At 46.6% G+C, this 278,179-nt stretch overlaps 7 protein-coding genes and 2 long non-coding RNA genes across 14 annotated transcripts; 4 read left to right on the top strand and 5 right to left on the bottom strand.

Moving 5' to 3' along the window:
- Nucleotides 1–31,987: 31,987 nt before the first annotated feature.
- JUNB (JunB proto-oncogene, AP-1 transcription factor subunit) lies at nt 31,988–34,109 on the top strand. The gene has a single exon (XM_072149663.1). It carries the CDS (start codon nt 32,083–32,085, stop codon nt 32,890–32,892), a length of 810 nt encoding a protein of 269 aa, XP_072005764.1. The 5' UTR covers nt 31,988–32,082; the 3' UTR covers nt 32,893–34,109.
- A 19,880-nt stretch (nt 34,110–53,989) lies between these two features.
- On the bottom strand, nt 53,990–230,857 carry PRDX2 (peroxiredoxin 2). Of its 2 annotated transcripts, none has more exons than XM_072149662.1 (6): nt 230,847–230,857; nt 57,281–57,388; nt 56,208–56,361; nt 54,721–54,843; nt 54,522–54,652; nt 53,990–54,230 (listed from the first exon to the last, which is right to left on the bottom strand). In XM_072149662.1, the coding sequence occupies exons 2-6, from the start codon at nt 57,381–57,383 to the stop codon at nt 54,145–54,147; spliced, it is 597 nt and encodes a 198-aa protein (XP_072005763.1). In that variant the 5' UTR covers nt 57,384–57,388; nt 230,847–230,857; the 3' UTR covers nt 53,990–54,144. The 2 variants fall into 2 exon arrangements, with proteins under 2 accessions (XP_072005763.1, XP_072005762.1); XM_072149661.1 differs by lacking the exon at nt 230,847–230,857 and adding an exon at nt 57,626–57,778.
- RNASEH2A (ribonuclease H2 subunit A) lies at nt 73,339–84,985 on the top strand. The gene is made up of 8 exons (XM_072149656.1): nt 73,339–73,541; nt 75,310–75,381; nt 78,724–78,850; nt 78,986–79,073; nt 81,455–81,592; nt 82,884–82,971; nt 84,054–84,177; nt 84,598–84,985. The coding sequence occupies exons 1-8, from the start codon at nt 73,415–73,417 to the stop codon at nt 84,734–84,736; spliced, it is 903 nt and encodes a 300-aa protein (XP_072005757.1). The 5' UTR covers nt 73,339–73,414; the 3' UTR covers nt 84,737–84,985.
- On the bottom strand, nt 86,540–102,244 carry RTBDN (retbindin). 2 transcript variants are annotated; one of them, XM_072149657.1, is made up of 6 exons: nt 102,097–102,244; nt 93,315–93,468; nt 92,075–92,156; nt 90,908–91,036; nt 87,591–87,678; nt 86,540–87,175 (listed from the first exon to the last, which is right to left on the bottom strand). In XM_072149657.1, the coding sequence occupies exons 2-6, from the start codon at nt 93,460–93,462 to the stop codon at nt 86,891–86,893; spliced, it is 732 nt and encodes a 243-aa protein (XP_072005758.1). In that variant the 5' UTR covers nt 93,463–93,468; nt 102,097–102,244; the 3' UTR covers nt 86,540–86,890. The 2 variants fall into 2 exon arrangements, with proteins under 2 accessions (XP_072005758.1, XP_072005759.1); XM_072149658.1 differs by having other exon boundaries at nt 93,315–93,463; nt 102,097–102,200.
- On the top strand, nt 116,664–170,638 carry MAST1 (microtubule associated serine/threonine kinase 1). 4 transcript variants are annotated; one of them, XM_072149655.1, is made up of 27 exons: nt 116,664–116,690; nt 139,300–139,328; nt 146,350–146,441; nt 149,759–149,834; nt 155,450–155,531; nt 155,615–155,775; nt 155,948–156,023; nt 156,447–156,656; nt 156,903–157,004; nt 158,011–158,140; nt 158,219–158,283; nt 158,363–158,445; nt 161,885–162,093; nt 162,184–162,322; nt 162,563–162,695; nt 163,279–163,444; nt 163,564–163,665; nt 164,199–164,321; nt 164,581–164,690; nt 164,770–164,930; nt 165,197–165,384; nt 165,467–165,646; nt 166,068–166,297; nt 166,465–166,587; nt 166,679–166,815; nt 167,114–167,298; nt 167,384–170,638. In XM_072149655.1, exons 1-27 carry the CDS (start codon nt 116,679–116,681, stop codon nt 169,705–169,707), a joined length of 5,628 nt encoding a protein of 1,875 aa, XP_072005756.1. In that variant the 5' UTR covers nt 116,664–116,678; the 3' UTR covers nt 169,708–170,638. The 4 variants fall into 4 exon arrangements, with proteins under 4 accessions (XP_072005756.1, XP_072005755.1, XP_072005754.1 ...); XM_072149654.1 differs by lacking the exon at nt 116,664–116,690 and adding an exon at nt 118,671–118,795; XM_072149653.1 differs by lacking the exons at nt 116,664–116,690; nt 139,300–139,328 and adding an exon at nt 141,976–142,353 and having other exon boundaries at nt 155,453–155,531.
- On the bottom strand, nt 197,673–204,263 carry LOC140128170 (uncharacterized). The gene is made up of 2 exons (XM_072149651.1): nt 204,124–204,263; nt 197,673–199,120 (listed from the first exon to the last, which is right to left on the bottom strand). The coding sequence occupies exon 2, from the start codon at nt 198,829–198,831 to the stop codon at nt 197,782–197,784; it is 1,050 nt and encodes a 349-aa protein (XP_072005752.1). The 5' UTR covers nt 198,832–199,120; nt 204,124–204,263; the 3' UTR covers nt 197,673–197,781.
- On the top strand, nt 209,062–221,493 carry LOC140125769 (uncharacterized). Its single transcript, XR_011854727.1, has 4 exons — nt 209,062–209,131; nt 211,257–211,360; nt 211,463–211,562; nt 221,313–221,493. It is a non-coding gene; the product is annotated as an uncharacterized lncRNA (long non-coding RNA).
- LOC140128174 (uncharacterized) lies at nt 223,033–239,133 on the bottom strand. The gene is made up of 3 exons (XM_072149660.1): nt 238,903–239,133; nt 235,103–235,260; nt 223,033–225,632 (listed from the first exon to the last, which is right to left on the bottom strand). The coding sequence occupies exons 1-3, from the start codon at nt 238,969–238,971 to the stop codon at nt 224,540–224,542; spliced, it is 1,320 nt and encodes a 439-aa protein (XP_072005761.1). The 5' UTR covers nt 238,972–239,133; the 3' UTR covers nt 223,033–224,539.
- Nucleotides 239,134–246,903: 7,770 nt separating this feature from the next.
- On the bottom strand, nt 246,904–264,086 carry LOC140125768 (uncharacterized). The gene is made up of 3 exons (XR_011854726.1): nt 264,031–264,086; nt 250,210–250,280; nt 246,904–247,063 (listed from the first exon to the last, which is right to left on the bottom strand). It is a non-coding gene; the product is annotated as an uncharacterized lncRNA (long non-coding RNA).
- Between the last annotated feature and the right edge of the window lie 14,093 nt (nt 264,087–278,179).

Raw genomic sequence — 278,179 nt, 5'->3', positions numbered from 1 at the left:
TATACATCCCCCCAGCTTAGTTATATACTGTACCCCATATACAGCCCCCCAGCTTAGTAATATACTGTACCCCATATACAGCCCCCCAGCTTAGTAATATACTGTATCCCATATACAGCCCCCCAGCTTAGTAATATACTGTATCCCATATACAGCCCCCCAGCTTAGTAATATACTGTATCCCATATACATCCCCCCAGCTTAGTAATATACTGTATCCCATATACAGCCCCCCAGCTTAGTAATATACTGTACCCCATATACAGCCCCCCAGCTTAGTAATATACTGTATCCCATATACATCCCCCCAGCTTAGTTATATACTGTACCCCATATACAGCCCCCCAGCTTAGTAATATACTGTACCCCATATACAGCCCCCCAGCTTAGTAATATACTGTATCCCATATACAGCCCCCCAGCTTAGTAATATACTGTATCCCATATACAGCCCCCCAGCTTAGTAATATACTGTATCCCATATACATCCCCCCAGCTTAGTAATATACTGTATCCCATATACAGCCCCCCAGCTTAGTAATATACTGTACCCGATATACAGCCCCCCAGCTTAGTAATATACTGTATCCCATATACAGCCCCCAGCTTAGTAATATACTGTATCCCATATACATCCCCCAGCTTAGTAATATACTGTACCCGATATACAGCCCCCCACAGCTTAGTAATATACTGTACCCCATATACAGCCCTCCCAGCTTAGTAATATACTGTATCCCATATACAGCCCCCCAGCTTAGTAATATACTGTATCCCATATACAGCCCTCCCAGCTTAGTAATATACTGTATCCCATATACAGCCCCCAGCTTAGTAATATACTGTACCCCATATACAGCCCCCCCAGCTTAGTAATATACTGTATCCCATATACAGCCCCCCAGCTTAGTAATATACTGTATCCCATATACATCCCCCCAGCTTAATAATATACTGTACCCCATATACAGCCCCCCAGCTTAGTAATATACTGTACCCCATATACAGCCCCCCAGCTTAGTAATATACTGTATCCCATATACAGCCCCCCAGCTTAGTAATATACTGTATCCCATATACATCCCCCCAGCTTAGTAATATACTGTATCCCATATACATCCCCCCAGCTTAATAATATACTGTACCCCATATACAGCCCCCCAGCTTAGTAATATACTGTACCCCATATACAGCCCCCCAGCTTAGTAATATACTGTATCCCATATACAGCCCCCCAGCTTAGTAATATACTGTATCCCACATACATCCCCCCAGCTTAGTGATATACTGTATCCCATATACAGCCCCCCCCCAGCTTAGTAATATACTGTACCCCATATACAGCCCCCTCCCAGCTTAGTGATATACTGTATCCCATATACAGCCCCCAGCTTAGTAATATACTGTATCCCATATACATCCCCCCAGCTTAGTAATATACTGTATCCCATATACAGCCCCCAGCTTAGTAATATACTGTACCCCATATACAGCCCCCCCAGCTTAGTAATATACTGTATCCCATATACAGCCCCCCAGCTTAGTAATATACTGTATCCCATATACATCCCCCCAGCTTAATAATATACTGTACCCCATATACAGCCCCCCAGCTTAGTAATATACTGTACCCCATATACAGCCCCCCAGCTTAGTAATATACTGTACCCCATATACATCCCCCCAGCTTAGTTATATACTGTACCCCATATACAGCCCCCAGCTTAGTAATATACTGTATCCCATATACAGCCCCCCAGCTTAGTAATATACTGTACCCCATATACATCCCCCAGCTTAGTAATATACTGTATCCCATATACATCCCCCCAGCTTAGTAATATACTGTATCCCATATACATCCCCCAGCTTAGTAATATACTGTATCCCATATACAGCCCCCCCAGCTTAGTAATATACTGTATCCCATATACAGCCCTCCCAGCTTAGTAATATACTGTATCCCATATACAGCCCCCCCAGCTTAGTAATATACTGTATCCCATATACATCCCCCCAGCTTAGTAATATACTGTATCCCATATACATCCCCCAGCTTAGTAATATACTGTACCCCATATACATCCCCCAGCTTAGTAATATACTGTATCCCATATACATCCCCCAGCTTAGTAATATACTGTATCCCATATACAGCCCCCCCAGCTTAGTAATATACTGTATCCCATATACAGCCCCCCAGCTTAGTAATATACTGTATCCCATATACAGCCCCCCAGCTTAGTAATATACTGTATCCCATATACAGCCCCCAGCTTAGTAATATACTGTATCCCATATACAGCTCCCCAGCTTAGTAATATACTGTATCCCATATACAGTCCCCCAGCTTAGTAATATACTGTACCCCATATACAGCCCCCCAGATTAGTAATATACTGTATCCCATATACATCCCCCCAGCTTAGTGATATACTGTATCCCATATACAGCCCCCAGCTTAGTAATATACTGTATCCCATATACATCCCCCAGCTTAGTAATATACTGTATCCCATATACAGCCCCCCAGCTTAGTAATATACTGTACCCCATATACAGCCCCCCAGATTAGTAATATACTGTATCCCATATACATCCCCCCAGCTTAGTGATATACTGTATCCCATATACAGCCCCCCAGCTTAGTGATATACTGTATCCCATATACCCATATATCCCATATACAGCCCCCAGCTTAGTGATATATAATATATAGCATCCCCCCCAGTATAAAATAATTATAACCCCAAATCCCCAAATAAAATATAGCATCCCCTCCCCCTAGTATAAAATAATTATGGCCCCAAATAATACATATAGCACCCCCTCCCCCTAATATAAAATAATTATGGCCCCATATGATATCTATAGCGTCCCCCCCTCCCCCAGTATTAAACGTTTTCTAGCCCTATATAGCGCCCCCCCCCAGTATTAATTATTAGCTACATTTAATTAAAGTACTTGAAAAATAATAAAATCATACTCACCTGCAGGCAGCTGCTCCCTCGGCGCGGCTCCGGTCTTCACGCGGCCTTCGCTCCGGTCTTCCTGTGAGCCGCGGCTCCGCAGTGACACAGGCGCATGACGTCATGACGCCTGTGTCACTGCTTAGGACGGAGCGCGCAGCTGCCGGAAAGGCGCTGCGTCGCTCCGCATATAAATCGCGCCTGTGTCTTAAAGAGACAGGCGCGATTTATTTAGCTGGTGGGCGATTCGGGCGTTAATGGACGCCCGAATCGCCCACTTTAGAGCGGCAAATTTCGCCGCCCTTTACAGGGACCCGCATTCTGCCGCCTGAGGCGAGATTTTCATCTCGCCTCATGGCAGATGCGGCCCTGCTCCTATAGCAGTGATGGCCAACCTTTTAGAGGCCGAGTGCCCAAACTACAACAAAGACCCACTTATTTATCGCAAGGTGCCAATACGGAAATTTAATTTGTGATTTATAGTCCCTTCTCTGTCACAGTTTTCATTGATACCGGAACCCTGAGGACACCAATAAAGCAGAAAATAGTCCCAGGTAGAGCTGTCACTTTAAAATAGCTCTGTGCACAGCAAGTCCTGGGCTGTCTGAGACTGCAGGAAGATACCTGGAGTCATCTCTGGTGATGATAAAGAAAAAACATTGTTGAGAGAAAGCCAAAAAACACTCACCCAGTGGATCCTCGTGACACCAACTTCCACTTCTGCGACTCGGATCTCCACGTGACCAGCGTGCATAACAGGGAAGAATCCGAAAAAATACAACGATCCAGCGCAGGGTAGTGAAGAAAATCTTTAAGCTCTTTTTATTGGCTCCAATATAGACAAGAGTACACTTACATACGCTCAAGCACTGTGTCCACGGTGAGGACTATGGTTTCTTGCCTACCCGTTTCGAGTGCGTTATGCACTCTTACTCATGGCTCAATACTATATGAGGAGTATTTATGTTATTAGTACCCTTATATAAATGACTAGGGCAGTATTACCAGTATTACATTACCCTAGTATAATGGATTAGGCGAGTTCCATTATAGTATGCTAGATAGTATAAATAACTTACATATTACTAGTATTTTGCCCTGATTGCCTTTTTATGACAACACAGTGACCTATTTTGATATCATTTTGCATCTTTTTTTTTTTTTTTTTACAAAGAATGACCCTTTATGACGTTACAGTACATCACAATGCCCCATTATGGCATCACAGTGCTCCTTTTTGACCCCACAATGACTCTCTCTGACATCATGATGCCCATTATGAGAACACATTTCTATGACATCACAATGCCCAATGTCAAATGGTGACATTTCAATGCCCCTTTATGACATTGCCTTTTCCTATTGTGACATCATAATTCCAATTGTTAGAATACAATGGCGTTCCATGACATGATAATGTCTACTTGTAACATCACAGTGACCCTTTATGATATCACAATGTAGAGGGAAGGGGGATGGGGACAGCGCACACCAAGCTTCAGATGTGTTTCTCTTTAATGGCTTTATTGGTGGTCTCTAGGTTACAGCACATTGCATTACACCAGGGTCCTTTATTAGGTATAATATAGACTTAAATATTTATGTGCCTCTTCTTTTCCTGGACTTGAAGAGAAGGATACCTCATTATTACAGCACAATACCCCTTTCTGACATCACACAGTGACATTGCCGTGCCCGGTTCTGGCATCACAATTCACTGCTATGACATCACAGTGTCCATTATGACATCACAAAGCTCCATTTTGACATGACAATTCCTGATATGACATCACAATGCTTTAATACTAGTACTACTAGTGGCAGCAGCATGTATTTTCCAGGTGACTTGTGGCTATAGCCATATTTTTGCCTGGAAAAGATCCTAAATTATTATTTGAATTATTCTTTTTTGCAAAATAGCTTTAGGGTGATGTCACACGTATGCATTTTCAATCCGTTTTCGCATTGAAAGCGGATTGAAAACGCATACGTGTGCCATCACCCTTAATTGGTCTCAGTTTTCTATGGCAGAGGGTGAACTTCCATCAGTGGTTGGGCATGGTGCCACAGGCTGGGCTGGCCATTGGTCTGGGCCGGCTATGTGCGGTATCCGCTACAGTGTCAGGTGCTCTCCAGGTCCATTCCACAACACAACACGCTTATTTGTCTCATGCATGAGGAAGTTCAGGTTTCCTGCTCACTCGGGTGACCTCATCCCATAAAATGCTGTAAACAATGTGCCGTCACCTGCCGCTTGTTTTACTACGGCATATATAGAGCGCCAGCTCTGTGGGTGCAGCTCCTCTCTGTAAACAGAAACACATAGACATTACATAACTCACCTGTACTGGGTCATAGGTGGAAAGTTCTTGAACATGTCATGGGCAAGAATAACAGGATCCATTGAGAACAGCATTTTCTTATGTATGGAGAGCTAGTCTCTTAGGATAGCCTAACAGACACATGCAAAACCATGAAAACTTACACCAAATGCAGTGACCATGCAGTGATATTGAGAGAAAAACGTCAAAAGTTATCTCCTATAATCCATGGTAGCGCCGATCAGGGTTGATAACGACAGTAAATGTGCCCCATTGTGCAGCAGCTCTTGTGCACCTATTTCGATGCGCTATAACATATGTCAGGAACTGATACTCTGCGCCCTTCCACATCCATTTGGCATGTAGGTTGCATAAGGGGCATGGGAGTTGCAATTCCTGGTCTTGCGCAAGAAATTGCGACTTTTTCAAAGCATGTGCACCAATGTATTTGACTATGCGTATCACATGTAGCCCAAAGAACCACAAACCTGATGTGCTTTGAAAGATGAGAATCTTGTCTTAATATGATACCATGGGGGTCATTTACAAAGGGCCGAATCACGTTTTTCCGGCGGGCTACGCAAATTTTTCCGTTTTGCGATGATTTTTCTTGTATTGTCCCAGGATTTTGGCGCACGTGATCGGATTGTGTCGCATCGGCACCGGCATGCACGGGGCGTAAATCGGGGGGCGTTGCCGTACGAAATCCCGACGGATTTGGAAAAACCGCTGCATTTTTTTAAAAAAAGTGTCGCTGGACACGTGCTTACCTGCACACCCAGCCCGGCTTGGTGAAGTTCAGTGCATTCCGATGAAATTCAGCGCAGCAGCGACACCTTGTGGACGTCGGAGGAACTGCCTTAGTGAATCCCAGAAGAACCCGAATCCTCAGCAGAGAACGCACCGCTGGATCGCGAATGGACTGGGTAAGTAAATCTGCCCCCATGTTTCTAGGTGTTATAGAACAGAAGATAGGGATGCCTTAAGTCACCCTCCCTTTGTGGCCTCTTGTTCAGTTTTTCAGATGCTGCTCATCCTCCTATTTTTACTCTATTCCTGGTTTGGGCATCAAAAACTGCATCTGAAAAACGCACCCTAAAGGAAACCTCCCATCAGAGATCTACCTATTAAAGTAGACCTGATGGTAACCTGAGGTCAGACGAGTTGCCTTGGCGTTTTTTACAGTTTGAAACTACAGGCGCAATTTTAAACTTGTTTGTGAGTTTACAAATAAAATTACTTTTATCCTTAGACTTTGGTGATCAGCACGATCGGTTTGTTCCTTTAGTTTCCTTTATATTCACACGACCGTATGGGGGAAAAATATACGGCCGATGTATATACGCCGTATATATGTCCCCCGTAGATGGCAATGGGCGCACAGCGCCGTACGGGAGCAGTACGGTACCACACACGTGCAGCACCATACCGTTCCATAGCCGGGAGCAAGATAGGGCGTGTCCTATCTTTCCCTGGAATACGGCGCTGTGCACCATGTATCGCAAAGCAGAGGGGCGGATGTGAGCAGCGCTCACCCCCTCCTCCTCTCCCGGGCGCCAATGTGTGCCTGCCGTGCTACGGTACAGCAAGCACAACGTCATGGAAATGTAGCCTTATGTAGGATCCATAATTGATTTTAAACAAACGAAGGCAAGATACAGAGGTGAATTTACGCCGACAACGTGAAACTTACTTGGGAACTACCGCTGGTAAATGGATTACTACGGGTCTTCAATTCCTGAATCCTGAATATGGTGGAGTGGTATGAGTGACTATCAACTGGAAAGTACTATTTCTTTTTCTTTTTGGAAAATGAGAGTTGAACATTTTTTCTAATTTTTTTAATGTATTTTTGAGTATGTGAGAGCTGCCCCTCCCCCGGGACTCACCACTCACTGCTGGCAGGGAGCCACATAATGTGAATTAAACTTATATAAACTACAGAAATGATTCACAATGCTGACAAAAGCATACCGTATTTTCCGGGCCATTAGGCGCACCGGAATATAAGGCGCATCAGTCCGATGCGCCTTATATATGGAATAATTCCATATATAAGGCGCATCGGACTATAAGGCGCAGGGTCCGGGGGCGTGGCGGAGGTCCGGGGGCGGAGCGGATACCCGACGAGAAGAGACGCGACGCGACCCGGAGACGAGACCCGACGAGACGCGGTGACGCGGAGAGGTGAACGGGGAAGGTGAACGGGGAAGGTGAGGGGGAGGTGGAGGATGGCAGTGGACCATACTTACATAGGTCCCCGCTACTGGAGACCGGAGACAGCAGATCTCCAGCGGGAACTGCAGACCGACGCGGCAGAAGTTGTTCGTGCCGCGTGGTCTGCAGTTCCCGCTGGAGATCTGCTGTCTTCGGTAGCGGGGACCTATGTAATGTAGGGTCCGCTGCCCTCCTATAGGGCGCACCGGACTATAAGGCGCACTTTGGATTTCCAAGGAAATCCAAGGCTTTTATGTGCGCCTTATAGTCCGGAAAATACGGTATTTAAAATCAGCATATCATTGGCTATTAAAACCTGTCACCAGCTAAAAATGACATTCCTGGTGATAGGTTCGCTTTCTACTTTACACTTGGTATTTCACAACTTTTTTTTTTTTACTTTTCTTTAAGAAAGAGTAGCTGGGGCATTTTTGTAATAATACAGAATTGGTCTGTGGTCCACAGGATTTGATGATGTGGGATCTCTTGCTGTCTTCACGCGGCCCTTCCTGTAATGCTGCTCCAGAGAGGGTGGCAGAAAGCCGATAATGATCAGAAGACTTATGTTAAAAAAGAAATATGGTATAAGCAGAACTACACACTGCAAATAGTACAGATAATATATAAGCAACTCAGCAGTGCGGTCTATAATAGTGTTATTATAGTGTATCTACAATGTATAACATTACAGAAAACATGTCTAATAACAGGCCATAAATTATATTACCCTGTAACATCTTATTACAGTAACCCGGCTCCTGATCCTCTTATTACCCCTGTAACATTGTATTACAGTAACCCGGCTCCTGATCCCCTTATTACCCTGTAACATCTTATTACAGTAACCCGGCTCCTGATCCTCTTATTACCCCTGTAACATCTTATTACAGTAACCCGGCTCCTGATCCTCTTATTACCCCTGTAACATCTTATTACAGTAACCCGGCTCCTGATCCTCTTATTACCCCTGTAACATCTTATTACAGTAACCAGGCTCCTGATCCTCTTATTACCCCTGTAACATCTTATTACAGTAACCCGGCTCCTGATCCTCTTACTACCCCTGTAACATCTTATTACAGTAACCCGGCTCCTGATCCTCTTATTACCCTGTAACATCTTATTACAGTAACCCGGCTCCTGATCCTCTTATTACCCCTGTAACATCTTATTACAGTAACCCGGCTCCTGATCCTCTTATTACCCCTGTAACATCTTATTACAGTAACCCGGCTCCTGATCCTCTTATTACCCCTGTAACATCTTATTACAGTAACCCGGCTCCTTATCCTCTTATTACCCCTGTAACATCTTATTACAGTCACCCGGCTCCTGATCCTCTTATTACCCCTGTAACATCTTATTACAGTAACCCGGCTCCTGATCCTCTTATTACCCCTGTAACATCTTATTACAGTAACCCGGCTCCTGATCCTCTTATTACCCCTGTAACATCTTATTACAGTAACCCGGCTCCTGATCCTCTTATTACCCTGTAACATCTTATTACAGTCACCCGGCTCCTGATCCTCTTATTACCCTGTAACATCTTATTACAGTAACTTGGCTCCTGATCCTCTTATTACCCTGTAACATCTTATTACAGTAACCCGGCTCCTGATCCTCTTATTACCCCTGTAACATCTTATTACAGTAACCCGGCTCCTGATCCCCTTATTACCCTCTAACATCTTATTACAGTAACCCGGCTCCTGACCCTCTTATTACCCCTGTAACATCTTATTACAGTAACCCGGCTCCTGATCCTCTTATTACCCCTGTAAAATCTTATTACAGTATCCCGGCTCCTGATCCTCTTATTACCCCTGTAACATCTTATTACAGTAACCCGACTCCTGATCCTCCTATTAACCCTGTAACATCTTATTACAGTAACCCGGCTCCTGATCCTCTTATTACCCCTGTAACATCTTATTACAGTAACCCGGCTCCTGATCCTCTTATTACCCTGTAACATCTTATTACAGTAACCCGGCTCCTGATCCTCTTATTACCCCTGTAACATCTTATTACAGTAATCCGGCTCCTGATCCTCTTATTACCCCTGTAACATCTTATTACAGTAACCCGGCTCCTGATCCTCTTATTACCCCTGTAACATCTTATTACAGTAACCCGGCTCCTGATCCTCTTATTACCCCTGTAACATCTTATTACAGTAACCCGGCTCCTGATCCTCTTATTACCCCTGTAACATCTTATTACAGTAACCCGGCTCCTGATCCTCTTATTACCCCTGTAACATCTTATTACAGTAACCCGGCTCCTGATCCTCTTATTACCCCTGTAACATCTTATTACAGTAACCTGGCTCCTGATCCTCTTATTACCCCTGTAACATCTTATTACAGTAACCCAGCTCCTGATCCCCTATTACACTGTAACATCTTATTACAGTAACCCGGCTCCTGATCCTCTTATTACCCCTGTAACATCTTATTACAGTAACCCGGCTCCTGGTCCTCTTATTACCCCTGTAACATCTTATTACAGTAACCCGGCTCCTGATCCTCTTATTACCCCTGTAACATCTTATTACAGTAACCCGGCTCCTGATCCTCTTATTACCCTGTAACATCTTATTACAGTCACCCGGCTCCTGATCCTCTTATTACCCTGTAACATCTTATTACAGTAACTTGGCTCCTGATCCTCTTATTACCCTGTAGCATCTTATTACAGTAACCCGGCTCCTGGTCCTCTTATTACCCTGTAACATCTTATTACAGTAACCCGGCTCCTGATCCTCTTATTGCCCGGTAACATCTTATTACAGTAACCCGGCTCCTGATCCTCTTATTACCCCTGTAACATCTTATTACAGTAACCCGGCTCCTGATCCTCTTATTAACACTGTAACATCTTATTACAGTAACCCGGCTCCTGATCCCCTTATGACCCTGTAACATCTTATTACAGTAACTCGGCTCCTGATCCTCTTATTACCCTGTAACATCTTATTACAGTAACCCGGTTCCTTATCCCCTTATGACCCTGTAACATCTTATTACAGTAACTCGGCTCCTGATCCTCTTATTACCCTGTAACATCTTATTACAGTAACCCGGCTCCTGATCCTCTTATTACCCTGTAACATCTTATTACAGTAACCCGGCTCCTGATCCTCCTATTACCCCTGTAACATCTTATTACAGTAACCCGACTCCTGGTCCTCTTATTACCCTGTAATATGTTATTACAGTAACCCGGCTCCTGGCCTCTTATTACCCTGTAACATCCTATTACAGTAACCCGGCTCCTGATCCTCTTATTACCCCTGTAACATCTTATTACAGTAACCCGGCTCCTGATCCTCTTATTACCCCTGTAACATCTTATTACAGTAACCCGGCTCCTGATCCTCTTATTACCCTGTAACATCTTATTACAGTAACCCAGCTCCTGATCCTCTTATTACCCCTGTAACATCTTATTACAGTAATCCGGCTCCTGATCCTCTTATTACCCTGTAACATCTTATTACAGTAACCCGGCTCCTGATCCTCTTATTACCCCTGTAACATCTTATTACAGTAACCCGGCTCCTGATCCCCTTATTACCCTGTAACATCTTATTACAGTAACCCGGCTCCTGACCCTCTTATTACCCCTGTAACATCTTATTACAGTAACCCAGCTCCTGATCCTCTTATTACCCCTGTAACATCTTATTACAGTAACCCGGCTCCTGATCCTCTTATTACCCCTGTGACATCTTATTACAGTAACCCGGCTCCTTATCCTCTTATTACCCCTGTAACATCCTATTACAGTAACCCGGCTCCTGATCCTCTTATTACCCCTGTAACATCTTATTACAGTATCCCGGCTCCTGATCCTCTTATTACCCCTGTAACATCTTATTACAGTAACCCGACTCCTGATCCTCCTATTACCCCTGTAACATCTTATTACAGTAACCCGGCTCTTGATCCTCTTATTACCCCTGTAACATCTTATTACAGTAATCCGGCACCTGATCCTCTTATTACCCCTGTAACATCTTATTACAGTAACCCGGCTCCTGATCCTTTTATTACCCCTGTAACATCTTATTACAGTAACCCGGCTCCTGATCCTCTTATTACCCCTGTAACATCTTATTACAGTAACCCGGCTCCTGATCCCCTTATTACCCCTGTAACATCTTATTACAGTAACCCGGCTCCTGATCCTCTTATTACCCCTGTAACATCTTATTACAGTAACCCGGCTCCTGATCCTCTTATTACCCCTGTAACATCTTATTACAGTAACCCGGCTCCTGATCCTCTCATTACCCTGTAACATCTTATTACAGTAACCCGGCTCCTGATCCTCTTATTACCCCTGTAACATCTTATTACAGTAACCCGGCTCCTGATCCTCTTATTACCCCTGTAACATCTTACTACAGTAACCCGGCTCCTGATCCTCTTATTACCCCTGTAACATCTTATTACAGTAACCCGGCTCCTGATCCTCTTATTACCCCTGTAACATCTTATTACAGTAACCCGGCTCCTGATCCTCTTATTACCCTGTAACATCTTATTACAGTAACCCGGCTCCTGTTCCGCTTATTACCCCTGTAACATCTTATTACAGTAACCCGGCTCCTGATCCTCTCATTACCCTGTAACATCTTATATATTCTCTATACATCATCCCAGCTCCTCAGCCTATCAGAACCTCTATAACACTATTGTATATAACATCACACTATATATTATTTATTGTAGGCTTCCAGTTTCGGACGACTTCCTTATTGCTATACGTCACATTAGTTGCGTGGTCCTTGCCAAACAGGATCATGTAATTATATTGTCACCTCCTGAGGACACTTAATGACATGTAATTATACACTTAAGACGCGCCTATAATTACCGTGATGTGGAATCTCGCCCTCTCGTTAATCCGCTTGAGGATTGGATAATAAGTCAGCTGGATTGGGGGCGGGGATAAGATGTCGGCGATCTATACCGTAGCGTAGCTGTAGCTCCAGCCATGACGCCTGGTTTTCCCTCTCTCCTTCCTGCCGGCTCTTCTGGGTCTCGCTCTCTGGTTTGGGAGCTGTCCAGCTCGGAGAGTTGTTTCTGGGAAATACAGACACCTGGCATCTGTCTTCCCATGTTTAACCTCCCTCTGGAGACACAGACTTTAACTTTCCCGTTAACCCCTCATCCGCAGTATTTAACCCTTTACTTCCTATGACTTCATGTCCTGTTTTTCTTTTGGGGGGGGGGGGGGGCTTAACTATCACTGTATAAAATCCCACGGATCAGCACAGTCGTCTCATGATGTCCACGTGTTGTCCAGGGAATCTAGAATGTGATTCATCCATTATACAACGAGGGAGGTCGTCCTGCAAGTGGTAACGAGGGAACAATGCTGTCATGACACATGGATTATATTTTGGGGGTTCCAAATTTTTCTGTAAAATATACTTAAAATTCCTAATCCTAATTTGTTTTTTTATATTATAACTCATATCTTTTATCTCCCGATACGCCTGCACGGACAGAAGAGTAATAATTAGTATAGGCTGCATTCACACGAACATGTGATCCCTCCAGTCCTGTATTTTCGTGCTGTATGAATCCGTGTATATGGGACTATTTCCATCCATATGGCACCGTATACATATATAATATGGTGGGCTGGCAAATGATGGATGACAGACAGAATGCTCCTTCCATCGGTTCTGGATACTGCACATATATACGGCAGTATACATTGTACAACCGTATGCAGCACATATGCATATATGTTCCCATAAACTTCTATGGGGCATATGGAACGGAAATCCATGACAAAATAGGACATGCTCTATGTTTTTATACAGCTCACTTAGGGTACGGTACGTAAATGGAAGGCCGCCGTATGCTACCCGTGTACGGCCGTTTTCATACGTTCAAGTGCACAGGTCAATATAAGGAACACTTTGGAAAATCCGCATCCAAAATACGTGTTTTTTTACATGTGGATTTGTCTATTTAGAATTTTTCCTAAAGGTTTAACTTTTTCTGCCCCAAAAACTTGGAAGACGAGAAGGCAAATTAAAAATAAAGTCCTTATACAAGGTGTGTGAAACCTCTGTATCTCCCCAAGTCTCTCCCTCACTTTGATGTGTGTATTATAGGGACAATCCCTTTAAATGAGTCTTGCTCCTCCTCCCGTGTCCTTATTGTCCCCATTTATACGATTACGTGTGAATGAAGCATCAGGTGAGTATCGTGCTACAGACAGTGAATTTTCGGGGATTTTACATATATTTTGCAAGGAGGAGAACTTGGCCCCCCCTCCTCCTTGTTTTCAGGACCTTATATCTCAGCTTCCTGACCCCTGTGATAAGAGAGACATGGATATTGGGGTTAAGTACCCCCTCCCCCTCCCGTATATATACCGTAATATCTGCTCTTCCTGGTTATGTTTTCCAGACAAAGAATTTCCTCCTCCGGGACAGAAAACATGTTTTTGTCTGGATGCAAAAAGAGACAGACAACCCTCTCTCTTAACACCCAGATAGACAGACAGACAAGACACCCTGCCCTGTCTGGGACATGTGACTCACCTCACAGGGACTGACCCCCAGACACACACAGGTCACCCCCCAAGGTGTGTGAGTCACCGTAGAAAGCTGGGTATACGCTACACACAGACGCAGGCTACACAGAGGTCAACCACACATATGTTACTATGACATCGCCTTTAAGACATAAACCAACATATAATTACCTATGGAGTTTTGCTTTTTTCAGGATTCTGGGAAAGCTGGGTGATAACCACAACATAAGCAACAATGGCAGCCATATTGGATGAAGTTGTTACAGACGTATGGCACGAGCGTCCGGCTCTTCAGATGTCATTCAGCAACTTAATTAAAGGATAATGGGACAACCCTGCGGCGCTGCGGAGATGGAGGACACCCTAAGAAGGCGAGGATCCCCAGTACAGAGGGACTCTATAAGAGCAGAGGATTAATAGACAGGGGTGTGTGCGGCGTTACAATTATTGGGTTATTTTGTAAATCTATTCTTAAGACGCCCAAAGGGAGATAGGTTGTAAGAGGAAAGTCGATAATGGCGAGTCCATGACCTGCTTCAGAGTAAAATAGGGAAAATTCATCTTTAATGATCTCATTGTATACTTTGTGGATAAGCGGTGCCATAACTGACCGGCATCTGCTTCTCTCCAATTAAAGGAACACTATTGGCAAAACTAATACAGTTTTACTTCTACGGGGCGGAGCATGACACAAAGTATTCGTATGTCATGCTCCGCCCACTTATTTTTATGTGTGTGCGACTACCAGATTATGGGGTCTGTCCGCTTATACATGATGCACAAATGAGTATAATCTATTGTTCACTGTTATCAGCCATGAGTGGGAATGGTTTGTTCTTTAATGGAATAACTAATTCACATTGGGGCACATTTACTTACCCGTCGTGATCCCCGAGGTGCGTTGTCTGACGAGGATTCGGAGCTGCCGTGATTCACTAAGATATCCCGATATCCTGCATGTGTCGCTTCCCCGCTCAGGTCCGCCGGAGTTCACCTTCTTCTTCCCGGTGTATGTGAGTGCATTGTCTTGCCACACAATTTTGAATGTTAAATCCCGTGGGTTGTCCGAATCCGTCGGATCGTCCGACGGCCCGCCCCCCGATTTGTGTACCGTGATGCGCCAAAATTTGATTGCGTGCGACAAAAAGCCCTTCTAAATGCGCCGCACATCAGAAATCGATGACGATAGTGCGGTCCGCTGACCCTTAGTAAATGAGCCCCATTGAGTATATTTGCTCTGTGGGCTTTGTGTGACTACCACTGACAGAACGTGGACCTGTGCAGTTCTATCTGGGACTCAGGCGCCATTTTGTTATCCGTTTTCTGTTGCATCTGTCTGAATACAGACTTAGAGGAGAAGCCTGGCACCCCCTGCCCCCTCCATGTTCACCACTTTATCTCTCACATCTCTGGTCCTGAAACCTTTGTATGTGTGAGTCGTCTTATTACGTCACTGTACTATTATAAGGGCCCCCATTACAAGCAGGGATTTCACCCTCCAAACATTGAACCCAGGGTGATCTGCAGTGGCTACATGTGACATAGCAGAGCTGAACATGTGGCGGTTCTCGTACATCTGGTGTTACTGAGCCTGTCCTCCCCTCTGGCTGCTTCTCACATCTCTGTGGGGCGTCCAGCTGTAATGCTGGGATTTTTACAGATGAATCACCCCAGTCTTCCCCTAACCACAGCATTAACCATTTCTTATCTTGGCAGTCTTGCTCTCTGCTTTACCGATGAATGGGAAACTGTCGCTAGAGTTTTATTCTGGACATGTGTAGTGTCTTTGGGCTGCGCTGTGTCAATGTGGAAACCATCAACAAGCTGCCCCTGACTGCCCGAGACGTGTATTATCTCTGTGGGAGATTAAGGGGTTAATAGCCTGTGTACAAGGAATACCACAATGGACATAAGGAATTATTACAGTCCAAATAAGTTATTAGCAGGGAGCCTGCCTACTGACAGTTTCCATTAGCATTTTGTCCCCGAATCAGTCCCTTCTGGGACAAACAAATACCTTATGCCAAGAGCAGGGGACGGGGGCATTATACTAACTGGGGTCTTAATCACTGGGTCTTATTTGGGGTTTATAAGTCTGATGAGGGACGCTCAGGTGAGGGTGTCTATTCTACTATTGGGCATGCAGCCAATCTTTACTATTAATAGCAGATCACAGGTAGATCACGAAACAGATTTTCAAAATTTAAATTCTGAAAACTTTAAGAGAATCTTCATACATTTAAAGCTATTGGAAAGCAAAACTCCGGGGAAGGCTGAGCTGTATGTGAAAGGGGGTAATATTAGAAAAGCTAAATATTAGAGCTGGATTGTGGATATAGGAGAATGGAGGATGTGAGTATAATGGTGGGGGATGTCCTGGATATAGGAGTATGGAGGATGTGAGTATAATGGTGGGGGGATGTCCTGGATATAGGAGTATGGAGGATGTGAGTATAAAAGTGGAGATATGTCCTGGATATAGGAGTATGGAGGATGTGAGTATAATGGTGGAGAAATGTCCTGGATATAGGAGTATGGAGGATGTGAGTATAATGGTGGGGGGATGTCCTGGATATAGGAGTATGGAGGATGTGAGTATAATGGTGGGGGGATGTCCTGGATATAGGAGTATGGAGGATGTGAGTATAATGGTGGGGGGATGTCCTGGATATAGGAGTATGGAGGATGTGAGTATAATGGTGGGGAGATCTCCTGGATATAGCAGTATGGAGGATGTGAGTATAATGGTGGAGAGATGTCCTGGATATAGGAGTATGGAGGATGTGAGTATAATGGTGGGGGGATGTCCTGGATATAGGAGTATGGAGGATGTAAGTATAATGATGGGGGATGTCCTGGATATAGGAGTATGGAGGATGTGAGTATAATGGTGGGGGGATGTCCTGGATATAGGAGTATGGAGGATGTGAGTATAATGGTGGAGAGATGTCCTGGATATAGGAGTATGGAGGATGTGAGTATAATGGTGGGGGGATGTCCTGGATATAGGAGTATGGAGGATGTGAGTATAATGGTGGGGGGATGTCCTGGATATAGGAGTATGGAGGATGTGAGTATAATGGTGGAGAGATGTCCTGGATATAGGAGTACTGGGGATGTGAGTATAATGGTGGGAGGATGTCCTGGATATAGGAGTATGGAGGATGTGAGTATAATGGTGGGGGGATGTCCTGGATATAGGAGTATGGAGGATGTGAGTATAACGGTGGAGAGATGTCCTGGATATAGGAGTATGGTGGATGTGAGTATAATGGTGTGGGGAGGGGGATGTCCTAGATATAGGAGTATGGAGGATGTGAGTATAATGGTGGGGAAAAGTCCTGGATATATGAGTATGGAGGATGTGAGTATAATGGTGGGGGGATGTCCTGGATATAGGAGTATGGAGGATGTGAGTATAATGTTGGGGAGATGTCCTGGATATAGGATTATGGAGGATGTGAGTATAATGGTGGGGAGATCTCCTGGATATAGGAGTATGGAGGATGTGAGTATAATGATGGAGAGATGTCCTGGATATAGGAGTATAGAGGATGTGAGTATAATGGTGGGGGGATGTCCTGGATATAGGAGTATGGAGGATGTGAGTATAATGGTGGAGAGATGTCCTGGATATAGGAGTATGGAGGATGTGAGTATAATGGTGGGGGGATGTCCTGGATATAGGAGTATGGAGGATGTGAGTATAATGGTGGGGGGATGTCCTGGATATAGGAGTATAGAGGATGTGAGTATAATGGTGGGGGGATGTCCTGGATATAGGAGTATAGAGGATGTGAGTATAATGGTGGGGAGATCTCCTGGATATAGGAGTATGAAGGATGTGAGTATAATGGTGGGGGGATGTCCTGGATATAGGAGTATGGAGGATGTGAGTATAATGGTGGGGGGATGTCCTGGATATAGGAGTATAGAGGATGTGAGTATAATGGTGGGGAGATCTCCTGGATATAGGAGTATGGAGGATGTGAGTATAATGGTGGAGAGATGTCCTGAATATAGGAGTATGGAGGATGTGAGTATAATGGTGGAGAGATGTCCTAGATATAGGAGTATGGAGGATGTGAGTATAACGGTGGAGAGATGTCCTGAATATAGGAGTATGGAGGATGTGAGTATAATGGTGTGGGGAGGGGGATGTCCTAGATATAGGAGTATGGAGGATGTGAGTATAATGGTGGGGAGAAGTCCTGGATATAGGAGTATGGAGGATGTGAGTATAATGGTGGGGGGATGTCCTGGATATAGGAGTATGGAGGATGTGAGTATAATGTTGGGGAGATGTCCTGGATATAGGATTATGGAGGATGTGAGTATAATGGTGGGGAGATCTCCTGGATATAGGAGTATGGAGGATGTGAGTATAATGATGGAGAGATGTCTTGGATATAGGAGTATAGAGGATGTGAGTATAATGGTGGGGGGATGTCCTGGATATAGGAGTATGGAGGATGTGAGTATAATGGTGGAGAGATGTCCTGGATATAGGAGTATAGAGGATGTGAGTATAATGGTGGGGGGATGTCCTGGATATAGGAGTATGGAGGATGTGAGTATAATGGTGGGGGGATGTCCTGGATATAGGAGTATAGAGGATGTGAGTATAATGGTGGGGGGATGTCCTGGATATAGGAGTATAGAGGATGTGAGTATAATGGTGGGGAGATCTCCTGGATATAGGAGTATGAAGGATGTGAGTATAATGGTGGGGGGATGTCCTGGATATAGGAGTATGGAGGATGTGAGTATAATGGTGGGGGGATGTCCTGGATATAGGAGTATAGAGGATGTGAGTATAATGGTGGGGAGATCTCCTGGATATAGGAGTATGGAGGATGTGAGTATAATGGTGGAGAGATGTCCTGAATATAGGAGTATGGAGGATGTGAGTATAATGGTGGAGAGATGTCCTAGATATAGGAGTATGGAGGATGTGAGTATAATGGTGGGGGGATGTCCTGGATATAGGAGTATGGAGGATGGGAGTATAATGGTGGAGAGATGCCCTGGATATAGGAGTATGGAGGATGTGAGTATAATGGTGGGGGGATGTCCTGGATATAGGAGTATGGAGGATGTGAGTATAATGGTGGGGGGATGTCCTGGATATAGGAGTATGGAGGATGTGAGTATAATGGTGGGGAGATGTCCTGGATATAGGAGTATGGAGGATGTGAGTATAATGATGGAGAGATGTCCTGGATATAGGAGTATGGAGGATGTGAGTATAATGGTGGGGAGATCTCCTGGATATAGCAGTATGGAGGATGTGAGTATAATGGTGGAGAGATGTCCTGGATATAGGAGTATGGAGGATGGGATTATAATGGTGGGGAGATCTCCTGGATATAGCAGTATGGAGGATGTGAGTATAATGGTGGGGGGATGTCCTGGATATAGGAGTATGGAGGATGTGAGTATAATGGTGGGGGGATGTCCTGGATATAGGAGTATGGAGGATGTGAGTATAATGGTGGGGGGATGTCCTGGATATAGGAGTATGGAGGATGTGAGTATAATGGTGGGGAGATCTCCTGGATATAGGAGTATGGAGGATGTGAGTATAATGGTGGGGAGATCTCCTGGATATAGGAGTATGGAGGATGTGAGTATAATGGTGGGGAGATCTCTTGGATATAGGAGTATAGAGGATGTGAGTATAATGGTGGAGAGATGTCCTGGATATAGGAGTATGGAGGATGTGAGTATAATGGTGGGGGGATGTCCTGGATATAGGAGTATGGAGGATGTGAGTATAATGGTGGGGGGGATGTCCTGGATATAGGCGTATGGAGGATGTGAGTATCATGGTGGAGAGATGTCCTGGATATAGGAGTATGGAGGATGTGAGTATAATGGTGGGGGGATGTCCTGGGTATAGGAGTATGGAGGTTGTGAGTATAATGGTGGGGGGGATGTCCTGGATATAGAAGTATGGAGGATGTGAGTATAATGATGGAGAGATGTCCTGGATATAGGAGTATGGAGGATGTGAGTATAATGGTGGGGAGATCTCCTGGATATAGGAGTATGGAGGATGTGAGTATAATGGTGGGGGGATGTCCTGGATATAGGAGTATGGAGGATGTGAGTATAATGATGGAGAGATGTCCTGGATATAGGAGTATGGAGGATGTGAGTATAATGGTGGGGAGATGTCCTGGATATAGGAGTATGGAGGATGTGAGTATAATGGTGGGGGGATGTCCTGGATATTGGAGGATGGAGGATGTGAGTATAATGGTGGGGAGATGTCCTGGATATAGGAGTATGGAGGATGTGAGTATAATGGTGGGGGGATGTCCTGGATATAGGAGTATGGAGGATGTGAGTATAATGGTGGGGGGATGTCCTGGATATAGGAGTATGGAGGATGTGCGTATAATGGTGGGGGGATGTCCTGGATATAGGAGTATGGAGGATGTGAGTATAATTGTGGGGAGATGTCCTGGATATAGGAGTATGGAGGATGTGAGTATAATGGTGGGGAGATCTCCTGGATATAGGAGTATGGAGGATGTGAGTATAATGATGGAGAGATCTCCTGGATATAGGAGTACGGGGGATGTGAGTATAATGGTGGGGGGATGTCCTGGATATAGGAGTATGGAGGATGTGAGTATAATGGTGGAGAGATGTCCTGGATATAGGAGTTTGGAGGATATGAGTATAATGGTGGAGAGATGTCCTGGATATAGGAGTACGGGGGATGTGAGTATAATGGTGGAAGGATGTCCTGGATATAGGAGTATGGAGGATGTGAGTATAATGATGGAGAGATCTCCTGGATATAGGAGTACGGGGGATGTGAGTATAATGGTGGGGGGATGTCCTGGATATAGGAGTATGGAGGATGTGAGTATAATGGTGGAGAGATGTCCTGGATATAGGAGTTTGGAGGATATGAGTATAATGGTGGAGAGATGTCCTGGATATAGGAGTATGGAGGATGTGAGCATAATGGTGGGGGGATGTCCTGGATATAGGAGTATGGAGGATGTGAGTATAATGGTGGGGGGATGTCCTGGATATAGGAGTATGGAGGATGTGAGTATAATGGTGGGGGGATGTCCTGGATATAGGAGTATGGAGGATGTGAGTATAATGATGGGGAGATGTCCTAGATATAGGAGTATGGAGGATGTGAGTATAATGGTGGGGGGATGTCCTGGATATAGGAGTATGGAGGATGTGAGTATAATGGTGGGGGGATATCCTGGATATAGGAGTATGGAGGATGTGAGTATAATGATGGAGAGATGTCCTGGATATAGGAGTATAGAGGATGTGAGTATAATGGTGGGGGGATGTCCTGGATATAGGAGTATGGAGGATGTGAGTATAATGGTGGAGAGATGTCCTGGATATAGGAGTATGGAGGATGTGAGTATAATGGTGGGGGGATGTCCTGGATATAGGAGTATGGAGGATGTGAGTATAATGATGGAGAGATCTCCTGGATATAGGAGTATGGAGGATGTGAGTATAATGGTGGCGGGATATCCTGGATATAGGAGTATGGAGGATGTGAGTATAATGGTGGAGAGATGTCCTGGATATAGGAGTATGGAGGATGTGAGTATAATGGTGGGGGGATATCCTGGATATAGGAGTATGGAGGATGTGAGTATAATGGTGGAGAGATGTCCTGGATATAGCAGTATGGAGGATGTGAGTATAATGGTGGGGGGATGTCCTGGATATAGGAGTATGGAGGATGTGAGTATAATGGTGGGGGGAAGTCCTGGATATAGGAGTATGGAGGATGTGCGTATAATGGTGGGGGGATGTCCTGGATATAGGAGTATGGAGGATGTGCGTATAATGGTGGGGGGATGTCCTGGATATAGGAGTATGGAGGATGTGAGTATAATGGTGGGGGGATGTCCTGGATATAGGAGTATGGAGGATGTGAGTATAATGGTGGGGGGATGTCCTGGATATAGGAGTATGGAGGGTGTAAGTATAATGGTGGAGAGATGTCCTGGATATAGGAGTATGGAGGATGTGAGTATAATGGTGGGGAGATCTCCTGGATATAGGAGTATGGAGGGTGTAAGTATAATGGTGGAGAGATGTCCTGGATATAGGAGTATGGAGGATGTGAGTATAATGGTGGGGGGATGTCCTGGATATAGAAGTATGGAGGATGGGTTGTATAATGGTGGAGAGATGTCCTGGATATTGGAGTATGGAGGATGTGAGTATAATGGTGGGGGGATGTCCTGGATATAGGAGTATGGAGGATGTGAGTATAATGGTGTGGGGAGGGGGATGTCCTGGATATAGGAGTATGGAGGATGTGAGTATAATGGTGGGGGGATGTCCTGGATATAGGAGTATGGAGGATGTGAGTATAATGGTGGGGGGATGCCCTTGATATAGGAGTATGGAGGATGTGAGTATAATGGTGGGGGGATGTCCTGGATATAGGAGTATGGAGGATTTGAGTATAATGGTGGAGAGATGTCCTGGATATGGGAGTATAGAGGATGTGAGTATCATGGTGGGGGGATGTCCTGGATATAGGAGTATGGAGGATGTGAGTATAATGGTGGGGGGATGTCCTGGATATAGGAGTTTGGAGGATGTGAGTATAATGGTGGGGGGGATGTCCTGGATATAGGAGTATGGAGGAGGTGAGTATAATGGTGGGGGGATGTCCTGGATATAGGAGTATGGAGGATGTGAGTATAATGGTGGGGGGATGTCCTGGATATAGGAGTATGGAGGATGTGAGTATAATGGGAGATGTCCTGGATATAGGAGTATGGAGGATGTGAGTATAATGGTGGGTGGATGTCCTGGATATAGGAGTACTGCATACAGGAGGTGAGTAGAGGCGTCCTGGGTGTGAGAATAAGGGGAGGTGAGTTTAGCAGCGTTGGTCCACACCTTGTAGTTTAGGATTTTCTCTTTGCGGTCGGATTGGCAGTCGGTGACACAGAGGATTGGCATTTAAGGAACAGGAAGAGGGGAGGAAACGACTCGCAGCAGAGTCCAGGATCGATTGTAGAGGTGCCAGGATGTTCCACAAGATAAACCACAAAAAATAGGATAAAAAGAAAATTTCGAAAACATCGGCTGCATGCTGACGGTTTCCAGATATAAAAGTGAATAAGACATCTGAAGACGTATCCATGAGGAAGATGCTGGATGTGACATTTCCTGATTATAGATTCTACACATCACATCCAGCTTCATGCAGCCCTTCATGTCCATAAGCAGTGCTGGATGGGGGTTGCTTTTTGGCAATAAAGTGAGAGCAGGTCCTGTGCCTCATCACTGACTCATTCCCACTTTCAATGGAGCTTGTGTAATGTGCCGGGAGGATTGGGGAAATTCTTCCTCCCAAAGTCCTCAAATTACCAACAGATGTCAAATGTTGCACGGGGCATTGTGGTCAGTGGCTGGAGTAAATACATTGACCCCTTCATCTAACCGATGACTACAGCTGGCACCGGGGAGGGCACAGGACAGGACGTGATGTTAGTAGTGCCCTTTCCTGAATATAAGGCCGCATTCACATCTTTGCTTTTTCAGATGCAGTTTCTGATGTAGAGTGAAAACAGAGGAGGAGCAGCTTCTCTAAGGTTGCGGTCACACATTGCGTTTTGGTTGCAGCCGAGGAAAGGTGATTTGCCTAATTACCTGACTGTTAACATTTGCGTTTACAAAACGCATTGTTGACACAATGAGGCACATTTACTTAACTGTCCCGTTGATGCGGCCGATCCGGAATGTCCGGCGAGGATTCGGAGCAGCCGCTGTTCTTCTGATTTCTTGAATGTGTCGCTTCCCTGCTCAGGTCCGCTCCCGGTGCATGTAAGTGCTGGTCTTGTGACACAATTTGAATTGTAAATTCTGCGGTTTGTACCCATTATCAGTTGGGTTGTCCGATGGCCACGCCTCCCGATTTGTGTCGCATGCAAGCTGGCGCGGGTGAGCCAAAATCCGATCGCGTGCGCCAAAAACCTGGGGCAATTCAGGGCAAATATTCGGGAAACCCAACGGAAATGCGTCCGACGGACCCTTAGTAAATGTGCCCCAGTGTTACCTTGCACTTTGTTAACAAATGTATTAACATCACGTTTACATTGCGTTTTGTAAACACAAATATTGACAGCAATGTAATTAGGTGAATCAATACAAAGCGTTAGGGTATGGTCCTCGATCCGAACGCATATGTGTTTCTTTGGAAACACATGCGATCGATAAATAGAACCCAGTATCTTGCGTGTGACCAGACCCTAAGGGCGCATTCACACGTTGCATTTTGACCTGCGTTTTCATGGCGTTTGAAACCCATTAAAACAGCTGAGGAGAGGTGATTTGCCTAATTACATTACCGTTAACATTTGCATTTACAAAACACATTATAAACGCCATGTTAATGCGTGCGCTAACGATGCATTAACGCAAGCGTTTTGTAAATGCAAATATTAACAGTAATGTAATTAGGCAATTACGCAATGAAAATGCCGGCCAAAACGCAACATGTGAACGCAGCCTGAACTTCAGGATAGGTTCACATGTTCATGTTTTTGATGCCAGATGTGGATGATAATGGGTACAAACCTTTCACTACTTGAACGCCCCTTCAGAACCACGGGCACTACAATAGGCATAGTGGGAGTATCGCTGCGGTTGCCATTACTATGGATATTGTCGGTGCTGCCTTTAGGATATAAAAGGTGCGGCCTAATCTAAAAATGACGCCTCCCAGTACACCTTGTGTACTTGTCCTGCTTTGCCGTCTCCGAAGTGAAATAAAAGTGAGTGCAGCGCAGGACTGGGACCAGTCAGCAGAAAAGTCAGGATTGTTCCTGGCAGCACTCAGTGCCAGGAAGCTGCTACAAAAGCCTTTTATATTTCTGAGAACTAGCAGATTTCTAATGACATGGCACTTTACATGGACTGGCGATGCCAAATAGATGGAAAATCCAAGAGTCGGCTTCATTGCCAGGTCTCCTCCCTGACCGCCTCTAATGAGATACAACATGTCCGCTGTCTATTCTATGACACTTCTCATCATCTAGATACCTCTCATTATAACCAGGGGGAACTTTTAGGGGGTTCCATCACATTTTGGAGGTTTCTGACGTTTGACTTAACCTATAGAAAGAAGCCTGGACCAGAAATATCAGTCAGCAAGCCACATGAGAGTATGCAAATTACCACGTAGGAGAAACTATAATACCGCCACATATCTACACCACGAACCCACACGAGGCAAACATGACGTCTCAGCCAACACCCCCATAGTGTGGAAGGGTCAAAGGTGTCAAACAGTGTATAGTGCTGTATCAATACGTGTATAATGTACAGATACATATAATATCGGAACAGTGGAGTCTTGTCGTATCCTCATCTATTAGCCGGGGCAGAGAGTGACAAACAAGAGCGTCTCTTACTCTGGAGGACTTAGCACGTCCATTTTTTCTATAGAGCACCATGTAATGCTTTATTCTGCCAGTGGTGGCGCTGTGGGAGAATCACACACCGGCTTCTGTTCCCTCGCTGATCGCTGGTGATCACAGATGTCTAAAGTGAATGACATAAGGTCTGTCACTGCCTCATATTTGCTCTGTGATGGTTAAATCCGCCATATTACATTGCAACAATGAATCAGGGGACATTTATTGGGTGACACAAAAAGGTTTTACTTCATCAGTGGTACATTCCCTGTAAGATAGACTGCCCCTTTAAATGTCACTTCACCAGTTCTTGTAAGGAGACATCACAGCTTTATCTTGAGATCTATTCTCAGAATCTTAGTAGTTATAGTAAGACGTTTCTGGTGTAAGGTGTGAAGAACGTGCACTAGGGGGGAGTTTCACTTGCTCAAAAGGAAAAAAAATGTTTTTTTCTCTTTTTAGCACTTGACAGGAAGGGGTTAACAAGTTCTTGTCTCAACTGATGATCCCGCCCGTCATTTCCCGCTGTGTCATAGGATATTAATAGGAAGAAGGAAGTATGGGCGGAGCCAGGCACCATCCCGGAGAAACTGCTCAACCTGTTCTGTGAATCTAAAACGTGCCATAGCCATTATCCCCTGTACCACAGCCCCCCTGACTCTATGTCACATAGCTCCTCCCTCCTGTCTGTCACCCTACACTGGGGGGATAAGACTCCATTTAATATAGCTCCTTCCTTCTGTCACATTACTCCATATCACACAGCTCCTCCCTCCTGTCTGTCACCCTACACTGGGGGATCAGACTCTATTTTATATAGCTCCTCCCTTCTGTCACATTACAGTGGGAAGAGCAGACTCCATATTTCCTAGGACGGTCACTGAAAATTACAGACTGCCCTTGCTAAGTTGGGGGAGTTGGCAAATAAGTCTGTGTCACCTTACAGTATATTGGGAGGGGCAGAGTCCTGTCTGGCTCACCCTTTGGTGGGAAGATCAGACTCCATATCACATAGCTCCTCCCTCTTGTCTGTATCACCCTATGGTGGGAGGAGTTGACTCCATATCCCATAGTTCCTCCCTCATGTCTGTGTAACCTTGTAGTGGGAGAAACAGACTCCATATCCCATAGCTCCTCCCTCTTGTCTGTGTTACCCTGTGGTGGGAGAAACAGGCTCCATATCACATAGCTCCTCCCTCTTATCTGCATCACCCTATGGTGGGAGGAGTTGACTCCATATCACATAGCTCCTCCCTCTTGTCTGTGTCACCCCATGGTGGGAGGGTATTGACGCTTTTGATTTGTAAAGTGCTACAGGATTTGATGGCGCTATATAAATAAATATTATCATTATTATAGGAGGAGAGAAATCAGTGACACAAAAATTATGTCCAAGACATGAGGGGCAAATATGATATTACATCACTGATCTCCCTGCTCTGTGTTACCCTTTGGTGGGAGGAGCAGACTCCGACGCACATGACCCTTCCCTTCTGTAACACCCTGTGGTGGGAGGGGCAGACTTCACATCACACTGCGGACTCCGTACTATGTCATCCAGGTGCGGGAGGGGCTTACTCCCTCTGACTTATGTGACTGTTGCCCTATTGTGGGAGGAGTCACAATTGTAACCCTTTCTAGGCAGTGAACATGCCTGGTAGCCCTGTCTATAGTCAGTGTTTGCCCTGGAGGGGTCAGGAAGTCTCAGCCGTACACCTAGAATAGGTAAGACGTCCGTGCATGTTTAAGGAGTGTCCTTCTCTTGGAGTCCTGACAGGATGATGAAGGAGACGTGACAGGAGCAGGCTTGTACCTCTCACTGCACATTACACAACCTCCTCTCCTCCATCTAGTAGCTCTGACCTTTTCCTAAGGCGAACACCTCAGTGACCTCACACCCGGAAGAGGCAATGATCGGGCCCAAGTCAGATACCAGGGTGGGCGAAAAATGGGGTCAGAGGAAGGGTTCATACCGGGCACTGCCATATATATAAGATATCATTATTATGACAATCCCAGAAACCGCTCAGTCCATATTAAGAGCAATTGTGACCAAGAATCAACAAACATGGCCCCTATGGGCAGTGTGCGGGTGACGGGAGATAACGCAGGACGTGTGCGGGTGCTGGGAGATACCGCAGGACGTGTCGGGTGCTGGGAGATACCGCAGGACGTGTCGGGTGACGGGAGGTGACAGCTGGTGACACGTGGTTCCAGGCCAGTCCTGCAGGATGCCAATACTGGAATTCCAGGAATGAAAATCCTGGCACACCGTGACCTCCCTAAACAAGGTGCGGCACATCCGGATTCCTTAAGGTGCTGAACGCCTGAGGCCAAGGAGCAGTCGGCCTGAGACGCGGCAGATCTCAGCGTATACATGAACTTGGCACCTCCACGGTAGCCAGAGGGGAGGAAGACGGCGGATGAACCCGCTCATCTGACAAAGAGACATCACCCGGGTGTACTGGGAAGTGAAACCCGCTGCTACTCAGGAGGTCCTCACGTCACCCTCTACCCTGTCTTCTCCATCCACTTCCCTCTTCTTATATCCACCCCGGTATCTTTCCGTTCCTCATTCCTATTATATCCTTCTCTTTGTACAGAAATAGTCTTTTGGTTTTCTTCCATAACCCGGGCAGTCGGGTGCTTGACCACCATGAACACCACAGATCATGTGGATTCTTTTCCAGCATATTATAATTCGCATCTGCCCTTAGGCCTCTGCATCATGTCAATGTTGTGAGATTCTGGATATTACCCTTAAAAACCCAAATGTAAAACTTTTTCCCAGCACTTTTTCTGGATTAAAAAAGAACAGCGCCACCCCTGTCCACAGGTTGTGTTTGGTATTGCAGACCCATTCTTCATTTCTAAAGACAAATGTAATATACAGGAATGATACCCCGCTAATTCCAACTTCCACCCCTTCCTGCAATGCTTTATTTCACCTGTGGTGGCGCTGCAGAAAACCAAAAGCTTGCTGCCAGGTTCCTGACACTTCTAAATACGACTCATTAGAGGTGGGGGGGGGGGGCAATTATTACTTCATTGACTTTTCTCTAACCACCTTTAAGTGTTTATGAATGAGTTTTTACTCCTTGGAAAACCCCTTTAAGATTCCACTAGCCTTTGTACCCTCTAATCTCATGATCCCCTTTCTCATCCAATCCCTGAAATTATTCCTTCATATCATCCTCATATTCTCCCCATTCCATCATGATGTCCATTTCATTAACCCCCTATCTTTCGCTATACCCCCCCCCATGACCCACTTCCCCCTTCTCCCAGTAATTTTTCTGTCACATGCTCCCTATGCTCCATATAATATCTATACGTCTTTCCTGTTATTATTACATTGCGTTCATCTTCCTATAATTATCACTCGTCCTATCATTATAATTTGCTTCCTCTTTCTCCTTAACCTGTTGTTCCACTAAACCCTCATTACCTCCCTCTCCCCTCTCCTGCTGACTATCCTCTATGTCCCAGTCATCCCCCCATAACACTGGGGTCTACAGAGACCACCCTAACACTTTTATTACTGCCAGGTATAGACACCCCCAGCACTGTGTGGTAGCTGGACATAACCCAAAGCACTGCCAGCTACAGCTGCCCCTACCATATTGTGCTGGTCACAGATACCGCATTACATTGTACCAACCAAAAACTGCTCCATGCCCCTGCCAGCTACAAGCACATCTCAACAATGTGGAGGTCACTGATTCCACTACATCACTACCAGCTATGTCTCCATACCAGTGTGCCAGTCACTGATCCCTATACCACTGCCAGCTACAAGTATCCCTATAACAATGTGCCAGTCACTGATCCCTATACCACTGCCAGCTACAAGTATCCCTATAACAATGTGCCAGTCACTGATCCCTATACCACTGCCAGCTACAAGTATCCCTATAACAATGTGCCAGTTACTGATCCATATACCACTGCCAGCTATAAGCATCCCTATAACAAGCTGTCAGTCACTGATCCCTATACCACTGCCAGCTACACGTATCCCTATAACAAGGTGCCAGTCACTGATCCCTATAACAATGTGCCAGTCACTGATCCCTATACCACTGCCAGCTATAGAAGCCCCCTAACAATGTGCCAGTCACTGATCCCTATACCACTGCCAGCTATAGAAGCCCCCTAACAATGTGCCAGTCATTGATCCCTATACCACTGCCAGCTATAGAAGCCCCCTAACAATGTGCCAGTCACTGATCCCTATACCACTCCCAGCTATAGAAGCCCCCTAACAATGTGCCAGTCACTGATCCCTATACCACTGCCAGCTATAGAAGACCCCTAACAATGTGCCAGTCACTGATCCCGACACCACTGCCAGCTATAGAAGCCCCCTAACAATGTGCCAGTCACTGATACCCCTATACCACTGCCAGCTATAGAAGCCCCCTAACAATGTGCCAGTCACTGATCCCTATACCACTGCCAGCTATAAAAGACCCCTAACAATGTGCCAGTCACTGATACCCCTATACCACTGCCAGCTATAGAAGCCCCCTAACAATGTGCCAGTCACTGATGCCCCTATACCACTGCCAGCTATAGAAGCCCCCTTACAATGTGCCAGTCACTTATACCATATACCACCTGCAAGTACCCCTCTAACAATGTGCCAGTCACTGATCCCTATAGCACTGCCACTTACAAGTATCCCTATAACAATGTGCCAGTCACTGATCCCTATACCACTGCCAGCTATAAGCATCCCTATAACAATGTGCCAGTTACTGATCCCTATACCACTGCCAGCTACAAGTATCCCTATAACAATGTGCCAGTCACTGATCCCTATACCACTGCCAGATATAAGCATCCCTATAACAATGTGCAAGTCACTGATTCCTATACCAGTGCCAGTTACAAGGATCCCTATAACAATGTGCCAGTCACTGATCTCTATAGCACTGCCACTTACAAGTAGCCCTACAACAATGTGGCAGTCACAGATCCCTATACTAATGCCATCTACAAGTATCCCTAAAACAAGGTGCCAGTCACTGATCCCTATAACAAGGTGCCAGTCACTGATCCCTATACCCCTGTCAGCTACAAGTATCCCTATAACAATGTGCCAGTCACTGATCCCTATAACAAGGTGCCAGTCACTGATCCCTATACCACTGCCAGCTACACGTATCCCTATAACAAGGTGCCAGTCACTGATCCCTATAACAAGCTGTCAGTCACTGATCCCTATACCACTGCCAGCTACACGTATCCCTATAACAAGGTGCCAGTCACAGATCCCTATACCACTGCCAGCTACAAGCATCCCTATAACAATGTGCCAGTCACTGATTCCTATACCAGTGCCAGCTACAAGCATCCCTATAACAATGTGCCAGTCGCTGATCCCTATACCACTGCCAGCTACATGTATCCCTATAACAATGTGCCAGTCACTGATCCATATAACAAGGTGCCAGTCACTGATACCCCTATACCACTGCCAGCTATAGAAGCCCCCCTAACAATGTGCCAGTCACTGATCCCTATACCACTGCCAGCTATAGAAGATCCCTAACAATGTGCCAGTCACAGATGCCCCTATACCACTGCCAGCTATAGAAGCCCCCTAACAATGTGCCAGTCACTGATCCCTATACCACTGCCAGCTATAGAAGATCCCTAACAATGTGCCAGTCACTGATCCCTATACCACTGCCAGCTATAGAAGATCCCTAACAATGTGCCAGTCACAGATGCCCCTATACCACTGCCAGCTACAAGTATCCCTATAACAATGTGCCAGTCACTGATCCCTACACCACTGCCAGCTATAGAAGCCCCCTAACAATGTGGCAGTCACTGATCCCTACACCACTGCCAGCTATAGAAGCCCCCTAACAATGTGGCAGTCACTGATCCCTACACCACTGCCAGCTATAGAAGACCCCTAACAATGTGCCAGACACTGATCCCTATACCACTGCCAGCTATAGAAGCCCTATAACAATGTGCCAGTCACTGATCCCTATACCACTGCCAGCTATAGAAGCCCTATAACAATGTGCCAGTCACTGATCCCTATACCACTGCCAGCTACAAGTATCCCTATAACAATGTGCCAGTTACTGATCCCTATACCACTGCCAGCTACAAGTATCCCTATAACAATATGCCAGTCACTGATCCCTATACCACTGCCAGCTACAAGTATCCCTATAACAAGGTGCCAGTCACTGATCCCTATACCACTGCTATAACAAGGTCCGGCTACATGGCAATGACCTGTGATGCCCAGCGTGTAGTGACGTCACCAGGATTCCCTCCCTGCCCCCCTCCCCCTGTTTACAAGCAGCACGAGTTTCCTGGCACTGACGTCACACGCACGCCTCCCCCTTCTCTTCACGTCCACAGCCGGGACGTCACCGCGCCGCGTCCAATCAGCGCTCGGCCTGGCGCTTCCGGGGGCCGGGCCGTGGTATAAAGCCTATGGCGGCGCAGTGCGAGCTGTCAGATAGAACAGCGCGTCCCAGGTGACAGCCGCCGCAGCAGCTCCTCCCGTACACCGCACACACTGCACCGGACCCGCTGATGTGCTCGCAGATGGAGCAGCCCTTCTATGACGACTCTCTGCTGTACTCCCGGCCGGAGCCGTCCCTACTGAAGCCGGCGCTGCTGAGCGATCAGTACCGCAGCCTGAAGCCGGAGCTGTCCTACTACACGGAGCAGCCGAGCCTGAAGATGTCCGCGCCGGAGCTGGAGCGGCTCATCATCCACAGCGGGGGCGGCGCAGCGGCCGGGGGCCAGGCCTTCTACCGGGGCGGCACCGAGGAGCAGGAGGGCTTCGTGGACGGCTTCGTGCGGGCGCTGGATGATCTGCACAAGATGAACCGCGACGTCCCGCCCAACGTGTCCCTGAGCGGCGGCACCGCACCGGCCAACGGCGGCATGTACGGAGCCGACCCGGCCGTGTACACCAACCTGTCCGCCTACAACTGCTACCGCCAGCCGTCCGCCACCATCAGCTACCTCCCGCCCGCAACCGCAGCCCCCTACGGACACTTCAAGGAAGAACCGCAGACGGTACCGGACGCCGGCGGCAGCAGGGACAGCACCCCGGCGCCCATGTCACCCATCAACATGGAGGAGCAGGAGAAGATCAAGGTGGAGAGGAAGCGGCTGCGGAACCGCCTGGCCGCCACCAAGTGCCGCAAGAGGAAGCTGGAGCGCATCGCCCGCCTGGAGGAGAAGGTGCGGGAGCTCAAGAGCGAGAACTGCGGCCTCAGCGGCACCGCCGGGGCCCTCCGCGAGCAGGTGGAGCAGCTCAAGGGCCGCGTGCGCGAGCATGCCCGCCACGGCTGTCAGCTGCTGCTCGGGGGCAAGGGCCATGCCGTCTTCTGATCCGCCCCCGCGGCCACAGCTACACACTGACCTGCAGCGCCCCCTGCTGTCTATGGACTGCCCCCAAACATCAGGGGCCACATCTATAGTCCTCCACCACAAGGGTGACCTGCAGTGCCCCCTGCTGTCTACAGACTGTCCTGTCCCCCCTGTGTTGACATATCAGGGTCCAGAAGTTTACATGGCACCGCCCCCGAGGATCTACATCGCCCTCTGTCTTTACAGACCGATGCACCACATTGGAGGGGCCATTGTGCCAGGGGTTGATGATGGACACGGCACCCCCTTGGCTATAGACTACTTTACCATCAGGGGTTACCCAGCTAGGGGCACCGCCCCTGAGGATCTCTACATCACTCCCCCTGCTGTATAGACTGATCTGCAGTTGGCGGGGGCTGGATAATGACTACAGCGCCCCCTCCTGGGGGTTCCTAGACTATGAACTAATGGATTTCGCACTTACAGACTGAGCCGTCACCGTGAGGGGGGTATCGAGAGACTGTTCCTGATCTGTGGGGTTGATGCCAGTCTTTCTGCCAACCATCCGTGGTATTGCTGCTCTGAACTCCAGAAGGACCGTGATTAGGGAGAGTCTCTTCTGCCTTACTGGGGAACTACAAGTCCCAGCAATGCCGTGGCTTGGAGTTTGTCAGATGGCCTGAGCATGATGGACCCTCCTGCTGGCATGTGGGCACAGCCCCTGGCAGCAGAAGGGTTAATCATAGCGGTGGTGACTAATCTCTTCCCCCCCCTCCTGCCAGCACTTAACGAGGAGCTCTTCAGAATTTGTGTGGTGTCATAACGAGAGAGGATGTGGGTCATGTGCCCGGGCGGGTGAGGCTGGCGCTGGTACCCTCCTCGCCAGTCACTGTTAGTGCACAGATGGGATTTCTTCCAGTGTAAGGTTTACAGACCAACGTGTGACTCCTATCCCTGCGGGCGCTCGCTGTGTGGACGGGTCCTGCTGGGCAAGGCCTGGGCACAGCGACGCCTCAGCTATAGAGTGGGGGCTGGGGGGGCTCCGCAGGCCTCGGACACCCCCCTGCCCCCCGGTAATATGTATTTAATGCACAGTAGATTATTTAAGGTACTTTACAGGGACGTCTTTCCTGGGAGTGTCTGAACTGAGTCGTATTTTATGTGTCAGTTTTTATACCGCGCTGATGTTTTCTATGTTCTTGTTTCTGTATTTAAGTAAATGATTGTTTACAGATGAACGCGACTCCGCTCGTTTATTACACCTCGGGGGGGGGGGGGTGATGGGGAGAGTCGTCACATAAGGCTCTGGAGATAGTCCTTGGAGGACTATATGGCTTCCTGGGGAGAATAAGGTGGATGAAGGGGTCACCACTATAGATCCGCACCATAAGACACCTCAGTATACAGGATATATACACACAGTGGGGGCCATGCCCCATATAATAGGTGATAACTATAGTGTGCACACTATACACAGGAAGTATACACACCTATGGCTATGCTCCACATGCTGTATACAGGATATGTACACACATGACTAAGTTCCATACAGCACATACTATATACATACATCTATGGCTATAGTATACAGAGCAGAAACACAGCCATGAAAAATGTATATAAGAGGGACACCCATCAATGGCCAAATGGTATATAATGTACAGGATGTATACACACGTATGCCATGTTCCGTACAGGACATACTATATACATGGAGTATATATATATATCAGGATAAGCTCCATGTGGTATATATAATGTATAGGATATGCACACACATGATCATGTTCCATATAGGACACACTATATACATGGAGTACATACTCACATCTAAGGGTAAGCTCCATGTGGTATATATAATGTACAGGATATATACACACACATCTATGTCTATGCTGCATTGGGTATTGTGTCCTATATATATATATATATTTGTACACACACCACTCTGTGCTACTATAAACCCTACATGAGATGTCACAGAGCAGTCTATAGGGTAGATATAGGACAGGCGTGTATACCCCGCACCGCGGTGACTATACAGGTCACTACACAGTATATAGGTTACAATGCCATCAGGAGTTGCCGCTTCCTCTTTTCCAGGGATATAGGTCATGTAATTATAGGGTATCCTGTTATTACGTGTTATAGGCTGCGCTCAGGGTCACACCCTCTTATAATCATTTACAGTTTCTATATAAAGACATTAATAATAATAATAATAAAGCTTTATTCATTGGTATCAAGTGACGAGGGGTTACATAGACAGGAGGAGAAATCAGGGGAGTTTAAGAGAAAAGAAAGTGAAAGTCATGGGTTTTTAGGGCATGTTTGAAAATTTGGCTAGGTATTAGCCTGATAGTTCAAAGTAGTCTATTCCAGAGAAAAGGTGCAGCTCGGGAGAAGTAGGAGGTTTGAATTAAAGGAAATCTACCACATGGATGCAGTATTGTACACCAAGCACACTTACATGTTGGTACTTGTCCCCAGAAACAGGATCTGACCTTCCTTTTTCTTCTAATGGCTTCTTTTTGGAGAAAATCGGCTTTTAAAATTATGCAAATGAGCCTCAGGGGCTCCTGTGTACATTACGGAAGCCCTCAGCCCTCCCCTTCCCAACCAGCGAGCTGGGGATGTGATAATTCGCAGAAGGAGCTTCTGTCATGTAAACAGGAGCCCCTGAGGCTCATTTGCATAACTTTAAGGGACTATTTTTCTCCCAAATGAGCCCATTTGAAGATAAATGAAGAATGGATCCTGTTTCGGGGGACACACGCCAGCATGGAAGCGTGCTTGGTGTACAGGTTTCCTTTAAGGAAGAAAGTATTCTTAGATCTTATTCTCTGAAACACAAAGATGTGATGTCATGGTGATGTTTGCTTATTAGCGTGAGCTGCAGTACCGCACATGACCTGTGGGTAGGAGTGGCACTGGTTTTAGAATAGAGCAGCCATGTTTTTCTTGTCCTGGACAATCCCTTTAATATCATCCGGTCCCTGCAATACACCCAGGAGCAGGTGTCATGGCACAGCATAGCTCCGCAGTGGGGCTGCATACACACCTCCCGTCTCACATGGCACAGCATAGCTCCGCAGTGGGGCTGCATACACACCTCCCCTCTCACATGGCACAGCATAGCTCCGCAGTGGGGCTGCATACACACCTCCCCTCTCACATGGTACAGCATAGCTCCGCAGTGGGGCTGCATACACACCTCCCCTCTCACATGGCACAGCATAGCTCCGCAGTGGGGCTGCATACACACCTCCCCTCTCACATGGCACAGCATAGCTCCGCAGTGGGGCTGCATACACACCTCCCCTCTCACATGGCACAGCATAGCTCCGCAGTGGGGCTGCATACACACCTCCCCTCTCACATGGCACAGCATAGCTCCGCAGTGGGGCTGCATACACACCTCCCCTCTGCTAAGGGAACATTATTTATTTCCTTATTGTTGTCTGGAGTTTTCAGAAACTTTTTTTCACATTTTGTTGCAGGGATTTTTCATACTTTACAGTATATATGACTTCCTGGAATCCCCACCACTTCCCCTGTCTATAATGTGTACTATATATATCACATGTTCAGCAATGTATATACTGGACTGTGGCTATAAATAGTATCTATACTGCTGCTGTATACACAGAGATGTCTGTGCATTTAGGGTGCTGTATACATAAAGGCGTCAGTGTATATGGGAGGTGCAAGTGTATATAGGGTGCAGTATACACAGAGGTGTCAGTGTATATAGGGGGCACAGTGTATATAGGAGGTGCAGTATACACAGGGGTGCAGTATATATGGGGGTGCAGTATACACAGGGGTGTCAGTGTATATAGGGGGCACAGTGTATATAGGAGGTGCAGTATACACAGGGGTGTCAGTGTATATAGGAGGTGCAGTATACACAGGGGTGTCAGTATATATGGGGATGCAGTATACACAGGGGTGTCAGTGTATATAAGGGGCAGTATACACAGGGGGTGTCAGTGTATATAGGGGGCAGTATACACAGGGGTGTCAGTGTATATAGGGGGCAGTATACACAGGGGTGTCAGTGTATATGGGGGGTGCAGTATACACAGGGTTGTCAGTGTATATAGGGGGTGCAGTATACACAGGGGTGTCAGTGTATATAGGGGGTGCAGTATACACAGGGGTGTCAGTGTATATAGGAGGTGCAGTATACACAGGGGTGTCAGTGTATATAGGAGGTGCAGTATACACAGGGGTGTCAGTATATATGGGGATGCAGTATACACAGGGGTGTCAGTGTATATAAGGGGCAGTATACACAGGGGGTGTCAGTGTATATAGGGGGCAGTATACACAGGGGTGTCAGTGTATATGGGGGGGTGCAGTATACACAGGGTTGTCAGTGTATATAGGGGGTGCAGTATACACAGGGGTGTCAGTGTATATAGGGGGTGCAGTATACACAGGGGTGTCAGTGTATATAGGGGGCACAGTGTATATAGGAGGTGCAGTATACACAGGGGTGTCAGTGTATATAGGAGGTGCAGTATACACAGGGGTGTCAGTATATATGGGGGTGCAGTATACACAGGGGTGTCAGTGTATATAAAGGGCAGTATACACAGGGGGTGTCAGTGTATATAGGGGGCAGTATACACAGGGGTGTCAGTGTATATAGGGGGCAGTATACACAGGGGTGTCAGTGTATATGGGGGGTGCAGTATACACAGGGTTGTCAGTGTATATAGGGGGTGCAGTATACACAGGGGTGTCAGTGTATATAGGGGGTGCAGTATACACGGAGGTATCAGCATTTCCCTGTACATGGAGCAGTGCGGGCGGCTCCCTCCTGTGTTCCCAGTAATTGTCTGTGTGCCGGGCCCGCCCGCATTCTCCGCACTCCCCCGCACGCTGCCCTTCCCGCCAATGACGTCTGTACAGGGGCTGGACCTGTCAGGAAGACCCGGGAGGAAGCTCTCCATATATGGGCAATTGTTGGTCCAGTGACATCACAGAGGCATTCCGGGAAGCCACGCCCGCAACTTCCGGACAACCTGAATGCAGATCACGTGATGTCAGGGGAAATCCCTGCCTGGATGAAAGCTCAGAGGTAGAAAGCAGCGAGAAACCATCTTTATACTGTACTGCCGTATACCACTGACCCGTATACTGCCATATACCAGTGTCCCGTGTACCGGTGTGCTATACGCTGCTGTATACCAGTGCCCTGTGTACCGGTGTGCTATACGCTGCTGTATACCAGGGCCCTGTGTACCGGTGTGCTATACGCTGTTGTATACAAGTGCCCTGTGTACCGGTGTGCTATAAGCTGTTGTATACCAGTGCCCTGTGTACCGTTGTGCTATACGCTGCTGTATACCAGTGTACCGGTGTGCTATACGCTGCTGTATACCAGTGTACCGGTGTGCTATACGCTGCTGTATACCAGTGTCCCGTGTACCGGTGTGCTATACGCTGCTGTATACCAGTGTACCGGTGTGCTATACGCTGCTGTATACCAGTGTCCCGTGTACCGGTGTGCTATACGCTGCTGTATACCAGTGTACCGGTGTGCTATACGCTGCTGTATAGCACACCGGTACACTGGTATACACCAGCAGCTGTATACGCTGCTGTATACCAGTGCCCTGTGTACCGGCGTGCTATACGCTGCTGTATACTAGTGACCCGTGTACCGGCGTGCTATACGCTGCTGTATACCGGTGTCCCGTTTACCGGCGTGCTATACGCTGCTGTATACCAGTGACCCGTGTACCGGCGTGCTATACGCTGCTGTATACCAGTGCCCTGTGTACCGGTGTGCTATACGCTGCTGTATACCAGTGACCCGTGTACCGGCGTGCTATACGCTGCTGTATACTAGTGACCCGTGTACCGGCGTGCTATACGCTGCTGTATACCGGTGTCCCGTGTACCGGCGTGCTATACGCTGCTGTATACCGGTGTCCCGTGTACCGGCGTGCTATACGCTGCTGTATACCAGTGACCCGTGTACCGGCGTGCTATACGCTGCTGTATACCAGTGACCCGTGTACCGGCGTGCTATACGCTGCTGTATACCGGTGTCCCGTGTACCGGCGTGCTATACGCTGCTGTATACCAGTGACCCGTGTACCGGCGTGCTATACGCTGCTGTATACCGGTGTCCCGTGTACCGGCGTGCTATACGGTGCTGTATACCAGTGCCCTGTGTACCGGTGTGCTATACGCTGCTGTGTACCAGTGACCCATGTACCAGCGTGCTATACACTGCTGTATACCAGTGACACGTGTACCGGCGTGCTATACGCTGCTGTGTACCAGTGTCCCATGTACCGGCGTGCTATACGCTGCTGTATACCAGTGACCCCTGTACCGGCATGCTATACGCTGCTGTGTACCAGTGTCCCATGTACCGGCGTGCTATACGCTGCTGTATACCAGTGACCCGTGTACCGGCGTGCTATACGCTGCTGTGTACCAGTGTCCCATGTACCGGCGTGCTATACGCTGCTGTATACCAGTGACCCCTGTACCGGCGTGCTATACGCTGCTGTATACCAGTGACCCGTGTACCGGCGTGCTGTACGCTGATGTATACCAGTGTCCCATGTACCGGCGTGCTATACGCTGCTGTATACCAGTGACCCGTGTACCGGCGTGCTGTACGCTGATGTATACCAGTGTCCCATGTACCGGCGTGCTATACGCTGCTGTATACCAGTGTCCCGTGTACCGGCGTGCTGTACGCTGATGTATACCAGTGTCCCGTGTACCGGCGTGCTATACGCTGCTGTATACCAGTGACCCCTGTACCGGCGTGCTATACGCTGCTGTGTACCAGTGTCCCGTGTACCGGCGTGCTGTACGCTGATGTATACCAGTGTCCTGTATACCGGTGTGCTATACGCTGCTGTGTACCAGTGTCCCGTGTACCGGCGTGCTATACGCTGCTGTATACCAGTGTCCTGTATACCAGTGTCCTGTATACCAGTGTCCTGTATACCAGTGTCCTGTATACCAGTGTGCTATATGCTGATTTTCCCATAATGCACCCTGGTGCCTTACCCTACCCCTTTAAGTGACATGCCAATAAACCATCTATCAGACCTGGCGCCTTTATCGATTGCTCCAGGTCTGATGCTCTTCTCCGATGTCGGCACCTCAGCAATGGACGAGGGTCTGCATGGGTGCCCTAACTAGTCAGTGGCTACCCGCATCCAAAACACAGCAGGTGGCTATGCCCTGTGTGATATGCCACCCTATTATTATGGCTAGCAAGGAGATATTAGCATAAATAGAGCAGCGGAACCACGCTCGCCGCCCAAATAGAGCAGCAGAAGCAAGCTCATTGTCACGGGTGCTCCCGCAACCCATATCGCTGATCGCGGGCTCACCCGTGCTCCTCTCCACCCGCTAGCATGCCACCAGCCCTACTTGCTGCTCCTGGTTCCGTCTTCCTCAGCCGTACACGCGCGTTTCCAACTCCTAGGGCACCGGCTTCAGAAGATCTAAAGGTCCAGCGTGTCGTTAATTGGCGCTTGCCAATTCCTGGAAAACAATTTAAGCCTGCCTCTTCCTGCAAGCCCTGCCGGATCTTTGTGCCTTAGAGAAAGATGTGTTTGATGCCTTGCGCTATTTATATAATTTCCCGTTGTGACCTCGGTTCCGTTTCTGACTTCGCTCCTCTGGTGCCTGCCCTGACCTGTTGCTACGTCTCCGACTTTGATCCTGTGCTGCCCGTCCTGACCCCCTGCCTGACTACGAGATTGCCTGCTGTTTCTGTGCCTTGGCTGCCGCTGCGGACAAGTCACACCTGTGGAATGACCCAGTGGTACCACGACGCAGAAAGTCCAACCTGCTTTGCGGTGGGCTCTGGTGAAAACTGGGTACCACATAGACTCCGGTCCCGCAGTGGTTCCACAACCTCTGAGCCTGACAGTCCACTACATCGGAGCCACGCTCGTCACCTAAGTAGGGCAGCGGAGCCACGCTCGTCACCTAAGTAGGGCAGCGGAGCCACGCTCGTCACCTAAGTAGGGCAGCGGAGCCACGCTCGTCACCTAAGTAGGGCAGCGGAGCCACGCTCAGTGCATGACTATAGTCCTTGAACCAAGGTCAGTATATAAATAAAGTACCAAAACCATGCACATTGTTTAGTTACAGTCCTGGTAACAAACCCAGTACATAAGTAATGCATCAGAGCTTTATTCTGTACATACTGTAAATACAGCAACAGAACAACATTATAACAACGTAGTTGGCATCAATTTTTTATTTATCCAAAAGTATAAAACAGCAGTAAGAAAGTTAACTTTTCACTGTAATAATTCCATGTTTCACAAACAAAATATCATACAGATTAAACATTTATTTCCTCAAACCTCCCCCCCTCCCCAACAACCTCCGCCAAACCATGCCCTTTGACCCCTCTTTGGCAAACCAGATCCTCTCCTATTGCTTTATTTTGCTAGTTAATCTCCTCCATTCCATCTTATTGGACCTCTCCCTACCTTTTTTAAAGGACATCTACCACCAGGATGAAGGACTGTAAACCAAGTACCCTGACAGGTGTGTGCCCCTTCTGTTGGGTTTTTCTTTTCTTGAAGCTTCTGATACCCTTGTTTTTAAGAAAAGGTTTTAAAAGATTATGCAAATGAGGCTTAGGGGCTCCAGGCCCCATTGGCATCTATAGACCCTGGAGCCCCTCAGACTCATTTGCATTATTTTTAAAACCTTTTTTTAAAAAAAAAAATACAGGTCCTAAGAAGCTAAAATAAGAGCAGACCCTACCAGAGGGGGCACACACCAGTATGCCAGTGCGCTTGGTTTACAATCCTTCATCCTGATGGTAGATGTCTTTACATGCAGTACTCTACCGATAACACTATACTGACTAGGGAATTGCTGTTTGAATCGAGGGGGAAATATTAATTTTGAGAACCTCGAATATGTTATCAAATACATCTACTCCAGATTCTCTGTATCTATAGCAAACGGACTGGAACCTAAGCTCCATTCTCCATAGATCTCCAGGGGTGCAGTAAATCTTATGTTTCATTAATTGAGGATTCCATCCAATAGAACTATTTCTAACTTTACCATAAACTCTTCCAATTAATCTTCACACATTTAATCCAATCTATAGAAACCCTGACGACACCAAAATCTGCCACCACTTACCTCTTCCTCCTCAATATGTAGAGTATACATTAAACTAAAGAAGAAAACGAAGAGCCAGGGACAAGTGCAAAGAATAATTGTACAAATATTCAATAATACAATTAGCAAGTAGTGGCCTCATACCTAGAAGGCGCTCAGAAGGTTTTATGCAGCAGGCAGTACAGTAATGTCCAGATTTGTGCCTTGCCTTGATAAAACCTTCTGAAAATATAAGAATATATAAGATGGGTCACCATCTGCATACTGACATTACTAATCATCCCCTGAGACAAAATAATATAACACCCAGACCATTTTCTACTGCTGTTGTAGCGCCATGTATGGCTGTGCACCGCGGATGGAGCCCCGCGTGTGAAACTAGATAGATGTCCTTGGATACGACCACCTCCACTCTCTGTGAGCCTTACATGTGCTATTAAGGCCTCCGCCGACCAGCTGGAGTCAGCGTTCGTTACCACAGGACACCCGTGGAGCGAGAGGGGCCCCGTGCAGAGCCGACACCCGTGGAGCGAGAGGGGCCCCGTGCAGAGCCGACACCCGTGGAGCGAGAGGGGCCCCGTGCAGAGCTGACACCCGTGGAGCGAGAGGGGCCCCGTACAGAGCGGACACCCGGGGAGAGAGAGGAGCCCGTGCAGCGCCGCCACCCGGGGAGCGAGAGGAGCCGCACTCAGTGGTCTGCTCAGAGGTTTTCTCTGTATACATCATCCATACACAGTATATGCTCATGGTCACACGAGGTGCAGCGCCGCTCACTATAATTAGCAGCATTGTCTACAGCAAATATTAGTATCAGCTTCAGTTCTCCCTCATGACACACATTACGCCTGTCTGTTTATAGTGTTATCTGCCATGAAACACCCACCCACGGCCCTGGCGCTGATTACCAGGGAGAACCACGTCACAGTCAGTATGAAGATAGAACAAAGCCAGCAAATCACCCACCAGCTAACGAGCGGAGCGCGCCATGTGCGTAACAGAGGGGCCAGGGGGATAATATAGGAAAGGGCAACACATGCTGATATATATGTCCTAGTCACACCTGGCACCCACATCTATAACATATAATAAGATGTTACAGGGGTAATAAGAGGACCAGGAGCCGGGTTACTGTAATAAGACGTTACAGGGGTAATAAGAGGATCAGGAGCCGGGTTACTGTAATAAGATGTTACAGGGGTAGTAAGGGGATCAGGAGTCGGGTTACTGTAATAAGATGTTACAGGGTAATAAGGGGATCAGGAGCCGGGTTACTGTAATAAGATGTTACAGGGTAATAAGAGGATCAGGAGCCGGGTTACTGTAATAAGATGTTACAGGGGTAATAAGAGGATCAGGAGCCGGGTTACTGTAATAAGATGTTACTGGGGTAATAAGAGGATCAGGAGCCGGGTTACTGTAATAAGATGTTACAGGGTAATAAGAGGATCAGGAGCCGGGTTACTGTAATAAGACGTTACAGGGGTAATAAGAGGATCAGGAGCCGGGTTACTGTAATAAGACGTTACAGGGGTAATAAGAGGATCAGGAGCCGGGTTACTGTAATAAGATGTTACAGGGGTAGTAAGGGGATCAGGAGTCGGGTTACTGTAATAAGATGTTACAGGGTAATAAGGGGATCAGGAGCCGGGTTACTGTAATAAGATGTTACAGGGTAATAAGAGGATCAGGAGCCGGGTTACTGTAATAAGATGTTACAGGGGTAATAAGAGGATCAGGAGCCGGGTTACTGTAATAAGATGTTACTGGGGTAATAAGAGGATCAGGAGCCGGGTTACTGTAATAAGATGTTACAGGGTAATAAGAGGATCAGGAGCCGGGTTACTGTAATAAGATGTTACAGGGGTAATAAGAGGATCAGGAGCCGGGTTACTGTAATAAGATGTTACAGGGGTAATAAGAGGATCAGGAGCCAGGTTACTGTAATAAGATGTTACAGGGGTAATAAGAGGATCAGGAGCCGGGTTACTGTAATAAGATGTTACAGGGGTAATAAGAGGATCAGGAGCTGGGTTACTGTAATAAGATGTTACAGGGGTAATAAGAGGATCGGGAGCCGGGTTACTGTAATAAGATGTTACAGGGGTAATAAGAGGATCAGGAGCCGGGTTACTGTAATAAGATGTTACAGGGGTAATAAGAGGGCCAGGAGCCGGGTTACTGTAATAAGATGTTACAGGGGTAATAAGAGGGCCAGGAGCCGGGTTACTGTAATAAGATGTTACAGGGGTAATAAGAGGGCCAGGAGCCGGGTTACTGTAATAAGATGTTACAGGGTTAATAGGAGGATCAGGAGCCGGGTTACTGTAATAAGATGTTACTGGGGTAATAAGAGGATGAGGAGCCGGGTTACTGTAATAAGATGTTACAGGGGTAATAAGAGGATCAGGAGCCGGGTTACTGTAATAAGATGTTACAGGGGTAATAAGAGGATCAGGAGCCGGGTTACTGTAATAAGATGTTACAGGGTAATAAGAGGATCAGGAGCCGGGTTACTGTAATAAGATATTACAGGGTAATAAGAGGATCAGGAGCCGGGTTACTGTAATAAGATGTTACAGGGGTAATAAGAGGAGCAGGAGCCGGGTTACTGTAATAAGATGTTACAGGGGTAATAAGAGGATCAGGAGCCGGGTTACTGTAATAAAATGTTACAGGGGTAATAAGAGGATCAGGAGCCGGGTTACTGTAATAAAATGTTACAGGGGTAATAAGAGGATCAGGAGCCGGGTTACTGTAATAAAATGTTACAGGGGTAATAAGAGGATCAGGAGCCGGGTTACTGTAATAAAATGTTACAGGGGTAATAAGAGGATGAGGAGCCGGGTTACTGTAATAAGATGTTACAGGGGTAATAAGAGGATGAGGAGCCGGGTTACTGTAATAAGATTTTACAGGGGTAATAAGAGGATCAGGAGCCGGGTTTCTGTAATAAGATGTTACAGGCGTAATAAGAGGATCAGGAGCCGGGTTACTGTAATAAGATGTTACAGGGGTAATAAGAGGATCAGGAGCCGGGTTACTGTAATAAGATGTTACAGGGGTAATAAGAGGATCAGGAGCCACGTTACTGTAATAAGATGTTACAGGGGTAATAAGAGGATCAGGAGCCGGGTTACTGTAATAAGATGTTACAGGGGTAATAAGAGGATCAGGAGCCGGGTTACTGTAATAAGATGTTACAGGGGTAATAAGAGTATCAGGAGCCTGGTTACTGTAATAAGATGTTACAGGGGTAATAGGAGGATCAGGAGCCGGGTTACTGTAATAAGATGTTACAGGGGTAATAAGAGGATCAGGAGCCGGGTTACTGTAATAAGATGTTACAGGGGTAATAAGAGGATCAGGAGCCGGGTTACTGTAATAAGATGTTACAGGGGTAATAAGAGGATCAGGAGCCGGGTTACTGTAATAAGATGTTACAGGGGTAATAAGAGGATCAGGAGCCACGTTACTGTAATAAGATGTTACAGGGGTAATAAGAGGATCAGGAGCCACGTTACTGTAATAAGATGTTACAGGGGTAATAAGAGGATCAGGAGCCGGGTTACTGTAATAAGATGTTACAGGGGTAATAAGAGGATCAGGAGCCGCGTTACTGTAATAAGATGTTACAGGGGTAATAAGAGTATCAGGAGCCTGGTTACTGTAATAAGATGTTACAGGGGTAATAGGAGGATCAGGAGCCGGGTTACTGTAATAAGATGTTACAGGGGTAATAAGAGGATCAGGAGCCGGGTTACTGTAATAAGATGTTACAGGGGTAATAAGAGGATCAGGAGCCGGGTTACTGTAATAAGATGTTACAGGGGTAATAAGAGGATCAGGAGCCGGGTTACTGTAATTAGATGTTACAGGGGTAACAGGAGGATCAGGAGCCGGGTTACTGTAATAAGATGTTACAGGGTAATAAGAGGATCAGGAGCCGGGTTACTGTTATACAATGCTGTTCTCACACCTGGTTGGGGCCTCTCCTCTTGCACCCGGTGACCTCGCAGCGCCTGTAGTTGGGTAATACTTGTGTTGAAATCAGACTTACAAGGACGTTTCCTTTGAAGACTGCAGAGGTCACACCCGCCTTGTAAGCAGGAAGCGGCGTCTGGAAACTTGAGGATCATTGAGTTCATAGTGTGCCATGAGAATTGTCCGTACACATCCCACATTATATATGTCCAGAGGTAACGAGCTCGTTACGGCCTCAGTACTCACATTATAGGTAGTGGCCATTAACCCTTTCAGATCACTGATAACTCACCTACAGCTCTGTGTCCCCTCGTCTTACATTGTGGGGAGACCATGTATGCAGAGTCCTTCTCCTTCATAATCAACATCAGCAGGGCAGTTTCTCAAAACCGTGGCACCTGTCCTTCTATATACAGTGCCCCCTGAGTAATTACATTAAATACAGCATTTCTAGTATATACAGTCCATCCCTTTCCTTGTATACAATTCTCCACACAAACTGATGTCATCATTTACAGTGACTGCCCCTTTAATTAAAATATGTAGAGTACATCATATAAATTAATATTATGCACTGTATAAAAATAATACAGCACCAAAACCAGCCCGCGTGTAGAAATACAGCACCGGAACCAGCCCGCGTGTAGAAATACAGCACCGGAACCAGCCCGCGTGTAGAAATACAGCACCGGAACCAGCCCGCGTGTAGAAATACAGCACCGGAACCAGAGCGCGTGTAGAAATACAGCACCGGAACCAGCCCGCGTGTAGAAATACAGCACCGGAACCAGCCCGCGTGTAGAAATACAGCACCGGAACCAGCCCGCGTGTAGAAATACAGCACCGGAACCAGCCCGCGTGTAGAAATACAGCACCGGAACCAGCCCGCGTGTAGAAATACAGCACCGGAACCAGCCCGCGTGTAGAAATACAGCACCGGAACCAGCCCGCGTGTAGAAATACAAAACCAGTCTCTCTGTGTAAAAATACAGCATCAGTAACAAGCTCCTTTTATAAATACAGTACCAGAACAGAGCTTCTTACATAAATATCGTATAAGAACTAGATTCTGCATAGAAATGCAGTGCTAGAACCGGTCTTTGAGCAGAAATAGACTCTGTATAGAAATACAGCACCAGAACCAGGCACCATACAGAAATGCAGCTCCCAAACTGGGCTCCTTACAGAAATACAGCAGCAGAAGAGCTCCATGTTCATAGTATATGTATATCATTTGTAAAATAATAAAAACACTTGCCTCTCCTGCACTGCCCCCCTGTGGCTGGAGCCACAGGCAGCATAATGACATCATCACACCTCCTGTGTCACGGATATGACACCGCAGATTATAATTTGAGTATAGGTGGAGCCCAATCTGACCCAAAACATTACCCTCCCCCCCCCCCTTCCTTCCCAGTCGTGAAAATGAACTTGAATATTAGAGCACAAATATCAGGGGATGAGCTTTTCAATGGAGCAACAGAGAAAACCACTTGGCTTTTATTTGGCAGCAGAACTTTTAAAACTGGATTCATATTCCAGGATTACAGCTTCTCCAAGAGGAGGGGGGGGGGGGATCCTCACACTGCTGTGCTCTGTACACTTGCAGAGTCCTTCCTCTATGTAAAGTCTGTAGTAGGCTTATGGATGAAGGGTCAGTTTACTGCACAGAGCTAAGAGCAAAGCAGTGTTACACCCACTCACCCCTCACTGTCTGCAGCCGCACTGTGTACAATTAGTGTCTCATATATACAAGTTCAACTAGGAGTCATTGGAGCTAATAACCCCGGGCAGTCAGTCACTATCAGTCACTATGGAGTGAGAACAACAAAGAAAAAGTTTCTACTTGTCCAGCTCATAGCGCACTGTCAGGATAAATACTGCCCCCTGCAGGAGATAACATGCACTACAGCCCGCCAGCTAACTAATAATAAGGACAAAGGAAAACTATGTATATGTATAGCATATATGTATATATGTATATGTAAAGCAGACGGGATAAAGTGACACATGGGATGTTGATCCATATGGGATTGGGACACCTAACTTTCAGAGTAGAGGAAGAGGGATAAAAGATGTGCCAGAAAGGCCTCTAACCACCCCTACTTTATAATTTTCCTCCATGTCCCCTCTGCTTGTCCGCCTACAGTAAAATAAACACATATACTCACCTTTCCCCATAACAGCTCCTCTTCTCCTGCTGTGTGTAGCACTGAAGCCTGCGGGCAGGAGGACATCATCACATGGCGTCTGCTACACACAGCAGAGGCACAGTGATGGTGCCGGGAGCTGCCCGCTCTACTACACACAGCGGAGGCACAGTAATAGTGCAGGGAGCTGCTGGCTCTACTACACAAAGCAGAGGTACAGTGATGGTGCAGGGAGCTGCCAGCTCTACTACACACAGAGGAGGCACAGTAATAGTGCAGGGAGCTGCTGGCTCTACTACACAAAGCAGAGGTACAGTGATGGTGCAGGAAGCTGCCAGCTCTACTACAAATAACAGAGGCACAGTGATGGTGCAGGGAGCTGCCGGCTCTACTACAAATAACAGAGGCACAGTGAAGGCGCAGGGAGCTGCTGGCTCTACTACATACAGCGGAGGCACAGTGATGGCGCAGGGAGCTGCTGGCTCTACTACACAAAGCAGAGGTACAGTGATGGTGCAGGGAGCTGCCGGCTCTACTACAAATAACAGAGGCACAGTGATGGCGCAGGGAGCTGCCGGCTCTGCTACACACAGCAGAGGCACAGTGATGGTGCAGGGAGCTGCCCGCTCTACTACAAATAGCAGAGGTACAGTAATAGTGCAGGGAGCTGCTGGCTCTACTACACACAGCGGAGGCACAGTAATAGTGCAGGGAGCTGCTGGCTCTACTACACAAAGCAGAGGTACAGTGATGGCGCAGGGAGCTGCTGGCTCTACTACACACAGCAGAGGCACAGTAATAGTGCAGGGAGCTGCTGGCTCTACTACACACAGCAGAGGTACAGTGATGGTGCAGGGAGCTGCCGGCTCTACTACAAATAACAGAGGCACAGTGATGGCGCAGGGAGCTGCCGGCTCTACTACAAATAGCAGAGGTACAGTAATAGTGAAGGGAGCTGCTGGCTCTACTACACACAGCAGAGGCACAGTGATGGCGCAAGGAGCTGCCGGCTCTACTACAAATTGCAGAAGCACAGTGATGGCGCACGGAGCTGCTGGCTCTACTACACACAGCAGAGGCACTGTGATGGCGCAGGGAACTGCTGGCTCTACTACACACAGCAGAGGCACAGTGATGGCGCAGGGAACTGCTGGCTCTACTACACACAGCAGAGGCACTGTGATGGCGCAGGGAGCTGCTGGCTCTACTACACACAGCAGAGGCACTGTGATGGCGCAGGGAGCTGCTGGCTCTACTACACACAGCAGAGGCACTGTGATGGCGCAGGGAGCTGCTGGCTCTACTACACACAGCAGAGGCACTGTGATGGCGCAGGGAGCTGCTGGCTCTACTACACACAGCAGAGGCACTGTAATGGCGCAGGGAGCTGCTGGCTCTACTACACACAGCAGAGGCACAGTGATGGCGCAGGGAGCTGCTGGCTCTACTACACACAGCAGAGGCACAGTGATGGCGCAGGGAGCTGCTGGCTCTACTACACACAGCAGAGGCACTGTGATGGCGCAGGGAGCTGCTGGCTCTACTACACACAGCAGAGGCACGGTGATGGCGCAGGGAGCTGCTGCCTCTACTACACACAGCAGAGGCACTGTGATGGCGCAGGGAGCTGCTGGCTCTACTACACACAGCAGAGGTACGGTGATGGTGCAGGGAGCTGCCGGCTCTACTACACACAGCAGAGGCACGGTGATGGTGCAGGGAGCTGCCGGCTCTACTACACACAGCAGAGGCACGGTGATGGCGCAGGGAGCTGCTGGCTCTACTACACACAGCAGAGGCACAGTAATAGTGCAGGGAGCTGCTGGCTCTACTACACACAGCAGAGGTACGGTGATGGTGCAGGGAGCTGCCGGCTCTACTACACACAGCAGAGGCACGGTGATGGTGCAGGGAGCTGCCGGCTCTACTACACACAGCAGAGGCACGGTGATGGCGCAGGGAGCTGCTGGCTCTACTACACACAGCAGAGGCACAGTAATAGTGCAGGGAGCTGCTGGCTCTACTACACACAGCAGAGGTACAGTGATGGTGCAGGGAGCTGCCGGCTCTACTACACACAGCAGAGGCACGGTGATGGTGCAGGGAGCTGCCGGCTCTACTACACACAGCAGAGGCACGGTGATGGCGCAGGGAGCTGCTGGCTCTACTACACACAGCAGAGGCACAGTAATAGTGCAGGGAGCTGCTGGCTCTACTACACACAGCAGAGGTACGGTGATGGTGCAGGGAGCTGCCGGCTCTACTACACACAGCAGAGGCACGGTGATGGTGCAGGGAGCTGCCGGCTCTACTACACACAGCAGAGGCACGGTGATGGCGCAGGGAGCTGCTGGCTCTACTACACACAGCAGAGGCACAGTAATAGTGCAGGGAGCTGCTGGCTCTACTACACACAGCAGAGGTACGGTGATGGTGCAGGGAGCTGCTGCCTCTACTACACACAGCAGAGGCACAGTAATAGTGCAGGGAGCTGCTGGCTCTACTACACACAGCAGAGGTACAGTGATGGTGCAGGGAGCTGCCGGCTCTACTACAAATAACAGAGGCACAGTGATGGCGCAGGGAGCTGCTGGCTCTACTACACACAGCAGAGGTACAGTGATGGTGCAGGGAGCTGCCGGCTCTACTACAAATAACAGAGGCACAGTGATGGCGCAGGGAGCTGCTGGCTCTACTACACACAGCAGAGGCACAGTGATGGTGCATGAAGCTGCCGGCTCTACTACAAATAGCAGAGGCACAATGATGGTTTGGGGAGCTGCCGGGTCTGCTGCACACAGCAAAGGCACAGTGATGGCGCAGGCACATGTCCCGGCACATACCTCCAGGGGCCTTCCTCTAGATTAATCAAGCAGGACGACATATTGGTCTTTCTTTAGACTAATGTACGATGAGGGGCCATGCGTCCTGCTCTGTTAACTAGGGAAGATTTAGGGGTGCCATAAATTAAAATACTGTTGTTGGTGGGGGGGGGGGGGGGACTCTGGTTGTAATACACCCACATCAGCCTTGCTCTAAGGTGCTTAAACACCTGTACAGTATAGACCTACAAGGTTCTTATACCTTACGTAGGGGACACCCCACTACACGTAGTTTGGAAGGGTCACACTGAAAGAGGATGGGAGTTAAACTTTGCTGCTCACAAGTTTATTAAGCAAGTGGCTCCATCTAGTGGAACATTACATTAGGTGCCATGGGCCTAGAATAGAAACTGCCCCATCTAGTGGCAGAAGACAAGAACCTCACTTGTGTCTTGAGCTTTATATATTATTACCCTGCATTTTCTGTCTTTCCACATACAGGGATCATACAGCACATGTACATTGACTGCTCACCTTCATGGGGGAAGAGCCCCAAGCATGTTTGTACGCACAAAATGAGTAAGCTGACTTAATCAGGTGGCCTACTCAGAAAACTGACATTGTTTGAATAAAATGTTATACAATGTATCAATTCCCGTTTCCAAGATCTCTGCTTGCTGTCATTCTATAAAAAGCTTCCCTTTACTTGACAGAACTCTGAAGCTGGTCGTGTGATTTAACAAGCCTTGCCCCTGTGTGACATCACATGACCAGGGAGTAAGTAACAGCTTCCTACAAAATAACAGCAAGTGGAGATCTTGAATTAGGGGCAGCTTAGTGGGTTCAGTGGTTATCATTACAGCCTTGCAGCACTGGGGACCTGGGTTCAAGTCCCAGGGTCATCTGAAAAGTGTGTGTTCTTTCAGTGTTTGCGTGGGTTTCCTCTGGGTCCTCTGGTTTCCTCCTACACTCCAGAACATACCTAGTAGGTTAATTAGATTGTGAGCCCCATTGGGGACAGGGACTGATTCAGCAACCTCTGCAGTGCTGTGTATTGTGTGCACTATATAAAGGAATTATTAAAAATGTGTGATTCAATAAGTATGGTAGAAAAAGTTAAAACAAAATCAATTTTATTGGACAACCCCTTTAAAATTGGATTTTGCATTTTGAGCGTACAAATACCGCTAGGCTGCATTCACAAGTTCTGGTTGGATTGAGTTTCTAAAGACAAACCAATTAGAACAGGGAAGGGCTTGGCTGATGGCATATGTGATCTGTAACACTAAAAAAAAAAAAAAAAAAAAAAGACCCTGTGAATGCAGCCTTTCATTATTAAGGGCATATAACCCCTTTGCGCCCAAGGATGTACTATTACGTCCTGGCGCTGCGAGGGATGTATTGAGAAAACTCACAGGCTGAGCTCTACACAAGTGGTGTATAGGTAGTGTAATACAGCAGACACTCGCCTGTTACTGCTGCAGTCAGGTCTGCCACTGATCATGGCAGTTAACCTGTTAAGTGCTGCAGTCAAACCTAACTGCAGCACTTACCTTCGATGGGTGCCACCATATTGTATGGCTGAACATAGCCCCCCATGATGTCAGCAGAGGGTGGTGATCAGCCTACAGTCTCAGACATGTAGACTTGCCATGTGTATGACTTTTACACATTAGAATTTTGGGACACAAATATACCCCAATCAAAAATTAAAATATTAACCCAAAAGAATTAAATGGGGTCATTTAGAGTGAAAGGTGTCACAGAGCACACAATGCAACAATGCAAGTTTTTTTTGTGGACTTTACTGCACTTGGAATTTTTCCAGACTTCCAGTACATTGCATGGAATATGAAAGGACAGCACTAAAAAGTACTATTTGTCCAGCTGATAAGCCCTCACCCCTCAAAAAAAAAAAATATATATATATATATATATATATATATATATATATATATATATATATATATATATAATATACTGTAGTACACTGGCGAGAGGAGCAGGGGATGAGCGCAGCTCACCCCCACCCCTCCATAGGAATACACAGCACCATATTTTGTAGAAAGGTAGGACATGTCCTACGAAATGGTACTGCACTGTGTGGCGCCGTGAGGCCATAGAAGTGTATGGGGACTGAAGAAGCGATACATAATGTTGATTTGTACCATTTCATTAGACTATAAATTTGTTGAAAGTGGTAAACCCCTATTAGGGTGCAGTCACATGGCATAAATGCAGATGTCCTCTTTGCTGCTGTACTGCATTTATGCCACATGTGAACATACCCCAGGTACTGCAAGGATATGAAATTGTAAATTACAATAAATTTTTTAAAGAGTGCCAGGATTCCATATTTTCCACAATTGTAATTTTATAGCCAGGGTAGACCTGGGTGTGGAAGAGCAAAATGTTTGTCTTTTTACATTACTCTAAGGCTACATTCACAGCTGCTAGGGGCATGCATACGTTGCCCATAGTTAGGCAATGGGCGCAAAGCACCATAGCAGGGAGAAAGATAGGACATGTCCCATCCTTCCCCCAGAATATGGCCCCATGTGCCACACATTGCCATGGAGAAGTACAGGGGTGAGTCCTCACCCCTTCCTCTCCCAAACTCCAACACGTGCCTGCCAAGCTCTGCACAGCTGCCGCATGTTTGTGAATATAGCCTTACAAGGGACACTGACATGTGATCACTGGATCTCTTATAATAGACAGCACCATGTATGCTTTGTATTATACAGTCAGCTACACCTCTGGCATAGCCAGTCATGTTTGATGGTCTGTATCGGTAATGGTCTAGTTTTAGTTAGGTGCTATCTAGTACAGTGGTGGGGCAGTATATTATGTGGTCTGTCCTTTGTTTGATCTATGGATCTTGTCATTAGTACTGCACCATGCAGTTGAGCAGTGACAAGTCACACAGACCACAGTTTGTTGTGCATCCTTGCTGTACAGGTGTCAATTTTGGTCACCTCCCATGATTTCCCACAGTAAATATTTCTATGTAGGAGCCAGCAGTAACTAGTAACTTTTTATTTAAGAACAATACTAAGTGCTGTAGTTTCCCTGGCGAGGAGGGTGGAGGTGGCAGCAGACAGGTCAGTACCACAGGTCAGTGCACATGAGGATCCCTCCAGCCGTAGGGTACTTCACAGTGTGGAGTCAGGACTGGCTCAGTGCTCTTTGGAGAAATATTCCTTGCTGTCCTTCACATTGGGTTTGATGGTGCGGCTGCCGGGCTTCCATCCTGCAGGACACACTACAGGGAGAGACAAGAAGTCAGGCAGATTGTACTGGGTGATGAACATCAGTGTTCAAGTGCAGTCATCTAGATTAATATCAGGCAGACATATGAGCGTTCAGTCAGAAATAGAGACTGTTTTAGATGTGTAGGATGGAACACCACAGGAAAGAATGTAAGAACACCACAGTAGTCACATGAAGGCTGAGACTTCTACATGTCCACCATGAAGTTATAAAACCAGTGCACACATCTTCCATTATCACTTATAATATTCTACAGAGGCAACAAAAGCAGATCACATCTTACCTTCTCCGTGTTGGTCAGTGAACTGGAATGCTTGCACCAGTCTCATCACCTCATCTACAGAGCGGCCAACTGGGAGATCATTGATGGTAATCTGACGGAGGATGCCCTTGCTGTCTATGATGAACAGACCCCTATGGGACAGAATCTGGTCAGTCTCTGCAGCCATGGAGTAGGATTTATCTATGTGACATCATCTTACCTGTATGCTACTCCATCCTCCTCCTTGAGGACACCATAGTCCCTGGAGATTGTGTGCTTCAGGTCTGACAACAGGGGGATGTTCATAGATCCCAAACCTCCGTCCTTGCGAGGAACATTAGTCCTGAGGAGAAAGTTATTGCAGGTTAAACATCAGCAATCCCAAGCATCCTCCACCACCATGTGGATGTGCCTTAACCACTTAGGTGCTGCAGACAGAATCTACCACAGCATCAGTTACAACCAACATAATCTGTTTTATCATGTTATTGCTGTGACACAAAATTACAAAAGCAATGGAGTAAACTGAGCAGCGGCACAAGAGGCAGTAATGTACACAGATCAAATATCAAAGACCATTCCAATGATCCATCTGCTGGTGACAAAGTATTTTGTTACAACACTACGGCTCAGACTGGTGCATAATTTAGTGTGAGGCATGAGACCGTCAAGACCATTGTCATTCACTAGATCAGTGGTGGCGAACCTATGGCACAGGTGCCAGAGGTGGCACTCAAAGCCCTCTGTGGGCACTCAGGCCTTCACCCCAGCACAGATTTTCCATACTGGACTCAAAACCTCCTCCTGCAGTCCCTGGCCACCAAGGATGTGCTGGGATCTGTGCCATTTTAAAGATACACATCCTTAGCTGTCTGGGACTACAGGAGGAGCAAGGAGGTGCAGACAAGGCTGTGTTCCTGTTCAGAGGCCCCTGGAGGGAAGCTGCAATCTTCTCTTTCTTTCAACTGTATTGTGTCCTCCGGGTGCCTATACAATTAGAAGCTGTGACAAAACAGTTAACGACCTGTTACTGCTTAAATTGTAGGCACTTTGCATTTAAATAAGTTGGTTTGGTTGTAGTTTGGGCACTGTCTCTAAAAGGTTCACCATCACTGCACTAGATTATCCTGGAAGCTGCGGCCTCTGCCCAGTGCAACATAGCAGCAGCTGCAGCCTCCAGATAAGACATTGCTCTCTGAGGAGCCGTTACTTTAAGATATCCATTGTATTTACAGGGAGGAGACGAACAGAACTGTACAGATAAGAAAAGATGCTGCCCACGATAAACACCTCCACACCCCTCTGCAGTTTACACCATCCTTTGAGTACATTAACCTCCAATGCCAGGAGTCGCCAGTGTGAGCCGGTCATAGTAGTGACAAAGGCATCAGCTACTGAGAAATTTGGCAAGGGAATCTGAAACCCATTATATAAAGTAGATAGGTCTGTGTATAACCCATATAAGTGTGGGTGCCTGACATCTTGGACTAGAAACCTATACAGAACCTACAGTGTCCATAAACAAAAAAAATCAGATTGTGATATAGCAGCCATACTGAAAAAGTGCTAAGAGCCCCAAATATGAGAATCCAAGAAAGCTGACAGATTGGTACAAGAAGCCTGACGTGACCTGAAGTGTTCACCCTACGGTTACCCAGTGTTCTAGTACAGCTTACACTACCAGACAATATGCACCGAGGATCTCACCATGCCAGGTGGGTGAAGTGAGAGTCTACAGATGCTCCGATGACTTCACATCCGATCTTGCGGAACTCGTCTGCGTGCTCGCTGAAGGCGATGATCTCGGTCGGGCAGACAAAGGTGAAGTCCAGGGGGTAGAAGAACAGCACAACATATTTACCTGCAAAGAACACATGTACAATATCATGCACACCTGTCTCCAACATGTACTGTACACTACACCCAGAAGTACATGCCCCTGTTACAGTGCTGGGGATGGGATTCCTTGCATCGCAGTAAAATGAGTCCCTACTTGCCAGCAGAACATGAAAGGAGGGACTCCTTGTATTATCAACATTATACCTGGAGACACATCCCCAGCACTGTAACATCTGCACCCCAGGGTTTAGTCAGGTGGTTAGTGTGGATTAGCAATTAATGATGTGGTTTGGTCTCTAGATGAATCTACACTACACTGTGCACCACAATCTGCATCAAATGAATAAAAGAAAACTACAAATCACTTGCTTACATTCCAAATACTTGGGACTTTCTCAAAGGCCTGGATGAGGCATTTGATATTCCCTACAGCAATGATGAGACCCTCAATCTCCTTACTGAGATCATAAAACGTGGAGGGGGTTAAATAAAAGTAAATTCAAGTATTCAGATTGGGATATGACACCTATGAGTCACCCCCAACAACATTGGTGGAATCCAGAAGGATACATTGTCACATAAATAGGAGACGACCCCATATTGGATCAAGCATACAGAGTGCTGCAAACACCCAATTCCCTGGGGACTCCGGTGATGCACCCCTTACTGGATATTATAGATCTTAGAAAAGTGCTATAAACAGACATAACAGTCTATAAGGGGGTTGTATGAAGTTATAAACTCCATACCCATCCGCAGAAAATCACCTCAAACTTCTGATACCAAGTATCCTGCTACTAGAACCTGATGAATATGAGAACCTGGGTCGCAAGTCTCACTACAGTATTAAAAATGCTTAAATCCCTCTACAAGTGCACATAGGACCTTAAGAGGTCCTTAAACTCCAATACATAGCCACTTTAGGAGCCCACACCACTCACCCCTGTAGTCAGACAGTTTAATCTCCTTGAATTCGCCATTCACCACGGCGGTGGCCTGGAAATCCGGAGCCGCCTTCCCAATGTGAGCGTTTCCAGCAGCCATGATGTCTGCAAGGGGAAAATAAAAATAGGTTAAACAAGAGTAAAGACAAATATTAAATGAGAAACTTATTTAAAAGTTAAACAAAAAAATGACACTCATTATATAATATGATAAAACCCCCTATAGCAGGAAGTCATGCAGTGAAAGTCACACGAGTGACCCCTATAGGCAGAGGTCACATATATAAGGAATATTCCAGCACATCAGCCTCCGGTATAGAGTACAATACACACAGCACTTACATCCCTCTTCCGTGTCTCAGCACACACAGAGCGGGCCCTTCTCAGACTGACCCTTATACATCCTTGGATCGTACCACTGAGTACGAAGGGGAGAGCGATCCTTTGCTGATCCTTGTCACTAAAGATGGCGCCTTGTATTGTATTTCTAATAGGAGAATAGCGAGGTGATAGCATCTTCGCCATAGCGCGGTATGAGGTAGTGTAAGTGGAGGCAAACGCGGAGAATGCTCCCCCCGTTAATAGTCTCGTCCACACCTGCCGCCTTCTCCTCACAGCATCTTCTGTGAGCGGTCACGTGGTGCGGCGCTGTATACCGTGCAGTGTGCCCTGTGTCGTATATATACTCCCAATCTTCTTCTTCTTCTTTTTTTTTTTATAACTTTTACAAATAAAATAAAAAAACATATTTATATATTTTTTTTATATTTGGTTTCATTTTGGCTACAAAACGTACAAATAAATAATATATTTCCCCCTATATAAATATAGTGTTGTTTGTGTGCACGTTGACCCCCTAATAATGTGTTCCCATGGCCGGAGGTTTATTAATATTTATTCTTATTCTTTTGTTTATTTTGTGTACATTTCTCTGACATGGGGGAATTTATCTTACGGTGGTGTATTATAAACCACCTCGCCAAATAATTCAGGTGGTCGTGTTCCAGGAATTGGAATTATTTCAGGCCTTGTACACCAGAAAACTGTCACACTTTTTGTGATAAATCTTTCCTCATATATCACAGTCCTGCTGCTACTAAAATACGATGACTCTCTCCTGGGACAACACCTGAGGCCCAGTTCCCATCTGCGTTTTTTGCTTCCATTATGGAGTTTGTTTTTTGTAGAAAATGGATTGTAATTGAAAGGGATTTCTGGACGGATCTTACATTAATAGCAAAGTATTCTTTTTTTCATGGATACCTTTAGCAGATTCATGTTAAAAACTACAAATCTTGCTTTCTGTTTAGTTTCTGTTTTTCATTATTTTTTTAGGCATCTGTTAGGTTTTTTTAAAATTCCTCTGCTTTGGTCACTAGACGTCGCCTCGAAACTCAGGAATGTAAAATCTAAGCGCGGTCAGGATAAGGGCTCATTCAGATGGCCGTGTGCTCGCCTCGCCTGCTCTTCATCCCTTCTCCCTCCATAGGAAGATAAGCGGCTGATTCAGATTTATCAAGCAGTCAAGTCAGAATATTTCTAGTTGCCCAAGGCAGCCAATCACAGCTCAGCTTTCATTTTATCAGTGCTCATGAATATTTTAAAGGGGAGCTGTGATTGGTTTCCATGGGCAACTAGAAATATTCTGACTTTCAGACAGCTTGATAAATCTGCCCCAATAATTTGGTGACAAACTATTACCACATCACGACCGGGAGCCATACAGGTCTATGGGGTGATAGGGTCTGTGATCTGTTCACTAATCATGCAACCAGATCACTACCATTACAACGGCCGTGTGAATGAGCCTAAAAAAAATACAAAAAAAACAGAGGGATCCATAGAAAATTATGTAAAAATTATGACAGAATCGGTCCAATCGCATATCTGTTTCCAGGGAAAAGCATGCGGTCGGTAATCAAGCCCAGGGGTCATGCATTTAAATAATACAAGACACGGGGGTCTGGTTTCCCTGGAAACATATATGTGATCGGGCCTCGGCTCGTCCCCCCCAGGCTCTAGCATTGCGTTATGAATGCAGCATTAGCGGAAGGTGTGACCTTAGGCCCCTTTCACACATGCGTTTTTCACGCGCGTGCTCTGCGTCTGCTTGTGATGTGCAGAACTTGCAGTGCGCTCCGACCCATTGTAATCAATGGGGCACATTTACTTACCCGGTGCTGTCGTGATCCCCGATCCGGACGGTCCAACGAAGATTAAGTCCAGCGCGATTCACGTTGCTAGTGCGCCTGATATCCTGCATGTGTCGCTTCCCCGCTGAGATCCGGCGGAGTTCACCTTCTTCCCGGTGCTTGTAAGTGCGTGTCTTGTGACACAATTTCCGATGTTAAATCCTGCGCGTTGTCCGAATCCATTGAATCGTCCGACGTCCTGCCGCCTGATTTGTGTCGCGTGAAAGCCAGCGGCGATGCGCCAAAATCCGATCGTGTGCGCCAATAACCCCTATTAAATGCGGCGCTACTTGGAAATCGTTGCGAAACCTGATGAAAATGCGCTCCGCGGACCCTTAGTAAATGAGCCCCAATGAGTTTTATCAGATTTTTTTTTCACGCACACACGTGCGTTTTTTAACCCCTTAAGGACCAGGCCCTTTTTCGTTTTTGCGTTTTTATTTTTCACTCCCCACCTTCAAAAATCTATAACTTTTTTATTTTTCCGTATACAGAGCTATGTGATGGCTTATTTTCTGCATAACAAATTGCACTTCATAGTGATGGTATTAAATATTCCATGCCGTGTACTGGGAAGCGGGAAAAAAATTCTAAATGCAGTGAAAATGATGGAAAAACACATTTGCGCCATTTCTTGTGGGCTTGGTTTTTACAGCTTTCACTGTGCGCCCCAAATGACAGGTCTATTTCATTCATTGGGTCAATACGATCAAGTGGATAACAAATTTGTATAGGTTTTATAATGTTTTCATACATTTACAAAAATTAAAACCTCCTGTACAGAAAAAAAATTCTTCATTTTGCCGTGTTCTTGCGCTAATAACTTTTTCATACTTTGGTGTATGGAGCTGTGAGTGGTGTCATTTTTCGCGACTTCTGATGACGTTTTCAATGCTTCTATTTTTAGGACTGTGCGACCTTTTGATCACTTTTTATAGAATTTTTTCTATTTTTCAAAATGGCAAAAAAATGCCATTTGCGACTTCGGGCGCTATTTTCCGCTACGGGGTTAAACGCAGTGAAAAACGGTTATTATATTTTGATAGATCGGGCATTTTCGGACGCGGCGATACCTAATGTGTTTATGATTTTTACGGTTTATTTATATTTATATCAGTTCTAGGGAAAGGGGGGTGATTTGAATTTTTATGTTTTTTTAATATAATTTTTTTTTTTTTACTTTTTTTTATTTATTTTTTTAACTATTTTTCAGACTCCCTAGGGTACTTTAACCCTAGGTTGTCTGATTGATCCTACCATATACTGCCTTACTACAGTATGGCAGTATATGGGGATTTTGCATACCATCTATAACAATGTGCAGATCGCACATTGTAATAGATAGCCTCGATCATGACAGCCTCGGATCTTTGTGTGATCCCAGGCTGTCATGGCAACAGATCGCCGCTCCCCGGTGACGTCACGGGGAGTGACGATCGGAGCCAAGATGGCGGCGCCCACGCGCCGCCGGCTCTTTAATGCCACCGGCAGCTTTGCCGGCGGCGAACAAAGGGTTAACACCCGCGATCGGTGCAAGCACCGATCGCGGGTGTTAGCGACGGGCGTTTGCTTCATTATGAAGCAAATGCCCGGTGAGTATGAAGAGGGCTCAGCCCGTGAGCCCTCTTCATACTCCCCCATGCGCAGTAAGACGTAAGGGTACGTCTTATTGCGCTATGGGGTTAAAGCACGTTTAGATCCCAGCATACGCTACTTTTGCAAGTAAAAAATGCACCATACAAGTCTATGGTGATGCATCAAAAACGCATCGCACTCTGAGACACATGAAAGTCCAATGCAAGTGCAATGCGATTTTTCACTGATCACTTGCCATAGAAAAGATAGAGCTCAGTCCTGAGTCCTTATCACCCGCGTTATCTGCGTGTGAGACACTGAACAAACTCTGACTAAAACTGATTGAACTCTGATGAAAAATGTCAGTTTTTCACTGACCAAACCCTGATTGCAGGGTTGGGGGCCCCCATTGAATGTAGTCCAGACAGGGAACAGCAATCACTATATATCACTCCCCAGAAATAACTATATACAGCGCCCAGTAGGCAGACGAAGGCAGCGTGCCGAAACGCGCTTCGGGGTACTTGTGCATCCTGGTGGCTACGTGCATCCTGGTACCTAGATAAATATTTACACTGTTATTTATACAGTCATTCATCATATCAGATTTAATCAACATGTCTGTGTTGTGTGTTGTATCACAGTCTTCCCATAGGCCCAGGAGGCAGAGTATATGCCACTGTGTACTGACATCCCCATGTCACTATGCCACCTCAATGTTTTATGTAACCTGTCCAGCATTAGTTGCTATCCCCCCAAAAAAAATGTTTGTTTCATACCCTTGATTGTGTATGTTTTTATGGCAATTGATTAATAAAACTTTTTTGCTACATGCTTTTTCAACAATACAGTTTCTGTGTATATCTGGTGTTTGTGTTTTGAGTAGGGTTAGCGCCCAGTATTCACTATATACAACTCCCAGACATCACTATATACAGCAGCTCCCCCAGCAATCACTATATACAGCTCCCCCAGCAATCACTATATACAGCTCCCCCAGCAATCACTATATACAGCTCCCCCAGCAATCACTATATATAGCTCCCCCAGCAATCACTATATACAGCTCCCCCTGCAATCACTATATACAGCTCCCCCAGCAATCACTATATACAGCTCCCCCAGCAATCACTATATACAGCTCCCCCAGCAATCACTATATACAGCTCCCCCAGCAATCACTATATACAGCTCCCCCAGCAATCACTATATACACCTCCCCCAGCAATCACTATATACACCTCCCCCAGCAATCACTGTGCAACACCCTCGCCGATGCAATGGCGAGGTAGTGCTTGCGAATACGTCCCACCTGTAGGTAACACCACATTGCACTACATGGTCCTTATAGGATCAAAGGGGAAATTGCAGTGGTTAATCCTGCCTGGCAAGGCAGATGTTAATATGTGATGTAATTATGTCCACCAATGTCTGTGTTACATCCTGTCTTTGTGCACTGAGAGGTAATTGGAGGAGCAGCCACCACCTGACCAAAGGGAGGTAATAAAACCCCCTAGCCAAGAATGTTCTGGAGGATTCCAGTATGAGTTCTTAGAGAGAAATCTCTCTCAGGAGAGAGACCGGTCCTAGTCAGGCCCTCTGGGTCTGCAGGACATAAGCAGAGAGTAGTTAGCTGAGCAGCAGCTCAGAGACTCTAGCATACCAGACCAGTGCAGGGAGAGCCTAGCCCCTGCCTGAAGTGGAAGCTAAGACTAGAGGTAGTGTAGTGAGGAAAAGGGGTATCATTCCTACCTTCAAGGGTGATACCTGAAGAGATCCAGGACCGAGCTGAAGCCTCCTCTAAGGACACAGCTGCCTCCCAGCCTGCTCTTACATCCAGGCTGGTGAAATACATCCTGTGGCTCCCTCCAAATACCTCTCCAGTACTCCACCTGTTAAAGACACGTTTTCTGCAGTTCCTGCCGGTTGCAATAAACGAACTGTAAGTTGTTTTCTTCAACCTCTGTCTCCGTCTGGTCCCTGCTACTACAACTACCCTCATCACCGGCACCCTGTCCATCACCCAGAGACTCACACTCGGGACATTAAGGGGTTGCCCCAGGGAGATCCGCTATAGCAGCCTCTCCCTCATCATTTCTTGCCAACACCACCCTGCTGGAGACCTGCCAGGCTGTAGGACAGCCCTCCGGTTCCCCCGTACCAAGCACCGTGACAATAGCGTGCTTAGGCCGCAACCGCCAGCCACTCCGGTACCGCGGGTCCCGGCTGTCACCAGGCCTCACTTCAAAGGCTAGGCCCCGGTGGGGGATGTTGCAAGTGGCGTCACGAACAGGATATAGACTTCTGTGCCTTATTACGGCATTAAAGACTTTCCTTTATTAAAAGACTGTGCTGCCTAACCCTGCTGCCATCCGGGTTTAGGCCTAAGGACTTGTACGTTTCTGGAATGAACTGTGTTATACTGCTGCCACGTGCGGTCGAGCGCCGCTCCCGCACTCCAGAGGTTAATCCTGGCAAGAACTGTACCAGCTCTGCTACATCCGGCGCTGCCGCGCCCGAAGATTTTTCCCTCAGAAACTGTGGCGCAGCAAATAATTCCAGCCCGCCAAAACCTTCACTGGCGGGAAACCCAGATGACGCATCAAGCTCCACCCACGCGCGAAGCGCGCGAACCCCGCCTCCTGTGGCGCAGGAAAAATTAGAGCCCGCCACAGCTCTTGGCGGGAAGGACTCGGACTCCTCCCACTGGCTCGAGGCGGACTTCCTGCCCTGCCTCAGGGAAGCGCCAGAACTGGAGTGGACTTTGGACAGAGAGGACAACGCCATGTGGGGTCCTCCGCCTTTCCCTCCTGTGGAGCGTCCGGAGTTTTACGAGGTCCTAGAGACTATGGTGGTGGTCTCTGCGCAGCCCGTCCGAAGACCCTCCGCTGGACATCGGCTGCACCGAGGATTGACTCGGGCCTTCGTCACCAGGACATGCTACCAAACGGTGACGCAGTACCAAATCCCACCCGGGCGGTTCCTCGTCCCTATCCCGGCTACCATCCCGGTACCGCGGGTCCACGTGGAGGCGCCACGTGGGGAGGCCCCGACTCCTGCTGAGCCAACGCCTGGGCCTAGGGTGGCCGCTCCACCTGCTCCGAGGCCTACTACTCCTGCTGCGCGGCCTGCTAGCCCCGCTGTAGTGGCTCCTGACCCTCCGGTGGTTCCTGCTCCTGTTCCGGCACCAACCTGTCGTCCAAGGAGATCCGAGCCTGAACCGGAGCCACGAGCCCCAGCACCGAAACCTCCGCAGCCTCAAGGCCGAGGTGAGGCCGCCCGCCGGCGACTCCGAGACGCTGTCTCGGACCAGCGACGCCGAGAAAAGGAGGCCCAGCGGTACATGGCCGGCCGATCTACAGCTGGAGCTTGGGTCGAGAAGAATCGCACCACCGGCATGGTCCGGTTCTTTGACAAGCGGAAGGGCTATGGCTTCGCCACCCAGGACTACACCGGACGGGAAGTATTTATACCCCGCCGGTCTGTCAAGAGGCCTGATCTGCCAGAGAGCCTGCACAACCTGAAGCCGGGAGAGTGTATCGAGTTCTCCCTGCAGGAAGGACCTCGAGGACCCTGGGCGGCTGGAGTGATCCGGATCCCCGACTCCGACGAGGACCGTTACTTCTCGCAGGATGACTGGTATGAGGACGACGAGTGGCCGGAGTCTCCGAACACTTCTTCTTCCTCGGCTGCAAGTCCCCGGGCGGTGACCCACGTGAATGCCCCATCCACAGTAATTGTGAGTACGGGTCCCATTGCCATCCATGGGCCGGGCATGATACAGGGCGCCACCCCCACCGGTTCCCCTGCCGGGAGCATTGCCAGGTCCCGCGGCTCTTCCGTGGGAGAAGACATCCCGGCTAGCGAACCTTGTCCGGAGGTTCCATCTAGGCCCGCATCTCCCCTTGCCGGTTACCAATGGGGTGATGACCCGGCCCCGGAAGAACCGGAGCTGGAAGGAGCCGCGGCGCGGCCGCTGGACTCCGTTTATTTTTTCCTGGACCCCTCTGTGGTCCCTGGCTCAGTTGAGCCCCCGGCTGGAACAGCCGACACCCCGGGCGACAGCGTTCCTCCCCCTGAAGGTTCGGAGGATGTTGCTGCACCTGCAGTACCCACTGCTGCCACCGGGTGTCCCCAGCCGGCACCTACTCCCGCTGAGGATGCACAGGATTCCCTGCAGGAGCTGGATCCTGTCTTTGCTGAACCCAGCGATACTGACTAATCCCTGAAGGGCTGTAGCCCTCTCCAGGTACTTTGTCCATTGTAAATATATGTGTATTTATCTCCATTTACCCCAAAGAGCCAGAGACTTTCCTGAGACTCTTACCCTTATTTATCTCAGTCCAGAGATTATACACTGTCATGTACTATGATAGCACCTCTTCCTCTGCCACAGCAGAGATTTCTTCAAAGGACTCTGTCCCTCTCAAAAAAAAAAAAAAAAAAAGAGGAGACCCTTTGCTTCTTCATTGCACTTTTCCCCCACATCAAGGGCTGTACCCAGAAGATGGACTTTGTCATTAGAGACCTTCTGAGAGACTTTTGCCAGATACTACAAGGGAAAAGTGGCCATTGACTACTATTTTGCACTTAATGCCTTCCTTTTAGGTACGGACATTCTGTTTGCACTTTTTATGCCTTTCCTTTGCAGGAAAAGAGACATTTACTACCGTGCTACCCTGAGTAGCCTATCCACCTCTGTAACGTTTGTAACGTTCAAGATGTGTACCCATTGGGCTCCTAAGCCAATGTGATTTTGCTAACCTGTTGCACACTGTCATATCTGCCAGTAGTCTGCATTAACCCTTTTATAGGCTTTTCAGGTTGTAGTGTGGCTGTGTCGGACCGTCTTTTTATGTTAAACACTGACCGCTACCTGATCCCTCAAACTGAGGTTTGCACGTGGGGGTAGTCCGTAAACTGCGGGTCCTACGGGGACCGGGGGTGTTACACAGATAGCACCTGGATGCCACTCATACATGGGTAAGGTTGTCAGTCAGGAGGTACTTGTGTCGCATATGCTAACGCAATGCAGATAGACACCATATAATTGCCGCCAGGGAAGAAGCGTTGATCAAACAAATATACAGGCCTTGGTGCAAGGAGTGGATTACAGGACATGACACCACACCTTTCTTACTGTACAGTTCGGTTTAATGGCGTCAGCGACCAACTGTCATACAGCTATATTTTTGTCTTAGTCCGACACCAACCCAGGTGCCTGTCTCCAGGACCATGGGCGGTTTGTCCCTACACCTCACATAGCCTGCACTTCCTAGAAGTGCCCTTAGCCCCCTCTGTGCCCCAAACCATCTGTAGTCGAGCCGAGGGCGGCTCTTTCAATTGCCCCCGGGGTATGCAACACCCTCGCCGATGCAATGGCGAGGTAGTGCTTGCGAATACGTCCCACCTGTAGGTAACACCACATTGCACTACATGGTCCTTATAGGATCAAAGGGGAAATTGCAGTGGTTAATCCTGCCTGGCAAGGCAGATGTTAATATGTGATGTAATTATGTCCACCAATGTCTGTGTTACATCCTGTCTTTGTGCACTGAGAGGTAATTGGAGGAGCAGCCACCACCTGACCAAAGGGAGGTAATAAAACCCCCTAGCCAAGAATGTTCTGGAGGATTCCAGTATGAGTTCTTAGAGAGAAATCTCTCTCAGGAGAGAGACCGGTCCTAGTCAGGCCCTCTGGGTCTGCAGGACATAAGCAGAGAGTAGTTAGCTGAGCAGCAGCTCAGAGACTCTAGCATACCAGACCAGTGCAGGGAGAGCCTAGCCCCTGCCTGAAGTGGAAGCTAAGACTAGAGGTAGTGTAGTGAGGAAAAGGGGTATCATTCCTACCTTCAAGGGTGATACCTGAAGAGATCCAGGACCGAGCTGAAGCCTCCTCTAAGGACACAGCTGCCTCCCAGCCTGCTCTTACATCCAGGCTGGTGAAATACATCCTGTGGCTCCCTCCAAATACCTCTCCAGTACTCCACCTGTTAAAGACACGTTTTCTGCAGTTCCTGCCGGTTGCAATAAACGAACTGTAAGTTGTTTTCTTCAACCTCTGTCTCCGTCTGGTCCCTGCTACTACAACTACCCTCATCCCCGTCACCCTGTCCATCACCCAGAGACTCACACTCGGGACATTAAGGGGTTGCCCCAGGGAGATCCGCTATAGCAGCCTCTCCCTCATCATTTCTTGCCAACACCACCCTGCTGGAGACCTGCCAGGCTGTAGGACAGCCCTCCGGTTCCCCCGTACCAAGCACCGTGACAATAGCGTGCTTAGGCCGCAACCGCCAGCCACTCCGGTACCGCGGGTCCCGGCTGTCACCAGGCCTCACTTCAAAGGCTAGGCCCCGGTGGGGGATGTTGCAACTGTATACAGCTCCCCCAGCAATCACTATATACCGCTCCCCCAGCAATCACTATATACAGCTCCCCCAGCAATCACTATATATAGCTCCCCCTGCAATCACTATATACAGCTCCCCCAGCAATCACTATATACAGCTCCCCCAGTAATCACTATATATAGCTCCCCCAGCAATCACTATATACAGCTCCCCCAGCAATCACTATATACAGCTCCCCCTGCAATCACTATATGTTACGGGTACTCCCGCGATCCCTGTCTCTCCTAGGGGGCGTGCGCCGGCTGTCGAAAATTTAAAGGGCCAGCCCACTTCCACTTTATAATTTCTGCCCCTTCCTGTGTCCCCTGCCGGATCTTTGTGTGCCTATGCCATTGTGAAAGCTCCCCTGCAATATTCCTGCGTGTTACCAGAGTCCCTCCGTGTGCCTGTGTTACCAGAGTCCCTCCGTGTGCCTGTGTTACCAGAGTCCCTCCGTGTGCCTGTGTTACCAGAGTCCCTCCGTGTGCCTGTGTTACCAGAGTCCCTCCGTGTGCCTGTGTTACCAGAGTCCCTCCGTGTGCCTGTGTTATCAGAGTCCCTCCGTGTGCCTGTGTTACCAGAGTCCCTCCGTGTGCCTGTGTTACCAGAGTCCCACCGTGTGCCTGTGTTATCAGAGTCCCTCCGTGTGCCTGTGTTACCAGAGTCCCTCCGTGTGCCTGTGTTACCAGAGTCCCTCCGTGTGCCTGTGTTATCAGAGTCCCTCCGTGTGCCTGTGTTACCAGAGTCCTTCCGTGAAGGTACCTCACTAGTCGCACCTGTGGAACGTTCTCGTGGCACCCTGCCGCAGCAAGTCCAACCTGCTTTGCGGCGGGCTCTGGTGAAGACCAGGTGACACTTAGACTCCGGTCCCAGGTGTTGGCTGGTACCATCATGTCCCGCGGTGGTCCAGAGGAACCACTGATCCCAAATCCTGAAACTATATACAGTCCCCCTGTAATAACTATATACACCCCCCTATAATAACTACATACAGCCCCCTATAGTAACTACATACAGCCGCCTATAATAACTATATACACCCCTTATAATAACTACATACAGTCCCCCTATAATAACTACATACAGTCCCCCTATAGTAACTACATACAGTCCCCCTATAATAACTATATACAGTCCCCCTATAGTAACTATATACAGTCCCCCTATAGTAACTATATACAGTCCCCCTATAGTAACTACATACAGTCCCCCTATAATAACTATATACAGTCCCCCTATAATAACTATATACAGTCCCCCTATAATAACTACATACAGCCCCCAATAATAACTATATACAGTCCCCCTATAATAACTATATACAGTCCCCCTATAATAACTATATACAGTTCCCCTATAATAACTATATACAGTCCCCCTATAATAACTATATACACCCCCCCTATAATAACTATAAACACCCCCTATAATAACTTTATACAGTACCCCTATAATAACTATATACGGTCCCTTATAATAACTATATACACCCCCTATAATAACTATATACACCCCTTATAATAACTATATAGTCCCCCTAAAATAACTACATACAGCCCCCTATAATAACTATATACACCCCATATAAAAACTATATTCAGCCTCCCATTATATGCATACTCCTTTTATTGCTATATACACCCCCCCCCTAATAAATATATACAGTCCTAGATAAAATACTAAAATTGTACTCACCATACATCATTCCCCTGATGCGCGCCGCCCTCATCTTCCCTCGCGGTGTCCAGGTGGATATCGGATGTAAACAAAGATGGCAGCGCCCTGCTACGGGGCGCTGCCATCTTTGTTCACATGCAGTCGTCTATGAGAGAGCAGGGAACTCATTGTTCCCCAGCTCTGCCATAGACGAAAGTCAGGCACATCGTCGGGATTCGGCCCTGGGAGCCTGGAGCCAAATACACTGTTGCTGATTTGTGGCGGTCGCAAGGTGGGGGTCCCTTTAAGGGCAAAGTGGTGGGGGCCCCAGGGCAACCGTCCCGGGAGCCACCCCTGTGATCCGGCCCTGCTCTGATCAGACTCTAAGGTGATCTGCAACGCAAGTCTGAAAGAGGCCTCAGGATCAGCGGATAAGACAATTAGATATACAACATAAACCAATGAAAACCGTGATACATATCAAATTGATAACAGCCAATCAGATCTGTAGATATTGGCTCCTATGATGGCGGTGCTGCTGCTGCTGTTGTCACTTATCTGCCTTCCCCATATATCGCTAGAAAGACAGATGCAGGGGGAATGTCTATTGTAATAATGTGTTTCTATTATTACACCGGAGCAGTATGGCCGCTGGCACATTACATAACGTTACATCGCCAGTGGTGTGTTACCTAGCAACAGCCACATAACTGTAATGGCCTCCTCTGTCCTCTAGTGACAGCACTTAAAGGGAACCTGTCAGCACATTTGCACATATACAGCCAGTGACAGGTTCCTATAGAGCTCTATTACCGGACTGACGCCCTTCTTTTAGCTAAAAATTGTTTCGCTTACATCCACATAAATCAACTTTTATCTTATGTTAAGGATTTTTATCTAGGGCTTAACCGCCCTTATCAGTTGTACAGGTGACTTTCAAATTAACCCTTTCATGGATATCCCGGTACCAGGGAGGAGAGATCAAACCCAAGACACACGTCAGTCTCTTAGTGTATGTAAAGATCTTCTCCCACGTTTATTTCACAACCACAGTCGTATACAGGGGTGAACCTAGCCTTTCTGCTGCCTGAGGCGAGCCATAGAGAGACCCCCCCCCATATATGTAATATATCTGGGAGTGTCAGCACCAGATACATCATATTGGTTTGGTGTGAAAATAAAGTACCGCAAAATGCATACAACACACCGTCATGTAGTATAAAATGCATACAGAGTACCGCCATATAGTATAAAATGCATACAGAGTACCACCATGTAGTATAAAATGCATACAGAGTACCACCATGTAGTATAAAATGCATAGCACGAGCTCGGTGCCGGGCAGGCGGGCGCTTGGAAGCTCTGTCCCGGGGGCGGGCAGGAGAGTGGTGCCGACCTGCAGGCAATCGCATGGTTCCGGCTGACGGATGGTCGGCACCTCAGTTTCGGCAGGCAGGGGGGTTGGCGGCCAGAGCCCGGGCGGTAGAAAGTTGCTGGCTGAGGGCATCCGTACGGGATCTCGGTGCCGGGCGGCCGGTGGGAGCTTGGTGCGTGCCGGTCAGGAACTCTGTGTCGGCTGGCAGAAGGGGCAGGTGGCAGCTCAGTGACGACTGCCACAGGGAGCCTTGGTGCCGCCCCCTTGTTCAGGAGGAGGCGCGCCGCCTGAGGTGAGATTCTCATCTCGCCTAATGGCAGGTGGGCCCCTCGCCGTATATCAAAAAAGGACCGAAGAGTCATCAAAGAGGGGTGAATAGAATACTGCAATGCTATTGGCCATAATGAATTCACCAGCACATTCTGGGAAAATGTTAATAGGCCTTGTTCACAGACATATTTACACTACAGAATGTACAGAGAATGTCTCCAGAAGCTTCTTACTAACCAAAACAAGAGATAAACAATGCTAGAGAACAAGATAAGGAGGAGAACAATCATCTATAACAAGTGTCAAGGAGAAACTTTTTTACAGACAGGTTACACAAAAATGGCTGAATCATGACATTTAACTGGACAGAGGTCAGCTAAAATGTTTCCTTGATCTAACATGGCTGACAGTACGCAAGATCGCGTCCAAAACAGTGCAATCTCCTTAAGGGTGATGCCACACATGGCGTTTTGAAACCGTTTTTAAGCACTGCGTTTTTGTCCTTTTTTTATTGCGCAAATTCAGAAAACATGTCATAAACGGATGATTTTCAAAAAACACATGCGTTTAAAAAAAAGTATGCGTTTTTTAACGGATTGCTTAAAAACGGACCGAAAACGGTTCCTGCTAGGCCGGCCCCTCCCTTCTAATCCTTCCTTACTGGTCATGTCATGTGACCAGATTGAAATCATCTCAGGTCCTTTAGCCTCTTAATTATAGCAAACTGTACCCCATGTATGTATCTGACCACATGAAGTCACAGCTGCCTCCATTAACTTCTACTCTTCTCCATCCTCCATGGAGGCTGCTGTGATTTCATGTAATCACATACATGGTGTACAGTTTGCTATTCTTAGAAGGCTAAAGGACCTGCAGTGATGTCACTGGTCACATGACGAGGATGACTAGTGACTAGAGCAGTGATGGCGAACCTTTTAGAGACCAAGTGCCCAAACAACAACCAAAATCCACTTATTTACCGTGAAGAGCCAACATGGAATTTTAAGCAGTAACTTATTGCTACCTGTTCTTCCACATCTTGGTGTCTGAGGCACAACAGGATGACCTCCAAAGATCTTCTATCAAAACCTTTTCATTTTTCCCACAGTTTCAAACAGTCAATGAAGTGTCGCTTTAAAATAGCACTGAGAGCAGATGCCTGGGACTGCAGGAAGATTTGGTCCTGATTTGTGAACTTTGTCCTGGGGCGATGGCCTCAGTGCCCACAGAAAGGGCTCTGAGTGCCACCTCTGGCACCCGTGCCATAGGTTCGCCACCACTGGACTAGAGGATGAAGTCCGCCATAATTCACTAGGATCGTGGCCCGATATCCTGCATGTGTCGCTTTCCTACTGACACGCCCCTCATTTGTGTTGCATTCAAGTCGGCAAAATCCGATTGTGTGCGCTGAAAACCCCTGTTAAATGCGCCGCAAATGGGAGATAGTCGGGAAAGGAGGTAGAGCAGGGAGACACAGAGCTGTTAGTCACAATATTGGGATGTGGGTTACTGGTATCTCTGACTCTTCTCTCTCAGGACAGTCACAAAAGCTAATTTGCATATTAGGCCGCGGTCACACGTACCGCTAGCCGTCCGTCATAACGTGACGCTAGCGCACAGGGGGAGGTCCTTGGCCTGAACGCACATGCGATCGCATGCATTTCTCTGGAAACTAATGTGTGTTCGGGCCGAGGTCCGCCCCGTGTGCGCTAGCGTCACGTTATGAACGGACGCCTAGCGGTACGCGTGACCGCGGCCCCAGAAAGGTATCTGTAATTAAGGTACAGGGCCCCACTGACAGCTAATTTTAGGTGATATGGGGAGGACATGTAACCCTTTATCAGCAGACATTGTTACTCAGGGGAAGGGGGGGGGGTCAAAATCTGGTTGTTAATGTATTGTTTACATTGCATTAAGTAAACGAAAATGTTAACAAAAATGTAAATAGGCAAATCACCTCTCCTCAGCTGTTGCAACCAAAACACAACACGTGATCACACCCTGATTTCAATAGACTTGCAATAATGTCCGCTAGCATCCATTTGTACATGCGTTAAAAAAAAAAAAAAAAATACCTCTTAAAATAGACAGAAGAAAATGCAAGGGATAAAACACAAAGTTAAGGCACTTTATCCATAAAATTAATAAAAAAAAAAACAGTATACAAAACTGATGCGTTTTAGGGCGCATTCACACAATGCTTTGCGTCGTGTTTTTTTGTAATGTATTTTTGATGGATTCCAAAGTCTTCAACCTGGATCACATGCCGAGGTTTCATTGCATTTTAGCAGATGTAGTGGAAACCCAATGTAACCTCAGCGTGTGATCAAGGCTGCAGCTTTTGAAATGTGTCAAAAACGCATTGTGTGAACCAAGGATGCAAAAACCCTTTGAAAAAACGCACTAAAAACGCCATGGGGCACTGTTACTTCACACAGGGCACTATCACAGGTGGTACTTTTTATATAGGTCACTATTATAGATGTCACACTACAGTGATACATGATGCGCGACACGTCTGTACATATTCACGCACCGTGCAGCGCCCAGTGTGACGTGTTCAGTTTCCGAGCTGTTAATAAAGCTAGTTGACATGCGGGCCGCTCTGATTGGCTGACGTAATTTTGGCGCCAAGCTGCATGTTGCCGGAAGTGGCGTTGTCTGTGTCAGCATGGATCTGGTCAAGTTCGAGCGGGACAATTCCCAAAATTGTCTCCTGTCGTCTGCGGTACCGGAGCCGTGTAAGGGGGAGCCCTGCTGCCTGGGCATAGATGAAGCCGGCAGGGGGCCCGTGCTGGGTGAGCGGCCATTAGCATAACATAACGCTGAGGAGGAATGCTATTTTAGTCTTTCAGTGTGTGGTTTGGAATGAAAATAATCCAGGTTGTACTGGTTCTGCGCCAAAGGGGGCGCCATGGAGTGTCAAAATAATCTGTAACCGGCCAATCCGGTTTCTTATTCCCAGGCTGGACGTGGGGATTTGATTGCACTGGGAGACCAGGACCAGTTCAGTTACTAAGTGGCTGCCATTTTGCCCGCTGGTCACGTGACCTCTGGGGACGGGCGCTGAATTGATTGTTTTTCCTCAGTAAGGCCGTGGTCACACGTACCGCTAGGCGTCCGTTCATAATGCGACGCTAGTGCACAGGGGGAGGTCCTCCTTTCCAGAGAAACGCATGCGATTGGCTTAACAATCGCATGCTTTTCCCTGGAAATGCATGTGCTTTCGGGCCGAAGACCTACCCCTGTGCGCTCGCGTTATTAACGGACACCTAGCGGTGCGTGTGACCGTGGCCTAATAAGTAGGAGGCTTTAGGTGACTTGGAGATGAGCGCACCTGATGTTCCGGGTTCGGCCTGCGTGACCCAGACATATTGTCAGACTGGTGACCAAACAGCCAATATAGTAAATTGATACCCATAGCTACCAGTCGTGGCAATGATTGGCCAGGTCATGAAGGCCGAGCGAAAACCTAAGGTCTGCTCAACAAGCTTTTGGTGTGTGATCGCTGGGTCCCTCCATGAATGTAAGAGTGAGGGTCTGTCTGATCCCTTTCTGAATGACCACCTCTCCATTCACTTCTATGAGGTATTGATTACTGATTATCCCATAAGTGTGTGACAAGTATGTGCACCTTTATTGTTGGACACTTGTAGACCCCCCCTTATCATAGGTCCCTGCTATCAGACCACTGTCCACTAACCTGTGGGGATATGTCTACAGTGAAAACTTCTTTGATATTTTCCATGCACCCTAGAGGTGGGAAACCGAAGAAAACACTTATGTGGGTACCTAAACAGTGATGGTTTTCAGAATGTGATGGTGATATGTAACTGTCCTTATTTCTTGAAATCCATCATTATAAACCACCTACACTTGGGGTACAAGTCTCGGCCCTCCTCCTCCTTCCAGCCATGTAGCCATGTGCTTGCCAAGGATCCTTCTGAATGTTCTCTTACTTGTAGATCCAGGAACCGTGACACTGGTAATCTTTTATGTTTCATACCCGTGGCCTCCTTTCTTCTTAAATCAACTTTTTAAAATTATGCCAACAAGCCCGAAGGGCTCCTGGGGTTGTTACCTGGATCCCTCTAAGTTACAGATTTGCAGGTTGTTACACTGTGCAGGAACCTCTCCCACTGTGTGCTGAGACTCCCTCTGCTGCAGTGAGATATCAGTGGGGGGTGGGTTAGGCCGCGGTCACACGTACCGCTAGGCGGCCGTCATAACGCGACGCTAGCGGTACGGACGTCTAGCGGTACGTGTGACCGCGGCCTTAGTGCTGAAGGGGAGACAGTGTAACAGCCTGTAAAACTGCAGCATGGGGGGTTCGGGTAACCTTCAGGCTCATTGGCATAATTATAAACATTTATTTTAGAAGAAAGGCCAAATAAAAGAAGACTACCACAGTCATGGTGCCTGGATCTATAAGTAAGTGCCTCAGGGTTGTCATGCTGTATTTTGATGGTAGATTTCCTTTAAAGTTTTAAGAGGTTTTGGGGAAATGTTTTTAACCTTATTCTGAATTAGAGGAATTTAACATGTGCCATGATCTCCCCTGTGCAGGTCCTATGGTGTACGGCATCTGTTATTGTCCTGTTTCCCGGAAGAAAGATCTGGAGGACCTAAAAGTTGCAGGTGACGTGATGTTCTCCTTTACGCTACGTTATGTCCCTCCCACCACAGAAATGCTCCCACTGTAATCCATGGCTGTGAGTGTGTGTCAACCCCATGCACTTTAACCATAAAACAAGTCATACGATATGATGTCATCAAACCGAGAAGAAAAAGACCGGTACTACCTATATTTATAGCACAAAGTATAGTCCCTGCATCCAATGGGAACATTACTCAACAAAGAAACAGGCGGACAATATAATAACACTTCTAAAATGCACCAAAAATGGTTTGTCTACCACGGGCCACAAAGGACCCTAAACCCCCTTCAATCTGCCTGAAATGTCAAATGTAGTATAATGGTAAAAAACATGAAGGTGATTGGAGGGGCACTGACTGTTACATGGTAACTGAGTTTTCAATTACATAGTAATCTGTAGAGGGGGAGCAGGAACTTGGCTTACTGAGACAGGCAAGAAAAAGCAAAGACTGAGGCCTGTTCTACCCATCTGTTTTCAGAAATGCAACGCCGGCAATGTTACTTAATACATTACCTGCATTACATGTCAGTTATGCTGACAGACAGAACATCCTTGCATGATAGTTCTGTGTTATGCAAGTTGTGCAGTCCATGGGATCAGGCTGGAGGATGGTCCAATGTCCACAGGATGCACACATTCTTGTTCAGCCGACCTAAGTGCTTTTTAAAACATGTTCCAAATAATTATGCATATTGGATTTATGTGTCATAAAGATTACATTTTTTGTTTTTCAATGGAAATCGTGGATGGTACTGTGTCCGAGGGCTTTTCGGATGAGTGAAATAAATCTCAGATACCTGTGATAATTGGTTTGCCCTGGAAGCCCAATTAAAGGAAAAATACATAAGGTTGTGGTCACACATGGCATTTTTAATGCGTGTTTGGACCGTTTTTAAGCAGTCCTTCAAAAAACGCATGCGTTTTTGACCAGTTTTAATTAAGATAATTGGTAAAACCTTTCAAAAACTGATGCGTTTTGGATGGACTGCTTAAAAACGGGCCAAAAATGTGCAGCCTAAGAAGGATGTTCCACATTATTAAAGGAAACCTACCACTTTACAATCTTACTTATAAGCCTCCAATTCCTTGCACCAGCATATCTCTGTTATTTCAATAAAGCGCTGTAATGTTTTTTTTTAACATGGTTTTAATCCTTATATTCTAAGCAGCTTCAGCGCACGGTGGTACACGCTCGGCGCACCATGGCCGGCTTCACACACGAAGTTGCGCAGGCGCAAGTGTGCCCGAGAGCTCGGTGACGTCACCGGCTCTCCGGCATTTCATAATAAAGCACTCGCTTGGTGCGCCCGGCTATATAGTGGTGCACCGAAGGGGGGTTTGAACATAACTTTTAAAAATGTTTTACACGGGCTACAGCGCTTTATGCAAATAGTGAAGATATGCTCCGGCATCAGCTCACCCGGAGCTGTTGCAAGGTAGTTTTGGCTAATACATGTCATTTTTAAGTGGTAGGTTTCCTTTAAGATGAACTAGTTAAAAAAAAAAAACAAAAACCTAGTGACACTTCTCTGGTTTGATCACCAGGGGGAGCTAGCAAACTCATTGTACTTTGGAAGGAATGAACTCTGCTGACCTCTGGAAAAAAATGATGAATATATTAAAAATGATAGCAGCTCAAACAAAAGGCTGGCGCCTCCGCAGTCCTGCGGCCCTAAAGTTGTAGTATCCTTCAAAGACTTGCTGTGGTGCATAAACCAACTACTCGGCCACCCCAACCAGTGATCACAAGCAGAAAAGGTTGCAGTGCGCCCAGACATACATGAAGACTAATTTTTAAATGGTCTTGTTTGCTGATGAGTCGTGCAACCCTGGATGGTCTGGACGGACAGAGCAGTGGATGATCACCAAGTCCAAATTAGGCTGCGACATCAGCAAGGAGGTGGACTTATGGGGAGACAGCTGGTACCCACTTTAGGGTTCCCGAAAATGTGAAAATGACCTTGGCAGAGTATTTAGCGTTTCTGACTATTCACTTTCTTCTATGATACAAAAAGCAAAATCATTGGCTGCTATGGGCATAGAAAGGAGAGAATCTCTTGGTGTGGCCGCCATCTTCCACGGACTTTAGAGAACCTTTAAAGTATTTTCAACCAAAAGAGACATGAAGGTGGGAGCCGTTCACGTCAAAACAGCAGCTCTGGGAGGAGATTCCCACATTGTGCAAAGAAATTCAAGCAGAAACTCTCCAAAAACCTCACAAGTTCAAAGGATGCAGGAGTTGTGAATGTGATATCACGGAAGCTTCCTATGTTATGACTAAGCCCTGTTAGGAGGTTTTGGATTGAAATAGGTTTGGATTTCAATGAATGTGACCTCCTAATGCTGCAAATTCAACAAATGACAATTTTTAGTTTTTTTGCAACCTATAAAATGTTTTGGAACTGCATTTTTTTTACAACATTTTGAAGAATCTACTGGGTGATGACTTTTATTATACGGACTGTCATTCGCATCGACCATTTGGGAAAATAAAATAAATGTCATTTGCATCTGGCACTCAATGAACGGGGCGTGTTTCACAGACGACATATTATTGTGCCTAGGGGACAATTCCTAGAGCCATGGAAATAATTCAAGAATTTTGAACTAATTCCGGTTCAGGGATAAGAATAATTTTGTGTTTTAATTGTTTGGATTAATACGTTGTTCAATACGATACAGGCACTCCCCTACTTAAGAACACTCGACTTACATACGACCCCTAGTTACAAACGGACCTCTGGATATTGGTAATTTATTGTACTTTAGCCTTAGGCTACAATAATCAGCTGTAACAGGGATCACAGGTGTCTGTAATGAAGCTTTATTGTTACTCCTGCTTCTTATGATAACCCAAAAGTTTTAAAATCCAAATGTCAGAGACCAAAATATATTTTGGGCGGAGTTACAATGATAAAATATACAGTTCCGACTTACATACAACTTAAAAACAAACCTAAAGAACCTATCTTGTACGTAACCTGGGGACTGCCTGTACTGTGAAGGTTAGAATTTTGGAGATGGCAAGATTTTGACAATGTAAATCCATAATTAAGCAGTATTTGCATAATAATTTGGAGCGTGTTGTATACGCAGCAGTAGAGGGCAGCAGTTCCCTGTAATATCCTATATGACCCTGCTGATGCTACTGAGAGAGGTAGAGAGTAATGGAGGTTCTCCCCTATGTTCTGTGTACAGTGTATGGGAGACGCCACGGGCCTCTAGTCTCCAGTGACCAGCTCTGAGACAATTGCATCATATGGAAATATTGTTGTCTTTCATGTTTTTTATGTTTTTTCTTTTATATAATAATTTTTTGTAGACTCCAAAACCTTAAGTGAGTCTGAGAGGGAGCGACTGTTTGAGAAATTGGACAGGGCGCCGGACTTCATTGGTTGGGCCGTGCATATACTGTCACCCAATGTCATCTCTACCAGCATGCAGCAAAGGTAAGGGCCAGATACATGAAAGGCAGGGAGCAAGGACCGGTGTTATACTTACCATAGTGCCTGGGGTTTGTCTCTGTGGATAATGGTTTTATAGTTTTTATCCATTATTGATGATTTCATTTTATTCCTTCCCAGGGCAAAATATAATCTGAATGCCTTATCCCACGACACTGCCATAGGCCTTGTACAGCATGCACTGGACAGTGGTGCACAAATTACAGAGGTATGAATAATATTCTTGTACATAGGGGGCAGTATTATAGTAGTTATATTCTTGTACATAGGGAGCAGTATTATAGTAGTTATATACTTGTACATAGGGGGCAGTATTATAGTAGTTATATTCTTGTACATAGGGGGCAGTATTATAGTAGTTATATTCCTGTACATAGGGGGCAGTATTATAGTAGTTATATTCTTGTACATAGGGGGCAGTATTATAGTAGTTATATTCTTGTACATAGGGCGCAGTATTATAGTAGTTATATTCTTGTACATAGGGGGCAGTATTATAGTAGTTATATTCCTGTACATAGGGGGGCAGTATTATAGTAGTTATATTCTTGTACATAGGGGGCAGTATTATAGTAGTTATATTCTTGTACATAGGGGGCAGTATTATAGTAGTTATATTCTTGTACATAGGGGGCAGTATTATAGTAGTTATATTCTTGTACATAGGGGGCAGTATTATAGTAGTTATATTCCTGTACATAGGGGGCAGTATTATAGTAGTTATATTCTTGTACATAGGGGGCAGTATTATAGTAGTTATATTCTTGTACATAGGGGGCAGTATTATAGTAGTTATATTCTTGTACATAGGGGGCAGTATTATAGTAGTTATATTCTTGTACATAGGGGGCAGTATTATAGTAGTTATATATCTGTACATAGGGGCAGTATTATAGTAGTTATATTCTTGTACATAGGGGCAGTATTATAGTAGTTATATTCTTGTACATAGGGGGCAGTATTATAGTAGTTATATTCTTGTACATAGGGGGCAGTATTATAGTAGTTATATTCTTGTACATAGGGGGCAGTATTATAGTAGTTATATTCTTGTACATAGGGGGCAGTATTATAGTAGTTATATTCTTGTACATAGGGGGCAGTATTATAGTAGTTATATATCTGTACATAGGGGCAGTATTATAGTAGTTATATTCTTGTACATAGGGGCAGTATTATAGTAGTTATATTCTTGTACATAGGGGGCAGTATTATAGTAGTTATATTCTTGTACATAGGGGGCAGTATTATAGTAGTTATATTCTTGTACATAGGGGGCAGTATTATAGTAGTTATATTCTTGTACATAGGGGGCAGTATTATAGTAGTTATATATCTGTACATAGGGGCAGTATTATAGTAGTTATATATCTGTACATAGGGGCAGTATTATAGTAGTTATATTCCTGTACATAGGGGGCAGTATTATAGTAGTTATATTCTTGTACATAGGGGGCAGTATTATAGTAGTTATATTCCTGTACATAGGGGGCAGTATTATAGTAGTTATATTCTTGTACATAGGGGGCAGTATTATAGTAGTTATATTCTTGTACATAGGGGGCAGTATTATAGTAGTTATATTCCTGTACATAGGGGGCAGTATTATTGTAGTTATATTCTTGTACATAGGGGGCAGTATTAGTAGTTGTTATATAGTAGTTATATATGTGTACATAGGGGCAGTATTATAGTAGTTATATTCTTGTACATAGGGGGCAGTATTATAGTAGTTATATTCTTGTACATAGGGGGCAGTATTATAGTAGTTATATTCTTGTACATAGGGGGCAGTATTATAGTAGTTATATACTTGTACATAGGGGCAGTATTATAGTAGTTATATTCCTGTACATAGGGGGCAGTATTATAGTAGTTATATTCTTGTACATAGGGGGCAGTATTATAGTAGTTATATACTTGTACATAGGGGGCAGTATTATAGTAGTTATATACTTGTACATAGGGGCAGTATTATAGTAGTTATATTCCTGTACATAGGAGGCAGTATTATAGTAGTTATATTCTTGTACATAGGGGGCAGTATTATAGTAGTTATATTCTTGTACATAGGGGGCAGTATTATAGTAGTTATATTCTTGTACATAGGGGGCAGTATTATAGTAGTTATATACTTGTACATAGGGGCAGTATTATAGTAGTTATATTCCTGTACATAGGGGGCAGTATTATAGTAGTTATATTCTTGTACATAGGGGGCAGTATTATAGTAGTTATATTCCTGTACATAGGGGGCAGTATTATAGTAGTTATATTCTTGTACATAGGGGGCAGTATTATAGTAGTTATATACTTGTACATAGGGGCAGTATTATAGTAGTTATATTCCTGTACATAGGAGGCAGTATTATAGTAGTTATATTCTTGTACATAGGGGGCAGTATTATAGTAGTTATATTCTTGTACATAGGGGGCAGTATTATAGTAGTTATATTCCTGTACATAGGGGGCAGTATTATAGTAGTTATATTCTTGTACATAGGGGGCAGTATTATAGTAGTTATATTCTTGTACATAGGGGGCAGCATCTAGGCTCTGTTTTTTTTTAATGAATCCTTTCCCTTACAGATATTTGTGGATACAGTGGGTCCTGCTGATAAGTATCAAGAAAAGTTAAAGAAAATATTCCCTGGAATAGAAGTAACAGTGAAACCTAAAGCTGATTCTTTGTTTCCTGTAGTCAGTGCAGCGAGTATTTGTGCAAAGGTAAGGAAAGGTTCTGCAATTTTCCTAATAGGTCAAATTGATGCCTTGTCTTTGCATAAATATCAGATCTCAATGTAATGTTCCCCCTTCTATTTAGAAGTATTTTGAACTTTACATGATTTATCTATGAGATACAATGTTATAGTATGTTGAGCACTATATTTTGGAGGGTTGGCTATAAGCCATGATCATTTCTGTCCTACCAACAATCTGTCTTTTAAAGGAGATCTACTATCAGGAATCTACTTGCATAGTAGATCCAAATTGAAGATTTCCAAAATCATTCTGAATTAAAACCTAGCCTATTTTATTTGTGATAATTAGCTGCTGAGGCTACTTGGATTCGGAGTAGCCTCTCTCAGCTCCCGGGGCTAAGGCCAGTCCGCACCTCAAGTGATCCTGCAGATCTGACCTCCTGTGTGTCCATGCTTCCTGCAGATGCAGTGGCCCCTTGCACATCACTGGCCAGAGGGGAGCTCCGCATGCACAAAGCTCCTGGACCTCTGCTAGTTGCACTGAGCTGTTGACTCGACGGCATCCAATGCGCCTGCATGGGCTGTGCCACAGTCTTCACAGGAAGTGTTGAAGGCAGATCTGCAAGGCTTCTTGTGTGTGAAGTAGGCATAGCCCCGGGAGCCCAGAGACTACTCTGCACTCAGTGTAGCCTCTGCTGCTAATGAGCCTGCAAAAAAAATAATCAAAAATTTACAGTTTTCTAAAACTTAGACTATTTTTAATGGTGTATATGGCTACGCTGGATATGGTTAAACTTCTTTCTATTTCTTTTAAATTGGTAGATTTCCTTTAATTGACATGTTGTGGTGTTGCCCAGTCTTGTACACTGGATGGACCTCTAGCCTATTGTGTTACTTAGAGAGAAAGTAGAGATTAATCTTACTATTGCTGTGATGGTGGTTCAATTTTGGGATGGCACAATGCCTCGTAGTTGCCTTAGACCAGACTATGGACAAATCATTTTATCAAGATTGACATCTGACTGGTATCCATGAGCTGTCAGCCTTCAAGCACCCAATGTACCTGCAAAGACATTCATTGTCCCACTATACAGGGTTGTGTCTTGTAGGACTTGTGGCCGGCTATACCTGGCGCTGCTGGGGGATTGTAGTGGTATATGAGGAGTACACGTCTCTCATGCCATCGCTCTTCTCTCATTATACAGCGCCCTGTAGCCTAATACTGCTCTTTACTAGTCTAATAACCTGACTACATAACGTGATAAAAGTTACACCTCATATAATGTCATTTCACTCCTCTTTTCTCTCCTTCTCAGGTTGCCAGGGATCGCGTTGTAAAGGGATGGAAGTTCTTAGAGGATTTGGGGGAAAATGACTCAGATTATGGTTCTGGATATCCAAATGGTCAGTCAACTAAAGACTTAAATCTTCTTTACTGTTCAAGGCCAGAAGCTTTATCCCTCTACTGGGAACTTGTAGGTTACACAGAGTAATGAGCTTATCCTGCTGGGAAAGTCATCAGTAGCTGCAGTCATCAGGATTTCCTGCTACCATTGTGTATTCTGCAAGACTAGAATATTCTGCCATCACTTTATGATTAGTGGGGGCTAGCTCCTGGGGGTCTCCACCAATTCTTACAACTAAGGGGCCAGTGTTGGGACCTCCCCGGATCAGCATGTTATCGGGAGAGGGGGTGACTTTAAGTACTTTGAAGGTTTAAAACCCTGGAATCGGGTTTCTTTAACTTGTTCTGTAGGGAGTGATGATGTCACTTACCATTGTGTATTCAGTAATTGTCTAAATGATCACTTTTAATGTGCGTCTAGGAGCCTGAAGGGGAGGAATGCATCAGGTAAGAGGAGAAAATGGCCACGGTGATCGCCAGTAACCAGCAAAATAATATAATTTATTTCCATTCTTATAAACATTGTTATTAAGGAATACATGGCCATGTTTTCTGATGTCACATGGGGGATGTCACAGTCTGTGATCTTCTGGTTACATTGTGGCTCTGCACTCATTGTGAGGCATTAGTTGTAGGACATGCTGAGCGCTGCATTGTTACTACGGCTTAGAGGAACATCTGTAGGTATCGCCAGATAAGTAATATTTGTGGGACACTGGAATCTTCAGTTTTTGTTGTGTATTTTTTTTCTCCTCTCACTTTATCTCTCTGGACAGTGAAGATATTTGTCAGCACATTCCACAGATAAGGAAATGTCTGTGCATTGTTCTTGTTGGCACTAAGAGTCTGCTGTGCCCTCCACTAACCCCCTCCATGCTCGTTACAATCGTCTTCCTTATCTTTGTCCTGGCATGTGACATGATTCTTACTATGAGGTGACATCTAATCATAAGCCTGTAACATCACTGCGGTTGTATAAACCTGCTCATTATGTGCTGTGCAGTCATCATCCCAGTGTTCATTTTCAGAATACCCCATTCTGTTATTGCCTTACAATTCTTATATTATTTGCATTCCACAGATCCAAAGACTAAAGAGTGGCTGGCAAAGCATCTAGACCCTGTTTTTGGATATCCCCAATTTGTTCGGTTCAGCTGGAGCACGGCACAGACTATACTAGACGACAAAGCTGCCCCGGTGCTGTGGTAAGAGAATGAATATCCAATTTATTGTTTTTTGGCTCCATTCTCTAAGGTAAATATGTATCCGCCAGCAGGGGGCAGCAGAGTCCATGACTACGTTGCTTGTCTCATTTACGGGAGCAGCTGCTTCTATCCCTTTAAGTGCTCCCATTAGCTGTAATGGTGGGGCGGGCAAGTTCCTGCTCGCTCAGCGATGGCCTTGCTTGTTGGTAACATTTGCACTGATTAGCAGTGTCAGATTATGCCGGGTGATGAGGGGAGGGGAGGTCAGACAGACCTTGTGTCCACCTAAATCCTCTTTAATAGGACAATCTATTCCCCCTCCCCCATTCCAAGCACTCGTCTAATTGCCTGTGAGAAGAGTAGCGGGGCCTTGGGCTGATGCATGATCACTTCTAACATGTATACCCATTCTGTCCTTAGGGGTGACGATGAAGAGGATGCAGGTAAATCTTCCTCACACTCTCTACTCTCCTTCTTTGCTGCCTCGAAGGATTCTTCAAAACCCCAAAGTCACAGGTTCTTCCTGGAGCGACAGCTGGAGCCTCTGGTTGATTTGTAGAAGAGATTTACTGATACCCGACCTGTCAGGTGTGCCGACACATTACTGTACATGTTACCTGAAGTTACCCATTTTATGATGTATCCCTTCGCTCTGACGGAAGTGGCGCCACTCCTGTCCATGGTCTGGTGTAACACCTCAACCTCATTAGTCTGATGTCCTACTATGACATTTCAAAACTTATAGGGGTTTATTGTTTCTCCGAAAAATCCAGGTTTATCGAAAATTAAAGGCAAAATTGTAAATGTATTCTGCACATGGCTTCATATGTCTCATCGGTCACATACACAACAAATATAATGACAAGCTCACGCCCATATATATGTCCCGCAATGGTCGTGTGACTGCAGCCTAAGTGTTAACAACAAAATGCATGTGCATTTACAAAAAACAAAAACCCCAACAAATTCTACACGGCCACCTTGCTTATCCCCTTCTTCTTTCAGCACTGATGTGAAGTGTCACCCCCACCATATCAGAGCAATGATGAGCGTTATACTACATAGTTAGCCCGGACCATATCCCAGGCAATATCCCAGTAAGCGCACTTCTCCCCTCTTCATTGAATGCCAACCGGCTCGGTCATAGTGCGGTGACAGTCAATGTCATTATTATTGTGACACTGATCTGGATGCAGTTTGTACGGCCAGGTCATGTCAACAATTACTGCAGTCTGAATGAAGCCTGAGATGAAGACTTCCCGTGTGTTATGCAATGTACAACTATAGGGCCGGCTGGACACATGGACACTTCTTGCAGTGGATTACCTGCTATAAACTTGGTGCAATCCTGGGTGCTGCCGCTATAGTAACTGTCACAAAAATTCTAGAGCGTGTCCTAAAGTATCCTAAGAGTGTCTTTCTACACTGACATCTGGATTAGTACCCTCTCCTAGCTATAGGTTTGACCTGGTCTGTAGTAATGGTGATGATCTCCACCATCTTGGCTGGGACATGTCCTAACCTCAGTGTGGTCAGAGGTAGATAATGGACAGTTTTCAGGGTAAAGTGTCTTATTTACTATCTATGGTGGTCATTGGAAGGACACAATGTTTGTAGCTCTCGCATTGTTTAAACTTGTTCTGTGTGTTTTTTTTCATACCTTATGATTGTTTATGGACTACAGTAAATAAACATAATTTTGTAATTTCCTGATCCTGTGTGGATTTATAGTCCTAAATATATTAACTTTTCCCCCCTACTTTTATCTCCTGACTTACTACTATTGAGGGAATTGGATGTCCTTAAAATGACTCTTGTGCCCCTACTGTGCATAGACTCTTGTTCTCTAAGGGAAAATTAGATAATGTGATCATTTTGGTTTTGTTTAAATGTATCCTGTAGTACTAGGGCAGTGATGGCGAACCTTTTGGAGACCCGAGTGCCCAAACTACAACCAGGACCCACTTATTTATCGCAAAGTGCCAACACAGAAATGTAATTAGTGATTTATACTCCCTTCTCTGTCACAGCTTTCATTGATACCGGAACCCTGAGGACACAAATAAAGCAGAAAATAGAAGAAATTTGGATGATAATCCAGATCTGTCTACATCTTCCCATCCCTCCAGTAGTCCCAGGTAGAGCTGTCACTTTAAAATGGCTCTGTGCACAGCAAGTCCTGAGCTGTCTGGGACTGCAGGAGGATACCTGGACTCCTCTCTGGTGATGACCTGAGTGCCCACTTCTGGCACCAGTGCCATAGGTTAGCCATCACTGTACTAGGGAGACCCAGGCCCGGTCACGGTCTTCATAGTGTGTGAAGTTTAGTCATAAGGAACAAAATAAATCTTGACAAAAAGGATAATTCAATTATTTACTTATTTAATAATATGTTCTGCTTTGTTGGAGAAGGTATATGATTTCCACCAAGCATTTTATTACAGGCCACCCTGCTTGCTGGTGACATGTGAGTTTTAAGGAAGGAACGGATTGGGGAAATAAGGGGGGTGAATAATACACAAGATTTGGTATATATGATTGAAAGCTCTTTGGCTCAGATTGTGCTTGCAGAGATGCGTCTTGGTCCTGCTGCTGGAGTCTGCTTGGTTCTGCCTTTGGTAACACTTTAGGTAACAAGAAGCTCTTTGGGTGCCTTATACAGGGGCATGAAATGGGGAGATGGGTGAGGCTGTAATAAAGAACCTGATATCCATTACAGGCCATTACCGCTGCCGCTACCATCCAGATCAGGTTGGATGCTTCTCTTGAGCAAAGCTCTTCTCACCCGTCTGTGTGGAATAGTGTGAGGATCCTGAAAACACATCTCTGGATATCCGGAAGAGCCCTCCTGGGCGGGGTCTAGCTCTGCAGGGGAGGGGACTTGCTGTGCAGCATCAGCTCCCTCTTCTGGTGGTGTGATGCAGATACACTGCTCGGTCATTGCTACAAATGAATGCTTCCAGATGGTGTCGCACATCTGGTCTCCTGATCCAAATTTCTGCAAGAAAACAGCAGGGATTAGGTTGTAAGGGACAAGCACTAGGTACCTCATGGAGTAGGTATCCCTTTCTAAAGCATTTCTATGGGATTATTGGCCAGATCTCCACTGTCCAGAAGGTGCGGTGGGCAGAAACTTCACGCAAAAAAAAAATCCCATCATGGTAAGAGGATCAGTATCCCAGACCACCCCATCCCCACTATAGGATAAGTGCCACTCACAGAAGGGATTGCTTTAGGATAATGGGATAATTCAGTCCTGTCATATAGTGTAGTAAGAATTCCTATGGATGTGACGAGCAGAGGCCGGCACTTGTCACCACAGAAGGGTTTACCTGCTCCTTTCTGCACCCTTGTAATTGGGATAAAACGGTCCCAGGGTCACAATAAATAATCTCTATAGGGTGTGCACCCACCTGCTTGTATGTGATGCATCCTTTGCTGCAGTTTCTTTTATGGCCTACAGTCTCTGAGCATATTAAATCTTCTTTGCATGCGTCGAACCTGTGGAAAAGACAATCATGGGCTAGACAAGTAGCTTTATATTCTGCTTACTCTCTAATTGCCAAATACCGCAGGTGCAGAAAGTATTCAGATCCCATTAAACTTTTCACTTTGTTTTATTGCAGCTAATTGGTAAGATAAAAAAAAATTCTATTAATTGTACATTCATGTACACTGTGCCCCAAGCTTTTTTTAAAAAAAACAAAACAAATAAAGATATTTTTGCTAATTTATTAAACAAGAGAACCTGAAATATCATATGGTCATAGGTTATTCAGCCCTTTTACTGTGACCCTCTTATTTACCTCACATGCTGTCTATTTCCTTCTGATCCTCCTTGAAAAGGTTCCACTCCTTCATTGGAGTTGAGCTTAATTAATTAAACTGATAGGTGGGTGCCTTTCCTAATGAAGTCCTGTCTAAACAAGACCTCAAAGTGCAATTAGAGCACATGAGAATCATGAGGTCTAAGAAACTGCCCAAGGAGCTCAGAGACAGAATTGTGGTAAGACACATATCTGGCCAAGGTTACAAAACAATTTCTGCAGCACTCAAGGTTCCTAAGAGCATGGAGAAGTTTTGGGAAAACTCTTTCTTGACCTGGCCATCCAGCAGAACTAATCAATCGTGAGAGAAGAGCCTTGGTGAGAGAGGTAAAGAAGAACCCCATGATCATGGTGGCTGAGCTCCAGAGAAGCAGGAGGGAGATGTGAGTGACCACCGGGTGTAATGGAAGGAAAGAAGAATGCAGCCAAGTGCAGAGAGATCCTGGATGTGGACCTCAGACTGGGCTGAACCTTCTAACAAGACAATGACCCTAAGCCCAGAGCTGATAACACAGCAGAGGCTTCAGAACATCTCTGTGACCATTCCTGACCGGCCCAACCCGAGCCCGGACCTAAACCCAATGGAGAGACATGAAAATGGCCTCCACCAAGGTTCATCCAACCTGAGGGACCTGATGAGAATCTGCAAGGAAGAGGCAGCGGATCCCCAAATCCAGGTGTAAGGAACTTGTAGCATCTTCCAAAGAAGACTCCGGGCTGCACCAGCTCCAAAGCTTCTACTCATCACTGAGCAAAGGGGCTGAATACTTATCACCGGGGGCTGAATACTTATAACTGGGGGCTGAATACTTTTTGTGCCCACTGTGTGTTCTTTTTAAGCTATAGAAAACAACAGGTCTGGAGAACATTCACACCCTCAGTATCCACTTATAGCTATTGCCAATTTAATGGCAGACCACCATGAGAACCAGGAGCCATCAGAACATTATAATACTTCAAGAATATAGCTACTATAATACTGCCCCCTATGTACAAGGATAGAACTACTATAATACTGCCCCCTATGTACAAGAATATAGCTACTATAATACTGCCCCCTATGTACAAGAATATAGCTACTATAATACTGCCCCCTATGTACAGGAATATAACTATTATAATACTGCCCCCTATGTACAAGAATAGAACTACTATAATGCTGCCCCCCTATGTAAAAGAATAGAACTACTATAATACTGCTCCCTATGTTCAAGAATATAACTACTATAATACTGCCCCCTATGCACAAGAATAAAACTACTATAATACTGCCCCCTATGCACAAGAATAAAACTACTGTAACACTGCCCCTATGTACAAGAATAAAACTACTGTCACACTGCCCCCCTATGTACAGGAATATAACTGCTATAATACTGCCCCCTATGTACAAGAATATAACTACTATAATACTGCCCCCTATGTACAAGACTATAACTACTATAATACTGCCCCCTATGTACAGGAATATAACTACTATAATACTGCCCCTATGTACAGGAATATAACTACTATAATACTGCCCCCTATGTACAGGAATATAACTACTATAATACTGCCCCCTATGTACAGGAATATAACTACTATAATACTGCCCCCTATGTACAGGAATATAACTACTATAATACTGCCCCCTATGTACAGGAATATAACTACTATAATACTGCCCCCTATGTACAAGAATATAACTACTATAATACTGCCCTCTATGTACAGGAATATAACTACTATAATACTGCCCCCTATGTACAAGAATATAACTACTATAATACTGCCCCCTATGTACAAGAATATAACTACTATAATACTGACCCCTATGTACAAGAATATAACTACTATAATACTGCCCCCTATGTACAGGAATATAACTACTATAATACTGCCCCCTATGTACAAGAATATAACTACTATAATACTGCCCCCTATGTACAAGAATATAACTACTATAATACTGCCCCCTATGTACAAGAATATAACTACTATAATACTGCCCCCTATGTACAGGAATATAACTACTATAATACTGCCCCCTATGTACAGGAATATAACTACTATAATACTTCCCCTATGTACAAGAATATAACTACTATAATACTGCCCCCTATGTACAAGAATATAACTACTATAATACTGCCCCCTATGTACAGGAATATAACTACTATAATACTGCCCCCTATGTACAAGAATATAACTACTATAATACTGCTCCCTATGTACAAGAATATAACTACTATAATACTGCCCCCTATGTACAGGAATATAACTACTATAATACTGCCCCCTATGTACAGGAATATAACTACTATAATACTGCCCCCTATGTACAGGAATATAACTACTATAATACTGCCCCCTATGTACAGGAATATAACTACTATAATACTGCTCCCTATGTACAAGAATATAACTACTATAATACTGCCACCTATGTACAGGAATATAACTACTATAATACTGTCCCCTATGTACAGGAATATAACTACTATAATACTGCCCCCTATGTACAGGAATATGACTACTATAATACTGCCCCCTATGTACAGGAATATAACTACTATAATACTGCCCCTATGTACAGGAATAGAACTACTATAATACTGTCCCCTATGTACAGGAATAGAACTACTATAATACTGCCCCCTATGTACAAGAATATAACTACTATAATACTGTCCCCTATGTACAAGAATATAACTACTATAATACTGCCCCTATGTACAGGAATAGAACTACTATAATACTGTCCCCTATGTACAGGAATAGAACTACTATAATACTGCCCCCTATGTACAAGAATAGAACTACTATAATACTGCCCCCTATGTACAAGAATAGAAACATTCTAATACCGCTCCCCATAAATAATATTTCCCATTACATATCTATATATAGAGTACTCTTACCATTCTCCACAGAATCCATCACAAAGTGGCAGCTCATGGATTCCAGCAGCAGATCCGGGGAAACTCCACTTGGAGATGTGTGGAGAGCAGAGATACATACATTGCACTCGGCTGATAAACTCCTTACACCTGGGGGACAGAAGCAGTGAGGTCTTTCATAATACGTTATACATACTGACCATAGTACAAGAATGTGTTATTTCTCCAGTACCGCATGAGCCTGTATATAGGTGACCTTTTTCATGTGCATGCAGCATGCATGTAACCCTTATTTATACGTCCCCATAGACTTATAGGGCATACGGAACTGAAATATGGGAGTTTTTTTATTCGGCTAGTAAACGATATGGTGTTAGCAACGGCAATATAAATGGTTAGATATATTGTCCAATGAAATGAATGTGGCCGTATGTAACCCGTAAAAAAAAACCGTACGGGAAGCATACAGCCGTTTTCATACGTTCGTGTAAATGCAGCCTTAGGCTACATTCACACGATGTACTCCCGCTGTACCATAGTAAGGCGTGTATACGTCAATGCTAGGGAGAGGAGGAGGGGATGAGCGCCACTTGCCCCCGCCCCTCTCCATAGCCATATATGGCCGGGGCGCCGTACTACGGGAGCAAGATAGGGCGAGTCCTGTGTTTCTCCTGACTATGGAACGTATGCTGCTGCGCGTGTGCTGCACCCTACCGCTCCTGTAGGGCGCCGTGTGCCCATTGGAGGACGTATATACATCTCCCGTGTGCCCATTGGAGGACGTATATACATCTCCCATACGTTCGTGTGAATACAGCCTTAAAGTGGACGAACATTTGTTTTGGTTTTATTTTTTACATCCATGATTTTCCATTAAACCCATTTTAGCTTATGGACACATCCAGATTTGGTTTTTTCTTCCGGTCTTCAGTGAATTTTCCCGGATACCTTGGTGATCCATTATTTTCAATGGACTTTTTCACATTTCAGCTTTTTGCAGTGATCAGTTTAGAACCTGGATCAGTGGGAAAAATTCCAATGGAAAGAATGGTTTTCTCTTCCAGGCTTCAGTGAATTTTCCCGGATACCTTACTGATCCAATCTGTATGTGTCCATAGGCCAATGTGGGTTCAGTGAAAAAGCACCAATGTGAATGTACCATAAAAGAGGTATGTAGGACATAATTACCTGGCACTAGGAAGTCCGCAGCCGGCCCATGGGAAAGCGGCAGAGGAAGCAGCCTCTATGTGCGCCTGAGAACAGCATGAATCTAGAAGGAGGAAGACTTGGTCAAGATCAAAACAAAACCACTGACCAAATGTTAATAGTGACCCCCTGACTGTCCTCTAACTTTACTCTGATGTCCGGAGATGAGAATCAGGGATTCTTTAATTCATTTCTCGATTCTATTGTTCTTGGGGAAATGTTTTCTATGGCCCCGTGTGTGAGCCGACTGCCCGGGCCACTAATTCTGGAACTGGTCCTATCCCTGCCGGTGTTTGTGGCTTAGGCATCAAGTGCTAATGACATACGGGCAACAAATGATGGACCCGGGACCGTTGCTTGCGGCCTGTGTACACAAGCCTTACATGTATGCAGGTGTTGTAGGTGACCATGTAGAATGTTATACATATAACGGCCACTGTTATAATGTCCCATTCTTGTCCGGATGAAAGGGTCAGGATGTTAGACGAGGTTATGACCCTGATCTCAAGGGGAGATAACGCTGAGTGAGGTTTCGGTCAGTAACTACGATGACAGCCAAACATTTAGTCAAATATCGGAAATATATGAGAATAGGCATGATCTAAGCCAACATAGAGGTCAATGAGAGAACAGAAAATGGAAGAACAGTAAGGACACAAGGCGATGACCAACAACACGATGGCCTGAAGCAATCATAGAGCTGAACACATGGATGGCCTGAAGCAATCATAGAGCTGAACACATCGATGGCCTGAAGCAATCATAGAGCTGAACACATGGATGATCCTCAAGGCCCAGGACTCCGGAGTGTAGTCCTTGTCTTCTACAACACCCATTGATTTGAGTCGTCCTCACTTGAGTATTCATCTCCACTATAATCTTGTACCTATGTCGATGAGGATCACCTTGAGGTCGTCCACTGATGGGAGATTCTGCAATGTCCTATCATTAATTCTTTGGGCTCCACCACAACATGTTTTGTAATGGCTTCACTTAAGAACATTAATCATGAAGCTTCTCATCAATATGTCTATACAATGGCCTTGGGACACGGATGACCGGTATTTATGGATAGGGGGTAGTCTCTATGTAATATACCCCGAAGGTAGAAACTCTATGGTGGTAGAAGAGATGCGATTGGTCCAAATGGCGAAGTCAACAATAGTCAACTCATGAACATCATCTTCATTACCGAAACTTAGATACTCCAGCTTATACTCACGGCTTGAATACTGCTGGCACTTGGTCAGCCCGGGCTCAGGACTGGCAATCAGCTTCTGCTTCCTGTGCACTAGACACGTGTGAGGAGATCCAGTAGACTGGGAGAACAGAAGAAAAGAGGAGAGGAGGCCGAAGAACAATGGAGACATTCTTCACTGGGAAAGATAAAGAGAATATGGAAAAATTGATACTGATTAGGTACAACAGTAATAGTCCAATAGATCCCTACATTTTCCTGTAATATGATGTAACAGTAACCCGGCTCCTGATCCTCTTATTACCCCTGTAACATCTTATTACAGTAACCCGGCTCCTGATCCTCTTATTACCCCTGTAACATCTTATTACAGTAACCCGGCTCCTGATCCTCTTATTACCCCAGTAACATCTTATTACAGTAACCCGGCTCCTGATCCTCTTATTACCCCTGTAACATCTTATTACAGTAACCCGGCTCCTGGTCCTCTTATTACCCCTGTAACATCTTATTACAGTAACCCGGCTCCTGATCCTCTTATTACCCTGTAACATCTTATTACAGTAACCCGGCTCCTGATCCTCTTATTACCCCTGTAACATCTTATTACAGTAACCCGGCTCCTGATCCTCTTATTACCCTGTAACATCTTATTACAGTAACCCGGCTCCTGATCCTCTTATTACCCTGTAACATCTTATTACAGTATCCCGGCTCCTGATCCTCTTATTACCCCTGTAACATCTTATTACAGTAACCCGGCTCCTCATCCTCTTATTACCCCTGTAACATCTTATTACAGTAACCCGGCTCCTGATCCTCCTATTACCCCTGTAACATCTTATTACAGTAACCCGGCTCCTGATCCTCTTATTACCCCTGTAACATCTTATTACAGTAACCCGGCTCCTGATCCTCTTATTACCCCTGTAACATCTTATTACAGTAACCCGGCTCCTGATCCTCTTATTACCCCAGTAACATCTTATTACAGTAACCCGGCTCCTGATCCTCTTATTACCCCTGTAACATCTTATTACAGTAACCCGGCTCCTGATCCTCTTATTACCCCTGTAACATCTTATTACAGTAACCCGGCTCCTGATCCTCTTATTACCCCAGTAACATCTTATTACAGTAACCCGGCTCCTGATCCTCTTATTACCCCTGTAACATCTTATTACAGTAACCCGGCTCCTGATCCTCTTATTACCCCTGTAACATCTTATTACAGTAACCCGGCTCCTGATCCTCTTATTACCCCAGTAACATCTTATTACAGTAACCCGGCTCCTGATCCTCTTATTACCCCTGTAACATCTTATTACAGTAACCCGGCTCCTGATCCTCTTATTACCCCTGTAACATCTTATTACAGTAACCCGGCTCCTGATCCTCTTATTACCCCAGTAACATCTTATTACAGTAACCCGGCTCCTGATCCTCTTATTACCCCTGTAACATCTTATTACAGTAACCCGGCTCCTGGTCCTCTTATTACCCCTGTAACATCTTATTACAGTAACCCGGCTCCTGATCCTCTTATTACCCTGTAACATCTTATTACAGTAACCCGGCTCCTGATCCTCTTATTACCCCTGTAACATCTTATTACAGTAACCCGGCTCCTGATCCTCTTATTACCCTGTAACATCTTATTACAGTAACCCGGCTCCTGATCCTCTTATTACCCTGTAACATCTTATTACAGTATCCCGGCTCCTGATCCTCTTATTACCCCTGTAACATCTTATTACAGTAACCCGGCTCCTCATCCTCTTATTACCCCTGTAACATCTTATTACAGTAACCCGGCTCCTGATCCTCCTATTACCCCTGTAACATCTTATTACAGTAACCCGGCTCCTGATCCTCTTATTACCCCTGTAACATCTTATTACAGTAACCCGGCTCCTGATCCTCTTATTACCCCAGTAACATCTTATTACAGTAACCCGGCTCCTGATCCTCTTATTACCCCTGTAACATCTTATTACAGTAACCCGGCTCCTGATCCTCTTATTACCCCTGTAACATCTTATTACAGTAACCCGGCTCCTGATCCTCTTATTACCCCTGTAACATCTTATTACAGTAACCCGGCTTCTGATCCTCTTATTACCCCTGTAACATCTTATTACAGTAACCCGGCTCCTGATCCTCTTATTACCCTGTAACATCTTATTACAGTAACCCGGCTCCCGATCCTCTTATTACCCTAGTAACTTCTTATTACAGTAACCCGGCTCCTGATCCTCTTATTACCCCTGTAACATCTTATTACAGTAACCCGGCTCCTGATCCTCTTATTACCCTGTAACATCTTACTACAGTAACCCGGCTCCTGATCCTCTTATTACCCCTGTAACATCTTATTACAGTAACCCGGCTCCTGATCCTCTTATTACCCCTGTAACATCTTATTACAGTAACCTGGCTCCTGATCCTCTTATTACCCCTGTAACATCTTATTACAGTAACCCGGCTCCTGATCCTCTTATTACCCTGTAACATCTTATTACAGTAACCCGGCTCCTGATCCTCTTATTACCCCTGTAACATCTTATTACAGTAACCCGGCTCCTGATCCTCTTATTACCCCTGTAACGTCTTATTACAGTAACCCGGCTCCTGGTCCTCTTATTACCCCTGTAACATCTTATTACAGTAACCCGGCTCCTGATCCTCTTATTACCCTGTAACATCTTATTACAGTAACCCGGCTCCTGATCCTCTTATTACCCCTGTAACATCTTATTACAGTAACTCGGCTCCTGATCCTCTTATTACCCCTGTAACATCTTATTACAGTAACCCGGCTCCTGATCCTCTTATTACCCCTGTAACATCTTATTACAGTAACCCGGCTCCTGATCCTCTTATTACCCCTGTAACATCTTATTACAGTAACCCGGCTCCTGATCCTCTTATTACCCCTGTAACATCTTATTACAGTAACCCGGATCCTGATCCTCCTATTACCCCTGTAACATCTTATTACAGTAACCCGGATCCTGATCCTCCTATTACCCCTGTAACATCTTATTACAGTAACCCGGATCCTGATCCTCTTATTACCCCTGTAACATCTTATTACAGTAACCCGGCTCCTGATCCTCTTATTACCCCTGTAACATCTTATTACAGTAACCCGGCTCCTGATCCTCTTATTACCCTGTAACATCTTATTACAGTAACCCGGCTCCTGATCCTCTTATTACCCTGTAACATCTTATTACAGTAACCCGGCTCCTGATCCTCTTATTACCCCTGTAACATCTTATTACAGTAACCCGGCTCCTGATCCTCTTATTACCCCTGTAACATCTTATTACAGTAACCCGGCTCCTGATCCTCTTATTACCCCTGTAACATCTTATTACAGTAACCCAGCTCCTGATCCTCTTATTACCCCTGTAATATCATTACAGTAACCCGGCTCCTGATCCTCTTATTACCCCTGTAACATCTTATTACAGTAACCCGGCTCCTGATCCTCTTATTACCCTGTAACATCTTATTACAGTAACCCGACTCCTGATCCTCTTATTACCCCTGTAACATCTTATTACAGTAACCCGGCTCCTGATCCTCTTATTACCCCTGTAACATCTTATTACAGTAACCCGGCTCCTGATCCTCTTATTACCTCTGTAACATCTTATTCCAGTAACCCGGCTCCTGATCCTCTTATTACCCCTGTAACATCTTATTACAGTAACCCGGCTCCTGATCCTCTTATTACCCCTGTAACATCTTATTACAGTATCCCGGCTCCTGATCCTCTTATTACCCCTGTAACATCTTATTACAGTAACCCGGCTCCTGATCCTCTTATTACCCCTGTAACATCTTATTACAGTAACCCGGCTCCTGATCCTCTTATTACCCCTGTAACATCTTATTACAGTAACCCGGCTCCTGATCCTCTTATTACCCCTGTAACATCTTATTACAGTAACCCGGCTCCTGATCCTCTTATTACCCCTGTAACATCTTATTACAGTAACCCGGCTTCTGATCCTCTTATTATCCCGCACATCTTAACCTGTTTTTTTAGCTACCCCTGTAACCTCTACCCTTAAGACATGCATACAATTGGTTAGGAGACTGCCACCTTATGACGTATGCATAGACAGAGTACACAGATATGTTTCTGCTTGTGCAGCTACACTGGAAGATGGGGGAGCAGAGGAAGCAGTGGGGAGCAGGGTAGGTAAGTAAATTAAGATAATGTTTTTATCCAGGAGCCTGGTAAGTGACTGGTATTTTTAGGAGCACAGTGTGGAGATGTAATTCAAAGAGTTGAGGATGTCAGGTTGTGAATTCTGCAGCGGGGTGAAGACCAGGGCGGACCGTGCCAGCAGAGAGAGAGGAGGCAGCAGCTTATTTATATTTATATGGTGTCTATAGCAGATTGATGGTTGGACTTTGTTTGTTGCTGTATAGCAACTTGCAGTATATTCTCTGCTGGTATATTTTTATCTGTGTGATTTATCTGTGTGATTTTATAGCTGGTATATTGGTGGTATTTTATGTGGCTATATAGGGTGTGGATAAATATAAAATATATGTGTATTCCCATGTATAATGCGCAAAATGGGGTCCAGATTCCAGATGTAAAGTTTGCACTGGAGCCAGATGGAGTCATGTTACTCCAAGTTACTCCATTGCCCATGAAAGAATTATTTCCCCGGTAAGTCTTGTACTATGCAGGTGATGATTGTTGTATTGGTGCTGTGTTTTGAAGAATTTGGGGCTAGCTGCATCACTAAATGAATAACCCGGTTCCTGAGGTTATTACCCCACTGCCTTCTATACCGGTGACCCGGCTCCTGAGGTTATTACCCCACTGCCTTCTATAACAGTGACCCGGCTCCTTAGGTTATTACCCCATTGCCTTCTATAGCAGTGACCCCTCTCCTGAGGTTATTACCCCACTGCCTTCTATAACAGTGACCCGGCTCCTTAGGTTATTACCCCATTGCCTTCTATAGCAGTGACCCCTCTCCTGAGGTTATTACCCCACTGCCTTCTATAGCAGTGACCCGGCTCCTGAGGTTATTACCCCACTGCCTTCTATAGCAGTGACCCGGCTCCTTAGGTTATTACCTCACTGCCGTCTATAGCAGTGACCCGGCTCCTAAGGTTATTACCCCACTGCCTTCTATAGTAGTTACCCCTCTCCTGAGGTTATTACCCCACTGCCTTCTATAGCAGTGACCCCTCTCCTGAGGTTATTACCCCACTGCCTTCTATAGCAGTGACCCCTCTCCTGAGGTTATTACCCCACTGCCTTCTATAGCAGTGACCTGGCTCCTGAGGTTATTACCCCACTGCCTTCTATAGTAGTTACCCCTCTCCTTAGGTTATTACCCCACTCCCTTCTATAGCAGTGACCCGGCTCCTGAGGTTATTACCCCACTACCTTCTATAGCAATGACCCCTCTCCTGAGGTTATTACCGCACTGTCTTCTATAGCAGTGACCCCTCTCCTGAGGTTATTACCCCACTGCCTTCTATAGCCGTGACCCCTCTCCTGAGGTTATTACACCACTGCCTTCTATAGCAGTGACCCGGCTCCTGAGGTTATTACCCCACTGCCTTCTATAGCAGTGACCCGGCTCCTGAGGTTATTACCCCACTGCCTTCTATAGCAGTGACCCGGCTCCTGAGGTTATTACCCCACTGCCTTCTATAGCAGTGACCCGGCTCCTGAGGTTATTACCCCACTGCCTTCTATAGCAGTGACCCGGCTCCTGAGGTTATTACCCCACTGCCTTCTATAGCAGTGACCCGGCTCCTGAGGTTATTACCCCACTGCCTTCTATAGCAGTGACCCGGCTCCTTAGGTTATTACCTCACTGCCGTCTATAGCAGTGACCCGGCTCCTAAGGTTATTACCCCACTGCCTTCTATAGTAGTTACCCCTCTCCTGAGGTTATTACCCCACTGCCTTCTATAGCAGTGACCCCTCTCCTGAGGTTATTACCCCACTGCCTTCTATAGCAGTGACCTGGCTCCTGAGGTTATTACCCCACTGCCTTCTATAGTAGTTACCCCTCTCCTTAGGTTATTACCCCACTCCCTTCTATAGCAGTGACCCGGCTCCTGAGGTTATTACCCCACTACCTTCTATAGCAATGACCCCTCTCCTGAGGTTATTACCGCACTGTCTTCTATAGCAGTGACCCCTCTCCTGAGGTTATTACCCCACTGCCTTCTATAGCCGTGACCCCTCTCCTGAGGTTATTACACCACTGCCTTCTATAGCAGTGACCCGGCTCCTGAGGTTATTACCCCACTGCCTTCTATAGCAGTGACCCGGCTCCTGAGGTTATTACCCCACTGCCTTCTATAGCAGTGACCCGGCTCCTGAGGTTATTACCCCACTGCCTTCTATAGCAGTGACCCGGCTCCTGAGGTTATTACCCCACTGCCTTCTATAGCAGTGACCCGGCTCCTGAGGTTATTACCCCACTGCCTTCTATAGCAGTGACCCGGCTCCTGAGGTTATTACCCCACTGCCTTCTATACCAGTGACCCGGCTCCTGAGGTTATTACCCCACTGCCTTCTATAGTAGTTACCCCTCTCCTTAGGTTATTACCCCACTCCCTTCTATAGCAGTGACCCGGCTCCTGAGGTTATTACCCCACTACCTTCTATAGCAATGACCCCTCTCCTGAGGTTATTACCCCACTGTCTTCTATAGCAGTGACCCCTCTCCTGAGGTTATTACCCCACTGCCTTCTATAGCAGTGACCCCTCTCCTGAGGTTATTACCCCACTGTCTTCTATAGCAGTGACCCCTCTCCTGAGGTTATTACCCCACTGTCTTCTATACCAGTTACCCCTCTCCTGAGGTTATTACCCCACTGCCTTCTATACCAGTGACACGGCTCCTGAGCTTAATACCCCACTGCCTTCTATAGCCGTGACCCCTCTCCTGAGGTTATTACACCACTGCCTTCTATAGCAGTGACCCGGCTCCTGAGGTTATTACCCCACTCCCTTCTATAGCAGTGACCCCTCTCCTGAGGTTATTACCCCACTCCCTTCTATAGCAGTGACCAGGCTCCTGAGGTTATTACCCCACTGCCTTCTATAGCAGTGACCTGGCTCCTGAGGTTATTACCCCACTGCCTTCTATAGCAGTGACCCCTCTCCTTAGGTTATTACCCCACTGCCTTCTATAGCAGTGACCCGGCTCCTGAGGTTATTACCCCACTGCCTTCTATAGCAGTGACCCCTCTCCTTAGGTTATTACCCCACTCCCTTCTATAGCAGTGACCTGGCTCCTGAGGTTATTACCCCACTGCCTTCTATAGCAGTGACCCCTCTCCTGAGGTTATTACCCCACTGTCTTCTATAGCAGTGACCCCTCTCCTGAGGTTATTACCCCACTGCCTTCTATAGCAGTGACCCGGCTCCTTAGGTTATTACCCCACTGCCTTCTATAGCAGTGACCCGGCTCCTGAGGTTATTACCCCACTGCCTTCTATAGCCGTGACCCCTCTCCTGAGGTTATTACCCCACTGCCTTCTATAGCAGTGACCCCTCTCCTGAGGTTATTACCCCACTGCCTTCTATAGCAGTGACCCCTCTCCTGAGGTTATTACCCCACTGCCTTCTATAGCAGTGACCCGGCTCCTGAGGTTATTACCCCACTCCCTTCTATAGCAGTGACCCGGCTCCTGAGGTTATTACCCCACTGCCTTCTATAGCAGTGACCCGGCTCCTGAGGTTATTACCCCACTGCCTTCTATAGCAGTGACCCGGCTCCTGAGGTTATTACCCCACTGCCTTCTATAGTAGTTACCCCTCTCCTGAGGTTATTACCCCACTGCCTTCTATAGTAGTTACCCCTCTCCTGAGGTTATTACCCCACTGTCTTCTATAGCAGTGACCCCTCTCCTGAGGTTATTACCCCACTGCCTTCTATAACAGTGACCTGACTCCTGAGGTTATTACCCCACTGCCTTCTATAGTAGTTACCCCTCTCCTGAGGTTATTACCCCACTGCCTTCTATAGCAGTGACCCCTCTCCTGAGGTTATTACCCCACTGTCTTCTATAGCAGTGACCCCTCTCCTGAGGTTATTACCCCACTGCCTTCTATAACAGTGACCTGACTCCTGAGGTTATTACCCCACTGCCTTTTATAGTAATTACCCCTCTCCTGAGGTTATTACCCCACTGCCTTCTATAGCAGTGACCCGGCTCCTGAGGTTATTACCCCACTACCTTCTATAGCAGTGACCCGGCTCCTCAGGTTATTACCCCAGGGCCTTCTATAACAGTGACCCCTCTCCTGAGGTTATTACCCCACTGCCTTCTATAGCAGTGACCCCTCTCCTGAGGTTATTACCCCACTCCCTTCTATAACAGTGACCCCTCTCCTGAGCTTATTACCCCACTGACATCAGCTCGGCGCTGTCACATGAGATGTGGCTGTTTTGCTATTGCTATGAATTACACATGACGTTTCTGATGTCACTCTCTGTTTACATCATCCTTGAAGACTTTATCCTATAGATTAACCCTGGGATTATTAATCCCTCCTGTCCGCACACCTCGCCCTGTGCCTGTCTCTGGTTACACATATTCTTATTGGTAAATGTCTGATTTTGGGCATTTCCTAGTATAATAGTATCCAGCCACCTGTTGCTGTGATCCGTCTATCTGCCGCGGCAGAACTCAATGCATATTCACCGGTCAGAATAATCCCATGATTACTTTCCATTGTGCATTCTGTAGTATAACCCCCATCATCCTCTCTCTGTGATGTGGTGTGTGCAGCTCTTACCTTGCTGCTGTGTTGCTGGGCTATACGCTGGCACCTGGCGCAGTCACTCTCCTGTGTCTTCCCTATGCAGTGATTGTGACTCCTGTATCTAAAGATTTCCTGCAATCCCCCCTCCCACCTCTCTCTACATCACATCCCTTTATCTCCTCCTTCCTCCTCCGATACTTAAAGTCACCTGCTCCATGGGACTCATCCGTCACTGTCCCTTGTCCGGGGATTGAGCAAATGTGCACCATTCTCTATATTTATCTGGTGTTTTATTATACGCCTGTGTATACTCTTATTCCAGCTTTGTCTATATTTTAGGAAGGGGCCCACAAGCTCAAACCATCACCGCTCTCCTGCAACATTGCAGGTTGTCTGTATGAGATATCAGCACTGAACTGCAGTGTTTTGGTCTCGCCACATGTGGCGCTGAACACTTTTTCTTATGTTCCAATATCACTTTGCAAACTTAATCGATGCCACCGCATTCATTCTCATTCTCATCCCTTCTACACAAGCCAAACATGTTCACCGTTATGGTTGCACCAGACCGTCAACGTGCCAGAACTCCTGCTGTCATAGATGAGGTCACACTTACTGATGATCAATTAAGAAGGCATTTGATTTGGCTGCATAGAGGTTGAGTAGTTGATATCTGTGACTTCCTGCTTCTCCCCATCATACCTTGGATACATTCACACGCGGTATGCCCGCCGTGCGGGCATACCGCCGTGTGCTGGAGGTGAGGAGGAGGTGACCCCTCCTCCCTCCATAGGAAATAGCGGCACACGGCCGCACATCCGCCGCAAGATAGAGCTTGCTCTACCTTTTTGCGGTGTGCGGCCCGGATCTGTGCCACACATGTGTGGCACCGGATCCCCGCCGTGCCGATATTGGCGTCTATGGGGACGTACATGCGGCCGCAAATTTGGGGCGCCATCCCATAGATCTCCTCAGGCAGCAGAGTTTAGGTTTACACCTTTTAGTGGGTTTTCCCTGGGTTCTGTATTTCAGGGGCCTAGATCTGTATTTGCAATAAATAGGGAGGGCATGTTATAGGGCTGAGGTCTATATGATTTTAGGGAGTTTCTGGTTTGGATTCTGTGTATGTTTATCAATCTTTCATTTGGGGTGGTATTTCTTTTTGGTGTTGCCCACTGCAACCAATCAGATCACTGTTTTCATTTTCTAACCTGCATAGAAGGAAAGAAAGCTAGAACCTGAGTGGTTGTTTTTGGAAAACACTGGGGGAAGATTTATCATAAGTCTCTTAGAGCAGAACTGTTCTAGTTGCCCATGGCAACCAATCAGAGCTCAGCTTTCATTTTTCCACAGCTGTTTATAAAATTAAAGCTGCGCTCTGATTGGTTTCCATGGGCAACTGGAATAGTTTTACCTCAGAAACTTGATGTCTATATGACACCTGACAACAGCATTTTTATAAAATATTTATAAAATATGAAATACTGATGTTCCCTATAGACATAATCAGGGTGTTAGTCATCCCTGATTTTAGATTGCAAGCTCTGCCGATAAAGTGCAATACTGTAAAACATGGTGGCGCTAATCAGAGTTGTGAACCAAGATTGCCACCTGGTGCTCGTCTGTGTAATAGCAGACCCTGCATAGAGCACACACCTCACCGCCGCAGTCAGGATGAGAAGGGACTGGATCATAAGACCATTAACAGAAAGTGTCCTAATCATGTGTCCGAGCGATCTTATATCATGTATCCGAGTGATCCTATATCATGTATCCGAGTGATCCTATATCATGTATCCGAGTGATCCTATATCATGTATCCGAGTGATCCTATATCATGTGTCCGAGCGATCTTATATATCCCACTTATGTTGTGCAGCTCATATAGGACAGTTTACATTATTATATGTGTAAAACAGTCTTGCTTTACTGCATACAGTAAAAGTGAAAAATATTTTTATTAATAATAGGTTGAAATATCAATTCATTGCAAGCACTGGGATAACACATGGAGATTTGAGGCAGATGTCGCTGATCTACTCAAATTTCGAACTTCCTTGATTGGACAGTAAAGCGTTTCTTATCTGCTGTGAAGGGAGGAGGGGTCTAGAGCTCCTCCTCCATGATGTAAGTAAAGCAGAATACACAGAGTCACCTATAACATTACACAACAAGTTTTGTTGATCACTTGGGGCTGCAATTCTTGCTGCTATTTAGCACATGGAACTGGATATATCAAAAACACTGTAAAGAAAAGTCAGAGGAAAGTGCTTCTTTCTCCATTTACTTGGCTTTTTCCATGCTTCCTCTCTCCTAATTTGACTTCTAATCTGAAATCGGTGCTGAATTCCATCTTGCTAGGAGTTATCAGAAGTTTAGCGAAGTGTCAGATTACATAGAAGTCTATGGAGAGGAGAGGGGGGAGCAGTCAGTCACAGCAGCTAGGTATTCAACTTCCTGTCTAGAGAGGGGGTAACTGCTTAAAATTACATAATACTCGTCTGGTCCACGGTCACAATAGTTCTACTTGCAAGTAAAATTTTGTTATGGTATTCAATATATCTTTATGATATATCAAAGCAATTTTCAATTGTACGTGTAAGACTTTAGATTTGACGAGATAGTTTTATTAATTATATATAAAATGACTAAAAATGTGAAACAATACGCTTGTTTTTTTTTCTTATTTTTCCCATTAAATTTTTTTAATAAGAATAAAATTTATGATATGTTAAAAATATGTTAACCAGGATCAGTTACAGGTGCAGAGGGTGCATGTACTTCTGTAAAATGTCAGCTCCGTCTCTCTGTAGCTCCTCCTCCTTTCTGCCTTCAGCTCACAGGCTGGAGGGGGCACCTTCAAACAGCTATATCTGCTGATTGTAGCACCTAGAAACACAGTTCTGGTGCCTTATTAAAGAGAAGAATCTCCTCCCTAATATCGGGAACGGTAAGCTGTACTCAAGCTGTACTTTAATAGTTGATTACTCTGGTTCTGTGACACCTAGAAATACAATCCTGATATCATTTTAAAGAGAAGATTCTCTCCTTTAATATGACATCAGAACTAGGGATCACCATTCAAAAGACACAGCTGTTTGAAGGGTGCCTCTGTCATGACCCCTATAAATCTGCACAGGAGGGTATGTGCTATTAGGATGTATATAGCTTTATGGTTGTCATCAAGAGGGTGTAATACAGTAACACAGTACCTCAACATCAACAAATCCTTAATTGTAACCCGCTACCACTACAGTCCTGCCTGAGCAGCCTAACAATGCAAATTCATTTGGAAATGCATCCCAAACGCTTGGTGTGAACACAGCCTTACAATGAATCGTATTGGATGACTTCAGCGTTATATATAACATAATTATTGATCTTCATGATCAGCGAGGAGGATGTGTACATCTAATAGTGGGGTGAGTAATACATGAGTAGCACAGCAGGGATCTGCTGCAGTGTAAGGCTGAATAAGCAGAATCGCCCAACCATGGATCACCCCCTCACAGCCCTCTGCCCGTCCTTGTCACTGACACTACACATAATATATAGAGATAGCAGAGTGAGTGCTAGCTCTTAGGATCAGTATTTGTGCAGATCACTATATTTCGGCAGAGTGAGTGCTAGCTCTTAGGATCAGTATTTGTGCAGATCACTATATTCCGGCAGAGTGAATGCTAGCTCTTAGGATCAGTATCTGTGCAGATCACTATATGCCGGCAGAGTGAGTGCTAGCTCTTAGGATCAGTATCTGTGCAGATCACTATATGCCGGCAGAGTGAGTGCTAGCTCTTAGGATTAGTATCTGTGCAGATCACTATATTCCGGCACAGTGAGTGCTAGCTCTTAGGATCAGTATCTGTGCAGATCACTATATGCCGGCAGAGTGAGTGCTAGCTCTTAGGATCAGTATTTGTGCAGATCACTATATTCCGGCAGAGTGAGTGCTAGCTCTTAGGATCAGTATTTGTGCAGATCACTATATTCCGGCAGAGTGAATGCTAGCTCTTAGGATCAGTATTTGTGCAGATCACTATATTTCGGCAGAGTGAGTGCTAGCTCTTAGGATCAGTATTTGTGCAGATCACTATATTCCGGCAGAGTGAGTGCTAGCTCTTAGGATCAGTATTTGTGCAGATCACTTTATGCCGGCAGAGTGAATGCTAGCTCTTAGGATCAGTATCTGTGCAGATCACTATATGCCGGCAGAGTGAGTGCTAGCTCTTAGGATCAGTATTTGTGCAGATCACTATATTTCAGCAGAGTGAGTGCTAGCTCTTAGGATCAGTATTTGTGCAGATCACTATATTCCGGCAGAGTGAATGCTAGCTCTTAGGATCAGTATCTGTGCAGATCACTATATGCCGGCAGAGTGAGTGCTAGCTCTTAGGATCAGTATCTGTGCAGATCACTATATTCCGGCAGAGTGAGTGCTAGCTCTTAGGATCAGTATTTGTGCAGATCACTTTATGCCGGCAGAGTGAATGCTAGCTCTTAGGATCAGTATTTGTGCAGATCACTATATTTCGGCAGAGTGAGTGCTAGCTCTTAGGATCAGTATCTGTGCAGATCACTATATGCCGGCAGAGTGAGTGCTAGCTCTTAGGATCAGTATCTGTGCAGATCACTATATGCCGGCAGAGTGAGTGCTAGCTCTTAGGATCAGTATTTGTGCAGATCACTATATTCCGGCACAGTGAGTGCTAGCTCTTAGGATCAGTATCTGTGCAGATCACTATATTCCGGCACAGTGAGTGCTAGCTCTTAGGATCAGTATTTGTGCAGATCACTATATTCCGGCACAGTGAGTGCTAGCTCTTAGGATCAGTATTTGTGCAGATCACTATATGCCGGCAGAGTGAGTGCTAGCTCTTAGGATCAGTATCTGTGCAGATCACTATATTCCGGCAGAGTGAGTGCTAGCTCTTAGGATCAGTATTTGTGCAGATCACTATATTCCGGCAGAGTGAATGCTAGCTCTTAGGATCAGTATCTGTGCAGATCACTATATGCCGGCAGAGTGAGTGCTAGCTCTTAGGATCAGTATTTGTGCAGATCACTATATTCCGGCAGAGTGAGTGCTAGCTCTTAGGATCAGTATTTGTGCAGATCACTATATTCCGGCAGAGTGAGTGCTAGCTCTTAGGATCAGTATTTGTGCAGATCACTATATTTCGGCAGAGTGAGTGCTAGCTCTTAGGATCAGTATCTGTGCAGATCACTATATTCCGGCACAGTGAGTGCTAGCTCTTAGGATCAGTATTTGTGCAGATCACTATATTCCGGCAGAGTGAGTGCTAGCTCTTAGGATCAGTATTTGTGCAGATCACTATATTCCGGCAGAGTGAGTGCTAGCTCTTAGGATCAGTATCTGTGCAGATCACTATATTCCGGCAGAGTGAGTGCTAGCTCTTAGGATCAGTATTTGTGCAGATCACTATATTCCGGCAGAGTGAGTGCTAGCTCTTAGGATCAGTATCTGTGCAGATCACTATATGCCGGCAGAGTGAGTGCTAGCTCTTAGGATCAGTATTTGTGCAGATCACTATATTCCGGCAGAGTGAGTGCTAGCTCTTAGGATCAGTATTTGTGCAGATCACTATATTCCGGCAGAGTGAGTGCTAGCTCTTAGGATCAGTATTTGTGCAGATCACTATATTTCGGCAGAGTGAGTGCTAGCTCTTAGGATCAGTATCTGTGCAGATCACTATATTCCGGCACAGTGAGTGCTAGCTCTTAGGATCAGTATTTGTGCAGATCACTATATTCCGGCAGAGTGAGTGCTAGCTCTTAGGATCAGTATTTGTGCAGATCACTATATTCCGGCAGAGTGAGTGCTAGCTCTTAGGATCAGTATCTGTGCAGATCACTATATTCCGGCACAGTGAGTGCTAGCTCTTAGGATCAGTATTTGTGCAGATCACTATATTCCGGCAGAGTGAGTGCTAGCTCTTAGGATCAGTATCTGTGCAGATCACTATATTCCGGCAGAGTGAGTGCTAGCTCTTAGGATTAGTATCTGTGCAGATCACTATATTCCGGCACAGTGAGTGCTAGCTCTTAGGATCAGTATCTGTGCAGATCACTATATGCCGGCAGAGTGAGTGCTAGCTCTTAGGATCAGTATTTGTGCAGATCACTATATTTCGGCAGAGTGAGTGCTAGCTCTTAGGATCAGTATTTGTGCAGATCACTATATTCCGGCAGAGTGAGTGCTAGCTCTTAGGATCAGTATTTGTGCAGATCACTATATTTCGGCAGAGTGAGTGCTAGCTCTTAGGATCAGTATCTGTGCAGATCACTATATTCCGTCACAGTGAGTGCTAGCTCTTAGGATCAGTATTTGTGCAGATCACTATATGCCGGCAGAGTGAATGCTAGCTCTTAGGATCAGTATCTGTGCAGATCGCTATATGCCGGCAGAGTGAGTGCTAGCTCTTAGGATCAGTATCTGTGCAGATCACTATATTCCGTCACAGTGAGTGCTAGCTCTTAGGATCAGTATCTGTGCAGATCACTATATTCCGGCACAGTGAGTGCTAGCTCTTAGGATCAGTATTTGTGCAGATCACTATATTCCGGCAGAGTGAATGCTAGCTCTTAGGATCAGTATCTGTGCAGATCACTATATGCCGGCAGAGTGAGTGCTAGCTCTTAGGATCAGTATCTGTGCAGATCACTATATTCCGGCACAGTGAGTGCTAGCTCTTAGGATTAGTATCTGTGCAGATCACTATATTCCGGCACAGTGAGTGCTAGCTCTTAGGATCAGTATTTGTGCAGATCACTATATTCCGGCAGAGTGAGTGCTAGCTCTAAGGATCAGTATTTGTGGAGATCACTATATTCCGGCAGAGTGAGTGCTAGCTCTTAGGATCAGTATCTGTGCAGATCACTATATTCCGGCACAGTGAGTGCTAGCTCTTAGGATCAGTATCTGTGCAGATCACTATATTCCGGCACAGTGAGTGCTAGCTCTTAGGATCAGTATCTGTGCAGATCACTATATTCTGGCACAGTGAGTGCTAGCTCTTAGGATCAGTATTTGTGCAGATCACTATATTTCGGCAGAGTGAGTGCTAGCTCTTAGGATCAGTATCTGTGCAGATCACTATATTCCGTCACAGTGAGTGCTAGCTCTTAGGATCAGTATTTGTGCAGATCACTATATGCCGGCAGAGTGAATGCTAGCTCTTAGGATCAGTATCTGTGCAGATCGCTATATGCCGGCAGAGTGAGTGCTAGCTCTTAGGATCAGTATCTGTGCAGATCACTATATTCCGTCACAGTGAGTGCTAGCTCTTAGGATCAGTATCTGTGCAGATCACTATATTCCGGCACAGTGAGTGCTAGCTCTTAGGATCAGTATTTGTGCAGATCACTATATTCCGGCAGAGTGAATGCTAGCTCTTAGGATCAGTATCTGTGCAGATCACTATATGCCGGCAGAGTGAGTGCTAGCTCTTAGGATCAGTATCTGTGCAGATCACTATATTCCGGCACAGTGAGTGCTAGCTCTTAGGATTAGTATCTGTGCAGATCACTATATTCCGGCACAGTGAGTGCTAGCTCTTAGGATCAGTATTTGTGCAGATCACTATATTCCGGCAGAGTGAGTGCTAGCTCTAAGGATCAGTATTTGTGGAGATCACTATATTCCGGCAGAGTGAGTGCTAGCTCTTAGGATCAGTATTTGTGGAGATCACTATATTCCGGCACAGTGAGTGCTAGCTCTTAGGATCAGTATCTGTGCAGATCACTATATTCTGGCACAGTGAGTGCTAGCTCTTAGGATCAGTATCTGTGCAGATCACTATATTCCGGCACAGTGAGTGCTAGCTCTTAGGATCAGTATCTGTGCAGATCACTATATTCTGGCACAGTGAGTGCTAGCTCTTAGGATCAGTATCTGTGCAGATCACTATATTCCGGCACAGTGAGTGCTAGCTCTTAGGATCAGTATCTGTGCAGATCACTATATTCCGGCACAGTGAGTGCTAGCTCTTAGGATCAGTATCTGTGCAGATCACTATATTCCGGCACAGTGAGTGCTAGCTCTTAGGATCAGTATCTGTGCAGATCACTATATTCCGGCACAGTGAGTGCTAGCTACATCAGGTATTGCCCTGAGTTGGCAGAGAATTACTTCCCCTTTAACCCTTACCAGACCAAGTTTTTTTTTGAGTTTTTGCGTTTCCGTTTTTACATTTAACTTTTTCATACCTACTGTAAGTGTAAGGAGCTGGTGTCATTGTTTGTGGGATGAGATTTTCATTTTTAACATTTGGACAATTGTATGGCCTTTAGATCACTTTTTACTTACATTTTTATGGGATGCACAAAGGCAAAAAAGCGTAATTTTTTTTCCATTTATTCATTTTTATATTTACAGGCGGTCCCCTACTTAAGGACACCCGACTTACAGACAACCCATAGTTACAGACGGACCCCTCTGCCCACTGTGACCTCTGGTGAAGCTCTCTGGATGCTTTACTATAGTCCCAGACTGCAATGATCAGCTGTGAGATGTCTGTAATGAAGCTTTATTGATAATTCTTGGTCCAATTACACCAAAAATTTTGAAACCCCAATTGTCACCGGGGCAAAAGAAAAAAAATTGTCTAGAACTTCCATTATAAAATATACAGTTTCGACTTACATACAAATTCAACTTAAAGGAAACCTACCACTTAGTATGGCAGGGGTAAGCTGTAAGTACCGAGCACCAGCTCAGGGTGAGCTGGTGCCGGTACTTACTTTCGTTAGTGTTAAAACCGCGGTATCGCGGTTTTAACACTTTTTAAACTTTAGGGCAGAAGACACTTCGGCGCTACGTGCGCACGATCGTGCGCGCGCCTCCATAGGAAATAGCGGAGATGTTGCGCGCGCACGGTCGCGCGCAGCGCCGAAGCTCCTTCTGCCCTAAAGTTTAAAAAGTGTTAAAACCGCGATACCGCGGTTTTAACACTAACGAAAGTAAGTACCGGCACCAGCTCACCCTGAGCTGGTGCTCGGTACTTACAGCTTACCCCTGCCATACTAAGTGGTAGGTTTCCTTTAAGAACAAACCTCCAGACCCTATCTTGTATGTAACCCGGGGACTGCCTGTACATGCCATGCTGATACCAAACATGTTTATGGTTTTATGGATTTGTTTTTATATGTGTTCTAGGAGAAGGGGTGATTATAATGACAGCAATGGGAGTCTCTTTCAGTCTCCCAGGTGTCATCTGATCAGTGACCAAGGCATAAGACAGTCAGTCACCCCTAGAAGTGATAGGAGGACACACTGCCCCCTGCTGGTGTCATGATGTGGGGGCCATGGCATAGGACAGTCACCCCTAGTAGTGATAGGAGGACACACTGCCCCCTGCTGGTGTAATGATGTGGGGGCCATGGTATAGGACAGTCACCCCTAGTAGTGATAGGAGGACACACTGCCCCCTGCTGGTGTGATGATGTGGGGGCCATGGTATAGGACAGTCACCCCTAGAAGTGATAGGAGGACACACTGCCCTCTGCTGGTGTGATGATGTGGGGGCCATGGTATAGGACAGTCACCCCTAGTAGTGATAGGAGGACACACTGCCCCCTGCTGGTGTGATGATGTGGGGGCCATGGTATATGACAGCCACCCCTAGTACTGGTAGGAGGACACACTGCCCCCTGCTGGTGTGATGATGTGGGGGCCATGGTATAGGACAGTCACCCCTAGTAGTGATAGGAGGACACACTGCCCCCTGCTGGTGTGATGATGTGGGGGCCATGGTATAGGACAGTCACCCCTAGTAGTGATAGGAGGACACACTGCCCCCTGCTGGTGTGATGATGTGGGAGCCATGGTATAGGACAGTCACCCCTAGTAGTGATAGGAGGACACACTGCCCCCTGCTGGTGTGATGATGTGGGGAGCCATAGTATAGGACAGTCACCCCTAGTACTGGTAGGAGGACACACTGCCCTCTGCTGGTGTGATGATGTGGGGGCCATGGTATAGGACAGTCACCCCTAGTAGTGATAGGAGGACACACTGCCCCCTGCTGGTGTCATGATGTGGGGGTCATGGTATGGGACAGTCACCCCCTACAAGTGATAGAAGGACACACTGCCCCCTGCTGGTGTGATGATGTGGGGGCCATGGTATAGGACAGTCACCCCTAGTAGTGATAAGAGGACGCACTGCCCCCTGCTGGTGTGATGATGTGGGGGCCATGGTCTAGGACAGTCACCCCTAGTAGTGATAGGAGGACACACTGCCCCCTGCTGGTGTGATGATGTGGGGGCCATGGCATAGGACAGTCACCCCTAGTAGTGATAGGAGGACACACTGCCCTCTGCTGGTGTAATGATGTGGGGGCCATGGTATAGGACAGTCACCCCTAGTAGTGATAGGAGGACACACTGCCCCCTGCTGGTGTGATGATGTGGGGGCCATTGTATAGGACAGTCACCCCTAGTACTGGTAGGAGGACACACTGCCCCCTGCTGGTGTGATGATGTGGGAGCCATGGTATAGGACAGTCACACCTAGTAGTGATAGGAGGACACACTGCCCCCTGCTGGTGTGATGATGTGGGGGCCATTGTATAGGACAGTCACCCCTAGTAGTGATAGGAGGACACACTGTCCCCTGCTGGTGTGATGATGTGGGGACCATGGCATAGGACAGTCAGTCATCCTTAGGAGTGATAGGAGGACACACTGCCCCCTGCTGGTGTGATGATGTGGGGGCCATGGCATAGGACAGTCACCCCTAGTAGTGATAGGAGGACACACTGCCCCTGCTGGTGTGATGATGTGGGGGCCATGGTGTAGGACAGTCACCCCTAGTAGTGATAGGAGGATACACTGCCCCCTGCTGGTTTGATAATGTGGAGGCCATGGTATAGGACAGTCACCCCTAGTAGTGATAAGAGGACACACTGCCCCCTGCTGGTGTGATGATGTGGGGTACATCATCACACCAGCAACATGACTTATTGTTAGTGTCTATAACTATGCCTGTGCCTCTTTGACTCTTGATTTTAGCAACTCTTTCTGAGAATACAGAAACACAATGATGTATGATATATTATTGTGCCTGTGCCAATTTTTAAAATATTTTTTTCACTTCTTTTGTTTTATCAATGAACAAAATATTTATACATTATATGAGGGTAATTAGAAAAAGAAGAGCATCTTTGAAGCATCACAAGGCGCGTAGGCATCTCACAATTTAGATTGATACATCACAGTAGTAGGTACGATTTCCAAATCTACGAAAGTCATCCCATGGGGCACAAACATCTCTCTGTTCAACATGGCGGTCAGATATTCCATTGGGCACCCTAGCCAGTCCATCTAGCTGCTGTGAGGAGGTGAAATAATAATCTTGAAGGATGTTTACCTATATTGCCAGGAAGATTATTTAAAAAGATTTACACCATGGTCTGGGGGCAACGATTGACCTATGACAAAATCTTTAACTGCCCAATAATAATGTGGGGGCAAGTCCAAGGGAGAATTTGTCCTAATAAATCACTACCTGTATGTTGCCCAGTAAATGAACACGTTCCAGATCATGTCACTTTCATGGCCCAGGGTGGTGGCATTATTCAGAAAATCAACTGTGAGATGGAAATTGTATTTATAAAGTCATGGAGGAGGAGATTTTAACACTGAAGTCACATTCTCTCTTCCTCAGAAAGCCCCTTCACAGTAATTGATGGTCCTGCATCTAGAGACATCACTAACCAGATGTCCTGAAGTCCAATGCATGATGTAACTCATAGATGTGTAGGAGGTCAGAGCTCCCCACCTTGACTACAGGGTTAAACTCTCCTCCTCCATGACTTTATGCATCCCACTTCAAAGTAGTTCTGGATGATGCCACCACACTGGACCTTGAAAGAACCTATAAGGTGTTACATTACCTGACAATATACTAGTAGTGATTTATTAGGACAATTTCTGATGACAGGTTCCCTTTAAGTCCAAGAAACTCTCCAACTCCCTGCTTCTGTAGTCTGCTATATCTGCAAATCGGGATAAGCCCACTTTGTGCCAAGGTCTAGCCATCTCTCCAGTGAGGCTGGAGGGTAAGGCCGGGTTATATAGGAGAGTGTTTAGAGCTCAAGGTGGAATTGTTTTACACATTTCCTAGCAAGGGGCAGAGGGTGCATTCCGGGCCGTCACCCACCATAAGCATTGCGGTGTATGGGGCACTGCACAGCTTTATCTCCATCCACCTGGAGTATGCTAGTAGTGTCAACCATGCTGGGATCCTCCGAAATTGTGCAGCCCAGTAATATTTCAGCAGATCCAGGACCTCAAATCCATTTGGTTGCAATAGGAGCATTTGGGGTAACCTATGTTGTTTATGCTCCCATATAAACTACAGCAAGGAAGCCTGGAGCGCCTTAGGGTCCTCCCCATAGGGATTGCAACCGGCAATGTCTCAAGTACATGAGTAAGTTTTGGCAAGGTGGTCATTTTGACCATGACCCCCTTGATGTCCACAGACCCTCCAATAGCCATTGCCAGACGGAAGCGAGGTGATAGAGTGGAGGGGTCGGTATAGAGGTGCTGGATAGCATTCAGAAAGAGGCCCTTCAAACCAAAGGTCTGTAAGGTCCGAAATTAGAAAAGCCAACCAAGGCGATCGAACGCTTTCTCAGCGTCTAGACTCAAAAGGAGGCTTCCCTACCACCTCAGTAAAATCTATAGTCCGCTGAGTGTTTTCCTCCCTCGACAACACGGTATGAAGCCCACTGGGTCTATAAGGAAAATATAGGGAAGCCAGTGAATAAGTCTATTAGCTAATAACGTAGTGAAACGTTTCTAATCTGCATACAATAGCGCTATGGGCCTATAGTACATGTATAGTATATAATTATATATAAGTTATATGTTACATAGTATATAACCTTCTGTAATGATCTTTATTGGGCTTAGGAAACAAGGTAATAAATGTTTGCGTCATGTTTCCAGGAATTGGGGATCCATCTAGAAAAGTGTTATATAGCGGAGTTATATGAATAGATTGGTCTGACAATATAAGGATGTCAGGCCGTCAGGGTCCAGGTGCCTCACCACTAGGAAGTGATTTCTTTCTCTATGGGGTGTTTAAGGCTGACAGTGTATTGTCAGGGAGACACAGGAGATTACAGGAAGGCGTGAAGACGAGCTTCCCCATCCGCCTGGTCTGTGGGCAATGTGTCGGGTAGATTATATACTGTAGTTTAGAGAAGTTTCTATAGAAGATAACCGCCATATCTTGAGGGTCATATGTCAGTGAGCCATCAGGGCATTTAAGAGAATGAGCGGTCGTCTTGCACGAATTGTGTGCGCCTTTTTGTAATATTTTTGTTTGGAGTACAATAGTTTTTCTGTTTGGAACATTGGGGGTCATTTACTAAGGGCCCGATTCGCGGTTTCCCGACGTGTTACCCGAATATTTCCGTTTTGTGCCGATTTTCCCTGTATTGCCCCGGGATTTTGGCGCACGCGCCGGCATTCATGCGACGGAAATCGTGGGGCGTGGCCGAACGATAACCCAATGGATTTGGAAAAACCACCCCATATAAAAAAAAAAGTGTCGCGGGACACGCGCTTACCTTCACCAGGAATAGGATGGTGCATTCCGGCGGACCTCGGGGAACCTCAGCAGAGCAGCGACATCTGGTGGACGTCGGAGGAACTGCCTTAGTGAATCGCCGGAAGACCCGAATCCACCGCAGAGAACGCGCCGCTGGATCGCGAATGGGCCGGGTAAGTAAATCTGCCCCATTGTCTTTAGGCTTGGCTCTCGTCTCCGCTGCCTGCTTGTTTTACATGGGGCGAGAGTCTGTTTAGCTCATAGCTTCCTGTTGTATCCTTTACTTTTTCATGGCAGTAGCTAGAGATATACATCGGCACCGGAGTTTCCCACAACGATGGCGAGGCAACAGCATCCGCATTAGATTGATAAAATTCTGTGATGGCAGAGGCCAGCGCGTCCCTCGGCACAGGTTTCTTAATGATTGTTAATTCAGCAATGGCAGGCCGTACAGGTAGAGAAAGTGTCCGCCATTTCTAGAGACAATGGGGCATGGTCTGACCACGTAATGGGTCCCAGGGTAGACTAAGGAATTGAATAGTGCCGGAAAAAAAAGTCACTCCTAGTGCCATAAGGCGGGGAGTGGAAAGAAAACGAGTGGTCCCCAGGGTTATCTATAGTCCCTGGAGGCAGAGCAGTCTATGGAAGTGTCTTGTCACAGATACTAGTGCTGGGTACAGGACCTCCATTATCCACTAACCTATCAATGTGTGCTGTGAATGGTAGAGTAAAATCCCCTCCAATTAACAATGCCGCCCGAGGGAAACTGGAAAGACACCGGAACACGTGTTTCAGATCTGCGGCAGTTTCTTGCTGTCATTTGTATCTTGTAGGTATATTTAAAAAGTGTTTGCACCTCTTTGGTGCAGACAAATGTCTCCAGTTTTCATATATCTGGGACAATAAATCCAGATTTTTATATTTTATTTTGTATTTAGCGTTGTTCCTCGTATGGCATAAAGATGTCACCGTTGTTTTGCAGGTCGGTGATTCCATCGATTGCAAATTGATGTTATATTTCTACAGTTTTGCTCCAATGAAGACACAGGTAAAAGAGAATGAGTGTTCTTTGTGTTATTATACAGCGGGTGCAGGGGTCAGCACCAGGGACAGCTCCTGTGTGCAGTGCAGCCTCTCCTGCAGGCTACCTGTCCCATGTCTGTCTGTCCTGGGGGTGATGTGTGTGCAGGGTCCCCCTCCCTGGGTGACATAGCAGGTAGCTGCTCTTTGTGTTATTATACAGGAGGTGCAGGGGTCAGCACCAGGGACAGCTCCTGTGTGCAGTGCAGCCTCTCCTGCAGGCTACCTGTCCCATGTCTGTCTGTCTGTCCTGGGGGTGATGTGTGTGCAGGGTCCCCCTCCCTGGGTGACATAGCAGGTAGCTGCTCTTTGTGTTATTATACAGCGGGTGCAGGGGTCAGCACCAGGGACAGCTCCTGTGTGCAGTGCCGCCTCTCCTGCAGGCTACCTGTCCCATGTCTGTCTGTCCTGGGGTGATGTGTGTGCAGGGTCCCCTCCCTGGGTGACATAGCAGGTAGCTGCTCTTTGTGTTATTATACAGCGGGTGCAGGGGTCAGCACCAGGGACAGCTCCTGTGTGCAGTGCAGCCTCTCCTGCAGGCTACCTGTCCCATGTCTGTCTGTCCTGGGGGTGATGTGTGTGCAGGGTCCCCCTCCCTGGGTGACATAGCAGGTAGATGCTCTATGTGTTATTATACAGTGGGTGCAGGGGTCAGCACCAGGGACAGCTCCTGTGTGCAGTGCAGCCTCTCCTGCAGGCTACCTGTCCCATGTCTGTCTGTCTGTCCTGGGGGTGATGTGTGTGCAGGGTCCCCCTCCCTGGGTGACATAGCAGGTAGATGCTCTTTGTGTTATTATACAGGGGGTGCAGGGGTCAGCACCAGGGACAGCTCCTGTGTGCAGTGCAGCCTCTCCTGCAGGCTACCTGTCCCATGTCTGTCTGTCCTGGGGGTGATGTGTGTGCAGGGTCCCCCCTCCCTGGGTGACATAGCAGGTAGCTGCTCTTTGTGTTATTATACAGCGGGTGCAGGGGTCAGCACCAGGGACAGCTCCTGTGTGCAGTGCAGCCTCTCCTGCAGGCTACCTGTCCCATGTCTGTCTGTCCTGGGGGTGATGTGTATCCAGGGTCCTCCCCTCCCTGGGTGACATAGCAGGTAGCTGCTCTTTGTGTTATTATACAGCGGGTGCAGGGGTCAGCACCAGGGACAGCTCCTGTGTGCAGTGCAGCCTCTCCTGCAGGCTACCTGTCCCATGTCTGTCTGTCCTGGGGGTGATGTGTGTGCAGGGTCTCCCCTCCCTGGGTGACATAGCAGGTAGCTGCTCTTTGTGTTATTATACAGCGGGTGCAGGGGTCAGCACCAGGGACAGCTCCTGTGTGCAGTGCAGCCTCTCCTGCAGGCTACCTGTCCCATGTCTGTCTGTCCTGGGGGTGATGTGTGTGCAGGGTCCCCCTCCCTGGGTGACATAGCAGGTAGATGCTCTATGTGTTATTATACAGTGGGTGCAGGGGTCAGCACCAGGGACAGCTCCTGTGTGCAGTGCAGCCTCTCCTGCAGGCTACCTGTCCCATGTCTGTCTGTCCTGGGGTGATGTGTGTGCAGGGTCCCCCTCCCTGGGTGACATAGCAGGTAGCTGCTCTTTGTGTTATTATACAGCGGGTGCAGGGGTCAGCACCAGGGACAGCTCCTGTGTGCAGTGCAGCCTCTCCTGCAGGCTACCTGTCCCATGTCTGTCTGTCCTGGGGGTGATGTGTGTGCAGGGTCCCCTCCCTGGGTGACATAGCAGGTAGCTGCTCTTTGTGTTATTATACAGCGGGTGCAGGGGTCAGCACCAGGGACAGCTCCTGTGTGCAGTGCAGCCTCTCCTGCAGGCTACCTGTCCCATGTCTGTCTGTCCTGGGGGTGATGTGTGTGCAGGGTCTCCCCTCCCTGGGTGACATAGCAGGTAGCTGCTCTTTGTGTTGATGTATTGGAGCAGTGTGTCAGCCTCCTCCTCCTCCTCCTCTCTTCTCCTCCCTCTCGCTCCCTCGCTCTCTCCTTTCCTGTCTCTTCCCCCTCCCTGTCTCATTCTCTCTGTTCCGCACTCTCCATATGACATGGATGATTCTGCCATCATCAGACGCAGGAGGCTGCAGGTACAGTCTTTCTCCAGTCTCCCTGTTATTCAGATTTTGTGTCTGTGGGTTTTATTGGCTGTGACTTTACTGTGCAAGTCTGAGGTCTAGTGGATTTACTGTAATGCTCCTCCATTTCCCTCTTCTGGCATATCTTCACTGCCACCCTATAGCACTACCCCTCCCTCCATCCACCCTGCTCCCCCTCCCTCCTCTGTACACTGGCCGTACCTACATATAGCACGTATGTACCTGTCATGTGCACACACATGTCCTACCACTATCTGCAGTCCCTCATAATACACATAATGTCGCTCCCTATCTTCTCCATATATCCTCCTATTACTCCATATATCCTCTCTATATCTCCTCCTATTACTCCATATATCCTCTCTATATCTCCTCCTATTACTCCATATATCCTCCCTATATCTCCTCCTATTACTCCATATATCCTCCTATATCTCCTCCTATTACTCCATATATCCTCCCTATATCTCCTCCTATTACTCCATATATCCTCCCTATATCTCCTCCTATTACTCCATATATCCTCTCCTATATCTCCTCCTATTACTCCATATATCCTCCTATATCTCCTCCTATTACTCCATATATCCTCCTATATCTCCTCCTATTACTACATATATCCTCCCTATATCTCCTCCTATTACTACATATATCCTCCCTATATCTCCTCCTATTACTCCATATATCCTTCCTATATCTCCTCCTATTACTCCATATATCCTCCCTATATCTCCTCCTATTACTCCATATATCCTCCTATATCTCCTCCTATTACTACATATATCCTCCCTATATCTCCTCCTATTACTCCATATATCCTTCCTATATCTCCTCCTATTACTCCATATATCCTCTATATATCTCCTCCTATTACTCCATATATCCTCCTATATCTCCTCCTATTACTCTATATATGCTCCTATATCTCCTCCTATTACTCCATATATCCTCCCTATATCTCCTCCTATTACTCCATATATCCTCCCTATATCTCCTCCTATTACTCCATATATCCTCTATATATCTCCTCCTATTACTCCATATATCCTCCTATATCTCCTCCTATTACTCCATATATCCTCTATATATCTCCTCCTATTACTCCATATATCTTCCCCTATATCTCCTCCTATTACTCCATATATTCTCCCTATATCTCCTCCCATTACTCCATATATCCTCTCCTATATCTCATCCTATTACTCCATATATCCTCCCTATATCTCCTCCTATTACTCCATATATCCTCCTATATCTCCTCCTATTACTCCATATATCTTCCCCTATATCTCCTCCTATTACTCCATATATCCTCCCTATATCTCCTCCTATTACTCCATATATCCTCCCTATATCTCCTATTATTACTCCATATATCCTCTCCTATATCTCCTCCTATTACTCCATATATCCTCTATATATCTCCTCCTATTACTCCATATATCCTTCTATATCTCCTCCTCTTACTCCATATATCCTCCCTATATCTCCTTCTATTACTCCATATATCCTCCCTATATCTCCTCCTATTACTCCATATATCCTCCCTATATCTTCTCCTATTACTCCATATATCCTCCTATATCTCCTCCTATTACCCCATATATCCTCCTCTATATCTCCTCCTATTACTCCATATATCCTCCTATATCTCCTCCTATAACTCCATATATCCCCCTATATCTCCTCCTATTACTCCATATATCCCCCCTATATCTCCTATTACTCCATATATCCTCCCTATATCTCCTCCTATTACTCCATATATCCTCCCTATATCTCCTATTACTCCATATATCCTCCCTATATCTCCTCCTATTACTCAATATATCCTCCCCTATATCTCCTCCTATTACTCCATATATCCTCCTATATCTCCTCCTATTACTCCATATATCCTCCCTATATCTCCTCCTATTACTCCATATATCCTCCTATATCTCCTCCTATTACTCCATATATCCTCCTATATCTCCTCCTATTACTCCATATATCCTCCTATATCTTCCCCCTATTACTCCATATATCCCCCCCTATATCTCCTCCTATTACTTCATATATCCTCTATATATATCCTCCTATTACTCCATATATCCTCCCTATATCTCCTCCTATTACTCCATATATCCTCCCCTATATCTCCTCCTATTACTCCATATCTCCTCCTATTACTCCATATATCCTCCCTATATCTCCTCCTATTACTCCATATATCCCCCCTATATCTCCTCCTATTAGTTCATATATCCTCTATATATCTCATCCTATTACTCCATATATCCTCCCTATATCTCCTCCTATTACTCCATATATCCTCCCTATATCTCCTCCTATTACTCCATATATCCTCCCTATATCTCCTCCTATTACTCCATATATCCTCCCTATATCTCCTCCTATTACTCCATATATCCTCCATATATCTCCTCCTATTACTCCATATATCCTCCCTATATCTCCTCCTATTACTCCATATATCCTCCCTATATCTCCTCCTATTACTCCATATATCCTCCCTATATCTCCTCCTATTACTCCATACATCCTCCCCTATATCTCCTCCTATTACTCCATATATCCTCTCCTATATCTCCTCCTATTACTCCATATATCCTCCTATATCTCCTCCTATTACTCCATATATCCTCCCTATATCTCCTCCTATTACTCCATATATCCTCCTATATCTCCTCCTATTACTCCATATATCCTCCCTATATCTCCTCCTATTACTCCATATATCCTCCTATATCTCCTCCTATTACTCCATATATCCTCCCTATATCTCCTCCTATTACTCCATATATCCTCCCTATATCTCCTCCTATTACTCCATATATCCCCCCTATATCTCCTCCTATCACTCCATATATCCTCCCTATATCTCCTCCTATTACTCCATATATCCTCCTATATCTCCTCCTATTACTCCATATATCCTCCCTATATCTCCTCCTATTACTCCATATATCATCCCTATATCTCCTCCTATTACTCCATATATCCTCTCTATATCTCCTCCTATTACCCCATATATCCTCCTATATCTCCTCCTATTACTCCATATATCCTCCCTATATCTCCTCCTATTACTCCATATATCCCCCCTATATCTCCTCCTATTACTCCATATATCCTCCCTATATCTCCTCCTATTACTCCATATATCCTCCCTATATCTCCTCCTATTACCCCATATATCCTCCTATATCTCCTCCTATTACTCCATATATCCTCCCTATATCTCCTCCTATTACTCCATATATCCTCCTATATCTCCTCCTATTACTCTATATATCCTCCCTATATCTCCTCCTATTACTCCATATATCCTCCCTATATCTCCTCCTATTACTCCATATATCCTCCCTATATCTCCTCATATTACTCCATATATCCTCCCTATATCTCCTCCTATTACTCCATATATCCCCCCTATATCTCCTCCTATTACTCCATATATCCTCCCTATATCTCCTCCTACTAGTTTATATATCCTCCTCATATCTCCTCCTATTACTCCATATATCCTCCCTATATCTCCTCCTATTACTCCATATATCCTCTCCTATATCTCCTCCTATTACTCCATATATCCTCCCTATATCTCCTCCTATTACTCCATATATCCTCCCTATATCTCCTCCTATTACTCCATATATCCTCCCTATATCTCCTCCTATTACTCCATATATCCTCCCTATATCTCCTCCTACTAGTTTATATATCCTCCCCATATCTCCTCCTATTACTCCTTATTTCCTCCCCATATCTCCTCCTATTACTCCTTATTTCCTCCCCATATCTCCTCCTATTACTCCATATATCCTCCCTATATCTCCTCCTACTAGTTTATATATCCTCCCCATATCCCCTCCTATTACTCCTTATTTCCTCCCCATATCTCCATACAATTGTTGGCTGTGGAGGAATCTGTATATGATGGTTTATAATGGGACAAGTCTACGAGGTGTTCATTGCTTTGCTTTCAATGGTTTTTCCCTATTAAATGTTTTTTTTTTCTCAGAATTCTTCTTATACCAACTATAAAAAAAATCTAGTTGATAAAATTTTGTGTCAAAGTAAATATTTAATTTAAAGGGAGATATCAAGTTTCTTTCCTTCCCAATAACTGCATTGTCATATAGATAAATATTGGACATGACTTTCCTGTTTCTTCAGACAATCCAGTCATGTGTCGTGTGTCGGCTTTTATGACTGGCTGATAGTTTGTTGGGGGAGGGGCATCTTTGGGCCAATTTATTTTGTTGTGTGGGGGGATTATCGGGTCCTCCAGGTGTGTGGTTCCCTTTAAATACCCATTTTCCTGTCGCCCCTGTGTTGTCTCTATGCACAGGCCTCGCATTCTGTCTTTGTGTTGTTGGTGTCTGTATACATTCCACTATATCGGGGACATGATATATATACATTTTCTGTTGCTAAGAAACCACTGATTCTTAGGGTGAAGACACACATGGCGTTTTTGGGCCGTTTTTGGGCCGTTTTTACTAAGTGCGTTTTCAGATAGTTAAAAACGCATGCGTTAAAAAACGCATCCGTTTTTTAAAAACGTATCCGTTTTTTGAAAACGCATGCGTTTTTGTCCGTTTTTCATTGCGCAATTTCGGAAAAACGGACAAAAACGGATGCGTTTTCAAAAAACGCATGTGTTTTTAAAAAACGGTTGCGTTTTTTAACGCATGCGTTTTTAACGATCTGAAAACGCACTTAGTAAAAACGGCCCAAAAACGCCATGTGTGTCTTCACCCTTAATGTGTCACAGGGAGAGATGCTGCTGCCCTGGGATATCGAGGCCTATCCAGTGCAATGCATCCTGGGATATAGAGGCCTATCCAGTGCAATGCATCCTGGGGTATACAAGCCTATCCCGTGCAACGCATCCTGGGGTATAGAGGCCTATCCCATGCAATTCATTTTGGGGTATAGAGGCCTATCCAGTGCAATGCATCCTGGGGTATACAGGCCTATCCCGTGAAATGCATCCTGGGGTATAGAGGCCTATCCAGTGCAATGCATCCTGGGGTATAGAGGCCTATCCCGTGCAGTGCATCCTGGGGTATAGAGGCCTATCCCGTGCAATGCATCCTGGGATATAGAGGCCTATCCAGTGCAATGCATCCTGGGGTATAGAGGCCTATCCCGTGCAGTGCATCCTGGGATATAGAGGCCTATCCAGTGCAATGCATCCTGGGGTATAGAGGCCTATCCAGTGCAATGCATCCTGGGGTATAGAGGCCTATCCAGTGCAATGCATCCTGGGGTATACAGGCCTATCCCGTGAAATGCATCCTGGGGTATAGAGGCCTATCCAGTGCAATGCATCCTGGGGTATAGAGGCCTATCCCGTGCAGTGCATCCTGGGGTATAGAGGCCTATCCCGTGCAGTGCATCCTGGGGTATAGAGGCCTATCCCGTGCAGTGCATCCTGGGGTATAGAGGCCTATCCCGTGCAGTGCATCCTGGGGTATAGAGGCCTATCCCGTGCAATGCATCCTGGGGTATGGAGGCCTATCCCGTGCAGTGCATCCTGGGATATAGAGGCCTATCCAGTGCAATGCATCCTGGGGTATACAGGCCTATCCAGTGCAATGCATCCTGGGATATAGAGGTCTATCCCGTGCAATGCATCCTGGGGTATACAAGCCTATCCGGTGCAGTGCATCCTGGGGTATAGAGGCCTATCCAGTGCAATGCATCCTGGGATATAGTGGCCTATCCAGTGCAATGCATCCTGGGGTATACAGGCCTATCCAGTGCAGTGCATCCTGGGATATAGAGGCCTATCTAGTGCAATGCATCCTGGGGTATACAGGCCTATCCAGTGCAGTGCATCCTGGGATATAGAGGCCTATCCAGTGCAATGCATCCTGGGGTATAGAGGCCTATACCGTGCAATGCATCCTGGGGTATAGAGGCCTATCCAGTGCAATGCATCCTGGGGTATAGAGGCCTATCCGGTGCAGTGCATCCTGGGATATAGAGGCCTATCCCCTGCAATGCATCCTAGGATATAGAGGCCTATCCAGTGCAGTGCATCCTGGGATATAGAGGCCTATCCAGTGCAATGCATCCTGGGATATAGAGGCCTATCCAGTGCAATGCATCCTGGGGTATAGAGGCCTATCCAGCGCAATGCATCCTGGGGTATAGAGGCCTATCCCGTGCAATGCATCCTGGGGTTTGCAGGCCTATCCCGTGTAGTGCATCCTGGGATATAGAGGCCTATCCAGTGCAATGCATCCTGGGGTATACAGGCCTATCCAGTGCAGTGCATCCTGGGATTTAGAGGCCTATCCAGTGCAATTTATCCTGGGGTATATAGGCCTATCCGGTGCAGTGCATCCTGGGATATAGAGGCCTATCCAGTGCAATGCATCCTGGGGTATACTGGCCTATCCAGTGCAGTGCATCCTGGGATATAGAGGCCTATCCAGTGCAATTCATCCTGGGGTATACAGGCCTATCCAGTGGAGTGCATCCTGGGATATAGAGGCCTATCCAGTGCAATGCATCCTGGGATATAGAGGCCTATCCAGTGCAATGCATCCTGGGGTATAGAGGCCTATCCAGTGCAGTGCATCCTGGGGTATAGAGGCCTATCCCGTGCAATGCATCCTGGGGTATACAGGCCTATCCAGTGCAGTGCATCCTGGGATATAGAGGCCTATCCAGTGCAATGCATCCTGGGATATAGAGGCCTATCCAGTGCAATGCATCCTGGGATATAGAGGCCTATCCAGTGCAATGCATCCTGGGGTATACAGGCCTATCCAGTGCAATGCATCCTGGGGTATAGAGGCCTATCCCGTGCAGTGCATCCTTGGATATAGAGGCCTATCCCCTGCAATGCATCCTGGGATATAGAGGCCTATCCAGTGCAATGCATCCTGGGGTATAGAGGCCTATCCTCTGCAATGCATCCTGGGGTATAGAGGCCTATCCCTTGCAATGCATCCTGGGGTATAGAGGCCTATCCCTTGCAATGCATCCTGGGGTATAGAGGCCTATCCCTTGCAATGCATATGCCAATCCACTGAAATGCTTTCTGGGTCATAGACGCACACCCGGAGCAGTAAACCCTGTGTCATATAGGCCCGTCCACTACAATGCATGCTGGGTCATAGAGACCTACCCAGTGCAATGCAACCTGGTTTATAGAGGCCCATCCAGTGAAATGCACCCTGGGTCATAAAGGCCTTTCCAGTGTAATGCATGTTGGGAACTCTACATCTTTATGATTCCTCCATGCTTGGCTGCTTCCTTTTTCCTGTTTATTTATGAATGTGCAATGCATGCTGGGTCGTGATGGAGCTGACACATCACTGCGTATTCAAGTGATTTTGCTTGGTTGCAATGTACAGCTTTATATAGTTTAATGTTACATGCGCAACGTATCTTATATATATAGGGGGCCCTGCCTGGCTTAGAAATAAACGCAGCTGATGACTTTTCACATGTAAAAACCCAGCGCTGCGGTAAGGTGGCGAATTACGGCAAATAATCGCAAGTGTTAGCAATAAGCTAGCGTTTTTGATTATTTCAGGGCCTCTACACCCTATTATTGTAACATCAGCTTAAAGGGGTTGTCCCGTGTTCTCTCTATGCACAGGCTTCGGCTCCTGTCTGTCTTTGTGTTGTATACATGTTGCTATATCCGGGCTACGATTTATACATTCTTTGTTGCTAAGATGTCTGCAGTCATATTAAATGTCACCTTAAAGGGGTTGTCTGATCTGGCAGTCCCATAGATCTGAAGTGGTGATGTGTGTCTGCAAGTCCCTGTAATCACTGGGGGGGGGTCCCAAATCTCAAAGCCCAATCTCTCCCACGTCTCATCAGCACCACACCTTGCATTATATAATGGGGTCAGTAGTAGATTGGTCTCTCATCCCTGTGTCTGCCTCGTACCACAGCCCTGCCAGGATTTATCTGTGTAACTGCTCTCCAGCAAGATGCTATCGTATGTTACCCTACAGCTATTTTGTTGCAGCTCCAGTACTAGAATATTTAGTAATTCTTACCCCCAAGGGAGTCTGGGTGTTTGCCTTCATTATCATAGAAAAACAATGATGGTTGGGGGTGGAAGATGTCAGCAAATCACAGGAATACATGGAAGAAAAAGTTCAAAGAACACAAATATTGAAGCTTCTCTTCGAGTACATGTGACACTGTGATGTAAGAAGTGTATGGGGGGATCTAAGAAGATGAGGATGGAATGGCAGAGATGGAGGATAGAGAGGGGAGAGAGGCAGGGTAGAGGAAGAGGAGACGCATGAGGATAGAGGAGACATGGGAGAGATAGCAAGGAGAAGCAGAGGAATGTGGGAAGAAGCATGGGACAGAGTGAAAAGAGCCAAGGAAATGAGGGAAGAGGGGAAAGAGAAGCAGGAAAGAAAGAGTGGAAAGAGAAAGAGGAGAGGAAGAGGGGAAAGAAAGAGGGGAAAGAGAAACGGGAAAGAAAGAGGGGAAAGAGAAACGGGAAAGAAAGAGGGGAAAGAGAAACGGGAAAGAAAGAGGGGAAAGAGAAACGGGAAAGAAAGAGGGGAAAGAGAAACGGGAAAGAAAGAGTGGAAAGAGATAGAGGAGAGGAAGAGGAGAAAGAGGAGAGGAAGAGGAGAAAGAGGAGAGGAAGAGGGGAAAGAGAAACGGGAAAGAAAGAGGGGAAAGAGAAACGGGAAAGAAAGAGGGGAAAGAGAAACGGGAAAGAGAAACAGAAAATAAAACTATGTGGAAAAGTGAGGGATAAGGACCAGATGAATGAGAAAAGAGAAAAAGTACAGGAAAAGGAGAACTGTGAGAGAGGGAAAAGAACCAAGACAATGAGGAAAGAGAATCAGGAAAGTAACAGAGGGGTAAAAGGACCAGGACAAACGGGAAGAAGAAACAGGAAAGGAAGAGACAAGGGGCATAGATGACAATGAACCAAGACAATAAGGGAAGAGATGCAGGATGGGTGCATGGAAGAGATGCAGGATGGATGGATGGAAGGAAGAGATGCAGGATGGATGGAAGAGATGCAGGATGGATGGATGGAAGAGATGCAGGATGGGTGCATGGAAGAGATGCAGGATGGATGGATGGAAGAGATGCAGGATGGATGGATGGAAGAGATGCAGGATGGATGGATGAGATGCAGGATGGATGGATGAGATGCAGGATGGATGGATGAGATGCAGGATGGATGGATGAGATGCAGGATGGATGGATGAGATGCAGGATGGATGGAAGAGATGCAGGATGGATGGAAGAGATGCAGGATGGATGGAAGAGATGCAGGATGGATGGAAGAGATGCAGGATGGATGGAAGAGATGCAGGATGGATGGAAGAGATGCAGGATGGATGGATGGATGGATGGAAGAGATGCAGGATGGATGGAAGAGATGCAGGATGGATGGAAGGATGGAAAAGATGCAGGATTTATGGAAGGAAGAGATGCAGGATGGGTGGATGGATGGAAGAGACGCAGGATGGATGGATGGAAGAGACGCAGGATGGATGGATGGATGGAAGAGATGCAGGATGGATGGATGGATGGAAGAGACGCAGGATGGATGGAAGAGACGCAGGATGGATGGAAGAGATGCAGGATAGATGGAAGAGATGCAGGATAGATGGAAGAGATGCAGGATGGATGGATGGATGGAAGAGATGCAGGATGGATGGATGGATGGAAGAGACGCAGGATGGATGGAAGAGACGCAGGATGGATGGAAGAGATGCAGGATAGATGGAAGAGATGCAGGATGGATGGATGGATGGAAGAGATGCAGGATGGATGGATGGATGGAAGAGATGCAGGATGGATGGATGGATGGAAGAGATGCAGGATATAGGGATGGATGGAAGAGATGCAGGATGGATGGATGGAAGAGATGCAGGATGGATTGATGGAAGAGATGCAGGATGGATGGATGGAAGAGATGCAGGATTTATGGATGGAAGAGATGCAGGATGGACGGATGGATGGAAGAGATGCAGGATGGATGGAAGAGATGCAGGATGGATGGAAGAGATGCAGGATGGATGGAAGAGATGCAGGATAGATGGAAGAGATGCAGGATGGATGGATGGATGGAAGAGATGCAGGATATATGGATGGAAGAGATGCAGGATGGATGGATGGATGGAAGAGATGCAGGATGGATGGATGGAAGAGATGCAGGATGGATGGAAGAGATGCAGGATGGATGGATGGATGGAAGAGATGCAGGATGGATGGATGGAAGAGATGCAGGATATAGGGATGGATGGAAGAGATGCAGGATATAGGGATGGATGGAAGAGATGCAGGATATAGGGATGGATGGAAGAGATGCAGGATGGATGGATGGATGGAAGAGATGCAGGATATAGGGATGGATGGAAGAGATGCAGGATATAGGGATGGATGGAAGAGATGCAGGATGGATGGATGGATGGAAGAGATGCAGGATATAGGGATGGATGGAAGAGATGCAGGATATAGGGATGGATGGAAGAGATGCAGGATGGATGGATGGAAGAGATGCAGGATGGATGGATGGAAGAGATGCAGGATGGATGGATGGAAGAGATGCAGGATTTATGGATGGAAGAGATGCAGGATGGACGGATGGATGGAAGAGATGCAGGATGGATGGAAGAGATGCAGGATGGATGGAAGAGATGCAGGATGGACGGAAGAGATGCAGGATGGATGGATGGACGGATAGATGGAAGAGATGCAGGATGGATGGATGGAAGAGATGCAGGATGGATGGAAGAGATGCAGGATGGATGGATGGACGGATAGATGGAAGAGATGCAGGATGGATGGATGGAAGAGATGCAGGATGGATTGATGGAAGAGATGCAGGATGGATGGATGGAAGAGATGCAGGATTTATGGATGGAAGAGATGCAGGATGGACGGATGGATGGAAGAGATGCAGGATGGATGGAAGAGATGCAGGATGGATGGCAGAGAAGCAGGATGGATGGAAGAGATGCAGGATGGATGGAAGAGATGCAGGATGGATGGAAGAGATGCAGGATAGATGGAAGAGATGCAGGATGGATGGATGGATGGAAGAGATGCAGGATATATGGATGGAAGAGATGCAGGATGGATGGATGGATGGAAGAGATGCAGGATGGATGGATGGAAGAGATGCAGGATGGATGGAAGAGATGCAGGATGGATGGATGGATGGAAGAGATGCAGGATGGATGGATGGAAGAGATGCAGGATATAGGGATGGATGGAAGAGATGCAGGATATAGGGATGGATGGAAGAGATGCAGGATGGATGGATGGATGGAAGAGATGCAGGATATAGGGATGGATGGAAGAGATGCAGGATGGATGGATGGAAGAGATGCAGGATATAGGGATGGATGGAAGAGATGCAGGATATAGGGATGGATGGAAGAGATGCAGGATGGATGGATGGATGGAAGAGATGCAGGATGGATGGATGGAAGAGATGCAGGATTTATGGATGGAAGAGATGCAGGATGGATGGATGGAAGAGATGCAGGATGGATGGATGGAAGAGATGCAAGATGGATGGATGGAAGAGATGCAGGATTTATGGATGGAAGAGATGCAGGATGGACGGATGGATGGAAGAGATGCAGGATGGACGGATGGATGGAAGAGATGCAGGATGGATGGAAGAGATGCAGGATGGACGGAAGAGATGCAGGATGGATGGATGGACGGATAGATGGAAGAGATGCAGGATGGATGGATGGAAGAGATGCAGGATGGACGGAAGAGATGCAGGATGGATGGATGGACGGATAGATGGAAGAGATGCAGGATGGATGGATGGAAGAGATGCAGGATGGATGGAAGAGATGCAGGATGGATGGATGGACGGATAGATGGAAGAGATGCAGGATGGATGGATGGAAGAGATGCAGGATGGACGGATAGATGGAAGAGATGCAGGATGGACGGATGGATGGAAGAGATGCAGGATGGATTATGCTCATGTGATTATTTCCCAGCAATCAACCAAAAAACGGCCAGAAAACCTAGTACAACTGTGTGCAATGGGACTGTCTGATCCAAATAGAGATTACAACAGGACCTGCTCCGAGGTTTCCCTCACGGGCACTGGAGCCACAAAAAAAGGGAAGGTCACAGCACCTCAGGAAACACCCATTGTGGATTTTGCGGCTGTCTCATGACTCCATGTACTTCTATGGGCTCAGCCCTCCTCATGGCCTCTGAACATCTGCCTGAGCAGGAGGACTCTGTGCCCCTCACCCCGCTATATCCGTCCAGGTCTTCTCAGTCTGCATTGACATAGGGCCACGACCTGGAAGCTTCCTACAGCTCTTTCCTCCAATATCAGTATTCGGGCCAGGTCCTACCTGTGCCTGTGAGAGTGCGATTTTAGTGGTTGTAGCTTTCCCCTTTAATGTCCAGCATGCACCCCATAGTGTATGGTCACCACAAGCCTCCGCTTCCCCTGAGGTTCCCTTCTAAACAAGGTGACTGTACAACTACATGAAAAAATTTGGAAACCACTGGGGAGATTTATCATATGGCTCTTGGAGCAGAACCAATCCGAGCTCAGCTTTTGTTTTCCCACAGCTGTTTATACAATTAAAGCTGAGCTCTGATTGGTTCCCATGGGCAACTAGAACAGTTTTACCTCAGAAACTTAATGATAAAGTGTATGTGTATGAGTGTAGGTGAAGAGGAGGTGTGAACGCAGCACCAGATTCAGTTTTGCGCACCCCCTTTTAACTAAATTATACTAAAATCATACATTTTTTATGAGAAAATAAAACACAGACATCCTCACGTGATAATAAACCTGGCATCCAGACGCTGTAGACTAGTTTTGCCAGCAGCTATAAAAACTACATTTCCCATGAGACTATGGGGAGGCAGCCGCACGCTCTGGTCTCCCAGCATGATATCATGAATATGCAGGAGGCTTATTACCGCCATTGTAGGCCATGCATATGTAATGCACCTACATAATGATGTGCCGGATGGGTAGCGGCTCACTGCAGCATCAGGAGGGAATGGTCTACCGTGTGGGTCTAGCTGTCAGTCAGGCCTGATAATGCTCTATCAACAGATTATTTTTCTCTCCGCTTATACCTGAGGCTCCTTACATTTGCATATTGACAGTCCTGATGGGTGCAGCTGCAAAATAATGCATAATGTACCAAGTATTAGGCACAAGGGAACAACAAACATAAACCAAACCTAAGGTCCATGATGCTCTAGAACAAGTCAGTGCCGGCAGACATCAGGTTTATTGTTAGGGTTAGGGAAACTTATTTTTTTCATACAAAAATATAACAATATAGCTAAGCCCCTGGTATTTTACAGCCTCAGCATATTTACAGCCTTTGCAGACCCGGCCTACACAGGCATATTTATACGGGTTGGGGGGATTCCTGCCGCTGGTAATAAAACACCCCACTTTAGGTAATTTTCCAATATCCATCTATTAATAGTTCTGCTCCACTTTCTTGATATGTAAAGTGAAGCCTCCTGTCTCTTACCTCATCATTTTACCTCCTGTCTTTTACCTCATCATTTTACCTCCTGTCTTTTACCTCATCATTTTACCTCATGTCTTTTACCTCTTCATTTTACCTCCTGTCTTTTACCAAATCATTTTACCTCCTGTCTTTTACCTCTTCATTTTACCTCATGTCTTTTACCTCTTCATTTTACCTCCTGTCTGTTACCTCTTCATTTTACCTCCTGTCTTTTACCTCTTCATTTTACCTCATGTCTTTTACCTCTTCATTTTACCTCCTGTCTTTTACCTCTTCATTTTACCTCATGTCTTTTACCTCTTCATTTTACCTCCTGTCTTTTACCTTATCATTTTACCTCCTGTCTTTTACCTCTTCATTTTACCTCATGTCTTTTACCTCTTCATTTTACCTCCTGTCTGTTACCTCTTCATTTTACCTCCTGTCTTTTACCTCTTCATTTTACCTCATGTCTTTTACCTCTTCATTTTACCTCATGTCTTTTACCTCTTCATTTTACCTCATGTCTTTTACCTCTTCATTTTACCTCATGTCTTTTACCTCTTCATTTTACCTCCTGTCTTTTACCTCTTCATTTTACCTCATGTCTTTTACCTCTTCATTTTACCTCCTGTCTGTTACCTCTTCATTTTACCTCCTGTCTTTTACCTCTTCATTTTACCTCATATCTTTTACCTCTTCATTTTACCTCATATCTTTTACCTCTTCATTTTACCTCGTGTCTTTTACCTCGTGTCTTTTATCTCATCATTTTACCTCCTGTCTTTTACCCCATCATTTTACCTCATGTCTTTTACCAAATCATTTTACCTCATGTCTTTTACCAAATCATTTTAACTCATGTCTTTTACCAAATCATTTTAACTCATGTCTTTTACCCCATCATTTCACCTCATGTATTTTACCTCATCAGCCAGAGATTACTGTCCATAAAATGGCCGCAGATGGAGGAGGATCATGTGATCTCTGTTTGTCCATGAGCAATCGCCCTTCCAGGACCTTATAGTCTTTTTGAATATAAGGTGCTGTCAGGGTGATTGCACATGGAGAGGTAGAGAACATGTGACCCTCCATCTGCAGCCATTTTATGGTCAGGAATCTCTGGCTGATGAGATCGGGAAGTAAGCGCTCTCCTTATGGAGAATTTGCCAATTTAGGCCGGCTTTGGCTGATGAGGTAAAAGACGGGAGGGTTCACTTTACATATCAAGAAAGTGGAGCAAAACTATTAGTAGATGGATATTGGTAAATTACCTGATATCCTAGGAGTCGCCACAAAAGTCAGGTCACAGTATATAATCCTCCTCCTAGTTACCTGTAATATATCTTGTATCTCCATGGTTACAGACTACAAACAAACCCTGTTTAGTCTGATCCTCACAAAAACCAACAAAAAAATAGAATGGTTTGGGATTGGAGTGGAGACTTGTGCTTGTTTGCGATTGATAAGCATGGAGACAGCCAAGGGTGATGCCACACGTCCCGTTTTTGGACCGTTTTTAAGCATGCGTTTTAAGTCCGTTTTTAAAACCGGTTCAAAGCAGCCAAACACATGGTAAAAGGTAAAAAACTGATGTGTTTTAAAACGGACTGAAATCGCATGCTTAAAAACGGTCCTAAAACGGGATGTGTAGCATCACCCTAAGCCCACTACTGACCACTTTATCACCACATCATCCCCTAAAGAAGGGAGGTAATTGGTGATCTTAGGTGACTGACTTAAAGGGATTGTCCACTTTACCTCACATTTTTGTAATGTGTGAAAGTGATGGTAGTATAGTAGTTATTCTAGGGCAGTGATGGCAAACGTTTTAGAGACTGAGTGCGCAAACTACAACATAGACCCGCTTATTTATCGCAAAGTGCCAACACAGAAATTTAATTTGTGATTTATACTCCCTTCTCTGTCACAGTTTTCATTGATACCAGCATCCTGAGGACCCCAATAAAGCAGAAAATAGTCCCAGGTAGAGCTGTCACTTTAAAATAGCTCTGTCCACACCAAGTCCTGGGCTTTCTGGGACTGCAGGAAGATACCTGGAGTCATCTCTGGTGATGGCCTGGGTGCCCACAGAAAGGGCTCTGAGTGCCACCTCGGGCACCAGTGCCATAGGTTAGCCATCACTGTTCTAGGGTGTAGTGGGTTGATGGTATGGGTACTGTGACATGGTACTGATAGGGAAATTGACATAAGGGCATTTTGTTTGACCCTTGAACATATTATGGTTTGTCATGGTATGGGCATGCTGTGGCTGACATCCGGTGGGGTGATGATGCAGGGCATAGTAGGGGTTGTGGTCTTGCAATATCTCAATGACCAACTCTGTGCAGAGAATCTCCTATTTACTGCAGTGTAATATGGAGGCATGAGGCCTGCTGCGCCTCTCCCATCACGCTCTGAAGCACATTGAGACGTCTCTCCTGGGCGAGGAGGTAATAGGTATTCTGCTGCAGCCCAGGAGATTGGCAGGGGACGACTATCTCGCACTGACAGATTTTCGCATGGAGTCTGCACCAGCTGGCAGCTGAGTCTGTGTTGTGGCCAATGGAAGGAAGGAGGGATGACACAGAGGTATTGATTCCAAGAGGATTATTGCTCCCTTGTCATAGGGGGAAGATGATGCCATGAGGTTCATTTACGGTAAACCCTCTAATGTCTGCCTCAGATTTTCCCTTTGAGTTACAAAATCAGTGCAGCCAGACCCAAGCTGCATCATGGCTGCGCTGTGCCTGGCAAGAGCGGCCGGGTGTCATGGGCACCCTAATTATATGCAGTTATGGTAATGCCAGAATAATCAGGGGGTCAAACAGCTCTTAGTCTGACCAGTAAGGGTATATCCACCGTGGTATCTATGGTGTACAGAGCCAGAACTGTAATCCAATCTTACAAATCTGATTAGTTATCTTGTTTATGCAGTTTCCATGCAGAACTATGTGTTTCCATGGTTACAGACTACAAACTTGCCTTGTGTAGTCAGATAGTCTAGCAGTGCTTGTAATACATGCAGGAACAGATCAGGGTACAATTTCTTTTTTTTTTTTTTTAAATTATACATATGTGTATATTTGTGAACTTAAAGAGAACATGTCATGAATATTAACCAATGCAAAATAAAGACGTCATTAACAACTATGTTTAAAAAGCATTGCCCTTATCCCCAAATGGTTTCTTTCAATTGGAATGGTACAAAAATCACTTTGTAAACTGATATGCAACTCACCTGATGTCACACTAAGCTCCACCTCCTAGTTCCTGATTGACAGATTATGATATTTGAATGGAGAGCTCTCCATACATCATTGGGCACTAAAGACCAGTATGACATAATCTAAGGTCCTGTTACATCTGCAACATCTACCTCATGTATGTATCTGTTCACATGATATCATAGCAGCCTCCAGGGAGGATAAGAAGTCAATAGAGGCTGTTTTCATGTGATCAGATATATGCATGGTGTACAGTTTGCTAGGAGTCCTGTGATGATGTCACATGACATGCTGACAAGAGGCATAGGACATGGGGAGGAGTAGATAGGAGGGGTGGCGGAACAGGATACGCCCCACTGATGCTAGGGAATATAACATAAGGTTGATTTATGTGGATGTAAGGGAAACCATTTTTAGCTAAAATAAGGGTGTCAGTCAGTTAATAGAGCTCTATGGGAACCTGTCACTAGCTGTATATGTGGAAATGTTCCCTTTAAGGGAACATTTGCTAACATACAGTGAGGACCGCTATGAGCAGTGTAATACACCTTTCTGTAAATGCCCCTGGTGCCCTACTAATTGTACCCACAGGGCAATGCAAGTATCTAGTTATCCATTCACCTATAATCCCAATAAGTAGATTTATCTTCGCTCCTTCTCTACACACACACTGGCTATTATTCTCTATTGTTGGGCATTCAACTCATTTTTTACTGCCAAATCCTGTTTATTTGTGTTTGTAAATTATCTCCATTTGCCATGAAGCAGCCAAAATAGGTGTCTGTATTGTGACTGATCCTCCATAATGTGTCTCTCATCTCCATGCGGAGGCTCATTGTCTGATATGTCAGGTCTATGCATAGATAGTAACCCCTGTATGTAACTGCCAGGTATAGTGCCCCCTGTATATAACTGCCAGGTATAGTGCCCCCTGTATATAACTGCCAGGTATGGTGCCCCCTGTATATAACTGCCAGGTATAGTGCCCCCTGTATGTAACTGCCAGGTATAGTGCCCCCTGTATGTAACTGCCAGGTATGGTGCCCCCTGTATATAACTGCCAGGTATAGTGCCCCCTGTATATAGCTTCCAGGTATAGTGCCCCCTGTATATAACTGCCAGGTATGGTGCCCCCTGTATATAACTGCCAGGTATAGTGCCCCCTGTATATAGCTTCCAGGTATAGTGCCCCCTGTTTATAACTGCCTGGTATGGTGCCCCCTGTATATAGCTTCCAGGTATAGTGCCCCCTGTATATAACTGCCAGGTATAGTGCCTCCTGTATATAACTGCCAGGTATAGTGCCCCCTGTATATAACTGCCAGGTATAGTGCCCCCTGTATATAACTGCCAGGTATAATGCCCCCTGTATATAACTGCCAGGTATGGTGCCCCCTGTATGTGACTGCCAGGTATGGTGCCCCCTGTATATAACTGCCAGGTATGGTACCCCCTGTATATAACTGCCAAGTATAGTGCCCCCTGTATATAACTGCCAGGTATAGTGCCCCCTGTATATAACTGCCAGGTATAGTGCCCCCTGTATATAACTGCCAGGTATAGTGCCCCCTGTATATAGCTTCCAGGTATAGTGCCCCCTGTATATAGCTTCCAGGTATAGTGCCCCCTGTATATAACTGCCTGGTATGGTGCCCCCTGTATATAGCTTCCAGGTATAGTGCCCCCTGTATATAACTGCCAGGTATGGTGCCCCCTGTATATAACTGCCAGGTATAGTGCCCCCTGTATATAACTGCCAGGTATGGTGCCCCCTGTATATAACTGCCAGGTATAGTGCCCCTGTGCCCCTTGTATATAACTGCCAGTTATGGTGCCCCCTGTATATAACTGCCAGGTATAGTGCCCCCTGTATATAACTGCCAGGTATGGTGCCCCCTGTATATAACTGCCAGGTATAGTGCCCCCTGTATATAGCTTCCAGGTATAGTGCCCCCTGTATATAACTGCCTGGTATGGTGCCCCCTGTATATAACTGCCAGGTATAGTGCCCCCTGTATATAGCTTCCAGGTATAGTGCCCCCTGTTTATAACTGCCTGGTATGGTGCCCCCTGTATATAGCTTCCAGGTATAGTGCCCCCTGTATATAACTGCCAGGTATAGTGCCTCCTGTATATAACTGCCAGGTATAGTGCCCCCTGTATATAACTGCCAGGTATAGTGCCCCCTGTATATAACTGCCAGTTATAATGCCCCCTGTATATAACTGCCAGGTATGGTGCCCCCTGTATGTGACTGCCAGGTATGGTGCCCCCTGTATATAACTGCCAGGTATGGTACCCCCTGTATATAACTGCCAAGTATAGTGCCCCCTGTATATAACTGCCAAGTACAGTGCCCCCTGTATATAACTGCCAGGTATAGTGCCCCCTGTATATAACTGCCAGGTATAGTGCCCCCTGTATATAGCTTCCAGGTATAGTGCCCCCTGTATATAGCTTCCAGGTATAGTGCCCCCTGTATATAACTGCCTGGTATGGTGCCCCCTGTATATAGCTTCCAGGTATAGTGCCCCCTGTATATAACTGCCAGGTATGGTGCCCCCTGTATATAACTGCCAGGTATAGTGCCCCCTGTATATAACTGCCAGGTATGGTGCCCCCTGTATATAACTGCCAGGTATAGTGCCCCTGTGCCCCTTGTATATAACTGCCAGTTATGGTGCCCCCTGTATATAACTGCCAGGTATAGTGCCCCCTGTATATAACTGCCAGGTATGGTGCCCCCTGTATATAACTGCCAGGTATAGTGCCCCCTGTATATAACTGCCAGGTATGGTGCCCCCTGTATATAACTGCCAGGTATGGTGCCCCCTGTATATAACTGCCAGGTATAGTGCCCCCTGTATATAGCTTCCAGGTATAGTGCCCCCTGTATATAACTGCCAGGTATAGTGCCCCTGTGCCCCCTGTATATAACTGCCAGGTATAGTGCCCCCTGTATGTAACTAACATATATGGTGCCCCCTTTATATAACTGCCAGGTATGGTGCCCCCTTTATATAACTGCCAGGTATGGTGCCCCCTGTATATAACTGCCAGGTATAGTGCTCCCTGTATATAACTGCCAGGTATGGTGCACCCCTCCCTAATGTGGCACCCCCTCCCTAATACCCTATACCAGGGGGTGCTGGCCCCCTTTAGGACCTCCTTGCTCTGGTGACATCACACGTAGCTCTTGTCCTCTCTGCCTCTTGCTCGGCTCCATCTCTCTCCCCGGTGTCTCCGCATCTTCTCTGCTGCTCCCTGGTCTCCCTAGAAACTGAGATCCAATGCTGCAAGATGTGGGAATATGGGAATAATACGAATTTTAACTTAAAGGGGCCAATGAAAGAGATTGTACTGTGTGTATATGTGTATGTGGTGCTGGATGATGACGTCATAGGCACATATGATAATTATGTCATTATCAGAGGAAGAAGCTGATCTCTCTGCTGATTTTGCATATAAAGGGGATTAATTGCACCTTTTTGGAATGACCACTAGATGTCAGTGTTTTGGGGGAGACATTCCAGAAATCCATCTCACTTTACAGCCTGCAGTAAATATGAATGTTACAGCCTCGCTATCTCTGGGAGGGGCAGGTTTAATGGGAAATAAGAAAGAGAGCCTAAGGGGTCAAATAGTAGACCACAAGGGGCAACTTGGTGGCTGCTTAGGGGATGTGGTTTAATATGTCCTGGGTTATTATAGTGAAGTATACATTACATTCTGTATTCCACAATTTCCTGATATGTTTTTCTTGTCTCCACAGGATCTGCCCCTGCCCAGGAAGAGCAGCGGGTAAGTGCCCCGGGTAACTGTCCATATGGGAGGTGTATGTGTGTGAAGAGTATGTATATAGTACATGATGTATAGAGCAGGCGGTATATATAGTATATGATGTATAGAGCAGGCGGTATATATAGTATATGATGTATAGAGCAGGTGGTATATATAGTATATGATGTATAGAGCAGGCGGTATATATAGTATATGATGTATAGAGCAGGCGGTATATATAGTATATGATGTATAGAGCAGGTGGTATATATAGTATATGATGTATAGAGCAGGCGGTATATATAGTATATGATGTATAGAGCAGGCGGTATATATAGTATATGATGTATAGAGCAGGTGGTATATATAGTATATGATGTATAGAGCAGGCGGTATATATAGTATATGATGTATAGAGCAGGCGGTATATATAGTATATGATGTATAGAGCAGGTGGTATATATAGTATATGATGTATAGAGCAGGTGGTATATATAGTATATGATGTATAGAGCAAGCGGTATATATAGTATATGATGTATAGAGCAGGTGGTATATATAGTATATGATGTATAGAGCAGGCGGTATATATAGTATATGATGTATAGAGCAGGTGGTATATATAGTATATGATGTATAGAGCAGGCGGTATATATAGTATATGATGTATAGAGCAGGCGGTATATATAGTATATGATGTATAGAGCAGGTGGTATATATAGTATATGATGTATAGAGCAGGCGGTATATATAGTATATGATGTATAGAGCAGGCGGTATATATAGTATATGATGTATAGAGCAGGTGGTATATATAGTATATGATGTATAGAGCAGGCGGTATATATAGTATATGATGTATAGAGCAGGCGGTATATATAGTATATGATGTATAGAGCAGGTGGTATATATAGTATATGATGTATAGAGCAGGTGGTATATATAGTATATGATGTATAGAGCAAGCGGTATATATAGTATATGATGTATAGAGCAGGCGGTATATATAGTATATGATGTATAGAGCAGGTGGTATATATAGTATATGATGTATAGAGCAGGTGGTATATATAGTATATGATGTATAGAGCAGGTGGTATATATAGTATATGATGTATAGAGCAAGCGGTATATATAGTATATAATGTATAGAGCAGGACATGGCGGTATATGATGTATAGAGCAGGACATGGCGGTATATATAGTATATGATGTATAGAGCAGGACATGGGGGTATATATAGTATATAATGTATAGAGCAGGACATGGAGGTATATAAAGTATATGATGTATAGAGCAGGCGATACATGTATGTATGACACAGCAGTAGATGTACATGTATTTATGACACAGAGGTACATGTATGTATGACACAGCAGGAGATGTACATGTATGTATGACACAGAGGTACATGTATGTATGACACAGAGGTACATGTATGTATGACACAGTGGTAGATGTATGTATGACACAGCAGTACATGTATGTATGACACAGCAGTACATGTATGTATGACACAGCGGTACATGTATGTATGACACAGAGGTACATGTATGTATGACACAGCAGGAGATGTACATGTATGTATGACACAGCAGTACATGTATGTATGACACAGCAGTACATGTATGACACAGGGGATGTACATGTATGTATGACACAGCAGGAGATGTACATGTATGTATGACACAGCAGTACATGTATGTATGACACAGCAGTACATGTATGTATGACACAGCAGTACATGTATGTATGACACAGCAGTACATGTATGTATGACACAGCAGTACATGTATGACACAGGGGATGTACATGTATGTATGACACAGCAGTACATGTATGTATGACACAGCAGTACATGTATGTATGACACAGCAGTAGATGTACATGTATGTATGACACAGGGGGTGTACATGTATGTATGACACAGCGGTAGATGTACATGTATGTATGACACAGCAGTACATGTATGTATGACACAGCAGTACATGTATGTATGACACAGCAGTACATGTATGACACAGGGGATGCACATGTATGTATGACACAGCAGTAGATGTATGTATGACACAGTAGTACATGTATGTATGACACAGCAGTACATGTATGTATGACACAGCAGTACATGTATGTATGACACAGCAGTACATGTATGTATGACACAGCAGTACATGTATGTATGACACAGCAGTACATGTATGTATGACACAGCAGTACATGTATGTATGACACAGCAGTACATGTATGTATGACACAGCAGTACATGTATGTATGACACAGCAGTACATGTATGTATGACACAGCAGTACATGTATGTATGACACAGCAGTACATGTATGTATGACACAGCAGTACATGTATGTATGACACAGCAGTACATGTATGTATGACACAGCAGTAGATGTACATGTATGTATGACACAGCGGTAGATGTACATGTATCTATGACACAGCAGTACATGTATGTATGACACAGTGGTAGATGTATGTATGACACAGCAGTACATGTATGTATGACACAGCAGGAGATGTATGTTTGACACAGCAGTACATGTATGTATGACACAGCAGTACATGTATGTATGACACAGCAGTACATGTATGACACAGCAGTACACGGCATTGGTACAGTGACATCTGCAGACACACACCTCTCCCTCTCTCTCTCTCTCTCCATCTTCCCGTCGCTCCCCCTCCCGTCCCTCTGCTGCTTCCTCTCCCTGCACTCGCCCTCAGAATCTCCTTGTCATCTCTCTGTCCGTCCCTCGTCCTCCCCTCTCTGGATTTCTTTCTTCCGTTCTCCTCTGGATCGGATCCACCTGATCCCACTCTCACATCCCGGCTCCTGTATCTCCCCCCATCTTATCCTTCCATCACCTTCCTCAGAGATCCCTCCTTCCCTCCTTCCCTCCGTCCCTTTCATCCACAATGTCCCTCCTAATTTGCCTTTGATCACCGTAATCCCATCCCCCTTCCTCCAGCTGTTATTCCTGCACTCACCTGGACGAGGTCACCTACCTGCCGCCATGTTCAGGAGAACCAAGAGGTAACCTGGCTGCAGGGGGGTGGCAGGCAGGAGCCATAGGGCACATGGGGTCATAGAGGTGACATGCCGCATGCAAGGGGTTGGCCATAGGAGCTTGCACTCTAATGATGCCAAACTGGTCAGATTTTACCATAAAGATGAATCAGATATGAAGCCTCTTGGATGGTTTGTATTGTTCAGGAACATATGGAGGGGATCCGGCAGGTCAGAAGAGCTTACACTCCAGACAGTGTAGTGTGAGCATTACAGAGGGTCATGTATTATTCATCCCTGTCTGTCTGCGCTCCCGTGTGTCTCATGTACTACATGTATGTAAGTGTGTAAGCATGTAGCCGCTCTCCCCGGGGGGTCTAGCAGCTGAGCCGCCTCGTCCCAGTGTCTGCGCTCCCGTGTGTCTCATGTACTACATGTATGTAAGTGTGTAAGCATGTAGCCGCTCTCCCCGGGGATCTAGCAGCTGAGCCGCCTTGTCCCAGTGTCTGCGCTCCCGTGTGTCTCATGTACTACATGTATGTAAGTGTGTAAGCTTGTAGCCGCTCTCCCAGGGGGGTGTAGCAGCTGAACCGCCTTGTCCCAGTGTCTGCGCTCCCTTGTGTCTCATGTACTACATGTATGTAAGTGTGTAAGCATGTAGCCTCCCTCCCCGGGGGGTGTAGCAGCTGAGCCGCCTCGTCCCAATGTCTGCGCTCCCGTGTGTCTCATGTACTACATGTATGTAAGTGTGTAAGCATGTAGCCGCTCTCCCAGGGGGGTGTAGCAGCTGAGCCGCCTCGTCCCAATGTCTGCGCTCCCGTGTGTCATGTACTACATGTATGTAAGTGTGTAAGCATGTAGCCGCTCTCCCCGGGGATCTAGCAGCTGAGCCGCCTTGTCCCAGTGTCTGCGCTCCCGTGTGTCTCATGTACTACATGTATGTAAGTGTGTAAGCATGTAGCCGCTCTCCCAGGGGGGTGTAGCAGCTGAACCGCCTTGTCCCAGTGTCTGCGCTCCCTTGTGTCTCATGTACTACATGTATGTAAGTGTGTAAGCATGTAGCTGCCCTCCCCGGGGGTCTAGCAGCTGAGCCGCCTTGCCCCAGTGTCTGCGCTCCCGTGTGTCTCATGTACTACATGTATGTAAGTGTGTAAGCATGTAGCCTCCCTCCCCGGGGGGTGTAGCAGCTGAGCCGCCTCGTCCCAATGTCTGCGCTCCCGTGTGTCTCATGTACTACATGTATGTAAGTGTGTAAGCATGTAGCCGCTCTCCCAGGGGGGTGTAGCAGCTGAGCCGCCTCGTCCCAATGTCTGCGCTCCCGTGTGTCATGTACTACATGTATGTAAGTGTGTAAGCATGTAGCCGCTCTCCCCGGGGATCTAGCAGCTGAGCCGCCTCGTCCCAGTGTCTGCGCTCCCGTGTGTCTCATGTACTACATGTATGTAAGTGTGTAAGCATGTAGCCGCTCTCCCAGGGGGGTGTAGCAGCTTAGCCGCCTCGTCCCAATGTCTGCGCTCCCGTGTGTCTCATGTACTACATGTATGTAAGTGTGTAAGCATGTAGCTGCCCTCCTCGGGGGTCTAGCAGCTGAGCCGCCTCGTCCCAGTGTCTGCGCTCCCGTGTGCCTCATGTACTACATGTATGTAAGTGTGTAAGCATGTAGCCGCTCTCCCCGGTGGGTCTAGCAGCTGAACCGCCTTGTCCCAGTGTCTGCGCTCCCGTGTGTCTCATGTATTACATGTATGTAAGTGTGTAAGCATGTAGCCGCTCTCCCCGGGGGGTCTAACAGCTGAACCGCCTCGTCCCAATGTCTGCGCTCCCGTGTGTCTCATGTACTACATGTATGTAAGTGTGTAAGCATGTAGCCGCTCTCCCCGGGGGTCTAGCAGCTGAGCCGCCTCATCCCAGTGTCTGCGCTCCCGTGTGTCTCATGTACTACATGTATGTAAGTGTGTAAGCATGTAGCCGCTATCCCCGGGGGTCTAGCAGCTGAGCCGCCTCGTCCCAATGTCTGCGCTCCCGTGTGTCTCATGTACTACATGTATGTAAGTGTGTAAGCATGTAGCCTCCCTCCCCGGGGGTCTAGCAGCTGAGCCGCCTCATCCCAGTGTCTGCTCCCGTGTGTCTCATGTACTACATGTATGTAAGTGTGTAAGCATGTAGCCGCTCTCCCCGGGGGTCTAGCAGCTGAGCCGCCTCCTCCCAGTGTCTGAGATCCCGTGTGTCTCATGTACTACATGTATGTAAGTGTGTAAGCATGTAGCCGCCCTCCCCGGGGGTCTAGCAGCTGAGCCGCCTCGCCCCGGTGTCTGCGCTCTCGTGTGTCTCATGTACTACATGTATGTAAGTGTGTAAGCATGTAGCCGCCCTGCACAGGGGTCTAGCAGCTGAGCCGCCTCTTCCCAGTGTCTGCGCTCCCGTGTGTCTCATGTACTACATGTATGTAAGTGTGTAAGCGTGTAGCCGCCCTCCCCGGGGGGTCTAGCAGCTGAGCCGCCTCCTCCCAGTGTCTGCGCTCTCGTGTGTCTCATGTACTACATGTATGTAAGTGTGTAAGCATGTAGCCGCTCTCCCCGGGGGGTGTAGCAGCTGAGCCGCCTCCTCCCAATGTCTGCGCTCCCGTGTGTCTCATGTACTACATGTATGTAAGTGTGTAAGCATGTAGCCGCCCTGCACGGGGGTCTCGCAGCTGAGCCGCCTCGTCCCAATGTCTGCGCTCCCGTGTGTCTCATGTACTACATGTATGTAAGTGTGTAAGCGTGTAGCGGCCCTCCCCGGGGGTCTAGTAGCTGAGCCGCCTCCTCCCAGTGTCTGCGCTCCTGTGTGTCTCATGTACTACATGTATGTAAGTGTGTAAGCATGTAGCCGCCCTCCCCGGGGGTCTAGCAGCTGAGCCGCCTTGTCCCAGTGTCTGCGCTCCCGTGTGTCTCATGTACTACATGTATGTAAGTGTGTAAGCATGCAGCCTCCCTCCCCGGGGGGTCTAGCAGCTGAGCCGCCTTCTCCCAGTGTCTGCGCTCTCGTGTGTCTCATGTACTACATGTATGTAAGTGTGTAAGCATGTAGCCTCCCTCCCCGGGGGGTGTAGCAGCTGAGCCGCCTCGTCCCAATGTCTGCGCTCCCGTGTGTCTCATGTACTACATGTATGTAAGTGTGTAAGCATGTAGCCTCCCTCCCCGGGGGTCTAGCAGCTGAGTCGCCTCGTCCCAGTGTCTGCGCTCTCATGTGTCTCATGTACTACATGTATGTAAATGTGTAAGCATGTAGCCGCTCTCCCCAGGGGTCTAGCAGCTGAGCCGCCTCGTCCCAGTGTCTGCGCTCCCGTGTGTCTCATGTACTACATGTATGTAAGTGTGTAAGCATGTAGCCGCCCTCCCCAGGGGTCTAGCAGCTGAGCCGCCTCGTCCCAGTGTCTGCGCTCTCGTGTGTCTCATGTACTACATGTATGTAAGTGTGTAAGCATGTAGCCGCTCTCCCCAGGGGTCTAGCAGCTGAGCCGCCTCTTCCCAGTGTCTGCGCTCCCGTGTGTCTCATGTACTACATGTATGTAAGTGTGTAAGCATGTAGCCGCTCTCCCCGGGGGGGTCTAGCAGCTGAGCCGCCTCTTCCCAGTGTCTGCGCTCCCGTGTGTCATGTACTACATGTATGTAAGTGTGTAAGCATGTAGCCGCTCTCCCCGGGGGTCTCGCAGCTGAGCCGCCTCGTCCCAATGTCTGCGCTCCCGTGTGTCTCATGTACTACATGTATGTAAGTGTGTAAGCATGTAGCTGCCCTCCTCGGGGGTCTAGCAGCTGAGCCGCCTCCTCCCAGTGTCTGCGCTCCCGTGTGTCTCATGTACTACATGTATGTAAGTGTGTAAGCATGTAGCCGCTCTCCCCGGGGGGTCTAGCAGCTGAGCCGCCTCGTCCCGGTGTCTGCGCTCCCGTGTGTCTCATATATTACATGTATGTAAGTGTGTAAGCATGTAGCCGCTCTCCCCGGGGATCTAGCAGCTTATATACAAATATCCGCTTTCTAATGTAGTTGCAGGAGCAGCAACAGGAAAAGTTTGATCCTGACAAGCAGCAGCTCACCCACCCTCCCCCGACCCCACTCACCTCTGCCTGGTCACATAGGTAAGTGCTCCACACAAGTTATACAGCAACCAAGCGGTATAACCTAGGGATCTCCTGTATATAATGATATATGTACAGCTGTTATAACCTGGGGATCTCCTGTATATAATGATATATGTACAGCTGTTATAACCTGGGGATCTCCTGTATATAATGATATATGTACAGCCGGTATAACCTGGGGATCTCCTGTATATAATGATATATGTACAGCTGGTATAACCTGGGGATCTCCTGTATATAATGATATATGTACAGCCGGTATAACCTGGGGATCTCCTGTATATAATGATATATGTACAGCCGGTATAACCTGGGGATCTCCTGTATATAGTGATATATGTACAGCCGGTATAACCTGGGGATCTCCTGTATATAATGATATATGTACAGCCGGTATAACCTGGGGATCTCCTGTATATAATGATATATGTACAGCTGGTATAACCTGGGGATCTCCTGTATATAATGATATATGTACAGCTGGTATAACCTGGGGATCTCCTGTATATAATGATATATGTACAGCTGGTATAACCTGGGGATCTCCTGTATATAATGATACATGTACAGCCGGTATAACCTGGGGATCTCCTGTATATAATGATATATGTACAGCCGGTATAACCTGGGGATCTCCTGTATATAATGATATATGTACAGCTGGTATAACCTGGGGATCTCCTGTATATAATGATATATGTACAGCCGGTATAACCTGGGGATATCCTGTATATAATGATATATGTACAGCCGGTATAACCTGGGGATCTCCTGTATATAATGATATATGTACAGCCGGTATAACCTGGGGATCTCCTGTATATAATGATATATGTACAGATGGTATAACCTGGGGATCTCCTGTATATAATGATATATGTACAGCCGGTATAACCTGGGGATCTCCTGTATATAATGATATATGTACAGCTGGTATTACCTGGGGATCTCCTGTATATAATGATATATGTACAGCCGGTATAGGGATCTCCTGTATATAATGATATATGTACAGCCGGTATAACCTGGGGATCTCCTGTATATAATGATATATGTACAGCTGGTATAACCTGGGGATCTCCTGTATATAATGATATATGTACAGCCGGTATAACCTGGGGATCTCCTGTATATAATGATATATGTACAGCCGGTATAACCTGGGGATCTCCTGTATATAATGATATATGTACAGCTGGTATAACCTGGGGATCTCCTGTATATAATGATATATGTACAGCCGGTATAACCTGGGGATCTCCTGTATATAATGATATGTGTACAGGCGGTATAACCTGGGGATCTCCTGTATATAATGATATATGTACAGCCGGTATAACCTGGGGATCTCCTGTATATAATGATATATGTACAGCCGGTATAACCTGGGGATCTCCTGTATATAATGATATGTGTACAGCCGGTATAACCTGGGGATCTCCTGTATATAATGATATATGTACAGCTGGTATAACCTGGGGATCTCCTGTATATAATGATATATGTACAGCTGGTATAACCTGGGGATCTCCTGTATATAATGATATATGTACAGCCGGTATAACCTGGGAACCTCCTGTATATAATGATATATGTACAGCCGGTATAACCTGGGGATCTCCTGTATATAATGATATATGTACAGCTGGTATAACCTGGGGATCTCCTGTATATAATGATAAATGTACAGCCGGTATAACCTGGGGATCTCCTGTATATAATGATATGTGTACAGCCGGTATAACCTGGGGATCTCCTGTATATAATGATATATGTACAGCCGGTATAACCTGGGGATCTCCTGTATATAATGATATATGTACAGCCGGTATAACCTGGGGATCTCCTGTATATAATGATATGTGTACAGCCGGTATAACCTGGGGATCTCCTGTATATAATGATATATGTACAGCCGGTATAACCTAGGGATCTCCTGTATATAATGATATATGTACAGCCGGTATAACCTGGAGATCTCCTGTATATAATGATATATGTACAGCTGGTATAACCTGGGGATCTCCTGTATATAATGATATATGTACAGCTGGTATAACCTGGGGATCTCCTGTATATAATGATATATGTACAGCCGGTATAACCTGGGGATCTCCTGTATATAATGATATATGTACAGCCGGTATAACCTGGAGATCTCCTGTATATAGTGATATATGTACAGCTGGTATAACCTGGGTGTCTCCTGTATATAATGATATGTGTACAGCTGGTATAACCTGGGTATCTCCTGTATATAATGATATGTGTACAGCTGGTATAACCTGGGGATCTCCTGTATATAATGATATGTGTACAGCTGGTATAACCTGGGTATCTCCTAGGGCAGTGATGGTGAACCTTTAAGAGACAGAGTGCCCAAACTATAACCAAAATCCACTTATTTACCGCAAAGTGTCAACGTTGAGTTTTAAGCAGTAACTTATTGCTACCTGCTCTTCAACATCTATCAATCGTATCGGCCCCTTGAGGACACTAATACAGTTGAAAGAAGGAGGGTACATTCAGACTATCATAGTAGCTTCTCACCAGGGTCTCTCTGTGCAGTAAGAATGGAGGGTCCAGCAGGAAGACCTACAAAGATACTGCAGTTCTGTCAACACTATCATTTTTACCGCAGCTCCAAACAGCCAATGAAGTGTTGTTTTAAAATATCGCCGATTGCAGCATTGCTTAAATTGCCTGGGTCTGCAGGTAGATTTGGTGAATTTGGTCCTGTTTAGTGACCTCTGTCTTGGGGTCAGTGGCCTGAGTGCCCACAGAAAGGGCTCTGAGTGCCCCCTCTGGCACCCGTGCCATAGGTTCGCCACCACTGTCCTAGGGCATTGATGGCAAACCTTTTAGGCACTGAGTGCCCAAACTACAACCAAAACCCACATATTTTTCGCAAAGTGCCAATGCGTCAATTTAAGCAGTAACATATTACTACCTGCTCTATCACAGGTTTAAAGTATCTAGGTACTTGAAGACACCAATACAGTAGAAAGAAGAAGACATTTGGATTATAGTAGCTTCCTTCTAGGGTCCTGGGCTCTCTGGGACTGTAAGAGGCCTTGAGTCCTGCCTGGCGAACTCTGTGCTGGGCTGATGGCTCAGGTGCCCATAGAGAGGGCTCTGAGTGCCACCTCTGGCACCCGTGCCATAGGTTCACCATCACTGTCCTAGGGTCTGCTAACTTTCCTCTGTAAACAAGTCAGCAGTATTAATAACGTGGAAACGCCCTGTGTAAGGGTTACCTGCTCCGCAGCTATGGGTGCAGTCATGATGGCCGCCATATCTTTGTCTTATTTCAGGGGGAAGCCCCATGGACAGTCCCCGGAACTTCTCCCCCAGTGCAGCCGCTCACTTCTCATTTGCATCTTCACGCAGGTAATAGCTGTTCATAGTGTATCATCAGTAGGGCATTGGGACGGTGTTATATCCCAGAAGTGATATCTCATAGATTGTACAGGACACATGGGGTGTTATACTGATGGTACAGGACACATGGGGTGTTATACTGATGGTACAGGACACATGGGGTGTTATACTGATGGTACAGGACACATGGGGTGTTATACTGATGGTACAGGACAAATGGGGTGTTATATTGATGGTACAGGACAAATGGGGTGTTATATTGATGGTACAGGACACATGGGGTGTTATACTGATGGTACAGGACACATGGGGTGTTATACTGATGGTACAGGACAAATGGGGTGTTATATTGATGGTATAGGACACATGTGGTGTTATATTGATGGTACAGGACACATGGGGTGTTATATTGATGGTACAGGGCACATGGGGTGTTATATTGATGGTACAGGACACATGGGGTGTTATACTGATGGTACAGGACAAATGGGGTGTTATATTGATGGTATAGGACACATGTGGTGTTATATTGATGGTACATGACACATGGGGTGCTACATTGATGGTACAGGACACATGGGGTGTTATATTGATGGTACAGGACACCTGGGGTGTTATATTGATGGTACAGGGCACATGGGGTGTTATATTGATGGTACAGGACACATGGGGTGTTATATTGATGGTACAGGACACATGGGGTGTTATACTGATGGTACAGGACACATGGGGTGTTATATTGATGGTACAGGACACATGGGGTGTTATATTGATGGTACAGGACACATGGGGTGTTATATTGATGGTACAGGACACATGGGGTGTTATATTGATGGTACATGACACATGGGGTGCTACATTGATGGTACATGACACATGGGGTGTTATATTGATGGTACAGGACACATGGGGTGTTATATTGATGGTACAGGACACATGGGGTGTTATACTGATGGTACAGGACACATGGGGTGTTATACTGATGGTACAGGACAAATGGGGTGTTATATTGATGGTACAGGACAAATGGGGTGTTATATTGATGGTACAGGACACATGGGGTGTTATATTGATGGTACAGGACACATGGGGTGTTATACTGATGGTACAGGACAAATGGGGTGTTATATTGATGGTACAGGACAAATGGGGTGTTATATTGATGGTATAGGACACATGGGGTGTTATATTGATGGTACAGGACACATGGGGTGTTATATTGATGGTACAGGACACATGGGGTGTTATATTGATGGTACAGGACACATGGGGTGTTATACTGATGGTACAGGACAAATGGGGTGTTATATTGATGGTACAGGACACATGGGGTGTTATATTGATGGTACAGGACACATGGGGTGTTATACTGATGGTACAGGACACATGGGGTGTTATATTGATGGTACATGACACATGGGGTGCTACATTGATGGTACAGGACACATGGGGTGTTATATTGATGGTACAGGACACATGGGGTCCTATATTGATGGTACAGGACACATGGGGTGTTGTATTGATGATATACTGACACATGGGGTCCTATATTGATGGTACAGGACACATGGGGTGTTATATTGATGGTGCAGGACACATGGGGTCCTATATTGATGGTACAGGACACATGGGGTCCTATATTGATGGTACAGGACACATGGGGTGTTATATTGATGGTACAGGACACATGGGGTCCTATATTGATGGTACAGGACACATGGGGTGTTGTATTGATGATATACTGACACTTGGGGTCCTATATTGATGGTACAGGACACATGGGGTGTTATACTGATGGTACAGGACACATGGGGTGTTATACTGATGGTACAGGACACATGGGGTGTTATATTGATGGTACAGGACACATGGGGTGTTATATTGATGGTACAGGACACATGGGGTGTTATACTGATGGTACAGGACACATGGGGTGTTATACTGATGGTACAGGACAAATGGGGTGTTATATTGATGGTACAGGACAAATGGGGTGTTATATTGATGGTACAGGACACATGGGGTCCTATATTGATGGTACAGGACACATGGGGTCCTATATTGATGGTACAGGACACATGGGGTGTTATATTGATGGTACAGGATACATGGGTCCTATATTGATGGTACAGGACACATGGGGTCCTATATTGATGGTACAGGACACATGGGGTGTTATACTGATGGTACAGGACAAATGGGGTGTTATATTGATGGTACAGGACAAATGGGGTGTTATATTGATGGTACAGGACACATGGGGTGCTACATTGATGGTACATGACACATGGGGTGCTACATTGATGGTACAGGACACATGGGGAGTTATATTGATGGTACAGGACACATGGGGTGTTATATTGATGGTACAGGACACATGGGGTCCTATATTGATGGTACAGGACACATGGGGTGTTATATTGATGGTACAGGACACATGGGGTGTTATATTGATGGTACAGGACACATGGGGTGTTATATTGATGGTACAGGACACATGGGGTGTTATATTGATGGTACAGGACACATGGGGTGTTATACTGATGGTACAGGACACATGGGGTGTTATATTGATGGTACAGGACACATGGGGTGTTATATTGATGGTACAGGACACATGGGGTGTTATATTGATGGTACAGGACACATGGGGTGTTATATTGATGGTACATGACACATGGGGTGCTACATTGATGGTACATGACACATGGGGTGTTATATTGATGGTACAGGACACATGGGGTGTTATATTGATGGTACAGGACACATGGGGTGTTATACTGATGGTACAGGACACATGGGGTGTTATACTGATGGTACAGGACAAATGGGGTGTTATATTGATGGTACAGGACAAATGGGGTGTTATATTGATGGTACAGGACACATGGGGTGTTATACTGATGGTACAGGACACATGGGGTGTTATATTGATGGTACATGACACATGGGGTGCTACATTGATGGTACAGGACACATGGGGTGTTATATTGATGGTACAGGACACATGGGGTCCTATATTGATGGTACAGGACACATGGGGTGTTGTATTGATGATATACTGACACATGGGGTCCTATATTGATGGTACAGGACACATGGGGTGTTATATTGATGGTGCAGGACACATGGGGTCCTATATTGATGGTACAGGACACATGGGGTCCTATATTGATGGTACAGAACACATGGGGTGTTATATTGATGGTACAGGACACATGGGGTGCTATATTGATGGTACAGGACACATGGGGTGTTGTATTGATGATATACTGACACTTGGGGTCCTATATTGATGGTACAGGACACATGGGGTGTTATACTGATGGTACAGGACACATGGGGTGTTATACTGATGGTACAGGACACATGGGGTGTTATATTGATGGTACAGGACACATGGGGTGTTATATTGATGGTACAGGACACATGGGGTGTTATACTGATGGTACAGGACACATGGGGTGTTATACTGATGGTACAGGACAAATGGGGTGTTATATTGATGGTACAGGACAAATGGGGTGTTATATTGATGGTACAGGACACATGGGGTCCTATATTGATGGTACAGGACACATGGGGTCCTATATTGATGGTACAGGACACATGGGGTGTTATATTGATGGTACAGGATACATGGGTCCTATATTGATGGTACAGGACACATGGGGTCCTATATTGATGGTACAGGACACATGGGGTGTTATACTGATGGTACAGGACAAATGGGGTGTTATATTGATGGTACAGGACAAATGGGGTGTTATATTGATGGTACAGGACACATGGGGTGCTACATTGATGGTACATGACACATGGGGTGCTACATTGATGGTACAGGACACATGGGGAGTTATATTGATGGTACAGGACACATGGGGTGTTATATTGATGGTACAGGACACATGGGGTCCTATATTGATGGTACAGGACACATGGGGTGTTGTATTGATGATATACTGACACATGGGGTCCTATATTGATGGTACAGGACACATGGGGTGTTATATTGATGGTGCAGGACACATGGGGTCCTATATTGATGGTACAGGACACATGGGGTCCTATATTGATGGTACAGGACACATGGGGTGTTATATTGATGGTACAGGACACATGGGGTCCTATATTGATGGTACAGGACACATGGGGTCCTATATTGATGGTACAGGACACATGGGGTCCTATATTGATGGTACAGGACACATGGGGTGTTATACTGATGGTACAGGACACATGGGGTGTTATACTGATGGTACAGGACACATGGGGTGTTATATTGATGGTACAGGACACATGGGGTGTTATATTGATGGTACAGGACACATGGGGTGTTATACTGATGGTATAGGACACATGGGGTGTTATATTGATGGTACAGGACACATGGGGTGTTATAGTGATGGTACAGGACACATGGGGTGTTATATTGATGGTACAGGACACATGGGGTGTTGTATTGATGGTACAGGACACATGGGGTCCTATATTGATGGTACGGGACACATGGGGTGTTATATTGATGGTACAGGACACATGGGGTCCTATATTGATGGTACGGGACACATGGGGTCCTATATTGATGGTACAGGACACATGGGGTGTTAGATTGATGGTACAGGACACATGGGGTGTTATATTGATGGTACAGGACACATGGGGTGTTATATTGATGGTACAGGACACATGGGGTGTTATATTGATGGTACAGGACACATGGGGTGCTATATTGATGGTACAGGACACATGGGGTCCTATATTGATGGTACAAGACACATGGGGTCCTATATTGATGGTACAAGACACATGGGGTGTTATATTGATGGTACAGGACACATGGGTGTTATATTGATGGTACAGGACACATGGGGTGTTATTTTGATGGTACAGGACACATGGGGTGCTATATTGATGGTATAGGACACATGGGGTGCTATATTGATGGTATAGGACACATGGGGTGTTATATTGATGGTACAGGACACATGGGGTGTTATACTGATGGTACAGGACACATGGGGTGTTATATTGATGGTACAGGACACATGGGGTGTTATACTGATGGTACAGGACACATGGGGTGTTATAGTGATGGTACAGGACACATGGGGTGTTGTGTTGATGGTACAGGACACATGGGGTCCTATATTGATGGTACGGGACACATGGGGTCCTATATTGATGGTACAGGACACATGGGGTGTTATAGTGATGGTACTGGACAATCGGGGGACCAACATTTATGGCACACTCATGATTTGTGTTATATTGATGATATACTGACACTTGGGGTCATCCATTGATCCTATATACTTACACTTGGGGTCATCCATTGATAATATGCTGACACTTTGGGTTCTTTGTTAGACATAATGACATCTGTGGTCCACCATTTGACATCATGGACACTGATAACATAATGCATCAGTCACATAAGGTCCCAAAGCAATGGCCTCCTGCGAGTTTAGGTCAGAGTTGAAATTTAAGAATAGGGGTGCGCAAACACACAAAATAATGTCACACATCCACCTGGGGGGTCCATAATCACCAGGTACTGGACCTTTTTGTAGTATTCAGACAGCCGGGGGTTAGTCTGTATCTAAGTTCTCCACATCTCCCAGCAGGACAGATGGCCGCCGCTGGTCTCTCGCTTCCCTTCCATCCTCCGGGTATGGGACAAATACTCCAAGCTCCACTGTATCGGTGAGTCAGGATTTATGTTTTTGCTGAACTGACTAACCTTTGGTGTAGGAGTTTATGGTGAAGACTGTCTCTTTCCCTTGCAGTCCTCCTCCTCTTCTCAGGAACGTCTTCACCAGCTACCATTCCAGCCCACCCTGGACGAGCTCCACTTTCTATCCAAGCACTTTGGCAGTACGGAGAGTATCCCGGATGATGACGGGGGTCGGAGGTCACCTGCGGTCAGGCCACGATCTCGAAGTTTAAGGTCAGTCAGACTTGTGGTTATACGGTGCCTGACATTGATCCCACTAAGCCCAAGGGTGTCGTAGGTTGAAGGGAACAGTGGTCACTGGTAGATCTGAGGAATCGGGAAGCAGAAGTCTACCATATAGGATGATGTAACGCCATGATGATTGAGCTCCACTTTCTATCCGTAGCCCCGGGCGATCACCTTCATCGTATGACAATGAAATCGTGATGATGAACCATGTGTATAAAGAGAGGTTCCCAAAGGTAAGGATGAAAGGGTGCAAGGAGCATCCCAACAAGGGATTCATCCAGAAATTATTAAAGTTCATAGGCTAGATACAGAAGTGCCTATAAGGCTGAGTTAACACTAACATCCTACTTAAAGGGGTGTGTCTGGAATTAAAACATTTCTGTCCCTATTTTTTTTTATATGGGTCTGAACTATGAGAACCCAGAACAATACAGTGGATATTTGGGTGTTTGTATCTGGTACAGTCAATGGGACAAGCGGCAGTACCACACATGGCCACACTGCCCATGTAAATCTGGGCCTGTTAGTGCACCGCCTTGATCCGTATGGTGGCTCATACTGTGAGATTTTATGCCCCCTTAATGTAGTAATGTCTGTACAGAGGTAGCTACATCATAAATATCTGTATAACTATAGATAATGTTTGTTCCTTTTAGGCCACAGCTCAGATGGAAGACAGGCTCAGAGTATTCATCTCCAATTTTTCACCCGAAAATGTCTTGCCTCTGGCCGACGGAGTCCTGAACTTCATCCACCACCAAATTGTGGAGCTTGCCAGAGATTGCTTGACACGGAGCACAGAGGGGATGATCACTAGTACTTACTTCTACCAGCTGCAGGACAATCTGGACAAGCTGCTGCAGGATGTACGCTCCAGGGGAAGGGGTCTTCCACCTTTAGTTATATTGTACATATTGTATAATAGGCCCCACCTTTCATTTTGCACCTTTTATTCTATTTACGTCTCTATAAAGAATGAAATGTTTACACTTGGGATTCCCACAGTCACCACTAGGGGGGCTAAAGATCTTTTTGAATACTGTAGTTATTGGGAGAAGTGATTATGGTGGTAATGTATCAGCCATGACATTGACCACCTCTGTTCTCTGCAGGCGGTGGAGCGCTCAGAAGGATCAGAAGTGGCTTTTATCGCCCAGCTGATGAAGAACTTTCTCATTATCATCTCCAGGCCGGCCCGTCTATTGGAATGCTTGGTAGGTTGCTTATATTTGGGTAGATTACACCATAATTTTACAAACTTGGTTACGTTGAGCTCCCTCTAACCTCCTAATCTGAGAGATACTGAGAAAATAAGAGTATCTCCCACAAATTCATGTATTAGAGCCCTGATTATATCACCTACTTCTAGAGAAAGCCTGCAAGTCCTGCTTCCCCTACCACTGTTATTCTCACTCATAGAGAAAGCCCAAGAATTTTGTTGAACCCCACACAGTTATAGAGAAAGTCTGTGAGTCCTGGTTCCCTCTCATAGTCATAAAAAAGCTTGTGAGTCCTGCCCTCCCCCCTCATATATATAGGGAAAGCCTATTAGTCCTTCTTCCTCTATCAGTTATATAGAAAGCCTATGAGTCATACTTCTCCTACAACTCAGAGAATATTGTCCTTTCATTATTCCAACTCATAGAAAAAGCCTTCTTCCCCCTCAGAGTCATAGAGAAAGCCAGTGAGTCCTGCTCTCCCCTCATTGTCATAGGGAAAGCATGTGAGTCCTTCTTCTCCATGGCATTTATAGGGAAAGCCTGTGAGTCCTCCTCTCCCCTCATTGTCATAGGGAAAGCCTGTGAGTCCTGCTTCCTCCTTACATTGATAGGAAAGGCATTTGAGTCTTGCATGATCCAACATTCCTATATACAATCTCATATGGATGCTGGTGACTGCAGAGGCCGCACATACATTGATCATCTTATGTAAAGAGGATTCAACAGAAATGTATAATTGAAATAGGCTCCAAATCACTCAGGAGCTGCGTTTATCACATGGGTTGCACTATTCAGTAATTCATCCTTGGTGATGGGTCCTTTGTAAAACGGCCGCACTTTTGGGTGGACATTTTCATACGAAATAAATTGAACACCAGGAGGCGCCACAGTAGGTTGAGAAAACCAATATCTACACCCATTAGAAATAGGAATAACTATGAAAGATAAATGTTATATGTAATCAGAGGAAAATTTCTTGAAGCAAATCTTTTTTTCCTAGGAGTTTAACCCTGAGGAATTTTATCACTTGTTGGAAGCAGCCGAGGACCAGGTGAAGGAAGGGAACCTGAAGACGGACATACCCCAATACATCCTCCGACAGCTGGGACTCACCAGAGACCCCTTCCCAGGTAATCACACCCTCCCAGTCTCTGAGACTGTCATGTACTATATAGTGTAACACCTTACCCAGGTCTGCTCCTCTGTAGAGGTCGCTGCTGAAGAACCTCTTACCTTGGAGACGCACACACCAGAGAGTGAAGATACTGCAGAGGTAGGAGGCTGTATATGGCAGTCACTGCTTTTTAAAATATTTTCACCTCCAAATTGTTCAACCAATGTTCTAACTGTAGGGAAAAGGAGCCACTAAGCCGATAAGACCCCCGGAGGAGAGCGACTTTGAAAACATTAAACTCATTAGCAATGGCGCCTATGGGTGAGTGGCCCAGAAATGACCCAGCATGAAGGTAAAAAAGTTATGGTGGTGCGGGACTTTCATTGTACACCACAGCTTAGCAAAATATCCACTAAACCCTATAGTTGAGGTAAGATTCACTGGAAAGTTCAAGTCTTCAGGGGCAAAGTAGCCACACCACAATATATGTATACAACAAATGAGAGAGCAGCACCTGCAAAATATATAATCTTGGGTGCATCGGCCGAGAACCCAGACATAGTCCATCAAATACTACCAAATATATACTACATATACTGAATATATGTGTGTGTATATTGTGGTCATGCTACTTTGCCCCTAAACACCTGAACTTTCCGGTGAACGTTACTTCAAGTATTGGGTTTGGTGGACATTTATATATAATTATTTGGACTATAAGACACACTCCAGATTTGGACATTAAAATAATGGAAACATATATTTAACATCAATTACATATTCCCTTTTGGTTGCACACACATATCTGCAATAGCTACAATAGCAAAAGACAGCTCTGCTACACGCACACAGACAGCCCTGCTACATGCACACACAAAGACATCTCTGCTACATGAACATGCACAGACAGCCCTGCTACATGCACACACAAAGACATCTCTGCTACATGAACGTGCACAGACAGCCCTGCCACATGAACATGCACAAACAGCCCGGCTACATGAACATGCACAAACAGCCCTGCTACATGAACATGCACAGACCGCCCTGCTACACAGGCACACAGACAGCTCTGCTACATGATCACACACAGCTCTGCTACACGGGCACACAGACAGCCCTGCTACATGAACATGCACTGACAGCCCTGCTACACAGGCACCCAGACAGCCCTACTACATGAACATGCACAGACCGCCCTGCTACATAGGCACACAGACAGCCCTGCTACACAGGCACCCAGACAGCCCTACTACATGAACATGCACAGACCGCCCTGCTACATAGGCACACAGACAGCCCTGCTACATGAACATGCACAGACCGCCCTGCTACACAGGCACACAGACAGCCCTGCTACACAGGCACCCAGGCAGCCCTGCTACATGAACATGCACAGACCGCCCTGCTACACAGGCACACAGACAGGCCTGCTACACAGGCACCTAGACAGCCCTGCTACATGAACATGCACTGACCGCCCTGCTACACAGGCACACAGACAGCCCTGCTACACGAACATGCACAGAGAGCCCTGCTACACAAGCACCCAGACAGCCCTGCTACATGAACATGCACAGACAGCCCTGCTACACAGGCACACAGACAGCCCTGCTACACAGGCACCCAGACAGCCCTGCTACATGAACATGCACAGACCGCCCTGCTACACAGGCACCCAGACAGCCCTGCTACATGAACATGCACAGAGAGCCCTGCTACACAGGCACACAGACAGCCCTGCTACATGAACATGCACAGACAGCCCTGCTACACAGGCACCCAGACAGCCCTGCTACACAGGCACCCAGACAGCCCTGCTACATGAACATGCACAGACAGCCCTGCTACACAGGCACACAGACAGCCTTGCTACATGAACATGCACAGACAGCCCTGCTACACAGGCACACAGACAGCCCTGCTACACAGGCACCCAGACAGCCCTGCTACATGAACATGCACAGACAGCCCTGCTACACAGGCACCCAGACAGCCCTGCTACATGAACATGCACAGACAGCCCTGCTACACAGGCACACAGACAGCCCTGCTACATGAACATGCACAGACAGCCCTGCTACACAGGCACACAGACAGCCCTGCTACACAGGCACCTAGACAGCCCTGCTACATGAACATGCACAGACAGCCCTGCTACACAGGCACACAGACAGCCCTGCTACACAGGCACCCAGACAGCCCTGCTACATGAACATGCACAGACAGCCATGCTACATGAACATGCACAGACAGCCCTGCTACACAGGCACACAGACAGCCCTGCTACATGAACATGCACAGACAGCCCTGCTACACAGGCACCCAGACAGCCCTGCTACATGAACATGCACAGACAGCCCTGCTACACAGGCACACAGACAGCCCTGCTACACAGGCACCTAGACAGCCCTGCTACATGAACATGCACAGACAGCCCTGCTACACAGGCACACCGACAGCCCTGCTACACAGGCACACAGACAGCCCTGCTACATGAACATGCACAGACAGCCCTGCTACACAGGCACACAGACAGCCCTGCTACACAGGCACCCAGACAGCCCTGCTACATGAACATGCACAGACAGCCCTGCTACACAGGCACACAGACAGCCCTGCTACATGAACATGCACAGACAGCCCTGCTAAACAGGCACACAGACAGCCCTGCTACATGAACATGCACAGACAGCCCTGCTACACAGGCACACAGACAGCCCTGCTAGATGATCACACACAGCTCTGATACATGACCAGGCACCCAGACAGCCCTGCTACACAGGCACCCAGACAGCCCTGCTACACAGGCACCCAGACAGCCCTGCTACACAGGCACCCAGACAGCCCTGCTACACAGGCACCCAGACAGCCCTGCTACACAGGCACCCAGACAGCCCTACTACACAGGCACCCAGACAGCCCAGCTACACAGGCACCCAGACAGCCCAGCTACACAGGCACCCAGACAGCCCAGCTACACAGGCACCCAGACAGCCCAGCTACACAGGCACCCAGACAGCCCAGCTACACAGGCACCCAGACAGCCCTGCTACACAGGCACCCAGACAGCCCTGCTACACAGGCACCCAGACAGCCCAGCTACACAGGCACCCAGACAGCCCAGCTACACAGGCACCCAGACAGCCCAGCTACACAGGCACCCAGACAGCCCAGCTACACAGGCACCCAGACAGCCCTGCTACACAGGCACCCAGACAGCCCTGCTACACAGGCACCCAGACAGCCCTGCTACACAGGCACCCAGACAGCCCTGCTACATGAACACACACAGCTCTGCTACATGAACATGCACAGACCGCCCTGCTACACAGGCACACGGAAAGCTATGCTACATTCATGTATATATTACAAATTGTACTAATAGGGCACATGCTCGCTGAGCTGTTCCAGTGGTTCTTTCCATTGAACTGCTCCAAAGTCCCTTCCCTCTACTTTGCATGAGTGCTGTAGTATCCAATCAGCCCCAGCTGCTCAGAGCAGGCGGGACAGGCTGCAGTAATGCCCAGTGCACAGGGCTAAGTGCACAGCAGTGTGAGAACACACCAGCAGTGTAATTGGAGGATTTAGGATTAAACTGATTGGTGCTGAAGAAGTCCTGCTAAGGGTAAAGGGACACAGAACTGCAGGATGCCTGAGCTGCTGCACACTGCTTCTCCTGTGCCATGTGTGCCGTCTCAGTGACGCCAATGTTGGCACAGGTAGACAAATAGGCTGATTTGTCTTTCTTCTCTCACAGAGCAGTGTATCTTGTCCGGCACCGGGAGACTCGCCAGCGATTTGCCATGAAAAAGATCAACAAGCAGAACCTGCTGCTCCGGAACCAGGTCCACCAGGCCTTTGTGGAGCGAGACATCCTGACGTTTGCGCAGAATCCCTTTGTGGTCAGCATGTTCTGCTCTTTCCAGACTCGCCGACACCTCTGCATGGTCATGGAGTATGTGGAAGGTGAGGCACACATTGTCCTGAGATGCAGGGTACTCTGGTCTGTAATCAGAGCTCCCCCCTCACTCCCTGTACCCCATCTTATATCGGCAGGGGGGGACTGTGCCACTCTCCTCAAACACATTGGCGCACTGCCTCTGGAGCTGGCACGACTATATTTTGCGGAGACGGTCCTGGCCTTGGAGTATCTACATAATTATGGAATCGTTCACCGGGATCTGAAACCAGACAAGTGAGTAGCAGTCGGGCCCGGGGTCTACATGTAGGTAATATGGCCGACAGTATGGAATACCCCCCCATCATCTATTGAAAGCATAGTCCCAATTTGAGTTATTTGGGACTGGTTGGTTATTAAGCCATTTGATAAGAGGTTGTCAAGCAGTCGGCATTGTCAGAAAATGGCGTCCTGGTCATGTTGTGTATGCACTGCCTTCCCCTGTGTGTGGTCACACGTCTTGTCTTCTCCTCTTAGCCTGCTGATAACTTCAATGGGTCACATAAAACTCACCGATTTCGGCCTGTCCAAGATGGGGCTTATGAATCATACAACTAATTTATATGAAGGACACATTGAAAGTGAAGCCAGAGAATTCCTGGACAAACAGGTGAGACTGTAATGTGTATATGTCACCCTGTGGTGGGAGGAGCAGCCTCTATATAACATAGCTCCTCCCTCCAGGCTGTATACGCATGTAGTAGGAGGAGCTGTCTCTCACATAGCTCCTCCTTCCATTCTGTATACCCCTGTAGTAGGAGGAGCTGTCTGTCACATAGCTCCTCCCTCCTGTCTGTATCACCCTGTGGCGGGAGGAGCACACTCCATGTCACATAGCTCCTCCCTCCTGTCTGTATCAGCCTGTGGCGGGAGGAGCACACTCCATGTCACATAGCTCCTCCCTCCTGTCTGTATCAGCCTGTGGTGGGAGGAGCACACTCCATGTCACATAGCTCCTCCCTCCTGTCTGTATCAGCCTGTGGCAGGAGGAGCACACTCCATGTCACATAGCTCCTCCCTCCTGTCTGTATCAGCCTGTGGTGGGAGGAGCACACTCCATGTCACATAGCTCCTCCCTCCTGTCTCTATTACCCTGTGGTGGTGGAATCCCATATTACACGGCTCCTTCTCTCTGTGTAGCTTTCTAATGGGAATATATATTTTTTATTCTTTGTTTTGTATAAATCTTCTAGGTTTGTGGGACCCCCGAGTACATCGCACCGGAGGTGATCCTGCGCCAGGGTTATGGGAAACCTGTGGACTGGTGGGCGATGGGAATTATCTTGTACGAGTTCCTTGTGGGCTGTGTCCCCTTCTTTGGCGACACCCCCGAAGAGCTGTTTGGTCAGGTGATCAGTGGTGAGTATGGGAGCTCCGCCTCTTTAGTATTACATTGTACAGTACAGAGGATGATCCTGCACTTCTGTGGATTTATATCACTGGATCTATTATTCATGTCTGTAATTACTCTCTCCTAGATGACATTGTCTGGCCCGAGGGTGAGGAGGCCTTACCCAGCGATGCCCAGACCCTCATCTCCGAACTTCTGCAGACGGACCCCCTACTCAGACTGGGGACAGGTGAGACGTGCCGCCATATACTGTGCTCCCTCACTAATCCCTGAGCTCCGGATCCTTCTCCATGTCAGCAGGATCCAAGCTTCTGTCTCATGATCTCCATCAATATTCCATCCTCCAAAGCAAAAATTAGTTTTTTTTGCATGAGTCTGCAAGCCTAGAATTATGAAAGTGCCTGCACAATCCTTATAATCCTGCCTCAATGGGGGGAACAGATGCTGGATTAGGAAGTATTCCAGATTACTGGGCAGCCATAGATAAGTGCGGAAGGATTAGTAGTAATGGGGAATAAGTGTATCAGTGTGTCAGCACATGTAAGGGGGCACATCACATCCCTGGAGGGAGAAATCTTGTGTTATTAGATGCTTTTTCACATCTTCTGAGATATTCTTATTGTACGTTGTTGTAAGACGTGTCATGTTATATGTACGAGTCTATATCCGTAAATTTAGGAATCAAAAGCACGACAACATTTTTGCAGCCAGAACTGTTGTGATATATGACCTGTTCATCTGACACATACTGTTACCCACTAGGTGGCGCTATTGAGGTGAAGGTGCACAAGTTTTTCACAGATTTGGACTGGAACGGTTTGCTGCGACAGAAAGCAGAATTTATCCCTCACCTGGAGGCAGAGGACGACACCAGCTACTTTGATAGTGAGTATAAAGGTGGTGACATTGTACGTTACATACATCCAGTGACACCCGCTAGGTGGGGCGTGAGCATCTGTGATGGCACAGGCACACCTGGGCGCTAGAGGGTTTAAGAGGCATCAGCACAATTATCCTGAGATGGTACTTACCCTCCTTGTGGAGATGCAGCAATGCTTTCTGGGAAACACTATATGCAAAATAGCTCACAGGCAGTCTAGCGGCACCTATAGGTAATTACCCAGTGCACCATTTACCATTGCAGCTCGCTCAGATCGATACCAACATGTCAATTCCTATGACGAGGATGACACCAACGATGAAGACTCTGTGGAGATCAGGCAGTTTTCCTCCTGCACACCAAGATTCAGTAAAGTAAGTGCCCCTCTTATGGATATTTGGGTGTAATATATTTCGTTTCAGGTAATATGACCTCCCTGTACTGTGTGCGCAGGTTTACAGTAGCATGGAGCAGCTGTCTCAGCTGGAGCAGAAGCCCTCCACCCCTGTGCAAGACTCTGGCAAGCAAGAGCGCTCAGAGAGGACCAGCAAGAGAGAGACCCTGGGCGGGGTGACCCTGCGAGACCGCTGCTGGAGGACCGTGTCCCCCGAAATGTGAGAGTGCACATGTAACATACGCCATGGGGGGAGGGCGGCACTAATACACCTGTAGCTGTCAGCTCTCCTGGAATGTCTGGGAGTCTCTAAAAAAAAAAAAAAAAAACAGAGAGACCACCCAGCAATCCCATAAGAGTGTGAACATCTCCCAAGGCCGGGGGAATGCTTTGTGGGGGTCAGACTGTGACAGTCCCTATAATTAGGCAGGATTTAGGAAAGAGGGAACACTGCTCATGATATAAGCCGGATATTCTGTATTGCAGGAAGCATTTCTCCGATGCCACGGACACGGACTCCAGCCCCCCTCTAGCCGCCAGGCGCCGCTTCTCTGCCCTGGTGGATACTGCTCGCTTTGTGGCACCTCTGGAGGGAGAAGTAGAGTGCCGGGTAAAAAGCAGTAGCGGAAGTCAGATCGGTCTTGGTAAAATCCCCCTGGGAGAGCTAGAAGCAGGTAAGTCATCCCCGCCATAAACCTTATGTGATGGGAGACATTTATTATAACTGTGTAACATGTCCGTATGTCATCTGTATAGACAAGTCTACCGAATCCCAAATGCACCAGGACACAGACTCCTCCCCCCGCGCCACCAATGACCTCGTCCTGCGCCGTGCTCGGCACCAGCACCTCTCCGGGGATAGTGAGCGGAGGAGGACCGGAGGGAAGGTTATCAAATCCGCCTCCACCACTGCGTTATCCGTCATGATCCCTACAGGTGAGCAGCTGCTACTTACCCACAAGTCCGTGTATAAGATAATCAGCTCTGGGGTCTAAAAGTGACAATCCAGCCCATGTACAATGTGTAGGAGGGACCTTATCAGTTAGTAAATAGGGGTGTCTCTCATTTCATCACTTTATCAGAATTCGGAGCAGCATCAGTACCTCCCTGCAGGACTTCATTGATATAAATGGGCGCCATGTAATACGTAATATATACCTGGTGGTGGCGCTGCAGAGAGTATAACTCTGTGGAATTCCCTCAAAAATAATGGTTAATCACTGAGACACTACATGGAGTTCCCCCTTAAGGAGCATGGTTGAACCATCCCATATAGTAAGGCTCAACCCGTAGATTCTTCCCGTATTATATAAAACCAATCATTTTTGTCATTTTCTCCTCTGACTGTTCTCCGCAGTCGAGCAGCACAGCAGTTCCCCTCTGGTCAGTCCTATGTCTCCGCGCTCTCTCTCATCCAATCCATCATCGCGTGACTCCTCTCCGAGCCGTGACTACACCCCGGCCGTCAGTAGTCTCCGCTCCCCCATCACCATCCAGAGATCAGGAAAGAAGTACGGCTTCACCTTGAGGGCTATCCGGGTGTACATGGGGGAGAGTGACGTCTACAGCGTTCAGCATATAGTTTGGGTAAGTCCTTGTTCGTTACAGCCGTGCCATTATTTTAGAATGTTTTTGGGTTGTATTGGTAAGATAAGGATCATGCATCCCTGAATTTCCATGGGACTACAGATCACTGAATCACATTCATCGTCCATATTCCAGGAAATAAGTTGTCTCATGTCTGTCGCTTTTAGCACGTAGAGGACGGAGGTCCTGCACATGAGGCAGGGCTGTGCGCAGGAGACCTCATCACTCACGTTAATGGAGAACCTGTACATGGTCTGGTGCACACAGAAGTGGTGGAGCTGATCCTGAAGGTAGGGCCTTGGCCAAAGAGTCAACTTGTCTGTGTTTAATGATTCTGTTGGCGACCAAATGCACTGACGGTTTACAATTTACTTCCCGTAGAGCGGTAACAAGGTGCTGGTCACCACAACACCTTTTGAGAATACGTCAATCAAAACTGGTCCAGCCAGGAGGAGCAGCTACAGGTCCAAGATGGCCAGGAGAAGCAAGAGGAGTATAGGGAGAGAAGGCCAAGAAAGGTAAGAGATGTGAAGGGAGAAACAGAAGACATTTGTAGGTCCTCGTTGAGTAGAGTAGAGAAAAAAAATCTGAGCTTGTGGGAACTGCAGGTCATAGGTGCGTGTGGTGGGCAAATAACAAGAAGACCCAAAGAGATGGCAATAGCTTTTGGAAAAAATCTTCCTCTTCATGGCCAACACAAGTTCACTTGATGGCGTCCTAATGTAGCTACAGATATTTGGTAAAGGGAAATCCAGCATCTCCTTCTTTTTTTCCATTTCTTCTTCTTTCTTTCCTGTCTCTTTCTTCCCTTAACAGCAAGAAGCGCAGCTCTCTCTTTCGTAAGATCACCAAGCAGTCCAATCTCCTGCACACCAGCCGCTCTCTGTCCTCTCTCAGCCGCTCTCTCTCCTCTAGCGACAGTCTGCCAGGATCTCCTACTCACAGCCTCTCTGCCCGTTCTCCAACTCACAGCTATCGGTCAATGGACTCTGCGTATCTAGGTAGGGTCAGATATAAGGGGGTTGGGGTCTCACTGCTCTCCTGGAGGGAGCTCTACAATTTATCTTCTTTTCCTTCTTCTTGTAGGTGCCTCATCGCAGGGCAGTTCCCCTTCTTCCAGCACTCCTAATTCCCCAGCCCCTCCTCCTCCATCTTCCTCCACATCTTGTGCCTCTACATCTTCCTCTACGTCTTCTGCAGCACCACCTTCTCCCCACATTCGCCCCAGTACACTTCACGGACTGTCCCCAAAACTTCACCGCCAATACCGTTCTGCGCGTTGCAAATCTGCCGGTAATATGCCGCTTTCTCCTCTAGCTCATACTCCATCACCTACAGCAGCCGCCTCACCTCCCCTGCTTCCAGGCCACAGTGTAGGGAGCAGTCTGACCACACAGAGCTTCCCTCCAAAGTTACATCCTTCCCCTCCTGTCTCCCGTCCACGACCCAAGAGTGCAGAACCTCCACGTTCCCCTCTCCTGAAGAGGGTGCAGTCCGCAGAGAAGTTGGGAGGAGGTGGAAGCGGTGGATCACCTAGAAAACAGGAGCCCGGAGGCGGTGGTGGGACTCCAGATGGAGAACTCATGGAGAACCTAGGAGGTAGATCACAAGCAGTGAGGAGGGTAGGTAGACAGGAGTCCCCGCGGAGCTTATGTGCAGGAGATCTCTTGGTTGATAGTTTAGAGCGCCTGGAAAGTGACTTGGGATCAGGAATATTACAGCAGACAGAGGGACATAAAAATGCAGAGGGTAAGGTTCAAGTTGTAGGAAAAATAGGTACAGTAGTCCGAAGTCCTGCAACATTTTCACCACAAGAGCCTCAGTCTACATCAACGTCTGCCCTCCCAACACAAGGTGACCCTTCCCATGCCATGGTGGGGGGGAGATGCCAGGTGAAAACTCTGAGCCCTGTACAGGAACACGAGGGCAGAAGAGGCGAAGGGGAAGAAGGTGTAGGAGAGGGAGATGGTAAAAAAGGAGAAAAGGAGGATGAAGAAGAATGTGGAACCATGAGAGAACGCTGGTATCTAGAAGTGGTGGAAGAGCTAACCACTGTGGGAAAAAGTACACCTCACGTCACCACAAGGGGGAGCTCTTCCAACGTCAAAGACTGTTCACGCTCTGTCAGGCCCAAGAGTGTTGACGTTGACCAACTGAGGGGTGCGCACAGCTTCTTCCCACCTGTACAGTCCAGCATTACTCACCCTACAAAGAATAAGGAACTTGAGGTTTCTTCCATAAAGGCTCCTGCCCCAAAAATTACAACCCCTTCATCTCAACAAGCTGAAATAAAGAGACCAGACCCCAACAATACAAAATGTGATCCTTCAAGCAGTATTAAAGATGAGAAGCCCATGGCTGACATCCCAAAATGTCCATCTCCATCTCGCCCCAATGGAAAACACCCCGAAACATTCCAGTCCGCTTCATCTCATCCTGTTAGATTACGGGATGATACTAAGGTGTCCACCTCCTCCAGCACAAATGGTCTAAAGCCTGGACCATCTCAGACCACCAGTGTACCCCCGGAAAAGACTGGTGAATCTACAAAACCCGCTCCATCTATCTCCATCACAGAAACTGTGAAAGCAAAGGGGTCACCTCCTCAGACTCCTCCTGTGCTTCTGCCAGGCCCACCGCCTGTTTCTCCCATAAGTATCCAGATAACCAAAGCTGAGAATGAACAAATACGTGGGACCACCACAGTGACCAATAATATTACACTGGGTGGGAAGGGAACAAGTGAGACCAAGGTGACCAACATCCTCCCGACTGTTAAAGTGAATGAAGTAGAGGATAAAGCGGTGTCCTCCCATACTTCCCCACCAACTGAGAAGAGCCCAGCAAGCAAAACCACATCGCCGAATGTGGCACAAGGTGACAAGACCAAGGCGGCTACGACTCCTCCAGCTAATAATAAGGTCAGTAGTCCCGAATCGGGGCCGGCCAACAACATCCCAGTTATTAGTAGGCCTACAGGAACTGAACATGAGAAGTCGAAGGTCACAACCCGACCATTGAGCACCCATCAGGCCAGTGAAGATACCAACGCACGGGCAAAGTTGCCCACAGCTGCTTCTGATAGTAGCATCAGTAAAATGCTGAGCGATCAGTCTAAGAAGACCACCATCTCCCCGAGCTGTGATAGAGTAAGCATGGTGGACACCACCCAGGTCAAGCTCACCTTGACTGGAGTAGACAACCAGAAGACCAAAGCTGGAAGTTATGAGGTAGACAAGAAGCAGAGCAAGGTGCCCACAGCTCCTGCCAAGACCTCAGAAGGAGAGCAACCCAAGGAGTCACCAGTAATAATTAGGATTAGCAAATCCGAAAGTGACACCCAAAGCCCAACAGCAAAATCCCCCGGTTCCGAGACGCCCACCGCAGTCTCAAGTCAGCGTCGCTCCTAAGGAAAGCGGCTCCATGTCTTGTGTCAGGGTGAGAGAATAATCACACGGATTGTACAATGGATTTAGTCCGGAGAGAGCAATGTCCAGGCCTCGGGTGTCCTGTCTGCCCCCATACTGGATTCATGAATTGAGCCTTATCGCCCCCCGTCCTTACGCCTCTGATGGAGTAGGGGGCTGCACAGGCGTGTATGTGTGTGTCTGTGTGTGTGTCTGTGTATCTGTGTGTTTGTGCTGTGCCTTAATTGTTAATTAGTTGGGAAAAAAAAAATTTTCAAGTTACTGCACATACACACACACTTAGCGCTAGAAACTAAAGAGATCATAGAGCGACACTCAGCAGGACTGTCCACGGACACGTCATAAGCATTGCAGGCGGCCATCTTGTCTGCCCGGTGGCTGCGTTACTCCACAAGATGGCCGCCTCCGGTCCTGGTTGGTGACCAGTCCCCTTTAATGGAGGGTTAAGAGAGTAAGGAGGTGCAGGTTTCCGCCATGCCCCCTGCATGACATCACTGCCACCACCATCACCCCTTTCCTGAGACCTCATTCTGTGCTCAAACCTTCCGATCTATGACATCACCTCCCAGCCAGTGATGTCATCATGAGCCTGTGCCACGTCCGGTGATGTCCTGCCATGCCTTGTCTTATCTACATATAGAAACATACGTCTATACATATGGAGTATATTTATCTGGACGCACTATATATATAGATCTATATAAATATATAAATATATTGTCTATAGGGGCTCCACTATTTCTATGCAAGAAGATTTATGGTCAATTTAACCTTGTCAGTTCCTGGCTGGCCGCTTTGGTTCACTGTCGGCACTGCAGAGGTTAGTTTGTGAACTATTGTAATTTTTTTTTTTTTAATTTATTTACTTTTGTGTATTTTTTTAATCAATAAAGCTGTGCCCCGCTACCCCTGAGGTCCCATGTAACTTTATTTTATATATGTGCTGTATTGCCTGGCTGTCCCTGGAGGGGTGGGCTTACACTGCTGATTATCTAGAGCAGGGGTGGGCTTACACTGCTGATTATCTAGAGCAGGGGTGGGCTTACACTGCTGATTATCTAGAGCAGGGGTGGGCTTACACTGCTGATTATCTAGAGCAGGGGTGGGCCTACACTGCTGATTAGCTAGGGCAGGGGGGTGGGCTTACACTGCTGATTAGCTAGAGCAGGGGTGGGCTTACACTGCTGATTAGCTGGAGCAGGGGTGGGCTTACACTGCTGATTAGCTAGAGCAGGGGTGGGCTTACACTGCTGATTAGCTGGAGCAGGGGTGGGCTTACACTGCTGATTAGCTGGAGCAGGGGTGGGCTTACACTGCTGATTAGCTAGAGCAGGGGTGGGCTTACACTGCTGATTAGCTAGAGCAGGGGTGGGCTTACACTGCTGATTAGCTGGAGCAGGGGTGGGCTTACACTGCTGATTAGCTAGGGCAGGGGTGGGCCTACACTGCTGATTAGCTAGGGCAGGGGTGGGCTTACACTGCTGATTAGCTAGAGCAGGGGTGGGCTTACACTGCTGATTAGCTACAGCAGGGGTGGGCTTACACTGCTGATTAGCTAGAGCAGGGGTGGGCTTACGATGCTGATTAGCTAGAGCAGGAGTGGGCTTACACTGCTGATTGGCTATGGCAGGGGTGGGCTTACACAGACGATTAACTAGGAAGAGGTAGGCATACACAACTGATTGACTAGGGTAGGTCTAGGCTTACACAGATGACAGGATAAAGCAGGGGTGGACTTACACAGCCGGTTGGCTAGGGCAGGGGTGGGCTTACACAAATTATAGTTTAGGAAGGGGTGGGCTTACATAGTCGATTTGGCTACGGAAGAGGTGGGCTTATAAAGAAGATTGGCTAGGGCAGGGTTGGACTTACACAGCTAATAGGCTAGAGCTGGGCAGGGGTAGGGTTACACAGCTAATAGGCTAGGGTAGGGGTGGGCTTACACAGCTGATAGATTAGGGCAGGGGTAGGGCCATCTCGTCAATCATAAAGTAAGCTTAAAAAGTAAAAAAAAAAGAGACTTGTACGATAAACAGAATTGTGTCCTAATTTTCTGGTGTAAAGTAAGGCTACATTCACACGAAAGTATGGAGGACGTATATACGGCCGACGTATATACGGCCGATATACGTCCCCCATACACTCCTATGGGCGCACGGCACCCTACGGGAGCGGTACGGTGCAGCACACGTGCGGCACCGTACCGTTCCGTACCCGGGAAAAAGATAGGACCTGTCCTATCTTTCCCCGTAATACGGCGCCGTGCGCCATAGGTTGCTATGGAGAGGGGCGGGGGTGAGCTGCGCTCACCTCCTCCTCCTCTCCCCGTACACTGCCGTTGCCTGCTACGGTACGGTACGGGCGGGCAACGGCAGTGTGAATATAGCCTAAGACAACTAATAGGAGAAGCTGAGTATAACTAGACAGCCTGAGGCTACATTCACACCGCCGTATGGGGGATGTATATACAGCAATGGGCAACGGCACCGTATGGGAGTGGTACCGTGCCATAGCTGGGAGAAAGATGAAAGATAGGACATGTCATATCTCTTCCCGTAATATGTCGCCGTGCCCCATATATCGCTTTGTAGAGGGGCGGGGGTGTCTGCTAGAGTGCGGTGTAGGCTCCAGAGGTCTCCCTCGTCCGCCTTTCATGGTGGAGACCATCTTCTTCCTGATGGTCTCATTTGTGTAAGGATCAGTATCCGGGGGCCTCCCATATGAAGCCGGAAAGTTTTGCAGTGATCGTACAATGAAGACACGTGAGATTTCAGAAAACTACTGCTCATTGACTATGAAACGCCAGAAGTACTGAGACCTCTACTCAGTATCCCAGGACCTCCAGAGGACTAAGGAAATCCCCATAAACTATTAGATAATACTGAAAGTAGCACCAAGCACCAATCCACACTGTAGCTATAGATGTATGAGTAAAAAAATTTTATTTTTCACTTTTCAAAAATATTCCCGGGATATTCATCCACTTAAAAGGTAAACCTTAGTGCAAACACTTGAAGTATAACAGTTAAAATAAAAATAATATATTATACATAGAAATATACACACTCTTTAAGACCTCAGGCTGGGCTAAAAAAGAGGCAGAAATGGCACTAATAGGGTCCAAGTGCACATTTCCGCCTTTTAAAAATAAAATATAGACTACAAAAACGTGGTCCGTGCATACTATGATTGTTTTGTGTCCTTGTAATGTTTTATTTTTTATTTTTGCTGTTTAGTTGTTGATTACCAGTTGTTGATTTATTGGCACTAGGAGCGGCTTACTAAAGTAAGCAGCTCCTAGTGCTCGATCAAACGCCGCAGTGTTAGAGTGATAGCGTTACCGGAAACCTTCCAGTAACGCTATCAAACACTGCGGCGGGGTAGGATGTAATTGTCAGAGAGCTCGCAAAGCTGTCCGACGTATTCATGAGGGGGTGGGGTTGAGGCGTGGCTAGGGGCGGTGACTGCCACCTAGCGCGTGGAAGTCACTGCCGGCCTATGGAGCGAGCGGGGCGGTCCGGGGAAGAGGCAGCGCCTCGGACCGCCCCCTCATGAATACATTGTACTGCGCCGCAGTGTTTGATAGCGTTACCGGGGGTAACACTGCGGCGTTTGATCGAGCACTAGGAGCTGCTTACTTTAGTAACATCTCCTAGTGCCGAAAATTTAGGTGACAGGTCCTCTTTAAGTCAATGCTTTGTATTTTTACCCTGTCCGTGTCGCTCTGACTAGATGGTAATGTCTCTGCGATATATTGTAAGAGAGAGTAAACAAAAAATGGTCCTGTGTGGTATTAGGATACAGGTCCAACAATGGGTTTTTGTTACGACCGTCAGATCTTTAGTTTTTCCATTGTATACAGTCACACTCACGGTTTAGTTGAATGACACAGTGTCCTCCTTGGGGTCCGATGCCTCGCTGTGCGGGCCTTGCAAATGATGGTGGTTATCTCGGCGTCCTCCTAGTGAGTGTGCGCATGCGCAAGTGCACTACACTCCCTCAGATTAATAGAGCTGTTGATCTCCAATTTCAGGATGCACAGGAATGAAGGAGCATTTGGGAGGTATATGGTGGATCTGGGAGGTATATGGTGGATCTGGGAGGTATATGGTGGATCTGGGAGGTATATGGTGGATCTGGGAGGTATATGGTGGATCTGGGAGGTATATGGTGGATCTGGGAGGTATATGGTTTATCTGGGAGGTATATGGTGGATCTGGGAGGTATATGGTGGATCTGGGAGGTATATGGTGGATCTGGGAGGTATATGTTGGATCTGGGAGGTATATGTTGGATCTGGGAGGTATATGGTGGATCTGGGAGGTATATGGTGGATCTGGGATGTATATGGTGGATCTGGGAGGCATATGGTGGATCTGGGAGGTATATGGTGGATCTGGGATGTATATGGTGGATCTGGGAGGTATATGGTGGATCTGGGAGGTATATGGTGGATCTGGGAGGTATATGGTGGATCTGGGAGGTATATGGTGGATCTGGGAGGTATATGGTGGATCTGGGAGGTATATGGTGGATCTGGGAGGTATATGGTGGATCTGGGAGGTATATGGTTTATCTGGGAGGTATATGGTGGATCTGGGAGGTATATGGTGGATCTGGGAGGTATATGGTGGATCTGGGAGGTATATGTTGGATCTGGGAGGTATATGGTGGATCTGGGAGGTATATGGTGGATCTGGGATGTATATGGTGGATCTGGGAGGCATATGGTGGATCTGGGATGTATATGGTGGATCTGGGAGGCATATGGTGGATCTGGGAGGCATATGGTGGATCTGGGATGTATATGGTGGATCTGGGAGGTATATGGTGGATCTGGGAGGTATATGGTGGATCTGGGAGGTATATGGTGGATCTGGGAGGTATATGGTGGATCTGGGAGGCATATGGTGGATCTGGGAGGTATATGGTGGATCTGGGAGGTATATGGTGGATCTGGGAGGCATATGGTGGATCTGGGAGGCATATGGTGGATCTGGGATGTATATGGTGGATCTGGGAGGTATATGGTGGATCTGGGAGGTATATGGTGGATCTGGGAGGTATATGGTGGATCTGGGAGGTATATGGTGGATCTGGGAGGTATATGGTGGATCTGGGAGGTATATGGTGGATCTGGGAGGTATATGGTGGATCTGGGAGGTATATGGTGGATCTGGGAGGTATATGGTGGATCTGGGAGGTATATGGTGGATCTGGGAGGTATATGGTGGATCTGGGAGGTATATGGTGGATCTGGGAGGTATATGGTGGATCTGGGAGGCATATGGTGGATCTCCCTTGCTAAACAATGCTCAGGTGCTCTGTTAACAGTTAGAACGAGGGTTTGAGAAATGAATAGCGGACCCTGCTGGCTGTTGATGGTGCCTGTCAGCGGTTCGTAACTTCTCCACGTGTGAATTGTAGTCCAATACAGACGGTCCCCTACTTAAGAACACTCGACTTACATACGACCCCTAGTTACAAACGGACCTCTGGATATTGGTAATTTACTGTACTTTAGTCCTAGGCTACAATGATCAGTTATCAGAGGCGTCTGTAATGAAGCTTTAGTGTTACTCCTGATTCTTTTGACAACCCAACATTTTTAAAATCCAATTGTTGCAGAGACCAAAAAAGTTCTGGCTGGGATTACAATGATAAAATATACAGTTCCGACTTACATACAAATTCAACTTAAGAACAAACCTACAGACCCTATCTTGTATGTAACCCGGGCACTGCCTGTATCGCCAAAATATTTTTACTCATACATCTATAGCTACAGTGTGGATTGGTGCTTGGTGCTACTTTCTATCTTGTTCAAATTCTGTGATACAGTTAAGCGCCTGTATGTCGCCATCAGCACGCCCACTGTCCATTTCATATCAATGTTAATGTCAGGGTAGTGCTGTGATAAAAAAAATTTCTATTAGATAATACTGGACTTGTGTGGGGTCCTACTCTCTAACCCCCCAGATATCTGAGGACATCACCCAGAAATGACAGGATCATTTGTTACCTATTTTCTTTCTTAACAAAGATTGGAAGTAGAAGATGACATGTTGCTCATTGTCCAGCAGGTGGCAGCCTTATAACAGAAGAGATCAGGAGCGACACCAAGCCAGTGTTATGTAAAGCATCAGCCTGTCCCCCAAGTGTCGGCGTGTCCCTGCCCTGTCCCCCAAGTGTCAGCGTGTCCCTGTCCTGTCCCCCAAGTGTCAGCGTGTCCCTGTCCTGTCCCCCAAGTGTCAGCGTGTCCCTGTCCTGTCCCCCAAGTGTCAGAGTGTCCCTGTCCTGTGCCCCCCCTAAGTGTCAGCGTGTCCCTGTCCTGTCCCCCAAGTATCAGCGTGTCCCCGTCCTGCCCCCCAAGTGTCAGCGTGTCCCTGTCCTGTCCCCCAAGTGTCAGCGTGTCCCTGTCCTGTCCCCCAAGTGTCAGCGTGTCCCTGTCCTGTCCCCCCAAGTGTCAGCGTGTCCCTGTCCTGTCCCCCAAGTGTCAGCGTGTCCCTGTCCTGTCCCCCAAGTGTCAGCGTGTCCCTGTCCTGTCCCCCAAGTGTCAGCGTGTCCCTGTCCTGTCCCCCCAAGTGTCAGCGTGTCCCTGTCCTGTCCCCCCAAGTGTCAGCGTGTCCCTGCCCTGTCCCCCCAAGTGTCAGTGTGTCCCTGTCCTGTCCCCCCAAGTGTCAGTGTGTCCCTGTCCTGTCCCCCAAGTGTCAGCGTGTCCCTGCCCTGTCCCCCAAGTGTCAGCGTGTCCCTGTCCTGTCCCCCCAAGTGTCAGCGTGTCCCTGTCCCCCAAGTGTCAGCGTGTCCCTGTCCTGTCCCCCCAAGTGTCAGTGTGTCCCTGTCCTGTCCCCCAAGTGTCAGCGTTTCCCTGCCCTGTCCCCCAAGTGTCAGCGTGTCCCTCTCCTGTCCCCTAAGTGTCAGCGTGTCCCTGCCCTGTCCCCCAAGTGTCAGAGTGTCCCTGCCCTGTCCCCCAAGTGTCAGCGTGTCCCTGTCCTGTCCCCCAAGTGTCAGCGTGTCCCTGTCCTGTCCCCCCAAGTGTCAGCGTGTCCCTGCCCTGTCCCCCAAGTGTCAGCGTGTCCCTGCCCTGTCCCCCAAGTGTCAGCGTGTCCCTGTCCTGTCCCCCCAAGTGTCAGCGTGTCTCTGTCCTGTCCCCCAAGTGTCAGCGTGTCCCTGTCCTGTCCCCCAGGTGTCAGCGTGTCCCTGTCCTCTCCCATAAGTGTCAGCGTGTCCCTGTCCTGTCCCCCAAGTGTCAGCGTGTCCCTGTCCTGTCCCCCCAAGTGTCAGCGTGTCCCTGTCCTGTCCCCCCCAAGTGTCAGCGTGTCCCTGTCCTGTCCCCCCAAGTGTCAGCGTGTCCCTGTCCTGTCACCCCCAAGTGTCAGCGTGTCCCTGTCCTGTCCCCCAAGTGTCAGCGTGTCCCTGTCCTGTCCCCCAAGTGTCAGCGTGTCCCTGTCCTGTCCCCCAAGTGTCAGCGTGTCCCTGTCCTGTCACCCCCAAGTGTCAGCGTGTCCCTGTCCTGTCCCCCAAGTGTCAGCGTGTCCCTGCCCTGTCCCCCAAGTGTCAGCGTGTCCCTGTCCTGTCCCCCCAAGTGTCAGCGTGTCCCTGTCCCCCATGTGTCAGCGTGTCCCTGTCCTGTCCCCCCAAGTGTCAGCGTGTCCCTGTCCTGTCCCCCCAGGTGTCAGCGTGTCCCTGTCCTGTCCCCCAAGTGTCAGCGTGTCCCTGTCCCCCAAGTGTCAGCGTGTCCCTGCCCTGTCCCCCAAGTGTCAGCGTGTCCCTGCCCTGTCCCCCAAGTGTCAGCGTGTCCCTGTCCTGTCCCCCCAAGTGTCAGCGTGTCCCTGTCCTGTCCCCCAAGTGTCAGCGTGTCCCTGTCCCCCAAGTGTCAGCGTGTCCCTGTCCTGTCCGCCAAGTGTCAGCGTGTCCCTGTCCTGTCCCCCAAGTGTCAGCGTGTCCCTGTCCTGTCCCCCAAGTGTCAGCGTGTCCCTGTCCTGTCCCCCAAGTGTCAGCGTGTCCCTGTCCTGTCCCCCAAGTGTCAGCGTGTCCCGGTCCTGTCCGCCAAGTGTCAGCGTGTCCCTGTCCTGTCCCCCCAAGTGTCAGCGTGTCCCTGTCCTGTCCCCCCAAGTGTCAGCGTGTCCCTGTCCTGTCCCCCAAGTGTCAGCGTGTCCCTGTCCTGTCCCCCAAGTGTCAGCGTGTCCCTGTCCTGTCCCCCAAGTGTCAGCGTGTCCCTGTCCTGTCCCCCAAGTGTCAGCGTGTCCCTGTCCTGTCCCCCAAGTGTCAGCGTGTCCCTGTCCTGTCCCCCAAGTGTCAGCGTGTCCCTGTCCTGTCCCCCAAGTGTCAGCGTGTCCCTGTCCTGTCCCCCAAGTGTCAGCGTGGCCCTGTCCTGTCCCCAATGTGTCAGCGTGGCCCTGTCCTGTCCCCCAAGTGTCAGTGTGTCCCTGTCCTGTCCCCCAAGTGTCAGTGTGTCCCTGTCCTGTCCCCCAAGTGTCAGCGTGTCCCGGTCCTGTCCGCCAAGTGTCAGCGTGTCCCTGTCCTGTCCCCCCAAGTGTCAGCGTGTCCCTGTCCTGTCCCCCCAAGTGTCAGCGTGTCCCTGTCCTGTCCCCCAAGTGTCAGCGTGTCCCTGTCCTGTCCCCCAAGTGTCAGCGTGTCCCTGTCCTGTCCCCCAAGTGTCAGCGTGTCCCTGTCCTGTCCCCCAAGTGTCAGCGTGTCCCTGTCCTGTCCCCCAAGTGTCAGCGTGTCCCTGTCCTGTCCCCCAAGTGTCAGCGTGTCCCTGTCCTGTCCCCCAAGTGTCAGCGTGTCCCTGTCCTGTCCCCCAAGTGTCAGCGTGTCCCTGTCCTGTCCCCCAAGTGTCAGCGTGTCCCTGTCCTGTCCCCCAAGTGTCAGCGTGTCCCTGTCCTGCCCCCCAAGTGTCAGCGTGTCCCTGTCCTGTCCCCAATGTGTCAGCGTGTCCCTGTCCTGGGGGTCTGGATCCCCCTACAGCTTGGTCCAGCATTAGGGATTGGGTCGTGCACCCTGATCCCTGTCGCCCCGGTGTAATATTGTCTAGTTCTATGGGATCAGTGGTGATAATGTCTCGGCTGTCACCTTGATGAGACGTCTGAGACCTTGTTCCCCCCCACGTCTAGTATTTAGCGCTGCCCCCGCTGCTGTGTAATATTCAGGTCAGGGTGTTACTGGGTGTCTTATTCTCAGACGCATGAGACTATTCCCTCACGTGTTCCTGGCTGGCGAGGAGGCGGCTCAGCCCGGGGCTGTTACATGTCCCACTGTGACGCAACCACAGCTCAGCAGCAGCGCCCTCCATCATACACACCACTATATTGGGTAGTAGGGCAGCCTGGCATATGCTGGGCAAACCCCGCTGCCCTGGTTTTGTTACAATAGCATCCAATCTAGATAATCCTCCATGAGCAGCACAAATCCTGTGACCTGAAACTTTGTTACAATGTATCAGTGACGCACATAACTCACTACACTAATTTACTAGCAGACTGGATGCAACTGTAACAAATCCTCAACTGTGACACATTTATATTCAGTCTGTGCCCCGTTTTATAGTTTCTTGCAATGTACCAGCGCATGTAGAACATATCAATTGTAACAAACCCTCACCGAGAAATGTCTACTGACCTTAATAGTTTGTTACAATGTACCAGCAAAGGGGAGATATATTACACACACAGGATACAACTGTAACAAATCCTCAGCTGTGCAAAAATATCAAATCAGTGTAAGAATTTATAGTTTGTTACAATGTACCAGCGCAGGGAAGATCTATTACACACTCAGGATGCAAACAATAACAAATCCTCAGCTGTGAAAAATATGAAGTCAGTTTATGATTTTATAGTTTGTTACAATGTACCAGCAAAGGGGAGATATATTACACACACAGGATACAACTGTAACAAATCCTCAGCTGTGCAAAATATGAAGTCAGTGAAGGATTTTATAGTTTGTTACAATGTACCAGTGCAGGAGACATATAATACACGCACCTTCTAAACTGGATGCAACAGTACCAAACCGTCAGCCATGACAAATCTGAAGTCAGAGCTGGTTTTTATAATTTGTTGCAATGTACCAGTTTACAGATATATCACACACACATGCTACTCACATCCGACATTGGATGCAACTGTAACAAACTTTGTGCTGTGAAAACTAATTACGTCACTGCTGGTTTTGATAGTTTGTTGCAATGTACCAGGGCAGGGATGATGTATTACAGTCACTCCCTTTTACCACCCTGACTGGTTACAACTGTAACAAAACCTCCGCTGTGAAAAATATATGCTGGATTTTACAGTTTGTTGCAGTGTATCGGCGGTGGAGATGAGATCTATCAGACACATGGATGGGGGGTGAAACTGTAACAAACCCCAATGTTTTTCAGTTAAAGGGAATATCGCCAACCACTGACAGCAAGCAGAGATCCTATAGTTAGTGGCTGGTGGGTGTTATAGGATGGAGACAGGGGGTGAGGGTAACTGCGGAGAGTGGCGCCCTCTGCTGGTGACCATACACCTGCCACATTTAAAGGGGCAGTACAGATTATGGTCTCTAGAAGTCCTGAGGGTAATTTCGGGTTCCTGTTGGGTGAGCGCAGGGCATTGTGGGTAGCGCTGTTACCTGTGACAGGTGACCTGCCAGTCTCGTGTTCGCTGCTGCTGGACGCCTGCCAGGCATTGTGTAACCAGGCTGAGAGCGCCCGGGGCACAGGCCTCCTAACACTGACATCTTTCTTCCTGTAAATAGCTGCTCTTTTCTCCAGTCCGGACCTGTCTGCTTGACCCATTTTGGCGGCGCCTGTTTACCTCTCAGCTATTTATAAGTCAAAGAAGAAAAAACACTAAAGTTTTTAGGTAACGACAGAGAGAGAGAGAGAGAGAGAGAGAGAGAGGTCACATGTGGATACCGGGCCACGTGTCTGCCCTGCCAGGACCTGAACCAGAACTGTGACCCAAATACAGGACCGCTACCCCCTCAGTGGGGGGCACAAGCAATTGTATGGGAGGTTTATGGTTAAATCCACTCCGGCTCATATGGATTAGAGTGTCAGCTCTGTGGGCAGAATTGCATAACTCCACAAGACTGTGACATTATAGTATATTAGAGCGTCAGCTCTGTGGTCAGGGCCAGTATATCCGAGTCTTTCTGTATATTAGAGTGTCAGCTCTATGGGTAGATTTACATACATCCACAAGACAATTCTAGCATATTAGAGTGTCAGCTCTATGGTCAGGACCAGTATATCCGAGTCTTTCTGTATATTAGAGTGTCAGCTCTGGTGTCAGGGTCAGTATATCCAAGTCTCTCTGTATAGTAGAGTGTCAGCTCTGGTGTCAGGGTCAGTATATCCAAGTCTCTCTGTATAGTAGAGTGTCAGCTCTGTGGTCAGGACCAGTATACCTCAGTGTCTCTGTATATTAGAGTGTCAGCTCTGTGGTCAAGGTCAGTATATCCAAGTCTCTCTGTATATTAGATTGTCAGCTGTGTGGTCAGGGTCAGTATACCTCAGTCTCTCTGTATATTAGAGTGTCAGCTCTGGTGTCAGGGTCAGTATACCTCAGTCTCTCTGTATATTAGAGCCTCAGCTGTGTGGTCAGGGTCAGTATACCTCAGTCTCTCTGTATATTAGAGCCTCAGCTGTGTGGTCAGGGTCAGTATACCTCAGTCTCTCTGTATATTAGAGCGTCAGCTGTGTGGTCAGGGTCAGTATACCTCAGTCTCTCTGTATATTAGATTGTCAGCTGTGTGGTCAGGGTCAGTATACCTCAGTCTCTCTGTATATTAGAGCGTCAGCTGTGTGGTCAGGGTCAGTATACCTCAGTCTCTCTGTATATTAGAGCGTCAGCTGTGTGGTCAGGGTCAGTATACCTCAGTCTCTCTGTATATTAGATTGTCAGCTGTGTGGTCAGGGTCAGTATACCTCAGTCTCTCTGTATATTAGATTGTCAGCTGTGTGGTCAGGGTCAGTATACCTCAGTCTCTCTGTATATTAGAGCGTCAGATATGTGGTCAGGGTCAGTATACCTCAGTCTCTCTGTATATTAGAGCGTCAGCTGTGTGGTCAGGGTCAGTATACCTCAGTCTCTCTGTATATTAGATTGTCAGCTGTGTGGTCAGGGTCAGTATACCTCAGTCTCTCTGTATATTAGAGCGTCAGCTGTGTGGTCAGGGTCAGTATACCTCAGTCTCTCTGTATATTAGATTGTCAGCTGTGTGGTCAGGGTCAGTATACCTCAGTCTCTCTGTATATTAGATTGTCAGCTGTGTGGTCAGGGTCAGTATACCTCAGTCTCTCTGTATATTAGATTGTCAGCTGTGTGGTCAGGGTCAGTAGTCTTCAGTCTCTTTGTATATTAGTGTGTCAGACTTGGATATACTGATAATGACCACAGAGCTAACACTCTAATATACAAAAAGACTTGGATGTACTCATCATGACCACAGAGCTTTCTGTATATTAGAGTGTCAGCTCTGTGGGTCAGTGAGCTCTCCACTACGTGTAGCCAGATTATAGAGGATTAGGTGCGGAGACTCCTTGCTCCCGCTCTCCAGGTCAGTCAGTAAGTAGGCGTTAGGTGCAGCCGGGCTCACGAGAGCAGGACTCACGTGTGACTGGCGGCTTTTCTCCGCCGCAGCCAGGAGGTTATTAATAACCTGCTTACCCTGGATCCCTGAATAATCAAATCATCATTGCTTTAACACCGCGCTGACCGAGCCAGCTGAGACAACGCCAGAGCGCCCGTCACTGGCATCACTGCATGAATATACACGCCAACTGGGAGAACAGTTACAATGAGTCTTTGTGTTATGACATAGCCACAGCTCATGCTTCCCCTCAGTATATAGATAGCCCCAGCACATGCCCCCCCCCCTCAGTATATAGATAGCCCCAGCACATGCCCCCTCCCCTCAGTATATAGATAGCCCCCAGCACATGCCCCCCCCTCAGTATATAGATAGCCACAGCTCATGCTTCCCCTCAGTATATAGATAGCCACAGCTCATGCTTCCCCTCAGTATATAGATAGCCACAGCTCATGCTTCCCCTCAGTATATAGATAGCCACAGCTCATGCTTCCCCTCAGTATATATATAGCCACAGCTCATGCTTCCCCTCAGTATATAGATAGCCACAGCTCATGCTTCCCCTCAGTATATATATAGCCACAGCTCATGCTTCCCCTCAGTATATCGATAGCCCCAGCACATGCCCCCCCCTCAGTATATAGATAGCCCCCAGCACATGCCCCCCCCTCAGTATATAGATAGCCACAGCTCATGCTTCCCCTCAGTATATAGATAGCCACAGCTCATGCTTCCCCTCAGTATATAGATAGCCACAGCTCATGCTTCCCCTCAGTATATAGATAGCCACAGCTCATGCTTCCCCTCAGTATATAGATAGCCACAGCTCATGCTTCCCCTCAGTATATAGATAGCCACAGCTCATGCCGCCCCCTCAGTATATAGATAGCCACAGCTCATGCCGCCCCCCTCAGTATATAGATAGCCCCAGCACATGCCCCGCCTCAGTATATAGATAGCCCCAGCACATGCCCCGCCTCAGTATATAGATAGCCCCAGCACATGCCCCGCCTCAGTATATAGATAGCCCCAGCACATGCCCCGCCTCAGTATATAGATAGCCCCAGCACATGCCCCGCCTCAGTATATAGATAGCCCCAGCACATGCCCCGCCTCAGTATATAGATAGCCCCAGCACGTGCCCCGCTCAGTATATAGATAGCCTCCAGCACTTGCCCCCCTCAGTATAAAGATAGCCTCCAACACTTGCCCCCCTCAGTATAAAGATAGCCTCCAACACTTGCCCCCCTCAGTATAAAGATAGCCTCCAACACTTGCCCCCCTCAGTATAAAGATAGCCTCCAGCACTTGCCCCCCTCAGTATAAAGATAGCCTCCAGCACTTGCCCCCCTCAGTATATAGATAGACTCCAGCACTCGCCCCCCTCAGTATATAGATAGCCTCCAGCACGTGCCCCCCCTCAGTATATGCCCCCCTCAGTATATAGATAGCCCCCAGCACATGCCCCCCCTCAGTATATAGATAGCCCCCAGCACATGCCCCCCCTCAGTATAAAGATAGCCTCCAGCACTTGCCCCCCTCAGTATAAAGATAGCCTCCAGCACTTGCCCCCCTCAGTATAAAGATAGCCTCCAGCACTTGCCCCCCTCAGTATAAAGATAGCCTACAGCACTTGCCCCCCTCAGTATAAAGATAGCCTCCAACACTTGCCCCCCTCAGTATAAAGATAGCCTCCAGCACTCGCCCCCCTCAGTATATAGATAGCCTCCAGCACTCGCCCCGCTCAGTATAAAGATAGCCTCCAGCACTCGCCCCCCTCAGTATATAGATAGCCTCCAGCACTCGCCCCCCTCAGTATATAGATAGCCTCCAGCACTCGCCCCCCTCAGTATATAGATAGCCTCCAGCACTCGCCCCCCTCAGTATATAGATAGCCTCCAGCACTCGCCCCCCTCAGTATATAGATAGCCTCCAGCACTCGCCCCCCTCAGTATATAGATAGCCTCCAGCACTCGCCCCCCTCAGTATATAGATAGCCTCCAGCACTCGCCCCCCTCAGTATATAGATAGCCTCCAGCACTCGCCCCCCTCAGTATATAGATAGCCTCCAGCACTCGCCCCCCTCAGTATATAGATAGCCTCCAGCACTCGCCCCCCTCAGTATAAAGATAGCCTCCAGCACTCGCCCCCCTCAGTATATAGATAGCCTCCAGCACTCGCCCCCCTCAGTATATAGATAGCCTCCAGCACTCGCCCCCCTCAGTATATAGATAGCCTCCAGCACTCGCCCCCCTCAGTATATAGATAGCCCTCAGCACTCGCCCCCCTCAGTATATAGATAGCCCTCAGCACTCGCCCCCCTCAGTATATAGATAGCCCTCAGCACTCGCCCCGCTCAGTATATAGATAGCCCTCAGCACTCGCCCCGCTCAGTATATAGATAGCCCTCAGCACTCGCCCCGCTCAGTATATAGATAGCCCTCAGCACTCGCCCCGCTCAGTATATAGATAGCCCTCAGCACTCGCCCCGCTCAGTATATAGATAGCCCTCAGCACTCGCCCCGCTCAGTATATAGATAGCCCTCAGCACTCGCCTCGCTCAGTATATAGATAGCCCTCAGCACTCGCCTCGCTCAGTATATAGATAGCCCTCAGCACTCGCCTCCCTCAGTATATAGATAGCCCTCAGCACATGTCAGGCAGGGAAATGCTGGTGGTGGTTGCTGTGACTCTTAGTTCTCTCCTTCGATTGCTGAATGGTGTTGGCCTATGAACACAGTCCCACTAAACCCCCATGATGGCGACCCTGTGATGGGATGTTATACTGTATGGGGGCAGTGAGGTGGCGTTGTCCCGAGGGAGTTTAGTACTTTGTAGGGGGCATCTGGGGATTGTTGTACTTTGTGGGGGCATTATACTGACAGGTCCAGGTATCTGAGGTGGCTTACAGCGCTATGCTGTCTCTCAGTACCCTGTGCATGTGTCTGGGGGGACACATATTACAGAACGGTATTTTGGGGCACAGAATAGCTTTTGGGGCCTTGCACTTCTGGAATACACTGCATTATCACACAGAATAGAGTTTTGTTACACAGAAGAGAATTTTGTCTCACAAAAGTAAAATTTTAAATCATATGTAAAGCCACTTATACGAATAGTAAAGGACCCACCTTTACTATGAACAAAGGTGCAGTGTCCTGTGCAGTGGGCAGGGGGCGCCACATTCAGCATTTCTGGCTCCCGTTCTCCATGAATCGGGCTCTTCCTGCGCTGCTTGGACAGAGGGCAACAAATTTATTTTTGGGGCACCTTTAACATGGGGTGTGTGACAGAAACTTGTGTCGCACCCTAAAAGAACGTGTGACAGAAAAGTGGCGCGGCCCTTAGTGAATGTGCCCCTCGAGTCACCATATATTATAATTTACTGTATTATTCAGGCACAAAATAAATAAGTGTTCACTACCTGGCGGGTATTTTTGTGGGTAAAGAAGACATTTTGTGATCATGTAGGATATTGTCACTAATAAACAAATGACCCCCCACACAGATCTATGGGACAGACTGGAAGTATACAGTGATGCACCTCACAGAATCTGGGGGGGAAGTGTAAACCTTCTAGTAATCCCCAACTCACAACTGCCCCCTAGCAGTTATATCTCCTAAATTGTCACCCCAGTATATCACCTCCCAAACTCTTTACCCTGCATCTTATTGTGGCCTAATGACCGTACCCCCTATTCTGTCTACTCCCTCCCCCTCTCTATAGTGATGTGTATAGGTGTATATGTATAATGTTCTGTGTATGTGTATCATTAGCTGCCCCTTCTTATTGTGCCCCCCAGCAGCTTCCCCTCTTATTGTTCCTCTCCCAGCAGCTTCCCCTCTTATTGTTCCTCTCCCAGCAGCTTCTCCTGTTATTGTTCCCCTCCCAGCAGTTCCCGTCTTATTGTGCCCCTCCCAGCAGCTTCCCCTCTTATTGTGCCCCTCCCAGCAGCTTCCCCTCTTATTGTGCCCCTCCCAGCAGCTTCCCCTCTTATTGTGCCCCTCCCAGCAGCTTCCCCTCTTATTGTTCCTCTCCCAGCAGCTTCCCCTCTTATTGTGCCCCTCCCAGCAGCTTCCCCTCTTATTGTGCCCCTCCCAGCAGCTTCCCCTCTTATTGTGCCCCTCCCAGCAGCTGCCCCTCTTATTGTGCCCCTCCAGCAGCTGCCCCTCTTATTGTTCCTCTCCCAGCAGCTTCCCCTCTTATTGTGCCCCTCCCAGCAGCTTCCCCTCTTATTGTGCCCCTCCAGCAGCTTCCCCTCTTATTGTGCCCCTCCCCGCAGCTTCCCCTCTTATTGTGCCCCTCCCAGCAGCTTCCCCTCTTATTGTGCCCCTCCCAGCAGCTTCCCCTTTTATTTTTCCTCTCCCAGCAGCTTCCCCTCTTATTGTTCCTCTCCCAGCAGCTTCTCCTCTTATTGTTCCCCTCCCAGCAGTTCCCGTCTTATTGTGCCCCTCCCAGCAGCTTCCCCTCTTATTGTGCCCCTCCCAGCAGCTTCCCCTCTTATTGTGCCCCTCCCAGCAGCTTCCCCTCTTATTGTGCCCCTCCCAGCAGCTTCCCCTCTTATTGTTCCTCTTCCAGCAGCTTCTCCTCTTATTGTGCCCCTCCCAGCAGCTTCCCCTCTTATTGTGCCCCTCCCAGCAGCTTCCCCTCTTATTGTGCCCCTCCAGCAGCTGCCCCTCTTATTGTGCCCCTCCCAGCAGCTTCCCCTTTTATTGTTCCTCTCCCAGCAGCTTCTCCTCTTATTGTGCCCCTCCATCATCTTGCCCTCTTATTGTTCCTCTCCCAGCAGCTTCCCCTCTTATTGTGCCCCTCCCAGCAGTTCCCGTCTTATTGTTCCTCTCCCAGCAGCTTCCCCTCTTATTGTGCCCCTCCCAGCAGCTTCCCCTCTTATTGTGCCCCTCCCAGCAGCTTCCCCTCTTATTGTGCCCCTCCCAGCAGCTTCCCCTCTTATTGTGCCCCTCCCAGCAGCTTCCCCTCTTATTGTTCCTCTCCCAGCAGCTTCCCCTCTTATTGTGCCCCTCCCAGCAGCTTCCCCTCTTATTGTGCCCCTCCCAGCAGCTTCCCCTCTTATTGTGCCCCTCCAGCAGCTGCCCCTCTTATTGTGCCCCTCCCAGCAGCTTCCCCTTTTATTGTTCCTCTCCCAGCAGCTTCTCTTATTGTGCCCCTCCATCATCTTGCCCTCTTATTGTTCCTCTCCCAGCAGCTTCCCCTCTTATTGTGCCCCTCCCAGCAGCTTCCCCTCTTATTGTTCCTCTCCCAGCAGCTTCCCCTCTTATTGTTCCTCTCCCAGCAGCTTCCCCTCTTATTGTGCCCCTCCCAGCAGCTTCCCCTCTTATTGTGCCCCCAGCAGCTTCCCCTCTTATTGTGCCCCTCCCAGCAGCTTCCCCCCTTATTGTTCCTCTCCCAGCAGCTTCTCCTCTTATTGTGCCCCTCCATCATCTTGCCCTCTTATTGTTCCTCTTCCAGCAGCTTCCCCTTTTATTGTGCCCCTCCCAGCAGCTTCCCCTTTTATTGTGCCCCTCCCAGCAGTTCCCGTCTTATTGTGCCCTTCCCAGCAGCTTCACCTCTTATTGTGCCCCTCCCAGCAGCTTCACTACTTATTGTGCCCCTCCATCATTTTCCCCTCTTACTGTGCCCCACCAGCAGGTTCCCCTCTTATTGTGCCCCCATCATTTTCCCCTCTTATTGTGCCCCTCCCACCAGTTCCCTCTTATTGTTCTCCTCATAATTTCCCCTCTTATTGTGCCCCTCCAGCAGTTCCTCTCTTATTGTGCCCTTCCCAGCAGCTTTCCCTCTTATTGTGCCCCTCCATCATGTTCCCCTCTTATTGTGCCCCTCCATCATGTTCCCCTCTTATTGTGCCCCTCCATCATGTTCCCCTCTTATTGTGCACCTCCATCATGTTCCCCTCTTATTGTGCACCTCCATCATCTTCCCCTCTTATTGTTCCTCTCCCAGCAGCTTCCCCTCTTATTGTGCCCCATCCATCATGTTCCCCTCTTATTGTGCCCTCCCCCCCCCAGCAGCTCCCCCTGATATTGTGTCGCTGCTTAATGTAAACAGAAAAAGATAAACACATATACTCCCCTTTCCCTGTTCCCCCGCAGGAGCTCCTTTTCTCCTTGTGCTGTATGTAGCAGTGAAGCTGGTGGTCAGGGATGACATCATCACATGGCGCCTGCAGGCTCTGCTACACACAGCGGAGGCACAGGGATAGTGCAGGGAGCTGACGCCTCTCTGTAACATCGCTGTAATCAGCTCTGGAGGGGTCTGGGGGGACTTGCTGTCCAGGGACCTGCCTCCTGCTGGTTATGACATTGGGGCAAAGCCCAAAATCAGTGGGATTGTCCCACTGGGTCCGGGAGGGCTGATACAGGTATATATGTATAGTGATGTGTAGTTATATAGTGATGTTTATAGCTAGTGATGTGTTGTGTAACCTCTGGTTATATAACTGTCCTGTGGAGCAGAAGATCTTGTCATTAGATGTACAGTCAGGACATGGGCAGACAGTGGCGCCCTCGCCCGCAGACATAGCAGATGACCCCATTGGCGCTGATCTCCCAGTACATGCTGGGTGTTGCACCCTTAGGGCGTCTTACACTAGGCCCCCTGCCAGCTGGACAAGTACGTGACCCAATTTGGCCTGACCTATATATGTGCAGCTACTGGCACAGGGATGATTTATAGTGAGAGTGAAGAGAAAATGTACCCAGTGCCCGGGGCGCCAACACTGGACAAACATCATCCGTGTGACTACAATGTGTGGGGGAGGGGAAGATCCTGGAGGATTTCTCATTTAAATTATACTAAGCAGAAGGAGAGATATAAGGGTGAAGTTATATCTATATCATAATTACTATAAACCTCATATGTATCAATATCTGATCTATCTATCTCATATCTATCTATCTCATATCTATCTATGTGATCACCCATCTGATTAATCTATCAATCCCTCTATGAAACAAGGCAACACAACCACTGCTTACAATTTCCTTAATGTCCAGGTTGTTGTGTCGTCCTATGTGATTGCAGTGGGTATGGAAAGTATTCAGACCCCTTTACGTTTTTTCTCTCTTTGTCTCATTGCAGCCAATTGATAAGATCAAAAAAAGTTCCTTTTTTGCCTATTAGTGTAGATATTTTTGCTAATTCAGTTTAAGAAAAACTGCAATCTCCCATGGTCATAAGTATTCGACCCATTTGCTTTGACATGCATATCTAACTCACATGCTTCCATTTCCTTCTGATCCTCCTTGAGATGGTTCTACTCCTTCATTGGAGTCCAGCTGAGTGTAATTAAGAGCACAGTGGCCTCCATAATCCTGATGTTGTTTTGAATGCCCACAACTCTTCCTTGACTGGCCGTCCAGCCAAACTAACCAATCGTGAGAGAAGAGCCTTGGTGAGAGAGGTAAAGAAGATCTCCAAGATCCCTGTGGCAGAGCTCCAGAGAAGCAGGAGGGAGATGTGAGTGACCTATCACTGCAGCCTGCAGCACTCGGGGCTTTATAGTAGAGTCTGGAAGCTTCTCCTCAGTGCAAGACATAGGAAAGCTGCATAAAGTGCAAAATACATGCAGGATCCCGGACTATGAGGAATAAGATTCTCTGCTCTGATGAGACGAAGATTGAACTTTTTGGTGTTAATTCTAAGCGGTGGAGAAAACCAGGCGCCGCTCATCACCTGCCAAATACAATCCCAGGAGTGACACATAGGGGGCAGCATCAGAATATGGGGGTAATGGAAGAAAAGAGGAATGCAGCCAAGTACAGAGAGATCCTGGATAAAAACTTCTGATGACAAGACAACCTTCCGACAAGACAATGACCCTAAGCCCACAGCTAAAATATCACAGCAGAGGCTTCAGAACATCTCTGTGACCATTCCTGACCGGCCCAGCCAGAGTCCAGACCTAAACCAAATGAAGCATCTCTGGAGAGACCTGAAAATGTCCTCCACCAAGGTTCACCATCCAACCTGAGGGACCTGGAGAGGATCTGCAAGGAGGAGGCAGAGGATCCCCAAATCCAGGGGGGGTAGACTTGTAGCATCTTCCCAAGAAGCCTCCTGGCTGCACCAGCTCCAAAGCTGGGCCAAATACTTATCACCGGGGACTGAATACTTATCACCAGGGGCTGAATACTTATCACCGGGGACTGAATACTTATCACCAGGGGCTGAATACTTATCACCGGGGGCCGAATACTTATCACCGGGGGCTGAATACTTATCACCGGGGGCCGAATACTTATCACCGGGGGCTGAACACTCATCACCGGGGGCCGAATACTTATCACCGGGGGCTGAATACTTATCACCGGGGGCCGAATACTTATAACCGGGGGCCAAATACTTATAACCGGGGGCTGAATACTCATCACCGGGGGCAGAATACTTATCACCGGGGGCTGACTACTTATCACCGGGGGCTGAATACTTATAACCAGGGGCTGAATACTCATCACCGGGGGCAGAATACTTATCACCAGGGGCTGACTACTTATCACCGGGGGCTGACTACTTATCACCGGGGGCTGACTACTTATCACCGGGGGCTGAATACTTATCACCGGGGGCTGACTACTTATCACCGGGGGCTGAATACTTATCACCGGGGGCTGACTACTTATCACCGGGGGCTGAATACTTATCACTGGGGGCTGAATACTTATCACCGGGGGCTGAATACTTATCACCGGGGGCTGAATACTTATCACCGGGGGCCGAATAATTATCACCGGGGGCCGAATACTTATCACCGGGGGCTGACTACTCATCACTGAGCAAAGGGGCCGAATACTTATCACCGGGAGCTGAATACTTATCACCGGGGGCTGAATACTTATCACTGGGGTCTGAATACTTATCACCGAGCAAAGGGGCCGAATACTTATCACCGGGGGCCGAATACTTATCACCAGGGGCTGAATACTTATCACCGGGGGCCGAATACTTATCACCGGGGGCCGAATACTTATCACCGGGGGCTGACTACTCATCACTGAGCAAAGGGGCTGGATACTCATCACCGGGGGCCGAATACTCATCACCGGGGGCCGAATACTCATCACCAGGGGCCGAATACTCATCACCGGGGGCCGAATACTCATCACCGGGGGCCGAATACTCATCACCGGGGGCCGAATACTCATCACCGGGGGCCGAATACTCATCACCGGGGGCCGAATACTCATCACCGGGGGCCGAATACTCATCACCGGGGGCCGAATACTCATCACCGGGGGCCGAATACTCATCACCGGGGGCCGAATACTTATCACCAGGGGCTGAATACTCATCATCAGAGGCCGAATACTTATCCCCGGGGGCCGAATACTTATCCCCGGGGGCCGAATACTTATCACCGGGGGCCGAATACTTATCACCAGGGGCTGACTACTCATCACTGAGCAAAGGGGCCGAATACTTATCACCGGCGGCCGAATACTTATCACCGGGGGCCGAATACTCATCACCAGGGGCCGAATACTTATCACCGGGGGCCGAATACTTATCACCGGGGGCCGAATACTTATCACCGGGGGCCGAATACTTATCACCGGGGGCCGAATACTCATCACCGGGTGCTAAATACTTATCATCTGGGGCTGAATGCTCATCACCATGGGCTGAATACTTATCATCGGGGGCCGAATACTCATCACCAGGGGCTGAATACTTATCCCAGCGGCTGAATACTTATCACCAGGGGCTGAATACTTATCACCGGGGGCTGAATACTTATCACTAGGGGCTGAATACTTATCACCGGGAGCCGAATACTTATCACCGGGGTCTGAATACTTATCACCGGGGGCCGAATACTTATCACCAGGGGCTGACTACTCATCACTGAGCAAAGGGGCCGAATACTTATCACCGGGGGCCGAATACTCATCACCGGGGGCCGAATACTCATCACCGGGGGCCGAATACTTATGGGGCCGAATACTTATCACCGGGGGCCGAATACTTATCACCGGGGGCCGAATACTTATCCCCGGGGGCCGAATACTTATCCCCGGGGGCCGAATACTTATCACCGGGGGCCGAATACTTATCACCGGGGGCCGAATACTTATCCCCGGGGGACGAATACTTATCACCGGGGGCCGAATACTCATCACCGGGGGCCGAATACTTATCACCGGGGGCTGTATACTTATCACCGGGGGCCGAATACTTATCACCGGGGGCTGTATACTTATCACCGGGGGCTGAATACTTATCACCGGGGGCCGAATACTTATCCCCGGGGGACGAATACTTATCACCGGGGGCCGAATACTCATCACTGGGGGCCGAATACTTATCACCGGGGGCCGAATACTTATCACCGGGGGCCGAATACTTATCACCAGAGGCTGAATACTTATCACCAGGGGCTGAACACTTATCACCGGGGGCTGTATACTTATCACCGGGGGCTGAATACTTATCACCGGGGGCCGAATACTTATCCCCGGGGGCCGAATACTTATCACCGGGGGCCGAATACTTATCACCGGGGGCCGAATACTTATCCCCGGGGGCTGAATACTTATCACCAGGGGCTTACTACTTATCACCGGGGGCTGAATACTTATCACCAGGGGCTGAATACTCATCATCAGAGGCCGAATACTCATCACCGGGGGCTGAATACTTATCACCGGGGGCTCTGAATACTTATCACCGGGGGCTGAATACTTATCACCGGGGGCTGAATACTTATCACCGGGGGCTCTGAATACTTATCAACGGGGGCTGAATACTTATCACCGGGGGCTCTGAATACTTATCACCGGGGGCTGAATACTTATCACCGGGGGCTGAATACTTATCACCGGGGGCTCTGAATACTTATCAACGGGGGCTGAATACTTATCACCGGGGGCTGAATACTTATCACCAGGGGATATCTCAGTTTTTCTTCTTTCCAAATGATCAAAAATATGTACATTTCTGTATTTTGCTGTCAGGATGGGGGGGCAGATTGTACATTAATGAGCGAAAGGAGAACTTTTTTGATCTTACTAATTGGCTGCAATTAAACAAAGAGTGAAAAATGTAAATTGGTCTGAATAATTTCCCTAATATCCTAACATGAGTAATATATCAGTATTCTAAGTTCATTTCATAAATTAAAAGAACTGAATTAAAATGTAAACACCAATAACTTGCAGGTTTCTGTTCTCTAATTTTGATCGGTGTCAATTTCCTTAATAATCTGATAATCCCTATGTAACTGGCAGTAACTTTCCAGGTTTCACTGATTTTACAAAAATCTTGTGCCGTCTCAAAGTGACTGAAACTCTCCGGCAGTAGGATGTCCAGATGAAGGCCAAAGGGATGATGCTATTAGACATAGCAAGAGAAGATGGTTGTTCTGAGTCTGTGATTTCTAGAATATTGCATCTTTACAACATCACAAACTAATTCAAGTGCTGGTGCCCCCGAAAGACAAATGCAGGAGAGGACAGGATAATGCGGAGAATCTCCATGGGGAATTGTCTCATCACTGCAGCTGGAATTACCGCCAGTTCAGCACTGAACAGGGTAAGGATCTGTCACATCATACAGTGTCACAACATTTAAGAATACTGACTGAATTCGGACTGAAACCCTACTCTGCAGCCACCAAAACGCTTATTAGCAGAGAGAATAAAAAGGCTAGACTCTCCTTTACCAAGGGGTATGTTGTGTAGACAGAGAAGTGATCCACAGTTCATTTTAGTGAGGACAGCAAGTTTAGTTTATTTGGATCTGTTGGCAAAATGTATGTGTTTTGTCAAAGATAGAAGCCAGTGTGTAGAGAAGTCAGTGGAAGGTGATGGAGGAAGTGTCATGGTTTAGGGAATGTTTTCTGCAGCAAGAGTCGGACTTCTTATACAGCTACAGGGCAGAGTCTATCAAAACCTTCTTCAGCAACATGTGGGTCCTTCCTTGCGTTTATCACGCATGTATGACAATGCCCACTGTCAAAATGGGTAAAGCAGGTTCATGAAAGCGAAAACGCTGAAAGAATGAAAAGGCCGCAGCCCAGAGTCCTGATCTAAACCAAATAGAAAACCTCTGGAAAATTCTTAATAAAAAGTTCTGGCCAAGAAACCCACAACCGTCACAGAACTGTGGGAGAGACTGGAAGAAGAGCGGAGCAGATCCCAGCAGAGAGACCAGTGATGTCCTGCGGCCGGTGCTGAGGTCCTGTGCGCTCCCTACTGATCGGGGACTGGTGGAACCTTCAGAGATTGTAATTATGTTCTTTCTCTGGGCTCCAGTCATTGCTGTTCTCTAATTATCATCATCACAATTTTTTGAAAAAAAAAAAAAGGTTTTATGTTGATGCTTTGGTAATTATGTAAAACCCTGTTCTAGTGACCTGGTGACCCCTCACAAAAACTAATTTTTATTAGTGGAGATTACATTATTTCTGAAAAAAAGTGATCAGACATTCTTCTATAATTTTGATCTCCAGTATACATTGTGTCCTATCTGCAGGCAGCATGTTGTGGAGCAGGAGGAGCTGAGCAGATTGTACATTGTGTCCTATCTGCAGGCAGCATGTTATAGAGCAGGAGGAGCTGAGCAGATTGTACATAGTGTCCTATCTGCAGGCAGCATGTTATAGAGCAGGAGGAGCTGAGCAGATTGTACATAGTGTCCTATCTGCAGGCAGCATGTGTTATAGCAGGAGGAGCTGAGCAGATTGTACAGTGTCCTATCTGTAGGCAGCATGTTATAGAGCAGGAGGAGCTGAGCAGATTGTACATAGTGTCCTATCTGTAGGCAGCATGTTATAGAGCAGGAGGAGCTGAGCAGATTGTACATAGTGGGGGTCATTTACTAAGGGCCCAATTCGCGTTTTCCCGGCGTGTTACCCGAATATTTCCGATTTGCGCCGATTTTCCCTGAATTGCCCCGGGATTTTGCCGCACGCGATCGGATTATGGCGCATCGGCGCCGGCGTGCACGCAACAAAAATCGGGGGCCGTGGCCGAGCGAAAACCCGACTGATTCGGAAAAAACGCTGCATTTTTTTTAAAAAAGTGTCGCTGGACACGCTTACCTGCACCCAGCAATGGATCGTGAACTCTGGCGGACTTCAGCGGAGCAGCGACACCTGGTGGACATCAGAGGAACTGCCTTAGTGAATCGCCGGAAGACCCGAATCCACCGCAGAGAACGCGCCGCTGGATCGCGAATGGACCGGGTAAGTAAATCTGCCCCAGTGTCTTATCTACAGGCAGCATGTTATAGAACATGAGGAACAGAGCAGATTGTACATAGTCTCCTATCTGCAGGCAACATGTGTTAGAGCAGGAGGAGCCGTGCAGATTGTACATAGTGTCCTATCTGCAGGCAGCATGTTATAGAGCAGGAGGAGCTGAGCAGATTGTACATAGTGTCCTATCTGCAGGCAGCATGCTATAGAGCAGGAGGAGCTGAACAGATTGTACATAGTGTCCTATCTGCAGACAGCATGTGTTAGAGCAGGAGGAGCCGTGCAGATTGTACATAGTGTCCTATCTGCAGGCAGCATGTTATAGATCAGGAGGAGCAGAGCAGATTGTACATAGTGTCCTATCTGCAGGCAGCATGCTATAGAGCAGGAGGAGCTGAACAGATTGTACATAGTGTCCTATCTGCAGGCAGCATGTCTTAGAGCAGGAGGAGCCGTGCAGATTGTATATAGTGTCCTATCTGCAGGCAGCATGTTATAGATCAGGAGGAGCAGAGCAGATTGTACATAGTGTCCTATCTGCAGGCAGCATGTTATAGAGCACGAGAAACTGAAAAGCTTGTACATAGAGTCCCATTGGCAGGCAGCATGTTATAGAGCAGAAGCAGCAGGGTAGATTGTAACCGTTTTATAACTGCTCCGGGCCTACTATGAGGCCATCTTGTAGGTGTGTGGAGATTTACAGCCATTGACGCTCCATTGGGGGATTCTGGGAAAGATGCAAATATGTTTTCCAGGATGGGATAAGAAAAACTCTGCATCTTAGCTACCTTGTAATGCAGCCCCCTTACCATCAATCATGACTTTCAGGAAGCCTAATGACATGATTCAGGATTAAAACAATAGTGGATTATAATATTGGGGGTTGCGACTGTAGCCCGGGTCCCAAGCCCCCCAGGGGGGCCATAGCCACCCAAATCACCCACCAAATGTTTCACTGAGAAAGACTTTCACCCATGAAATCCTTGTGTACACATGTAGACAAGAGCCATTTTAGGATATTTGAAGGTCCTCCAAAGGTCCTGAAACCACAAATTGAAAGCAGCAGAAGTGACAACCAGACTTCTAGGGGCTATAATATTCATACACCCCAGGGCCCATGGCGGTCTTAATCCGCCCCCGATTAAAACCAAACCAGTATATTTATTCCAGAAGGAGCAGACTAGATCCCTGCACTGTACTGATGAGATGCAGAGACATGGATCAGTGCTGTCTACAGTCGGGAATCTGTTTCTTCTGGAATAGATAAACTGTTTGGCTTTAATCCCACTTCCTGAAAGTCATGATTGATGTTTAGGTAAATGACAATCCATCCTGATAGACCGGGGACATTACTCATAGATCCAGGCACCAGGACTGTGGTATCTTCTTATCTGTTCTCTCCATGGCCTCCTTCTTTGTAAAATCAACTTTTACAATTATGCTAATTAGCATGACGAGCTCTGGGGGCATTATCTGAGCCCCCTCAGTGTTGCAGATTCATAAGCTGTTACAATGTGCAGAACATGTCTCTCTCGTCTCCCTCTGCCTGTGTGATCTAGCAGCAGTATGAGGTGAGAAATCTTAGTGTGAATGTTAATTTATTGTGTCTCGGCCTGCGCTGCAGCACAGTAAACTGCAAGATTCTAGAAATCTGGAGTATAATACCAGGTGTAACAATCAGTACAGGCTCTTTACCTAGATTCTTATGATATTGTATAAAACTTTTTACAGGGAGCCTGTCACAGTAAAAATTCAGTGTTGTCTGCAGCACATTATAGAGCAGGAGGAGCTGAGCAGGGTCATACATTTTTGTGGAGAATTTGTCTTTCATTCATTTATATGTCAGATCTTTCTGGATCAGGGGGCGGTGCCATCAGTCACATATGGTAAGAGAGTCAATAACTGAAGGGACCGCCCCCTGGACTCCTAAGCACAGATATAAATGAACAAAAGACAAATTATATTCAATATTTTCCATCAAAACTATATATCCTTTTGCTCTGCTCCTCCTGCTCTATAACATGCGGATATAGACCAATGGACAAGGTGACAGATGAACATAACGTGTGGTAATAACATTGTACAGCGATTATCAGTAAGGTACGGTATGTAGTGGAGTTATCCTAGTGATTACACAATGACTGTCCATAGTTTTTAGGCTTTTATTACTACTCACATTACATATATACAAAATTGTTCTCCTCCTCCCCCATCATACAGCAGTAGTGCAGTAGTCCTTGGCAGGACAATGTTGGGGTTAGTTGTCCTCGCCCTGCCCCCTGTCCGCCCTCCATCCCTCCTGTCCATGTGACCGACTTTTCAGTCTGAGTTTATGCGGTAGTTTCACTGCTGCAGGATCCTGGAAAGCTGGGTATTCCAGGTGGCAAGAATTCGATCCCCCTTCTTCGCTGCAACTGTCCTCGCTGTGATATCCTGAATGGGGAGAATCGGGCGACCTGTGTTCCCCCATCACGTTGCCCCCCGCATTCATGAGCTGCTGGTATTGAGTCTGTAAAGAGTCTGCGTGTACAAATATGGAGGAGCGTAGGGGTGGGGGGCTGCTGTCACCGACCAGGTGCTTCAACGGGCCCAGATCTGTGAGCTCTGGACTTGCCATGTGCCGGCTTTGGGGGTCCACCGTGAGTCCGCCCACTCTGTAGAGAATCACGCCGCTACGTGGCATGGATAATCGCGGGGATGTGTTACTGTCCACCGGGCACATGTTGGCATTTGTCCAGTTGTCATTGTCCATCGCCCGGCTGTCTCCGTAAGATGGCACCGGGCTGTCTCTGGAGGACTGGTCGGAGAGGTCTGACAGTGATCCTCGGGGGGAGTAGCTGCCGTGGGCGGCTCCCCCTCCACTGTCCGCCTCCGAGGAGTCTGAATTCATTCCTAAGTAGGAAGAAGTATAGGTAGAGTTCCCCCCAGCGCAGAGAAGAGACCCCGAGTCTCCACCTTTACAGCCTCCCAGTCCATGTCCGGCTTCCAGGAAAGAGGCGGCTTTTATCAGTCCATATCGGAGCTTCAGCTGCAGTAACTCGCTCCTCAGCCGCCCGTTTTCCTCGTCGAGCGCTGCCACCCTCCCTTCCAGGACCAGGTCGTGAAAACGTCTCTTCTCCCGGGACCTCTTGGCAGCTTCATTGTTTTTCCTTCTCTTCTCCCAGTAACTGGCATCCTTCTTCTCATCGGAGATGAACTCCCGCTTACGGCGCCCACTTCCCGGGCCCATTTGGTTATTGCCAGAGCTTCTCCCCCGGGGACTCTGCACCTCATGCATCTGTGAGTAGTCGGAGAGAGGAGATTCCATCTCAAGCAACTTATGTGTCCACCTCCAGACGACTTGTGGTTTCAGTAGAGCTTGGGATAAAGTTGTATGAAGGCGCTCAGGTTGAAGGTTGGATCTGGAGATGGTGAATGGCGGTAGCGATCACTTGGAGGGCTGCACCATGCACCTTGCGCATCTTACTCTGCCACTTCTCAGTCGTCTGTAGACCTTGGCGGCAGCTGTGATACTTGGAGGATCCTTCGTGTCTCACGTCTCTGCCAGAAAATAATTCTGTGTCCTGGTTTGCCAGGTTTTTCTCCTCTGGACACGCCTAGAAGGAAATAAAAAAAAAACTTAGGAAAGTGATCTTATGACGGCACCCGCCCCCATCTTACATAACATGACCCTGAAAAGCCTGGCCTGGGCTCACGTTTGACCTGGTTTATTTCAGATGTTAATGACATGAATGACTCTGTGTTTTGTAATCTGTTGTGTTATTACATAGAGGATATACAAAGGTGGAACCCGCTGCCGTCTATGAGAATTATCAAATCCGGGTGACTAAGACTCCGCTTACACGTGCAGGAAAAATCCTGCACATGGATGCGGTGACTGCTGCCGATGGTCTCCTACACGGAAGAGGAAGGAGTAAACACGGAGCAGACTGTGTCACTGGGTATCCTGGCCAGTGTGGTTAGTAGGTGGCGGTCAGGCTGGCCCTGAGAATGAAGGGTATCACATGACTGCGCTCGTGCTGTGCGTACACATGAATAGCGCGGTGTGGTTGTAGCCTGCACAGCATGAGGCATGGGGTGCACTAGTGCAGGGGGCACTTAGAGGGGAATATTGCCCCCCTGGTGATTGTGGGGTCAGGCTGGCCTTGAGAATGAAGGGTATCACATGACTGCGCTCGTGCTGTGCGTACACATGAATAGCGCGGTGTGGTACTACTCTGCACAGCAGGAGGCAGCGGTGCAGGGGGCACATAGAGGGGAATATCGACCCCCAGGTGATTGTGGGGTACACTAAACATAAGAGGATTATCAGCCCTTCATGGCGCTCCTGCTGTGCACAGACTTGCACTGTGTTGTGGTGCTCCACATATCAGAAAGACAAGAGGTGGTCCCTTTGTTTTCAGGACCGGCGAGTGATGAGGCATTATGAGAGAGGTGACCGATACCTCTCTGCTACATCCATACCTTCACATATTCCATGCAGAAATGGCTACATAAAGTATGAGACATCAGAAGCGGAGGTGTTTCCATGTCAGTGGGCAGGGAAGGGTTAATGTCAGGTGCCCCCCAGCACGTACCCCTCCATGCCCCTATATGTGTCAGTGTGTTAGTATGTGTGCGCACACCCTGCTCCCCCTCCCCTCTCCTCCAGTCCACGTGCCTGATGTCGCTGCCATGTGATCAACCAGCGCGAGGCACGGAAACTAGGTCAGGATTTCGTAAACAGACCTGAGGGCACTGAGCCAGAGAGCAATGCCCAGCGCTGCCAGGGACCCGTTCAGTGCCAGACAACAACCCTGCCTGCCATTCACCACCCATTACCTGCTGCTCCAAACATCCCTGGCTGCCCAGCTATGCCAGTCACTGTGCCCAGCCTGACTCCTAGCACCAGGCAGCATCATGCACTCATCCTATGCCAATGTCCAGGTACCAGACGTGACTATATTCATCTAGTATCACTCCACACCCACTCCATGCCAATCCCTTACCCCCAGGCAACTCCAAACACCAACTGGATGCCAAGGTCCAAAGACCAGATGACCCCAAACACCAACTCCATGCCAACGTCCTAGTACCAAGTGACCCCAAACACCCACTGCATGCCAACGTCCTAAGACCAGATGACCCAAACACCCACTGCATGCCAACGTCCTAGTACCAGGTGACCCCAAACACCAACTCCATGCCAACGTCCTAGTACCAGGTGACCCCAAACACCCACTCCATGCCAACGTCCTAGTACCAGGTGACCCCAAACACCCACTCCATGCCAACGTCCTAGTACCAGGTGACCCCAAACACCCACTCCATGCCAACGTCCTAGTACCAGGTGACCCCAAACACCCACTCCATGCCAACGTCCAAAGACCAGATCACCCCAAACACCAACTCCATGTCAACGTCCTAGTACCAGGTGACCTCACACATACACTCCATTCCAATCCCTTACCCCTAGGCAACTTTAAACACCCACTCCATGCCGACCACATAGTACCAGACAAACCAAAACACCCACTCCATGCCAATGTCTTAGTACCAGGTGACCCTAAACACCCACTCCATACCAATCCCTTACCACCAGACAGTTCCACACCCCTGATATACTCTAATCTTAGTATCAGGCCACACCATACACCCACTCACTGCCAATCTCTTTGTACCAGGCAATGCCAAACACCCACTATATGCCAATCCCTCACCATCAGGCAGCATTACACACCCATAAATGCCATGCCACCAGGCACTGACACCCACCTACTCCATGCCACCCCCATAGTAGCAGGTGACCATTAACACCCACTCCTTGCCAATTCCATACCACCAGACAAATCACGCCACCATTCATGCCATGCCACCAGACCACGCCACCCAACCACTCCATGTATGTACCACAAGGTCCGGTGCCATGGTACCAGCATCTGGACTCTTGGCACTGATTACATTTTGGAATCCCCCTGCATATAACATCTATGGCACATACTGATGAGGGTAGTAGTCCCTGGTGCCCCTTCCCATGCCCTGTGTGTTGTGTCACTGCCCGCGCCCTGATTATGTGATATGACATATGTAGGCATGTGCCCGCTTCTGGGAATGTAAACATTATCCGGTTGGCGTGCCGATGCCCGCTATTAGCGGGTGTGGTGAGGGTGGGTGAGCGCCCGGCACGTGCACCTCCTCCTCACACGTGAATACCTGGCGCTGTAAGTCATAACTTCAGGAAGTGTCGGGGCCTTTATTATTATTATTATTTCCAGGGAAGTGACTGGCAACGTGCACAGCCGGGCGAAACCACATGTAGATACTGATGTAGCAGTGCCGAGGCCGTCAAGGTGCTACTTCCTGCATAGAATATGTGTGACGCACTAGCTAGATATGCTGAAGGACAAACTCACCTCTGCTACACCTACTTTACGTTAATACTATAGGATTTACCTTCCTTCATCCAGTTAGATTTGTCTTTGTATGTATCTAGATGTAGCAGAGCTGAGTTTGTCACTTATTCCTTTGATACTACGCTACAATGTATCAGTAGTGGCGATAGGCTGGTTACATCTTCTGCAGAGCAGTCATCAGACATAGCAGAGCTGAGTGTGTCACGGTTTCCTCTCTGTATGAATATGGATGACACATGTACCTGCAGTTCTGTGTGACACCACATCCCTAGTTTTTCTGTATGACAAACTCGACTCTGCTGCACCTTATTTAGGTTTATACTATGATTCTTCACCTTCTTCTGGATTTACAGGGATGTTCCAGGATCCTTCCTTCCTAATTAGATGTTTATGGTTTTGTTTACAAATCGGGTCACTAGATGTAGCAGAGCTGGGTTTGTCACATATTAGTAGACACAGATATGGAGGTGATAAGTAGGTTGCCTACTCTTCATAGAGTGCATTGACATAGCAATAAGCATAAGACATAGCAGAGCTGTGTGTGTGTGTCAGGGTTTGCAGATGGTGTAGTAGATTTTCCTGCTCACACTACATTCCTAGATCTTCTAAATGACATACTCGGCTCAGCTGCACCTGGTTCTCTTTCGCTTCGTACTATGGTTTTATAATAAGAGATTTATCTTTTTCTGGATCAAAAAGTGATTTCTTTTTTTTTGTCATTTCCAGCCATACAAACTAGATCACTATTCACAGGGACACAAAGATGTAGCAGAGCTGAGACTGTTATTGTATTTCTTCATGACTACATTGGTTGGCCATGTATCGGCGTAGCTGATCTGAGTTGGTCATACAGTCTCGTTAAAAAATGTATTGTTTTCTGCATGAGACATAGCGGTGATGACTTTGTCATTTGGCACAGGTCCTTAAACTGGGATCTTACATAGGACTGCTAGTTATATGACTAACTGAGCTCTGCTACATTGGTACTTACCTTGTATGAAGTAGGTTAGCAGCACATGATGTAACTGTAACCATATAGAAGCACACAGAGATGTAGCAGAGCTGAGTTTGTATTCACTGGCATGCTCTCTATCTGTTACCAAACTACTGGGAGTAGTAGTCCTGGCACACACCACCCACATGTAGAGATGTGGTAGTACAATGCCAGCACTGCTACCACACTGCATACCCACTAATGCCAGCCCCTGCCAGCTCGTATTCCCTATTCATTGCCCAGATGGTGCCCACCTGCCTCTCAGATGGCAGCGCCAGGCACACATCTGTTCTACCCTCCTTCCTAAACATCACAGGCTTGGGGGTGCCCTCGCCTCTTGTGATGTAGCAGAGACAAATGTGTCATGTACAAAAAAAAATTTTAATGTCTTTATTAACATGAGACAAACTGGTCTCTGCTACATACAACCGTATAGAGCTGGCACATGTTACCGCTATACGTGCTGTTAGACAGAGTCAGCTCTGCTACACCTGACTCCTCCAGCTCTCAACACTTTACCATTTACATTGTTTATTATATGTCAAATTCAGACAGACTTAGCTCTGCTACATCTGATACACACACCTGTATAGCGTTAGCACACATTACCACTTACATACTACTGTGTCATAAGACAGACTCAGCTCTGCTAAACTGATATATACTCCTTTGTAGAGCACTCGATGTGCCGTTACTCAGATTGAGCTCTGCTACACCTCACTCACACTCCTGTGTAGTCTTGACACACTTTACCAATTACATGCTGTGCCACTACACAGACTCAGCTATGCTACATCTGATACACACTCCTGTATGGTATTGTCACACTTTACCAATTACATACTGTGCCACTACACAGACTCAGCTCTGCTACATCTGATACGCACTCTTCTGTAGAGCTGACATCATCATGCTCTACCACTGTGCTATAAGACAGACTCGGCTCTGCTATGTGTGACTCACACTCCTGTATAGAGCTGACATCCTTTACCAGGCACATTCCATGGCATAATACACACACAGCTCTGCTACATGTGACTCACACTCATTCATACAGCTGGCACACATTACCACTTTCATACTGTGCCATAAGACACACTCAGCCCTGCTACATCTGACTCACACTCTTGGATACGGTCACATTGGGTGGCATAAGACAGACTCAGCTCTGCTACATGTGACTCACACTGCGGTAGGTAGTCGGGTGACTTACCTGTGTGCGGTGCTGCGTCTCCGGTGCGGCTCTGGCTGTGTCTCTTCTCTTGTGTTGCTCTAGTTTCTTGGCGTCGCTCCCCTCAGTCTCTGGTAAATCTGTGTCAGTGGGTCAGACATTGCATAACCGCGCGTCACAATCCGTGTCTGACGGGGAGGAGGAGGAGGGAGACCCGGATAAATATAGCCCCACAGGATCACTGACCCGCAGAGCTTACACTCTAACGCCCGCCTGTCATTGTAGACATGTCACTATCTGTATCCGGGAGAGCTGGGTGACAATAACCACGGGAGATGTTGAGGAAATGAACTCTCAGGATACATAATCATGCTTTATATCAGAAAAAAAGGTTGTGCAGGGGCCTGGGAAAGCTGGGTGAGAAGCTGCGATGATATATAACCAGACTAGGATAATATTCAGGCATATTGGAAAGCTGAGTGACAACCACAATAGGATCTGCAGGGATAATTGTCTAATATTATTCCTAGTCCTTCTACAAACCTGAAAGAGAGTTTGTGCAGGGGTCTGGGAAAGCTGGGTGAGAAGCTGTGGTGATATATAACCAGACTAGGATAGTATTGAGGCATCTCGCAAAGCTGAGTGACAACCACAATGGGATCTGCAGGGATAATTGTCTAATATTATTTCTAATCCTTCTAGAAGCCTGAAAGAGAGGTTGTGCAGGGACCTGGGAAAGCTGGGTGAGAAGCTGTAGTAATGTGTAATTAGACAAGGATAATATTCAGGCATCTGGGAAAGCTGAGTGACAACCACCATGGGAGCTACAAGGGGTAAACAAGTTATAGGATTCCTACACTACTTCTTATCTGACTATATAAAGAGGAATATAGGCAGTTCAGGGTGCTGGGAAAGCAGGATGAGAAGTTGTGGTAATGTATACGCAGAGAAGGATATTATTAAGCATTTTGAAAAGATGAGTGACAACCACCATGTTTGCTGCAAGGAGGTAATGAACTTATATGATTATGAATCCCGATTCGTATCTGGGTTGTTCAGGGTTCTGGGAGAGCTGAGTGAGAAGCTGGGTACAGGGACTGGGAGAGCTAAGTGACCGTGCGAGCTGCAGCAATGTGTATATAGAGAGTAAACAAGGTGGAAAGCTAGGTGAGGAGCTATGTTACGGTATAAACAGGTTAGGATAACATTCAGTAGTTTGGGAAAGCTGGGTGCGAACACCATGGGCGCTGCAGGTGATTACCAATATATATATGATTTCTAATGTTACTGTCCATATGACTGAATATGGAGAAAAAGAGGCAGTTCAGGGATTTGAGGAGAGCTGGACGAGAAGTTTGGATAACATTCAGGAGTCTGGGAAAGTTGAGTGAGTGCTACAGAACAAAACTTTTTTTACGTTCCAGAGTATGTGCCCCCCTTGAGAAAGCCAATGCAATGGCGCCATGTAGTGCAATCCTCGACTGAAGAGCTTGCAATCTAATGTACAGGCAATGGCAAGGGGAGAGAGGTGTCTAAATAGACCGCACATGATTCCTGTACGTCAGAGCTTGCACTCCATTTTTCATTCCCAGTCCCTCTGCTTGCTGTCAGTGAGGTGACACAGCAGTAGTGTTGTTACAGTGTGGCCAGTGAGATGTAGCAGAGCTGAGTTTGTCATATACTGATACAAGAGGTAACAAGGTTCTGCGGGTCTATGTAATGCATCACGTTGTCTGCGTGACCCGGGCCAGGTGACATACTCAGCTCTGCTACATGTTATGAAATATTATGCAGGAGCTTTCCATCTCACTCCTCTCCATGACTGGGTATGCCTGGCATTGCATAATGGCGCTGGTATGTGGCGTGATGGGTGTCCTGGCATGCACCCGCTGCTGCTATGCAGGGCAATGCAGGCCAAGCCTATAAAGCATTAATGGGTCAGTGACTGGTGATGTATGGCCGTACCAGCTCTGCTGCCCGCACACCCTGCAGAGTCCGACTAATGATTACCAACATACCGTGCCCATACAACGCCCACATCATGTCCTCACAGGGTGACCGCATACCTGGCTCCATCATATAAACACAAAACAGTGTCATATAGTACTCACATAATACCGCTATATAGTGACTACACAACTGTGCCTATATAATACTGCCATACTGTGTCTATAGCTTACCGAGATATAGTACCCACATAATACCGCTATATAGTGACTACACAACGGTGCCTATATAATACTGCCATACTGTGTCTATAGCTTACCGAGATATAGTACCCACATAATACCGCTATATAGTGACTACACAACTGTGCCTATATAATACTGCCATACTGTGTCTATAGCTCACCGAGTTATAGTACGCACATAATACCGCTATATAGTGACTACACAACTGTGCCTATATAATACTGCCATACTGTGTCTATAGCTCACCGAGTTATAGTACGCACATAATACCGCTATATAGTGACTACACAACTGTGCCTATATAATACTGCCATACTGTGTCTATAGCTCACCGAGTTATAGTACGCACATAATAACGCTATATAGTGACTACACAACTGTGCCTATATAATACTGCCATACTGTGTCTATAGCTCACCGAGTTATAGTACGCACATAATAACGCTATATAGTGACTACACAACTGTGCCTATATAATACTGCCATACTGTGTCTATAGCTCACCGAGTTATAGTACGCACATAATACCGCTATATAGTGACTACACAACTGTGCCTATATAATACTGCCATACTGTGTCTATAGCTTACCGAGATATAGTGCCCACATAATACCGCTATACAGTAATTACATAATTGTACTTAAATGATACTGCTATGTGTATACAATACCTCTGTAATGTGTCAATAGTTTACTGACGTATGGGACCCACTTCATACTGCTACACATAACTATGCTTATAAAATACTGCCATACATTGCCCTGACTATACTGCTAAACAGTGACTTCATAACTATGTCCATACAAAACTGCCATACTGTGAATATAATATTAATAAACCTTTATTTATGAGCGATTCTCCTGATCACAAGAGCTTACAATCTATGAATATATTATTCTCTATTGAATGTCTTTCAGTGCCATATAGATCCCTCATAATCCTGCCATATGGTGACTGTATTATTAGTCTTATATAGTGCCTTACAGGGCCCCGCATAATACTTTGATACAGCAGTGACATGAGCCTTCATCACTTACCACCATCCCTAAAGAATGGCAATATAAGACTGCAATACATTGCCTATGTCATACTGCAATACCGCATAATTAGTGCTATAATGTAGACACAGAATCATACAATACCGTATAGTACTTACACATTAATGGCAATGATTACATACATACAATCTGATCACATTACCCATATAATACTGCCATATAGTGCCTATACTATACTGCTACACAGTACTACATAATGCTACTATACCTACAAAATGCAAACATACTGTGCCCATGTAATACTGTCATGTCATGCTTCCATAGTGAGGAATAATAGCTCAGTGTGACGCAATGTCAGTATCATATAGTCCCACATATTATGGCGATTCGTTGCCTGAAAAATAGGCAATATACTAGCAAATAGTGACTGGTACATATAATACTGCCATATGGTGATTGATTTACATATACTGTCTTATGGTGGATGATTTACATATAATACTGCTATTTACACGTTATACTGAGCAGTGCTTTTGATATAATACTTTCATATGGAGACTGATTTACATGTAATACCGCCATAAAGTGAATGCTTTAGATCTAATATAACAACAGATTTTTATATAATACTGTACATCCAACACCAGCTTACAGTGACTGCTTTACGTGTAATACTGCCATATAGTGACTACTTTACATCTAATGTAATATAGTGATTGATGTTATATAATACTGCCATATAGTAACTGATTTTATATGGTGATGAATTTACATCTAATACTGCCATATAGAGACTGGGGGAGATTTATCAGAAGTATCTGAGGTAAAACTGCCATGAAAACCAATCAGAGCTCAGCTTTCATTTTATAAACAGATGTGGGAAAATTAAAGCTGTGCTCTGTTAGGTTGCCATGAGTAACCAAAACAGTTCTGTTCACAGACACCACTGATTTTATATAGCACCCTTATACAGTAACTGCTTTTATATAGTGCTGTCATATAGTGATGAATTTACATCTAATACTGCCATATAGTGACTGTGTGAGATTTATCAGAAGTTTCTGAGGTAAAACTGTTCTAATTGCCATGAAAACCAATCGGAGCTCAGCTTTCATTTTATAAACAGCTGTGAGAAAATGAAAGCTGTGATCTGATAGGTTGCCATGAGCAACCAAAACAGTTCTGTTCACAGACATCACTGATTTTATATAGCACCCCTATACAGTGACTGCTTTTATATAGTACTGTCATATAGTGATGAATTTACATCTAATACAGCCATATAGTGACTGTGTGAGATTTATCAGAAGTTTCTGAGGTAAAACTGTTCTAATTGCCATGGAAACCAATCAGAGCTCAGCTTTCATTTTATAAACAGCTGTGAGAAAATGAAAGCTGTGCTCTGATAGGTTGCCATGAGCAACCAAAACAGTTCTGTTCACAGACATCACTGATTTTATATAGCACCGCTATACAGTGACTGCTTTTATATAGTACTGTCATATAGTGATGAATTTACATCTAATACAGCCATATAGTGACTGTGTGAGATTTATCAGAAGTTTCTGAGGTAAAACTGTTCTAATTGCCATGGAAACCAATCAGAGCTCAGCTTTCATTTTATAAACAGCTGTGAGAAAATGAAAGCCAAGCTCTGATTGGTTGCCACTTCTGATAAAGCTTCCCCAATGATTTTATATAGCACCACCATACAGTGACTGCTTTTCATTTAATATTGCCGTATAGTGATTGACTTACTGTTATATAGTGACTGATTTACAACTAATATAGCCATATAGCGCCTTACTTTATATAATACTGCCATATAGTGACAGCTTTGTATCTAATATTGCAATATGGTGAGTGCGTCACATATAATACCGCCATACATTGGCCAGTAGTACGTGCGCTGCCCGGGGACAGCTTGTGCCTGCCGCCTGTTATGTGATGAGGGAGGCAGCTGCGCGGCTGCTCACATGCTCCGGCCTGACCTGGATTCAGAGATGTAGGTCATGAATCTGGAGGAAATCTAACACAAAGACCCTGGGGCGAGAGTATGAGGAGGAGCCCGGGGCCTCTCACATATGTAACGCACTGCCATTATACTCCTCATGTGTTATGTGCACTCCATGGCAGCGGCTTTTATAAGATGATTATTAACTCTTAGGTAGACTCTGCCCGCAGCCTATGTCATGAGATAGATAGATATGAGATAGATAGATATGAGATAGATAGATAGATAGATAGATATGAGATAGATAGATAGACATGAGATAGATAGATATGAGATAGATAGATATGAGATAGATAGATAGATAGATAGATAGATAGATAGATAGATAGATAGATAGATAGATAGATAGATATGAGATAGATAGATAGATAGATAGATAGATAGATAGATAGATAGATATGAGATAGATAGATAGATAGATAGATGGATAGATAGATAGATATGAGATGGATAGATAAATATGAGATAGATAGGCAGATAGATAGATAGATAGATAGATAGATAGATAGATAGATAGATAGATATGAGATAGATAGATATGAGATAGATAGGCAGATAGATAGATAGATAGATAGATAGATAGATAGATAGATAGATATGAGATAGATAGATAGATAGATAGATAGATAGATAGATAGATAGATATGAGATAGATAGATAGATAGATAGATAGATAGATAGATAGATAGATAGATAGATAGCTAGATATGAGATAAGTAGTGAAGAGGCAGCACTCCAATAAATGTAGAAAAGTGGTGATCCTTTATTCCATCAAACAGCTATGAGATAGATAGATAGATAGATAGCACAGTATACTCTGGGCCAGATTTATCATCTTTTTTTGCGACTTTTTTGTGTGTTTTTTGAGACTTTTGGCTTAAGTATGTATTTGCGTCTTTTTTTGAGACTTTTTTGAGACTTTCCAAAAGTTAGCGGCGCATGGATTTTAGCCACTTATGCCTCATTTAACTTATTAATCCAGATGTTTTTCCTCATTTATGACATGCAACTTTTTTAAAATGTCTCAAAAAAGTCTCAAAAAAGCTCCTCACCAGAGCAGGCTGAGATGACCAAAAAAAAACAATCAGACACATTTGATAAATCAACTTTCTTCTTTTTTTTGGGTTTATAGGTGCATTTTTGTGATTTTAATGGAGATTTTTTGCATGCAATTTTTTTCCTCTTTTTTCCCATCTGTTTTGAATGAGAATTCTGCATGGACACTGCACATTGATGCAGATTTTCACTCTCCCATAGGCTTTAATGGGGAAATTTTTTTTTTGTTATTTTGTAACTTCATGTTTATTTTTACATAAACATTTTGTCATAAGCATCAGGAGAATCAGTCATACAGCTGTTCTTGATGTTTTTTTAATATATATTTTTTAAACTGATTCTTTTAAATAGAAAACAATGATGATGCTTAACAATATAAACCATCATAATACGGGGCTGTTCACATTAACCCCTCCCCTGCCTGAACACATCCCGCAGATGGGAGGTCCCCAGTCTCCATATAAGGTCTCTGACGCCATTGGCGAAACAGCCAAATATAATAGCAACAGCCAATCACTATCTTCTGTGGAGGTTGACTCCTCCCCCTGCTTTCATATCGGCCTCTATATGCATACAGTGATGTGTCCTTATAATGTATGTGATAAAGGAGCAGTGACTGCGGCCGCACCATGTACAGAACATCGGCTGAAGCTGATTTATAGAACTTTTTCTCATTGAGACTTTTTACAAAAAGTCGCAAAGATATGAAAAAGTCTCAAAAAAAAAAACGCAGAGAAGGATCACATCTATCTAAGCAAATTTTGACATTAGACAAATATGGTGCAAAATAATGCGCAAAATAGAACAACTTAAGATAAATCTGGCCCTCTGTACTCCTCCATAACTAACAATGACCCTATTATTCCCTTCCGTTTCTACATCTGTAATGTCCCATGGTTGGGTTAAAACTAAAGAAAATTCTTGAATTCTTACTGGAGTGGACCCTACTGGGCTCTGTAACTCAGCTTTCCCGGTTCCAGATTCATTACATATCCTTCTAGGCTGCATCATGGTACAGGTATATGTATAATTGTGTAAGTTCCCTTCCTCTGTATTCTGGTGTACTACCAAAAGGTTAATATGTTTGTTGATGTTAATGTAACTTGTATTTTCTCCTGAGGTAAATCAGGCTGTCTATTGGCTAGCTCCCCGGAGCCTTCCAGAGACTGAGAATAAAGGGAATCTACCATCAAAATCCATCATTACAAATGACCTCACGTGTGAGTACCTGGCTAAGCTGCTAACATCATCAGCCTCCCCAGTAACATCTGCCGGGGGCCTATCACCTACACCCACAGCGGGAGCCTTATTGTCACATAGCCCCCCCCCCCCCTCTTCCTGCTTCACATGACGGCTGATAACTACAAAGATACGGCACTAGGACCACGCAGATCACTACACAGGTACAGGACCGCGGCTTACTACATACAGAACAGGAACAAACCTTTCTACATAGATATGATACCAGAACCAGTATTACTATATAGATACAGTACCAGAACCAAGATTATTACATACATATATTACAACAAGCAAGATAACTACAAAGATACGGCACTAGGACCACGCAGATCACTACACAGGTACAGGACCGCGGCTTACTACATACAGAACAGGAACAAACCTTTCTACATAGATATGATACCAGAACCAGTATTACTATATAGATACAGTACCAGAACCAAGATTATTACATACATATATTACAACAAGCAAGATAACTACAAAGATACGGTACTAGGACCGCATAGCTTACTACACAGATACAGGACTGCGGCTTGCTACATCAATACAGCATTAGAACCAAGATAACTGCACCAGAACCAGGGTGACTATATAGATACAGTACTAGAACCATGATGACTGCATAGATACAGCACCAGAACCAGGATTACATAGATACTGCACCAGATTTATCACAATGTGCCGGCAGATAGAATTAAATTTTTACATCTATATCCAGCTAAAAATAGAGCTATCAACCCTATTTTTAAGGGGTTTCTGGGCTAAAATATTGATAACATCCCTATAAAATAGGTTGTATATGTCCCCTATAAGTAGTAAAGCGCTGCCTAATATGATGGTGCTATATAAATAAAGATAATTATTATTAATATCAGAATGGTGGGTCCAACACACAGTGATGTCACAGTACAGAGATAATACACAGTGATGTCACAGTACCGGGGATAATACACACAGTGATGTCACAGTACAGGGATAATACACGCAGTGATGTCACAGTACAGGGATAATACACACAGTGATGTCACAGTACAGAGATAATACACAGTGATGTCACAGTACAGGGATAATACACACAGTGATGTCACAGTACAGGGATAATACACACAGTGATGTCACAGTACAGGGATAACACACACAGTGATGTCACCGTACAGGAATAATACACACAGTGATGTCACAGTACAGGGATAACACACGCAGTGATGTCACAGTACAGGAATAATATACACAGTAATGTCACAGTACAGGGATAATACACAGTGATGTCACAGTAAAGGATAATACACACAGTGATGTCACAGTACAGGGATAATACACACAGTGATGTCACAGTACAGAGATAATACACACAGTGATGTCACAGTACAGAGATAATACACACAGTGATGTCACAGTACAGGGATAATACACACAGTGATGTCACAGTACAGAGATAATACACACAGTGCTGTCACAGTACAGGGATAATACACACAGCGATGTCACAGTACAGGGATAATACACACAGTGATGTCACAGTACAGAGATAATACACAGTGATGTCACAGTACAGGGATAACACACACAGTGATGTCACCGTACAGGAATAACACACACAGTGATGTCACAGTACAGGGATAACACACACAGTGATGTCACAGTACAGGAATAATATACACAGTAATGTCACAGTACAGGGATAATACACAGTGATGTCACAGTACAGGATAATACACACAGTGATGTCACAGTACAGGGATAATACACACAGTGATGTCACAGTACAGAGATAATACACACAGTGATGTCACAGTACAGGGAGAATACACACAGTGATGTCACAGTACAGCGATAATAGACACAGTGATGTCTCAGTACAGCGATAATACACACAGTGATGTCACAGTACAGGGATAATACGCACAGTGATGTCACAGTACAGGGAGAATACACACAGTGATGTCACAGTACAGAGATAATACACACAGTGATGTCACAGTACAGGGATGATACACACAGTGATGTCACAGTACAGGGATGATACACACAGTGATGTCACAGTACAGGGATAATACACACAGTGATGTCACAGCACAGGGATAATACACACAGTGATGTCACAGTACAGGGATAATACACACAGTGATGTCACAGTGCAGGGATAATATACACAGTGATGTCACAGTACAGAGATAATACACACAGTGATGTCATAGTAAAGGGATAATACACACAGAGATGTCACAGTACAGAGATAATACACACAGTGATGTCACAGCACAGGGATAATGCACACAGCGATGTCACAGTACAGGGATAATACACACAGTGATGTCACAGTACAGGGATAACACATACAGTGATGTCACAGTACAGGAATAATATACACAGTGATTTCACAGTACAGATATAATACAGTGATGTCACAGTACAGGGATAATACACAGTGATGTCACAGTACAGAGACAATACACACAGTGATGTCACAGTACAGGGATAATACACAATGATGTCACAGTACAGGGATAATACACAGTGATGTCACAGTACAGGGATAATACACACAGTGATGTCACAGTACAGGGATAATACACACAGTTATGTCACTGTACAGGGATAATACACACAGTGATGTCACAGTACAGGGATAATACACACAGTGATGTCACTGTACAGGGATAATACACAGTGATGTCACTGTACAGGGATAATACACACACAGTGATGTCACAGTACAGAGATAATACACACAGTGATGTCACAGTACAGGGATAATACACACAGTGATGTCACAGTACAGGAATAATACACACAGTGATGTCACAGTACAGAGATAATACACACACAGTGATGTCACAGTACATGGATAATACACACACAGTGATGTCACAGTACAGGAATAATACACACAGTGATGTCACAGTACAGGGATAACACACGCAGTGATGTCACAGTACAGGAATAATATACACAGTAATGTCACAGTACAGGGATAATACACAGTGATGTCACAGTAAAGGATAATACACACAGTGATGTCACAGTACAGGGATAATACACACAGTGATGTCACAGTACAGAGATAATACACACAGTGATGTCACAGTACAGAGATAATACACACAGTGATGTCACAGTACAGGGATAATACACACAGTGATGTCACAGTACAGAGATAATACACACAGTGCTGTCACAGTACAGGGATAATACACACAGCGATGTCACAGTACAGGGATAATACACACAGTGATGTCACAGTACAGAGATAATACACAGTGATGTCACAGTACAGGGATAACACACACAGTGATGTCACCGTACAGGAATAACACACACAGTGATGTCACAGTACAGGGATAACACACACAGTGATGTCACAGTACAGGAATAATATACACAGTAATGTCACAGTACAGGGATAATACACAGTGATGTCACAGTACAGGATAATACACACAGTGATGTCACAGTACAGGGATAATACACACAGTGATGTCACAGTACAGAGATAATACACACAGTGATGTCACAGTACAGGGAGAATACACACAGTGATGTCACAGTACAGCGATAATAGACACAGTGATGTCTCAGTACAGCGATAATACACACAGTGATGTCACAGTACAGGGATAATACGCACAGTGATGTCACAGTACAGGGAGAATACACACAGTGATGTCACAGTACAGAGATAATACACACAGTGATGTCACAGTACAGGGATGATACACACAGTGATGTCACAGTACAGGGATGATACACACAGTGATGTCACAGTACAGGGATAATACACACAGTGATGTCACAGCACAGGGATAATACACACAGTGATGTCACAGTACAGGGATAATACACACAGTGATGTCACAGTGCAGGGATAATATACACAGTGATGTCACAGTACAGAGATAATACACACAGTGATGTCATAGTAAAGGGATAATACACACAGAGATGTCACAGTACAGAGATAATACACACAGTGATGTCACAGCACAGGGATAATGCACACAGCGATGTCACAGTACAGGGATAATACACACAGTGATGTCACAGTACAGGGATAACACATACAGTGATGTCACAGTACAGGAATAATATACACAGTGATTTCACAGTACAGATATAATACAGTGATGTCACAGTACAGGGATAATACACAGTGATGTCACAGTACAGAGACAATACACACAGTGATGTCACAGTACAGGGATAATACACAATGATGTCACAGTACAGGGATAATACACAGTGATGTCACAGTACAGGGATAATACACACAGTGATGTCACAGTACAGGGATAATACACACAGTGATGTCACTGTACAGGGATAATACACACAGTGATGTCACAGTACAGGGATAATACACACAGTGATGTCACTGTACAGGGATAATACACAGTGATGTCACTGTACAGGGATAATACACACACAGTGATGTCACAGTACAGAGATAATACACACAGTGATGTCACAGTACAGGGATAATACACACAGTGATGTCACAGTACAGGAATAATACACACAGTGATGTCACAGTACAGAGATAATACACACACAGTGATGTCACAGTACAGGGATAATACACACACAGTGATGTCACAGTACAGGGATAACACACAGTGATGTCACAGTACAGGGATAACACACACAGTGATGTCACAGTACAGGAATAATATACACAGTGATGTCACAGTACATGGATAACACACACAGTGATGTCACAGTACAGGGATAATACACACAGTGATATCACAGCACAGGGATAATACACACAGTGATATCACAGCACAGGGATAATACACACAGTGATGTCACAGTACAGGGATAATACACACAGTGATGTCACTGTACAGGGATAATACACACAGTGATGCCACAGTACAGGGATAATACACAGTGATGTCACTGTACAGGGATAATACACACACAGTGATGTCACAGTACAGGAATAATACACACAGTGATGTCACAGTACAGGGATAATACACACACAGTGATGTCACAGTACAGGGATAACACACAGTGATGTCACAGTACAGGGATAACACACACAGTGATGTCACAGTACAGGATAATACACACAGCGATGTCACAGTACAGAGATAATACACACAGTGATGTCACAGTACACGGATAATACACACAGTGATGTCACAGTACAGGAATAATACACACAGTGATGTCACAGTACAGAGATAATACACACACAGTGATGTCACAGTACAGGAATAATACACACAGTGATGTCACAGTACAGGGATAATACACACACAGTGATGTCACAGTACAGGGATAACACACAGTGATGTCACAGTACAGGGATAACACACACAGTGATGTCACAGTACAGGATAATACACACAGTGATGTCACAGTACAGGATAATACACACAGCGATGTCACAGTACAGGGATAATACACACAGTGATGTCACAGTACAGGGATAATACACACAGTGATGTCACTGTACAGGGATAATACACACAGGGATGTCACTGTACAGGGATAATACACACAGTGATGTCACTGCACAGGGATAATACACAGTGATGTCACAGTACAGAGATAATACACACAGTGATGTCACAGTACAGGAATAATACACACAGTGATGTCACAGTACAGGGATAATACACACACAGTGATGTCACAGTACAGGGATAACACACAGTGATGTCACAGTACAGGAATAATATACACAGTGATGTCACAGTACATGGATAACACACACAGTGATGTCACAGTACAGGGATAATACACAGGGTGATGTCACAGTACAGGATAATACACACAGCGATGTCACAGTACAGAGATAATACACACAGTGATGTCACAGTACAGGGATAATACACACAGTGATGTCACAGTACAGGGATAATACACAGTGAAGTCACAGTACAGGGATAATACACACAGCGATGTCACAGTACAGGGATAACACACACAGTGATGTCACAGTACAGGGATAATACACACACAGTGATGTTACAGTACAGAGATAATACACAGTGATGTCACAGTACAGGAATAATACACACAGTGATGTCACAGTACAGAGATAATACACACAGTGATGTCACAGTACAGGAATAATACACACAGTGATGTCACAGTACAGGGGATAATACACACAGTGATGTCACAGTACAGAGATAATACACACAGTGATGTCACAGTACAGGGATAATACACACAGTGATGTCACAGTACAGGGATAATACACACACAGTGATGTCACAGTACAGGGATAACACACAGTGATGTCACAGTACAGGAATAATATACACAGTGATGTCACAGTACATGGATAACACACACAGTGATGTCACAGTACAGGGAAAATACACAGGGTGATGTCACAGTACAGGATAATACACACAGCGATGTCACAGTACAGAGATAATACACATAGTGATGTCACAGTACAGGGATAATACACACAGTGATGTCACAGTACAGGGATAATACACACACAGTGATGTCACAGTACAGGGATAACACACAGTGATGTCACAGTACAGGAATAATATACACAGTGATGTCACAGTACATGGATAACACACAGTGATGTCACAGTACAGGGATAATACACAGGGTGATGTCACAGTACAGGATAATACACACAGCGATGTCACAGTACAGAGATAATACACACAGTGATGTCACAGTACAGGGATAATACACACAGTGATGTCACAGTACAGGGATAATACACACAGTGATGTCACAGTACAGGGGTAATACACACAGTGATGTCACAGTACAGGGATAATAAACACAGTGATGTCACAGTACAGGGGTAATACACACAGTGATGTCACAGTACAGGGATAATACACACAGTGATGTCACAGTACAGGGGTAATACACACAGTGATGTCACAGTACAGGGATAATGCACACAGTGATGTCACAGTACAGGGGTAATACACACAGTGATGTCACAGTACAGGGATAATACACACAGTGATGTCACAGTACAGGGGTAATACACACAGTGATGTCACAGTACAGGGATAATGCACACAGTGATGTCACAGTACAGGGCTAATACACACAGTGATGTCACAGTACAGAGATAGTACAGTGATGTCACAGTACAGGGATAATACACACAGTGATGTCACAGTACAGGGATAATACACAGGGTGATGTCACAGTACAGGATAATACACACAGCGATGTCACAGTACAGAGATAATACACACAGTGATGTCACAGTACAGGGATAATACACACAGTGATGTCACAGTACAGGGGTAATACACACAGTGATGTCACAGTACAGGGATAATACACACAGTGATGTCACAGTACAGGGGTAATACACACAGTGATGTCACAGTACAGGGATAATACACACAGTGATGTCACAGTACAGGGGTAATACACACAGTGATGTCACAGTACAGGGATAATGCACACAGTGATGTCACAGTACAGGGGTAATACACACAGTGATGTCACAGTACAGGGATAATACACACAGTGATGTCACAGTACAGGGATAATGCACACAGTGATGTCACAGTACAGGGAGAATACACACAGTGATGTCACAGTACAGAGATAGTACAGTGATGTCACAGTACAGGGATAATACACACAGTGATGTCACAGTACAGGGATAATACACTGTGATGTCACAGTACACTATATATCAGGTCACGTACAGTGCATCGGTCTTGGACGCAGCAAAACCACTAAATATAATTGGAGCTCAGAAAGGGAGAAATAGTTCAGGTGCTAAATAATCACAAAAATACAATGACGGAGAACAAAAAGTGACCCATCTCCCCCATTGTCTCCTGATGGTGGTGACACATCCCTGCTAACACTCTGATGTCTGAGCCTCCAGCTACCTCTAGTGGGCAGAGGAGGAATAGCATCATCACAAGGGAACAAGTCACATCCCAGCACCTAACGTCCCAATCATAGGGGTGATTAACCCCATAACTGCCCTAGAACACTGCAGATATGTGACTGCACCCTTACATACCGTATCCGTGCCCCAAACAATGATAAAGTACACACAGGGCCACCCTCAATATTGGTGCCAACTTAGTGCCCCTTCACTAAATGCGCCTACTTTCCAACCCATATTTATCAACTGTATGTCCCCATAGTACCCCCTATTCAATGTCAATACCCCCATTACACCAGCTATACAGTGACAGACTCCCCCATATTACCACCTATACTGTAAAGGTACCCCCATTATTACCTCCTATTCCATAACAGTGCAACAATAGTATCCCCAGCTCTGTAACAGTGCCCCCAATATTACCCCCATTCTGTGCCCCCGTTAGTACTAACTATTCCGTAATAGTGCCCCATAGTGCTAACTACTGTATAATAGTGCCCCCATATTACCCCCTATTCTGTAACAGTGCCCCCATATTACCCCCTATTCTGTAACAGTGCCCCCCATATTACCCCCTATTCTGTAACAGTGCCCCCCATATTACCCCCTATTCTGTAACAGTGCCCCCCATATTACCCCCTATTCTGTAACAGTGCCCCCAATATTACCACCTATTCTGTAACAGTGACCCCAATATTACCCCCTATTCTGTAACAGTGCCCCCCATATTACCCCCTATTCTGTAACAGTGCCCCCATATTACCCCCTATTCTGTAACAGTGCCCCCAATATTACCACCTATTCTGTAATAGTGCCCCATAGTGCTAACTACTGTATAATAGTGCCCCCATATTACCCCCTATTCTGTAACAGTGACCCCAATATTACTCCCATTCTGTGCCCCCCTTAGTACTAACTATTCCGTAATAGTGCCCCATAGTGCTAACTACTGTATAATACTGCCCCCATATTACCCCCTATTCTGTAACAGTGCCCCCCATATTACCCCCTATTCTGTAACAGTGCCCCCCATATTACCCCCTATTTTGTAATAGTGCCCCCATATTACCCCCTATTCTGTAACAGTGCCCCCATATTACCCCCTATTCTGTAACAGTGCCCCCATATTACCCCCTATTCTGTAACAGTGCCCCCAATATTACCACCTATTCTGTAACAGTGCCCCCCATATTACCCCCTATTCAATAACAGAGCCCCGCATGGTAACCCCTATTTCTTAACACTTCCTCCCTATAGTACCCTCCATAATACCCCATATTCAGAAATAGTGCTACCCATAATAATGCCCATACAATGACAGTGCCCTCATATTACCCCCTATTCCGTAACACTGCCCCCCCCATGGTACCCTTAGTCAGTTAAAATGCCCCCCATAGTGCCCCCTATTCAATGACTGTACTCCTTGATTCTCCCTTACTCAATATTGGTGCCCCTTAGTGCCCCTCGCAGTTATAATGCCACCTATTGCCACGTTTTGTATGCCTCCAGCTGTCCCAGGATCGGTCGTGCCACTGCTGCTGGGGCATAGCACACAACATACAGTGATCCAAAATATTAGATGTATGGACTAATAATGGTTCGGGCACTAGGGAAGTGGCTCCTCACTTCCAGAACCAGCGCCATTCTTGTCCGCAGGTGATGTCTGCAATATAGCAGAACTTGTGAATGAGCTCCAGATGCAGTACCATGCACAACCTGTGCACAGGGGGGAGCTGTTTTATAATAAATATAAGACTGTATAAATGAATTCTGGGTGAGATGTTTGTTTTCTTCTATTCTTGGTGCTGGGTTTTTATTGCTATTATTCTGGGGGTAAATGTGACTTTTTGATGACTTTTGATTTCAGTTTTCAGAAGGCAGGATGAGCAAAAGAAACCCAATATTGCCATGGTTGTACAAGCCGGAAATAGCTGCAGTACCATACACGGCCCACGGACAGGTGAGGCGCTGTTTATAGAAGAAAGCAGACTTGTATTGTAGATTATGGACAAACCCTTTAAGAACTCTATAGTACTGTAGTATATAGTATCCAGGCTGTGCATTGATTTTAATGGATGTTGTGTAATACTTGATCACCCCAGTGGTGGCGCTGCAGAGGAATATAATAACACTTACTGCCTGGTTTCTCCATCGATCTCTTTGATCTGGGGTATTACAGAGACTGTCCTAAATGAACACCCCCTTTAAGGATGAAGAGACCCGAGTCCACTGAAGGTCACTTTCTGACTATTACGAGTGATAATCGGGTTATTATCAGCCGCTTTATGTAAGCAGTGAGGTAACGCCGGCTCTCTCCGGGATTATGTAAGGGTGTGATATTACTAGGAAACCATTCCAAATTATTATATAACTGTGGATACAGACATTGACGCCTTCCTAGAACTGCTAAATCCAAGGACAAACCTATTTACCGGGATAGAGGCCCCGGCCCAAGAGGAAGCGCTAGTGTAGTGTGAGGTATTGTGTCCTGGAGAGATGTGTAATCAAGTCTTTGTAAGTAGCAGCAGGACTGTGCAGATAGTATTAGGTATTGGCCCTGTAGAGAAGTGTAATCATACCTTTGTGTATGTTGTTAGTAGCAGCCGGACTGTGGTATATGGATTTATAATCCGGTATTGTAGCTTCTTTGAGTGCCCTGGAGGGGTGTCCTTACACTGCTGTGCTCTGTGCAGATAATATTAGGTATTGGCCCTGTAGAGAAGTGTAATCATACCTTTGTGTATATTGTTAGTAGCAGCAGGACTGTGGTATATGGATTTATAATCCGGTATTGTAGCTTCTTTGAGTGCCCTGGAAGGGTGTCCTAACCCTGCTGTGCTCTGTGTTGACAGCATAAGATATTGTCCCTGGAGAGATGTGTAATCATACCGTTGTGTAAGTTGTTAGTAGCAGCCGGACTGTGACATATGGATTTATATTCCAGGATTATAGCTTCTCCAAGTGTGCTGGGTACACGTCCTCACACTGCTGTGCTCTCAGCTCTCTGCACTAAGCTTTTCTATATTACCTCCCCTTTGCTGAGAGTCAGAGCGCTAACAGGTTATGGGTGGGATACTGCAGCAGTCACTCATTGCTAAGGAAAGGGGCTATGGAGCAGTTTGATGCAGAGAGTTAAGAGCACAGCAGTGCGAGGACACAATCCTGGATTATAAATCCATATTCACAGTCCTGCTGTTACTAACAACACACATGACGGTATGATTGCACATCTCTGGTCAACCTTAAACTATTATTTGTGGAAAGGGATTGAACGATGATCCAGGGATTTGTTCCTGCTGCCATATTTGGGATCCAGGAGATTTTTTTGACTTCTTCTGGATCAACACCGCAGGCTTTTACTCGATGGATCTGCACTTTTATTCAACTGTATCTACTATAATATTATAAACTACAACTTGCAGCATCTTAGGAGTTGTAGTCCCCCCGCAGCTGATGCGAGAGACGCCCTGGTCTGGGATAACCACCATTGCTTCCAACAAACCATCACCATTGAGTCTTGTTTCGATAGAACATCCCAAAGTTTGAGGATGACCCCCAAGTCAAAGAAACAAGTAGATTACATACTGTAAAACAAATTTGTTTATTTACAAAGATCAGTAATAACACGTGTAGTGTATGTTCACATGATAAGCAGGTGGGACGCGGGACGGGGTATAGAAGGATAGTGTGTAGCCCTTTGACCCTATGCAAGACTGGCAACCAAAATATGGCATCTTCAGAGGACAATTAGGAGGAGAAGGCAGCTGCCTAGGGTACGTTTCAGGGTGGGTGAAATTATATGGTGATAGTATATATCTATATATAAGGAAGCTAGGGACTGATGGGTACAGAGGCAACAGAAGGCAAATAAGTGAATCATGGTCTATATATGATCTGCCATGCAGAAGGTTTGAGACCAGCCCCTTGGGACGATGGAGGACTCAATGTGAAAACTGAAGATGGATCAAGATGATGGAAGGTAACGAAACACAAACGTGTGGCCTGCAGAAGGTACAGTACTTTATATGTTGAAGGTAGACTCCTGTAAAGGGTTATGGCCCATGTAACATCAACTGGTACAGCAAACCAGTCTGAGGAAGCAAGGACCTTATCCATCCTAGGTCAACATGCTCCAACCCCCAACTACTTCAGGAAACTCTGCATCTGGTTCCACGTAACGTGAATGTGAGGGGTTCTAGGAAGGTAAGATAGGTGGAAATATGGCTACGGGTGGAGTATGGAGGCTCCACAAGACAGACACCGAGGAAGGTCTTGAAATGTGGACATCAAGACTAAGGAGGTAAATGAAATAATTATGAGGTATGTAAAATGGCCAGACAGAAGATACCAGGATGGGTTGTCAGAACCCTGGTATCTGACCCACAGGCGGTAACGTAAGGAAGTCCATTCTCATGGCTCCACACACTTGACATAACGCTGGTTTGGTTGGAGGTACACTTCAGGAAAAAGTCAAAAATCCAAAAAAAAAAAGTTGTGGCAACACACAATATATACTGCAAGCCGGAAACCATTGAAATATCGACATGAAGCGAGGACAAGCGAGGACACTTAGACGGCTGAACGATTCATAGGTCACAGAAACAGGACTCTCACACAAGAACATATTGTCTCCTACATCTGTGTCGTAACATCTGCCGAGAACAAGGTGTGGTACTGCCCTAGTGTCAGCGAAGGAGTGACAACCTAACCAGGTCAGTAGGACTCCACTGAAGTGTTGTGAGAGAAACAAAAATGTCAAGCACTTGAGTCGATGAAGCTTAGCAGGACGTATTTTCCAAAAAATTTGGCAGCGTGACACGTAAAACACAAACAGTTTTTTTTTTCTTGTTCCAGACAGTTTTATATTCCGCTCTCCTTCCAGAGGTCACCTCAGTCCATTGTATAATATCTCAGTGTCCTCTGGGAAGTAATGTCTATTGAGCACCAGACTCGTGATATCTTACGTTCCTATGTGGAGCAGCTGACGCGTTTTTCGCTAACTGAAGGAAATGAGTTGTGTGGCTTTTGTATTGTCTCTCAAGTATTCTGGTTAGTAAAATGCAATGACTTGTGGCTCGTGAGTGAGTTACAGTACTAGTCAGGTCCACTTCGACCCATCTGCTCGGAAAAAATTCTCTTCAGTTGGGCGACCTCTGCGGACAGCGAGGCAAGTTGGGACCTAAGTTCGGTGCTTTCTGCTCCCTGAGCAGGGGTTACGTCCTGCCCTTGGTTTCCCCATCGGCCGCGTGGACAGGCCATTGGCTGCTGGGGAAAAGCCTGGGCCACTTCAGTAGGAAAACTGTTCATTTCTCTGGAGACGGGAGCGGCAGCATGAGGGAACTCCTCGCCTGGAGCACAGGCCTTAAACCTCAACTTGTGTGGGAGGCTTTTATACGTGTCAGGATGAGTGTCAAGTCTCCCACGAGGATTTTCTACAGTTTCTGCTGGAACAGGTCCATAATAGTTTATGGATGATGGCGGCAAAGGTTGAGGTTCCTGTTCAGGAACTCGGTCTTCAAAGAAGACCGGACTGCCTACACTGGGAGTGGAGAATCCAGAATCTTCTGAATGAGGCATCGGAGGTGGAGGTGGGTTTTGTGGAGTTGGATCAAGTAGACCACATGGCTGTGTGTACGACCCACGAGCTTCCTCACATGGATCCCGTACCAGGCCAAAGCGGAATCGGAGAGCAAGTAGCTCAGCTCTTAGCCTTGCATTCTCCTCTAGAAGAGCGATGACACGTCCTTCCAAGGCCAGGTCACCAGCACGACGTTTCTCTCTTGAGCGTTTTGCCGCCTCGTTGTTCTTCTTTCGTTTGTCCCAATACGTATCATCTTTTTTCTCATCTGGAGTGAATTCTCTGCGGCGGCGGAGGCTGCTGTTTGATGGTGAATGAGTAGGTGAAGTAGAAGTGCTCCGTCGGCCAAGGAGAGAACGAGCAAGAAGGAGGCCAGACGTGGATAGGAGGGATCCTGTAGCTGAGGTATCTTCAAGTGCGCTCTGTGTAGAAACGGAAGGAGGAGGAGCATACGGCTCAAGAGTAGGAGGAGCCTGGTGAAGTGATAGATCTTCGGAGGCGGAGCAAGGCACCTGACCATTCATGTTCGGGTGAGGGGAGAGGGCTGGAGGGGAGAGGTCACTGAGTTGAGCCAGGATTGTGCACCGTTGGAGGTCAAAGAGAAAAATCCTGTTGAAACAAAAATAAAATAAGTAATGACCAAAATGAAAGAATCATAGATCACTGTTAGTCACTTTGTGGCATATATTACATATTAAACATATTTCAAAATCACTGGACCTCTCCAAATGATGGACTTGACATTCCAAAAACGTAATTGTTCACTTTTATTCTTTTCTGCGCTGCCTCCGCAGGAAAAGCAGAGTATTACACGCTGGTGTTTTCTATTCATTCTATAGAAACCTACAATCTGGATCTGATACTTATAAAAGCTTAAAACGTTCTACCTGGATCTCTAACACTACCCCTAGTGCGGAATATCAGACTAACTCTTCACCTAGATTTCTATCCCTAGAATGCCGAGCCTAAATCATTAACCCAAAACCTAGAGTTTAGACTTTAACCCATTACTCTGGATCTTTCTATTTCTGTAACCCTTAAAGCTTGAACGCAAACCATTACCAAAAATCATAGCTTATGAAAAAAAAACCAAACCTTGACACTAACCTGAAAACTTAGAAGTCACTATCCTTCATCTTAAATATAATCTTAAAACCATGATCTAAATCTTTAAAGGGAACCCATCAGCAGAAATTGACCTAATAAAACACTACCAGTCTGTTGTCAAGCAGCTGAACACCTTCCAGACTGTGTTTCTTTTATGACCCAGTGTGGTGGCATCATCCAGAAAATCAACTTTGAAGTGAGATGTAAACTGATTGTGTAAAGTCAGGGAGGCGGAGAGTTTGACACGGAAGTCAAGCTCTCTCTTCCTCAGAAAGCCCCTTCACAGTAATTGAAGGTCCTGCATCCAGAGACATCACTTAACAGATCTCCTGAAGTCCAATGCACAATGTCAATCACAGAGGAGGAGGCGTTCAGAGTCCCCCACCCTGACTTCAGTGTTAAACTCTCCTCCTCCTTGACTTTATACAACCAATTTACATCTCACTTCAAATTAGATTTTCTGGATGCTGTCACTGCACGGGACCTTTAAACTTTGACCTAGATCAAAACATTAAAACTAGATCGAAAATTTTCATCCTATCCTTAAAACCACAATACAGAATAACAGAAGCCATATTATCTCCATCACTAACACATATCTAGACCTTAATATTTACCCCTCTTCTTGATCACTAATCCTTAGCCCTAAATCCAGACTACCTTCATATCTAACTCCACACATTTCTACTGTAGTGCCCCCCGCTGGCCGTCAGTTCCTTCCATCGCTTCCAAGTGTCTACAGTATCCTAGCACTGGTACGGTTGTCCAATGATTTTCCATCTAGGGTTGTGTAAGGCACCTTCCTCAGTGGGGAGGTGCCTGAGCAATATGATACCTAGTCTCTGCAGGTGCCCGCTACTATCTGCATGACTTGTCCCAGCTGTGGACATGATCCGCCACTTTGGACCTGTTGACTATTAGGCAAATAATCTGCCTGCCCTGACCTCAGCTTGTCCACTGACCAAGTCTCTGTCCTTTTAGGTGCCATGCACTTACATCTTTTAACCTGGGTCACCTTCAACTTATTGCAACCCCCCTGAGGGGTCCCCGAAACATAGTCCAGGGGGCATCTTAGACAACGTCCTTAGCAGTAGCCCTTAGTCGGGTCTGGTCATCCCCTATGCAATATCTACTTACACTTTACACTATGCCTGCCCCGAACCTACCCTAAGCATCCCTACTCTACACCTAAATCGTAAACCATCTTTACCACTAACCCTGACCCTAAACCCATCACCCTGGATGTGTATGCCAGCCCCCCTACTATAGGAGCAGGTCCTTCTAGCCATGGCATACATAGACCCTCACAGCTGATATTAGACTTCTTCTACAGAGAAGCAAAAGGAAGAACAGACGGCCACACGAAAACCCAGAGAACGCGTTTGGCGCTGGTAGTACGGCGGAGGGGGAGGAGCGTGCATGTTAATATTCAGTTATACTGTAATTGTGTAACCATTTCTTGGAAAGCAGAGAATCTTCTTATGAAAGAGACAGTCAAACACGGGCGTGTCTCATCTCCCAAGATACATACAAGTACAGGCAGCGTATTCTGCAGACACATATAGAGCAGTCACATATTAGACCGTATTGTCACCACTTATACCATGCAAGAATCAGAGAGACAATCGTCCTCTAGAGCAGTCACATATTAGACAGCTGTGCAGTTGTTCCCGTCCTTACTACATGTATGTAGAGCGGTCACATATTAGAGTGTCAGCTCTGCAGTACGTATACAAATACTATGCAAGAATCAGAGAGCAAATCACCTTCCTCTTACTTTTTCTTCCTGTTTTTCAGTCATATTAGAGTGTTAGCTCTGCAGTACTGAACCGTCTTTACCATTACTATATATACAAGTCACTGATCTTACTTTCTGTTCCTTTATAGCAGTCACTTATTAGAGTGTCAGCTCAGCAGCACCGTACAAACCTTTGCTATATAAGATTATGTACAGTATCCTGCTCCTTCTTTTACTTAACAGTAATTAGATAGTCAGCTCTGCAGCACCAGATTCTGTTCCTTACTAAACATATAAGTCACATATTAGAGTGTCAGCTCTGCAGCACCAGATTCTGTTCCTTACTAAACATACAAGTCACATATCAGAGTGACATATTTTAATGACTTAGATCTGGTAACATATATCCTGATGACTATATAGTGCAGTCACGTATTTGAGTGTAGTATCCAATTCATTTTGGCAATCGATTTTAGAGTGCAAGCTCTTATTACCAGATAAAATCACATTTTAAAGTGTCAGCTTTGCAGCCCCTCACTCCTCTCCCCAGTCTCTCTATATTGGAGAATCCTGCTGTTAGATTGTCAGCTCTGCAGCCCCTTATTCTTCTCCTCACAGTCCTATATAAGATCAATCTGCTATTAGATTGTCAGCTCTGCAGCCCCATATTCTTCTCTTCGCAGTCTTATATAAGATCAATCTGCTATTAGATTGTCAGCTCTGCAGCCCTTTATACTTCCACCTTACAATAGTTCTATATAAAAGACAGCTCCTGTTAGATTGTCAGCTCTGAGGACTCTCACTCTTCTCCCCATTAGTCCTATATATGATCACCCTGCTGTAAATTGTCAGCTCTGCAGCCCCCCCATTAGTCCTCTATAAGTTGAACCTCCAGTTAGATTGTCAGCTCTGTAGCCCCTCTATTAGAAGCAGCTCCTGATGGATTGTCAGCTCTGTAGCTCCATATTAGAGGCTGCTCCTGTAAGATTGTCAGCTCTGCAGCCCATCTATTAGAGGAAGCTCCTATTGGATTGTCAGCTCTCTAACCCCATATGAGAGGCAGCTCCTGTTGGATTGTCAGCTCTGTAGCTCCATATTAGAGGCAGCTTCCGTTGAATTGTCAGCTCTGCAGCCCATCTATAAGAGTCAGCTATTGTTGCACTGTCAGCTCTGCAGCCCCCCATTAGAGGCAGCTCCTGTTAGATTGTCAGCTCTGCAGCCCCCCATTAGAGGCAGCTCCTGTTAGATTGTCAGCTCTGCAGCCCCCCATTAGAGGCAGCTCCTGTTGGATTGTCAGCTCTGCAGCCCCCCATTAGAGGCAGCTCCTGTTGGATTGTCAGCTCTGCAGCCCCCCATTAGAGGCATCTCCTGTTGGAGTGTCAGCTCTGCAGCCCCCCATTAGAGGCAGCTCCTGTTGGAGTGTCAGCTCTGCAGCCCCCCATTAGAGGCAGCTCCTGTTGGAGTGTCAGCTCTGCAGCCCCCTATTAGAGGCAGCTCCTGTTGGATTGTCAGCTCTGCAGCCCACCTATTAGAGGCAGCTCCTGTTGGATTGTCAGCTCTGCAGCCCATCTATAAGAGTCAGCTATTGTTGCACTGTCAGCTCTGCAGCCCCCCATTAGAGGCAGCTCCTGTTAGATTGTCAGCTCTGCAGCCCCCCATTAGAGGCAGCTCCTGTTAGATTGTCAGCTCTGCAGCCCCCCATTAGAGGCAGCTCCTGTTGGATTGTCAGCTCTGCAGCCCACCTATTAGAGGCAGCTCCTGTTGGATTGTCAGCTCTGCAGCCCATCTATAAGAGTCAGCTATTGTTGCACTGTCAGCTCTGCAGCCCCCCATTAGAGGCAGCTCCTGTTAGATTGTCAGCTCTGCAGCCCCCCATTAGAGGCAGCTCCTGTTAGATTGTCAGCTCTGCAGCCCCCCATTAGAGGCAGCTCCTGTTGGATTGTCAGCTCTGCAGCCCCCCATTAGAGGCAGCTCCTGTTGGATTGTCAGCTCTGCAGCCCCCCATTAGAGGCATCTCCTGTTGGAGTGTCAGCTCTGCAGCCCCCCATTAGAGGCAGCTCCTGTTGGAGTGTCAGCTCTGCAGCCCCCCATTAGAGGCAGCTCCTGTTGGAGTGTCAGCTCTGCAGCCCCCCATTAGAGGCAGCTCCTGTTGGATTGTCAGCTCTGCAGCCCACCTATTAGAGGCAGCTCCTGTTGGATTGTCAGCTCTGCAGCCCATCTATAAGAGTCAGCTATTGTTGCACTGTCAGCTCTGCAGCCCCCCATTAGAGGCAGCTCCTGTTAGATTGTCAGCTCTGCAGCCCCCCATTAGAGGCAGCTCCTGTTAGATTGTCAGCTCTGCAGCCCCCCATTAGAGGCAGCTCCTGTTGGATTGTCAGCTCTGCAGCCCACCTATTAGAGGCAGCTCCTGTTGGATTGTCAGCTCTGCAGCCCATCTATAAGAGTCAGCTATTGTTGCACTGTCAGCTCTGCAGCCCCCCATTAGAGGCAGCTCCTGTTAGATTGTCAGCTCTGCAGCCCCCCATTAGAGGCAGCTCCTGTTAGATTGTCAGCTCTGCAGCCCCCCATTAGAGGCAGCTCCTGTTGGATTGTCAGCTCTGCAGCCCCCCATTAGAGGCAGCTCCTGTTGGATTGTCAGCTCTGCAGCCCCCCATTAGAGGCATCTCCTGTTGGAGTGTCAGCTCTGCAGCCCCCCATTAGAGGCAGCTCCTGTTGGAGTGTCAGCTCTGCAGGTCAGTGCATACATACCTGTGTGGTGGGCAGCTGCTGGGGTCCTGGCAGTACAGGCAGTAGGCAGGAGCTGGGTGCTTGCAGCAGTCTCCCTGGGTGTCTCATGCTCTGTCTCTATCTGTATATACACAGCTTCTTTCTCTCCCTGCCCTGCAGAGTTCAGCTGAGGCTGAGCGTTCACCTTACTTAACCCTAGTGCGTCCTGTGAGAATGTGCCAGCCTCTCCCCTCTCCAGGCTGTCCCTACACATCCCTCTTCCTTTTCTCATCTAATACACCCCCCCTTATAAAGAGATAGAGAGATATAATATTACTGACACCAGCTGCACTGTGGACATTGCATAACAATCACTGGGAAGGGGGGGGGGACTACAACTCCCAGCATGTGTGAGCAATGCATAACATAGGCACAATCATGAGTCTAATGCACAGTAGGGGTGATATACACTACAACTCCCAGCATATGTGAGAACTATGTAACCTAGAGATAATCATGAGTCTAATTCAGAATTGGGGTGATAGGAACTACAACTCCCAGCATGTGTGAGCGTTGCATAACATATGCACAATCATGAGTCTTAAGCACCCTAGGGGGAATAAGGACTACAACTCCCAGCATGAGTGAGCATTGCAATACATAGGGGCAATCATGTCTCTAATTAATGCAGGCTTGGGGTGATAGGGACTATAACTCCCAGCATGTACAAGAACTACATAAACTAGAGACAGCCATGAGTCTAATGCAGGCTAATGGTGATGGGACTACAACTCCCAGCATGAGGGAGCACTGCGTAACATAGGAGCAGTCATGAATGCAGAGTTGGGGTGATAGGGACTATAACTCCTACCATGTAACAACATTAGACACTCCCTAAGATGGAACTGCATAACATAGAGACAATAATGAGTGTAATGCGGGCTGGTGGTGAATGGGGACTATAACTCTCAGCAGGCTAGAGTATAGTGTAAAGGACAATCAGGAGTCTAATGCAGGCTGGGGGTGAATGGGGACTATAACTCTCAGCAGGCTAGAGTATAGTGTAACAGACAGACAATCAGCAGTCTAATGCAAGCTGGGGATTATTGAGACTACAACTCCCAGTATTACATAACAGTGCTGGCTCTCATGCAGGCTCAGAGGAGGAGGTGACTACAACTCCCAGCATGTAATAACACTGAATGAAATGCAGAGAACTATGTCTCATGCAAGCCAGAGGGGATAGGGACCACAACTCACAGCATGTATGTTCCTTGCATAACATTGGGACATTCCTGAGATTAAATCGTTGCAGGGAGGGACTACAACTCCCACAATGTGTGAGCATTGCATAATATTCATATCTAATGCAAACCTGTAACAATGGTGACTAAGATTCCCAGCATCAATGAGCAGTGATAACAGAGAGGCAATCCTGTGTGTAATGTAGGATGCTGTGATAGGGACTACAACCCCCAGCATGTATACTACAAGCTTCAGCTCTGTGTAACATACAGACATTTACTATTCACTTGTCTGGTGATATCTTGGGATAATGGGAACCATTGATTTCTATGGGTCAGTTCACATGTCCATTTTTTTTCACGGATGTGTGGACTGCAAGAAACAAACGGCAGCGTGCACAGTATTTTCCCCTCGCATGCGGAGCACGGACCTTCATAGTCAATGGAGCAAGAAAAAAAAAATGAATGGCGCACAAATTACATCCGTATGCGATTTGTTTTTTTTTCTCAAAGGTTGGTAGGCAACCAACTGGGCAGTGCAAGTAGTTTAGAATCACCCCCCCCCCCTCAAAAAAAAAAAAAAACTAACGACATGCAGACGCGAAAAATAAAAACGGATGCACATATGGACACGCCCACGCCCGTCTGAATGAGCCCAAAGATGGATAATGAATCTAGGGATAAATATATATATATATGGCCATATGTATCACATATCTGCTGCTGTGAGGGTCATTCTCATGCTGGGGTGCAGGAGAGAAGCAGAGAGGAGCTTGTAGGAGGATCACAGGTAAGAGCTCAAATCAGAGATGGCGCCTAAAGTAAAGTGCAGTCGCACTATAATAATCCTCAATCATAAGAGGCATGTACTCAACTCATCACTGATGGTTGTAGCTTGTGATAATTGAGACACAACAATGCGCCTTATTTAGGTGCAAAAACGGAACTAGTGTGCCACAACTGTGATACATCTGGCCCATAATGTATTGATGGAAACACATAGATAGATAGATAGATAGATAGATAGATAGATAGATAGATAGATAGATAGATAGGAGATATAGATAGATAGATAGATAGATAGATAGATAGATAGATAGATAGATAGATAGATAGATAGATAGATATGAGATATAGATAGATAGATAGATAGATAGATAGATAGATAGATAGATAGATAGATAGATAGATAGATATGAGATAGATGTTTTGCCATTTGGATTCCCCCAGTGATGTCACACATATACACATGATATAACATAATACAATGATTTATACAGAACGTTCTTGGAATGTTCCGTCTTGACCACAGCCATGTGGAACTAATCCGACATCTAAGCCTCATACAGGACATGTATAAAGACTGACTTTTTTACTCCAAAAACAACAATGCTCACTCCCCCCAATGTCGGACAGTGTGTAGAGCGCCATCTATAGGCAGGGCGGTGCTGCTGACTACAGGGATAGGTCTAGATATTTGTGAAAAAGAGAAAAATTTGATTATTCAAATCCCCCCCCCAGTCTGATATTCAGTCATTGGTTTTATTAATTGAATAGATAAAATTGTATCTCTCTGTTATTAACAACACACAGCTATGAGGTATTTATTCCACGATGCCTCACAGTTTTATACAGTCACAGCTTTTGGAGTGAATCTTCCCGGGATGATAAGGGAGAGGTTCCCTTTATTACAATAAATGCCTCGTAGTTTGTTTCTAATAAGAGATACAATTTTATTTTTTCAATGAATAAAAGTTACATTTTATGTTCACACTCACAACTCTTCCCTTTCTCCCCCATCTTATTCCCTTTCTGTAGACTAATGTTATACTATAGGTGGTGACCACCGTCAGCGTTTTCTTAGGCCGCGGTCACACGTACCGCTAGACGTCCATTCATAACGCGACGCTAGCGCACAGGGGAGGTCCTCGGCCCGAACGCACATGCGTTTCCAGAGAAACGCATGTGATCGGCTTAACAATCGCATGCATTTCCCTGGAAACGCATGTCCGTTGGGGCCGAGGACCTCCCCCTGTGCACTAGCGTCGCGTTATGAACGGACGCCTAGCTGTACGTGTGACCGCGGCCTTTGTTGTAGTTTGTCCTGCTGCATGACATAATCGGTTGGATAGATACCTCTCTAGTATACAGGAGTTTATGGTGGCTCAGTGGTCAGCCAATATTATGGTGGTCTTCATAACCCTCCCCTTTATACAGGGGGCAGACCCCTTTTAATGAAATGTCCACAGTAGAACCCCCCCCCCCCCCCTTTACTGAAATGTCCACTGCAGAGCCCTCCCCCATAAATGAAATATCCACAGCTGGGCCCCCATCCCCTCCCTTTACAGAAATGGGACCCATTGAAAAAAAAGCGTTATACTCACCTCCGGCTTCTTCTCCCTGAAGATCCATCTTCTCTTCTTCCTGCTGCCATGGCGCGCGCTAGACTATGATGTCAGGCGGCTGCGACCCTGCTGCGTCAAAGTGTATGCGCTCCAGCTGGAAGAGGAGAATTTGGTGCTGCGGTGCCGGGGAGAAGGTGGAGGTGAGTATAGAGGGTTTTTTTTTTGTAACTAGCGATCTCCATATAGTGCCGGTGTATGGGCAGGCGTGGGCCCCTGGGAAGCTGAAGCCCCCGGGCGCCCACTCATATTGCCTATATGAAGATCCGCCATTGTATGTGACACCTGGGGAAGCACCTGGATATATTTCCATTTCTATATAGAAGTCCACATCCCCCCCCTGTCTGATGACACAAGGGAGACTCAGGGTTTCCATGCATTTCCATGCAAGAATCCTACAAGCTTGGTTTTACTTCCATCTTTTCCCTCATGATGTCACACACATACTAATCATGATGATAGAAGTACTTATATTTTAGGACTTATTTAACCCTTACGCACACCTATACATAATAGCATGTCCCTACGGGAAGATACTTCCTGCATCGGGAAGGACTATTATGTCCCGCTTATGGCATCGGCTCGCGAACACAGTCGGCACCAGAAGCAGCGGTAATATACAGCTGACACCGTGTTCTTACACTGGCGATCGGGGGATCCGATACCCTTCTGGGCAGTCCCGAGGTCTGCTGAGTGCCCCGGGGCTGCCCGATCTCTTCTGCAGTCTGGGTTCCACCTTTCGGGTCTCACTGTAAACTGTCTGCGCATTGTACACTGCTCTACAATGAATTACCGTATATACTTGTGTATAAAAAATGTGCTGAAAAAACTCACCTCGGCTTTTACACGAGTCAATTAAAAAAGAATAAACTTAATACTCACCCTCTGGTGTCTGGATCGTTGGTGTGGTTCCCGATCTTCGGCACGAGGCTCCTGATCTCTGGCGCGGTTCCCGGCTGCACCTCTGACGTCATCAGCGGCGACACCGCCGCATCAAAGTGTTCGCTCACCGGCAGATCGCATCGACGCAACTCTGCCTGCTGGAGAAGAAAGAAGAGAGAAGAGGAGTCGTCAGGAACTGCACCGAAGATCAGGAGCCGCGCCAAAGATCCAGATACCTGAGGATGAGTATTACATTTTTTATGCGCTTGGCAGGGGCTGGCTGTATGCTACATGGGGGCTGGCTGTATACTACTTGGGACTGGCTGGCTGTATACTACTTGAGGCTGGCTGTATACTACTTGGGACTGGCTGGCTGTATACTACTTGGGACTGGCTGGCTGTATACTACTTGGGACTGGCTGGCTGTATACTACTTGGGGCTGGCTGGCTGTACACTACTTGGGACTGGCTGGCTGTACACTACTTGGGACTGGCTGGCTGTACACTACTTGGGGCTGGCTGGCTGTACACTACTTGGGGCTGGCTGGCTGTACACTACTTGGGGCAAGCTGGCTGTACACTACTTGGGGCTGGCTGGCTGTACACTACTTGGGGCTGGCTGGCTGTACACTACATGGGGGCTGGCTGTATACTACTTGGGGGCTGGCTGTATACTACTTGGGGGCTGGCTGTATACTACTTGGGGGCTGGCTGTATACTACTTGGGGGCTGGCTGTATACTACTTGGGGCTGGCTGTATACTACTTGGGGGCTGGCTGTATACTACTTGGGGGCTGGCTGTACACTACTTGGGGCTGGCTGGCTGTACACTACTTGGGGCTGGCTGGCTGTACACTACATGGGGGCTGGCTGTATACTACTTGGGGGCTGGCTGTATACTACTTGGGGGCTGGCTGTATACTACTTGGGGGCTGGCTGTATACTACTTGGGGGCTGGCTGTATACTACTTGGGGCTGGCTGTATACTACTTGGGGGCTGGCTGTATACTACTTGGGGGCTGGCTGTACACTACTTGGGGCTGGCTGGCTGTACACTACTTGGGGCTGGCTGGCTGTACACTACATGGGGGCTGGCTGTATACTACTTGGGGGCTGGCTGTATACTACTTGGGGGCTGGCTGTATACTACTTGGGGCTGGCTGTATACTACTTGGGGCTGGCTGGCTGTATACTACTTGTAAAGGTAAAAAAAAGTAAAGTTTAAACATTAGAATACATTTTTAAAAATTAACTAAAAATATGAGCCCCTAAAATGTCACTTTCCCATAGAAACACTTAATAAAGTTTTAAAAAACACAAACTACACAAGAAAAACCCGCACATATTTGGTATTGCCACCCATAACAATCTGTATAGTAAAGTAGAATCATTACTGGACCCGCATTGTAAACGCCAGGAAATAAAAATGCAAAAAACATTCTGAAAAAGATAATTTTTTATTAATACCTTTTTTAAAAATTGCTCTAAAAGTGATTTATAAAATGTTATACGCCCCAAAATAAGACCACTAATAAGAACAACGCTTCTCGCAAAAAATAAGCCCTTCACCAAATAAAAAAGTTATGAAAAAATGATGATGCTAAACTTTACAACATTTCGCCAAATTACTTTTTATTCAGTAAAATTGGGAAAAAAATATTAAAATCTATATAGCATATTTTTCGGACTATAAGGCGCACCAGATTATAAGGCGCACCATCAATAAATGGCTGCTGAAACATCTATGTTCATATATAAGGCGCACCGGATTATAAGGCGCACCTGATTATGAGGATGAATGACCAGCAGGTGGCAGACCTGTGCACAGTTCAAGGCAGCTGTTGTCAGTAAGTACGGTTCATATATAAGGCGCACTGGAGTATAAGGCGCACCTGATTATAAGGATGAATGACCAGCAGGTGGCAGACCTGTGCACAGTTCAAGGCAGCTGTTGTCTGTAAGTATGATTCATATATAAGGCGCACTGGAGTATAAGGCGCACCTGATTATAAGGATGAATGACCAGCAGGTGGCACACCTGTGCACAGTTCAAGGCAGCTGTTGTCTGTAAGTATGATTCATATATAAGGCGCACTGGAGTATAAGGCGCACCTGATTATAAGGATGAATGACCAGCAGGTGGCAGACCTGTGCACAGTTCAAGGCAGCTGTTGTCTGTAAGTATGATTCATATATAAGGCGCACTGGAGTATAAGGCGCACCTGATTATAAGGATGAATGACCAGCAGGTGGCAGACCTGTGCACAGTTCAAGGCAGCTGTTGTCTGTAAGTATGATTCATATATAAGGCGCACTGGAGTATAAGGCGCACCTGATTATAAGGATGAATGACCAGCAGGTGGCAGACCTGTGCACAGTTCAAGGCAGCTGTTGTCTGTAAGTATGATTCATATATAAGGCGCACTGGAGTATAAGGCGCACCTGATTATAAGGATGAATGACCAGCAGGTGGCAGACCTGTGCACAGTTCAAGGCAGCTGTTGTCTGTAAGTATGATTCATATATAAGGCGCACTGGAGTATAAGGCGCACCTGATTATAAGGATTAATGACCAGCAGGTGGCAGACCTGTGCACAGTTCAAGGCAGCTGTTGTCTGTAAGTGCGGTTACTGGATTTTAACTTCTGAGAAATTCAAAGGATTTTGTTGTGCGCCTTATAGTCCGAAAAATACGGTAAATGAGGTAGGAAATGATCCCCTTTTTTGATATCAACGTTCCTTGGAAGTGAATCAAATCTAGCACAATACCTTACAATAAAAGGAACAATAGGGTGGGGATTGTCAGGGCACATTCACACCATGCGTTGCGGCACTTTTTTTGATGCGTTTTTGACGCATTTCAAAGTCTTCAGCCTGGATCACACGCTCAGGTTACATGGCGTTTTAGCAGATGCAGTGGAAGCACAATGTAACCTTAGCATGTGATCCAGGCTGAAGACTTTGAAATGCGTCAAAAACGCATCAAAAAAACGTGCCGCAACGCATGGTGTGAATGTGTCCTGACAATCCCTACCCTATTGTTTCTTTTATTGTAAGGCATTGTGCTAGATTTGATTTACTTCCAGGGAATTGATATCAAAAAAGGGGATCATTTCCTACCTCATTTTACCTCAGAGCGTGTTCACAGGTCGCGTTTTGGTTGCATTTTCAATGCATTTAAAAAGCATCAGAAGTGATATGCCTAATTACATCACTTTTGTTTACGTTTGTTAATGCAATGTTAACGTGTGGGGGGGCATTTGCGTTTTTTTACGGACTGCTTAAAAACGTGCCAAAAACGGGTTCAACACGCCATGTGTGACATGACCCTCAGGGCGCGTTCACACGTTCCGCTAGCGTCGCGTTCATAATGCGACGCTAGCGCACAGTGGGCGGGGCTCAGGCCGATCGCATATGCGTTTCCCGGGAAACGAATGCGATTAATAACCCAATCGCATGCGTTTCTCTGGAAACGCATATGCGATCGCCCCAAACTCCGCCCCCTGTGCGCTAGCGTCGCTTTATGAACGCGGCGCTAGCGCGTTCACACGTTGCGTTTTGACCTGCGTTTTCATTGCGCTTTAAACGCATATACAACAGCTGAGGAGGGGTGATTTGCCTAATTACATCACTGTTAACGCTTCCGTTTACAAAACGCATCGCAAACGCGATGTTAACGCATGCATTAACAAAGCGTTAACACATGCGTTAACATTGCGTTTACAAACGTAAACGGTAATGTAATTAGGCAAATTACCTCACATCAGCTGCTGTATATAAACTAAATGTTATCTTTCCTACCTGGAGTCCGTGGGTATTTGCGGTTCTTTCCCACAGCACGGAGAGGCTGATACATACACTACTTGCCATTTAGCTGCAAGTGTGAACAGCACCTGACCAGTGGATCGGTTTCCCTTGGGTCTTTGCTTTGGGGAGGATCCACAGACGAGCACCTGAGCCCCAGCAGTCAGTAGTGTTCCTCCAGGCTGAACAGAGAGGACTGACAATCCCTACACTATTGTTCCTTGTATTGTCAGGTATTGTTCACTTTGATTCACTTCCAAGGAACGTTGATAGGAAAAGGGGATCATTTCCTATTTTGACTTTTTATGTGACTGACACAAATGTTCCCCATTTAGCGCCTTTCTTTCAAATTCTAATTGTGGGAGGACTATTTCTTATGCGTGTGTGAGATTATCTGTGTAATAAATCTATATAAATGAGGTATTTTCATAAGGCCGCGGTCACACGTACCGCTAGACGTCCGTTCACAACGCAACGCTAGCGCACAGGGGGAGGTCCTCGGCCCGAACGCACATGCGTTTCCAGAGAAACGCATGCGATCGGCTCAATAATCGCATGCGTTTCCCTGGAAACGCATGTGTGTTCGGGGCGAGGACCTCCCCCTGTGCGCTAGCAGCGCGTTATGAACGGACGCCTAGCGGTACGTGTGACCGCAGCCTATCGGTGTACTCGGGAGAAATTGGGGATGAGACTTTGTGGAGCCTTTTTTCATTTAATCCATTGCAAATGTTTCATTTTCCACCCAAAATGAATCTATTGTCCAAAAAAATTACAAATTGAAGACCGCACCTCCATTTTGTTGTAGCCCCTATAAAACACTTAAAGGGTTAACAAACTTCTTAAAAGTGCTTTTTTTTATTCGTTGAGGGGTGTACTTTTCATAATGGGGTCATTAACAATTCTAGCTATTATTGAGGGTGCGGTCACACATTGCAGTTAAAACTGCATCGCAATCAGCTTTGAGGGCGCGTTCACACGTTGCGTTTTCACCTGCGTTTTCATTGCGTTTGAAACGCATACACAACAGCTGAGGAGAGGTGATTTGCCTAATTACATCGCTGCTAACATTTCCGTTTACAAAACGCATCGTAAACGCGATGTTAACTCATGCGTTAACAACGCGTTAACATTGCGTTTACAAACGTAAACGGTAAAGTAATTAGGCAAATCACCTCTCATCAGCTGTTGTATATGCGTTTCAAACGCAATGAAAACGCGACCAAAACGCAACGTGTGAACGCGCCCTGAGGGTGCGGTCACATGTCGCGTTTAACGCATGCGTTTAAAAAAGCATTGCAATAGCTGGAGAGTGATTTGCCTAATTAAACAGCTGCTAACACCTGTGTTTACAAAACGCAACCGTTAACGCATGCGTTAACATCGCGGTTAACGCATGCGTTTTGTAAACACATGTGTTAAGAGGTGTTTAATTAGGCAAATCACTCTTCAGCTATTCCAATGCGTTTTTAAACGCATGCGTTAAACGCGACATGTGACCGCACCCTCAGGTGGTTTTAGGTGCAGTTTTGTCAATTGAACAGGTGAAAGACATGAACTGAACAAGTGACATTTTGTGGAGCAGGTTTCCCCTTCAAATTCACCCGTTCAGTTCATGTCTTTCACCTGTTCAATTGACAAAACTGCACCTAAAACCACCTCAAAGCTGATTGCGATGCAGTTTTAACTGCAACGTGTGAACGCACCATGACACACGTAGCGCTTTGTCTGCGCTTGCAAACGCAGACAAAGTCGCACCCACCGGGGCGGGCCTCGGCCCGATCGCATCAGCGTTTCTATGGAAACACCTGCGATTGGGAATGAGCCGCCGGTGTTTTGCGTTCATTTAGCGCCCATGCGCTGCCATGTTTTTGAAGCCTCCGGCAGCTTTGCCGTTGGCGATCGCCGGGATAACGCCCACTTTTTTATGATAGGATCTGGTTTTTGGACATTCCGGTTCTATTCTCCAAGCTACATATAAATGGACTAATTCCCTCTTTTATATATGGACACCCTAGAGTTTATTCATTTTTATATATACTGTATATACTCGAGTATAAGCCAAGTTTTTCAGCACAAAAAATTGTGGCTTATACTTGAGTCAAGAAAAGAAAACAAAAAGTTAACTCACCTTCCGGCGCTCCTCGGCATCCATGGTGGCTCCGACATCGGCTCCCGGTCCATCACAGTCTTTGTGACGTCATCCGCACGCTGGCGCTCTATATACTTGAGGGGGCTGGCAGGCTGTATACCCGAGGGGGCTGTTAGACTATATACTCGAGGGGGCTGGCAGGAGGCTTGCAGGCTATATACTGTTGGGGCTTGAGGGCTATATACTACAGGGGGCAGGCTGTATACTACAGGGGGCTGGCTGGCTATATACTACAGGGGGCTGGCTGGCTATATACTACAGGGGGCTGGCTATATACTACAGGGGGCTGGCTATATACTACAGGGGGCTGGCTATATACTACAGGGGGCTGGCTATATACTACAGGGGGCTGGCAGGCTGTATACTACAGGGGGCTGGCAGGCTGTATACTACAGGGGGCAGGCAGGCTGTATACTACAGGGGGCAGGCAGGCTATATACTACAGGAGGCAGGCAGGCTGTATACTACAGGAGGCAGGCAGGCTGTATACTACAGGAGGCAGGCAGGCTGTATACTACAGGGGGCAGGCAGGCTGTATACTACAGGGGGCAGGCAGGCTGTATACTACAGGGGGCAGGCAGGCTGTATACTACAGGGGGCAGGCAGGCTGTATACTACAGGGGGCAGGCAGGCTGTATACTACAGGGGGCAGGCAGGCTGTATACTACAGGGGGCAGGCAGGCTGTATACTACAGGAGGCAGGCAGGCTGTATACTACAGGAGGCAGGCAGGCTGTATACTACAGGAGGCAGGCAGGCTGTATACTACAGGGGGCAGGCAGGCTGTATACTACAGGGGGCAGGCAGGCTGTATACTACAGGGGGCAGGCAGGCTGTATACTACAGGGGGCAGGCAGGCTGTATACTACAGGGGGCAGGCAGGCTGTATACTACAGGGGGCAGGCAGGCTGTATACTACAGGGGGCAGGCAGGCTGTATACTACAGGGGGCAGGCAGGCTGTATACTACAGGGGGCAGGCAGGCTGTATACTACAGGGGGCAGGCAGGCTGTATACTACAGGGGGCAGGCAGGCTGTATACTACAGGGGGCTGTGACCAATGCATTTTCTACCCTCGGCTTAAACTTGAGTAAATTTTTTTTCCATTTTTTTTGTGTCAAAATTAGGGGTCTCAGCTTATGCTTGGGTTGGCTTATACTTGAGTATATACTCAAGGGTGCCTATATATATACAGCCCCTTATAAAAAGCAAAAAACTGACTGTGTTGCACACTTATCTCCAGGAGCTGCATACAGCCACGGGACCGATCCAATATAAATCCGACAAATAAAGCATACAAAATTGTTCTGACCGGAGCTCCGGTTACTTTCTTCCACTGCTTTTTCTTTTTAATGTGTAGATTCCAATATCGTAGTTAAAAATTCCTCCTCCAGTACAAGTTCCCGAATCCTCTGATTAGAATAAAGGAGGCTATTCATGCGCTTTTTGTGTATCCTCCCTCGTTCACACTATTCGTCCTAGCTGAACCTAGAAATTCACAAGCAGTTAGCGTAATACATTCTTGGCACTCAGGAATTAATCAATAAAAATATACTCACAAATGGGACGCCAAGGGCTGCAAGCTGCTAGTGGTGTCAATTTGCCGGATTGTCTGCTTGGCCACCAATCCGGTAATATACCTGGATCACACAATACATCCCTTAACCCGAATGGAAACTTTGGGTCCGTGTCACGGGTGACCCCGCGATCCATGCCTCGGATAGCGGGGGCACCCGTGCTCCACTTTGCGGAGCCGTGCACCTCCTCCCACCCGCCGGTACTCACCTCTCCGGGCTGCAATCCTCCTGTCTGACAAGGCCGAACTCCCGCCGACTCGTCCTGATTTAAAGGGCCAGCATCCTCCTAATTGGCGCTGTCTACTCCGGCGTGCCCTTATGATTCGGCACCTCCCTTTACTCTCTGCCGGAACTTCAAGTCATTTCCTGAAGTAAAAGCCCTCCTGTATTTCCTAGTGTTCCAGCGTTCCCAGGTTTCCTCTGTGTGTCTATTCTACAGTGCTCCTCCAAGTTCCTGTGGCACTCCTGTGTTCCTGTGGCGGTCCTGCCATCCCGAGGTCCTGCTTCCCTACCTTGGCTACCACTGTGGACCTAGTCGCACCCGTGGAACGACCTGGTGGCTTCCCGCCGCAGCAAGACCATCCCGCTTTGCGGCAGGCTCTGGTGAAGACCAGGGGCCACTTAGATTCCCGTCCCGGGCTGCGGCTAGTACCATCATCTCCTGCGGTGGTCCATGGAGTCCACAGACTTTAGCCCCAAGAGACTCTCTCACACCCCCATGTGTGACAGTAAGATCCGTCCATGGACTCCGCCAAGGTCATGTTTCCTGCTAAAGCCATGGACTGTGCTAAGGATCCACATCAGCTACTGCCGCATTTGCCCAACAAATTTGATGGCAACCCAGAATTGTGCAGAGACTTTATTTTCCAGTGCTCGCTGCACATTGAACTGATGTCCTCCCAGCTGACCACTGCACGCTCTAAGGTGGCGTTTGTCTTCTGTTTGCTCTCTGGAGAGGCCCTGGCATGGTCTTCTTCCCTATGGGATAGTGCTGATCCGGACATGGCCACCTATACCACGTTTCTGGAAAAAATCTGGTCCAGGTTCGAGCAACCTCAATTCCGGCTCCCACGCCTTCCCTCCTAGTCTCCGGCCTTCCCGGGGGTCGCTCCAGGGTCTCCGGCCTTCCCGGGGGTCGCTCCAGGGTCTCCGGCCTTCCCGGGGGTCGCTCCAGGGTCTCCGGCCTTCCCGGGGGTCGCTCCAGGGTCTCCGGCCTTCCCGGGGGTCGCTCCAGGGTCTCCGGCCTTCCCGGGGGTCGCTCCAGGGTCTACGGCCTTCCCGGAGGGCAATCCCGGGTGTCTACGGCCTTCCCGGAGGGCGATCCAGGGCTTCTGGCCTTCCCGGAGGGCAATCCCGGGTGTCTACGGCCTTCCCGGAGGGCGATCCAGGGCTTCTGGTCTTCCCGGAGGGCGATCCAGGGTTTCCGGCCTTCCCGGAGGGCGATCCAGGGTTTCCGGCCTTCCCGGAGGGCGATCCAGGGTTTCCGGCCTTCCCGGAGGGCGATCCAGGGTCTCTGGCCTTCCCGGAGGGCGATCCAGGGTCTCTGGCCTTCCCGGAGGGCGATCCAGGGTCTCTGGCCTTCCCGGAGGGCGATCCAGGGTGTCCGGCCTTCCCGGAGGGCGATCCAGGGTTTCCGGCCTTCCCGGAGGGCGATCCAGGGTGTCCGGCCTTCCCGGAGGGCGATCCAGGGTGTCCGGCCTTCCCAGGGGCCCCTCTGGTGTGTCAAGAGCACTTCGTCAGGGTTTGTCCTATTTCTGCTTTCCCCCTCAGGTGTCCCGCTACTGAGAAGAATTGGAGGAGGCGAAAGAAGAAGTGGGGGCTGAAGAAGAAGAGAAGAGGGGCCCTAAAGGGGGTTCTCTCATGGGTTACCCCGCGATAGCTGTCGAAGTAGGTTGCAATCCTCCCGTCTGACAAGGCCGTGCTCCCACTGCGCGCCAACTCGTCCTGATTTAAAGGGCCAGCGCCCTCCTAATTGGCGCTGGCTATTTTGGCATGCCCTTATAATCCGGCACCTCCCTTCACTCTCTGCCGGATCTTCAAGTCATTTCCTGAAGTGAAAGCCCTCCTGTGTTTCCTAGTGTTCCAGAGTTCCCAGGTTTCCTCCGTGTGTCTATTTTCCAGTGTTCCTGTGGCGGTCCCGTGTTCCTGTCGAGGTCCTGCCATCCCAAGGTCCTGCCTGCCCTGCTTCCCTATCTTTGCTGCCACTGTGGACCTAGCCGCACCCGTAGAGCGACCTGGTGGCCCCCCGCCGCAGAAAAAAATTCCCGCTTTGTGGCAGGCTCTGGTGAAGACCAGGTGACACTTAGATTCTGGTCCCGGGTTGTGGCTAGTACCATCATCTCCCGCGGTGGTCCAGGGAGTCCACAGACTTTAGCCCCAAGAGACTCTCCGGCACCCCCGTGTGTGACAGTCCCATCTCTATTTTCCAGATTTCCTTGTGATTTTAGTAGAGATGAATTACCTGGGAGGGGTAACTATAGACGCAGTACAGTCAGATGTATGATGCTCCTTATTTGTTATATATCTAAACTTTATATCTTTTAAGGACCAGATGTCTTGATACATAAAACCAAAACATTCACACAGGGTGCACTTACTGCTGTAGAAATATCCTATTATGTCCTCATGAGACAACCCCTTGTAACCAGCAGCCGGTTGTTCAGGCCACTGGGGGGAGAAATATGTACATTATTACACCCATGGAGGAGTGCGCAGTGCAAGTACACAATGTTCTGTATCTGATATATGACGGGGGTGCAGAATATTTCGGATTGCAACATGGAAGTTATTTTAGTATAGATCACAGGGGACTATCTGGACTGGTTACAAAACCAACAAACCCCCAGTATTATCATTCTACAGAGCGGTGTGACTATTATCAGTATATATATCATTATACAGAGCGGTGTGATTATTATCAGTATATATATCATTATACAGAGCGGAGTGATTATTATCAGTATATATATATCATTATACAGAGCGGTGTGATTATTATCAGTATATATATCATTATACAGAGCAGTGTGATTATTATCAGTATATATATCATTATACAGAGCAGTGTGATTATTATCAGTATATATATCATTATACAGAGCGGTGTGATTATTATCAGTATATATATATCATTATACAGAGCGGTGTGATTATTATCAGTATATATATCATTATACAGCGCAGTGTGATTATTATCAGTATATATATGAGTATACAGGGCGGTGTGATTATTATCAGTATATATATATCATTATACAGAGCGGTGTGATTATTATCAGTATATATATCATTATACAGAGCGGTGTGATTATTATCAGTATATATATCATTATACAGCGCAGTGTGATTATTATCAGTATATATATATCATTATACAGAGCGGTGTGATTATTATCAGTATATATATCATTATACAGAGCAGTGTGATTATTATCAGTATATATATGAGTATACAGGGCGGTGTGATTATTATCAGTATATATATCATTATACAGAGCAGTGTGATTATTATCAGTATATATATATATCATTATACAGAGCAGTGTGATTATTATCAGTATATATATATATCATTATACAGAGCAGTGTGATTATTATCAGTATATATATATATCATTATACAGAGCAGTGTGATTATTATCAGTATATATATGAGTATACAGGGCGGTGTGATTATTATCAGTATATATATGAGTATACAGAGCAGTGTGATTACTATCAGTATATATATGAGTATACAGAGCGGTGTGATTATTATCAGTATATATATGAGTATACAGGGCGGTGTGACTATTATCAGTATATATATGAGTATACAGGGCGGTGTGATTATTATCAGTATATATATGAGTATACAGAGCAGTGTGATTACTATCAGTATATATATGAGTATACAGAGCGGTGTGATTACTATCAGTATATATATGAGTATACAGAGCGGTGTGATTATTATCAGTATATATATATATATCATTATACAGAGCAGTGTGATTATTATCAGTATATATATATCATTATACAGAGCAGTGTGATTATTATCAGTATATATATCATTATACAGAGCAGTGTGATTATTATCAGTATATATATCATTATACAGAGCAGTGTGATTATTATCAGTATATATATCATTATACAGAGCAGTGTGATTATTATCAGTATATATATCATTATACAGAGCGGTGTGATTATTATCAGTATATATATATCATTATACAGAGCGGTGTGATTATTATCAGTATATATATATCATTATACAGAGCAGTGTGATTATTATCAGTATATATATGAGTATACAGGGCGGTGTGGGTGTATTATGGCTGTGCACAGCTCCGGTGCTCTCCTCCTCTCTCCTCGGTGATGGGAGGTCGGGGTGATCTGGTTTGGTAACTTGCTGTAACATCAGAGGAGACGCCGGAGGGAACATTACGTAACCTGCAGAGGAGAACAGAGCAGCCATTAGTCGGGCAGCCGTGTGATCTCTCGGGGTCGGCTGAGTTTACGCAGTGTATACAGGAAACCTCACACGTCACGCCTGTACCCTGCCACCCGTCTCACCCCATGAACGGGGCTGTCCACAACATGGAGGGGACGGGGTGCAGCTGCTGAGACGGCCGAACACTGAGCAACAACTACTAAAAGTGACAGGTGGGAAGAGCTACATGCCATGGAGTCTGCTCCTCCCATCACAGGAGGATTCTTCCAAGAGGGAGGAGCTATGTTAATTGCAATCTGTTCCTCCTCTTATAGGGGGATACATACAAGAGGGAGGAGGAATGTAACATGTTTTCTACTCCTCCCATCACAGGGTGACACATACAAGAGGGAGGAGCTATGTTAAATGCAATCTGTTCCTCCTCCTACAGGGGGATACATACAAGAGGGAGGAGCAATGTAACATGTTTTATACTCCTTGCATCACAGGGTGGCACATACAAGAGGGAGGAGCTATGTGACATGTAGTCTACTCCTCCCATCACAGGGTGACACATACAAGAGGGAGGAGCTATGTTCCGCTGTCTCTCCCACCACATGATAATAAAGGCAGGCGGTATCTACTACTCCCACCTCATTAAATTGGGGATATCTAGAGGTCCAGGGAAACTTTCACCTCAATAAAAATCCCTCTGTCCCACCTAGAGACATCATCCCCCTCCACATCTTGCCTTCTAAAATGTGAAACAAAAAACTAGAGTTAATCCTGTAAAATCCAAGCCCTCACACGATTGAAAAAAGATGAAGGGGTTAAATAAATGTATGGGAATGCCTATGTAAGCGGTCACCTACCCCCACAGTAACTTACACCCCAGGAATCTCAGTAATTAGGTCTCTGTATGTGACACAGTCCATCCCATCTGAGGGGAAAGTTACGTGACATGAGACGTCGGGTGAAGGAGGAATCCCGGTAACGCAGAGTCTTCCCTTTCTCAGGAGGAAGCCATGTGACTACAAGGAAGTTACCCTCCACACCCCAGGGTGACACTGAAAGCAGGAAGCCACGTGACCATAAGGAATTCATACTACCCACCAAATTGTGTCACCACCGGTAACACCCGGAGCTATAGAGAGAGGTGACTGACCTGATGCCACCATTACTCCTAGTATCTCCTCACTTATAACCATCACAAATGTTACCATTACAATACAAAATCTCCATGCTTTCATGTATACTAACCTCTAGGCCACCTCGGGTCCCCTCATGATTCGGGCGGCTCACATACAATGACATCGCCAAGCGGCTGGCGTCATTGTGTGTGTCGGTCGCACGAGGAAACCCAAAGAGGCACCAGAGCATCCGAAGCAAGGGCTGGCTATATACTGCAGGGGCTGACAGGCTATATACTGGGGGGTTGGCTATATACTGGGGGCAGGGGCTGGTAGGCTATATACTGGGGGGCAGGGGCTCGCAGACTATACCGGGGGGCTGGGTATATACTGGGGGAAAGGGCTGCAGACTATATACAGGGCAGGGCAGGCTATATACTGGGGGCAGGGGTTGGTAGGCTATATTCTGGGGGGTTGGCTATATACTGGGGGCAGGGGCTGCAGACTATAAACTGGGGGGCTGGCTATATACTGGGGAGCAAGGGCTTCAGACTATATACTGGGCAGGGCAGGCTATATACGGGGGGGCAGCGGCTGGTAGGCTATATTCTGGGGGGGCTGGCTATATACTGGGGGCAGGGACTGCAGGCTATATACTGGGGGCAGGGGCTGGTAGGCTATATACTGGGGGGCTGCCTATATACTGGGGGGCAGGGGCTGCAGACTATATACTGGGCAGGGCAGGCTATATACTGGGGGGCCGGGGCTGGTAGGCTATATTCTGGGGGGCTGGCTATATACTGGGGGCAGGGACTGCAGGATATATACTGGGGAGCAGGGGCTGCAGGCTGTATACTGGGGGGCAGGGGCTGCAGGCTATATACTGGGGGGCAGGGGCTGGTAGGCTATATACTGGGGGGCTACTTATATACTGGGGGGCAGGGGCTGCAGACTATATACTGGGCAGGGCAGGCTATATACTGGGGGGCCGGGGCTGGTAGGCTATATTCTGGGGGGCTGGCTATATACTGGGGGGCAGGGACTGCAGGATATATACTGGGGGCAGGGGCTGCAGGCTATATACTAGAGGGGCTGGCAGGTTATATACTGGGGAGCAGGGGCTGCAGGCTGTATACTGGGGGGCAGGGGCTGCAGGCTATATACTGGGGGGCAGGGGCTGGCAGGCTATATACTACAGGGGCTCTAGATTACTACATATATTATATACTAACCACTGGGCCACCAGGTACATTGCTTATCTGACACTGAATTCCCAGAGAATCTGCTCGGGTCACTGGGTATTGATGGGGTAATTCTACGCCACTAACCCAGCAGGGACAATATGTATCAAACCGCTGGATCACCAGGGATGGCGTAGGTCTATACAGTCTATAAACCTGTGCTCTGGGTACCAATAGCCACTACATTCATGGGCACTAGTGCCGGAGCCGGAGTGAAATAAATTATGGGCAATTAGAAGAATGGTTTCTCCCATTTGGCTTATAATATTTGGGATATTACAATATTTACAAGGTATAATAAAATATTCATTGCATAAAGTAATTTCACGGCTATGAAGCATTAGCGGCTCGTGTTATGGCTGCGGAGAGCCCCATTACCTCTTATTACAATATACAGACGCAGCGGGACCCCCATGTACCCACTACATAGACAACGTATACAAGACCCCCCCACCCAGGCCTGGTCCATGAAGTCACCTGACAGACGGTCATAAATCACTCATAATAATATCAGCTTACACATTATTACATGGAGGTAAAAAGCAGTATGAATAAATATTTCAGTATTTATTACTTCTTTTTTTTTTTTACTAAATTATTTATTTTTTTTCCCCCAAAGCCTCAACCTTCCTGTAAGTTATCCTTCCCCCCCGCCCAGGGTCAGTAGTATCCTCACTCATCCTCTGTATCCTAATAATCCTTAATTATCCCATCAGAAATAACCCCCCATCCATCCCCGAAGATGGCACCAAGGTAAGTCACTAGGATCCCCCCCCCCCCCCCAATACTACTCACTTGAAGGAATGCAGGACCATTTGTTTCTTAGTCATGTGACTAAGGTTCTCTATCCCGACACCTGGTGCGACCTGAAAGAAAAGATTCTTATCTTTAATATAACAATAAAACATGTTATTAGGTGCTATAGGGCCAACGATTGGGTCTAAAGTGACTCTTCCTCTGCAGCCTTTAAACTTGACTCATCTCAGGCAAATATGACTCTTCTCTGCACATTATCACATGACTTTGGAGGAGATTTTTTTTTTATAGGTTAATGGGCAAGAGTACACATAAACGAAGGAGGTCATCTCATAACCTACCTGTGGTGGCTGGCAGTGTAATGGGGTAAAATCTGGTGGTAGAGTCCCAATGAAAGGGCCTAACTTGCTGATCGGTGGGGATCTCTGTGATGGGATCACGAGAACAGGGATCGGATGTACCCCCGTAGTCCCCCTCGTAGCACCATGTAATGGCTGGAGCAGCAGTGATAAACATTATATGAGTACAGGCGGTCCCCTACTTAAGAACACCCGACTTACAGACAACTCATAGTTACAGACAGACCCCTCTGACCTCTGGTGGAGCTTTCTGAATGCTTTGCTATAGTCCCAGGCTGCAATGATCAGCTGTGAGGTGTCTGTAATGAGGCTTTATTAATAATCCTTGGTCCCATTACAGCAAAAAATGTTTAAACTCCAATCGTCACTGGGGCCAAATTTTTTTTTTGTCTGGATCTACAATTTTTAAATATGCAGTTTCGACTTACATACAAATTCAAATTAAGAACAAACCTCCGGACCCTATCTTGTACTTAAGTTTGAAATTCTTTAAAATTAAAAATTTTAAAATCCTACCTCAAAAAAAAAAGAAAGAAAAAAAGGTCTTCGAGATTAAAAAAAAAACTTTATAAGGTTTAATGGGGTCAGTAAAACAATTCAGAATTTTGGAATGTGAAACATAATATTATACATTGAAAAAAATCTAAAGCAGAAAAAAAAAATGGAATTTGGAATCACTCATTGTAATTACATTGACCTGAGGAAGTTCACATGTTATGAACATAAAAAATTTAAAGCCGATGGCAGGATTAAAGTTTTTCCATTACTTCATAAAAAATAGATAAAGTCAATCAATAAATGATGTTATAATAGAGAGCTTCAAAGTGACGCCAATAAAAATGTAAAAACATCACAAAAACATAAACTGCTTATACAATACAGGGTTAGGTGCTCTGGTGCTCACCTCTCGCTGACCCCACCTAACCTTTAGGTCAAAGCCAATGTATCTTTCTTTTGCCTTTTTTTGGTGACTTTTTGTGCTTGACTTATCACTACGACTTTTGCTGTAGTTTCTCAATTACACCTTTGTCTGCACCTTGTGCCTTATGTATCTTTGTTTTCCAGATGTGTCTGAATCACTTTTTCCGCTTACTTTTGCAACTTTTTAGGCGCAAAACTTTATGGACTCGAGTCTATAATAAAACCAAATCTGTACTCACCTTTCCAACGCCCCCAAACAGCTCCTCTTCTTTTTTGCAATGCTCCAATTCCGTGTCCCTGTGCGGTGCCGTCACACACACCATGACACGATCGGCACAGACTACAATGTCAGTAAGCAGCTGCCGTCAGGCGTACTATGGCAGCGCGCAGGGACACTAATACAAAGCATTGCAAGAAAGAAGAGGAGCTGCTCGGGGGCGTTGGAAAGGAGAGTACAGAGTTTTGTTTTTTTTTGGCATAGGCTAAGTATACCTTGCGTAGGGGCTGCAGTTTATATACTGGGAGCAGGAGTGTTAGTCTATATACTGGGGGGCATTGGCTGACTGTATACTAGGGGCAGGAGCTGCTGGAAATATACTGCGGCAAAGTGCTGGCTGTATACTGGGGGCATGAGCTGCTGGCTACATACTGAGGGCAAGGGGCTGGCAGGTTATATATACTAGGGGGCAGGGGCTGGGAGGCTATATACTATATACTAGGGGGCATTGGCTGGCTATATAATGAGGGAGAAAGGGCTGGCTATGTATATATGCTGGCTATGTATATGAGGGCTGGCTATCTAATGAGGGCATGGGCTGGATGGCTTTATACTGGGAAGGGGGTTGGCAGGCTATGTACTGGGGAGGCTGTGATCAATGCATTTTTCACCCTTATACTGGAGTCAATAGGTTTTTCCCAGGTTTTTGTGTTAAAATTAGGGATCTTGGCTTATACTCGAGTATAAATGGTACTTTATGGCTGCGTGTGTGGTGTTTACATTGCGTTTATAAATACATTGCATAAATGCTTGTGTTTTATATCTTACCATGTGTCTGGCTAGTCAAAAAGTGTTATTTCTACATTGCTGGAAGTGTAAGCAGCTGTGAAAATGACAACACGGCTTCTTACACTTCCAACAATGAAGAGAGACAATTTGAAACCAACGAAACGCATGGTAACATGTAAAACAAATGTGTTTCTGAAATGCTTTGAAAAACGTAGTGTCCTCTCCTGTATATAACCCCCTCACATGGCTTGTATCCTCTCCTGTATATAACCCCTCACATGGCTTGTGTCCTCTCCTGTATATAACCCCATCACATGGCTTGTGTCCTCTCCTGTATATAACCCCCTCACATGGCTTGTATCCTCTCCTGTATATAACCCCTCACATGGCTTGTGTCCTCTCCTGTATATAACCCCATCACATGGCTTGTGTCCTCTCCTGTATATATCCCCCTCACATGGCTTGTATCCTCTCCTGTATATAACCCCCTCACATGGCTTGTGTCCTCTCCTGTATATTACCCCCTCACATGGCTTGTGTCCTCTCCTGTATATTACCCCTCACATGGCTTGTGTCCTCTCCTGTATATTACCCCCTCACATGGCTTGTATCATCTCCTGTATATTACCCCCTCACATGGCTTGTGTCCTCTCCTGTATATTACCCCCTCACATGGCTAGTATCCTCTCCTGTATATAACCCCTCACATGGCTTGTATCCTCTCCTGTATATAACCCCTCACATGGCTTGTATCCACTCCTGTATATTACCCCCTCACATGGCTTGTGTCCTCTCCTGTATATTACCCCCTCACATGGCTTGTATCCTCTCCTGTATATAACCCCCTCACATGGCTTGTGTCCTCTCCTGTATATAACCCCTCACATGGCTTGTATCCTCTCCTGTATATAACCCCCTCACATGGCTTGTATCCTCTCCTGTATATAACCCCTCACATGGCTTGTGTCCTCTCCTATATATAACACCTCACATGGCTTGTGTCGACTTCTGCATATAACCCCTCACATGGCTTGTATCCTCTCCTGTATATAACCTCTCACATGGCTTGTGTCCTCTCCTGTATATAACCCCCTCACATGGCTTGTGTCCTCTGCTGTATATAACCCCTCACATGGCTTATATCCTCTCCTGTATATATCCCCTCACATGGCTTGTGTCCTCTCCTGTACATAACCCCTTACATGGCTTGTGTCCACTCCTGTATATAACCCCCTCACATGGCTTGTGTCCGCTCCTGTATATAACCTCTCACATGGCTTGTGTCCTCTCCTGTATATCACCCCCTCACATGGCTTGTATCCTCTCCTGTATATAACCTCTCACATGGCTTGTGTCCTCTCCTGTATATATCCCCTCACATGGCTTGTATCCACTCCTGTATATAACCCCCTCACATGGCTTGTGTCCTCTCCTGTATATAACCTCCAAACATGGCTTGTATCCTCTCCTGTATATAACCCCCTCACATGGCTTGTGTCCTCTCCTGTATATAACCCCCTCACATGGCTTGTGTCCTCTCCTGTATATAACCCATCACATGGCTTGTATCCTCTCCTGTATATAACCCCCTCACATGGCTTGTATCCACTCCTGTATATAACCCCCTCACATGGCTTGTGTCCTCTCCTGTATATAACCCCCTCACATGGCTTGTGTCCTCTCCTGTATATAACCCCCTCACATAGCTTGTGTCCTCTGCTGTATAAAACCCCTCACATGGCTTGTATCCTCTCCTGTATATAACCCCTCACATGGCTTGTATCCACTCCTGTATATAACCCCCTCACATGGCTTGTGTCCTCTCCTGTATATAACCTCCTCACATGGCTTGTATCCTCTCCTGTATATAACGCCCTCACATGGCTTGTATCCACTCCTGTATATAACCCCCTCACAAGGCGTGTATCCACTCCTGTATATAACCCCTCACATGGCTTGTATCCACTCCTGTATATAACCCCTCACATGGCTTGTATCCTATCCTGTATATAACCCCTCACATGGCTTGTGTCCTCTTCTGTATATAACCCCTCACATGGCTTGTATCCCCTCCTGTATATAACCCCCTCACATGGCTTGTATCCTCTCCTGTATATAACCCCCTCACATGGCTTGTGTCCTCTCCTGTATATAACCCCCTCACATGGCTTGTGTCCTCTCCTGTATATAACCCCCTCACATGGCTTGTGTCCTCTCCTGTATATAACCCCTCACATGGCTTGTATCCTCTCCTGTATATAACCCCTCACAAGGCATGTATCCTCTCCTGTATATAACCCCCTCACATGGCTTGTATCCTCTCCTGTATATAACCTCTCACATGGCTTGTGTCCTCTCCTGTATATAACTTCTCACATGGCTTGCGTCCTCTCCTGTATATAACCCCCTCACATGGCTTGCGTCCTCTCCTGTATATAAACCCCTCACATGGCTTGTATCCTCTCCTGTATATAACCCCCTTACATGGCATGTATCCTCTCCTGTATATAACCCCCTCACATGGCTTGTATCCTCTCCTGTATATAACGCCCTCACATGGCTTGTATCCACTCCTGTATATAACCCCCTCACATGGCTTGTATCCACTCCTGTATATAACCCCCTCACATGGCTTGTATCCTCTCCTGTATATAACCCCCTCACATGGCTTGTGTCCTCTCCTGTATATAGCCCCCTCACATGGCTTGTATCCTCTCCTGTATATAACCCCCTCACATGGCTTGTATCCTCTCCTGTATATAACCCCTCACATGGCTTGTATCCTCTACTGTATATAACCCACTCACATGGCTTGTATCCTCTCCTGTATATAACCTCTCACATGGCTTGTGTCCTATCCTGTATATAACCCCCTCACATGGCTTGTATCCTCTCCTCTATATAACCCCTCACTTGGCTTGTGTCCTCTCCTGTATATAACCCCCTCACATGGCTTGTATCCTCTCCTGTATATAACCCCTCACATGGCTTGTATCCTCTCCTGTATATAACCCCTCACATGGCTTGTATCCTCTCCTGTATATAACCCCTCACATGGCTTGTATCCTCTCCTGTATATAACCCCTCACATGGCTTGTATCCTCTCCTCTATATAACCCCTCACTTGGCTTGTATCCTTTCCTGTATATAACCCCCTCACATGGCTTGTATCCTCTCCTTTATATAACCCCCTCACATGGCTTGTATCCTCTCCTGTATATAACCCCTCACATGGCTTGTATCCTCTCCTGTATATAACCTCTCACATGGCTTGTATCCTCTCCTGTATATAACCTCTCACATGGCTTGTATCCTCTCCTGTATATAACCTCTCACATGGCTTGTATCCTCTCCTGTATATAACCTCTCACATGGCTTGTATCCTCTCCTGTATATAACCTCTCACATGGCTTGTATCCTCTCCTGTATATAACCTCTCACATGGCTTGTGTCCTCTCCTGTATATAACCCCTCACATGGCTTGTGTCCTCTCCTGTATATAACCTCTCACATGGCTTGTATCCACTCCTGTATATAACCCCTCACATGGCTTGTATCCTCTCCTGTATATAACCCCCTCACATGGCTTGTATCCTCTCCTGTATATAACCCCTCACATGGCTTGTATCCTCTCCTGTATATAACCTCTCACATGGCTTGTATCCTCTCCTGTATATAACCCCCTCACATGGCTTGTATCCTCTCCTGTATATAACCCCTCAAATGGCTTGTATCCTCTCCTGTATATAACCCCTCACATGGCTTGTGTCCTCTCCTGTATATAACCCCCTCACATGACTTGTATCCTCTCCTGTATATAACCCCCTCACATGGCTTGTATCCTCTCCTGTATATAACCCCTCACATGGCTTGTATCCTCTCCTGTATATAACCTCTCACATGGCTTGTATCCTCTCCTGTATATAACCCCCTCACATGGCTTGTATCCTCTCCTGTATATAACCCCTCAAATAGCTTGTATCCTCTCCTGTATATAACCCCTCACATGGCTTGTGTCCTCTCCTGTATATAACCCCATCACATGGCTTGTGTCCTCTCCTGTATATATCCCCCTCACATGGCTTGTATCCTCTCCTGTATATAACCCCCTCACATGGCTTGTGTCCTCTCCTGTATATTACCCCCTCACATGGCTTGTGTCCTCTCCTGTATATTACCCCCTCACATGGCTTGTGTCCTCTCCTGTATATTACCCCCTCACATGGCTTGTATCATCTCCTGTATATTACCCCCTCACATGGCTTGTGTCCTCTCCTGTATATTACCCCCTCACATGGCTTGTATCCTCTCCTGTATATAACCCCTCACATGGCTTGTATCCTCTCCTGTATATAACCCCTCACATGGCTTGTATCCACTCCTGTATATTACCCCCTCACATGGCTTGTGTCCTCTCCTGTATATTACCCCCTCACATGGCTTGTATCCTCTCCTGTATATAACCCCTCAAATGGCTTGTATCCTCTCCTGTATATAACCCCTCACATGGCTTGTGTCCTCTCCTGTATATAACCCCCTCACATGACTTGTATCCTCTCCTGTATATAACCCCCTCACATGGCTTGTATCCTCTCCTGTATATAACCCCTCACATGGCTTGTATCCTCTCCTGTATATAACCTCTCACATGGCTTGTATCCTCTCCTGTATATAACCCCCTCACATGGCTTGTATCCTCTCCTGTATATAACCCACTCACATGGCTTGTATCCTCTCCTGTATATAACCTCTCACATGGCTTGTGTCCTATCCTGTATATAACCCCCTCACATGGCTTGTATCCTCTCCTCTATATAACCCCTCACTTGGCTTGTATCCTCTCCTGTATATAACCCCTCACATGGCTTGTGTCCTCTCCTGTATATAACCCCCTCACATGGCTTGTATCCTCTCCTGTATATAACCCCTCACATGGCTTGTATCCTCTCCTGTATATAACCCCTCACATGGCTTGTATCCTCTCCTGTATATAACCCCTCACATGGCTTGTATCCTCTCCTGTATATAACCTCTCACATGGCTTGTATCCTCTCCTTTATATAACCCCCTCACATGGCTTGTATCCTCTCCTGTATATAACCCCTCACATGGCTTGTATCCTCTCCTGTATATAACCTCTCACATGGCTTGTATCCTCTCCTGTATATAACCTCTCACATGGCTTGTATCCTCTCCTGTATATAACCTCTCACATGGCTTGTATCCTCTCCTGTATATAACCTCTCACATGGCTTGTATCCTCTCCTGTATATAACCTCTCACATGGCTTGTATCCTCTCCTGTATATAACCCCTCACATGGCTTGTGTCCTCTCCTGTATATAACCCCTCACATGGCTTGTGTCCTCTCCTGTATATAACCTCTCACATGGCTTGTATCCACTCCTGTATATAACCCCTCACATGGCTTGTATCCTCTCCTGTATATAACCCCCTCACATGGCTTGTATCCTCTCCTGTATATAACCCCTCACATGGCTTGTGTCCTCTCCTGTATATAACCTCTCACATGGCTTGTGTCCTCTCCTGTATATAACCCCCTCACATGACTTGTGTCCTCTCCTGTATATAACCCCCTCACATGGCTTGTATCCTCTCCTGTATATAACCCCTCACATGGCTTGTGTCCTCTCCTGTATATAACCCCTCACATGGCTTGTATCCTCTCCTGTATATAACCCCTTACATGGCTTGTATCCTCTCCTGTATATAACCCCTTACATGGCTTGTGTCCACTCCTGTATATAACCCCCTCACATGGCTTGTGTCCGCTCCTGTATATAACCTCTCACATGGCTTGTGTCCTCTCCTGTATATCACCCCCTCACATGGCTTGTGTCCTCTCCTGTATATAACCTCTCACATGGCTTGTGTCCTCTCCTGTATATATCCCCTCACATGGCTTGTATCCACTCCTGTATATAACCCCCTCACATGGCTTGTGTCCTCTCCTGTATATAACCTCCAAACATGGCTTGTATCCTCTCCTGTATATAACCCCCTCACATGGCTTGTGTCCTCTCCTGTATATAACCCCCTCACATGGCTTGTGTCCTCTCCTGTATATAACCCCTCACATGGCTTGTATCCTCTCCTGTATATAACCCCCTCACATGGCTTGTATCCACTCCTGTATATAACCCCCTCACATGGCTTGTGTCCTCTCCTGTATATAACCCCCTCACATGGCTTGTGTCCTCTCCTGTATATAACCCCCTCACATAGCTTGTGTCCTCTGCTGTATAAAACCCCTCACATGGCTTGTATCCTCTCCTGTATATAACCCCTCACATGGCTTGTATCCACTCCTGTATATAACCCCCTCACATGGCTTGTGTCCTCTCCTGTATATAACCCCCTCACATGACTTGTATCCTCTCCTGTATATAACCCCCTCACATGACTTGTATCCTCTCCTGTATATAACCCCCTCACATGGCTTGTATCCTCTCCTGTATATAACCCCTCACATGGCTTGTATCCTCTCCTGTATATAACCTCTCACATGGCTTGTATCCTCTCCTGTATATAACCCCCTCACATGGCTTGTATCCTCTCCTGTATATAACCCCTCAAATGGCTTGTATCCTCTCCTGTATATAACCCCTCACATGGCTTGTGTCCTCTCCTGTATATAACCCCCTCACATGACTTGTATCCTCTCCTATATATAACCCCCTCACATGGCTTGTATCCTCTCCTGTATATAACCCCCTCACATGGCTTGTATCCTCTCCTGTATATAACCCCTCACATGGCTTGTATCCTCTCCTGTATATAACCTCTCACATGGCTTGTATCCTCTCCTGTATATAACCCCTCACATGGCTTGTGTCCTCTCCTGTATATAACCCCCTCACATGACTTGTATCCTCTCCTGTATATAACCCCCTCACATGGCTTGTATCCTCTCCTGTATATAACCCCTCACATGGCTTGTGTCCTCTCCTGTATATAACCCCTCACATGGCTTGTATCCTCTCCTGTATATAACCCCCTCACATGGCTTGTATCCTCTCCTGTATATAACCCCCTCACATGGATTGTATCCTCTCCTGTATATAACCCCTCACATGGCTTGTATCCTCTCCTGTATATAACCCCTCACATGGCTTGTGTCCTCTCCTGTATATAACCCCCTCACATGACTTGTATCCTCTCCTGTATATAACCCCCTCACATGGCTTGTATCCTCTCCTGTATATAACCCCTCACATGGCTTGTGTCCTCTCCTGTATATAACCCCTCACATGGCTTGTATCCTCTCCTGTATATAACCCCCTCACATGGCTTGTATCCTCTCCTGTATATAACCCCCTCACATGGATTGTATCCTCTCCTGTATATAACCCCTCACATGGCTTGTATCCTCTCCTGTATATAACCCCTCACCAGGGCCGGTTCTAGACAAAGTGGGGCCCTGGGCAAAACTAAAAGTGGGGCCCCAAAATAAAACTATTTTATGACCAGTCAGTCAGTAAGAGGCTCCTTTAGTATGGTAAAACAAACTGTAATATGGGAGAATTTTATAGGAGATAGATAGATGATAGGGAGATTTATGGGCAGCATGGTGGCTCTGTGATTAGCACTACAGCCTTGCTGTGCTGGTCAACATCTGCAAAGATTTTGTATGTTCTCTCTGTGTCTGCGTGGGTTTCCTCCGGGTCCTCCGGTTTCCTCCCACACTCCAAAAAATTACTGGTAGGTTGATTAGACTGTGAGGCCTATTGGTGAGAGGGACCGATATTTTCTGAAAGCAGACACTTGCCCGATTTTCAAAATTGCATCAAAGAGTTTATAGACATAGGCGCCTTCATGCAATTTTGATTCAAACTGAAACATTTTATAAAAAATACTTAAAATTTGACTTTGATGGCAAAAAATGTGCTCCAAACAGAAAATGTTTACCTTCACATCTCCTAAATGTAATACGTGGACATTTGTACAGTTCACAAATATCACTAAAACTGTAATAACTAAATATCTGCTTTTCAGCTAGACATTTTTAGACAGTCACAACCTGCAAAATATAGCAATAAAACAGAATAAAAAGTAAATGCACCATAAAACCTATAGAATTTTGAAAGCAGACAACCAGGCGATGCATTTGGCAATTAACATTTAAAATTTCCTCTAAAATCTGTACAAATCCAGATACTTATATAAAGAAAATATACTTTCCTAAAAGAGTAAGATGTGAGGAGATTATACATACCCCACATGTGTGTATTCACCAAAATATGCAGCAAAGGGAATTGCAGAAAATGCACACAGATGTATCATTGTCTGTTCCTTACACAATGGTAACCCAAATAAATAACTATATATCCATAAACCCCTCTAATGAGATAATAAAAGTCACATTTAGATGTCGCCATTATATTAGCGGCACAATAACAGAACCCTCCGCGCTTCATAAGAATGAGAGTGAAAACATCATAACATGGGTGTAAGTAATGGAGGATGGTGTGAAATAAAAACTTTATTCCAGGACATGTGTGTGTTTTTGGTGTTACATATAACTTTATGGACATGTTCTGGTCGCGGTGTAGTCACATTAGGCGAAGAGGATCGAATGTTCATCGTATCAGTCAATTTTCCCAACACTAAAAGACTATCACAAAGTAAAAGGGAATAAGAGAGAATGGGCCACATTTATCACTTTTGTGCGCCTAAGTGTAGTAGTTTCGGCTAAATTCGGGCACACTGTTTTCCAGAATTATCACAAGCTACAACCATCTGTGATAAGTTAATTTCCTGCCTCTTATTAATCACTTTACTTTAACACAGTTTAGGCACAATTTTAGCGCAGTTTCGGTGCAATGTTAGATTCAGGCACTTACATGTGATCCTGCTACAAGCTCCTCTCTGCTTCTCCCACAGCCCAGAATGAAGATAACACTCACAGCAGCACCCAGGTGTGTGACACCCAGCACCCAGTGACCTCCTCAGCAGCACCCAGGTGTGTGACACCCTGCACCCAGTGATGTCCTCAGCAGGGCCTTCTCCTGGAGGGGATCCCCCAGTGCTGATCTTCTGCTGGTGTCTGAGGGGGATACTGTGCAGAATTACACGGGGGACACTTGTCTGTGATATCTGCAACATTCTGCAAAGTTCTGAGCTCTTGCTTTGAGCTGAGGATTCTGCAGAATGTTTTGTAAATAGAAGGTGATGAACTGTAAATAGAGTCTGCAGCTCCTGTCTGCAGAGTATCTCATGTCTGTATTATATGTTCTAGTGTCTGCAGAGTATCTCATGTCTGTATGATCTGTTCTAGTGTCTGCAGTGTCTGGCTGAGCTCTGCTGCTAGAAATGAGCTGTTCTGCACAGGGGCTCAGTGCTTTCTTCTCAGATAACGCCACCTTCGGGCTGGAGTGTTTTTGCGCCCGTTTTTGCGCCTAAATGAAAAGTCGCAAGTGATGAATATCATTAGTCTCAGCAAAACATCTGAATTGCTAGGATAAATGAGGGAAAGCTGGTTATTTTTGCTGCGCAGCTAGTTTGCAGTTTAGTCGCAAAAATGGCGCAAAAACGGTGCACCTGAATGTAAAGGCGCAAAAACAACAGAAAAAAACGATTGATACATGTGGCCCAAAGTGTGTTCTTAGATAGTTCTGCATAGAGAAGGGTTAAAAACATGAATATTAGTTGATATTATCCCTTCTCAAAATGTAGTAACATATAAAGTGAATATTTCCATTATCTGTGAGGTGCAGCAGCTCCTGTGTGCAGCAAATGCTCCCGCAGCCTGAAGGGGAGACACTTCAGGGGGCTGTATCTCTGGCTCTGTTATACATAGAACCTCACTTCTTTTTTCCTATGAAAGAAGAGAGTCTCCTCTTTTATATGAATCTAAGTGTGTTTCTAATAATAACTGTTAAACTGCCGTTGGGAGTGATTTTTATATATATAAAAATGGCATCTGATATTCTCACTTTAAACCTGAATATCTCTGGATCCAGGGCACCTAGAAACTAAATTCAAGATTCATTTGAAAGAAGATATTCCCCCCTTTCAGGGGGCCCTGGGCAATTGCCACCTTTGCCTACCCATAGCGCCGGCCCTGCCCCTCACATGGCTTGTATCCTCTCCTGTATATAACCCCTCACATGGCTTGTATCCTCTCCTGTATATAACCCCCTCACATGGCTTGTGTCCTATCCTGTATATAACCCCTCACATGGCTTGTATCCTCTCCTGTATATAACCCCTCACATGGCTTGTGTCCTCTCCTGTATATAACCCCTCACATGGCTTGTGTCCTCTCCTGTATATAACCCCTCACATGGCTTGTATCCTCTCCTGTATATAACCCCTCACATGGCTTGTATCCTCTCCTGTATATAACCCCTCACATGGCTTGTGTCCTATCCTGTATATAACCCCTCACATGGCTTGTGTCCTCTCCTGTATATAACCCCCTCACATGGCTTGTGTCCTCTCTTGTATATAACCCCTCACATGGCATGTATCCTCTCCTGTATATAACCCCCTCACATGGCTTGTGTCCTCTCCTGTATATAACCCCCTCACATGACTTGTATCCTCTCCTGTATATAACCCCCTCACATGGCTTGTGTCCTCTCCTGTATATAACCCCTCACATGGCTTATATCCTCTCCTGTATATAACCTCTCACATGGCTTGTATCCCCTCCTGTATATAACCCCCTCACATGGCTTGTGTCCTCTCCTGTATATAACCCCCTCACATGGCTTGTATTCTCTCCTGTATATAACCTCTCACATGGCTGTGTCCTCTCCTGTATATAACCCCTCACATGGCTTGTATCCTCTCCTGTATATAACCCCTCACATGGCTTGTATCCTCTCCTGTATATAACCCCTCACATGGCTTGTGTCCTATCCTGTATATAACCCCTCACATGGCTTGTGTCCTCTCCTGTATATAACCCCTCACATGGCTTGTATCCTCACTTGGATTGTGTTAATGTTACATCAAGACATCCCTTTATTCTTTTAGCATTTATCAGTAGTGTTCAATCTTTCTTTAAACATGCACCTCTCCCACCCATCCTAAAGAGACAATCTCTGGACCCTACTGACCTATCACCATCTGCCTCAGAACTTGTGGAACATCACGTCCATCTGGAATTATCCTCCTCGCTCTTTGACAAACTACAATCTGGTTTCTGACACAATCGTACCATTAGGACTGCGCTAACTGAAGTCTCCAATGACCTTCTGTCTGCTGAGGCAAAACAGCACTACTCTGCTGTCCTAATTCCTCATCTCTCCTCTGCCTTTGTCACAGTTGACTATTGTCTCCTGCTTCAGCCACTTAGTTCTCTGGGTATCACTGACCTCGCTCTATACTGCATCTCCTCATACATCTCATAGACCTATCACTTTCATACCACCTCTTCACCTCTCTGTAGGTGTCCCACATAGGGCCGCCATCATGGGGGAGTCTAGTGGGGCTGTGTTCAAGGACACCCTGTTTTCCAATCAAAAGAGGGGCCCAAGGGGCTCACAGTACCCTCTACCCCTCCGATTCCAGGGCCCTGTATGAGGGGAAAAAACCCTATACTGACCTTTGGGCTTCTTCTCCCCGGCCTTGCGGCTCCGTCTTCTTCTTGTGGCTCCATTTTCTCCTCTACTGGCCCCTGGTGCATTACTATGACACGGCGGTGTCGCTGCAACATGATGTCATAGTGTATGCACCATTCATGCAAAAGGTCCCTGCTGTGGACATTATATTAATGTGCTAGGGGCTATCTATATACTGAGGGTACAATGTGCTGGGGGCTATCTATATACTGAGGGAGGCATGTGCTGGGGGCTATCTATATACTGAGCGGGGCGAGTGCTGGGGGCTATCTATATACAGAGCGGGGCGAGTGCTGGGGGCTATCTATATACTGAGGGGACACGTGCTGGGGGCTATCTATATACTGAGCGGGGCACGTGCTGAGGGCTATCTCTATACTGAGCGGGGCACGTGCTGGGGGCTATCTATATACTGAGCGGGGCACATGCTGGTGACTATCTATATACTGAGGGGACATGTGCTGGGGGCTATCTATAAACTGAGCGGGGCACATGCTGGTGACTATCTATATACTGAGGGGACATGTGCTGGGGGCTATCTATATACTGAGCGGGCCAAGTGCTGGGGGCTATCTCTATACTGAGCAGGGCACGCATATTCTCCTTCTTTTCTTCCCGCTTTCTTAAACATAACATGCACATCCACTTACACATCCCTCCCACCAGACCTAACCATCACAATTCATGGCTCCACACTGTCTTGGAGTAATTTTTGACTCTGCTTGAACCTTTGATCCCCACATTCGGACCATTAATACAACCTGCTGTCTCCATGTTAAGAACATCTCTTCCTTAAAGGGCACCTACCACCACGAATCTACCTATAAAGGTAGATCGGGTGGTAGGTGGATGTATGGGACGTGAGGATAGCCCTTTTTAGAGCTAATCCTCACGTCCCCGCTAGCGTCACATAAACTTTATTGCACTAATATGTTAATTTAATTAAGCGGCTACCGGGGCGTGGAGTAGCCGGACACGAGGCTACACGGCGCGGCTACTCCACGCCCCAGTAGCTGCTTTCCCCCGCCTACCCTGTGATCTTCGGCGCGCAGCTCCTGGCAGCTGCGCGCCCTCGTCCGAGAAGCCGGAGTTCTGCGCATGCGCAGTAACTCCGGCCAAGATGCGCGATCTCGGGAACGAGGCCGGAGTTACTGCCGCTTAATTAAATTAACATATTAGGGCAATAAAGTTTATGTGACGCTGAGTTTGTTCACGGCTGTGTACGCAGATGTCTTCTACAAAGAATAGTGAGGTACAAGATCTCCGCTGTTCCCGATCATTCCCTTCCAGTCTGTGATTCTACAGAACTTTCTCTGTCTCTCTCTTCACCATATGCTGCATCCCTCTCCCACCTTCTACTTGCACTTTTTTCACAGTGCAGAGAAGCTATAAACCCTTAGTGTTCACAAAGCACAGACTGTGCATATCATGTAATTGTTTCACTGCTGGTTTCTACTACTTATTAAAAGCTCCTCCATCTTCTCTACATCATGCATTGTTCAGTGGATTTACTTGTAGGAATCTCATGGGATTTGCAGCTAAATTACTGAATGAGAGAACACAAGGTATCATGAAAACTGTAAGCAGAGTGAATTTGACTCAGCTTCAGGCAAATACAAGAAGAGGTTAGTCTCCACCCACTTCACCACTGGTAAGAAATATTTTTGTCACACAGCTTCAGAACAGAGCATAGCAGCATAATATGGGCATCATTCTGTTTTTTAAAGTGGGAATCACATATGACTCTGCTGCCCGCCTAATCCATCTGTCTTCTTCCTTCTCCTCTGTATCCCCTCTCTCCCAATCCCTCCACTGTTTTGCTATTACACAATGAATTCCGCTTAAAATACTAACCATGACTTACAAAGCTGTCCACTACAAGCTGTCCGCTACCTGCCCCCTACATATATATTTTCCCTAATAATCCAATACAGTCCCACACATAATCTGTGATGCTCACTGTACCTTCTGCTTACCTTCTACCATCTGCTCTCTCCTCACAACATCCAGGACTTCTCCCGTGCATCCCCCATTCTCTGGAATTCTCAAACAAAATGTGTCAGGTGTCTCCCACCTTCCAAACCTTCAAATGTAACCTGTAAACCCATTGGTTTCGGATAACATACAACACACAATAACCCTTGAAGTCATGTTCTACAAGCAGCACTTACTTTAAATCTAAAGAAGTTGACATCTTTGATTTCCTTCTTCTTTCTGGTCCTCATGTCAGCTTCTTCCTGCCATGATTTGTCCTCGCTTCACTCCTCCACCTGTCATAAGCATGATGCTTTTCTTTTGCTCCCCTAGAGATCACCATTATGCCCATATAGTAACAGCACTCGCACAATAGCCAGTTTAGTAACACTGCTCTTGCAGTAGACAATATAGTCAAAGTGCCCCCACAGTAGCCAATATTGTAATGCTGGTCCCACAGTAGCCAATATAGCACGGTGCTCCACAGTAGAGAATGTAGTTATGGTGCTCCCACAGTAGAATATAATCACATAGGTCCCTAGTGTAGCCAATAGTCACAGCCCCCCCCCCCAACTGTAGCCAATAGTCACATTGGCCTCTTACTGTAGCCAATAGTCACAGGGGCCCCCCCACTGTAGCCAATAGTCACAGGGGCCCCCCCACTGTAGCCAATAGTCACAGGGGCCCCCCCACTGTAGCCAATAGTCACAGGGGCCCCCCCACTGTAGCCAATAGTCACAGGGGCCCCCCCACTGTAGCCAATAGTCACAGGGGCCCCCCCACTGTAGCCAATAGTCACAGGGGCCCCCCCACTGTAGCCAATAGTCACAGGGGCCCCCCCACTGTAGCCAATAGTCACAGGGGCCCCCCCACTGTAGCCAATAGTCACAGGGGCCCCCCCACTGTAGCCAATAGTCACAGGGGCCCCCCCACTGTAGCCAATAGTCACAGGGCCCCCCCACTGTAGCCAATAGTCACAGGGGCCCCCCCACTGTAGCCAATAGTCACAGGGGCCCCCCCACTGTAGCCAATAGTCACAGGGGCCCCCCCACTGTAGCCAATAGTCACAGGGGCCCCCCCACTGTAGCCAATAGTCACAGGGGCCCCCCCACTGTAGCCAATAGTCACAGGGGCCCCCCCACTGTAGCCAATAGTCACAGGGGCCCCCCCACTGTAGCCAATAGTCACAGGGGCCCCCCCACTGTAGCCAATAGTCACAGGGGCCCCCCCACTGTAGCCAATAGTCACAGGGGCCCCCCCACTGTAGCCAATAGTCACAGGGGCCCCCCCACTGTAGCCAATAGTCACAGGGGCCCCCCCACTGTAGCCAATAGTCACAGGGGCCCCCCCACTGTAGCCAATAGTCACAGGGGCCCCCCCACTGTAGCCAATAGTCACAGGGGCCCCCCCACTGTAGCCAATAGTCACAGGGGCCCCCCCACTGTAGCCAATAGTCACAGGGGCCCCCCCACTGTAGCCAATAGTCACAGGGGCCCCCCCACTGTAGCCAATAGTCACAGGGGCCCCCCCACTGTAGCCAATAGTCACAGGGGCCCCCCCACTGTAGCCAATAGTCACAGGGGCCCCCCCACTGTAGCCAATAGTCACAGGGGCCCCCCCACTGTAGCCAATAGTCACAGGGGCCCCCCCACTGTAGCCAATAGTCACAGGGGCCCCCCCACTGTAGCCAATAGTCACAGGGGCCCCCCCACTGTAGCCAATAGTCACAGGGGCCCCCCCACTGTAGCCAATAGTCACAGGGGCCCCCCCACTGTAGCCAATAGTCACAGGGGCCCCCCCACTGTAGCCAATAGTCACAGGGGCCCCCCCACTGTAGCCAATAGTCACAGGGGCCCCCCCACTGTAGCCAATAGTCACAGGGGCCCCCCCACTGTAGCCAATAGTCACAGGGGCCCCCCCACTGTAGCCAATAGTCACAGGGGCCCCCCCACTGTAGCCAATAGTCACAGGGGCCCCCCCACTGTAGCCAATAGTCACAGGGGCCCCCCCACTGTAGCCAATAGTCACAGGGGCCCCCCCACTGTAGCCAATAGTCACAGGGGCCCCCCCACTGTAGCCAATAGTCACAGGGGCCCCCCCACTGTAGCCAATAGTCACAGGGGCCCCCCCACTGTAGCCAATAGTCACAGGGGCCCCCCCACTGTAGCCAATAGTCACAGGGGCCCCCCCACTGTAGCCAATAGTCACAGGGGCCCCCCCACTGTAGCCAATAGTCACAGGGGCCCCCCCACTGTAGCCAATAGTCACAGGGGCCCCCCCACTGTAGCCAATAGTCACAGGGGCCCCCCCACTGTAGCCAATAGTCACAGGGGCCCCCCCACTGTAGCCAATAGTCACAGGGGCCCCCCCACTGTAGCCAATAGTCACAGGGGCCCCCCCACTGTAGCCAATAGTCACAGGGGCCCCCCCACTGTAGCCAATAGTCACAGGGGCCCCCCCACTGTAGCCAATAGTCACAGGGGCCCCCCCACTGTAGCCAATAGTCACAGGGGCCCCCCCACTGTAGCCAATAGTCACAGGGGCCCCCCCACTGTAGCCAATAGTCACAGGGGCCCCCCCACTGTAGCCAATAGTCACAGGGGCCCCCCCACTGTAGCCAATAGTCACAGGGGCCCCCCCACTGTAGCCAATAGTCACAGGGGCCCCCCCACTGTAGCCAATAGTCACAGGGGCCCCCCCACTGTAGCCAATAGTCACAGGGGCCCCCCCACTGTAGCCAATAGTCACAGGGGCCCCCCCACTGTAGCCAATAGTCACAGGGGCCCCCCCACTGTAGCCAATAGTCACAGGGGCCCCCCCACTGTAGCCAATAGTCACAGGGGCCCCCCCACTGTAGCCAATAGTCACAGGGGCCCCCCCACTGTAGCCAATAGTCACAGGGGCCCCCCCACTGTAGCCAATAGTCACAGGGGCCCCCCCACTGTAGCCAATAGTCACAGGGGCCCCCCCCACTGTAGCCAATAGTCACAGGGGCCCCCCCACTGTAGCCAATAGTCACAGGGGCCCCCCCACTGTAGCCAATAGTCACAGGGCCCCCCCCCCACTGTAGCCAATAGTCACAGGGCCCCCCCCCCACTGTAGCCAATAGTCACAGGGCCCCCCCCCCACTGTAGCCAATAGTCACAGGGCCCCCCCCCCCACTGTAGCCAATAGTCACAGGGCCCCCCCCCCCACTGTAGCCAATAGTCACAGGGCCCCCCCCCCCCACTGTAGCCAATAGTCACAGGGCCCCCCCCCCCCACTGTAGCCAATAGTCACAGGGGCCCCCCCCCACTGTAGCCAATAGTCACAGGGGCCCCCCCCCACTGTAGCCAATAGTCACAGGGGCCCCCCCCCACTGTAGCCAATAGTCACAGGGCCCCCCCCCCCACTGTAGCCAATAGTCACAGGGGCCCCCCCCCCCACTGTAGCCAATAGTCACAGGGGCCCCCCCCCCCACTGTAGCCAATAGTCACAGGGGCCCCCCCCCCACTGTAGCCAATAGTCACAGGGGCCCCCCCCCACTGTAGCCAATAGTCACAGGGCCCCCCCCCCCACTGTAGCCAATAGTCACAGGGCCCCCCCCCCCACACTGTAGCCAATAGTCACAGGGCCCCCCCCCCCCCACTGTAGCCAATAGTCACAGGGCCCCCCCCCCCACTGTAGCCAATAGTCACAGGGGGCCCCCCACTGTAGACTATAGACTATAGTCCAATAGCATGGCTGCCCTCATCATCACACCAATATGGAGCAGAGTATTCTGTATTACTAAGGATGCTGCTTGCTCCTAGGCCACCCAAAATGTACAAGCCCTGTGTGTGTACATGACCAAGACTCCAAACACTCCCTAAATACTATGTCAGAAGTTGGTTAAACTGGGGAATCTGTGATTTTATATTGTATAAACATAACATAAAATAAAATAGCAGTGCAGTAATAATAAGTAATAAAGTGGCCCATTATAACTATGAATATAATAAAATAATGGAATTTTAGATATTATATATTAGTCTGTATAAAAACAGAGTAAAAACCAGATACCAAATAAAAAAAGGAATTTAACTTTGTAGCAAAAAGAAAACTCATAACATTGTGCGCAGCTTCCTCCCTCCCCAAGCATTACATAACAGTTACACTGCTCTGGGCTGTGCAGCCAAGTTGGCAGACGAGCGATCGAAAACAGAGAGGGGGACCCTGAAAGACTTCCTCCGTGTCCCTGTGCCAGAGGAAAAGCCGCCACAGCTCCGGAGGAAGCCGCAAGCGCCGAGTCCGCAAGGCAAAAAGTATACCATAAATAATATATATTATAGTTGGTATTAAAATGTAAACAATGTAATTAATACTATGAGGATCAGGAGCCGGGTTACTGTAATAAGATGTTACAGGGGTAATAAGAGGATGAGGAGCCGGGTTACTGTAATAAGATGTTACAGGGGTAATAAGAGGATCCGGAGCCGGGTTACTGTAATAAGATGTTACAAGGGTAATAAGAGGATCAGGAGCCGGGTTACTGTAATAAGATGTTACAGGGGTAATAAGAGGATCAGGAGCCGGGTTACTGTAATAAGATGTTACAGGGGTAATAAGAGGATCAGGAGCCGGGTTACTGTAATAAGATGTTACATGGTAATAAGAGAATCAGGAGCCGGGTTACTGTAATAACATGTTACAGGGGTAATAGGAGGATCAGGAGCCGGGTTACTGTAATAAGATGTTACAGGGGTAATAGGAGGATCAGGAGCCAGGTTACTGTAATAAGATGTTACAGGGGTAATGAGAGGATCAGGAGCCGGGTTACTGTAATAAGATGTTACAGGGGTAATAAGAGTACCAACAGCTGGGTTACTGTAATAAGATGTTACAGGGGTAATAAGAGGACCAGCAGCTGGGTTACTGTAAAAAGAGGATCAGGAGCTGGGTAACTGTAATAAAATGTTACAGGGGTAATAAGAGGATCAGGAGCCGGGTTACTGTAATAAGATGTTACAGGGTAATAAGAGGATCAGGAGCCGGGTTACTGTAATAAGATGTTACAGGGTAATAAGAGGATCAGGAGCCGGGTTACTGTAATTGATGTTACAGGGGTAATAAGAGGATCAGGAGCCGGGTTACTGTAATAAAATGTTACAGGGGTAATAAGAGGATCAGGAGTCGGGTTACTGTAATAAGATGTTACAGGGGTAATGAGAGGATCAGGTGCCGGGTTACTGTAATAAGATGTTACAGGGTAATAAGAGGATCAGGAGCCGGGTTACTGTAATAAGATGTTACAGGGGTAATGAGAGGATCAGGTGCCGGGTTACTGTAATAAGATGTTACAGGGTAATAAGAGGATCAGGAGCCGGGTTACTGTAATAAGATGTTACAGGGTAATAAGAGGACCAGCAGCTGGGTTACTGTAAAAAGAGGATCAGGAGCCGGGTAACTGAAATAAGTTGTTACAAGGGTAATAAGAGGATCAGGAGCCGGGTTACTGTAATAAAATGTTACAGGGGTAATAAGAGGATCAGGAGCCGGGTTACTGTAATAAGATGTTACAGGGGTAATAAGAGGATCAGGAGCCGGGTTACTGTAATTAGATGTTACAGGGGTAATAAGAGGATCAGGAGCCGGGTTACTGTAAAAATATGTTACAGGGGTAATGAGAGGATCAGGAGCCGGGTTACTGTAATAAGATGTTACAGGGTAATAAGAGGATCAGGAGCCGGGTTACTGTAATAAGATGTTACAGGGGTAATGAGAGGATCAGGTGCCGGGTTACTGTAATAAGATGTTACAGGGTAATAAGAGGATCAGGAGCCGGGTTACTGTAATAAGATGTTACAGGGTAATAAGAGGACCAGGAGCCGGGTTACTGTAATAAGATGTTACAGGGGTAATAAAAGGATCAGGAGTCGGGTTACTGTAATAAGATGTTACAGGGGTAATAAGAGGAGCAGGAGCCGGGTTACTGTAATAAGATGTTACAGGGGTAATAAGAGGAGCAGGAGCCGGGTTACTGTAATAAGATGTTACAGGGGTAATAAGAGGATCAGGAGCCGGGTTACTGTAATAAGATGTTACAGGGTAATAAGAGGATCAGGAGCCGGGTTACTGTAATAAGATGTTACAGGGTAATAAGAGGACCAGGAGCCGGGTTACTGTAATAAGATGTTACAGGGGTAATAAAAGGATCAGGAGTCGGGTTACTGTAATAAGATGTTACAGGGGTAATAAAAGGATCAGGAGTCGGGTTACTGTAATAAGATGTTACAGGGGTAATAAGAGGATCAGGAGCCGGGTTACTGTAATAAGATGTTACAGGGTAATAAGAGGATCAGGAGCCGGGTTACTGTAATAAGATGTTACAGGGTAATAAGGAGGATCAGGAGCCGGGTTACTGTAATTAGATGTTACAGGGGTAATGAGAGGATCAGGAGCCAGGTTACTGTAATAAGATGTTACAGGGTAATAAGAGGATCAGGAGCCGGGTTACTGTAATAAGATGTTACAGGGTAATAAGAGGATCAGGAGCCGGGTTACTGTAATAAGATGTTACAGGGTAATAAGGAGGATCAGGAGCCGGGTTACTGTAATTAGATGTTACAGGGTAATAAGAGGATCAGGAGCCGGGTTACTGTAATAAGATGTTACAGGGGTAATAAGGGGATCAGGAGCCGGGTTACTGTAATAAGATGTTACAGGGGTAACAAGAGGAGCAGGAGCCGGGTTACTGTAATAAAATGTTACAGGGGTAATAAGAGGAGCAGGAGCCGGGTTACTGTAATAAGATGTTACAGGGGTAATAAGAGGAGCAGGAGCCGGGTTACTGTAATAAGATGTTACAGGGGTAATAAGAGGATCAGGAGCCGGGTTACTGTAATAAGATGTTACAGGGGTAATAAGAGGAGCAGGAGCCGGGTTACTGTAATAAGATGTTACAGGGGTAATAAGAGGATCAGGAGCCGGGTTACTGTAATAAGATGTTACAGGGTAATAAGAGGATCAGGAGCCGGGTTACTGTAATAACATGTTACAGGGGTAATAAGAGAATCAGGAGCCGGGTTACTGTAATAAGATGTTACAGGGGTAATAAGAGGATCAGGAGCCGGGTTACTGTAATAAGATGTTACAGGGGTAATAGGAGGATCAGGAGCCAGGTTACTGTAATAAGATGTTACAGGGGTAATGAGAGGATCAGGAGCCGGGTTACTGTAATAAGATGTTACAGGGGTAATAAGAGGACCAGCAGCTGGGTTACTGTAAAAAGAGGATCAGGAGCCGGGTAACTGTAATAAAATGTTACAGGGGTAATAAGAGGATCAGGAGCCGGGTTACTGTAATAAGATGTTACAGGGTAATAAGAGGATCAGGAGCCGGGTTACTGTAATAAGATGTTACAGGGTAATAAGAGGATCAGGAGCCGGGTTACTGTAATTAGATGTTACAGGGGTAATAAGAGGATCAGGAGCCGGGTTACTGTAATAAAATGTTACAGGGGTAATAAGAGGATCAGGAGTCGGGTTACTGTAATAAGATGTTACAGGGGTAATGAGAGGATCAGGTGCCGGGTTACTGTAATAAGATGTTACAGGGTAATAAGAGGATCAGGAGCCGGGTTACTGTAATAAGATGTTACAGGGGTAATAAAAGGATCAGGAGTCGGGTTACTGTAATAAGATGTTACAGGGGTAATAAGAGGAGCAGGAGCCGGGTTACTGTAATAAGATGTTACAGGGGTAATAAGAGGAGCAGGAGCCGGGTTACTGTAATAAGATGTTACAGGGGTAATAAGAGGATCAGGAGCCGGGTTACTGTAATAACATGTTACAGAGTAATAAGAGAATCAGGAGCCGGGTTACTCTAATAAGATGTTACAGTGTAATAAGAGAATCAGGAGCCGGGTTACTGTAAAAAGAGGATCAGGAGCCGGGTTACTGTAATAAGATGTTACAGGGTAATAAGAGGATCAGGAGCCGGGTTACTGTAATTAGATGTTACAGGGGTAATAAGAGGATCAGGAGCCGGGTTACTGTAATAAGATGTTACAGGGTAATAAGAGGATCAGGAGCCGGGTTACTGTAATAAGATGTTACAGGGTAATAAGGAGGATCAGGAGCCGGGTTACTGTAATTAGATGTTACAGGGGTAATGAGAGGATCGGGAGCCAGGTTACTGTAATAAGATGTTACAGGGGTAATGAGAGGATCAGGAGCCGGGTTACTGTAATAAGATGTTACAGGGAAATAAGAGGATCAGGAGCCAGGTTACTGTAATAAGATGTTACAGGGGTAATAAGAGGATCAGGAGCCGGGTTACTGTAAAAAGATGTTACAGGGGTAATGAGAGGATCAGGAGCCGGGTTACTGTAAAAAGATGTTACAGGGGTAATGAGAGGATCAGGAGCCGGGTTACTGTAATAAGATGTTACAGGGGTAATATGAGGATCAGGAGCCAGGTTACTGTAATAAGATGTTACAGGGTAATAAGAGGATCAGGAGCCGGGTTACTGTAATAAGATGTTACAGGGTAATAAGAGGACCAGGAGCCGGGTTACTGTAATAAGATGTTACAGGGGTAATAAAAGGATCAGGAGTCGGGTTACTGTAATAAGATGTTACAGGGGTAATAAGAGGATCAGGAGCCGGGTTACTGTAATAAGATGTTACAGGGGTAATAAGAGGATCAGGAGCCGGGTTACTGTAATAAGATGTTACAGGGTAATAAGGAGGATCAGGAGCCGGGTTACTGTAATTAGATGTTACAGGGGTAATGAGAGGATCAGGAGCCAGGTTACTGTAATAAGATGTTACAGGGGTAATGAGAGGATCAGGAGCCGGGTTACTGTAATAAGATGTTACAGGGGTAATAAGGGGATCAGGAGCCGGGTTACTGTAATAAGATGTTACAGGGGTAACAAGAGGAGCAGGAGCCGGGTTACTGTAATAAAATGTTACAGGGGTAATAAGAGGATCAGGAGCCGGGTTACTGTAATAAGATGTTACAGGGGTAATAAGAGGAGCAGGAGCCGGGTTACTGTAATAAGATGTTACAGGGGTAATAAGAGGATCAGGAGCCGGGTTACTGTAATAAGATGTTACAGGGGTAATAAGAGGAGCAGGAGCCGGGTTACTGTAATAAGATGTTACAGGGGTAATAAGAGGATCAGGAGCCGGGTTACTGTAATAAGATGTTACAGGGTAATAAGAGGATCAGGAGCCGGGTTACTGTAATAACATGTTACAGGGGTAATAGGAGGATCAGGAGCCGGGTTACTGTAATAACATGTTACAGGGGTAATAGGAGGATCAGGAGCCGGGTTACTGTAATAAGATGTTACAGGGGTAATAAGAGGATCAGGAGCCGGGTTACTCTAATAAGATGTTACAGGGTAATAAGAGGATCAGGAGCCGGGTTACTGTAATTAGATGTTACAGGGGTAATAAGAGGATCAGGAGCCGGGTTACTGTAATAAGATGTTACAGGGGTAATGAGAGGATTAGGTGCCGGGTTACTGTAATAAGATGTTACAGGGTAATGAGAGGATCAGGAGCCGGGTTACTCTAATAAGATGTTACAGAGTAATAAGAGAATCAGGAGCCGGGTTACTGTAATAAGATGTTACAGGGTAATAAGAGGACCAGCAGCTGGGTTACTGTAAAAAGAGGATCAGGAGCCGGGTTACTGTAATAAAATGTTACAGGGGTAATAAGAGGATCAGGAGCCGGGTTACTGTAATTAGATGTTACAGGGGTAATAAGAGGATCAGGAGCTGGGTTACGGTAAAAAGATGTTACAGGGGTAATGAGAGGATCAGGAGCCGGGTTACTGTAAAAAGATGTTACAGGGGTAATGAGAGGAAAAGGAGCCGGGTTACTGTAATAAGATGTTATAGGGTAATAAGAGGATCAGGAGCCGGGTTACTGTAATAAGATGTTACAGAGTAATAATAGAATCAGGAGCCGGGTTACTGTAATAAGATGTTACAGGGTTATAAGAGGATCAGGAGCCGGGTTACTGTAATAAGATGTTACAGGGTAATAAGAGGACCAGGAGCTGGGTTACTGTAATAAGATGTTACAGGGGTAATATGAGGATCAGGAGCCGGGTTACTGTAATAAGATGTTACAGGGTAATAAGAGGATCAGGAGCCGGGTTACTGTAATAAGATGTTACAGGGCTAATAAAAGGATCAGGAGTCGGGTTACTGTAATAAGATGTTACAGGGGTAATAAGGGGATCAGGAGCCGGGTTACTGTAATAAGATTTTACAGGGGTAATAAGAGGAGCAGGAGCCGGGTTACTGTAATAAGATGTTACAGGGGTAATAAGAGGATCAGGAGCCGGGTTACTGTAATAAGATGTTACAGGGGTAATAAGAGGTTCAGGAGCCGGGTTACTGTAATAAGATGTTACAGGGGTAATAGGAGGATCAGGAGCCGGGTTACTGTAATAAGATGTTACAGGGGTAATAAGAGGATCAGGAGCCGGGTTACTGTAATAACATGTTACAGGGGTAATAGGAGGACCAGGAGCTGGGTTACTGTAATAAGATGTTACAGGGGTAATATGAGGATCAGGAGCCGGGTTACTGTAATAAGATGTTACAGGGTAATAAGAGGATCAGGAGCCGGGTTACTGTAATAAGATGTTACAGAGGTAATAAGAGGATCAGGAGCCGGGTTACTGTAATTAGATGTTACAGGGGTAATAAGAGGATCAGGAGCCGGGTTACTGTAATTAGATGTTACAGGGGTAATAAGAGGATCAGGAGCCGGGTTACTGTAATAAGATGTTACAGGGGTAATAAGAGGATCAGGAGCCGGGTTACTGTAATTAGATGTTACAGGGGTAATAAGAGGATCAGGAGCCGGGTTACTGTAAAAAGATGTTACAGGGGTAATGAGAGGATCAGGAGCCGGGTTACTGTAAAAAGATGTTACAGGGGTAATGAGAGGATCAGGAGCCGGGTTACTGTAATAAGATGTTACAGGGGTAATATGAGGATCAGGAGCCAGGTTACTGTAATAAGATGTTACAGGGTAATAAGAGGATCAGGAGCCGGGTTACTGTAATAAGATGTTACAGGGTAATAAGAGGACCAGGAGCCGGGTTACTGTAATAAGATGTTACAGGGGTAATAAAAGGATCAGGAGTCGGGTTACTGTAATAAGATGTTACAGGGGTAATAAGGGGATCAGGAGCCGGGTTACTGTAATAAGATGTTACAGGGGTAACAAGAGGAGCAGGAGCCGGGTTACTGTAATAAAATGTTACAGGGGTAATAAGAGGATCAGGAGCCGGGTTACTGTAATAAGATGTTACAGGGGTAATAAGAGGAGCAGGAGCCGGGTTACTGTAATAAGATGTTACAGGGGTAATAAGAGGATCAGGAGCCGGGTTACTGTAATAAGATGTTACAGGGGTAATAAGAGGAGCAGGAGCCGGGTTACTGTAATAAGATGTTACAGGGGTAATAAGAGGATCAGGAGCCGGGTTACTGTAATAAGATGTTACAGGGTAATAAGAGGATCAGGAGCCGGGTTACTTTAATAACATGTTACAGGGTAATAAGAGGATCAGGAGCCGGGTTACTTTAATAACATGTTACAGGGGTAATAGGAGGATCAGGAGCCGGGTTACTGTAATAACATGTTACAGGGGTAATAGGAGGATCAGGAGCCGGGTTACTGTAATAAGATGTTACAGGGGTAATAAGAGGATCAGGAGCCGGGTTACTCTAATAAGATGTTACAGGGTAATAAGAGGATCAGGAGCCGGGTTACTGTAATTAGATGTTACAGGGGTAATAAGAGGATCAGGAGCCGGGTTACTGTAATTAGATGTTACAGGGGTAATAAGAGGATCAGGAGCCGGGTTACTGTAATAAGATGTTACAGGGGTAATGAGAGGATCAGGTGCCGGGTTACTGTAATAAGATGTTACAGGGTAATGAGAGGATCAGGAGCCGGGTTACTCTAATAAGATGTTACAGAGTAATAAGAGAATCAGGAGCCGGGTTACTGTAATAAGATGTTACAGGGTAATAAGAGGACCAGCAGCTGGGTTACTGTAAAAAGAGGATCAGGAGCCGGGTTACTGTAATAAAATGTTACAGGGGTAATAAGAGGATCAGGAGCCGGGTTACTGTAATTAGATGTTACAGGGGTAATAAGAGGA

This window comes from Engystomops pustulosus, chromosome 4, assembly GCF_040894005.1.
Source record: "Engystomops pustulosus chromosome 4, aEngPut4.maternal, whole genome shotgun sequence".
Taxonomy (NCBI): domain Eukaryota; kingdom Metazoa; phylum Chordata; class Amphibia; order Anura; family Leptodactylidae; genus Engystomops; species Engystomops pustulosus.
Note: the sequence above shows the minus strand (reverse complement) of the source record. Positions and strands in the feature narration are given on the sequence as shown.

What these genes read in the sequence shown, in the direction of transcription:
- RTBDN (XM_072149657.1), bottom strand. Translation starts at nt 93,462, where the DNA reads ATGTCTCCATTGTTCTTCGGCCTCCTCTCCTCTTTTCTTCTGTTCTCC. An exon ending in TGCGGACTTCCTAGTGCCAG is followed by an intron (nt 91,037 to 92,074) that starts GTAATTATGTCC and finishes TCTGTCCCCCAG; the next exon opens with GTGTAAGGAGTTTATCAGCC. An exon ending in GATGGATTCTGTGGAGAATG is followed by an intron (nt 87,679 to 90,907) that starts GTAAGAGTACTC and finishes TCTTTTCCACAG; the next exon opens with GTTCGACGCATGCAAAGAAG.
- LOC140128170 (XM_072149651.1), bottom strand. Translation starts at nt 198,831, where the DNA reads ATGGAATCTCCTCTCTCCGACTACTCACAGATGCATGAGGTGCAGAGT.
- RNASEH2A (XM_072149656.1), top strand. Translation starts at nt 73,415, where the DNA reads ATGGATCTGGTCAAGTTCGAGCGGGACAATTCCCAAAATTGTCTCCTG. An exon ending in GTGGTGCACAAATTACAGAG is followed by an intron (nt 79,074 to 81,454) that starts GTATGAATAATA and finishes TTTCCCTTACAG; the next exon opens with ATATTTGTGGATACAGTGGG. An exon ending in AAAGCTGCCCCGGTGCTGTG is followed by an intron (nt 84,178 to 84,597) that starts GTAAGAGAATGA and finishes TTCTGTCCTTAG; the next exon opens with GGGTGACGATGAAGAGGATG.
- JUNB (XM_072149663.1), top strand. Translation starts at nt 32,083, where the DNA reads ATGTGCTCGCAGATGGAGCAGCCCTTCTATGACGACTCTCTGCTGTAC.
- MAST1 (XM_072149654.1), top strand. Translation starts at nt 118,757, where the DNA reads ATGGATGATTCTGCCATCATCAGACGCAGGAGGCTGCAG. An exon ending in TCATTTGCATCTTCACGCAG is followed by an intron (nt 149,835 to 155,449) that starts GTAATAGCTGTT and finishes CACATCTCCCAG; the next exon opens with CAGGACAGATGGCCGCCGCT. An exon ending in CGACACCAGCTACTTTGATA is followed by an intron (nt 164,322 to 164,580) that starts GTGAGTATAAAG and finishes TTACCATTGCAG; the next exon opens with CTCGCTCAGATCGATACCAA.
- PRDX2 (XM_072149662.1), bottom strand. Translation starts at nt 57,383, where the DNA reads ATGGCTGCTGGAAACGCTCACATTGGGAAGGCGGCTCCGGATTTCCAG. An exon ending in GAGGATGGAGTAGCATACAG is followed by an intron (nt 54,653 to 54,720) that starts GTAAGATGATGT and finishes TCTGTCCCATAG; the next exon opens with GGGTCTGTTCATCATAGACA. An exon ending in CACTGACCAACACGGAGAAG is followed by an intron (nt 54,231 to 54,521) that starts GTAAGATGTGAT and finishes CTCTCCCTGTAG; the next exon opens with TGTGTCCTGCAGGATGGAAG.
- LOC140128174 (XM_072149660.1), bottom strand. Translation starts at nt 238,971, where the DNA reads ATGGCAAGTAGTGTATGTATCAGCCTCTCCGTGCTGTGGGAAAGAACC. An exon ending in CAAATACCCACGGACTCCAG is followed by an intron (nt 235,261 to 238,902) that starts GTAGGAAAGATA and finishes TTTCTTCTCCAG; the next exon opens with CAGGCAGAGTTGCGTCGATG. An exon ending in AACGATCCAGACACCAGAGG is followed by an intron (nt 225,633 to 235,102) that starts GTGAGTATTAAG and finishes TTGTTTCAACAG; the next exon opens with GATTTTTCTCTTTGACCTCC.